At 37.3% G+C, this 288358-nt stretch overlaps 8 protein-coding genes and 2 long non-coding RNA genes across 25 annotated transcripts; 4 read left to right on the top strand and 6 right to left on the bottom strand.

The window, feature by feature from the left end:
* Positions 1-50920: 50920 nt before the first annotated feature.
* Positions 50921-76309, bottom strand: net1 (neuroepithelial cell transforming 1). Of its 2 annotated transcripts, XM_083528844.1 has the most exons (11): positions 76043-76309; positions 68702-68768; positions 63325-63384; positions 54628-54903; positions 54083-54145; positions 53867-53963; positions 53698-53774; positions 53357-53614; positions 53078-53248; positions 52763-52949; positions 50921-52655 (listed from the first exon to the last, which is right to left on the bottom strand). In XM_083528844.1, the coding sequence occupies exons 1-11, from the start codon at positions 76189-76191 to the stop codon at positions 52276-52278; spliced, it is 1785 nt and encodes a 594-aa protein (XP_083384970.1). In that variant the 5' UTR covers positions 76192-76309; the 3' UTR covers positions 50921-52275. The 2 variants fall into 2 exon arrangements, with proteins under 2 accessions (XP_083384970.1, XP_083384971.1); XM_083528845.1 differs by lacking the exons at positions 63325-63384; positions 68702-68768; positions 76043-76309 and adding an exon at positions 57153-57479.
* Positions 76310-78634: 2325 nt separating this feature from the next.
* Positions 78635-82389, bottom strand: LOC310719305. The gene is made up of 2 exons (XR_014531441.1): positions 80716-82389; positions 78635-80479 (listed from the first exon to the last, which is right to left on the bottom strand). It is a non-coding gene; the product is annotated as an uncharacterized lncRNA (long non-coding RNA).
* Positions 82390-84991: 2602 nt separating this feature from the next.
* Positions 84992-141650, bottom strand: LOC310719299 (uncharacterized protein). 11 transcript variants are annotated; one of them, XR_014531428.1, is made up of 5 exons: positions 141251-141649; positions 135387-135582; positions 95792-95849; positions 95073-95215; positions 84992-85753 (listed from the first exon to the last, which is right to left on the bottom strand). XR_014531428.1 is itself a non-coding variant. In XM_083528896.1 (5 exons), exons 1-5 carry the CDS (start codon positions 97950-97952, stop codon positions 85567-85569), a joined length of 417 nt encoding a protein of 138 aa, XP_083385022.1. In that variant the 5' UTR covers positions 97953-98621; the 3' UTR covers positions 84992-85566. The 11 variants fall into 11 exon arrangements, 2 of the variants coding, with proteins under 2 accessions (XP_083385022.1, XP_083385023.1); XR_014531429.1 differs by having other exon boundaries at positions 95073-95212; positions 141251-141647; XR_014531431.1 differs by having other exon boundaries at positions 135463-135582; positions 141251-141645.
* Positions 102076-237109, top strand: LOC310719287 (histidine ammonia-lyase-like). 4 transcript variants are annotated; one of them, XM_083528847.1, is made up of 20 exons: positions 102076-102080; positions 229982-229999; positions 230118-230148; positions 230227-230301; positions 230859-230931; positions 231296-231362; positions 231497-231534; positions 232331-232456; positions 232591-232730; positions 232894-232941; positions 233030-233177; positions 233807-233902; positions 234450-234505; positions 234585-234665; positions 234791-234856; positions 235794-235959; positions 236200-236334; positions 236430-236538; positions 236672-236741; positions 236888-237109. In XM_083528847.1, coding segments are annotated over exons 1-20 (1644 nt in total). In that variant the 5' UTR covers positions 102076-102078; the 3' UTR covers positions 236987-237109. The 4 variants fall into 4 exon arrangements, with proteins under 4 accessions (XP_083384973.1, XP_083384972.1, XP_083384975.1 ...); XM_083528846.1 differs by lacking the exon at positions 102076-102080 and adding an exon at positions 229636-229770; XM_083528848.1 differs by lacking the exon at positions 102076-102080 and adding an exon at positions 229640-229770 and having other exon boundaries at positions 230240-230301.
* Positions 145194-174620, top strand: mkln1 (muskelin 1, intracellular mediator containing kelch motifs). 2 transcript variants are annotated; one of them, XM_083528839.1, is made up of 18 exons: positions 145194-145344; positions 146990-147059; positions 152016-152158; positions 153841-153929; positions 156291-156400; positions 158580-158772; positions 159403-159480; positions 159783-159848; positions 160440-160552; positions 162067-162279; positions 162884-163105; positions 164134-164263; positions 167563-167710; positions 169687-169801; positions 170031-170170; positions 171575-171677; positions 172378-172432; positions 172552-174620. In XM_083528839.1, exons 1-18 carry the CDS (start codon positions 145265-145267, stop codon positions 172671-172673), a joined length of 2190 nt encoding a protein of 729 aa, XP_083384965.1. In that variant the 5' UTR covers positions 145194-145264; the 3' UTR covers positions 172674-174620. The 2 variants fall into 2 exon arrangements, with proteins under 2 accessions (XP_083384965.1, XP_083384966.1); XM_083528840.1 differs by lacking the exons at positions 145194-145344; positions 146990-147059; positions 152016-152158; positions 153841-153929 and adding an exon at positions 154527-154948 and having other exon boundaries at positions 155249-156400.
* On the bottom strand, positions 175198-189865 carry podxl (podocalyxin-like). The gene is made up of 8 exons (XM_083528881.1): positions 189366-189865; positions 178903-179691; positions 178224-178282; positions 178025-178051; positions 176921-177038; positions 176765-176808; positions 176563-176682; positions 175198-175849 (listed from the first exon to the last, which is right to left on the bottom strand). The coding sequence occupies exons 1-8, from the start codon at positions 189394-189396 to the stop codon at positions 175658-175660; spliced, it is 1380 nt and encodes a 459-aa protein (XP_083385007.1). The 5' UTR covers positions 189397-189865; the 3' UTR covers positions 175198-175657.
* On the top strand, positions 206057-216259 carry LOC310719284 (histidine ammonia-lyase-like). The gene is made up of 20 exons (XM_083528841.1): positions 206057-206355; positions 206445-206496; positions 207067-207103; positions 207200-207274; positions 207982-208054; positions 208613-208679; positions 208815-208852; positions 209791-209916; positions 210327-210466; positions 210590-210637; positions 210722-210869; positions 211631-211726; positions 212677-212732; positions 212812-212892; positions 213481-213546; positions 214744-214909; positions 215003-215137; positions 215225-215333; positions 215602-215671; positions 215845-216259. The coding sequence occupies exons 1-20, from the start codon at positions 206112-206114 to the stop codon at positions 215914-215916; spliced, it is 1899 nt and encodes a 632-aa protein (XP_083384967.1). The 5' UTR covers positions 206057-206111; the 3' UTR covers positions 215917-216259.
* Positions 235033-235889, bottom strand: LOC310719301. Its single transcript, XR_014531437.1, has 2 exons — positions 235770-235889; positions 235033-235732 (listed from the first exon to the last, which is right to left on the bottom strand). It is a non-coding gene; the product is annotated as an uncharacterized lncRNA (long non-coding RNA).
* A 2-nt stretch (positions 237110-237111) lies between the features above and the next one.
* On the bottom strand, positions 237112-282221 carry stab2 (stabilin 2). The gene is made up of 68 exons (XM_083528790.1): positions 281964-282221; positions 279035-279162; positions 278579-278697; positions 276777-276862; positions 276601-276667; positions 276318-276413; positions 275822-275944; positions 274939-275135; positions 274692-274822; positions 274447-274580; positions 274225-274310; positions 272642-272785; positions 272282-272425; positions 272003-272065; positions 271798-271914; positions 271236-271286; positions 271054-271134; positions 270174-270326; positions 269591-269650; positions 267229-267324; positions 266339-266425; positions 266091-266202; positions 265807-265987; positions 265263-265356; positions 264948-265106; positions 263588-263683; positions 263224-263319; positions 262463-262510; positions 262227-262363; positions 261543-261651; positions 261364-261441; positions 261187-261276; positions 260985-261092; positions 259839-259970; positions 259492-259620; positions 259059-259127; positions 258862-258942; positions 257909-258104; positions 257692-257787; positions 257495-257540; positions 256908-256987; positions 256662-256787; positions 256390-256463; positions 255543-255614; positions 254217-254336; positions 253557-253601; positions 253179-253259; positions 252003-252149; positions 251794-251928; positions 250897-250956; positions 250631-250807; positions 250442-250531; positions 249557-249703; positions 248260-248322; positions 246970-247093; positions 246684-246833; positions 246017-246121; positions 245785-245892; positions 245058-245251; positions 243547-243688; positions 242817-242950; positions 242573-242738; positions 241889-241995; positions 241481-241600; positions 241183-241332; positions 240780-241028; positions 238473-238580; positions 237112-238319 (listed from the first exon to the last, which is right to left on the bottom strand). Exons 1-68 carry the CDS (start codon positions 282051-282053, stop codon positions 238260-238262), a joined length of 7644 nt encoding a protein of 2547 aa, XP_083384916.1. The 5' UTR covers positions 282054-282221; the 3' UTR covers positions 237112-238259.
* Positions 282222-286048: 3827 nt separating this feature from the next.
* On the top strand, positions 286049-288168 carry parietopsin (the record flags this gene model as incomplete). Its single annotated transcript, XM_083528906.1, has 4 exons — positions 286049-286382; positions 287259-287587; positions 287676-287921; positions 288016-288168. The coding sequence occupies 4 exons, from the start codon at positions 286049-286051 to the stop codon at positions 288166-288168; spliced, it is 1062 nt and encodes a 353-aa protein (XP_083385032.1).
* Between the last annotated feature and the right edge of the window lie 190 nt (positions 288169-288358).

Raw genomic sequence — 288358 nt, 5'->3', positions numbered from 1 at the left:
TAAACAACGAAGCGGATAATTTATTAATTTTTCCTGGGTTTTTCCCAGGAAAAAAACACACCTTACCTGTGTTCTGAGCTGCACGGCTTCGGGAGAAAAACTTCCATCAGGTGATTTTTAAACGCACGACCATGCCAAAAGATAAACTCCAGAGAGAAATAGTTGTGAAAGGAAGGAGGAAGACAGTGAACAATGACTTTCTTGGTCGGCTACTGTTTAGATACAAGCCGTTGTAGCGTGTTGAGTCTGGGTGAAGGGAGAGCTCTAGTTGTAACTCCATTTGCAACAGAAATCATATAAGCACAGACTTTCCAGGTTTCCAAAACTCGTGCTTTTTTATTTTTCTTGGCAACAGCGTTACGGATTAGTCAAAGAAACTTAGAACTAAACATTAGAAAATAATGACATAATCCTCGTCTTGAACACACGCAGTAATAGCGGGAAAATGCAGTGGCATGCTATTCCCAAAATACCGCTATATATATATATATATATATATATACTTTATTTATTGTATTTATATTATATTTCTCTGTACATGTTGGTCAGTTGTAGCATGCATATACTCTGTATGAATGTGACAAAAAATGTGATTTGATTTGAGTTAAACTTTTCGAACAGTTTTATATACAAGTCCAATCAGATCTTAGAATATTTTTTTAAAAGAATTTTAAGCTTAATCCTTAAAGCTACATTTTTCCTTTCATCTTTTGTAGAAATATTATTTTATCCCCACTTACATTTTTCCAGTTTCTGAATAAATTTGGATATATGAGGTAGAAGAGCATTACAATTCACAATCACACTGTCCAATGACAAAAGACAGAAGAAGGGACTGGGACACTTACTAAGGTATTTAATCAAATTTTTTACAGATTTCAACAAAAAGTATATTATATACAAAAGGTATATTTTTTGTATTTAGCTGTTGGTGATGATGATAAAGCTGATACTGTTGTTTAGCATGGTCAATAACTAATTCTAAGACAGATTGAAGACCATAGCCTGTGATTTTAATTGGTTTTCATCAAACCATTCAGGGAGCCCTCACCTCCTTTGGCACTTCCTATCCCACATTTATTATTGGGTTTTACCAGCTATATAACATCACAGAAAAGTCAGATTGCATACTGTAAATCAATACTCAAAATATCAGTTAATGTTGTGTCATATTACTTCATATGACACAAATGTCTTCTGAAAACTTGTCTTTTTTCTTTTTCTTTTTTTTACCTTTATAGCTATATACAAATGCATTTTTATAAGTTTTGAATATTGTTAGTTATAATATTTCCTCCAGGTTCCAGTTTCTTAGTATTGTTCAAGCCATTTTAATTAGAAAAACATCTAATGCAGTTTGATATGATAGTGTAAGTTGTTTGTAATGAGTGTGTTGGTAAGTGTTTGGTGGTAATTGTATTCCGGATGAACTTATTTGTGCAGTGACATGAATGAAGAGGTTTGACAAATGGCTCTAGAAAACACTTGACCATTGATAATATGGACAGAAGTGCATGCATATTTGTCTTGCTATTCTCATGAGTACCTCCCACTGACCTAGTTATTAATGCAGCTAATTCATGCTAAGCCTACACATCTAAAAATGCTGTTTTGTTTGAGTTTTCTTCATGAAGACAAGCCACATCTCTGCAAAATTTTTATGGGAACATTTTGTCCTCATCAAGGTATAAAAACCTGTCCCCACAAACACACACTCATCTGTTTGCATCTCAAGCTCAGCTACTAGTTAAAAATAGCTCTGAACTTTGCAGAGGGTTACCTTCACTATTGTGATAAATTGAACATGCTATTATTCTCGATTGAAGCACAAGTAACCTTGTACATATTGTACATTCTTGGGCTGAAGTATGCAAGTGAACATGTAAACATGCATTCACACTTTTGCACTCAGCTCTCTGGTGTATCTAAACCACCTCAGTTCTTTTTCATGTGGTGTCCTCTCTGGCAGAGACGCAGTGCCGGCTTGGGAATGTAGAATTCTTCTAGTGCATATGTAACCATGTGGCGGCCCAAACTGTGTGTCCCAGACAGGATTTGGTTTTCCTGGGATGCCACATCTTCCTTTGAGCTCAGTCAGCATGAACTTCTGTCACAAATTTCCAGCACGGTGAAAACAAGAACAGAATGTGCTTCAGGTAGTTCATCTCCACAGGCATTAATTAGATTTTTTATCCACACTGGTAATGACACGGTGTAATCAAAAGCTGACAGGTTTAATGGCTTTGTTCTAGATGTGTTTATGCACTTATCCCCCTGCAGCAAGATTTCTGTCTACACGGTTTGAAGTTTGTCCTGTGGAACCAAGTCATAAAGAATGGTTATGAAACCACTGATTTGTAATCATGTTTTGTTGTCTGTTATGAAACAAAGGGAGGATAAGAAGTTGCATGGCTTTAGGTTGTGAAATAAAGTTTTGTGTGAAAAGATGCACTGACTTGGTGTTCACAAACATGCAGAATGATCTAAAATGTTTAGATTTTGTTCATATTTCTAAATCTAACCTTGAAATGTGAAATATTTGGATCATTTCTTGACATGAAGATAAGGTGTAAGCCTTTAAATGAGTTTCTGAAATTTATTACAGTTGTTTTATGTGGTATACAATCAAGACGGCTCCATAATGAGATTTTAAAACAATACAAATACATATATCCTGCTCAAGCTGCCAGTCAAACAATTTCAGTTTGCCATAATTCCAAACTGAACAATGAGATTTTCATCGTAGAACTGAGATCCCAAACTTTATTTGTAAGGCTGATTCTTAGATTTAGTGTTTGTAAGAAAAACATTTCTCAATTATAGTCTTAAATATTATTAGTATGGATAAAACGCTTGTTCCTATTGACTGAAACCAATATTTGCAGAGAAGATCTAGGATGTGAGACCAATTAGTGGTTCACAGGTTTTTATAATGCAACTATAGTGGGGATAAGATAAAAATGTCTAGCTCTTATATGGTTACATTCTGCACTAACTAGTGTGAGACATTAAGCATAACATGGAACTCTGAAAAAAATAATTCTGTAAAATACATTATTATAATACATTATATATTTTAATATATACTTGTTTAAGTAAATATTTTCAGACACAATTGCATGTTATGACATTTTGCTTCCAATCTTTTGTTCCAGATAGGTATCTAGCAAATACTATTTTCCTTCAGTGTAAGTATAAAATCTTTCATTAACTGCATACTTCTTTTCTTAGCACATGCTTCCTCTGGCTTCATCACTCTCCAAGGCCTCATTAAAGGTATGATTTAATTGTGCAGAAGGAAACTGTGTCTGCATTGTTGAGGTGGTGTTCTGTGTGTTTTTGAAGAATATCATCAGGTGTGATTATGTGTTAAAATCAGTTGAATTCAGAATGTGCTTAAAAAGTTACAATTTCATTCAGGTTCAGTTGAATACTATAAGCAGTGAGGTGTATGTTAGTTCAAGCTAATAGGCCTACCTACCTACCTACCTACCTACCTACCTACCTACCTACCTACCTACCTACCTACCTACCTACCAACCTACCTACCTACCTACCTACCTACCTACCTACCTACCTACCTACCTACCTACCTACCTACCTACCAACCTACCTACCTACCTACCAACCTACCTACCTACCTACCTACCAACCTAAATACCTACCTACCTACCTACCTACCAACCAACCAACCAACCTACCTACCTACCTACCTACCTACCTACCTACCTACCTACCTACCTACCTACCTACCTACCTACCTACCCACCCACCCACCCACCCACCAACCAACCAAAAAACCAAAATACAAAAATATTGGGCCACCTGAATTTCCAGCCATATCTCCATCAGCACACTCCAACATCTAGTGGAACATCTTCAGAAGAGTAAAGGTTATTAGAACAACAACTAGGGACTAAATGTGAAATGGAATGTTCAAAAAGCACACGCCAATTTTATACTCAGCTGTTCGTTTTTTTTACCTCAAGTACTTCAATTAAAACAATTAATAGCCTCGCTGTTAAAGCCATAAATATATTGACCACCACCTTTTATAATGTGTGTCTAGATAGGCTCTCATTTTACACTTTATTGGCTGTAGAAGACTAGTGGACATTAGGTCAGAAGGCTTTTGCGGTTTTCCCCACATTTTGGTCTGATGATTGCTTTTAGCTACAGAAGTAATGTAGTATACAATTTTTAAGTTTTACTGAGCAAAAGATTAGAAATTATTTATAGTACTCTGCTTCATTGTATGGTAATAAGTGCAAGCCAAAATTCTGCTGAGTGGACAGGCTTTAAGATTTTGAAGAAATTCTTACTTAAACTGAAAGTTAATGTGAATGAGTGGCTTAACAGCTGTTTCCTGTGTGTTTCCAACAATTGTTGAGATGCAGTAGAGTAAATATTTGTAGCAATAGTTTGACCAAAGTTTCACAAAATGAAACAGAAAACGTCATTCATAAATACATTTAAATGGAGCTTGTCCAGTTGGAATTTCTCACAGGAGTTTTCCTGGTTAGGTAAAAGTGGAAATTTTTTACAAATAAAAGTAATTTTAGTCAAGTATTGGTTTTCCAAATCTACAACAAAACATTCCTGCGTAAGAACATGACATCTTGATGTCCATCTGCTATCAATCGTGTAGCCATGAGCTGTTTATTATCAAACTAACTCTCCTGTATGGTTGCTTATGTGTGTGTATATGTATGTGTGTTTATTTTGAACAGATTTTGCTTAGTTGAGGTTTTGCCAAAGCATCCTGCAATGGAAATTCCAGCTCTTATTGAATGCATTCCTCTCTTTCCAGCTCAATATCTGTCTCCATCATTCACACATTTCATAATAGTAGACATTCTTTGCATGGGGGACCTGTACACTAATGTGTGTGAAATATACTCATGTTCTTTGCATTTATGTGTGTAATTTAGTTACCGGACACTTAAATGCTTAATAAAACAAATAATAATGAGTGACTTAATTATACTTAATTCCACTGCCTGGCTGAATTCTTAATGGACAGAAGGTGTTTTTTTTATTTTTTATAAAAGCAGTTTTGGCAGTAGTGCTAGCTGCCTGACATATGTTTTTTTTTTTTATTACATTCATTATTACATTTATTCGTTTTTTATAGTAATTAACTTACATAGGAAATTTGCACATGGAGGCTACACAACAATGGATTTAAAAGAAAAAACATTTTTCTTTGTCATTTTTTATCTTTTTTTATTATTATTATTTTCTGTCATGAGACATTAAATTAGATTTTTTTTAGGAGTCAGGAGGCTTTCTGACACCAGGAAATCTTGAGAACAGTGAACTTTGTGGGTTTTTTTCTTATTTCAAAAAGATCTGGCATATCTTAACTTATAACAAGACCTAACATGTTGTATCTGCAACATTTAGCATAAATAAATTAAACTATAAATAAAGTTTACAATAAGAATGCCATCTTGCTTTTCCCTTAGCATTGGGACATGCTGTTACAGAAACTATTTTTGTGTCGTAGCACAAATGTTTACCAATTATTATATATATTTTTATGTTTTATTCATTACATGTCAGATGAATCTAATTAATCATATGAATGTTAATTAATCTTTTGCATGCATGTGCATTTGTCACAGGAATTCTTGTGTGTTTGCTGACAGTCAGAATGTATGCATTGTTATAAATTTGAACATGATGTTGAGCTTCTCATGCACCATCTACCTGGTGTTGTTTTTGTTGTTGTTGTTGTTGTTGTTGTTTTTTTTGCAAGCCTCACACTTTCCCAAAAATCCATTCCTAATGACTATTGCTAGGTTCAGATTTCTAATACTTGCAACCACATACCACATTCAGTGCAGTTACTGAATAATTTATAGTAGTCACTGGATGCCATGCTTTTAAATGGAAATAAATGCAATAATTATCCAGAGGTTTGGGGTTTAGGCACTTTGGCACACATGATGCTGAATGTGTGTGCATAAAAGTGACACTCTGGCACAAGTCAGAAATCAGAACTGTAATTATTGTAACTCTGAATGGTTTTATGCACTTCAGTATTCCCAAAGGGGAAATTGTATATCCTAATTTAAAGGGTGGCTCGGGTTAAAGCACAGGGTCAGTCTTTATAAAGATTAAGTGTTTTGCTTAAGGGCTCAACAATGGCCATTAAAAAGAAATAGTTTAACTTTAATTGCACAGACTATATTTATTTAAAACATAGGAAAATATTTTTCTTTAGTACACTTTCTATTCTAATATGGAATACAATTTCTGTAACTTAAGTTTAATATTTTAATCAGTTCTGTATGACATCGACAATCAGCTGATTTTAAAAAACACAGCCAGCCGCAGCACTGTCAAAAGCTCAATTCTGACTGGTCAGTAAATGTTGATCTTTTTTTTTTTTTGGAGATTAAAGATCACTCGCTGCTGCAGAGAATAGTTCCACAAGAAACAATATAAAAAATCAACAAGGTTATTGTTGCGGTTTAAACTCATGAACCATGAAGATGGATTTGGACTGTAATTAATATAAAAAGGCTGCTACAGTGGCTTAGGACTCCAATCATTATGAACAGTTCTACACTTGAGTCTCCATCAGTGAAATTTTGATCACCTCAACAATGATGGAACTGAATTGATGCAATAATGAATTGAGATTTGGTGTCACCCAGATGAAGACGGGCTCCAAGGTCTCTTTCTCATCACCACCGACTTGGTCAATAGGTATAAACTTATTTATAAATTTAATATTTATATTAGTAATCTATTTATTTCCTCTAAAGCTGTTTTGGGACAATGCTCAATTTTAAAAGCTCTATACAAATAAAATGTGATTGATTTAAGTTCTATACCTAAGAAAGTATTTGGGTGACTGACCAACACATCCAAATATATTGGTTAAACAAATCATGGTTCTTCCTTTTGCTCTTATTATAACCTCCAGTCTTCTGGGAAGGTGTTCCTCAAACTTTGGAGAAGTTGTGGTGATTTGTGTTAATTTACTTGAGGAAGAAAAGGCAACGATATTGTAGTTCTGTTTGTGTTCCAGTTCATCCTAAAGGTGTTTGGTGGGGTTGAGGTCAGGGCTCTGTGCACCTACATTTCTCCACTCCGACTTCGGCAGACTATGTTTTCATGAATCTCGCTTTTTTGTTTGCATTCTTTGTTCTAGTGAATTGAAATTTTAAATAAATTTCATGCAAAGAAATTCTAAACATTGATGTGTCTCTAGCATTATGGCAACAGTTTGTTGACCACGTTTTATGATCAGATATGGCAAAACCTTTGCCTATATAGACTCTTTCATGTATGTATATACTAATTGTATGTATGAAAGATTAAAAACTGCACACATTTACCTTTTTCTGTCTTAGACAGTAAAGGTAAAATAAACATACTGGGAAATCCATTGGTGATATCAGGTTCATTTAAATTGTTTATTTACACTGTTATATTTAATCCTATAATGTCTATTAATTATTTTCTCCAAACTTAAGGATGAAGTGAGTTTGATTTGATCTACAGGTCAGTTCTTCTACCCTTTTCTTCAAAGCGTGACTTCCGTCATTATATTAATGTTGCATTTGTTTTACACTACTAAAATTCTTGGCATTCACATAATGTGTTTGGTGATGCCAAGGATATCTGTGCATGAGATTGCACAAGTGTGAGATGCAGTAGGAATGTAAGAAATGTGGGCACATGCCATGCTGCACTCCAGGTCATCACTGATGATGAAGCAGGCAGCTGGGAAGTAACTACAGATACCACACAGACAGACCAGTTAAATATACTGCAAGTTAACATTAGAACTAAAAAGGCCCAGTAATGCATATAGAAGAGGTTATGTTTAAGAACACAAGTGCCTTATATTTTCATCATGCTTTTTAATTGATATGGTGATATTGTGGTGTTTTTGAAAAGATACTCAAATGTAAGCACTACCAATAAATACGTTTTTATTCATATAAAAGTCTTCAGGAGAGAGGGGTCTTTTTGGTTTCTTGGTAGCAAGACAGGCTGTGATTTTGTGTCTTATGACAACATTTATTATAGTTATAAATGGATAAGAAGTATGTTAATCTATAGTAAAAAAAAAACAACAACATTTGTACAAACACTATTGTTGTATGAAATGAATAAAATTGTATGAAACATGCAGTTGTTGTAAAATTATTTATTTTGGCATGGCAGCAGTAATTCAGGCCGTACCACAACACCTCACACAGATTATCTTTTCCTAATGACTCACTGCTAAGTGTTGTATTAGTTTTGTACTTTCTAATATCTTATACTAATACATTTCACCCATTGTGAACTGACTCCAGTCTGGGGTTCATACCCGTGTTTTAAATTTCCAATTCCATTCCACTGCATTGTCGTACAATAATGTAGTGACTTAAGGCTGAAAGAATAATTAGAGGAACAAATGATAGAAAGAGTAACACCAGTCTAGATGGTGTTAGATATTTTCCTACAATCTATAAACTTTCACCATTTTTGTTAATCCTAGTTTAATTATTATTTATTTATTCCTTTCTATTAAAGCATATTAACCAATAATTACTATTACTGTATTACTATCTGAAACCAGAAAGGATAGGAATGGTATTTAGTTAGTTCTTATTATGACGAAAAGGCTCCAGCTTGAGAGAATCTTCTAACGTGGAGAAACTGGAAAACGAAAAACTTGTTAGTCACAGAAAGGTGTTAACAAATTCCTTACTAAATCAATCACATGTTCCAAAATCAATAAACATTCAACTGCCATTAATAACGACACACAGTTCAGGCTGGTGTGTGAAATTCTGGTAAGGCCATGTCTGAAAGACCATATGACTTTTTTTTGGACACAGCAGAGGCTTGCGTAATGTCTGGGCGCTTTTGCTTTGTGGTTAAGAAAGGAAGTCTATATACATTTATACATATTCACTGGCAAGTAATGGATGTTTCATGACTTTGAGAGAAATTGTGGCTGTATAAAGGACTGATATGAGATACTTGATTTTCTGGGCAGATTCGGAGTCTGGTGTCTACTAAAAAGGTCCAAGTGTACAGGAAAATAAAAAGAATATGCAAAGATTTCTGCCATCATAGCGTCGTAGTACAGCCAACTGGCAGCCTTAAATGTCAGTGTGAGTTTTTATGAGTAGATCCTGCTTTTTAGAATGGAGGCCCAGTGTGAATGTATAAAAGGGCTGTTGAAATGCACATGACAGGCTGTCGCTGATCATCAACAGCTCTTGTGAGTGTGGGCAGCTGTATTGTTTACTTTGTCTTTGTGTCTGGGTATGAATGTGTGACACAAACACACACAAACACACAATGATAATGATGACAGCCATGGTTCAAATAGGGTAAGTGTCAGGGGGTGAGTTTGAAACAGAGAGCCAGGTGGACCTTTACGGGGTTTTTTTTAAAACAAAATAATGATTGACAAGCCGAAGGTCTTGTGTTGAATGTGAAGGTCAGGATCCGTAAGGGATCATTGAGGCTGAGGTTCCTAAATAAAAAGTGCTCTATTGTGTTTAGTTGGCATGTAGTGGGTGATTTTCAAAGAAGAACTTGTGTAAATAATGTCACATGCAAACTATGGGAAGGAAACTGTATGTAAATTGGGGTTTTGCAAATACTAATTGTTGTTGATAGCTGGAATTAGTTCAGAGAGATTTAAAAATCCAACACATTGACACGTACCATATATATGCAGAGGTACCAACATTCATGGTTTAGCTGTAGCATTTATGATTTGTTTTTTACTTCTCTTACTCAATTCACTGAATGGAAAGATATTCATTTCTGTCCACAGGGTCATGGGCGGGTAAAAGGCAGACGCCGTATATGATTTTTAACTCTCTGCGCAAAGTTGGTCAAGAAGTCAACTTCCAATTCGACCCAATTAATGCTTCACAACATTGCAAAGGGAGTCAGTGGTGCCATGCTGTCTACCATTAAATACAAAAACTATAAATAATTACTGGCACCAATATAATATAAATCACCTTTAGCCTGTAAATTCATGAACCTCAGTGTTGTAAGCTCATAAAAATTATGAAGGCAGCTTGGTTATTAATTATAGTGGTCACATTGGACTTTTTTCTCACTGTTTTCTTACTGTTGGTGCACATCTGGAAAAAAGAGATCTGATATAAGATTAGGTTTCTGTGGTAAAATTATTTTTTTCTTTCTGCCTGTAGGAATATTCCTGATATTTAATAAATTGCCAATAAAATGAAGTGAGGCGTAGAAAAACTGTGTAAAAATAGTTTATGGTTATTATGTAAAACCTTTTTACAGGATCATTTAAAATGTTTATATCAAAGGTGTAAATGTGCAACGTGCCAAAACCAGTGGTGGACAGTAACGAAGTAAATGTAATTCCTTGCCGTACTTAAGTACCTTTTTCAAGTACTTCCGTTTGGGGAGACTTTTACTTTAACTTCACTACATTTCAAGACAAGTCAAATATTTTACTTTTTACTCAGGTACATTTTGCACAATCAGTTTGTTTCTTTTTATTTATAAGTGGATAAAAACTTAACGGCACACAGCCAGCCACCAATCAGGGTCGAGCTTGTACTCTGCTTTGAACTTGTTTTAATTGCCGCTTGGTGGTTTCTACTTATCACGTACATACAGTTCAGCATCAGTTCAACAGCAAGCAGAACATTTTGAGACGAATAAATGATGGAATGATAGAATCAGTTTTTGACTTATTAATATCATTCTATTAATAGATTGGTGTACTGAGAAACATTAGAGGCTTTTCAGATAAACTGAGTTGATTAAGTCTTGTGAAAAAAATTATAATAGGAGATTATGGCCATAATAAATCATAGCATTTTGGATACTTAAGTACATTTGAAGGCAAATAGTTTTGTACTTTCACTCAAGTGAAAGTTTTAAAGAGTTTTACTGGAGTAAAGTTTTACCTAGTGTATCTCTACTTTTACTCAAGTACATGGTTTGTACATGGACTTTGTACATGGACTTTGTCCATCACTGGCCACCACCTAAAATAAATAAAAGTCTTATTTCTGTAAAATTGTGTAAAGATTTTTAAATGTTGTAAAAGATTTTGTACAAACAGCTTCCAATATTTTAAAGGTGTGATCAAGTCTGCACAGGTATTAACCCCATTTTGGGGACAGAAATATTTCATGCTTGACAAAACACCTATGAAAGACATACATTTTCCGGCCATAATGGCAAAAAATAAAATGAATTAAAGTCACATCATATGTTTTAAATATCAAGTACTGTATTTTTTTTTTTGCTCAATAATGGAAGTAATGGTTTTCAAACGTGCTGCTATTGGATTGTCCCACTGATCAAATGGCACATAGTTTCCCTTTTCAATCCATCAGTTCCTTTTTAACTCCACTTTCCACACAGACAGAAAAGTAAAATGATCAGACCACTGAGATTATAGGCTAGACTGTAACAGTGCTTTTTTGGAGCTTTTTCCAGCTCCACTTTTCTGAGGAATTCTACATGGAGTTAGTTTCCTTTCTCTCATAAATTCAATAATATTTAGTTTAGATGTAACTAGTGTATAATCAAAATTGGCAGAGTTTCCTGTCTGGTCTTAAAGACATCACCTCCTATCCTTCAATGTCCTCCAGTTATAATTCCTTAGACAGTCTCTACAACTTTATCACAAGGAAATAAAAATATTTGAAACATAAACCAAATAGATATAATCTGTGTGGTAAAAAATAAGCATTCTCCCATTGTTGGCCACAGTGTGCCTTTTCCCCCAATAAAGCAAAAACAAAATCTAGATGCCTGGCTTTGATTACACAGAGAATGATCAAGCCTGAACTTTCAGTTGTACACATCTCGTGTCAAGAAACAGGCTGAGAGAATCGTAAGGGCCCCCTTATGCAGTCTGTTCAGACTCTTTCCCTCTAGTAGATCATACAGATTGATCAAATCAAGGACTGCACATGTTTTAGTGTGGTTGGACTCACTGGACTTATTAATGGAGTTTAATGGGATAACAGGAAAAAATGTAGATAAAGATTTCAAATCGAAATCAAATAAAATGCTCTATGGCTTGAGGACAATCTTCAAACAGTCATTTATTTAGTTTTCCATGACATTACAAAGCAGTTCTGTAAATGATGAAGGTAAATTATAGAAACTGATGTGAACCTCGGTGCCCGCAGTCAGAGGGCATACCTCAAAAAGACAGCGCTGGCACACGCTTGTTCGTTTGATTTATGTTTAGTCTGCCCTGCTTACCCTTGCTCTCATCTTTTTTGGCCAGACACACAATTACGCCTGTTACGTCAGACGTCACATGAACACATTATGTGTTCAAAACTATTAAAACCGTATGTCGAAGCTTGCAACTTTTCAAACAAAGAAGGCTTTCACTATGACGTGGGCTCTCGCCTTTGCCACTTTGAACCAGACGATCATTTGTGCCATAAACTGAAATCAACAGGGTGTTAGGGGGCTCTGGCGTGCTGTTTGGTACGTGTCCAGAGTATAAAGGTTCTCACAGCTGCCCTCTGAAACCATGTAATGCAATACAGGACAGGATGTAACTGCAGCTTAAAGGAAAATCTGATTGTTATGAAAAATCACTAGTTTACTAGAGGTTTATTAAAAAACAATGATTTCACTATGTTGCTTTACATGATGCATTTTTGCATAAATGGATAGTAAAAACAGCTTTGTGTATTGTAATAAACCACTAGTAAACTAGTGACTTTTCATAACAGTCAGATTTTCCTTTAAGCTACAGATAGATAGATAAGCATTTTTTTTTTCATTCCATTAGCATAACCACATTTTGTGTATTTGCTAATTATGTTCTAAAATCTCATCTATTTCACGTTAAGAGCTAAATGCACCAAGCCAGCAAAGAAACTTTGTAAAAAATAATGATATATTGGTCAGTGAGATGAGTTAACATATTCGATGGTCCCCGACTATGGTTTTCTGGCACTCTTGGTTTGTAAGATCTAGATCAGAGACTCACTTTTTTATATTGGGAAAAAACTACTGCTGGTGTCCACATGCGGTCTCGCAGATCCACATCTGTGCAGCTGTAAAACAAAGCGCGACTTGCGGCAGCTCATACTGGCCCTGAATACTTCTGGGAAGTGAGGGAGCGGCATTGGGCAAATGCGTAATGACCGGTGTCAGGAGCTCTACTCGGCCACTATGTTCAAAGTACCAGTACTCTGGGGTCTATTAGAAGTCTGTCCTTGCGTTAACGGGGTGCTCCAGCAGACGGAAACCAAACAGCTGAATGGAGAAAAAAGGGGAAAAATGTTTTTTTATGTCTGCCTGTAAGCCTTAATCATGTGCAGCCGCTCATGCAATTCAAACACAGCTGCTAGAAACATTAGGCTTTGGCAAATGTATCCCAGTGCCATTGCACATCGCTTTAGAACAGAATGTGTTAGCAAGCCTCAGTGTGTGTGTGTGTGTGTGTGTGTGTGTGTGTGTGTATGTGTGAGATTTATGTTGATGCCGCATGGGAACTGTGGAGTAAGTAAGGATGTGGTGTATGCACAGCCAGTCATCGAAGACTAAAGTAAACTGAAAAAAAGTCATGAAGAAAAAGGAGTCATCAGCACATCATCAAGCACATCATCAAGCACATCATCAAGCCGGCAGCCAGTCCTACAACCTTGTGTGTAAGTGTGCACGTGTGTGTAAACGTTTTACTTTATATATAGCGATATAACATTTACGACTGAGTTTGAGTTAATTTGAGGCTGCTCATAATATGCCATAAATGTAAACACACAATACACACTTAAGCAGCAATGGTCCAGTCCAAACACAAATGAATTCCTCATTAACATGGTCATAATTAGCACAGTCATTAGTTTTAACCACGACTCTGCAGGAGGTTATGGTCCTCATTTCTCTCCCTCTCTCTCTCTCTCTCTCTCTCTCTCTCTCTCTCTCTCTCTCTCTCTCTCTCTCTCTCTCTCTCTCTCTCTCTCTCTCTCTCTCTCTCTCTCTCTTTTTTTATGGCAGACTGTAAGCAGGAAGCTTCCAGAGCCTCATTTTATGACAGTACAATGCTCCAGTAGTACTGAGTTCCAGCAGACAACCCGAGGAAGAGATGTGTAGAATAAGAGAGAGAGAGAGAGAGAGAGAGAGAGAGAGAGAGAGAGAGAGAGAGAGAGAGAGAGAGAAATAGAAATGGAACAAGAGCAACGTCAGCGTGTTGATTTTTCCACAAACTGCCGCACAGGGCATGAGGCATACAGCCAAGCCGAGCTAAGTTTTAACTGATGGAAAACGTTTAATGGTGGAGCATATGGTTACAAAAGCAACCAGGGGAAATCTATGCTTTCTCTTGCATATCATAATCCCTCTTTATATCTCTATCTCTCTGTCTCTTTTACCCAGGATGACACTTCTTCACCTTAAACAATAGGATGATTTCAAGCCCAGAGATAAGATTTAGGCCCGTTTGCCCCTATTGAACACTGAAAAAACAGTGAAGGATAGATAGCATGGCAGTGATAACAGAATTACAGAAATAATGGAGCTCTTTGTTTTCTACATTGTCTGTCTGTGCAATTGGTTGAACATTAACAAAGCTAGCAAACACAAAAGACCCCCCACCAAGTTATATGGTATCCAGAATTATTAGCAACATTAATTAAAGTGGGCAAAATTAAAAAAACTGTTGAATATTTATTGTCTGTTGCATGAGTGGCAGGGAAGTAGGTGAGAAGTTTGTGCTGTTTGGTTTGTATGTTCTGAATTTAATTCAATATAAATTTCAAATGTTTTACATTTGTTAGAGACCCAATCCATACACAGTACTGGCTCTGCATTTTGTGTGATGCATTGGTATGTAACAGTGAATAAATGGCTTGTTTGTGTTTATTCTTATTGACCATGGTGCGGGAAAAATGAATAAATGAATAAAAGATTGAATAAATTACTGAAGATTATGCTAAACTATGCTAAAACTTGTATATGAACACTTTTATACGTCGCTCTGGACAAGAGCTCTGCTAAATGCCTCACATATAAATGTATATGGAGAGAAAATGTTGTTATTGGATTTCTGTTGAGCTCCTAATGAGAACAATTAAGGCAAGACTTGTTTGGGCATCTGCATTTTAACAAATTTATATAATAATTACTAGTTATAAGACATTGGATTTAACTGAATGGAATGCCTTTGCTTTTCCTTTAATTATCAGCTTTCCTGTACTTCTGGTTTAAATACTCCTATTTATCAGAGCAGCCATCTCTATTCACTTTTAATGACTCTTGTTATACTCCCTTATTGCTTCTGAAATGTTGTTGATGAGTCAGTGCATTTGAATAACAAAAAAAATCGCAGAAAGGTCACAACCTATTTCACTATGGAAACAAAACAATCAAATACTTGTTGAATAAAAGAGACTATATATATATATATATATATATATATATATATATATATATATATATATATATATATATATATATATATATATATATATATATATAAATAAAACAACAATATAAAACATATAATATAAAACAATATCAGGCAATATTTCATAAAAGAATGGACACACCAACAGCTTATAAAAAATACTAAGTCAAGTCAAGTCAAGTTTATTTCTATAGCGCTTTTCACAACAGACATTGTCTCAAAGCAGCTTTACAAAATCAACAGTCAAGGTGAATGGTGTGCATTTATCCCTGATGAGCAGCCGTGGCAACTGTGACAAGGAAAAACTCTGTTAGATGTTATGATGAAGAAACCTTGAGAGGAACCAGACTCAAAAGGGGAACCCATCCTTATTTGGGTGACATCAAGTGTTTGATCATAAATCTTTCAACAATACAGAACACTGGAGAGAGAGAACTAACATGAGCACTGGAGTGTGTGATTATAGATAATGTTCTTTCTACAGTCTTATACAGTCTTTAAGGTTATAAAACTAGGAGCTACTGAGCAACTCATTAAAGTCTAAGACTATAACGTACTATTGACTTTCAAATCAAGATCACTTTTAAACTGTAATTCCACCTCAATGTCATTCCACACAAAGTAATTCTCATTTTTACATTTTTACAAGTGTTTGTATATTTTCTGACATTGTCTGTCATAATTAAGTTCATGCTTGTTTTTCAAAATTGCTTTTTTGGTGGATTTTTTTTTTAAATGAAGCAGTTCTAGTCTAAGTTACAGGTTTAGACTAGAAAGGATAAAGGATGGGTTGGTAGTAAAAACAAAGTAAAAAAAAAAAAAAAAGGTACAAAATGTATATTATAGTATAACCAGAAGAAAGGAAATTTGCATGTATATGTCCTGAAAAAGAGAGGGGGCTTTGATCTTTTTATTCTGAGCCTGAGTGTAAACTAAGATGAGCTCAGTACCTGAAAAACCTCATTAACATGTGCCAGCACATAGAGACCAACCAACCAACCTAACCAACCCCTCCTTTCCTCAGGAAACAGCTTAGATGAGGGCAGAGGGGAACGAGGGAGTGAGAAAACAAATTTTAAGGACAAAGATGAAGTGTTAATAGTGTCTATGACAGATGGGTGGTAGAAGGTGCTACTTTGCTATGGGAAGCCCAATTCAAAGCTTTTCCTGAGCACAGACACTCTTTCAGAGTTGCAGCACAAAAGATTCTTTGAACAGCAGCCCAGAGGTTCAGACCTTTACTTTCAAGGCTAATGAACCTCCATGAATAAGTGCTTGTGCAAAGGGTTGTTGCAAGGACATAGAAGGAGAGTTAGACTGAGACCGAGAGACAGAATGCTGAGGGTTTATAGTTCTACTCGACTCAAAAATAGGTTTGGCTCAAAAAAAGACTTTTTTGCCCATGTTTTTTTTTTTTTTGCCAAGTCCAGATCGATTTACTGTAGACTTAAAAACAACAACATAAAATTATACGGTCTAAAGTTTGATACAAAGGAAAAGGAAGGAAAACTCTTGAAGTCTGAGAGCTGCTCTCCTGACATGTTCTGGTTTCTGTTTGAGAACCAGCAAAAAAAAAGCCCACCTCACTCTGCCTGACTGAGTGTGTACCCTAAAATAAACCAGGCTTCATGGGTGGCTCTGTAAAATCACAGTTTGCTGTCCTTCCTCAGCATTACAGCCAAAAAGCTAACACTTCCTATGAATCCAGTTATAATGCATTTATAACATTTTCTAATGCATACGTAATAATATACCATTGTTTATATACCATGAGCATGCATGTTTACTTTAGTTAGTTGTTATACCTAATAAAAAAAAAAATAGATGTACAATTAGTTTTTGATTAAGTATGTAGTCATAGTCTAGTGGTTAGGCTGAGGTCACCGCTTCCCGGCCCGGGTTCGATCCCCGGTCAGGGAACCAACCCCAGCCATTAGGGTTGCACAAGCCTTAGTGCCAGTCCCAAGCCCGGATAAATGGGGAGGGTTGCGTTAGGAAGGGCATCCAGCGTAAAAATATGCCAAATCAAACATGCGGATGGTCCGCTGTGGCGACCCCTAATGGGAGAAGCTAAAAGTTTTTTATGTTGTCATATAGAATGTCTGGAATAAATTTTTTAATAAATATGAAAACATTGCATGATTGCCTGTATTGAATATATGAATTAATAAAGTCAGATTGCACAGCAAATGTTATAAGTATGTTAATTATAACAGTTGTAGCTCAGTGATGAAGGCTTTGGTTACTAATTGGAATGGCCATCGGTCCATGCCCCAGTATCGGCAAGCTGCTACTCTTGGGACGCTGAGCAAGGCCCTTAACCCTCTGTGCTCGAGGGGCACTGTATCATGGCTGACCCTGTTCCCTGGCCCCAGCTTCCTGTCATTGCTGGGATATGCAAAGAAGAATTTCACTGTGTTGTAATGTACAAGTGACTTATAAAAAGCAACTTTACCTTTGTATCTTAAATACTGTAACTTGGATTCTGGTCTAGCATGTTATAATGGCATTATATATATATATATATTAATTAATATTATTATTATTCAACAATGTACATAGTCAACAATGTACAAGTAGATAAGGAATATAACATGAAATGCAACCCACACTATACAGAGAAACAGTTACCAACCCAAAGTTAGTTAAATAAATAATCATAACTGTTTACAGATGTTTAATATTGTGGAACATCCACAGAACCCTTTACTGTTATCACTTTGTCCTTATGCCCTTTATTTCTTTGAAGCTGATGAAAGACATTCTTTTAATTCTTATATTATTAGACTTATTGTGAACTCTCCTTTGTAGTTTAAGTCCTTGGGAATTACTTATTAAATATAGAAACAATAATGCATTAGAAAACAGTGCCTTCAGTCAAACCCCTGAGTCAGACTTTGTGTTATTAAGGTTGAAGTTGAAACCTCTGGCCTATTTCAAGTCAAGTGAAGTAGCCTTATTGTCATTTCAACCATATACAGTTGGAACAGTACACAGTAAAATGAAAACAGCATTCCTCGAAGACCATGGTGCTGCATAAACCTACACAGACCCACATGAGACTACACAGACCTACACAAGACTGTATAATGTGCACGTGTACAAGCAGTGCAAGTCTGTACAATAATTACTGAAACGTGACGATAAGTACGGTGAAGGAAAGTACAGCACACACCAGTACACAGTTCCAGTGTGAAATAAAATACAAAGATTTTATTATCGAATAATAAATGCTGTAAATGTAAAAAGAAAAAAAATTTAAAAACAAACCACAGCATACTAGTTAGCAGCAAAAACATTTAGGTGGTCTGTATGGTATTGTATTTACAATGTTTAAGCAAACAAAAAAATGTTGAACAAAGATTAAGTGTGATCAGGTCAGGTGATTATAATCACCCTACATGGCATGATTCCCAATTTCTCTCGCTTCCAGCTTTCTGATTCTTCTGCATCCTTTTGGCGCATCACTGAGTCTGAGTCACTGGCTGGACTATTTAGGGTAAACAAATTGTGAGTGACCGGTTTAGCCATGTTGGGTAAACACTGAGTAAGAGATTGAGGCTGAGGGGGAGAGTGAGGTGGTTGAATGCAGGCAACAATAGTAGGTGTCAAAAATGGCACCAGAGAAGCCTTGCTTGAAATAGAGCCTGAAAACTGATCCACACCTTTTCAAATGGTGCAAAGCAAATCGCACAAGCTGGAAAGAGACCCCTGGCAGGCAGGTCATTATCCTTTTTGTCACTTATCAATGATGGATAAATAGTATCTATTTCAAATAGTGCGCTATAACTTCATCAAGTGCCCTCTATAAATAGATGGGCTTCAGACTTTGCCCAACACCAAGGATTATTATTATTTATTTATTTATTTTATGAGAAAAGAGTAAAGAATAAGATTCTGTTTTACATCATAAGCCAAAAAATCTTTAGTAAAATATTCTTGCTATATATAGAAAATAAAATCCTTGGAGATAACAGTACAGGATTATCAGTGAAGCTACTGTATATACACACAAACAAATAAATAAAAAACCTTATTTAACACCATGAACCATGGTACCACATAAGGCAGGGAAATTAGATGCACCTTTTGGCTCCCTACTAGACTCTTTCAAGCAGAGAGAAAGTCAAAGCAAAAGCAGACCTTCACTCACATGTCTAAAAAACAACAGAAGCAGAAGACTTTTTGATTCCGAGTTGTTTCTGGGTCACTGGCCTCCTGGCTTCAAAGTGATTAGCCTCTGACCCTGAGAGATAAGATGGACACTGTCACAGTGTGAAAACACAAACAGGACAGAAGATCGTGATGAATCATCTTTCTTAGTTCTGACTTGTTGATATGCATTTAGGAAAGACACAACAACAAGAAGTCACAGGTGACTATTGGATTTTGTCTGTGATTAGAGAAACAGCATGAAGTAAGAAATCCAAACAATTGCCTCAAATTATTTCTCATGTCAGTCCTTTATTTCAACCTGCAGTTAGGTCCAATTTCTATGTGAAAGCAGAAAAATTGTTTAGAGGATTTGTTTTTGCACAACATACAGGCAAAAAACTGTATTCTGATTCGACAAGCAAAAATGGAAATGCCTATTTGGTCAGATACAACCCCATAAAATGTGCTTTAAAAGCATTACAAAGTAAAATAAAGCTTGGAAAGAAGTCATGGTGAGTGAATCTACCCTCTGAATGATCTTACACTGCTAATCTGTTAATCCACTGTACAAACTACAAGCGTCATGAGCGACTTGTGAACACAGGATTAGACAGCCTGAGACAAAAAGCTTAAAAAGCTTGACTATAAATATAATAGGATAATAACATAAGAGTTTCATAAACCACAAAATCTGCAGATCTTTTCTGATCAGAGAACTCATTGCTCAATGAATTTAGAATTTTAAGATCACAGAATTACATCAATAGATATCATTTTGACACAAACAGACCTCCAAATCCACCCATAAGCAACTCACAAGGTTGTACTTTCACCAAAACTGAATTGTGTGCAAGCTTTTGAATTATTGTTAAGAGGCACTAAGACACTGGTTTATATTTTGATGTTGCTGCTACTATACTTATAAATGAACTGTCTGATCATGACATGGTGCCCAGATGAGCTTTATGTAAAAATACATATACACACCAGTACTATAACCAATTGTGTTGAACTGATGGATTTAGAATGACACAATAATGAGAGTCTATTATACTAATGGAGAAATACATTTAAAATATGGAAACTGAGACACTTTGTATTAGCTTAATGCCATGTCGACAACACTGGTAACATATAAAAAAGTCTTTCCCTTAGAAAAAGTGCAAAAAGCCTTAGGATATGATGATTATTTTAGGCTACACTATGAAGATTATGAGTCTATTAAATTCTAAGCTCTGCATAAATGCTCAGTTACTGGTCATGGCTTCTGTTATACAGTAAGCAGATGCTCTTTTTCTTTTTTCAGCACAGGTGTTGAAATTCTCATCCGTCTTAATAGCAATGATGTTGTCTTCTAAGCATGCAGTAGACTAAACGGAGCAACAGAGAAATTTTAATACGATTGCATCATTAATACATCCGCAAATGTTCACTGTTATATTTATAAAGTATTTCTGTACACCTACAAATTTGTGCAGTTATTCAGTCAGTCATGTGGCATGTTAGTGTTATGCATAAAACCATGCAGAATCAGATCAACACCTTGGTGATAAAAGAGGAATATGGCCAGACTGTATTGAGCTGACAGGAAAACTAAACTTATATAAGCAATCTTTACCACCATAGTGAGCAGAAAAGTACTCAGAATGCACAACCTTCAAAAACCTTGAGGTAGATGAGCTACGACAGCAGAAAAGTATATCAGTTTGCACTCATGTAAGGCTGAAACATGCACAGACTCACATACACCAGGCAATGTTATCCTAATCTTCAACTTACCAGTTTTCCTGAACCTGTGTCCACTCAGATTCCTAAAAATTCCATACAAAGCATGACTTGCAAAAAAATGTATGTTGGCAAAAAAACATAAAAGTTAAATGGATCACATTTTAGATCGTGATCATGGTCACGTATAACTTACAAGAGAAATCAAATATGCATAAGGCGGTTACTCAAATATACATTAATGTGATAGCACTTGATTGAGCAAAGGTTTGACAAGGCTGTGAACTGGGTGAAAGGCTGCCGACAATGTGTTGTATAATATAATATAGTTGATTCAAAATAAAAACATTCTTATAAAGAGGAAAAACTAAAGTAAAGAAACTGAAAAAGGATTAGAAGAGATGGGCTGCAATGAGAATGACTTTGCTGAGGAATCTGGCAGTATGTGAAGAATGTGAAGAAAGAAAACAGCGAAGCTTTTTGATATCTGGATATCACATGCTGCTTGAGAAACATGATATCACAGGCCTTAAAAAAGAGTGTAAGGAGTTAAGTATATGAAAGAAGATATGTTCTTGATAAAAATAATGAATTATTTCACATTAAAAATTAATTACTCTCGGTTTCAGTTAAAGTCAATTAAATTAATCGGTATAATTACATTATATCACTTATCAGTGTTAAGTACACTAAAGAGCCTTTTACAAGGAGACGTTTGGTTCAACCTCGGGTCTAATCAGCGTGTTCAGAAAGAGTGTGTGTTTACCGAAATACAAAAGTGTTTTGTGCAAGCAAACATTCACCCACAGGTGAGTGATGTCATCGTTCTCAGTGTGACTATGGTGAATGGGGATTAAGCGTTTTGTTGGTGTGTGTGCTGGTGTGTGACCTCACTGATTGGAGCCATACCTCAGTCCGTATCAGTTGCTCCCTCAGGAGAAAGAAAAATTCCACCTCATCACGCTATAGTGCCATATTTATCCCAAGTGGGGTTTTTCTCACATATTTCTCCAATCACACACACAGAGCACAACAGAATACACCAACATGCCTACTCACACTGTAGCCAGGAAAAACAGTGGAATGAAATGAGAGACACCGATAACTCATGTCACACAGATTTAAACACATCTAGTTTGCATAACCTATAGTAAAAAATATGGCTTAAACCACATGGTTCTAAATTCCTAAATCTGATTGGTCAGAATGTATTGATTAAAACATTGTTGGCAAATTGCTGTAAGATTTATCTTCAAATATTTTTTAATAACGCCATGTTTATACTTTAATACGTACACAAGGGTACATGAGCCCTTACAATAAATACACACAAAATTATGTCAGAGTCTAGTAGCATTGTTTCTCATACACACAAACACTGTTAAAAAAGAGTCTGGTACATTAGTGCTTTGTTGGTACCATGCTATGATGTTATTTTTAAATATATATATATTTATATATATATATATATATATATATATATATATATATATATATATATATATATATATATATATATATATATATATATTTATTAACCAAACAGCGAAATGGTCATTTTCTGTGTCGCCTTGTTATTGTTGACGAAATTTGAAACCCTTTTGTCAAGCACCCTTTTCGTGAGTAATTGCACTGCCACTAATCTGTTTAAACAGTCAGACAAAGGAACCACATTAATCCAAGCACCTAATGCACGCTGGATTTAACCCTAGGTTTTTTTGCTGCCTGTTCGGGCCTGTTCTTGTTTTTGAATACACAGTGCAGAGTGAAATAAAAAACTTTTAATAGGCTATTTTTCAGAGATGGCATAGACAGGGTGTGCAATTGTTGTGATCATGTGACAATAAGACACGTGGACATTGAATTTCCTCCTTATTCTCGTAAGGAGCCTGCATTAAAAGTCCGTGTTTTGCGTGAGTATGTGAGAAAGTGTCGGTGTGTCTGCGTGTGTACAATACCACCCTGTCTAGCAATGACAGACTTCTTCCTTTCGATCTTTCGTTGTTTGTCTGTCATGTAGGTGTGAACGCTGAGTACAACATGAACTGCTCTGTATGAACTTCTCTTGCTCTATCACACCTAGACTCCCACACAAAGCTTATGCATGAAACCAGTCACACATTCTAAGCATGCTTATGAATTCCCACAGACTGAGTGGCTTAATAAATGTTCAGAAGTAAAATTCAGTTAATTTAAGCATATGATCTACTGTATTTATTTTTTTTCCGGTTGTCATAAAACATTCCAGAGAATGTTGCTACAAGAATGTTGCTTTCACTCAACAAGTCCCACAGTGGTAAAGTTGAAACTGATTACATTATTACAACACCTAGGTGCTGAACAAAGTGCAAGAGGCAATGTGCAAAATAGTAATAACATTTGAATAAACATAAAAATAGTAAAATATATAATATTATTTTTAAAAAAGTACTGAATTGTAAGAACTTTATTATTCATCTTGGATCAAATAATGAATCCATCGTACAAGTCATTGTAAATTAGAGGTTGCTATCAAAATTATAACCTCCTCTATTATAATGAGCACTTTAATATAATCCTGTGATTTGAATTACAGCTGATGTTACAGTCAGAGCTGCTGTTATAATTTTTTTCAGAGTAAGTACAGGATGATTTCTAGTGATTAATGAGTAATACGTGTAAAACGAATAACTGAGAAGAAAATCTGATTGAACATTTCAGACCGTGAAGATTATGACTATGAAACGATGGTTCTTTTCTGATTATCTAGTCTTCAGGAACAAAGAGCTAAACTGTTAAATAAACTGAAAGCTTTACAAAGAAATGCGGGCGGATTCACGTCGCCTGTGTTTAGTTATATAGGCTCGTCTATAAGGGAATGTTATGTCTGGTGATTGGAGCTGACAAAAAAAAATCCACCCAACTGGTTCCTTGTTTCAGAAAACCGGTTTTGTCCTAATCAGGTCTTGTTTCTGATGACGTAAGCATGGGTATGAAGGCAAACACCGAAAACGCTGATTGTTGGATGGCAGACAGTAGAAAGATGAACTGATAACATTAAATTGTGTATGCTGGGGCTGAGAGAAAGAGGGATGTGGGGGATGTCAATTTAGATAGAAGGTCAGGTGACTATAGAGAACACATGTTCAGGCTGTGATGTCATGGCGACACTGAGACGAGCTCACTCTAAAATCCCATTGTGGGCTATTGTTGTCTGGGCAGTTAAAAAAAAACATGTACAGTATAAACTTTTTAAAATAACTTTCTGGCTAGATACAAGCTAAATATGGCTTATTAGTGTCCTAAATTTTGTTCATGATAGTGTGCCACTCTGTTTTTCCACTCTCAACAAGTTCATTTATAGCTGACATGTAGCCTTTAAACCAGAAAGCGCTCCAACCTACAATACGCTTCTGTAATACCTGATATGGCCATGTAATTAAGACTAAGATATCTAGCCATGACCTGAAAAAGAGTACAGACACAAGGCATTTGCAGTTAGTAAAATTAATACAAGCCACATTTTGTAAGCTGTAGTACTTATTTATTTATTTTTATTAATAATGGTTAAGTGTGTGAGTATGTGTGTACAAGGTGCCCTGCAAGGTGATGTCATGCCCACTGTTCTCAGAATAGACCCTGCATCCACTACAATCCTGACTAGGATAACTATAGATAAGTGAATGTCATACATGTAGAGTCAAGTAAGTAAAAAAAAAAAATTGGTATCCTATGGTGCTATTAGTCACTCTAATGCTCGAGAATAATTAAAAATCAAATATGGCAGGAGTTGTGCTACACACCATCTAGCATAGGCCGTGTGTCAACACACTCCACCCTTTCACAAGTTTCACAATCTGTTCCCAAAGTAATTATAGTGAAAGACAGGCTTGAGAATGCAAATCAGTTCAGCTTTTTCGAACACACATTTCAAATAACGAACGACACAGAATACTGATTGTTCCATATTAATTAAAAAAATAAAATAAATACATACACTACAAGCGAGCAGACGATTTTGGTTCTCACAGAATTCGCTGAGTGAATTTTCTGAGAGGAAACAGAAGTGTTTAAACTAGCTAGCTTATATTTGGTGTTCTCTTTTGTTGTAGCCACAACATTCTATATGTTCTAGTAACATTAGCATTAGCAGTTGTTAACATAGCATAAAAAGGGGCGTTGGGCAGCTAACATTTACTTACACTTGCTAACACTCGCTTGTATGCCTCTTTTGTTACAGTTGAAAGGTTTTTCTCTTTTGCCAGGTACTCAACAGTTTTGAAAATGACGTTGATATGCTCAACAGATTTTTATTTCTTATTCTTCTTGTGAATTCTGGATTAGAAGATGATGACAGGAAGCAGATAATTACATCCTTAATTTCGCAAATGCTTGGGCTGTGCTCCAAACCACATTATGGCAGCCGTTTAAAATAGTGTTCATAGTTACTCTTGTCACTATTATTGATCTGATTCTTTTTCTAATAAACAGAAACAACATTCGTCTGTCACATATCCAGTAAGCTACGTTTTTGTTCACATATCCTGGCTTGTTAGGAGGTTGGAGCGTCTCTGGAGCAGAGAAGGCTAAGGGCCTTGCTAAAGGGCCAAACAATGGAGTCTTAGCAATGCTGGGGCTTAAACTCTGGACTTCTGCTGTAACCTAGTGCTTTAACTATTTAGCCATTGCTCTTTTCTCAGTTTTGATAATCTCAACGTTTAGGTTGTAAAATAATATAAATGCGCAAACCTGCTTCTTCTCAGTCAATTTTTACTACCTTACTTCTATTTCCACTGTGACTCTCTGCTAGCCTATGTTTATCCACTCCACAAATTATATTTAGTAATAACTAGCTCTAACAGAAAGGCTTTGCTCTTCTCCATAAATCACTCACACAATGTACCATAGAACCAGCAAAGTTCAGGGTAACTCTGGATTGCACATCTGCATCTTTCTCTTTTCTTCTCTCTTATTTTCTATCCATTATGCTCCCTTTCCTTAAGGGGAAAACAAAAGAGATAATTTTAGGTCTAGTAGGTAAGGAGGTCATGAAAAGGTAGTGGTGCTGACAGCAGGTTCATGTTCTTGTTTCCTGTTGCTGCTTGGAATATGTTGGCAGAGCGAAGGTCCTGGGGGTGACAGATGTGAGACATTTTATCACGGTTTGTTTCAACACATCTGTCCTTCATTTGAAAATGACTCAAAGCAGAAATGCAGATGCAGGGACTCTGTTATTTGTTGAAAATAAGTTGCTTTTTTTTAATCCATGCAGCTTGTTTGGTTTTATGGCACATTTTGCTTCAAAACATTTGAATCACTTTCTGTATTCTTAATTTTTCTTCTAAGTAATACATTTATTAGAAGGCTGATTCTAAAGTACACACTTGGGAAATAGTTTGTTCTTGTTACTTGTATTCTTGGGTTTTTGTAATGCCTATAAGTCCAAATATTAAATATGATTTTGCTAGCTAACACAATCATTGACATTAAATGAATGAACCATTAGTAATTCAATTGAATTTGTTTGTGGATGTTTATCAGGTTATATTCATAATGCATTTTTGCATCTAATAAATTTAGATTAATTAAAAACATATCCAGAATATTTAATTTGAACTCCTTGCAAACCACCACAGACTCCTAGTTGAGAAACCATGTTCTAACAACACCTCAGATTACCTCAGACAGTCTTCTTGTACACATGGCCATATAATATAATTTCTAGTACGGTATTGGAGTACACTCAGTGCTAAGGTTAAGAAAAGCGTACACAGACTGGCAGGAGAAGCTAAAACCATGCTGCTCATGCTGCTCAGCCAGACAGGAAGTGCTTTAATCATGGCTGTTCTGTCAGGCTAAGTCTGAAAGCTGTGTTTTGTCTGAGTGCACTAACACACTCACCAGCTGTTACCACTACAGATGTATCTCAGTGTATAGACATGTGTATGGGTGTGTGCTAAAACATTACAGTAGATTGTTAGAGCAGATATCTCTCTCAAGTGCTTCCTACAGACCACTGTTATGTCTGAACTCAAGATACTCTCAGAGATAAGTGGCTTTTTATGCCCCTCGAGTGCTGTTAATTTAGCTAAGAAAGTCAAAAATAGTTCATATAAGACTCTTTCTTGTATTATAAACAAAATAATATTTTATGCCTTTTCTCAAACATAAGCTTTAATCTAATATCAATAAAAAATAATTGAAAAAAATAAACAGAGCCTTTTGATTGGACATATTTAGCAATACTAACTTTTTTTCCATTAAAGAATAATACAAAAAAAAGAATGTTATTCTTATGTTAGAATTACGTCCATCCATCCATCCATCTTCTCCCGCTTATCCGATGCCGGGTCGCGGGGGCAGCAGTCTAAGCAAAGATGCCCAGACCTCCCTCTCCCTAGACACTTCTTCCAGCTCTTCCGGGGGGACACCAAGTCGTTCCCAGCCCAGCCGGGAGACATAGTCTTTCCAGCGTGTCCTAGGTCTTCCCCGGGGTCTCCTCCCAGTGGGACGCGCCCGGAACACCTTCCCAGGAAGACGTCCAGGAGGCATCCGGAACAGATGCCCGAGCCACCTCAGCTGACCCCTCTCGATGTGGAGGAGCAGCGGATCTACTCCGAGCTCCTCTTGAGTGACTAAGCTTCTCACCCTATCTCTAAGGGATCGCCCAGCCACCCTGGGGAGGAAGCACATTTCGGCCGCCTGTATCCGGGATCTTGTCCTTTCGGTCATGACCCAGAGCTCATGACCATAGGTGAGAGTAGGAACGTAGATTGACCGGTAAATCGAAAGTTTCGCCTTGCGGCTCAGCTCCTTCTTCACCACGACAGACCGGTACATCGACCGCATTACTGCAGAAGCTGCACCGATCCGTCTGTCAATCTCCCGTTCCACCCTTCCCTCACTCGTGAACAAAACCCCAAGATACTTAAACTCCTCCACTTGCGGCAGGAACTCCCCACCAACCTGAAGTGGGCAAGCCACCCTTTTCCGACTGAGGACCATGGCCTCGGATTTGGAGGTGCTGATTCTCATCCCAGCCGCTTCACACTCGGCTGCAAACCGTCCCAGTGCATGCTGAAGGTCCTGGTCTGATGAAGCCAACACGACAACATCATCTGCAAAGAGCAAAGACGAAATCGTGTCTTTACCAAACCGGACACCCTCCGACCCCTGGCTGCGCCTAGAAATTCTGTCCATAAAAATTATGAACAGAACCGGTGACAAAGGGCAGCCCTGCCGGAGTCCAACATGCACCGGGAACAAGTCTGACTTACTGCCGGCAATGCGAACCAAGCTCCTGCTTCGGTCATACAGGGACCGGACAGCCCTTAGTAAAGGGCCCCCGACCCCATACTCCCGGAGCACCCTCCACAGGCTGCCGCGAGGGACACAGTCGAATGCCTTTTCCAAATCCACAAAGCACATGTGGACTGGTTGGGCAAACTCCCATGAACCCTCCAGCACCCTGTAGAGGGTATAGAGCTGGTCCAGTGTTCCACGGCCTGGACGAAAACCACATTGTTCCTCCTGAATCCGAGGTTCTACTATCGGCCGTATTCTCCTCTCCAGTACCCTGGCATAGACTTTCCCAGGTAGGCTGAGAAGTGTGATCCCCCTATAGTTGGAACACACCCTCCGGTCCCCCTTCTTAAAAAGAGGGACCACCACCCCGGTCTGCCATTCCAGAGGCACTGTCCCCGACCGCCACGCGATGCTGCAGAGGCGTGTCAGCCAAGACAGCCCCACAACATCCAGAGACTTGAGGTACTCAGGGCGGATCTCATCCACCCCCGGTGCCCTGCCACCGAGGAGTTTCTTTACTACCTCGGTGACTTCAGCTTGGGTGATGGACGAGTCCGCCTCTGAGCTCTCAGCCTCTGCTTCCTCAATGGAAGACGTGACGGCGGGATTGAGGAGATCCTCGAAGTATTCCTTCCACCGTCCAACGACATCCCCAGTTGAGGTCAACAGCTCCCCACCTCTACTGTAAACAGCATTGGTGGGGCACTGCTTTCCCCTCCTGAGGCGCCGGACGGTTTGCCAGAATCTCTTCGAGGCCAGCCGATAGTCCTTCTCCATGGCCTCACCGAACTCCTCCTAGGCCCGAGTTTTTGCCTCGATAACCACCCGGGCTGCAGTTCGCTTGGCCTGCCGGTACCCGTCAGCTGCCTCAGGAGTCCCACAAGCCAACCAGGCCAGGTAGGACTCCTTCTTCAGCTTGACGGCATCCCTTACTTCCGGTTTCCACCACCGGGTTCAGGGATTGCCGCCTCGACAGGCACCGGAGACCTTACTGCCACAGCTCCGAGCGGCCGCTTCGACAATGGAGGTGGAGAACATGGTCCACTCGGACTCAATATCTCCGGCCTCCCTCGGGATCTGGTCAAAGCTCCGCCGGAGGTGGGAGTTGAAGATCTCTCTGACAGGAGGCTCGGCCAAACGTTCCCAGCAGACCCTCACAGTACGCTTGGGTCTGCCGAGTCTGTCCAGCTTCCTCCCCCGCCATCGGATCCAACTCACCACCAGGTGGTGATCAGTTGACAGCTCCGCCCCTCTCTTTACCCGAGTGTCCAAGACATACGGCCGCAGGTCAGATGAAACGACCACAAAGTCGATCATCGACCTACGGCCTAGGGTGTCCTGGTTAGAATTACATTTGATATTAAAAAACAACCTGAAAAGAAAATTCGGTTCTCTCATATACCCCACCAGGCTCTTTTTATTCTCTTTACTCTCTTTTTTTTATTTTATTTAGTAAGACAAAAGAAAATGTAGCTTGTTTGACTTTCCCATGGCAGAAAACTTTACAGATGTATTACTGTACATTGGAACCATTTTCCAAAAATCACTTTCTGCCTACCAGAAATCCGTCCCATTTTAATAATTACATACACTTTATAGACTGGATTCGTACGTGCCTTTTAAACATCCCACTCCACATTTAGTCCCCATTTGTTGATCTAATAATCTCCACTGGGAAGATTTTGCACAAGATTTTGAAGTGTGTGTCTGGGCATTTGTACTCATTCAGCAGAAAGGCTTTAGTAAAGTCATGTTCCATTTCTTCCCAAAGGTGTTCAGTAGGATTGAGGTCAGAGAGCTATAGCAGGCCACCCATGTTCTTCCACTCCAACCCTTGTACACCATGTCTTCATGGAGCTGGCTTTGTGCACAGGGTAATATCATGCTGGAACAAGTTCAAATCAATGACATTTTTTATTTAACTGCCTTCAGGCATCTTATGCAGTTGTGTGCTTCTAATTTGTGGTAACAGTTTGGGGAAGAACCACATACAGTTAGCTGGAAAAATCGGGTGTCCCAATTTTTCCATATAGTGTATTAACCATACGAATCAATTTATAAGTGATTTAATATAGAAACACTAATGTTAGAACCAGCACATTCATTTAAGCACATTAACAAATTGATTTACTTGGCTCAGACTTTATTCTTTAATACCGCCTCCTCTTTTCTCAAATGGCTTCATTTTCTCCCATAGGCAGCTCATAGGTCTCCATGTTGGTTAATTCTTTTAAACAATAAGTATACTTTTCACAGGTATAACTCTGGGTTTAAACCAAATGTAGACAGTCACAACTATTAATAGTTTGAGCAATCTATCTTACAGGACACACCTGGGCAACAAGACACACCTGTCAGTCTCATGTTCCAAGTTCTTTAATGTTTTGATCACTTGATAAATGCATGGGTTCAAACAAATGCTACGTTTATATAACACATTGAGATATAAAAATAAAAAAAAGCTGAAAATGTTGAAGTGGTCTGAATATATACATGGATTAAAAGGGAAATCTTCAATTTAAGCAGTATTTGGATAGATATGGTTTTTTAAGAGTAACCAATCCCAGAAGATAAAATAATGTCTTGTTTAACAACGATTACACACGTCCATATGTGGATAAAGACAGAGATAAAAGAGGAGTTGTTGACACATCTTAAAAAAATTAGATGAAACCAATGTGATAGTGTTTGCCTCGTCCTATCACACCTATGAACACACAGTGAACAGTAGTCTCTGTGTGTTTGCAGTTATCAGAGCATAGCTAAGCTCAGGTTTAAACAATACCGTACTGTGCCTTTGCTCAGCCTTGAGGGGTGCGACAGTTTGCTGAGTGATACTCAACAAACACTGTGCTGCCATAGAAACATAATCGACATGAACACCCTGAGAGAAAATAGCACATTGCAAAAAAAGAAATAAAGACTTGCTAACAAAGAGTAATCATTCTTTACAATACTGAATATTTCCAGGACCAACTCTGGACACACTGAGACCTTGACCAGGATTAAGCACTTGATGTAGATATAAGTTTAAAGGATATAATATAATATTCTAATGCTTAATATCAGTGGTGGACAGTAATGTAATTGATATGATTTGTTACTGTACTTAAGTAGCTTTTTCGCAAATCTGTACTTTACTGTAGTATTTCCATTTGAGGATACATTTACTTTAAGTTCACTACATTTCAAACATTTCAGTCGTTCTTTTTTATTTATGAGAATAAAAACGTAACTGGTAAAGCACACAGCAAGCCACCAATTGGGGTAGAGTGCGCGCTCTGTTTAAACATTTTTTTATTGCCGCTTGGTGGTATCTACTTATCACGTACATACAATTCAGCATCAGTTCAACAGCAAGCAAAACATTTTGAGAGGAATAAATAAACAATCATAAATGAACACAACAATAAATGGTGATTGTTGAGTACTCACAATTTGTTCAACTGTTTTGTTAATTCCTATTTAAAATATTAACATTTTAACATTATTATTTAATTATTATGTGAGTATTATATGTTAGTTTTCCAAACATTATTTTTTCCAAATATGTTCCAATATTGCATTATTGTGTAATAATTGTATTTGGTTCTTCCCTAAATTGTTCCTGTCATTTTTTTTCTAGGAGACACAAACCTGTTCCAGCATGACAATGTGCACAAAGCACAAAGCACAAAGCACAGCTCCATTAAGAGATATGGTTTACGTAGTTTTGAGTGGAAGATCTTGAATGGCTTGCTATACAGCTTTGACCTCAACCCTACTGAGCACTGACTGCACCTTAGGTATCTTCACAACACCTACATCGGTTCCTAACATCATTATTGCTGAATGAGCAAAAATCTCCACAAAAACACTCCAATGTTCTTGTCTAGTCAATGCTCTTCTCTCCATGTTCCATCTAGTGGAACATCTTTCCAGAAGAGTGAAGGTTATTAACACAGCAAATAGGGACTAAATGTGAAATGTGATGTTTAAATCACATACAAATCGTATTGTTTGAGTCTCCACAAACTTTTGTCTATAGAGTGTAGTTAGCAATACATTATTATACTAGCAAACTTGTGTTCAGCTACAGCTGTTGGTAATACCGACCTTTACTTAGAGATATTGAACAATATTGTACATATTTTATCATTGTAGTGTAGATTAAGTACTTTGTCTGAACACAAAGGTATTTGTGACATCTGACCACTTATTTGAACATAATTCATTTATATAACCATTTTTGCTCTATAATTCTTTTGTTTTGTAAAACTGCTTTTAGACAATGTGCATTGTGAAAAGTGCTATAAAAATGAACTTGAACTTGAACTTGAATTACTGAGGTCAGTGTTCTTAGTGTACATTTTGAGCAAACATGACTGCAGTGAAGTCATTCACAAGTTGAAAGTTGTTTTCATGCACTATGCTATGAGTATATAACTTTCATCAACTCTAGCTAGAACATCAGCTTCCTTATCCAATAAATGTACAGTTTATTTAACATCACTTCTAAGTGTCATAAAGCAGCAGCAGGAAGCAGAACACAGATAAACTGTGCTTCATTCTAATCATGTTTGTCTCTCACTGTAAATTCCAAAGTCATGAATCCATTAGGTGGACTTCCCTTTGAGGGTATGTTGGCATGTGACTGTTTCAGTGATAAGCTGATAGCTGTTGATGTTTAATACGTCATTCTACTACTCTTGGTGTTTGCACTTTATTTTGTACAAACATTAACTTTGACCGCCATTAGTCTGAATTCTAGTTGTTCGTAAGAAATCCTATACGGATGGATATGGATATCCGTTTCTAATTAGAAGTGATAGAATGGTGTAATAAGGTATATTAATGTATGACTGGTTGATAGCCTTCATTAAAATGTTTTGTTCTTTTTTTTTTACCGCAGCAGCTTGTCTGTTTTTCTATTTTTTCTTTTCATCTTTATGTACCCATTAAAGAATGGCAGAGCATATTTTTGTACTTTTTTAGATACATTTACAGCTGCAAAAATGGCACAAAAAAGTCACTTATGTAAAAACAAATACAATCTTTGTTGATAAGGAAAGAAATGCCAGCTTCTCATTATACTGAGAAACCAGAAGGCATAAAATCCTCAGCCCTGAAGACTGTTCCACATCAGACCACTTACTGACTGAGACTGACACTGGAGACTCCTTACAAAAAGCTATCAACCATTTATTTCCTTGTTCAATAACAGCACATTTTTCAGATACGTTTGTTATAAGCTTTTATGACATCTGTCATAAAAGTGCCCATGAATGAACTCTAGAAATAAAAACTTATTAAATCAACACTCTCTGACTAATCAGATACAAGTATTCAGCAGTGCTGTGGTATATGCAATTGTGGAACTACTGGAAAAATGGAATCTTATTGCCAGCATACTGGGTTCTTCTTTTTTATTGGAAAAGTTTGAGGAAATCATGCAACTCCCTGCTTTCAAATGAAACAATAATAAAACCTAATGACCATGACTTCATGTAATAAGTGAAATTAAATTATTCACTAGAAATCATGTTGTTTTATGGACATACCTGACCCCACTGGGTAATTTCTTAATAATCCCACAGTTATGTTCATTTGGCGAGTGGTTTCAGCTGGATGGATGAATTCGATTGGATGGCACCATACAATCATTGTTCCTCTGAGAAAAAGGTTATTTCTTTTAGGAATAGCTCTACTGCATCATGTCGAGGAATGTTTTTACACTGAGACGAGACACCCCAGATCTCCATGCTTAATGAAAAGGTTTTAGGGGCTGAAATTTCATTCCTATATTGTGTATGTAAGCTGTTAGATCCTCTTAGTGTGAATATAAGCAAATAGAATTATCTGAGCTAAAACTGGAATTGGAGAGTCTACAGTCTGCAGAATGAGGATCAGACAGTGCAATTGTTCCATTACTCAACTTTTTCTTTGTGTCTGTTATTTAGTCCAAGTTGAAGACTAGAAATAGACATACACGTATTTAAACTATAAAACAGAACTGAGACTAATAGATGAGCTGCATAATCAAATCATAACTCGGTGAGAATATGATACTGATGGGCTATTTTTCCCCCTCTTTTGTTGGCTTTGTTGTTTTTATATTATATTCACTTCACAAAAGTTAAAGACTTTACATGTTCAGTTCTTTCTTTTCTTCATTTCATTTATTTTAGCAAGGTAAATGAGATCTTTCTTTCTTTCTTTCTTTCTTTCTTTCTTTCTTTCTTTCTTTCTTTCTTTCTTTCTTTCTTTCTTTCTTTCTTTCTTTCTTTCTTTCTTTTAGATAGGCCATGCCGTAGGTAATGTGGTTTTTTTATGTAGTAGCGCTGTAATGCTGCAGAGATTCCATGTGTTCTGGATATTTGGCAAAAGAAACAGGAAAGAAAAATGCAAAACTGATTGTTTTGCACAAAATGTTTTAAACTAGTTAGTTACATAATGATCTCATCTTTTATTCAGTATCACCTCAGGGCTCTCTGTGTTCAGGTGATTTTGGTTATTTCGAGGCGCACTTGGCAAATGTGCGTTTACTTTTTTACATGGACGCATTTCTAACCGATAATTGGAAGATTTTTATGAGTACATTCTGAGCTCTACATGAACATCAGCCAATCTTTTTTGCTTTCTGCTTCATTTAATTATATACAAAGAACCAAATAAGAAACAGACCAAAACTATCAATATTGCTAGGATTTTGCATAAATGCACTAATAGACAAAACATGTTTTAAACCCATTTTATAACATTTAATTTTAAAGTCAAATAAAGTGGTGAGCATCTTATCCCCCTGCCTACTGACTGTGATACTCTGGGAGTCTGTGAAGCTGAAGTGGAACGTAACAGTAAGGAGAAATAAACGCTCTGTCATCCATGTTTGTTTGTGGGTTGGCAGCAGCTGGCCTTCTCCACTTGAGTGTTCTAGCTGCTGGGTTTACATTGTGTCAGGCTCAGTGATGGAGGAGGGAATATAAATAGCAGTGCTGAAGAGTGTTAGCTAACTGTTGCTTCTCTGCACTGCCAGGGTTAAGCTGGGCAAAGTCTGTACATTCTCCACTAACAACACTCATCATACACACACTGCAGTGCTGCTAATCATACACACGTCAATATCCCTGTTCATCATACACACTCTTTACTACCCCTGCTCATCATACACACTCTTTACTACCTCTGCTCATTATACACACTCTTTACTACCTCTGCTCATCATACACACTCTTTACTACCCCTGCTCATCATACACACTCTTTCCTACCCCTGCTCATCATACACACTCTTTCCTACCCCTGCTCATCATACACACTCTTTACTACCTCTGCTCATTATACACACTCTTTACTACCCCTGCTCATCATACACACTCTTTACTACCTCTGCTCATTATACACACTCTTTACTACCCCTGCTCATCATACACACTCTTTACTACCTCTGCTCATTATACACACTCTTTACTACCCCTGCTCATCATACACACTCTTTACTACCTCTGCTCATCATACACACTCTTTACTACCCCTGCTCATCATACACACTCTTTCCTACCCCTGCTCATCATACACACTCTTTACTACCCCTGCTCATCATACACACTCTTTACTACCTCTGCTCATTATACACACTCTTTACTACCCCTGCTCATCATACACACTCTTTACTACCTCTGCTCATTATACACACTCTTTACTACCCCTGCTCATCATACACACTCTTTACTACCTCTGCTCATTATACACACTCTTTACTACCCCTGCTCATCATACACACTCTTTACTACCCCTGCTCATCATACACACTCTTTACTACCCCTGCTCATCATACACACTCTTTACTACCTCTGCTCATCATACACACTCTTTACTACCTCTGCTCATTATACACACTCTTTACTACCTCTGCTCATTATACACACTCTTTACTACCTCTGCTCATCATACACACTCTTTACTACCCCTGCTCATCATACACACTCTTTACTACCCCTGCTCATCATACACACTCTTTACTACCTCTGCTCATTATACACACTCTTTACTACCTCTGCTCATCATACACACTCTTTACTACCCCTGCTCATTATACACACTCTTTACTACCCCTGCTCATCATACACACTCTTTACTACCTCTGCTCATTATACACACTCTTTACTACCCCTGCTCATCATACACACTCTTTACTACCCCTGCTCATCATACACACTCTTTACTACCCCTGCTCATCATACACACTCTTTACTACCCCTGATCATCATACACTCTCTTTACTACCCTTGGTCCTCATCATACACACTCTAATACACACAATAACTGTGTAATAACTCACCATGTTTATCATACCACCTGCATTATTAAACACACCATGCAGCTATGATGCTTACTGCATTCTCTTTCATTTTTTATTCTGTAGATTATTAAGGAAGTGTCATCTTTCACTTTGACCTTCTATCTAAAATATTATCTATTTAAAAAAACAACAACTTGGAAATCTAGATAAGACCTTTTTTTTCTTTATTAATAGATTTATCTATGTTCTTATTTATGTGGCTGGAAAAGAAAATCTCTTCTTTCCTTTTTTAAAGAGGTCATGCTGAAATTGAGCTGGGCTGAGACTTAAGTTTGTGTTAGACATGCTCATCGGCTTGGCTCTGATTTAATCATGACTCAGTGGGTTGAATAAGTTGAGTGCTGCCTAAAGGCCGTGGCTTTGTTCCAGTCTTTTAAACCTCTCACACGCAACCATGACCAGACCCTTCATCATTCGCTCAGCGTTACCTGCACGGCCAAGCACGGACAACCTCTGGGAGTGGTAGAAATGTGTGCAAAGATTTCCCACTCTTTAAATTTTTAATGCTGGGTTTGCAGTCTCTAAATCCATCCATCTTTCAATTTTTTTCTTAGATCATCCCCTTATCTGTTCTGCTGAGAAAAATAAAGGGAAATCCCAGTAATAAATCCTCTCTATCTTCCCATTGCTGATATGGAGGCTTCGAATAAAACACTCCCAAAGACCAAAACCTTTATAGCATAGAAGATAAGGCTACACCAAAATATAATGTCTGCTGCTAGTACATTTCCCTCCACACACACACACATACACACCGAATCAAACAGGCAAATTTGATGACTCTACACATTTAATGGGTGTAATTATAGTCTTTATATCACAGTATACACACACAGAGGTTTTATCCACAGCTGAAACACAGGCACACTCTGTGTTCTGATATGCACGTGTACAGGGCCTGGGGCTGTTGAAACATGCACTATATTTTCACAGGTCTGAAATCCTCAGGTGTGTGTGAGTAAGCCTTCTAATAGTCATGGCCTTATCCATCACTCTGCCTAAATTATCAGTTAATTTCAACATGTGCAAGATGATCTCTTTCTCTGATTCTAGATTATCAGAAAACTACCCACATAAAAAAAAATAATCCAACATGCTAAATTCCACTAATAAACAAATTTCTAACCCTGTCCATCCTCGTCACTCCCAGTGAAAATCTCAACAGCTTCAGCTCTGCTAACTCCACCTCCTCCTCACCTGAACTCCTCCACCTTCACCACCACTTCTCCCTGCAACCGCACCACTCCACTGCCCTCCCTCTCATTCACACACATGTACTTTCTCTTACTCCTACTGACTTTCATTCCCCTTCTCTCCAGCACGTACCTTCACCGTTCCAGGCTCTTCTTAACCTGCTTCCTACTCTCACCACAAATCACAATATCATCATCCATCAACCTGTCCATCACCACTACAAACAGAGAAGAGTTCAGAGCTGATCTTTGATGCAATCCAACCTCCACCTTGAACCAGTCTGTTTGTTGTTCTTACTGCACCTTGAACCAGTCTGTCATTCCTACTGCACATATATCTGTGTGCTTCATTTCAGACTCAAATGGTGGCTGTATGGCAAATCCTGTTTTTCCAAAACCGTAGATAAATAGATTGTTAGCTTTACATTTATATGATACACAGGGTCAGAGCCTCTCCCAGGGAACACACTGCAGGGCACAATTCTGCACACACTCCCATTTAAACACTACAGACAATTTGAAAATACCAATCAGGATTTAAACCTCCCAACCTCAGACATGCAAGGTAAACTGCTAACCACTAAGCCACCATGCCCACAGAGATGAATGTATTAGTTAGTTACAAACAGTAGCAAAATTACTTAATCACAATATCCAAATCCTCTAGAAGATAATTTTAGTATCATGTACATGGGAACTGGTGGCTTAGTGGTTAAGAGTATATATCCCGACACTTCCATGCCATAGTTGTCGCTTATAGCAAGAGCTTTAACCCTTAATGTTGTTTAGAATAACAGCTTTATCTAAATGAGTTAGAGAATGGTCTAAACATTCTTCTTCTACCTTCTAAATAGGCAGTTTAATCATTGGCACAAGCCAAAAAACTTATTTTGGCTCTTCCAATAGGACAAATCTCATGTCTAAGCGATGTACTGTACTACTGTACTGTAATGTGTGGCTTTATTGAGTTAAAAGATTTATAGTTGTTTTGCCTTTTTAATTGTTGGAAATATAATGATAAGTGCTTATTTCTTTCCTCTGTCTCTGCAACAATACACACAGTTTCTTTTATTACAAATGAATTACACTAATTAACCCTATGATTTTTGTGAATATAGTATATACACAGCTTCATGCCAGTTTCAGTTTTGGGATGAAATTATGCCAGGTATTTTCTAGGGTTTCTCCATAACAGGACAAGTTGCATTTTTTGTTGTATGTAGCCTGGTGATTAAAGTAAGAACTATGATTGAACCATGTGACATAAGTGACAACAAGAACTAAAGACAAATGCTTTTTTTTTTTGACCATGTTAAGCACCAAAACTGATTAAAAACTTTTAAGTAAGCAGAACATTTTCTTAGCATTAGGTTTCTCTATTTGTTCTATGAAAGTATTCAGGTTTGGCTGATTGGGGGTTTTAGCAAATGCTCCTACAGCACTGCTGCAACATATAATTTTTGTAGCATGTACAGCTCAACCTTCTTACAGGATAAATAATCCACTAAATGTAGTAGGAACATTCTTCGTCAGCTGACAACTCGATTTCACAGGCGCCAGTAGGATTTGAGCTGGTTAATGCTCTGGGCTCCTTTCTCTGAATTCTAACTCTTCCAGATAATTTTTGTGCTTCATTGTCCTCATGGATGATGATGATGATCCCTGCATCCCTTTGCTTTTACAGTTCTGTCAGGTTTGGAGTGTGGAAAACTTTGGGCAGGGTGGATCTTGTCTCTGTATTTTGACAAAGAACAGGGGCGTCTGACATGTTAGAGGTTGTAAGAGACACTAAAGAAGACACACAGAGAGAGGATTAAGACCTGCTGAGTCGGCCGTGGAGCAGTGCAGGCTTGTCTTTCAGTGGCCCAGGCAGGTCAGGAACACATAATTGGAGTTTTGGGACGGCATGCTCTCTCTTTCATGCTCTCTGCATGAGGACGCTAGGCTGGAAAAGATTCAGCTTCTCTTTACAGAACAGAGCTTTTCACTGTCTCCAGCAGGGAATACAAAGCTCTCAGAAATGCTTTGAAAAACAATTCAAACCTGCTGCTCGGGAATCCTATAAACGTCCTCCTCAAGGTCTTTATTTGAGATTCCGATCTTCCAGGCATGAGATTGTATCTAGACCCAAAATACACTTTTGGTGTATTTAGGAGGAGAGTGTAGACTTAAATAACTTCATACTAAATTGCATGGTCTAATTCTGGAGAAGTGTGGCCATCATGCATAGAAAAAGAGCTATTGGCATTGGACTAAGATGCATCTTTCGAGAGGCAGACACTCTGGAGTCAATAGACACTGAGGTCGGTCTCTGGGGTCACAGACAGAACAATGGGACACAGGCTTTGCTGTCAACTTTTAACATCTTAAATAAACATTTTGTTCCTATGAAAAGGAAGAGACTCCTTTACAGGAAAATAACCACCAGGGGTGCATGTGTATATTTTGGACCGTATCCAATCAGTGATCAAACTGTTACTCCACCCAGACAATGGCTTTCCCCTTGTCTTTCTTTCAACACAATGGCAAACCCGAATGCACCATTGCTCCATCATAGATCTTCCTCTCATAGATCTTTATCTCATTTCCCTCTGATGATGAACCTAAGACAATTCAAATGACAGCAGAATTTAAAGGAATTTAAAAGGGAAAAACTACAATAGGGAGGATATATTCAGAAATAGGACTGGGTGGTCTGCTAAACAGTCTGGATTGTGACAGAGCTTACTCGGCATTTAGCGGACCTTATGGCGCGTCTCAGATCGCATAACCCTCACTGTGTGTCTTGAGTGTGGGGGTGTGTGTGAAGTTTGAGCCAGAAATGCATTAGGACAGTGCTGTGTATATAAAGCTCATGGTATAAACGCTTGCAGCTGTACATCAGAGGCTCGTCTCTGTCTTGTTTATGAGACCTTGGTCCAAACCTGGTTCCTCCTCAAACACACACATACACGGCAATGTTACTGACGCTGGGGTCTTAAATACAGTCAGACACATCAGTACACATACTAGCATAAAGTTCCAGGAGGGACGATGGGTTCAGAAGGAGGTTGAGGATGTCCAAAACATTGTTGCATGGGACAAATATATATATATATATATATATATATATATATATATATATATATATATATATATATATATATATATATATATATATATAAAAACCAGTCAGTTTCTGAGTTAATGGCTGGGTGTATTGTAACCTGGTCCAAAGCAGCAATTGAGAAATTGTGTTCTCATAACAGAAACTCTTAAAAATGTATTGCGTAAGAAATAATAAAAACTAGATTGTATAATATAATTTGGGATGTGAGATTTATCAGCATAGTCATGTATTTTTTCAATTATATTAAAAAAATATGGTTACATACAGTATCTTTACTATTCTCATGTTAAATAAGAATATGTTCCTTGTGCTGATTAATTCAGATTAATCCAAAGAGCATAAAAAAACACTAAGATTGTCATTTTCAATCAATCTCTGTGGAAGTTGAGAATGGTGTCCAAAATATGAACATACAAAAAAATGAACACACATATATATAAACACACTCACTTCCATTTTGTCTCTTTCAGTTCTTGGCTCCATAACAATATCTAAAAGTTCCTTTCAACACGGATTGATTTTTGGACTCGCACAAAAACACAGACTCACGTCCACATCTTATCAGCACAATCCGGCTCCATCCGGATCAGCCTGCATGCATCTCATTTACAGCAAATCGCTGTTAAGCTTCACAGAGAGATGACACCGAGCACTGCGAGAGAGAGAACACCCCTTGTGTGAATAGCAGTGCTTGATCATGCAGTTTTTATTCTGTGGAACACTGTGTGTTGTACACATTGGCAGCACTTTAGAAATCACAGATGTTGAGCAGACCATTTTCTTTGACATGCACTCTCTTACATCTCGGTGTTGTTTAACACAACTGGAATAGCCATATAATATGTTACATAAGTCCAAATTGGCTTTTTATACTAAATGTGTATAACAGATTGAAGGTATTTGCTGCTGAATTATTAAATCTGATTGGTCAGAAGGTATTGATTCTTGTTTTTTTTTTTACACCAGCAGCTCGCACAAAATTGCTGCCTGTAAGTATGTTGCATGTTAATGCTCTTGTTCCAAAAATTTTTCCTGTAGTTTCAGCTCATTAATAGGGACCTTTTATGGTAGAAATTCCACTTAAAATAGGTTCCAACAATGCGAAGTAAAACATCAAATCATCAATATGGTGAAGTGTTCTGCATGGACATTACTCAACATTACTCAAGGAATCTTAAGTGTCAGCATTTGGGTCTAGATTTGGGAAAATCTTCAGTACAGAGGAGGTGCTTTCTGGGATTTAATGAATATGACAAATTTGGTTTATTTTTGGCATTCTCATTTCAAGAGAGAAAAAAAAGCTGAAAACTGTTGATATGTGCTGCAGTGTAAACAAAACAAACAAAAAAATTCAGTCATTTTATAAACTGGAACTATAGACGCTTGTATTTGACAATATTATGTGGTTGTGTGTGATTTCTTAGTTGTGGAAAAAGCAGAAGGATACTGAGAGTCTCTATGTAAATGAAGTTTGGTGAAAAGAAAAGTTTCTCTTTCACGAAGATGTTCTTAGATATAAGCAGATACTCAGATTTGGCCTAGTACACACATTACATGCGTCTCTCCTCTCTATTTATCTTCTATCTGTATTTTTTTACACTGTGGTTTCAATAACATTGATGATAAAGACGGGGACAGTAATCAATAACAAATCAAAGTGGCCCATGAAGATTATTTTCCTCTCACATAAAATCTATTTTATTATTATTTTTAATTCTTTTGTATTATTCTCTTGTTTCCATTTTGATTGATTTTATCCAACTCCCACCCACCAGTCAGCTCTCCCCTGGCATCACATGACACCTACCAACCAGAGAGGGTTTGGCCTTCTTGAAGACACCTTAATCTGTGAAAAACATTCATGTTATGCAACACATTCAGCCAAAAATATCTACCCTTTTTAGCATAGATGTGTTTTTAGAAGTCCGTGTTTGGTTTGTGCTGTTGTGATTGAGAGTCTGCTAATCCCTCCCAGAGAACATGGCCTATTTTGACATTTTGGACTCTTTTTGAAACCATTAGCATTTAAAATCTCAATTTCCAGTCGACAGGTTGTATATCTCCTGAGGCCCTTACAGTTACATTTAATCCTTCCTCCTGATCTCTTTCTCTCTATCTCTTTCCTCTCTGTCAAACTGCATACACTCTGTCCTTCACTCTTTGTCTCTGCTCAATCCATAAGGCTTTAAATTCACTAGCCAGCTGGGATAGGCATTTGGGCCTCTGAATTCTTACAATCACTACAATAAATCTACACAACCATTGTTAAAGAAGAGAAAAGGAAAATAACAAAAATATTATTTTGCCATTTTTAAGTGTTTCAAAATATTTTGTATACATGCAAGACTTCTGTTGTACAGCTGTAATTGAAAGCTGTGTGGCGTTCTCAAAAAAAACAGGATTCACATTTCTTACCCCTGAAACTGTACAGTTTGCACAGTTTATACCAAATGCAACTTCAAGTGGTGACATTTTTTGCTCATTTGATTATGGTTGCCATTCATCACGGAGATTAAGTCCTTCACAGAGATCAAACAAGATGTCAATGAGATCTTGAGTTGGATTTATTTGCTTGTGACCGAATATGGTGCTTGAGGAAGGATCCTTCCAAATTTTGTTCCCAAAATATTAAACAATAGCAGTGTTTAAAGATACAAATACCATTTGGTATTTATTATGTAATAAAACATTCATGGATTGCTGAAAAAAGAATCAACAATGGGGTGGTGTGATTTGGCCTGATGCAATATGGATTTAGTGTTACCACCCTGTTGTTGATTATTTTCCTGTAACAACAGAGCTCATGTTTTATTCCTTACAAAACTAATAATCAGGAGATTAATAATAAAAAAAGAGACACTTACAGAGAGACAGGCAGACACATGTACAGTGTGTACAAGGCCGACTGCTCCAGGCACTGCACACTGTGTGTGGTACATAAGAGCTTCTCTCTACAGCTGCGAAACAGGAGCAAGGGCAGACACTCGAGCCAAACTCTCCTTATCACCAAACACCAAACCCCACTCACTCAGAACATCTCAGCCTCACGGACCCTACAGGCTTACAGGCAGGAAATGAAAGCTCTGCTTTTGGTTATTAAAAATTGACCAACGAAAGCTTAAAGACGTGCAAAACTGCACGCTCATTTTGTTGATTCTCAGGGCCAGAAAAATAAAGCTTATAATTATACTGAGACATGAGCCAAGAGTATTAGAGGCAGCTTTTGGAATAAGACTGGTACATCACACAGGCCAAGCCGGAGGGTTCACTGAGGTCTGAGTTGATATATGACTTCCCTGATGGACTGCATATGCCTAGCAGAAATTTATGAACATGATGGCATTGAAGCAAAACATAGATTTTATCAGCAATCAATTAGAATCCATTTATAGACTCGTATTTTTACTACTGTTACCAACAACAGGCCGAAGGTGTGGGAACGTAACCTAGGTTTACGTCTCAGTACACACTTGGAGACTAAACATTAAGAAATCAAGTCACTTTTATAGACTAAGCATTATTATAGCCAGGACCTTTTGTGTTTGGACCACCAGCTAATAGCACACTTTAATAACCAAATACAGCACATTCCAATGGCAACATGAACATATTTAGATCTGTGTGAAGCATTAAGTGGGTGGCAAGATGCTCACACACCTTTTACTTGTATTTAGCTATATGAGTTTATGTCATGATTGTTTATTTATGTACAATGTAGTAAGTGGTTCAAGGGGCCATCACATTGGTGCAACAGGTAGACAATAGACAATATTTTTCAGGATCTCTGGTATGAACCTGAGATTTGTACTATATTTGTGAAGTTTTGCATGTCATCTGTGTTTGTGTAGGTTTCCTCCAGGTTCTCCGGTTTTCTCCCACTGTCTAAAAACCCTTTTGTAGGTGGATTGGCTGCACTGGGGCTTTGTAAATGTGTAACTGGTTCACCTTGATCTACTGCTAATGATTGTAAAAGTAAGCAGAGAAAATCCATCTTACCCATTGTACCCTCTGCTCACCTGATGATTGGTACATTTTTGTGGCTCATAGTCCACAGCTTCTTCTTGAAGATTGATGTCATTCTTCCGAGTTCTTGTATATTTTGCCCTAAATCCTAGTTGCCTCTGCTAGGAGGTCATGTTTTGGGTGTAGACAGAGCCTTCAACATGATAATGACCCTAAACAAAGATACCTATCAACACACAGAATGTTTAGAGGAGGAAAGGAAAGGAATTAGTGTTTAACCATGGCTATCTCAGTGTCTGAATTTGAATAAATCTAAAAATCTGGTTTACACAATTTTTTGATAAAGTGTTCAAAATCCTGTAAAAGTGTTTATAAACTTTTTTTTGACTTTTTCAAGAAGATATTCAGAAAGCAATCTCTTCCAGTAATCCCACAATTACAGGAAACACCCAGTAATTGTAGAATGCCAATCGTTTTTAAACTAGTGGCAAATGCTTAGTGTCTCTAAAAGCTGAGCATTTTCACTCTATGTATGTTGTTCTTATATTATTTTGAGGTTAATCTCTGGTATTTTTGGAGTTACTTGAATAATTTTTTAATATTTACTTGTAATTAGTACAAAATGACTTGTTTTAGTTCTGCCCAATTACAAGTGGATCACATAATAGCTATTGTCTATATATAGTGGTCACTTTTTTTTAGACTGTAAGTGTAAGATTTTATCCTAATGTTTTGGATATAATTAGATACAGTTAAGCCATAAATAAACAGCTTCCAGTTAATCTAAAATAACCGAATAGGGCAAATAAAAAATTATCTTTTTATTTGTAAATTACAGGCAATAACAGGGGATGGGATACGGGTCAGAGAGGAAAGTGCAAGGAAATTCCTGTATTCGCGGTGTAAGGGCCAAATAAGTGCCGAGAACAAATTGATTAATAACATCCAAAACATGACATTAAAAAAATTATGTCTTTTCCAGTTTTGCAAAGGTTTTGCAATCTGATACGGTGTATGTCATATTTCATCATCACATTTTGCCTGCCAAAGGTTTAGAGCAGATACATAATATACAAAACATGTTGGATGTCCCGGTTTTTCTCAATTTCTGTCTTAACGTTCCACTTTCTATGAGTGTAGAAGAACTGGCATGAATACAAACAGTGACAAAAGGGGATCCACAAGCGTAAAGTTCTGACTAACAAGTTTCAATACAAGGTCTAAGTTTGGAAACTTCTTGCATTTTGGCTTGAAATTTGACCTTGGGCAGGTTAAATGGTAATATCGCTATCCAATCTTTATGGTTTAGATTATAAAAGAGAAATCCATACTTTTTCCCTGCTGATTTATTTACTGGCTGTGTAAATACTCTACTCACCTCAGAGTTAAAAACAAAGTGGACAATCTGTCAATTTGAAAGGATTTGTGTGCGAGAGACAGTGTCTATGAGGGGGGAAAACCAGCTGTTAAAGCTAGTCATCTTCCATCTCTGATATTCGATGAATGGAAGATGCCATTGTGCCACCTGGCCTACAAATGGAAAGAACAGGAACAAGAGGTGTAATTAAACTGTCAACATATCAAAACTAATATCTTAGTCTTGGCTTGAGGGGGCAAATCAGACATGAAACTGTAAATCTTCTACGATCAAACCAGTTCTTATCTAAGATCTGATCAGGATAAACTTTTTTGAACAGAGGATGTGGTTAAGCAGAAATGCCGGTTTTCATCAGTTGTGCAAGTTTGTATTTAATTGTAAAGGGTGTTGTATCGTTAGATTCCTGAAAATGCACATTGAGCATTTCAACTGGATGTTGTTCATAATGATTCTTTGGTTCCAGATTGTTTTCAACTTGCAGTTCATTCCTAAAGAGAAAATAAATTGAGTTCTACATTGAATGTTTAATGATTTTTATCCCAGAGGAACAAACCAGAAACACATTGATTACTGTCGAAATGTATCCAGCATTTCCCATAGAAAAATCTCAAAAGCAGTTCATTTAAACATCTGTGCACAAAGAATAATCATTCATTAACCTTTTATTCAACTCCAATTTGCTCAGTTACCAAATTCCAACGAGCCAGCTTTGTCCTACCAAGTGGAGATTGAAACACGGCATGTGGTTTCACCAACACCCATGAAAACTTGACCTGCTGCTCATACTAAATCATATGGTGGCTGTTCACATTGAGAGGAAAGTGAGGGAGGAACCACTTGTACTCCCAGCCTTAACTGTGGCATCATCGAAATTAAACTTGTGATCCTCTTTAGGTAGGGTGAATGATGTCTCTTGCATCATTTCCCAGCCCAGGTCACACTAGGTGGATCCAGAGTCCATCCCAGTTACCCTGGGAATGAGGTGGATGCCAGGCCATCACAAAGCATTGTACACACACACATTTGAACCTAGGTGGGAAATTAGAGTCAGCATTTTACCCTTTGCTTTTATGAGGTGTGTTGTTTAAATGTTTGGGAGAGAAGTCACTTCTGAAGTGTCACCCTCTTTCTAGTTGACTTTTAATAAATTCCAATCCCTCCCTTTATCTTTACTAGTTCTATTCTCACAACTCCCTATCTCCTCCCTATTGAATAACTCCTGCCTTAGTATAAGGCCTGTATATCCAGCACAAAGCAGAAGGTTCCTAGAATTCCAGACAGGTTCTTAGAGTTCTTTAGTTCTTAATATATTTTAGTGCAAGGTATGGCATTCGATTGTAAAATACATTTTTAATGCATTAATTAGGCTGATAAATGAGTGCAAGTCTTTGCAAGTCTTAAATGCAAAAGACCCATCAGCTGTGCTTTGGGTAGGGAAGAATCTCTTCCAAAAGTGGTTCTGTTAGGAAAATTTTCTAATATGAGAGAGAGATTCTACCACCCCTATGTTGTAGAAACTTAATGATTTATGTCAAAGGACAAGCTGAAGAACCCTTGAATGTTCTAGTTTTAACCTTTGTATTATATTATTTTAATGTTTAACAAAGGCCACCAAGGTATAAATAGGAGGTTCTATGTTTGTTTATCCATTAATTTTTCATTATTTGCTACTTTATACATTGAATCCATTATCTCTCTGGGTATTTCGTTTTTTTACAACAACTAGCTAATGGAATTGCTCATAGAGTTTTCGACTACACAAATTTTCCTTAATGGTTCTTGTAAAAGAGGTTCTAAGTTTCTGCAACAAATACTTAGGCTTGTTCTTAATTGATTTATGGCTTCAAAAGATTTGACTGGCTCTCCTGTACATCTCTTTAAAATGAAAATTTAGGGAGTTCAGTGTTACTAATCGTAAAAGCTGACAGGTCTTGACTTTGATGAGTTTTTATAACAGGGTCATTTTGTCAGTGGAAATGTCTTCAGTACTCAGTGTTGTACAATGGCACTCACTGCCAGTTCTGTTTGACTTCCATAACAGATAATACGTTTTTTTTCTTTGTGCAGCACTGGATGCTTTTCAACAATGACAGCTTCATAAATGAACACACTCGCCATTGTGGTGGCGAGTGTGTTCATTTATGAAGCTGTCATTGTTGAAAAGCATCCAGTGCTGGAGCTGTTATTTATTCCAGAATAGATTAGAGCTTCATTAATGTAAATAGCCTACAGGGGGGGCGGGCATGTGGGCAAAAAAACATGATTGCAGCGTCAAAGAATTCTCTTATTACTGCTCACGACAGACATGAGGTAATTTCCATATAAACTCTTTGGGCCCCTGAAAACCCACCACTGCCAACCTTACAGGGACCAATTAGAGCCAAGCCAGTTGAGCTGCTAACCTCACGGATGTGAATATGTTTACAGCAAAGGGCTTCCAAGCGTCGTTCCAGCGTATGAGCTCATCCGGTTATGGCTAGGCCGAGCTAGAACAGATCACATTCTTCAGGTTGATCGTAAATGTTCACGCATAAAGCCGTGCTGATGGATCACCTTGCGAGTAACAAAACGCTGGGTGCTCGATAGAGCCTGCACCGAGACGGTGGGTCTGAGTGAGTCATGAAACTTGCCATATGTTACAGAGGGGACGGATAGAAGGAGATTAACACCGATTTAAATAGCGCCAGAGAGTAACATCCTGGAAGGAGAGATAAATGAATGAATTTGTTTAATAGAGACTTTTTCTTTATACAGCTGCCAGACAGCATACTGTAAGATACTGCAAATGTGTTGAGCTACACATGAGGAATGTGTAGAGGAATCGCGGTATAATAGATGCTTCAACACCGTGCCAAAGTGTAATGGCATTTATAGCAAATATAAGAATGAGCGCTCAGCATGCATAATAATCACATTACTCAGTGAGGATGGATTGTAGATTACCGTGCTTTCAAATGATGGCTGGTTCTAAGTCGATGTTTGCTGAAGAACTCATAGAACATATCCATTCATCTTCAGCTTTTGAGATAAAACCAAATGTGAAAAAATGATTAGAAGTGAACAGGTAATGTGTTTTAAATGGACACATAGTTACGAATAGGAGATGTTTTCATTTCTTGTCAGAAAGGTTAATGAGTTGACTTTTGGACTTGCATTCCACAAGACAAAGCAAAAACTGTGTTGTGTGACCAGAAGCATTTACTTTCCTAAGTGAATGGTTAGGTGAAGTTTGTGGAAAAAACAATAGCTGCATTACTTGTTCATTTGCAGCGTTCGTTGTTTTTTCCTGATCGGGGTCAAAGTAATTTGAACTAGGGTAATATTTTGTATGTCTTCTTCTTCTTCTTTTCCCATTAGGGGTCGCCACAGCGGATCATTCGTCATCATACCCCCCTGTCCTCTACATCTGCCTCTTTCAACCCAACTAGCTAAGACTTCCCTCACCACATCCATAAACCTCCTTCTCGGTCTTCCTCGTTTCCTCCTTCCTGGTGGCTCCATCCTATATATATATATATATATATATATATATATAAATACTAATTTGTTTCAAGCAAAAATCTTCGTCAAAATTTGCATTCGATTTGCAAGCGAAAATCCGATATATGAGCAACGTTTTTGGTTTTTGATTAAAGTTGAGAAAAAAGGAGAGTCAACTGAATTAAAAAAAGTGAATATAAAAAGTGGAAGTTTTCTGACAGCTGTGATTCGGGTGACAGTCTTCCCAAAATCATAATGGAAGGAGCGTCTCCTTCCAAAAAATAATCCTCCTCCATACCTCATCTCAGCCTCAAATTTTCTCAAAAGGTACAGTTAAGAGCAAGGTTATTTATTTGTTTAAGTGTACAAGTTAATTGATCAGTAATAATTGTATTACTGTATACTTTTATTTTAATATGAAGATTTATGGTTGTCTGGAACACAATCTCAATTTACATTATTTCTTATGGGAAGATTTGCACTGATTTACGAGTAAATTGGTTTGCAAATACTTTTCCGAAATGGATTATGCTCCCAAACCAAGGTACCACTGTATGTGTGTGTTATATATATATATATATATATATATATATATATATATATATATATATATATATATATATATATATATATATATATATAAATAAAACCAAAGTAATCAATAAAAATTGGAATAACTGAAAAATGGGTTGAAATTTCCACCACTTGATTTGATTGTAGTCATAGATTGTAGACTACATATGCTGGCTAGACCCCATATCACATCACACCTGGTTCCAAAAGTGGAGATATTCTGGATGTTGGATGTGGGTGTAGGGGCTGTCCTAAGGTATTTTTTTTTATTTTATTATTATTTTTTTTTTTTTTAAAGAAAAGGCAAGACCCAGTTTTCAGATGCATATCTTACACAGATCTTTATTGTCCCTTTAACTATGTTCTCTTTATACAGTGAACAGATTTACAAGCTCTCTCATCAAACATCAACACATTTTTGTCTTTTATACAAACAACTTTTGATGCCTTTTTTTTCTACCTAACATTCACTTTTACCTTCCTTTCTACATGCTTTTTATCGTTCCTAGTAAACTACGTTCATTGGCTTTTCACCAATCCATCAGACATTCGTGCTTCGTTCAGGACACTAAGATGGAACACAACCAAAAGCTGTGATGAAGCTCAATATCAAGAATCAAAAGACACAATATTCTCTCACTGCATTTCAAACAAACGCGCTTATAAACAACATATCTAAAGCCCTCTTACAACATGCAAGTTCCTTGCCTGAGATTTCCACAAACTCTTCTATTTATACAAGCATTTACACGCCATTGTACAAGTAATGCTCCATGCAAGATGCTACATTGAAAATGTATCTGGAAGTTAACTTTCTTATAATAAAAAAAAAAAAAAAAAAAAAAAAAAAAAAGGAAAAAAGCCAACATGGCTCAGTTTTAATTTTACATGAGTAAAATAATACCACATATCCTGATCCTTGTGATTAGTAGATCTCAGTGTCTCAAATCACAATTTGACTGATTTCTTTTGGTTTTCAAGAACAAATGGATTTCAATGAATTCTGTTTTGTGTACAATCCATACAGCAAAGTGTCAAGCTGATAAAACATCATACTGATTTAAAAGGATTATGCTGAAATTCAACCCCCTCAGTAGACTTATATTCTGATCATTTCTTTTCTTACAGCTGGTTTTCCCCCCTTATTGCATTTTTGCATACACAGTTTTTTTTTTCAGCTAAAAGCTACAGTGCTGTTTCTATAAAAAAATAAAAATACAAATAATAATAATAAAAAAAGAGCTACAGTAATTTTCTGATTTCTGGGAATATATATATATATATATATATATATATATATATATATATATATATATATATATATATATATATATATATATAAAAACATTTAATTACAAACAAAGTAATAATAATAGTAATATTATACTAAGAGTAAACAGGGCTTGTGTGGTCATGTTCAGTCTCATACTGGTCACTGAGTGTAAGCGTGTGCATGTGTGTAAAACACATCTCAACATAACCTTTTCCCTGGTCTGGATTTGCTCCCTGTGGTTCGGCTTCGGAGTGTGTAGGGGGGAATTGAAGGGGATATAGCTGCCATTGAGGACAGTAAAAAAACAAAACACTGCCGTAGAACCTCAGGGTTCCAACACACACACATAAATACAAGTTTGGTCTGGACAAGCTTATAGTCCATGTAGAGCGCACTCTACACCATGGTTTCCTTCCTCTTGCCCAAAGAGCAGAGTATACGCTTGTCCTTTTTAGATTTTCTTGGCGATCCAGATGATGTCGAGGATGAGGATGAGGACGAGGATGAGGACGATGTCGAGATGGTGGAAGGTGTGGGGCTGGGAGGCTCCTGGCTTTGAGGCTGATTCTCGTCCGTCTCCTCCATGTGGACGATTGCGGAGGCGGTGGAGGAACGGCGATCGGAACAAGTGTCGCTGGAAGCGTCGGTCTGGATAACGGACATGGCACTACGTAGGCAATTGAGCCACTGCTGCTTGTGGAAGATGTCGTTGACTTGAAGCGTGTGTGACTGACCCTGAGTGGCGTCCTGGAAACGCACACGGAAGATGTTCTTGGCTGCAAACAGACAGTGTTGTGTTAAAAAAATAAATCATGTGTATAACAGTCAATTATTATTATGTCAGCGCATGTAAAACAGAAAAAAACACACACGCGAAGCTCACCTTTATCCGAGTTGCTGAAAGCCCCCCTGAATGAGCCGCCCATGCGCACGTCTCCGTCCTGCAGGTCCTCCAGGACGAGATCCTGCACAGGAATGGGCTGCCGATACACCTGGAAACACTGGCGTTCGTTCCGCATCACGGGTCGCGTGAGGACCAGAACTTCAGTGAACAGGAACACGTGCAGTTTCTACAGAAACACAAGAAGGCTTGGTTTAATGACCGAACGATTCAAGGGCTAAAGTGTAATTCAACAGATTAGATTTGATTAGTGAGCGATAAGCTTTTCTAGTGAAGAGGGAAACGTGCAGGACTCACCGTGCCGCTCTTGTGACGTAGCTCGCCGTGGCACAGCAGGCTCTTGCACTGCTCTAAGCGCGGATCTTTCTGCCTGTCGTCCAAGTACTCCAGTTTATCGATGTAGTACTGGCACTCGGACTCGCCTTTCTTCATGTTAATGTCGGTCAGCACACCCTGAATAATTCTGACCTGCAGATGGGAAAGACACACCGTCATTCCAGAGTTCATTTCTTAATTTTACAACATTTTCAGATAACCCGTGTGTGTTTGGGCAAATCTTTTTCCGAGGATACTCACAGCTTCTTCCAGGCTGCCAGTGTCTGGGTGTTCAGGTGGGGTGTGTCGGAGGATCTCTCTCAACAGGAGCGGGTATTTGACGAGCCGTGAACGGGGGATGTCGAGAAAGCTCCAGAGATCGAGCTTCCTGCTGAAGGGTGACTCAAGACAGCGCTGCAGGAAGTCCTGAACTTTTGGGTCCTGCTTTTTCTGGTCCAGCAGGGCTTTGGCTGCCAGCTGGTTGCTGCAGTATGCTCTGTATGCATTGAGTCTGGGCAGCTATAAGAGGTAATACAGGGTTCATCAATACAGAGTCGCGCACACGTGATTTTAGAAACAAAAAAGGGAATTAGAAATTTTACCCAGTTGACTACAATCTGGCCGATCTCTCGGACTGTCCCGTCAGGGCCGGTCACTCTGGCCAGCTGTGCCAACAGATCTGATGGAACAAAGAAGTTGTTAGGTGCACTGAATGTCAAACGCAAAAACCAAAGCCAAGGCTAGATGAGAGAAATGGATTTCTGTATTCACCTTCATGAAGTGGGATGTAAGCATCCAGATCTCCAAAGATGGCAGTCAACTCCTCTTCAGACATGATTGATAGTTTTAACATTGGGTCATGGTATGCCTGTAAATAAATAATAAAAAAGCAGTCTTTGATCAGTCCACGCTAACATTATTCGGTGTTCTGAAAGTACAGTTTTGTGTTGCCATTCTCACAAGTGCGAATCCACAATGAGTACCGACCTTGCGGGCAAGCTGGAGGTCCTCAATCAGGTCCTGCTCTCCTCGAGATAGCTCAAATATAGCCTGCGCAATTACAAATCAACACAAGGTGTTACTTTAAAAACATGTGGTACATTTAATGTCTAAACAACCCTAAATATTTCAGACTAGTGCGTGCTTTGTCATTCAAAACTTTTTTTTCCTTTCAGATACACAATGTTTGCTTTAATGGCTGACTGGAAAGACTAGAACTCTCCGAGAGGCAAAAGTGCCACAACACTAGAACTCTATTAGTTTAGTGGGGCGATGCACAGATTCTTAAATTCATTTGAGACACTATTTCCAGTCTTCTCAGCCAGAGTACACACCACAATGAATTTAGGAGCCCCCCCCCAAAAAAAAAAAAAGTAAACCAGAAGAAAAAGAAAAGCATCCAAGCCTGAGGCCCTTAGGGTTTAATAAGTCAGTGCAGTCTGATTTAGTAGTGTCTCACTGGGAGACATGGTAAATTTACTCGTCTGGGATGTATGCTGTAATCTGTTTTCTCCAGCGCTTGCTATACGCACCTCTTGTCTTTTTATCTCCTTCATGGAGAAAGCGCCTTTTTGGTGCACGTCCAGAGTTTCAGACCAAAGTGTGCTGTTACGCCGCTTGGGGGGTGTGGGTGCCGCCGCCTTGCTGCCTGCCTTGTGCTGGGGCACGCCCGGAGAGCGCCCGTCGCCCCGCAGTGAAGCCTGCAGAGTCTGACCGAAGCGCCGGACGGCCCCATTCTTTGCGGGAGAGATGAGGTTCGCCAGCGAGGTGACTCGGCCCAGAGGCCGTACGCGCTTAGTACTGGGTTCCTGCACAAGACAGACAGGGGAAAAAATTATAAATACATTAACGGTTGACTTGCTTTTGACACAAATACAAAATGAGTCTCTGAAATCAGCAAAAGAAGCCACGACTAGTCATGGGACATGTTCCCCAGAATCCACTAGCTAGGAGAGAAGGGGGGAGCAAAAGGGAAGATTATTGAGGGGTGGATTTTGGGTCAGACTGGCTGGCGTTTCCTTGGCTGCAAAACTGCAGCGGCAACAGCTGTTGGACACATCATGTGGGACTCCCCTCAGTATGAAAGAAGTACAATGACCTCTTTCTGCCTGCAGCTATGGAGTTCAAGAGGTCTAGGGGCATGTGAGGAATGTACAAGACCCCTGTCTCAGCTGTCTCACTCTAAAACACATTCAAGAAAGTGGTCTCGCACATGCTCTAACTGACATGTTTATCTGTTTTATTCACTTGGTTGTCTTGTCGAACTCATTTTCAGAGGGAATTACGAACTGCTATGAAAATGTATGTCTGGAGAGAGCAGGGGGAAAAGGCAGGATTGTGTGCTTTTCTGCCCCACCCCCCACGGTGACTTTCTATCGTTCCTTCTGTACTCCTTCCTAACGCTCCAGCGTGGCTGAATGCCTCGTGTCGAGACAGGCCCTGAAGCCCTATTGCGTGAGAGGGAGAAGCACACCTGAACCCCTTGTACAAACAAAGTTCCAGCCCCAAAGCCATAACGACTGGGACTTGAGCCAAACTGTACAAACCAGAGCAACAACAAAAAAAAAAAATCAAAGTAAAACAAACCTGACAAGGTGATTTCACACTGACAAACCCAGCAGGATTACTATACACTATAATCACAGTTCTGAAACACTCAAGGGCTTCAGGGGCTGAAAAAACCCCACCATGCTTAAAACTTAAAAGCATGATACAGACAAATGACTGTGTGTAGTCTGTTTAAAATGTACTATTAAATATGGATGCCTGGTTTTCAGTCCAGAAAAAAAAAAGAATGAGACTTCAGTTTGGCACAGCAAAGCTGATGAACAGATCCACCATTCAGACTCGAACTGCTTCAGACAGCTGCAGAGCAGATCTAGTTTACATTAACAGGATGCTGTCTGAGGTCAAGTTATACTGTGCTAACCAAGACCACCAAACGGCAATTTAATCAAACTGAGACTGAGTAACTTATTTCTGCTGGGGACAATAAAGGTGGGAGACCACAAAGTGATTGTCTTCCAGCAAAAAAAAGCGGATGGACAATAAGGGGTTAATAATAAAAAATAAAAATAAAAATTAATCCTGCAGTCTGATGTGTTACTTTATTTTGATATGTTTAATTACATTTGAATGAACGCCATCTTTTTTCTGAATTAAGTCATCTTACACAAACCATGGCCAATGACATCACATGTTTGCGATACACAGCACACAGAGTGTATATTATTTTGTGGAAAGAGCAACATGCAGGCAGACTAATTGGAGATACTATTTCTGGTTTGCTGACTGGGATAGAACTGCTCGGAGAGGAAGTTTTAGCAGGCACTGGACTTACAATGCCCTCAATCTAGATTGCATACTGTGGTTCAGATTGTGGTGGTGTTGGGGGAGCACAGTGGGGGGAATTCCCTGGCTCCCCTGGTGATCCACCACTGAGGAACTGCTGATTAAACAAAAAGTTGGGGGTCGACTTGTGAAATCGTTCGAGCTTCTACGTTCCACAGGTTTTCTCTGCAGTTTTGAAATGTCTCATTCACATTTTTTCTTTTATTTCGACTTCCCATTCAGCTTTCCTGTCAGCTTTACCAGTTCTTGTTTTTCACTTCCGAATCAAATCATAAAGAGGAAGACGCGTTTAAAAGAAATTGGTCGCATCAAATCCTGTTTGCCCGGGGGGACAGGCACACCTAGGCTATGGACTGCAGTAACTCTTAACTTGTAGAATGCTTTTATTCTCCATGTGTGTGCAGTCATGGTGAGGCCCAGGGTCTGCTTTACCTGCTCTTCAGGTCTGTAGTAGTTCATTATAAATGCCTGTTCAGGCACATCAGCTCATCATGAGTTACATTCAAAGCAATACCACTCAAAACAACCATCTAAATCCTCTTAAGAACGACCTTTGCACTCTTGGGAGAACGTATACACCTTAGAGAAACACACCTGTAGTGGCTGCTAGGGCAAAGTTCTCATCGTACTGATAACATTGTAAGCAAAAATAAATAAATTACGCAGCATTAAAATCGCATGCCATTTGTAACAATTTCAGGCTCACCTCAAGTTCTTTGCACAATTGATTCTGATAGTCTATTTTCTGTAGAGTCCGTTTGATGGGCACCACACCAGGTTCATCGTAAGCCACCATTTCTTTCAATAAAATCCACTGGTAATGGTCTGCTATTCCCAAGGGTTATCCACAGAATGTAATCCACAAATAAGTTACAAATATTTAAAAAAATAATAAGAATAAATACAATTTCAGGGAAAGTTGCTTTAAAAAAAAAATCCTTTGTACTTCATTGTTCGCCTCGGTGGCGCTGCCTAACTTCTAAGAGCGCACACAGTGTGCTGCAACAACCTCCAACTTTGTTCTGTTGGATGTGGGAGGGAGGGAACTCTAAAATACTCAGAGTTGGTGAGAAGGGTGGGACCAGAGAGTAAACCACACCCATTTTAAAACAGTAAGGGGTGGGAATAAGCAAAGTAACTTAAAACGGTCAGGCCCTCCAGAGTCTACTGTGTCCGATTTTTCCCAAAATCACACAGGATTAGCAAATGTCCTCAAACATTTTTATACAGAATTCACTGCGTCACTTCACTGCATACCTTCATAAGGCGGTTTACCAGAATGTCCACATTTGCTATGAAAAATAACACCAGATATGTTCGGTTATTTCCACTAAGAATGTGATCAAATTTGTTTTATTGCAAGTAAAAATATTCCACGAAATTGCACCATTTTGGCCCTTTCCAAATAGTTAACATCGAATGTACCAGGAAACAACGTGTTTAAAGCTTAAAGTTTAAAGTTTATGCATAAAGATGATGAAAAAGTCATGCCATCAGTATTTGTATGTTGTAGCACTGTAGGAGAATTAATTTCAAAATAAATCTGCCATTAACATATATATATATATATATTATATATAAATAAATAAAAATTCACACTGTGTCAACTGGTTCTATTGCAACCACCAAAATGAATTTTCCTTAAGCTTTCTGACTAAAGACACATTCAGGATAATAAAAATAAATATAAATAAATAAAAGGATATTGTAAGATGGTGAGAGTGAGAGTGAGGCCTGTGTGGATAAAAGTGGATTGGAACAGCAGTCTCTGTGAAGTTGTAGAGATGAGAGTCTGTACTGAAGCAGGGGTCGTTATCAGGTATGGGGGAAGGGAGAGATGATCAATAGAAATACTAATCATAGGTAGGCTACACCAAAGATGGCTCATGGGTCTCTCTCTCTCGCGCTCTCTCTATTGATTAAAGAAACAGGAATAGGTCCAAGTGTAACGAAGTTTCAAAGTACAAAATCGAGAAACTAAACCAGACCACACCAAAACCAAAGCAGTGACTTAGATTAAGTACACAAAAGGGAATCAGCAGTTTATCTCCACCTAAATGGAGGGCATAATTGACCCCTGAGGTGTGCTGCACAAATAATCTAAGCCTTTAGATTTAGTTTTTACTGCTTATTCTTTCTAAAGCCAGGGCTCAAAGGTTCAGCTGCGCAAATGGACCGTCGCATTGTTGGTGCGAAGGCTTGGTGCTAAACCGGTGTAAATAAGGCTCGTGGATGTGTCCTGAGCAAATGGAGAAACTGTAGTTTAGTGTTCGCTCAGCCTGCTGTGTCAATAGTGAAGTGTGAAAGCTGGTGTTTGCATGTGAAGCTAACTCAGGGGGTTGGGCTTTTTTTTTTTTTTTTTTAAAACAGAGAGCAGGTTCTTGGCTAAGAATGCATCAATTTGTTCTTGTTTGTGTCACTATTTTACATTAAGCACATGACTAAGTAGATTCTACAACCTAGGGTTAGTGCAAATTTGTGTCTCAAGTCAATAACAGAACGATAAAGCCTCCAGGAACAGAATAGCAATAATTACATGACGGGACTGTTTTGACGAGAGGTGTGACGTACATTTTGGACAGCAGGCAGGGCCGAACCTGCAGCGTGACCTGTTCTCTGCCTCCTGTGGAGTAACACCCAGACAGCTGGAGAAATAGGTGTGAAACACAAACAGGTCGTCTCTGCAGAACGCCTACTCCACACTTCACACGCATGATTGAGTCACCACAGTTGAGCCTGGCAGGACCAGACAAAGCTATTTGGTTCAAATCTTGGGTATTTGCCATATAGCTAATTAGTCCACCCTAATTATTACAATTTGTCAAACTAAATTATGATTGGACTATAGCAGGTCATGGTTCAACAAAAAGAAACACTGTTTTAGTCTGATATGGTTAACCATAAAAATTGCACATGTGGCATTTATGTGCACTTTTTTAATTATTAAAAAGTCAGACATTATGGCAAATCTGGCTAAATTGCTAGAATGCATACATCTATGAAACTACATGATTAGATAAAATATTATGGCTTAAATATTAATGTATTCTGTGTTGTCTAAACTTTGCAGTGTGTAAATAAGAAAAAGCACAAAGCTCAAGAGTCTTGCCTCTGTGAAGTTGAGCTGAATGCTGCCCTCTTCTGGTGGCAAAAATATTTCCCTGACCATTTTGTTTGTCGGGGAAAAAGAATATATAGGTGAAATGGATTGGTTTTCCGATGCACCAGGTATAGTCATTTCTCTGATGGTGCTGCTTTACAGCTGCACACCTGAGACATCTGATTTCAGTGCTAATGATTCACACATTACCTCAGTAAAGTCTGACCCCATAATATAACAAGCATGCTGAAAACAAACACTGCATAACCATGGTGAAGTAACAGCACTAGTCATAGAGGAGTGGGGATCCTACACATGGTCTAGGAGGACACCTGCTTACAGACATGACTGTATCTAACCCACACAGGTCGAGCAGACAGGTTGAGACCATGTGCAATATGGTCACTGGGCAAGTCTGTACAATTAGGGGGGCTTACTGTGTAAAATACAGAGAAGCTTATATTTTATTTTTGCTCATAATTTACATCAATATTCTTTCTCTTGAACACACAGCTTCAATTCTAAAACAAAGTTACACGCTACACAAGTCTGAAACAGGTTACACGGGTAATTGCTGAGCATTTTCTTTAGGTACTTTCTCATTTCTGATTAGTCGTGCCTACGCCATCCGGTCGTGAGCTGTAAAAATGAAAGCAAACACACTCTGTAAATTGGAAATGCATGGATAAAGAGGAACAGGAACTAAGTCATTTTATAATCCATATTTATGCATTGTTTGAATAATACCAGAATCTTGGACTTGGTTAGGTTGAGGCTTAGAGACTAGGAATCAATGGTTAATACAAAATTATGGCCAAAAAATAAATAAACATATCTGACATGCATGCAGTAATGAAGCAGAAGTAAATGTAATTCGTTACTGTACTTAAGTAATTTTTTTGTGCATCTGTACTTTACTGAAGAATATATAAATTGGGGGACTTCACTACATTTCAAGTCAAATATCTTTTTGATTCCTTTTTATTTATGAGCGGATAAAAACGTAACTGGTCAACCACCTCCCTGGGTCGAGCGCTTGCGCCTTTTTGAACGTGTTTCATTTCCGCTTGATGGTTTCTACTCATCAAGAACCTACAGTTCAACAGCAAGCAGAACATTTTGAGACGAATAAAATGATGGAAGAAACTTCTGACTCGAACACGCCACAACACCCGTGGCCTTAATTGCGTGGTTAATTGGAGTAGTTGAAAAGAAGGTTTTGGGCTCATGAAAATTTTAATAGATATCAGTGTTTGACTCATTAATATTCTATTAATAGATCTGTGTGCTGATAGTTACAAAGTCTATTCACATAAGTTGTTTAAGCACAAGTTTTGTGAAACAAATGATAATAGGAACATTATAGACAATAAATTAAAGTACTTTGAATTATTGAAGAAATAAAAGAAATTGTGATTTATTTTTGGTTTTTGAGATTTGAATTAAAAGAAAAAGAGGCTTCTTTTCAGAAAGGATCTAAATTCTTGGACAATTTTCTTAAACCTACACATAATCTCTGGACTGTGGAAATGACTTTCTTTTTCACTTTACACTAGACGATCGATTACTCAGTAGTGGAAATTCTTTGCATAAGAAAGCACACCCACTAACAGAACTGGTTGCCAAATGGTGTGTTTGTACATACTGGTCTCTGACAAATACACAAACAAAAAACTTACACTTTCTTGTCCCTGCATGCTCACGCTTGTTATTAACAGTAACTCACTACACAGGAAAGAATGCATTTCTATACTCAGTCATTTGTTGTTTGAGTTTCCAAGTGGATCTATCTTCATTTCCGGCCGATTGTATCTGATTTGTCAAGATGCTGAGTGTTTTACAGGAATATAAATGTTTTAATTTCTGACTCATTGAAATGAACAGTTTTAAAATTGATAAATTGAAAGCAAAGAATCTGCTCTCACTCACTCGATCACTCGATCACTCGCTCACTCGCTCACTCAGCATATGGGGGATTAAAATACAACAGTGTCTTCAAGCTAATCATTACAGATGTTAGGTGATACTAAAGGGTAGAAAAAAAAAAATCTGCAATGGGGGTCCATATCCACCCCGTCCTCCCTCTTCCACAGGAAGCTTTCGCGCATATGAGTGAGTGTGCTGTTGTGTTTGAGGAATGGGTGGGGTTGGGGATGGTCTGCATCTTGCTGCGGTGTGAGACAGTAACCACAAGACTGAAGTGAAAAGAGCAGATGTGCACTTTACACAGAAGTAGAGGTTTCAGTCATGGTGTGTGGTTTAAATGTACACTGAAACACAGTTCATCGAGGGTATCAAATTGGGGGAAATTGGGATTCTTTACTGTTTTAACATGATGGCATAATTAAGGCTAATGAAACCTGTCAAAAGGGAGGTATAAGTACAAGGAGTCTCTTATTACGAAAAGGAACCAATTTGAAGAATTTTAAATAATGAATTAAAAAAAAAAAAAAAAAAAAAAAAACAGTAACATCAGGTTTACAGACAAAATAAGCAGGTCTGAGAAAGAGATGATTATAGTGGCATAATATAAAACACAGTGTGTGTGTGTGCATGAGGCAGAAATGCTGCTACTTATTATCATGACTGTTACCGTCATGTGTATAAAGATAGTTACTGCTGTGTGTGTATAAAGGAATAATCCATCCCTGTCATGTCATTTGTACTTGTACTCAAATCTACCTGTCTTGCTTGCTTCAGCAAACGTGATTTAAATTTTAAGATTGACTTTCTTTAATTTATCATTATGTAAAGATCGCCTACATTATATATAAAAAAGAAAGAAAAGCACACCAGTACCATCTCTATCGTGGTCTTATATTAAAACGATTTTTTTCAGTGCAGATGACCAAGGTCTAAGTGTAATGCTTTTCCTTTGGCTGACCGTCGTTTTATTTTAATAGTTTATTTAGTTCCAGTTAAAAGACTCATTATTGTAATAAATAGCTCTGGGTTGTGTCTGATTAAGATGATTTACTTGGGTGATTTATTTCTTTGTTCACCAATGAGTGTTGTTCAGGTCATTGATGTGTATTAGAAGATGTATCAAGGCATTAATGGGTTTCATACCACTGTTCTATAGTGTCCCCTAACTATCACCAATTGGCAATAGTATCGCTCTTAGCTTTAGAAGGGTGTAGACTGCTGTGGCAGTGACTAAGTTCACAGTATTTTTGTCCACACCCTGTTCTTTACTTTCCATAATGTCCACACACGCATGGTAAAATGGCGGAATAAATCAAGATAGATGGTTGGATAAATGGATGAAAAGATAGATATAATCTCATTATATACCAAATACCAGTAGCTAGTCGCTAGAATTGTCAGCTTTAGAAGAAAGATAGATAGACAGACAGATCGATCTGATACCAACAACCAGCAGCTATTCGCTAGCATTAAGTCATCTTATTCTTTACTTAATTGTCTGAGAAAGAATTGCTTACATAGCCTGTAAATTTATCTGACAAGATATTTACTAATTTGAAACCAGGTGTGCATGTACTCTGTTGACAGCAGTGAAGATACTGACTGAATTCTTGTAACGCGAAATCGCCTTAATAAACAAGACATGAGTTTATTTTAGTTTTTGGAGCACCAGGGAACTGGAGGAACATTGTCTCATTTCGCTGTGTACTGCATCAGCTATATATGGTTGAAATGACCATAAAAGCTTCTTGATTTGACTAATACATAATAATTGGCCATTTTAAAGGTGCTGATGCCACATTTTTGCCAGACATTTTAAATGCCCAACTTGATAATACACACACAAACTCACCTTAAAATCAAAGCTGCATAGACTGACTGCATCTTCCTCTTTATCCCTGCGTTTCCGTTTCTGTAGAGAGACAAAAAAAATGTTACAATTCGATAACCACAGGCTCTGTAATTGAAAGCAGAAATGTTCTCGCTGGCCAACAAACAAAAAGCATTTCCTCAATACACATGCTCACCAAACACTATGACTGTGAAAAGAAGCAAGGCTGGTCTCTCTCATTCATTCATTCGCTGCCTGCTGCTTCAGACACGGTGGCCTGAAGGATGGGTGGTTGCTTAAAGCATACGTTACTGTGGTTTACAATGTCCCACAAGGAGGCCCATCAAAACTCAGGAAGGCCATCATTACCCCCAGGACACTTTAGCATCTGCATGTGTAAATGTGAAGATGTGTGTGGTGAGGCTCAGCGAGTAAAACGTGTAACCTGCATTGTGTGTGCGCAAGCTCGCAGTTCACTGCAGGAAGTCAATTCACAAACTAGTAACAAAAAGACATGCGGTCATGATGGTTTATGTGGTGACCCACTTACAACTTCATAAACGAAAAGGCCCATAACACTGTATAACACTGTATGAACCTGTATAACCCATTTGTGAGTATTGCATTAACACCAAACCACGTGTGGGTCTGAGTTAAAAGAACAATCATTAACTGGTTTCAGTATAACGTAAAACAGAGGCTCTCGATGTAAAGGGCCATTTAGCAATGGCACAGGTTACATGATTTTTCTTGAGATCTTACAGTGATTAGCGAATTTGGTGTTTGAAGGAGTCTAATCCAAACCTCAGGAACTAAAAAACTAAATCACACTATATGAAGTAAATAATTTTACTTAGAAGTAATGTGCTTTATTGGTGTCAATTTCCGGATTTACCACTGTAGTTCCAATAAAATATACCTGTACATGATAGTGGAAGAGTTGGATGATCTGAAAGTTAAGTCTGACTAAAGAAGCTGCTCGGATAAATAGTGACCGTTTCGATCCAACCAGATCCATAACCATTATAACTAGACACAATTATAAAATAAAGCTTCTCAAATGTTTTATGTTATAAAAAAAAAAAACTATAACTTGAGGAAACAACTATAATCTAGACAATAACTTATTTCTAAAAAACACTCCTAACATGAAGCGGAGTTATACTGAGATTTTCATGATTCTATGCAAATCAACAAATGCAAAAGATTCACTTGAACAATTGAACAATTAGCTCAGACCAATCCCATGCCATGTTTGATTCCATGTTCAATTTTCACACGCGCAAGTTCCATCCCAACTTGCAGTTAGTTCCCATTTAGTGTTTAGACGGAAGTAGCAGAGATCTTTGTTGCCCCTGGTGAGTTTTTAACTGGTTATCACACAAGCCAAAGTATAGCTTATTAGTATAAATGTGTTATTACAACATATAGTATAAACTGTGATACATATTTATAGATTTAATTTCAATTCCGGAGTAAAAACGGGAGCTTTGAGGATGGATTTGGACTGTAGTTAATGTCAACAGTCTGCTACACTGTCTCAGGACCTACAGTTTGCTTCTGATCATCACATATCTGCAATAAATGGACATTCGGTGCAACGCAGATGAGGATGGGTTCCCTATCGAGTCTGGTTTCTTCCTTATGCCATCTCGAGGAGTTTTTCCTTCCCACAGTTGCCACCGGCTCGCTCATCAGGGACAAACGTACACATATAAAGAACATATAAATTTTTTATCACCACGTTATCTGTGAAAAGCTGCTTTGAGACAACGAAAATAAAAATGAATTCAATTTAATTCAATTCAATAGAGGTCTTTTACAAAAAGCAACGAATGCTAGTGCGATGACAAACAGTAATGCGGGTAAGAGCTACTCAGCCTACCTTTAATTAGGCATTCAGTGTTAACTGCTCTGTAATGTGACCGCAATTGGATGGGATAAATGACAAGCTCGTTTAGAAAAATCCCCCTTCGGAGACAACAGGGAGAATCAATCAGGCCTTTGATGAAAAAACTTAGCTTGTACTTAGAAAAGGTTAGATAAGCACAAAGAAGGTTATTTGCAGTCCAAATAAACAGAAACCAGCATTGAACATCTTTAATGAGGAGGGGCCATGATGTTATCTGGGTGAGAGTCCACAGATTTCTTAATGCTAAGAACAGTCTTTATTGCTGCATACCGTTTCAACTCTTTACCATATTGCTGACTAGAACAGTGATATAACTATGTTTAAAGAATCTCTAACCTTAAATGGTTTTCCCAGGTCTACTTTCAACCTGAGTTTAATCAGAAACCCTACCATAACAAAAAGCAGTTACACACTGTACAGACTATGGAAAAGAAATAGAGGGAGATCAGTGCTGTGGACTGCCAGACTAAAATGGAAAGGAAAACAGTGCAGAGTGCCCTGTGGTCTGAATATACAACATGCCTGATGGGTATTTTCACAGCAACATCTGCTGACAGAAGATATTCGGACATCCCCTCCCTTCCTAAAACGTCTAGGATTGGACACTGTTTTTTTATTTCGATTTTCCACACACACACTCTGAACGTGGTGAGGAAAGAGATAACACATGAACAGTTGGAAATTCTCCACAGATACAGAAATATTTAGGCTACATATGAAGACTAGTCTAAACTTTGCTCATCAATAGGGAATAACTCCCGTCTCACCTCCCACTCAGGCAAACGGTATCAGGTTTAATTGAACCGCCCTTGAAAAAAACAAAAACAAAAAAAAAAGGTTATCTTCTCACTTGTCCCAGCAACAACCCCATGTTCATTTTGCTGAAAAATCCAAGGGAGAAATAATGGAGACAGCAAATATTGATACAACAATGCATCTAATTGAGACAGCTTCACCAAGTTGTGGCAGAGACTCGGTGCAGCTAATACGTTTTGACGTTGATGGTGGCTGGTGGATGAGAATTAGAAAGAAAATGGGGAGGGGAAAAAAAAAAAAAGCTTGTTTTTGCTTTTGAGACAGTGACAGCCAATCTTCTGGTAATTTTGGAAAATCTTCAGGAAAATTCAACTGTCCAAGAAAACCAGTGAGAACACTTTATTATTTTTTTTTAGGTATTTGCCCTGAGGCTTCCCAACTTGCTTTGACTCGGGCAATGGAAATACGCCCACATCAAACACCTTTTCCCCACCTTCACCATAGCACAAAATTCGATAAAAAAAACAAAAACAGAGATGAGGTGATTGTTAAACTTGTGCATCTTTTACTTCGATAAGCTTTTGAAGGCGAGATAATAAAGTGCCAACTGGAACCTTAATAAGCTCCATGTGTTCATCTGATGAGCTAATGCGTGTACGTGTTCTGGGGGATACCTTTATATCAAAGCAATCATTTGGCACAGGATAAAGAACCTGCTTCTCTTCCTCTCCCTCTGATTCGCCTCAGAGGAATGACGCCTCAAATTTCACTTGCCTTCATAAACAGTGGAATTCACCCGGCCTCTTTATTTCCTCTTTAATCGGGCCTCTTGCGCTCTGTTCTCAATCAGACACCAGTTTACACTTACTTCAAATGGCACTTAACTGATCCAGGAGGAATAGGCGCTTTGTAAATTCTCTTATGACTGTGAGAGGCAGAGCTGGACAAAGGAAAGCTTGAGGTATCGTAGGATCAGATGTTTATCTGAGGCAGCTGGGCCACAGACACGCAAAGGAATTCGAGCTCGTATGGAAGGATTAACCTTGTCTAATGGAGTAGTCGCTAAAGGGCGGCACTAACGTACAACAAATAAAGTAAATCTTTTTCGAAAGAAGCTTCAGTGACTCGGCTTTTGCCCTTTTTCACCATCGATCCAAAATATCTGTGCATACGGGTATCAAGTTGTTCAAAAGCCCAGTATGTTCCATTCTTTGAATTAAAACTTAGAACCACCAAAAAACAATGGTGTCAAATTGAACACCACACACACACACAAAAGATCAATAAATCCCCATTATAACAGATTTATGCTTATTAATATAGTGACACCAATAAAGTTCCACCCTGAACTTTTTCCTTGGACTCAACTCAACAAGATCATGATGTACTTTGTTTCTTATGAGGTCATTACTGAAGCATGTGATGGATGTGCCCAGAGTTAAATCACACAATTCTTCCCGACTGTTTAGCTCCTCATTAGTAAAACCGTAGTTTATAATAATTTATAATGTTTATATTCATGGATCTCAATGTGGGGTCTATAATCTAGAGCCTTGGGTGTCGGTCATTTAAAAACAATTTTTTTTTGTTAAGTTTAATTACAGTTTTATAAACTCATCATTAATCAAAGACAAATCTATAAATAATGTCAACTGCATCTAATGATTTTAAATAAACTGGGTTCCATGTGTAGAAATTTTAACTCAAATAAAAAGAAAAAATGAAAACCTGCTCCTATTTGCTAATGTACAACAGCTAGTTCTAGTCCACATCTGAGGGGTTGAGCAGAGTTCCAAAAATGTCTTATTTACTAAAACCTCAACGGGACAGTTTACTCTGTGCACCCATGTTCGGCATGTAAAATTCCCCTTCTCCTAACCATTCCAATAAAACCGTTACTACGGCAGAGTTACCGACATCATCAGCACACATGGCCATTGAAGATGTTCATTAATAACGTCTCATTTGAAACATAAAAGGGATAAACGGGAAAGCCAATATTACTGGATGCTCTTTTTATGAGAATGTACAAATTGTTTTTGTTCCTTTAAGAGTCTCATGAGCATCGTTAGGTTTAAAGAGTAGCAAACATGGCAACAATATCAGTCATACTGTAATTCTCAAGTCATAAAACATGGCTCAGTGTATAAATATGATCGGCATTCCTGAAAAAGAAAGAAAATAGTTATAAAAATAGGCAGTTTCTAATTAATTGGAATCCTAAATGACTGCTCCCTAACCTCTGACTCGCAAGTTCTCTGGAACAGCTGATGACTGACCTGTGAAAGGCTCTAATGGCTTTCTGCAGTGTTCCAAAGGTCAGTACTGTGCAATGTACAAAACCCGAAATCCTTGTTAGTGATAACTTGAAAAGCATACATTTTGGAACCGTAACACACACACACGCACACACAGGCTTGAGAGTTTAGTCTGTGACCTGCATTTGAGGATGAACAGAACTAGACTGTCAACAGCGTTGATGGCCAGGGTCACAACACAGGACAGGAAGAGCCACTCTGAACACACACACACACTCAAGCCCTATGTTTGATGTTTGATGACAAGTGAATCACTTTTATGCACAAAAAACATGTCCCCCAGCTTTCTGGGTTTATATCCATTAAAAATACCACACGCATAAAAAGCAAAAACGTCTCAGTGGAATGTCAGCTATACCTGAGAAGAGACATTCTATTGAACTCGTACTATTTAAAACGGTTATGTACTTACCAAAGTGAAGTCCCACTGAGGGCCGGGGGTGGGAAAGACAAAAGAACTTCCTCTTCTCAATGAAGGCCTACAGCAAACACAGAGTCATGAAATAAGGACAATTGTCAAAACACAAAGTGCTTTAAAAGTAGAGGTGACAGATAATAGATTTTACCGATACGTAGGTTGGATCTTACCAATTACTAACCAACTAATTCACGAACAATAGCTTTTAGGATAGATAATGGACAAAAATAAATAAACAAATAAATAAATAACGCAAAACAGTACTGAACCTTATGATAAAAAAAACAAACAAAAAAAAAAACTGAACTGAATCATGAAAACTTTTTAAATTAAATAAATATGAATATATTAATTATACAAAAAAATCTAATAAATTTTTTTTTATAAACGATAAATATAATAGCGCTCTCTGTGCACCATGTCGAAAACAAACAGCACGTGGTGTCACTGATTCGCCTCTAGAGGCTGCTCTCATAATGACAGCGAACTTCCTCAGCCACTCATCAAGGATGCTACATGGAAAAACTTGATATGGATTTTTGATGATAGTTTGAGCAATTTACTATCAGTGCCGATTAATTGGAAAACCCGTCAACTTCTATTTAAAAGTACAAGCAATTTCAAAGTTTCATCAAAAAAAAAGAAGAAAAAAAACGTGTCTCTGAGAAGTTCTTAGGCAGCACAAAAAAAACATTATATTAACAGAATATCAGAGAATCTTTACTAGCGTGGTTGTATTAACCTTACACAGTTCATATATTATACATGACACCTGTCAATCACCTCAGGCCTCTTTGACCAACATGAATACCTGGCCACATTTATGCTCATAGACAAAAAGACAAATTCCCACAGCTATGCTTCAAACTCTAGTGGAAAGCCTTACCAGAAGAATAGAGACTATAATAACTGAAAAGCAGAGACTAAATCTATGAGAGCTCAAACATTTGTTCATATTTAGATACAAATGTGAGGCAGGAACTTGTCTGTCATCCATTATTACATTTTGTAGGTGAGTGACAAAACCAGGAAAGTGTATCAAATTGGAGCTTTTACTTACCCTATTTGATAGCTAACAAATGTAGTGTTCTATTCACACACAAGTCATGCATCGGCACTCCTCTAGTTCTATAACTTCTATAAATGATTAAGGCTATGTTTACACTAATCCGGATATTTAAAATGTGCGGCAATGACTAAAACGGCATCATCGAGCATTTGTTGACGGAAAACGCTCGGTGTGGACAGAAGGCCAAAATGGAGAGAAATAAAGATGTACAAAAACGCATTCAAGTGTGGACACGGCCTTAAGCTCATTGGCCACAATGTGGTGCATGTAGCTGTATTAAAACACACGTGTTACGTACCACACCCCAAACCTAGTGTAGTGCTGTTTTCTGTGATGCTGCATCTTCAGCTGATGGTGATGCAAACGCAAGCAGACAGCGGCAAAACTGCCAAACATAAGCAGTCTCACCAACTCTAACCAAAATCTCTAGCGTCTGCACTCATTCAGAGGATCCAGCGCACTCCCTCTTCTCTGAGGGCAATTCCCTCTCAAGAAGCAGTGCAGCTCTTCCTTTATTTGGGGACTGGTAACAGCTGTGAGTGTGGGGTCATGTTGACACAGATAACGAGTCCTTTTTCAGCTGCACAGGTGAAAACCCCCCTCTCAAACACACTCGTGTTCATCTGCTAATCTGCAATGTGGTGAGTCTGAGTGCCTTTAACCACTCAGTGACAATCTGAGTAGATCACTTACAGTGGTCCACAGTGGTCATATTGATTTATTTTTTCTTTTCAGATAAAAACTAGTGCTTGGGAACAGACGCAATGTCTAACATTATCTATGCAAACCTACATTCAAGACAAGCGGGGAAAAAAATTGCCCTTGTAACTACTTTTCTCCACAACCTTCGCACTACTGCGATAAAACACAAGTTAATTACATTTTATAATTTGGCGCAAAGATTTTTAGGGCTATATAAATATATAAAAATAAAATATATAGAATAGGAATAGCTAAAAAGAAGGAAAGGAAGCGGCAAAGCTTCTCGATAAATAGCATTCACCTACTTTACACACTGACAAATTGTGCAAAACTGAGATTTGCTTTATAAGTAGTATAAATAACACCATTCAACTTTTACCCATTGATAGCTGATTAGGTCGAACAATGGCGGGGTAAACATCATATCTACACTTCTCTGACTTTTAAAGGCACATGAGCACTTTGGCATTTGTAACATTCTGAATCGAACGGTTCAAAGTGCCTTTCACTCAAGGGACACGACACTTGTCTCCATTCAGCTGCTATTCCACATCCATTTGTTATTGCTGCACATGGGGAATGTGGCCTCAGCTAACAGAGAGGTGTAGGCAGTCAGGGTGGTCTATAAAACCCTTTTAGGGCTTGACGATTCACGTTAGCTTTGTTCTCTTGGTCCTGTCTTAGGTCTGTAGTTGCTTGGGCTACAGTCTCTCCACACACAACTCTTTATTAACTTTACAGTCAAGCAGCAATGCAAAAGAAAACAGAGGATGTGACCCGAGACATTTAAGAAGCAGAAGAAAAAGCAGGTGCTGTTCTTTAACACTGTGGCCAAAACCCACACTGGTCAGCTGAATCCTCTTGTACAGACCTGTATTTAAGCGAGATGTGCATCACTCTTAAACAGTGTTTTTGAGAAAAAGGTGAGCTCATTTTTAGTGTATGAGTGTAGGTGTGATGTGGAGATCATATCACTGTAGCATAAAAGGTTAGAAGATTTGTGAAAGAGAACGTGATATGGGTGAGAGAAAAATAAAAGAATGAGCGGTAATTGCCTTAAGGCTGAGAAGAATGCCAACGTGAATGCCGGATTATGGTTACCGATTGATCACAGGAAATAAAATGCAAGCCCAAACTATGTATGTCTGTGGTGCATGCCTGATGTGAGAAAAGCAAACAATCAAGTCTCAGTATATAATCGCTTGCATTGGAATGATGCTTCGCAGACCAGGGACATCTCTTTTCGCAAATATATTTGTCTCTACATTAGAAAACAAGTGCAGAGAGAGACAATGAAAGAAACAAGAAACTCCCTCAGCACCAGTTTGCTTAGCTATCTGAATGGTCATGGTCAAAAATCCTAAAGGTCAGCAGTGCAGAATCATGAAAATGCTTCTGATGGTTAATATTGTGATCTTGGTGTTTCAAAAATCCTAAATCGGGAGCACCACGATGGAGTGACTCTTCCGTAGCTTATGTGACTCCCACTGCCTGTTGCAATACAAACATCAGCAAAGGTGTGACATTAACAAATCATTAAGCTTATACTGACCATGGCTACCAATCTGTCCCCTGTTGATAATTCACATGCAGGGAGTGAGTTACGATGGTTTGACTTAAGATTTTTCGATTGATGATAGCGATATGACAAAATTGTAATGTTTGTTTTTTTTTGCGTTTCAGGTGTTTTTATTTCATCACTCTCCTTCTTATCAGGATGGCTCGATACCAGGTATACTGCACATCCCTACTCTGTAGCTATGTAATTAACTAGCTATCTAGGCTATACGGCCAAAAATATGTTGACACCTGTCCAGTAAATCCAGTGGAAAAAAAAAGGTTTTCCTCTAGATTTTTTGCTCATTTTGCCACAAGAGTATAGTTGAGGTCAGGGACTGTTGTCCAACGAGAAGGCCCGGGGTGAAGGCAATGCTTCATTAAGCTTTCATGGAGCTTGCTTTGTGCATAGGGGCAGGTTTGGGCCTCTATAAAGTTATTCTATACAATTTTGTGCTTCCTACTTTATGGTATTTAAGAAAGACCTACATGTTGCATGGATCTGTGCTGGCTAAAGTTCCTTCACTTTAAAGCTGAAACTATTTTTTCATTGAGGTTGCTTTGTGCACAGGAGCATTGCCATGCATTCTTTCGGTTGCCCGCTGGGTTAGCTAACATAAATCATTGCTATAAACCTCGGGTAAATAAAATGATACTGAACCAACAATCCATAGCTGAACATTTTGAAAAAATAGTATAGATAAAAAAGAAAACTCTGAAACCCATCCACCCTTCCTCCCACAGACTGTCAAACACACAGTGGAATAAACTGTCAATCTCACTGGTTAGAAAGGACAACAAAACAATGCTATATTTCACACAGAATACCTCTTACATCATCCTTTTCACGCCCACACAAACGCCATGGGCCATTTCTGACAGACATGAACCTCAAAGCCAGAATGACAAGCCTAAATCAATAGAAGATGAAACCTTATTAAATATTGTCTGTAGGGTAATTTGTACTGACAGCCTGCCTCTATTCTACTGCTCTGCACCTAGAAATAATGAGAGACGGTGTGGAAATGATTCCTTATGGGTGTTGTCTCTGTGTTTAAAAGCAAAGCTTATCAAACATGAACAGCATAAAGCCCAAGAATGCAAGTTATAGATTAGAGTAGTACTTAACAGAGGTAGATTGTTGATTGCTGGAACTATAGGGTAACGGCAAAAATCCATAATGATAGTTTTTCCGGCTTACGCCAAGGACCGCCTGAGAAGGTCCGCTATCATTACGAGAGCGGCCTCTAGAGGCAAATCACTGACGCCACGTGCGGTTTGCTTTTACATGAGACTGCACAGAGAATGCTATATTTTATATAGTTTTACAACTTGATTATACAATTATATTTGTTATTAATATATTCATATCATTTAGCACATTTTCATTCAGTTCATTTCATTTCTTACTGTAATAAAGTTTAAGAAATATTTAACATAAAGCGTTTGTATTTTTTTTTTATCAAAACTATCGTTTGAATAAATTGGCAAAAAGGATCCGAGCTAGCTATCGGTAAAATCCATCAGTTGACCTCTACTACACAAGAAATACAGTTGCTATTTGTAGGGTAATGATGATGAAACGGTGTTGGTCACTGGAAAGCCTCTGGGGAGTGTGTGTAAGTAGGGATGGTTGGCAAAGTTCTATGTTTTTGAACCTTCTAAAGAAAGTATTGTGTAGCTGGGAAAACACTAGTCATTAGGATCTCATCAGTGTATAAAAAGCTTGTTAGAAGCTCTGACTAATAAACAATCAAATCATTTACCTCATAGTTCTTTAAGATCATTTCATCTGAAATTTTACTTATGTTGCATGTACAAAATAATAATTAATAAAGAAATCAGCTTTCTCCGCATTTTTTTTTAACAATCTCCCAAAAGTTCTTTTCTTGATTCTGTTGTTTTTCTTAAAATAACAGAAAATTTAGTTTTCTTTATCTTCATTGTAAGACAGAGTTCAAGTTGTGAGTGTGATTAGTTTTTCTTCTGATGTCTGTGGTTCTGTTCAGCCACGGTGCTCCCTTTAACAACAGCAAGGCCATATTACCTACTGCAGTTTATCAGCAGTACATGACAGAATGGTAAATGTCTAACTTTGGTAGTAAAAGTAGAGGCTTTTAAATATAGTTCACTTTTTCCAGGGAAGCAGAAAGTTCCCAGAGAAGCAGAGAGTTCCCGGACAAGTCCTTTGCTAGCAACTTCTTGATTTTATTTTACACTGTGACAGTGACAGCCTGGTGCGATACATCCATGTATGGCTCAGAAATGTGGAGATTCCTCTGAAGTTCTGTTGGCTGTATGTGTAAAAGTTGTAACCGTGTGTGCAACGAAGAACCTTTTGGCCAGCATGTGGTTAGTCTACATAATGCTGCTGGTGTTGATAGGATGTGTGAATCTACAGCTTCATCCCATTATCACCACTTAATACCATTCTGCAAGAAATGGCTAAATGAAACCAGACAGTGATTAACTGTTTGCTTTTCCTGTTATTGTCTGCAGGTTTATGTTTCAGTCGAATTTTGAAATGTTACAGTTCCTTTCGTAATATGGGCTTTATAAGCGTTCAGAAGTAAAGGCAAGTGCAAACACGAAGTCCTGTTGAAGCTATGCACTTATGCCATGAATTGTTTTTTGTTTCGTTTTCCAGAGAACCGCACCACTGATGTCAAAGGATGTCTCCTTTTCAGTCACCTAACCCCTTCCTCTTTTTTCCCCCCAAATAGCAGAATGTTGAAAACCACTCTTCATGGGTGTCCAAGTAAGTTTTAAGTTACTTTTTGTTACTTAATGTTCTCCTATGTAGCACCTTGTTCCTGTGGGAAAATTGTTCCATCGTATTCGTACCGTCGAAGGTTGAAACAACAAACACCTACTTAACTTTTTTTTTTTTTTTATCATGTTGACTGAGTGCTGATATAAACATGTTGGAGGCAGGGATTTTAATATTTCACAATGTCTGGGATATTCTGTAAATAAATTTTTGATTGGTGCATCAATGTTGCACTGTACTTAGAGCATGCTCGAACAGGATAATAGGTCGCTTTAAATTTGTTTTTTTCCGACATGTGAAACGTAAATCCTGTTTGCAGATTTTTTTTTACCTTTATTGATCAAAAATATGTTTTTATACACTTTCCTCTATATCTGCACAATGTTCTATACATAATAGCTTTAAAATGCTATGTTGAATGTTATGGAAATGTTTTACGACTATCTGGTGTCATCGCTGTTTAGCACCAAGCCCCCTTGGACCTTGCACAAGGCCCCTTGGCGATAATGGAGATTGAACCCGCAACCTTCTGGTCAGTAACAAAAGGTTTAATCACAGAGTTACCAACTACACTAAGGACTTGTGGGAAAGGGCTCATGGAAAAGACTAAATAAAGGCTTGTAAAAGGAAACCAGCATTCAGAGTGAGTTCCAGTGTAAACCTGCCCAATGTCTGGCTCACAACTGAAGCAGCTTTGATTTGATTTTCATGGTGAAGACATTGTATTAGTGTGTACGCAGCTCCACCACGTGGCCAACGGAGGAATTACACAATTCAGTAACCTGCCACCATAAAAAAAAGAATAAATAAATAAATAAAAAATCTTACACTTTAATTTTAGTGCTGCATAACCATATATGTTCAGCTTATTTTTCATTCGATGCTTTTTTTGTCTCTTTTTACTGTTGGATCCACTGTAAACAAATTAAGCTTTAATCAGAAAATTGTGATTAAAAATACTACATAAGCGCGAAATATACGTAGATCACCAGATGACGATCGAAGAATACATTCAAATCACTAAAAAGAATTATATTTTATGATTTATTTAAATAAATATATTTTAAAAAAGAGCAGATGACTTCGAATAGTGTGCAAACCAATTTCCGTTTTGAGTCATTACTTTATGGGGAATACTCAAGTACCCTGATCACACAGGAAATTGTTGTTTTGATTTAAAACCGGATGAAATGCACGGTGAAATATCCCGCTCAGAGATCCGCCATGTTCTGCTCACCGTCGGCTGTTGTTGTTGCTGCTGCTGCTTCCTGGGGGTGAAGAATCCTGCGCGGCGAAACTCGATTTTCTCTTACAGCTCGCTTTCCTTTTCGGCCTCTCGTTTGTCACCTCCGGCACAGATACTTGTGTTTCCGGTGTTTCCTCCATTATTATCCCGAACCGAAGATGAGCTGCAAAAGTTAGTAATGCAAACTATATAGTGAGATTTATATAGATGAAATGTTAACGGGGGGAAATGTGTGAAGCTAAGTGAATATGGCCGCGGTGTGTTTGAATATGGCGGAAGCTTGAATTGTAACCAATCAGAAAGATAATAGGGGGCGTTGCTAAGATATGGGTTCGACTGGGCGGGGTTAGGGTGAAGGCGGTTGTTCTAGTTGCAGTAGAGAAGCGCCATTGTTTTAACCGACATTGTGGTGTTAGAATAAGATAAGATAAACCTTTATTTGTTCCACCGTGGGGAAATTTCCATTTTACAGCAGCATAAAATGTGCAATTTATGAAGCAGATGGAAAATATTAACAACAAAAAAAAAATAGTACAAACAAACAAATTGCATTTGGATATTTCACAACAATTAAATTATTGTTATTGCACTGTTTAGCAATTTACAGTTTTTAGTATTAACAATGTATATTAGTTATTAGATTACTTTTTTTTTTAAGTGAACTTGCATTCTTTTAGAATAAAAAACCAAACCAAATTGTTTATCTTAGAAGTAAAAACTATGAGCAAATACAAATTGCTGCCATCTTCTGGTTACAAAGAGTTCATTCAAAGATAATAAACTAAACCCTGAACTCAAGCAAATCTACACAGTTATTTACATTTATGGAATTTGGAAGACATCTTTATCCAGAGTGTTTTATATCTGGGCAGTTGAAAGTTAAGTGACCAGCAGCTCGGTGGTGCTGGGATTTAAACTTGTGCCGTTCTGATCCAGAGTCCAATGCCTCAATAACTGAGCATTTTTATTCATTATTTTATGGATTTATTCATTTTAGCTATGAAAATGCTCAAAAACCACAAAATCTTGATAGCTCAGAGGTTATAGCTCAGAGGTTAAGGCATTGGACAAAAGGTCACAAGATCAAATCCCAGCACCACCAATCTGGCATCACCAATGCCACTGCTGGGCCCTTGAGCAACAACTGCTCACTTGTAAGTTGCTTTGGATAAGGATGTCTTTCAAATGCCATAAATGTAAAACACTAAGGTTAGTTATTGAATCTGGTTTTCTCGTAAATTTTTTAGTACTCACTCTATCCCAATCAAACCTAGAGCAGATCTATGGCCTATCCAACAAACACTAGCATAATATTTTCTGTCGAGATCACTTTTAAATATTAACATTACAAATTGTCATATATAACAGAGTAAACGACTGAGGGAAAGTGGTAGATCAGTGCTTAAGATGCTGGGCTTCTGATCAGAAGGTCATGAGTTCAAATCCCACCCCACCACTGAGGTGCCACTGCTAGGCCATTAAGCAAGGCCCTTAACCTTCAACTTCTCAGTTGTATGAATGAGGTAATTGTAAGTTATTTGGATATTGCATCTGCTAAATGCTGTAAATGTACTTGATTGAATGGTAAATGTCTGACTTCAGTTAGTAAAAACAGAGGCCATTAAATATAGTTTACTGTTCCCAGACAAGTTCTTTACTAGCAGTGTCTGGATTTTATCCACAGCATTTCTACTGGACATACTTATGTATTCTTTGTAGAGATATTTCAGACATCCTGGAAAAGTTACAGCTTGGAGTTTATACATCCATGTATAGATATGTAGAGATTAATCTTGAGTAAAGGTGGCTGTATGCGTAAAAGTGGTAACCCTTTGTGTAATGTCTAACTTTTCTGACAACGTGTGGCTAGCCTATATAATGTTTCTGTTGCTGACAGGAGGCATGAATCTACAGCTTCATACTTCATTCCATTCTGCATTTATTTCTTACGACAGGTGGGGGCGCCAAAAATGCGCCAAAATGAAACCTGACAGTGATGTTTGCTATTCTTGCTAGAATGATGTACCAGAAAAATTTTGAAGTAAATTTTTTTCTTTTATGTATTTTAGATTAATAAGTAAGGCTTAAGTTTGCTACATCACCGCTTCAGTGTCCATGATTTGATCCTAGCAAACGATTGTGCAGTATCTGTGCAGAGTTTCGGGCGCTTTCTTTGGATTTTCCGGTTTCTTTCCACCTCCCAAAACATTCCAGTGTCTGGGCTGGTTATAATAAATTGCTCTGTCTGTCTGTGTCTGTCTGTGTGTGTGTGTGTGTGTGTGTGTGTGTGTACACGGTGCTCTGCAATGGACTGGCATCTAATCTATGATATTCCTATTAACCAGTTTTTCAACAATGACCCCAATTGAATCCTATCCAGAATAAAGCATTTAGAATAAGTAAATTAAATGCATTTTTCTATTTTCTTTGTGTTGCATATATTGGTGTTAGGTGATATGCCAATATGATGTTCTTTCACTTCAAATGCCAATCAAGCAGCATCTTTCCCTCTAACCAACAATCTTTCATTGGTTCACTCATCCAAGAATCAGGTTTGGCAGAGAACGTAATACTCTTGGACACTTACATGTGATGGAAACTAAAAAACTTTATTCAGTCTTTAAATGTTTACCAGCAAAAAACCTTTATAAAAACAGTACAAAAAAGTACAGGGCAGAAACCGGCATGACACATTTCACTTGATTTCAAACCCACACAATACAGATTTCTTTTAACCCACATATATTATTAACATCAATTGAGCAAATAACAGCTACCATTACAATATTACAAATATAAAACGAGAAGACATTTTAATTATACGTTTGACTGAGCAGCTTAGACTAATAAAGCATGAAGTATTCTCACAGGCATAACTCATAACAAATGAGCTGCTCTCTAAAGATTTATTTCAGGACATTCAAACGTGCCCACTGGAATAAACGTGTTCTGCGTCAGCACTCCTGGTGTGGCTCCAATAAACTATTCCACCACAGCACAATGTTCCTTGGCGTGGGGAGACACTGCTAAGGAAAATCTCACAAAAATTGTCAATAAAAATGTCGATTTAAATGTCTAAACCTCATATTTTAATCATGAAAATGAAACTTTTATACAATTATGAATCACACTGATAAATATTAATATTGGCAATTTTTCTAACATGGCTATATGGGTATGGGGTATTTTCATGTGTATTTAAGTATTTATTATTTCATACATTTGCATAGAAAAACAGAGGGCAAAGCAACGTGGTATTCTGGAGATGAGATCCAAGAATCAATTCAGAAAAAGAATTAAAAAGCAAAAATCCAATCTTTAATCCTGGGTTAAAAATCACAACATTTGTCAACCAAGTTTATGATTTCCAAGAAGAAGAAGAAAAAAAACATATATTCTGCTAACAAAAGTCTGGCCAAGCTGCATCATGATTTATGCATGTTCACGATAATATTTAGTCGTCACTCACAACTTTTAAATCGTAATCAGTTATGAAAGGCAGGATCACTTTTCCCCCCCAGCGGGACACAAGGTTCTTATATAAAATTGTGAAGAATTTATTTCTGAACACTTTTTTTCAGTGAATAAATTAATATGGATTTGCAAAAAGTTATCACATTCAGTGTAAAGATAAAAAACATAAACAAATGTTGTAGCCTATTTATATTATATGGCCGAAGGTTTGTCGACACCTGACCATTACACTCATAACTACTTGTGAATCATCTCTTTCAGATGCAGTCCCTTGTTGACGGTTATAATAACATCTGATCTTCTGAAAAGACTTTTAATAGATTTTGGATCTTCATTTAGCCACATGAGCATTTAGTGAAGTTAGATACTGATGCTGTTTGAGGAGATCTGGGGTGCATTTGTTATTCCAGTTCATCCCATTGGTCTTCATTGGGGTAGAGGTCCAGGCTCTGAGCAGGACACTTAAGTTCTTCTACTTCAAACTTGGCCAATTATGTCTTCACAGCGCTTGATTTGGCACTCCAGTGAAGGGAAGTAATACAGCTACAGGTGAAGTCTCAGCCCTCTTTTCGTCCGGTGTTCTGAGACTCAGATTGTTCTGTTCTGTTCTCAGATTCTGTGACCATCGTATGCTGTGACCATAGAGGGCGCTGTTTCTAAAATGTAGCTTGTCTAGAGAAGTTCCCACATCCACTCGCGAACCGCTGCCACAATATTATTCTGAATATGTAGCCAAACTAGAAGTATGGCTTCCTTTTATAAAGTATAAGTTGTATTTAAATGCCTGATTAACACTTAAACCGGTCTTTAAAAGTATGAAAGTCTACATAAATAATCTATGAATATAGTGTTTATGAAGGCAGGATTAACTTCTTATCTGGTTGGACACATTTTTGATTGTCCAGGAGATTTCTGACTGCTCCATCAGCAAGCCCCAAGCAAGAATAGCGTATGCTTCCATTAAAAACTTTCTTTTCGGCTTCTCCCGTTAGGGGTCGCCACAGCGGATCCTCCGCACTTTGATTTGGCACATGTTTTACGCTGGATGCCCTTCCTAACGCAACCCTCCCCAATTTATCCGGGCTTGGAACCGGCACTAAGAGTGGCTGGGGATGGTTCCCTGACCGGGAATCGAACCCGGGTCGCAGCGGTGGGAGCGCTGCATCTTAACCACTAGACCACCAGGGGACCTTTCCATTAATTTCCCATTTTAAAATATTAAGGAAGTGTTGCAAGAAGGAATATTTTTTCCCCACATTTAATTTTCACCACATGTCTCAAAGTCTTGCACACTATCAGGTCTATCTGATGAAACAAAAAATGTATCTACAGAGGAAGCACGCAAGAATAAAAAGAGCAGAATATAAAATTAAATTACTGGAGCATAAATTCAACATTGGCTCACGGTTGTTTATTCTTTTTCTGTGAGTCAAGGCAATAAATTTAGGCATATCTCTCTTTTTTTTGGCAGAACAAAGACATATTCAGAATAGCAAAATGGCAAACCACATGAAAAGTAATACTTGAACCGCTCGATAGCTTTAAACCTGATTTACATCTTTATTAATAATCATTAAAAAAAAGTTGCCTTTAGCGCGTCTCTAGTTCAGCTGATGTTGAAGTGGGAAAATCATTTTGCTTCATCTTTAATTAAAATAAAACAGTTTTTTTTTTTTCTTTATCAAATTTCTAATGTTTTAATGGGAATTGTATTGGTTTTCAATGGAAACAATACAACAAATGATATATGACAACTTTGGGAACTTAGATCACATTGGTGTCTTCTGAAAACCATTAGGAATCACTGGGGCATCATCAAGCATTCAGATTACAATAGGGTTCTACAAAAGTTACTTTGGTTAAATGATGATTTCATGATGTACACAAACAATGCATAATGGAAATCAGTTGGAAACTGTTTTAATGGTTTCTTGGAAGCTACTATTTCTGAGAGTTTCTATTGTCCTATTTTTCAAGAGGGTTTAAGTTTATTCTCTTATTTACTACTGAGCTTCAAATACTAATACAGGCTAATAAGTACAAAATTCATCATTTTGACTGGTCGGAAGGCAAATTGTAATTTGAAATGAATGCCAACCTTCTACTATGTTGCCATTTCTATAGTAACAGCTTGTTCACAAGTACTTATATGGTGGATGCACCACATAACAGATTTTAAACTGTTTAAAGATGCTTATTTAGCATCCAGTGTCAGTGCTTTGGGAAAAGCATTAACTGTAAATTGTCCAGCACGAGAACATCTATAGAAGAGAGTGCATTGACATTTTGCATTAACAAAGAGCTCCATTTTAAAGCATTCAAAAGATAATAACAGTGTGATGATAAAATAAATGTTTATAGCTGTAGTAACATAACCAGTATTAGCTTGTTTCATGCATGTTCCCCAACAGTCAGCATTATCAGAATTCAAATTCATATGGTTGGATAAGTATTAAATACTCTAAAGTGCTTTATATCTTTTATATGGCAGCAGATTGCACACAATATTTTTCTGTTTACTGCTGAAAAAAATGGAAAGCTTCAAAGATACTGTACAGAATATAATCCAATTCATGTATAGACATTTATAAAACATTTATAGCACAATGAAACAGACATTTTCATTTGAGCGTAGGTGGACAGGTGGCTCAGGCATGTATAAACCTGAACATTCAATCCATGGAAACCCACTTGCAGGAACACAGACACTACCTTCTCACATAGGAAACTGAAGAACTTGTCCCCAGGTATTATAACCGATTTCAAATGGTGCTAGAAGATAGTGCAGACTCTAAGCACCAGAGGAAATCAGTCATCGTTTTGTGGGGGTGAGAGTGGAAAGGAGAGGGACGCTTCCAGCACAAGTCCACGTAATCCCCCCCTCCAAATTCGAGCAATGGTCTTAAAGAATGGTGATCAGTACGGGTTAGTATACTGTAATTTGTTAATAATTAAGCAAATTAGAGTACAAAATTGAGCAAAATGGCAATTTGCAGTACTGTATAAACTTTACAGTGTACATGTATGTGGCTGCCTGGCCACGGTGCTTAAAAAGGAGAGAAAAGAGCTGGGGCTTTGAAACATCAAAAACACAGTGTACAGATGTGTACATCCTGTAACATACCGCGTATACACTGCTACGTTTGCTGAACACCTTCTGACCAATCATTGAACCATAGTAACTGTACAGTTTAACATGTTAATAATGTAATCAGTGTGAAACTGCTTGTTTAATGCTTGTTTACATGGTATATACCAGCCAAATGCAATCATTCCAAGCTGTATATTACATATGTCTACATCTATTTAAATAGGTAATGTATAACAGGATGAGATAAAACCAGAGTTCTAAGTTTTCTTCCATTTTTCTGTGTCAAAAAGGAAATGACAACTAAATGCAGGAACTAAAGCTGTCAGTGGGGAACTTAAGAAACATCTGACTGCAAATGCAAGAGGAAGGGTCCAAGATAAAATCTAAATGAAATGGTCGGATTTGTTAGAAATGTATGCTTTACAGCTAATTTTCACAGAATTGGAAAATGCCGGAGTTAAAAAAAAAAAAAAGATTTTTATGCTTCAGTGTCACGTTGGTGTGTACCATTTGTTGCTGAAATCACAGCTCCATGTCACACAAACAAACAGAAAATTACTGGCCACCTGTCGCTTTGTTACTCTCTATTGTGGTTACTGTTCTAAGAAGTCTTGCACTGAAGTGATTAGTGTATAAAATCTTTGTTCAGGTTTCATTTTCTTCGCCACTCTCCAGCAGCCATTCTTCTTCAGGAACACTGATTTCAAATGGTGCTAGACACTGGGTAGAACACATCTAAACCACCATGTGAAACCAGCATCCGGGAGAAGGTTTGTCCTCTGTGGCCCTTGCATGTTGTATGGAAATGCCCAGGCTGAAAAAGAACTCCACAGGAAAGGGAGATAAATACTGTGATAGCAGCTGGTTCAGTTTGAGAGGAAGTGGCTGCTCCTGTTAAAATAAATAAGACCAGCACAGTAACCATCCATCAAACTGGGTTTTGGTCAGGATGACGGTACAACTTTGCATGACCAGCGATGCGAGGTAGAGTGCAGGCTCTCTGGCACTGTGCACTCTGTTTATCTGTGTGTAAATTGGCTCTGAAAAATCACTGCATGACTTAGAGTTGTGGGAGGATGACGTCAGGACCTTCTAGAGGGCGACTGCTCGGAGTCAGAAAATATGAGTCACGGGTTCTCTAAACACTGTAGAGAGACGATCGGGTCGATGTACTCACCTAAACTTTAATCAGCTGCTGGTGAGCTTGCTGGCCTTCCATTTTTTTTCTCAATCTAATCACAAATACAAATAATTTTTGTTTTTGCTTTGACAGCTAGTCAGTGTAAACTTTTCGAGCGCCGTTTACAGCTAAATGTAAAGCCTACAGTCTTTTTTATGTGAAACTAGGTCTCTGTGGGGTGCATGCATTTCTGAAATCCGGTATCTGAACTACACCTAATTATTATTGCATGCTCCACTCATTATAGTCTGTCATGCTCTTTTCCTGTCCAATCCATCACATACAACATGCACCAGAAAATGCCTCTAGCAGACTTCAAAAACTGCAACCCTGTGAACACGGATGCTTTTTGATTTGAAGCTGATTAAATATATAAAAGAAGCAAAGAAATAGACATCGTCACCAAACATATTTGGCGTACAGTGTTAAATCCTTAATGTACAAACCAGACTGGAAAATATCAAGAAAAACTCCTTAATACAACACAAAGAAATAATCATTCAGAAGACACAGACTCAAATAGGAACCTATAGGGTGAGACTGGATACCATAACAGTATATAGGTTTACTGTGTGTGTGTGTGTGTGTGTGTGTGTGTGTGTGTGTGTGTGTGTGTGTGTGTGTGTGTGTGTGTGTGTGTGTGTGTGTGTGTGTGTGTGGGGCATAGTGGGAAACACAGGGGATGGGTTTCATGAATTCATTTTCAATGAAATGAAATGTTATATGTATAGCATTTTAACCAATAGACATTGCAACTATATATATATATATATATATATATATATATATGTGTGTGTGTGTGTGTGTGTGTGTGTGTGTGTGTAAATATAAATTTAAGCATCATAATTTTGGTCTCTATAAGTTTATCTAAAGGTTTTTAACTTCTTGTTCTACTGATATGTGAATGGTGCAGAATAATGAAGAAAAATCTAAAATTGTCAGTAAAACCAGGATAGAATAGTTGATTAATCAGGTTTTAGCCAGTAGTTGTTTAGACTGATTTCTGTTGACTGGACCAAACTATAACATGAGCCATAGGTGTTGTCTTTCCTGAATTAAACTGTCAAACTGAAACATGAATAAAGCTGTTGACTTGCTTGCGACCACAGGTGTTGCACCGAAATACGTTTTGCCACCCTCAGTTTCACCTCTACCATAGACCACTCTAAATGAATCACAGAGGATGTTGTACACATTTTAAACAAGTAACTTCTTATTAAGCAGCTTTAAAGCCATTAAAACTATTTTTTTAAAAAAAGCTTTAAAGCAATTAAAACTATTATAATGCTTAATCTGTAAATAATTATTTGGTGCCACCATTTTTGTATACAAACCTGCATTGGTATAAAACAAAAGCATGCAGGTCTGTGGGCAAACACAAGAGGGCAGTGTTTGTGTTAAACCATAAAAAGCATTTTTTTGTGGAAACACACCCACACACAAGCATACATGCACATGTTCTAGGCTACAATCATGTGTACAATTATGCGTGTGTGAAAAGCCCACTATGGAAGTATGGTTCCCTTTACCTAGTCACTCTAGTTCCTCTTCCATTCTCTCTCAGGAAGTAGCAGGAAACCCCCCCAAAAAAGACACATTCATAGACACATGCTCAAAAAACACTACCAGTGATGACATCGGCTGCTTCCTGCTTTCTTCTTTTTCAGCCGGGTTTGGATGGTTCAGCTGGCGTTTACATAACCTCTATGTGCCTCTTTCCACACATGGTCATTCAGGTTTCCAGCAAGGATGGGTAAACTCTTTCCGTTTTCACTCCCTCTGAATGACGTGGCTCCTGGAAGACCAGCGTTTCACCCAGGTTAAGTGCTTTCCCATCCGACTGTCTCGGTAGATCCACGCTTCATGCTTTATGCTCAGAGGAGAGTTTGTGTCTGTGCAGTGGCAGTCAGGTGGTAAACAGAAGTGAGGGAGGGAGAGAGGGAGGGGTGATCTGTATCTAAAATGGACAGATGTAAAAACAGAGAAACAACATATTAGCGAAGAAAAGAGTGGACATATGAAACTAAGACAGACTGTGTAAAGAGATAAACAATATTATTTGGTGTTTAAGTAATGAATAAAACATAACGGGATATGCTCTTTTGGGTAAAAACTTAATGTTGGGATGGTTTTATGTACTGGGAATTTCTTATTCTTTTAGAAAAGACCATTTTAATCTTTTCACAATGTCATGGAATGCTCACAAAACCATTTACTGCAATCCCAAACTTTCTGAATTGAAGTTAATGAGAAAGATAACAAAAAAAAACAAAAACGCATAGCTTTACCAAGAGCTGTTACTATAGCAACAATACAGTATAATAACAAGTGCGTTAACATACAGTACCGTCAGAGAATATAGAAAATGAATCAACACCTTCTGACCAATCAGATTTGCAGATTGAACAGCGCTGAAGTAAACAGAAACAGTCATCAAAGCTTTTCTGACAGTCACTTCAGACGCATTACTCGTACAGTACAGTAAGGCAAATCAAAATCAGTTTTTTATTCATTTATTTTTACTCCAGATGCAATTATCCACCCTAAGGTTATTAAAGTTATTGCCATGAGAAAGAGCGTGAGTCATCAAAATATCCAATCTAGCGTAATAGAATTATTCGAATTGCCAAACTGATTCCAACGCCTAGGCCCCTGGACAAGCGTCATTAGCTCGAAAAAAAAATGAACAGATTCACTGTCTTGAGTCGTGACAATCTGATTGTTAAAGATAGACACAGAAACAGATATACGTGCAGATGCAGATGGCAGTGGACCTGAATATATATTTTTATTTAACGTCCAGCTATGATTCATGTCTGAATCAAGAAAAGCTAATGAGCGTGTGTTTTGTTATTATTAAAAGGAACTGATTAACACTTAGCGGAGGGCGAGATACTGAAGCGTGACGCACAGCAGCACTGAATGTGTTGTTCTTTCACACATCCACTCCCCCCTCCATCGCAAGAGAGGCTGTGATCCCTGGGCGATGTGTTATTCCTGTAAATGGCCCTAAAGGGACAACTCGTTAAACCCTGAGGTCTCAATGTATGAGATATAACTACAGGTCCGAGGACAAGCAGGTGTGTGACAATGTGACATAAGCACACACACACTTACACACACACACAGAGTGACATGTGAGAACTTATCAAACCGGATGAGCCGATTAGAACCAAACACAATGACTCACACAAGGAGAGGAAAAGTACTGAAGGAAAATCATTTCAGCTAATTTGCTATTAAACTAGCCCAGCATAGCAACATGCCCATAGCGACCACAATCACACACCGACTGAAGTAAATCACAGAGTTTATATCCAGATCGCCAGTTAGCGCCAGGGGAGAGTAAACTGTGAAGTTTATCTGTAGCTAAATATTCAACTGAAATTCACGTCACTAAATACTTTTAGGTACCAAAAAGCAACACTACATTCACTCATTCAATCTTATTTCACCATTATTTTGTACACATTTTGAAGAAAAACTTTTCTTTTCATTGCTATTCTTTATATTTCACTATATTACAAAGCCATTGAATTTTCGATTGTGATTGGTGAGAGGGTTTTGATTAATAATCTCTATAGATGTAGCTCTGGAAGGCCTTTATATAAATCCACTAGCTCTAATACACAACCTTTTCCTTAATAACATACACAGTGGCTTTGCGTGGTAGTTGGTCACTCAGTCGAAGAGTAATAATAAATGGATTAAAAAAGTTCCACAATATTAACTATAAAAATAAACAGCTTACAAAAAAAAAACTAAAAGGTGAGTCTTTAATTAAAAAATCTAATAATTATCAAAGGCTGATGAATGAAACAGTTCAGTGACATTTGAGTTGGTACCAGTAACTCATTTTGGGTGCACTACACCACCCTGTGCTGTAATTATCTTATCTGTCTTTATACATAAGCATCTCACGTGTTTAATACTGTACGTGATGATTGTTAGGGGGAGTTATTACTTACTTACAATTTTATGGCATGTCAATTAAAGATGACAGGTCATGAAGGCCACATGAAAGTTCTTGATGAGACTTAATTAAAAAGATTTTTTTTTTGAAAGGTAATAATTATTTTTTACATTTGTGGTTTAATCTGGAGGAAGCAAGAGCTTTAAAAAAAAAAAAAAAGAATGTTGCGGTGGCTTTTCTCCAATTAGCAAATGTGCAATGTGGAATGAGTGTGTATTACAGAACCTAATGTTCCACATATTAGTGTTGGATATGAATTAAAATAACGTGTATTTGTAAGATCTGGCATGTAACCGTAGACCTTTGTTTCTGACTTATTGTGCTGTAGTCTATACTAATTAATATGTTTAATCAATGTGTAGGTGAGGAGAGATTTACTCAACCAATTCAACTATAAATTAGCAAACTAGAACAGCATGCTTACTGGCTGATATATTCAACACTGTTCTCTGAATTTTAGGGATTCTTTTCTGTGGGTTGATGCAAATTAAACCAAAAAACCTTACTCTACTTCTACCAATAGTTAGATTTAATTGCTAGTAAACAGCATGGCCACAGTGGTCATCTGGTATTTGTTCCACTCATGTTGGTAAAGGCCCTTTACCAGGGTAGATTGTGACATTTTGTTTAGATTTTGACCAGTTGATCAGCAGACCAGAATTTTTTAATTAATCGTCAGCGATTAATTGTGCTGCAAATTAGGGCAATTATTAGGCAGGTGCATCTTACACACCAAACTGTCTGTGTGCGTTCTGCACTTATGTGAGAGGATATAACTCCTCCCTACCAGCAGGTGGAAGTAGTCTGTATTCGGCATCTAAACAAGGTATCCAGAATCATTAGACTGTGAAATCAGTGTTTATACCTGCCACAATCATTAATAACAGATTTGTGTAGCTTTTATTAATCCTGTCTGCTAAATCACTATTATATATATATATATATATATATATATATATATATATATATATATATATATATATATATATATATATATATATATATATATGCATCTTAAAATGTTTTTTTTGTGAATGGCAACTAATATAAAGTAGTATAAAGTATTATATAAATAGAAAGATTTACTTGTGATATTCGCTTTGTGGCTGGTGAGATTATAAGATCTCTTTTAGGCTCAATGAATTTGTTGGGTCTTTACCTGATAAAAAATAAAAGTACTTTAAAATAGTAATAGTGAATTTTGGTTGTTATATTTACGTAATATTATTTATTCATATATATTGTTTTCAGCATGAAACCAAAAGTTTCAGCTTTATACTGATTTAAATCTGATTTCGTGGTTGTTTTTTTAAATTAAGCCACACTGAACTCTAAATGGGTTTTCCAGTGGGTTTACCTCAGATATTTTAATGACACTAGTTTAAATCCCCACACAAGTAGTAGCTGGCAACTGAGGCTACATTGCAACTGTGAATCTTGGCACAATCATTAAATTTTTTACCAGCTCATAAACTCTAACAATAACCACTGCAGGTACATGAGAAAAAGTGAAGCACATCACAGCCCCTACCACAAACACAATAAACTATAATAACTCTTTCCACAATGCATTTCCTTTCCCTAATCCTTTTAAGCCAAATGGAATCTTTCAAAAAAAGAAAAACAAAAAAAAACAAAAAAAAAACAAAACACACCCACTCAAATCCAAGACACACCTCTGTAGAATTTCTCTCCAAACTCTAGCAATCTTCCAGGGAATTTTAAACATCTGGCAACCACTTTTGATGGTTTTACAGGAAGAGTGTGACCTCTGGCCCACTGCTTCTCGCTCGGGATGACACAGCGGCAGGAGAATGAAAGCGTTTTGTTATACACAAAAAAAAAATTAAAGACAATCTAATTGGCGAGGAATTTTAATTTTTCAGCAAATGGGACACTATCCAAAAAAAATCTGAAAAACACTGGAAATCTAGGGGGAGAAATACAGAAGACCAGACCTCACAGTGGGCATGTCTGTCTTTCTTCCCCTCATTTATGAACACACACACACACACACACACACACACACACACACACACACACACACACACACAGCAAAGTTTCAGGATGATGTGTGCTGGATAAAAGAGAGGATGTGATGCAGGTTGAGTCATAGTAAACATTTCACATTTACTTAGGAGCCTGTCTTCTATTAGCATTCATCTTATTCTGGTGTGTGTGTGTGTGTGTGTGTGTGTGTGTGTGTGTGTGTGTGTGTGTGTGTGTGTGTGCGCGCGCGCACGTGTGTGTGTGCGCACGTACGTGTGTGTGTGTGTGTGTGTGTGTGTGTGTGTGTGTGTGCGCACGTGTGCTCGGCTTTAACTAGCACAAAAACATTTTTGCAGCTGACAAGTGATACCCATTCAGTTCCTTTGCATAGAAAGAATTTTGCATCCTTATACATTTGCAAATGAGATTTTCTGCATCCTGGAAACCCAAAGATTTGACTCTCGTCGCATATCTGAAACACTATTACGCATAAACACAGGAACAGATACACATTTACTGGAAGACATTTGTGTTTTCTTAATGTGGTCTCATTAGGATTGAGATTGATATTTCAGAAGTAAAGATAATGTATGAAATTAACGAGCACATGCAAGTTCCAGTATACACTTTAACCAAAGATCATATAGAAATGGATTTCAATAAAATGTTTTTAAGAAAGAGGGGTTTAATAGAGAGAATTAGATTCAAACTAAAGAACAAAATGTCCAGTTCATTGTCTGATTTCTACTTGGATTTGATGACTTCTGAACAACTCTATTTCTGTACTTCAGGAGCACATTCTTAATCAGTGCCAATGACGAGTTATGGATATGACAGTGATGTGGACTTAAACAAATGATCCACAATAGATGCAAAATCTAGTTGAGGGTGTTTCACACTGTATAATTCATTTGACACAATCTACCATTTGGGCTAGAATGAACTAAGCTACAACACAAAATGAAACCAAACATTCATAAGACACCTGATCATCACACTGGCCGTTGTGTATGATGTCTTTGAATAACCTACTCCACAAAACCAAAGAAAAAGGCAAAAAAAAATAACATGGTCTGCCAAAGATGGTTTGGACAAACTTAAGCATCCTGCATAGATCCCTGACCACAACCCAACTTAAAACCTCAGACTCCATCAACCCACATCAGCACCTGACGTCACGAATGCTTTTGTCATAAAATACCCAGACCACACTCCAAAATCTAGTGAAAGGCCTTCCCAGAAAAGTGGAGGATATATGACAGTAAAGTGGGAATAAATCTGGAATTGGATTTCCATAAATACATAGCTATGATGGTTGTTCAAGCAAGCACACGCACAAGCAAGATCTATAGTGCTATAACAATAATATATTGTGCTATAATCAATAATTTCTTTAATTGAAAAGGGAGCCCTAGTTCCTTTAGTCCATTTCCACCAGCAAGTCTTAACACTGCTAGACTTAGGTGCAGGTGCGGTAAATGTGTGTCCTGTGAGTGATATAAAACTCTATATGACTCAAACTGACTCATGCGTAGCCGCCAGCCGTAACCCCACGTGCCCAGCAGACAGTTTGGCTCCGGGATCGCTTTCTCTCAAAATGTTTATCTTTAGCCCCATTTGCCTTCAATTTGAACAGACAGCCTCTCTTCCTCTGAGTCAGGCAGCAAGTAGTCCCCAAATCACGACTCCTGTTAAGAGCGGTGACCTTTGCCAATGACTAATAGGCAATAAAAGACCAAAAGAATCCAGAGCCCCAGCTGCATATGCGTAGCGAACACTTTGATGGGCTGTCAACGACACGAGCTTCTAACCACATGGGAGACTCATACAGAAAATATCTGTCAGTCCTTGCCCCTTTGGCACTGCGCCATGACGACTTCCCAAAAATCGAAAGGAGCCATGAAAAAAAGGAGGCTTACGGTAAGCACTCCTTCCTGGAATTCTGACATGCTAGATGGATGACTGTACAGAGCAAAAATACACTCTGATAAGTTTGAGGAAACAAGGGACTTGAAAAATGAATGGCTTCAAGTGTGCAAGATAAAGCCCATGTGTGCCTTTCTGTGTTTAGCTGTTAATGATTTAAGTTTATTTTATTTTCCGTTAGCTGGAAGAACATCAAGGGGGGAAAAAAAACAAAAGCTTGTTTATCGTACTGTAGATCATATGAATGTGTGTTTAATGACGTCATGAGGACTGTACCACTGTAAGAAAACAATGAACTGGGTGTGAGAAGCTCCAGGCAGCAACTTGATAATTGTGTGGGTTGCACTTCCATTTCTTGTACTACAATAGTGCAAGTTTTTTTTTTTTATACCCTCTCTAACACAGTGTACCATGACTTCAACCATGGCTTCAGTGCGCAGTGGCTTCTACTGGGAATCAAAGTCTTTTATACACTTTAGGGATTGTTGTTTACTTGTTACATAATACCTTACACTTTACTGCCGAGCTCTCTAAACATACCGTGCCAGAGCCCAACTATCCGATGTCTTATATCGATGGCTAAGATCGATAAAGAAATGGTGGATTTTGTTATGGACCCTCTGAGACTCCAAAACTCTGTTCGATTTCAAGGTTGAAGTGGATCCGAATCCTTTGTGAACATTCAAGGTGTATCCCCGACTTGTGCCCAATGTTCAGTATAGACTCTGGATCCACCATGGCTAAGCAGACAAAGAAACAAAATGCAGCCTATTATCCAAAAGTATTGTGTAAAATTTAATGGCCACTGAAGTCCATCATTGTCGATTGCTGGCCAGAAAAACAAATAAATCTAAAGCAATTCTGTCACCATTCAACCCAAACAGCGACGCACTTACGACACAAAGCTTTCTATTTACGGTTTGCACAAACTGTAAACCAGAGCTTTCTCATTAAAAAGATTTGTAGATGTGCAAATATGCAGCCATTATTCCTTACTGCAATTTAGAGCCACCGTCAGGAGACCGCTACATGAATTATTCAGAGCTGTTTTGTTGTGTTATTAATTTACTAAAAAAAAAAAAAAAAGAAGTGTCTGAAAGATGTCTCAGGAGAACGGCTCCACTGGTTCAGACAGAAACTCAAATAACCACTCTTTACATCAGTGGTGAGCTGAAAAAACATCCCAGAATCTAAAAGGGGCTACAACAGCAGATTATCACAAATTCTCCACTTATGCCTTTCAAGAACAGAGATCTGAGCCTACTTTATGCCCAGGGCATAGAATAAAAGAAATGTGTAATATTAGCCTAATGTCTTCATATTGAAGGAACCCAGGATTAATATCACATAAGTAATATTTCCTTCCTCATTTTGGCAGATCTGCTGCTCCATATGTTCTTGTACATTTACACCATCAAGGTCGTGTATCAGTTAGTCTAGTCATGTACAATTAAATACGCCTACGTCTTTCACCAGGAAAAAGAGACAGTACCGATCATCTAGTGCTGTAACGAGAAATTAAAGCGCTCATTTGGACAGAACCTGGGCATTTTTCTCTTGACGAATTGCTTAATACACTTTATATAACAGTGTCTAGCGTTTGTAAAAAGCTTTTGTCATACTAGCCATATTAGTACAGCAGTAGAACAGAATAGAGACTTTGTGCGGTCTTTATTCTTTCTATTAGTCACCAAGAGATATATAAGATATATATATATATATATATATATATATATATATATATATATATACACACACACACACACACACACACACACACACACACACACACACATATATATATATATATATATGAAGACTGTATATATAGACTATGCATAAGTACAATCACAGCTATAGGCAGGGCAGAGTGACTAACACGGCATTCACTCATTCTTCATGAGTGACACACATTGCCTCTACATCTCCGCCAGGCCTACAATCCGCAAACCAGCAGGAACATTTAGTAATCTGCCAACATTTACAGTTACAACAAAAACAACAACATCTAGAACACAGCATTCCTGCTCTGACGAATCTAATGTATGTTCTTTGCTATACAATACAGAACGACTGTGATACATTATATAAATCATATACATGTACTTCAGGTTCTTTTTTTTTTTTACATTTTAATGCATTTGGCAGATGCCCTTATCCAGAGTGACACACGACTGAGCAGTTGATGGTTAGGGGCCTTGCTCAAGGGCAGCGCAGTGGCAGCTGGACTTTAAACTTGTGACATTCTGATCCAAAGGCCAAATGTCTTAACCACTGATTTATGTAAGAAATCTCTAGTTTCCGAGTTTTGAACCATTCTGAAAAAGAACTGCTGCAGAAACTAAACGCTTTCCAAAACAATACATTCAACCATAAATGCGTAAAAACTACAAATAGTTTATTTTCTATCAGTAAAGATTTTGCTATCAGAGGCAACCTTCCGTGGTGTAGAAAAAAAAAGGATTTCTTGAGTGCTGTTAGTAAAAATGTATTAGATCCGGAGTGGTAACAGTATCTGTCGTTGATTCTTTTCCAGCTGTTTTATTCCTTACATAATGGTCCAGTCCTAATAGAGAGAGTTTGGACTGTAGTGACCTGGCTATAACTCTCTCACTAACCCTTTTTCTCTTACAAAACACACACACACACACACACACACACACACACACACACACACACACACACACACACACACGGTCCTGTGACGCAGAGTTTCAACTCATTGGCTGCTCCACAGCGTAGTAATGTTGTCATGGCTGCTTACATCCTGAGGTCAGAACACTCCATTAAACCAAGACGGCATTACTCAATAGCTCTCCTCACTACCCAAAACATGTTTTTTTTACCTTTTAACTACAAAACAGAGCATGCGTGCACAAACACACACATACACTCACATATATATCGCCCACTACTGTTTACCCATGAGCACATAGAGGAAAAGGGGTGTGGTAAAGTCAATGGATGTACATCAGACAGAAAGGACTCAATTTGTCCTTTGTTCCGTGATTTTCTATTCCCCTTTCTCCATCGTTCATCCAGGTGTTCCTTCCTATTGTTTTTAGTATTTCCATCACACACACACACACACACACACACACACACACACACACACACACACACACACACACACACACACACACACACAGAGAGAATGAGCTGATAGTGGGATGGGCTAAAGCTAGCCAGTTTCAGTTACCTTCTGTTGGACGTTCTTTCGGCTCTCAGTTTCACCCAGATGCGTGCACACAGACACACACACGCACACACGCACACACACACAAGTCACTAAAGTTCATACACACATACGATTTCTGTTTAACAGAAATAATATTACAACGTATCCGGATCTAAACGGACTGAAGCGATCGTTTAAGTGGTCACAAACCTTGTATGACCTCGGCTTCATTCGGGGGCCGCGTTCCAATCCTCCGTCCAAACACAGATCGATTTCTAGTTGTGTTCCTGAAGCTCAGCGGGTCAGCCATCCCGCCACGGAATCCTTTTCTATCCGATCCAACAGAGCACCTGCTTTGAGTCCACCAATTAGAGAGAGATAGAGAGAGAAAAAGAGAGAGAGAGAGAGAGAGAGAGAGAGAGAGAGAGAGAGAGAGAGAGAGAGAGAGAGAGAAAAAGAGAGTTTGAGAATCCCTTTCTGAAACAGGGTGTGCCTAAGCCCTCATGAGCATTTACAAACACATAGTCATAAAAAAAAATAGAAAAGGAAGCACACACCCAATGAAAGAGAATTAAAGAAACATGGCACCGATGGGGAGAGCAAGAGAGAGAGAGAGAGAAACTTGAACTACACCCCTTTTCCTTGGCATTTTTTTTCTTACGAACACACACACTCACATACACACACACTCATGCACAATCCCACAAATCTCACAGCATGGCCGCTCAATTTCTTGGCACGTCCATTTCGAGCAGAAGAAACATTTTCCGCACTCTTAACAGCTCAAAACCACACGTATGAATCACATTCAAGCCACATTTGCAAGTGGATTCACAAACTGGACCTCCAGAAATGTGAATACGCTTAGCCAATCACATTCTCTCTTCTTTTGTGTGTGTGTGTGTGTGTGTGTGCGTGCTATTCAGTACCCGGTGCTGCTTGACAGTCTGAACAATCTGGAGGGGCAGCATGACCTAACTGTAGTACCTGAAATAAGAGCAGACACAAAAAATGGTGTAAACAGAGTGCTTAACGAATCGATCGTCACTTGCCTGCCTAATTACATACACACTGACAGCGTATCCCGTCGTAGCGTGTTTTTTTTATTTAACATCCAAACCCTGTGGAGAAATGTATCTACTCTGTCAAGATAATAATTTGATTTTGTAATATGCAAAAATCAAGGTGTTTCACCTGCTGTGTGAACAAAACATAGCGTTAGCAGGCAGGGTTAAAGCAACACACACACACACACACACACACACACACACTTTTATTCATTCACCCTGCAAGGGTCTACATGGATTCATAACCTATGCAAGGAACCAAACACTACAAACTATTTATCTTAGCCAGTCCACCCAGCTGCACATTACTGGGAGGTAGGAGGAAACTAGAGAACCCAGAATAAACCCATTCAGGCAAAGGTGCACTGGAACTTTACATAGACAGTAACCTGAGCTCAGGATCAAACCAGGAACCCTAGAGCTGTTAGGTTTATATTGTTATATGTGCGCGCACACACACACGCACTCTTCAAAATCCTCTGCCATCATCCGGCACCTCTTACACATCACTCAGCAGCTTGAAAGTTCAGCAGCTTGAAACTGTAGTGACCAGACGTGTAACCCTGGGGAACAGGGAGGAGAGGAAGTGGAGCTCACTCCTGCACCTGGCTGACCTCATCCTAAGAACAAACGACCACACACACACACACACACACACACAAGGCCAGGGTGACATGGAACTCCCCTTCTAACACTTTCCCTCAATTTATTAGAGTCCGTCTCCCTTCCTCCCTCACTCTCCTTCTCTTTCGCTCTTGCTCCCTCTCTCTTCCTTTTCTCTCTGTACTTATTTCTCCTCTCCACCAAGACAGATGGCAGCAGCATAATTTCTTAGCGCTCCAAGTTAAAATTGTGTCCCAGCTAGAGAATAGAATCACTGATTGCTCCCACAAGCTCTAAAACGATGAATAGAAGCACTGGTTTTGAGCCTGGGTCAGTATCAGATCGGATTTTTCCATTAGACATGACAGATTTCACACTGTAAGACTCGTAAGGGTCACGGGAGTTGGCTGACGCACATTACATTAAAATGCACCACCTCCATCGACGCATCACACGTCTTAGCAACTCGACTCGACATTAGCAACTCTGTTTTGTGTATTACAGTATGTGTAGGTACAGACTTACGTCACTAGGACCCCAGTGAGACACTGTATAGCACGACGGGCACAGCCTCTGATGCAGGAATGTTGTCTGTACGCTTATAAAGGTTTTTTAACAAAACGAACAGCTCTGGAACTTCTTGACCTAAAGTCCTCACATCATCGACACAAGTCTCATTGGAGCTGGCTCGGATTATGATAAGCAAACAAGGGTGCGCCTTTTTTACGGCATACCGGTAAATCCACATCTTAGGGTTGGAACAGAAAATCCGAACACATGTGCAGGTCACACTGACATGATAAGTGCTTTTGTGTGTGTGTGTGTGTGTGTGTGTGTGTGTGTGTGTGTGTGTGCGCGAGTGTGAGCATTTATGAGAGGTTGATGAACAGGGCAAGGTGCATAGCATAGCCATCATGCCCCGCCCCTTTCACCTCAGACAGTCACACATTAACACCAATTACTGAAACTCTGACATGGACCTGATCGTAAAATACAGACCAAAGACTGTATGTGTGTGTGTGTGTGTGGGTGGCTGTATTGAAAAGTGAGCAGTAACAGAATAAGAGAGTACTATAAGATTAGTATATACACACACACAACACAAATAGAAATCCATAATCATACTGTCTATTTCCTCTCTAATTTTAATAACATTTCGATTTGGACACACTAACACACACACACAACTGTCACTTCTACAAGCACTCTCTGATTGAAGATCTGACACACCCACAAATCCACAATTTTACAGCTGCATTCAACATTAAAAAAAACCCACACACATTATATATATATACACACACACACACACACACACACACACACACACACACACACACACACACACACACACATATACATACATATATACACACACAAAAAAAAAAAATCTGTGACCAGCGAAACACTCACATCTCATTCCATCGATCCTGTGCTTTTGTCTATCCCGGTGCCGAAAAGGAAAGAGAAAGAGGATAAAGATAGAAGAGAGTGAAAGAGAAAGTTATCCTGTGTGTTCCCGAATGACTGAGCTTCTAGGACTATGATTCTCTCTCTGAGCACAGTTTGCTCTTGTAATGGTGTGTATCTGTGTGTGTGTGCGTAAAAGAGAGAGAGCGAGGAAGAGAGAGAGAAAGAGAGTGAGAGAGTGGAAGAGAGAGAATGAATGTGCGCTCATAATGTGTCAGCCACACAGTCATACATGACACATTCAATGGCTCCAATTTCTGCGAGTGAGTCAACACGTAAGCAATCTCTCTCTCGATTTCTCTTCCTCACTCCATTCCAGTCCTCCCTCCGCCTCTTTGCCTGTTTTTTTTTGTAAACGCATACCGGCTCATCCATCACATCTGAGTCATCATCGGTCACAGTGCACTGTTTCTAACAGCAGGTTGCGCTGTTTGACTGTTCTCATGCTCTCTCGCGTAGCTGCTTGTACGGTTACACGAATGCGTTGCGTGAGAGACGAATCAAAAGCAAAACATTTTATAATTCGGTACTATTTCGTATAAAGTTTGACTCGTCGCAGCAGAGTAAAAAAGGGAGTCTTGTGCCTGTAGTAGGCGTAAGATAGAAGCATGTGCTTTGCTTCATCTCAATCGCACCGGCCACAGATCACATCTCTTTTATACACACACATACACACACACACACACACACACACACACACACACACACGAGGAAATGATTTCATACAAATAATGTATGACAGCGTAACACCACTGTGACTCACACTGACAGTAAAAATTACAACAAAAACACATGCTTCCATGCAGATGCTGTAAACAGACCTACTACCCCGAAATATAAATCTGTGTGTGTGTGTGTGTGTGTGTGTGTGTGTGTGTGTGTGTGTGTGCGTGCGCGTGCGAGAGAGAGATGGTCTTGCCAATTCCATCCCCAATGACACCACAGTTACTAACCAGAGACAATGGAACAAATATGTGATTCCTTATACGCATCCTCAACCTCTTTTTTTCAACCTGCTGCTCCTTTTTATTTCACAAAGCAGTGTAACAGTGTATCCGCCCGCTTCAGCGTACAAGAGTTCACAGACACCCATAACGTTAGAGTTGATTGACAGCTGAGGGAGAGAATGCCATCCTTTATATCAGGGGTCCCAAAACTTTTTTCTGTGAGGGCCACATAATTTTTCCTTTTTTAAATGGGGGCCCGGGTCAGCCTGTAGCAGAAAATAACATGGGCTGAAGTGACTACCAGTATTATTGTGTAGATTTTACTATGATTTTAAATGTAATTTTTATGCCTCCTGATGCTAGATTATTTGATTTTGTTATGAACTATATGGACAAATAAGCATTACTTTTAAAAAGAGATAAATAGCCTATTAAAAGAGCACTATTACCATAAAAATGTATTCTATTAAAATCAAAACATTTACTTACTTGTTTTGTTTTTTAGTTTTACCGATAGCTAGGCTGAATCGTATTTGGCGATAACCAGTTAATCAACTGATGATTTTTTTAAATGAATAAAAAACAAACATAACTCATAACATGTAAAACTGTGCTGAACTTTATTACAAAAATAAAACAAAAACAAAACAGTACTGAATCATAAAAAATGTGCTAAAGGAAATAAATATTTCTATAAATATGATTATATAATTATAATACAGCACTCTGTGCAGCACGTAATGTCAGCAATTCGCCTCTAGAGGCCGCTCTCGTGAAAAACAGCGGACCGGAAGCTGTACGGATATTTGACGCTATTTCCAGCAATCAACTAAGGGAAATTTTTGTTTGAGCCAAGCTTAATTATTAAACACACGTGATATTAGTTCAACATATGTTAAACGTAATTTCCAAAATATGTCTCCGGCATTGTTCAGAGGGCCGTTTCAAATGTGAAAGCGAGACGTATTTGGCCGTAGTTTGGAAAACCGTGCCTCACACAATCACAGATGGCCACGATTGTCTGGTTTGGACCTTGGGACATTTTTCTTTTCTCACCGAGATATAAAAATATTTCCAGACACACCCATTGAGAACTCGGGATAAAATGAGAGTTTGCATGTGTGACAAAGAACACTTCAGTCTGGAACAGTTGATGTAATCAATTTGCAACTCGGGGTGTTTCTGTTTAAGCATGCAAAATACAGTGTTTGTAAATGCAAATAATGACATGTTAAGTTATAATAAAAAAGGGCTGTCAAAGGGGATAACAATGGGCCAAGATTGGTAATTCATTTTGATTTACATATAACAAATAATCTAAATTGTAACTTTAGTCAGAACATTGTTTTACAAAATAATGAACATGGCTTTACTTTGTCCCACAGCTTAATCTGTCTGACTACGTCCCCCATACACAAGAATAAAATCTGTCCTTTCATGTAGCTTTTTGAGTCCTAATTCATTCATCCTGCTTGAAATTGTCTGTCGCAGAATTTTAAAATAGGTTGCTTTGTAAAAAAACATCAGGATGTACCCCAAAATATTGTGGACACCTGACCATTACAGCCATTTGTGTTTTTTTCTCCACTCCATTTCCATGGAGTTAAATTCACACAAATGTATGAATGTGCTCTAATTTTGCAGTGTTCTTTTGCCTAAGATAGAAGAGCCCCAAACTTGTTCAAGCATGACAATGCTCCTGTATACAAAGCAAGCTCTATGAAGATTTGACTTAGCTGGAGTGGAAGAATTCAAGTGGCCTTGTCAGAGTCCTGACCGCATCCCCACTGAACACATACGTGATGAACCGGACACCCAACATCAGTGCCTGACCACACTAATAGTCTTGTGGCTGAATGTGCAGTTCCTCACAGCCACACGCCAAATTCTAGAGAAAAACCTTCTGAGAAAAGAGTTTTTATTTATTCATTTATTTTGTATAAAAGCAAAACGAAGAAAATACTTTTTCTGGTAATAGCGAGCTTCCAAACAGCCACATTTCCAAACATCCAAATTAGTGCTCTTTATAGTAAATTGGAGTCCGCAGCCTTTCTTACTCTGTTTCTGGGGATTTCCATTGTTATGTGTATTACTGAAGCTTACATTTGGCATATGGCCCAGAACAAAAACCATCACCCACAGAACTGTCATGCATTTCCATCATAATGGAGGCTATTTGGTTTCCACAATATGCTAATCCCAGACACACAGTGACATTTTCTCACACACACACACACACACACACACACACACACACACACACACACACACACACACACACACACACACACACACACAGATATAAGAAGAATTACTACTGTGGCAGGTGCCTCTCCAAGCAATAGCACAGGAATTCAGTAGTAGACTTTTCACTCACACAAACAGACATACAGACAGACAGACAGACAGACACACACACACACACACAGACACTGTTTGGATTTGAGAGTGGCGCCAGAAAGTGGAAAGCTTAAAGACCGCAGAGGTACGACTAATGCTGTGGTCATGTGACTCAATCCACAGGAACGTGATGGTCAGTAACTGAAAAGTGTGTGTGCGCGTGCACAATATATGCATTCTTCTTCTCCGTTCCCTTATATTTGTCATTCACAGCCCAAACCAGTCCGGCTGTATAGGAATCAGTCAGCAGTCACAGTCTCACTGCCTTCCTTTCTTTTATTCCTCTGTTCTTTTTTATCCCTTAACCATGTAGTGCTTCAACTATCATTTCTCCCCTTACTGAATCAAAATCAGGTCTGTATTTGTACTCAATAAAAAGTAACTATACATGACCTACACAGTAAAAAAAAAAGCTGTGGAGATATATACATATACTGTTTTTCTACAAACAAACAATTTGAAGCACATAACTATTGAATTTATTTGTATGCTGTAAAACATATATGTAATTTATCTCAAAACTCACCAAGATGGACATTTCTTTGACATAAGTTTGTGTGCAGGATTCAAGAAATCATCAGTGTTATGTTATGGAGGAATACACAGTGCATGTAAAGGGCGTGGCCTCAGTGGCCCATGCAGTAAGTGTGCTGTGTGCATTTGATTGATGAATGTGCAGGGTAGAAATTCATATGAAATTGCATTAAAGCTGGATGTTTTAACTAAGATATTTTTTCCACTACATTTAAGTTCCCTGTTAAAGGCGAACCTGCAATTTTGTAAATTTCCAGTTTATTTCCTTTTATTCCAGTTAATTCCCTTGGAAAGTTTCCAGCCTGAAAAATCCTTGGAATTTTGCAACCCTAAGACAATGCCACTGTGTTCAAAGCATACTCTGTGAAGGCATAGTTTGCCAAGTTTGGAGTGGAAGAACTCAAGTATCAAGTATATAAGACCCACTGAACACCATGGGTCAGGCAAGATCTAGGCTGCTGACTGAACCTCTGTTCTTCTCACCTGACTTTAGTGCCTGACCTCAAAAATGCTCTTGTGAACGCGCACAAATCCCCATAGCCATGCTCCAAAATCTAATGGACAGCTTTCCCAGATCAATCTGAATTGGCATGTGTCCACATGAGCCTGCACATCCAGAGATCTGCTACAAATGTAATTTGTTTTCGAAAAATTATCTGAAGGTAGGAGGAAAAGTTTAGGTCTCTTGTAAAAGAGATTATTCATCTCAATGGGACTCCCTGGTAAAATAAAGGCAAATAAATGAGTGAACATATGAGCAGCCTGGTGGTGCTAAAGCGTTGGCAGTACTTGGCTTAAATTTGGTCAGAATGTTCTTTAGTTCCTCCCCAAATGATGTGCCAAACTTAACACCTTATTTTTTTTTTCTCTTTTTCAAATGTTTCCACAAAAGAAGAAGTAGTAGGTAGAATAACAATAGGGTGCCTATAACCATTCAGTGCCTGGCCCTGTAATTATTGCTAACCCTTTCTAGCGTCATCAAACATATGGATTTACAGATAAAATTAGGTGATTTTCATGTTCCACGGATTTTTTGGAAGTGTTTAAAATTCACATGGCTCTTAAGATGTTTAATAGTAGAACCGCACTAATCGTAAACAACGGCCAAACACACCAATGTTATATAATTTACATTTAAACGTGAATATATTGAATGTTACATATAGAATATGAACGTTACGTGCTCTAGCATCTCTGAGCTGCATACTAGTTCTTCTAATATATTCAGCAAGTATTAAATTAGCTGAATGTGAACTCAAGATCCCCATAAAACCACACCTCTAAACATAAACTCTGTCTAGGCTAGAAGACATGATTGGTAGTGAAATACTGCATTTGACTAAAGCTTGTTACTTTATTACAATTTCATAAATTCTTTCTGGTCAAAATGTATACTAAATAGCTTTTTCTCTCTTTGTAGTTTGAATAATAGTGAAAAAGAGCTAAAAACAAGTAAAAAAAAAAAAAAAAAAAAAAGGTCTCCGACAACACACTTCTTTTCGTCTTGATTGCCTGATTATTGGTTTGTCACATTTTGTCCACAGAACCTGGATTTGTTTCCTCTGAGAATGTGAGAACTTTACCAAAAACCCTGACATTTTAACGCTCATTTTTGAGGTAATCAAATCTGTTTCCCCCGTGCGATCACAACATCCGACAATGAAATGTCAGATTTTCACTTCCTGTAAACAGCATATCTATAATATCCAGGCGATATATAACGACCTGTTCTAGGATCTGATCCGTGCTCGCTTTTCTCCACAGCACTGTTTTTAGTGATTGTTTTAATGTGACACGGGCTGATCTGGGATCAGTGCTGCTCATTGCCTGAAGGGGATTTTTTTTTTTTCACGTGGCTCTCAGTAATCTGCTCTAACCGCAGTTCACAGGAGACAAAGTTTAGTGTGGAAGGCGTGGTGAGAGTCACAGGCCATGAGTAAAGGATGGTTACACAACAGGTACCATCAGGCAAACACCTGCCCACACACACACATTCCTGACATTGTCCTAGTGTCCTGACACAAACACTCTTTACACATGAAAGACCTGATGAAAAAATGCCCAATCTGTAGCCTTTTACACATTTGTGCAAAGTATATCAGCTTGACTCATTTGTGTAGCCTGTGATAAATCTTTATTAGGTAAGGGTGTGAAAAGGGTTATTAAAAAATGATCATCACCGAGGCGGATTTACAAGCCCCCTAGAATTGACTGATTTCTTACAACAGCAATTCAAAATGTTTTATTCCATTTATTAAACTGCAATTTGCCGAAATACATTTTTGGATTAACAGTAAGTTCAACACAGTATTTTGAATCTGTTTGCAATTACAATTAATGCAAAATAAACTGAGGAATGTCAACACTAAAATTAGTTCCTGTAATTTCCTACATTATAGCAGAAGAAAGACGACAAAAAACAGGTCGCTTGTTAGTAAAAATAAAAATACAGCACACCATCCTCAGTCCTGAACATTTCCTTGTGTTGGAAAAAACCTAATACCACAAAGCACCAACACTGGATCCTCATATAGAAGTTAAATAAGAAAGAACACACAGACACTTGTCATTCTTTCGGTTGTTTTTGCAATTTAGCAGACATGATTTAAAAAAGCTACGTGAATCCGTAATGTCTGCGGCAGGTGTAAATGCTTATATAGCCTTATATATTTACAGTTCTAGCCCTTCTGGTTTCCATGTTTGGATGCAGAATACACACTACTGCCACCTGCTGGTTATGCTCCTTCATGCAAGCGCAGAACAAACACGTTAGTTGGCCGTTGGCTGTAGTTTATCCGGTGTGTTCGCAGATGTGCCTGCCTATTACTCGACCTAATTTGCAGCACAATCGGGTGATGCTGAATAATAAAAAAAATGCCAAATATCAGCACAATCAATTGGTCAACCTCTAATTAAAACAAGTGCTTGTTTATATACCGGGTGTTAAGAAAATAAATCTTCTGACCAATCAAATTTGAGAATTCAACATTGCTCTTGTACAAAATGTTACCCGACCCAAATTGCATGTTGTTTTGACACTAAATGTCTCTGCAACCGTCTACTCATATTCTTCTTCTTCTTCTTTCGGCTGCTCCCATTAGGGGTCGCCACAGCGGATCATCCGTCTCCATACCACCCTGTCCTCTACATCTGCCTCTTTCACACCAACTACCTGCATGTCTTCCCCCACCACATCCATGAACCTCCTTCTTGGTCGTTCTCTTTTCCTTCTACCTGGTGGCTCAATCCTCATCATTCTTCTACCAATATAATTCATGTCCCTCCTTTGCACATGTCCAAACCTACAGAAGCCCAAACGCTATATTTCTCTCGAATGAACTCGTTAACGTGAGTGCAAACACACAAACACTTAATTAACCTTGGCCACTCAGCCCACCTTAACCTTCACTACAGGAATTCTACACAAAATAATAGGCATGACGAGTCTTGCGAACACGCTCCGCACTCGTTTGCTCTCTCTCTCGCTGCTCATTCTTTCACACGTCATTGCTCTGAACTGAAGCAACCAGGACATTCATTGTCTGAGGGATTACATAACGTCGTCATATAATCGTCCTTGGAGGTGCGAGCTGCTGCTGTAACAACCCTTTCAAAAGTTTATTCTTTTGTTGCCATGGCAATATGGATGCAGTCGTACAGCACCTTGGACAACATGTAGCAACATCGGGAAGTCAGGGCGATTTTACTGCAGGCACAAAAGAAAAACCCCACTATGGATGTTGTGGATTGCAGTAATGGGAAAATCCCACACATGCTGTGTTACACTGTATGAATACGAGCATGTTTCATCATGCTGGGGAACGATCGCCAAAATTTAGCATGCATGAATGTGTATGTGTAGGTGTGTTATTACTCTTCGGGTTGGAGAAACCTTAGTGAGAATCGAGTTTCTCGAGTTGTATTTATATATATTCAGATATGTTCTTTATTTATTATGCTGTTCCTTGGGACATGCATGAGTGCCCTTTAAAACAAACTGAGCCAAAGTAACACACACACACGTCTGAATACCTTTGGCTGACCTTTGGTTAACATAAACTATCAGTATTACAGCTAATTAATGCAACACTACCACTAAATCCAACATTTATTTAATTTAAAACTGCATATTTGATTTTATTTTAAAGCAATTTTCAGATGTTTAGTTTTTCTGACCATCTGAACATTTACCAAAAGAAAAAAAATGCAACCTATTCCTAATGGCCCTGGTCCTAATCAAGACATAAAAGCCTGTCCTCATACACCTTATAAGTGCTGTTAAACCTCTTCTGTTATTAGCATAATAATGTTAATAGCTCTTCGTTTTTTTTCCCCGCTTTACTTTCCATAAAACACAAGAGTATCTTTCTCTTTACTATGGCAATCTGTCACCATTTGGGACCAACCCCTTTACACCACCCCCTTCACCTTCATCGCTACTCTTATTATTATCGAACCACTTACACAATATTTTATTTAACTGTTTATGCACATCCTGAGAAAAGAGGCAAATCAGCCCTGATTCTTTTTAAATTGTTAAAAGGAGGTCATTCTGCGGAAACTAAAGAACGATTCACAGCCCGGAGAGAACTCATGCATTTACACAAAATCACCACCGAGAGGCACAGAAAACTGGCACAAAGGCCGAGTGAGTCCATATACAGAGATCGATCAGGCAAAAAAGCATCCAGGTGGCGAGATGTGGTTAGTTGGGAATATCGCCCTCTGCAAACGCTCCGCCATCCCACGGACACAGAGCAACAGTTTGCTAGTTAGCTCAGCCTAGTATACACTTTTTCTTACTGCCTCTATCTCTCTCTCTCTCTCTCTCTCTCTCTCTCTCTCTCTCTCTCTCTCTCTCAGTCTCTCGTTTCAACCTCAACAACATCTTCCCTGGGAGAACTGAGCCTGCTGTGCCATTTAATAACGCCTTAACTGGTCTTTTTCTAGACACGTAATGGGATCATTAAGAGGTTTTGCGCCACCGAGTGCTGCTTGGGTGCAAGATAAAGATGCTGGTGCTTTGGGCGTACACACACACACACACACACACACACACACACACACACACACACACACACTTTAGATTCTCTTTCAATTAAACCTGACTGACATACAGTACACCAACATAAAATACCGTAATAAGGTTTTGGGCAACCAGAACAGCATCAATGCACCTCGAGACAGATTAAACAAGCCTCTGGATCTGTACTGGAGAGTAGAGGTCGGCCAATAGTGGATTTTCCCCATACCGATATATATGTTGGATCGAACTTTACTTGCCGGTAACCGATTAATTGACCGATACTGCATACGGGATAAAACACAAACACAGCACTTCATGTAAAATAGTACTGAACTTCATTACAAACATTAAAAATTACAGTACTGAATCATAAATGAAATACATATGAATATATAAAAAAAAACAATAATATAATTAATAAATTATAAATAATAAATATAATAGGCTGTGCAGCCTGATATTAAAACAAACAGAACGTGGTGTCAGTTAATCGCCTCTAGAGGACGCTCTCGTAATGAAAGCGAACCGGAAGCGATAATCGGTATGGATTATTGCTGAAAGTTCCAGCACACAACTATTGGCTAAATCCGTGGACCATCACTGGAAAGTTGAACACACCTTCTTCTGAAAGATATTCTCTCGGTTACTCATTTAATGCCGGTAGTGGAACAAATACAACACACTGAAATGTCTCATAGGTGTTCAGTGACTATGAAGGGCTATAACATATGATTCGATTATTTTTATCTTTAGCGAATGAATATAGATATTCATCTATTATATTATAGATTTAGATTTTTATAAGCTGCTTGACTATAATTTAAATTATCTCCTTCCCACCAGCAGTGTTTCTAAGAAACCCAGACTAATAATAATAATAAACTTTCCCTGACACAAACTGAAAGCTTGTGAATGGTCTCGCACGGTCTTCTCATACAACACCGCACCTAAAGTTATCAGAGACGTTAATTGCTAATGCTCTGCGTGAGCTCCTTCTTTTGTTCACTATGTACAGCTGGCTCACATTCACACAGCTCTATCTTCAAAGAAAAACTAATTGGGTTATAAATTTAATATACCAGGTAATCAGGCTTTGTCATTGTATTGGGCATGACTGATACCAAAATCTGGTGCACAGCAGGACCAGGAAATAGTCACGGTTTAATGCACAAAGCCTTTGCGGAAATAACACGTAGACAAGCTGGCATGCTCGCAAAATGGCAGTCATGCAAAGTGAATTGTTAAATCTTTTTACCCAGTATATTATATACATAATATACATTATCTGGTTAAAACCCGAACCTATAGAAAATGAGTCATTACTCGCATATACACACACATCAGATATTGGAAAAGTGCAACAACCAAAAAATCAATATACATGGATTAAAAATGCTGGTTTTAATACAAAGTAATAATAAAGTTTCTTAATGATATGTGTTTGAAGGACACAAACTTCACCTTGTGGGTTGATTATGAATCGTTATAAAGAAAACCACGTATGTCAATATTTGCTACAGTCTAATAAACAAAAACGTTTAAAATAATCACAATGAGACCTTTTTTTCATTTCTCAGCGGAAATGCATCAGAATTTATTAATATTGCTATTAGATTACATGTTTTATGATACAGTGATTTGAATTGCAGCTGGAAAAATTCACAATTAGATTTCATTCTGAAATACAATGAACTGGAGAATAAGAAAGACGTCATAAAAGTGTGTATATGTGTATGTAAATGATTTATGAATATTCATAAATACAATAAGAAATTGTATTTTACTCAAATAACCAACTAATGGTATAAACTCTGCTGATGTGGTACTCATTTAAACTCTGTACTGCCACCTTGTGTTAGGCGTTAGAAGTGCACACAGAGACAGATTTAATAATTTGACTTCCTCTTGCTCAGTTATTTTGGGCTAGTTAGCCGCCAGCAGAAATAGTTAACATTGTGTGTGCAAATCCTTCTGGAAACCTTAGACTGTTTGTGTTAATCACAATGATCAAGTTTATATTCTAACCATGTGGCTAGAATTATACCCACAACATTAATGAGAAAAAAATTATATCAGAACCAATTAACTTGTATTCATTAAGTGGATAGTATTGGAAGTGAAGGTATTAAAAATGCTTAAATATGAACTAAAAGTCTACTCAGAAAGACTGCCAGGCTAGCCAGTGAACTAGCCAGTGAGCTAGCCAATGAACTAGCCATTAAGCTAGCTAGTGTAACTGGAGATATATATATATATATATATATATATATATATATATATATATATATATATATATAAACGTATATACGATTCAAATCAATCATCCAGTCTGGTTATCTCAGGTTAGCTTACTGGCCAAACGAAATCTAATATCCATATTTTTATCCAAACACACACCCACAATCCTAGCTTCGGCCTATCGTGCACACCCGCACGTCTATTCAGACATGTTTTCTGTGTAAAGAATCCGCTTCGATATAAAGGGAAGGAAAAAGGCTGAACTTTTTTTTTGTTTGTTTTTTTTACATAACATTTCTGGGACTAGTATTTGCAGGGTTACTGTGACAATTGTAATCCCTGTTTATTCTCGTGGTGTCTCTTGGCATGGGCAATGGCGAACATTGTGTTCTAGTGTAGTCTTTTTTGTCCGAACAGCCATTTACCTTGCCAAAGAATGTGCTTTTTGGCTTCACCATCGTGCCTGAGCATGGCTCCAGGTTCCCTTTCTGAAGATGTGCCTGGCCAATTTTTCTGGCTTTTTTCTGCTTTTCAGAAGCATAGCTTTGTGGGGTTTTGCTCTTAATTAAAGCATAGCTACATATCTAGCTACTAGCCAGCTAGCTGCACTCTGTGCTGGAGATTTACTGCAGGATAGTATTTCTGGTTTGTCCAACAACATGTAAATTACTCATATTACTAGCATGCTATTTGAAGAATTTTCAGTAAGAATTTGGTAAATGGCAATGTTACAATATTAGTAAAACTGTTAAATGAGGAATACCTTTAAATGCACAAGTATTTCAATCTTATCAATATATTTCTACAGATCTCAGAGTTTATTTTTTAACATTTACGCCCACCCGCCCCCTCCGCCTCCGAAATGAATTCCTTACTACGCCACTGCTTCTGTTTACTACCTCTGACTTTCTTCTCTTCCGTCAATCTCGATCTTCACGTTGCCTACAATTCATTCTGCACTTTGTCTTTATCTACATGCTACAATCTGTAGAAATCTCACATCTTTGATTTTTTTCCTGCCTCTCTCTATTCGGTTAAAAAACTTGAATAAATCTAACAGGTTTGCATGCGATAGACCGTCAGGAAATAAACACTTTATTTATAATCAGAGCGAAGTAGGTGAGGGAAGAAAAAAAAAACCCTTCTGAGCAAGAAAACCTCATTTGTGGCCTGGACTTTTACAAGAATTCTCAATCTGAGAAAAAGAAAAAAAAAAAAAAAAAAAGAGAAAAAAACACACCAAAGTTTTTTACTCCGAGTACATTCTCTCAAAAGGGGCCTCGGTCCGCCGGAAACCCCAGCCGATACATCTCTTTCCTAAGAAAAGGTAAAATCCCCGCGGGAGGTCTGGCACGAGGCCAAGCCCACGTTACCCAACAGTACAACACTTTTTCTGACTGACGTGTCATTCGGCCAATCAGCAGCCAATCATTTCCGAACTAGTCTACCATGATACAGGTCCCACCCTTCCTGTTCTGTTTTGACTGTGCATGCGCTCTCAGTACCCCCACACACCCATACACGCGAGCACTCATTTTTACTCGCTCTCCTTCGATATTACAGGTGGGAAAAGCGCCAAAAGCGCTTGTCCATTGATCCAGCTGCGTTAATTCTGACCTGGTCCGTGACATGAGGTCACAAGTTGCAAATTCACACGTGAGCCAGAAAATATATATTTATAACAAGATATAACCAAGATATAACAAGAAACTATAAATACAAAATGTACAAAAGTCAGTGACGCACTTCGAATAGCAATACAGAATTTGAGAAACTTTAATTTTTTTAACAAGAGGTCTTCAGATACACGAACCATGAATGTCCTGCTTTCAAGCAAAATACAACTAACGTAATGGGCTGCATTTATTCATGTATAGGGAAAAACAGACAAAAAAGATGATTTAAATATATATAGAAAATGCGTAAAGATGAAAATATTCTGACAGAAAATATGAGCGAAAAAAAAAAAAAGATAGAGAGTGAGACAGAGTGCAGGCTACTCACCCCGGTCTCACATCACTCCGGCCCTTGTTTCAGCGCTTGTAAATCTCTCCCTCGTTCTCCCAAGCGCAGAAAGGAAAGAACCACAGCGAGAGAAGAGACAAGTGCACACTGCCGAGTCGTTTCCCCTCCTTAAACTGAGCTGTCACTTCTCTCTCTCTCTCTCTCTCTCTCTCTCTCTCTCTCCCTCCCTCCCTCCCTCCCTCTTTCTTTTCTCTCTCTATTAAGAAGCAGCAGCTTGCTATCTATTTCTCTCTCTTACTAATGAAACTAGAGCATGACTCACTATCATGCACACACACACTGCCATCACAGGTAAAAAGTGTCCTCCTTTCCTGTTCCTCCAAAGTCCAGGATGTTTTTTTTCCCCGCTGGGCTCCTTTTTATCACTTGTGGCCTGATGATTCATTCGCTTGCACAACTAGGCCGAAAAAACACACTTTTACAAACAGCCAGGAGTGAGTGGGACAACAGGCCATCTTTACTCCCACACGCGTGCTTGTGCGCACACACACGCACACACAGAAAAAGTGATTGTGAGCATAAAACATGGAGCAGGATTAAACAAGGGGAAAATGCTTTTTTTTTTCTTCTTCACAGACAGTTACATCCTTTTGAGCTTATTAAGCAAAACTGCCTCTGTGTTACGGCTGTCAATTAGGAATAATCACTATACGACATTGAGTCAACCGCACACACACACACACACACACACACACACACACACACACACACACACACACACACTCATCACAACCCTTAAGCGACCGCATAATACATTCGTTCATTACTAGCAGTTGTAAAAGCCTAAAAGTTTTTTTTTATTTGCTTAGACACACAGGACGCAACAAATCGGGGATCACAAGCACCTGCGTGTGTGTTTCTGTAGGCATGTAGAAAGCAATTTTGCCAAGAAAGTCTTATCTCAAGTCAAATTAAACAATACGCCAAGTTTGAAGAGGGATGATGATGATGATGATGGTGATGCAATATTGCAGTTTTACATCACATGTTAGAGCATCGACAACAAAAACAAAATCAGTTTGGGGAACTCGAGCTCGAAGTCAGTGAAGAACCAGCAAATGCTTACTGAGACACACATTTCTTAACCTGATTACTGGAAACAACAGGATGTGTGTTTGAACCTGCTCTAAAGATATATCAAATATAACAACTTCAATAAAGATGAAGTAGATCATTTCATTCGGTTTCCCCTAAACAAATTATACAAATATGAACAGGTAGAAATTTGAGAATGCTCTCTTCCAAAGTTTTCAGTTGAATGTCGCATTGTTAGGTTTATATCATCTGTAACCTCAGAATTCATTTCTACACTTATTGCAACACAAAATATAAAATAATTGAATAGCAGTTTTCATAAATGTATACATTATTGCTATAAATATAAATAAGTAAAAATATTGCACTAGTCAGAAAAAATAACCATGTTAAGATGTTGCTCTGTGAATATATATATATATATATATATATATATATATATATATATATATATTTTATTTTTTTTTTTTAAACAATATTGCATTATTATAATGTACTCTATATAGCAGGTTTTTACCATGTTTCCCTGCGGATTAAAAGAAGTCGAGGAAAAAGTAGGTGCGATTAAGTAAATTAAGGATCACATCAAATTTGTGTTTGTTTTACTGATAAATCGTAATTATTTACATTCAAATGTGACTTCTTTTAAACAGACTCTATTACATGCATGACACATTTGAATGTTCAAAAATAATTTGCATAATTTATGTGTTTGATATTTACAGTAGCATAATATCACTATTTTTAACAGAACATTGATGGTGACTGGTTCACATGTTCTAAAGTTAATAATAAACAGATTAAAATGCTGAGCTGGTATTTAAGAAAGTATTATATAATTATATATATATATATAATTGCTAAAATATGTTGTATATGTTATATGTTATGTTATATGTTGTAATGATGTAAACTAGATGGAAGGAGTCTCCAGTGTTACAGTTCTGTTTCTCAGTAACAGTCAACAGTTATAGTCTGATTTATATTAATAATGTAATCTAGTGTACCAGTGTAGATTTATTTATTGCTAGAGACTCAAAGCACTTTTGTACGTCGCTCTGGAACAGGGCGTCCGCTAAATGTTGCAAATGTAAAATGTGACATGACAATCATATTTATTTTTTTCTTCTATTTGCTACTAACTGCTGGATGATCTACCACACAAAGCACGATAATGCTGTACATCACGTGCCTGGATAAGGAGATAAGCATTTGTGATGGAGAATTACTGAGAATCTAAGGCTTCATCATCTTCAATCCGGATACATTTGAAAACATTTCCGTCTTTTAAAAAGCTCCGCATGCGTCCACACTGTCGTTTCCAATCATATCCCAAAAGTCCCTCATCCACACTGAAACTTCTAAAAATGCTTACGTCTCTGTACTGCGCAGGAGTTTAACATAAGATGGTTCGATCTGTGTCAATTCCATCTCCTGTTTATTTACTTTCCGGCACTTTGGAACCTCGTGGCAATGTCGAGGAAAGGCACCGTCACATGAAAAAAAAAGTGTGTCATCAGCATTGAAAGCCTCCGTTTTCACAGACATTTGTGGACAAATCAGAATGTCAAGCAATAAAATGGTGTGCTTCATAAAATAACCGAGAAATGATATGGATCATTTCAGATTTATACTAGATATCGATTCATACTGGAAATTATCGAGGGAATAGAAAATTGTACATGTAGATTTGGCATTAGGGTTTTTTTTTATCCATTTTCTCAGCATTATTTCTCTCTCTCTCTCTCTCTCTCTCTCTCTCTCTCTCTCTCTCTCTCTCTCTCTCTCTCTCTCTCTCTCTCCTCTCTCTCTCTCTCTCTCTCTCTCTCTCTCTCTCTCTCTCTCTCTCTCTCTCTCTCTCTCTCGGATTCTTTTTTGCACCACCCAACAACATATTTCTACTAATCCCAATAAGCCATACTTCATACAAATGTAAAAATAAAATAAAAAAATGCTAAACTCTAGCACCACCTCAGTTTAAATACTAATAAGTTGGTTTGGGATTTGCTTTTTTTTGTTGTTTTCTTCCTAAACTGTGATTTCTAACCACAGGCTCATACTTTACGTATCACCCATGTACATCTCACTGCTAAATCTCACATTGGCATCTACACAAAAACATACGAAATAGGGTAATTTCAGGGAAATGCCACTTTTATTATGTCCCTACTAAGTGTGTGTGTGTGTGTGTGTGTGTGTGTGTGTGTGTGTGTGTGTGTGTGTGTGTGTGTGTGTGTGTGTGCGTGCGTGTGTGTGTGTGTGTGTGTGTGAACTTCTCTATATTACTACAGCAAATGTACTCAAATGAAAACCTATGAGCTGTAACAGTCATCTGTTATAAAAATTTTTTTTTTATAAAAACCCCTTAACTTGCCCTTTTAATAAACTGGACAGTCTATGTTACCAGGCGTAAATAAAAAAGGACACTGTTTCCAGTTATTAGAAGGGGTGGGATGGTCAGTGGTTGTAAAAACATGACCGCATTCAGAAAGACAAGGAGCTTTGTGAGAAGCTGAAAGCAGACAGGCAGGACCACAGAACATGACGGTTAATTATTTCGTTTGTGTGTAATGACTTAGTCGAGTTTCTGATTGACTGATCTCCTAGATGACTGGAAGATTACATGCTGCAGTCTCATTATTAAAGCATTGCTGGTTCAGTTAACAGGGGTGATTTCTGTGTGGATGACTGATTCTGTGGCTCTGGAGGGGGGGGGGGGTTAACGACGACATGATGGTGCAAATTGTTCTTTAGTTTTGTTCAAGAACAATACTAAAAGTACTCTAAAAATCATGGCTACAAGTTTGTGTTTTGTGAAATTACCTTTAACTAGCTCTTTGACTCACTAAGCACACCTTATAGTTATTAACATTCATAAACATACCTCAATGATCAGTAATATTCATGAAACATTATTAAGTGGCTTTTATTAATCATAGCAAGAGTTTAACATAAGGGACTTGAAAGTGAAAAATAAAATTGTCACACAGCAATGTGTAATACAGAAACATTGTTCCCCAGCACTACAGTAGTACAATTTCACTCATGCACCCCATTTAATTAGTAAAACTAACCCCTGTGTACTGTCCCACAGCATACTAGACTAGAAGACTAACAGCTACTCAATAAACACAAAAAAAGGCTAATTCACATAACTTACAAGACAATATCTTCTATTTAATAGGTTCTATTTAAGGGATTTCTTGATTCAAATGGTTCAGCAGTAATCAGTTATCTGGGTGTGGCAAGTAAATGTGCACTTTTTCACAAGTGTGGTTAATCGCAGTTCATTTTTTATTTTGCCGGGGGGGTATCAGGGTTAAATTAATATTCGTTTGATGATCTCAATTATATACCTGCCAAATATGAACAAATAATAATAATAAAATTAGGAATGGGACAAATACTTTTTAATAGCACTGTATATCACTGTTGTTAACATTTTTCAGTACATTGATGGAGGAAGTCTTCAGTGCTTTGGTAGTCAGAGGGAAAGCCATAATGTGTGTTCTGGTTTCTCAGTAACATCTTATCAAAGTTTAGCACAGAGATAGAAAAGGCTCTGAGGGAAAATGTTCTTAATAATGGGAACACACCTATTTTATAGACATTCCACTATTTATAAATCAACTACAAACAGAGTTTGGGGGCTTGAGTCCATTGTTTTTAAAAACTAAAACTAGATTCTTAGAATTTATTAGGAAATTTGAGATTCTGGATTTACATTCTATTAATTGTTCATTTAGCCTGCAACAGCAAAGGAAAAACCATGGCTATGAACAAATATTAACTGAAGCCTAATCTAAACTAATATCAATGCTACAATTAAAAAGTCATATCCAATGCAACAAAATTATGTGGCGAAAAGCTATAAAATACCCTCTTAATACAAAAAGTCATGACATGGATTGTGTAATGTGATATTATCAAGGGAAAAGGGAGTAATTAGGCACAATCAGATTGTCTAAGCTTGCTTACTAAATACAAAAATCAAATCCACTACTTAATCTTTTATTATGAATTGTATCCACTATAAACATTATTATATAAACTGAGTTAAAATAGTGAAATAATATCCATCAAGTCTACTTGATATATATATATATATAATGTATAATTATATATTTTAGATTTTAAAAATAGTTTTTTCAATTTTTTTCAGCTGGACACAATGTTATGTACAACTAAGTCATCTAAAATATAATTCAGGGAGGAAACAAATAATCAACATAATTTTACAGAATGAATCCTTCAAACTAATGTTTCCTGATGCAAAAGTTTCAAAATGCTTTTAAGAATTCCTTCCAAAAAGTCATTAATTCTACATTATTTATTACTTTAATAATAATAATAATAAAAGAAAATGGGTTGGTGAGTTAATATTTCATGGCTGGGTAATGCATTGTGTTACTTATTATACATTCCAAGAAAACAACACACAATTCCAAGCTAAAGTGTGAAGGTCTTAAAAAATTTAGCGAGCCCAGAGGAATAACTATTCTTGAAAAAAACTGACCACGTGTTAAAATAGATGGCTGCAAAGATGGTAAAGATAAAACAGGGAAAATTCAGCAAACAGAGCAATGGGGACAAAAATCAAAACAGTCAATTAGTCAAACGGAAATACAAAAACGTTTGGTCTTCGCAATTTACTCAATGTTCAAAGGCTTTATGTACACAGATCAGCCAAAACATTAAAACCACTGACAGGTGATGTGAATACCACTGATTATCACGATACAATGCCACCTGTCAAAGAGTGGGATATATGAGACAGAAAGTGAACAGAGAGTTCTCAAAGTTGTTGTGTTAAAAGCAAGAAAAATGGGCAAGAATCAGACTATTTTGTTTGAAGCCAATTTGTGATCGATAGTTAATTGGGTCAGAGCGTCTCCAAAACTGGAGGTTTTGTAGGGTGTTCCTGGTGTGGTTAGTTTTTACCAAAACCGATGTAAGTGGTTTGGAAATCGAACAGTTGACGCAGGGTGTTGACGTGGCACTAATAAATAATTTCAGGTAATAATTTGGTTTCAAACAACAAAATGTTTATTGTACAACCGCAATTTCAATAAATGAAATCGAATTAAAAACAGCATGCAATGATTTGCAAATCTCTTAAACCCACATTTTATTCAGAAAACACATCAAATGTTTAAACTGAGGAAATGTGCCATTTTAAGGAAAAAAAATAACCAGATTTGAAATTTGATGGCTGTAACACGTCTCAAAAAAGTTGGGATGGGGTAAAAAAAAAAAAAAAGCCTGTAAAAAGCAAGTGTTATTTTTTAATAAGTTGGAGAAACATTTTGCAACTAATTAGGTTAATAGAGAGCAGTTCTGTAAGATGATTGGGTATAAATGTACAGAGTCTCTCAGAAGTAAAGATGGGCAGAGCTTCAGCAATGCCAGTGATCCTCAAGCCCTCAGGCGCCACTGCATTTAAAACAGTCATGATTCTGTAAGTCACTGCATGGGCTTATTAACACCTCCGGAAATCATTGTCTGAACGCAGTTTGCCATGTCCTCCACAAATGCAGGTTAAATCTCATTCATGCAAAAAAATGCATGCGTGAACATGATCCCGAAACGCCGCCATCCTCACTGGGCCAAAGCTCATTTAAAATGGACTGAGGCAACTTGTAAAACTGTTCTGTGGTCAGACAAATTGAAATTTGTATTTACAAAAACATTGCGTCCTCCAGACTAAAGTGGCTTGTTATCAGTGCTCAGATTAAAAAGCCGCATCTCTGATGGTATGGGAGTGCATTAGTGCTTGTGAACTGGGCAGCATGCACATTGGAACGGCTCCATCAATACTGAATAGTCTATAAAGGTTTTAAAGCAACAAATGCTTCCATTCAGGAAGCATCTTTTTTTAGGGAAGTTATTGCATGTTTGAGCAAGACAGGGCTAAATACCAGAACACCCAGAACTGTTAAACAGCTAGAATCCTGTATCAGACACATACAGACAACATTCCACTAATAAAACTTTATCCAATGGTCTCCTCAGTTTTCAGCTGGACAGAGGATGTGATGCAACACAGTGGTAAACATGGCCCTGTCCCTGTAGCAGCCATCAAATTCGAAATGACCTTATTTTTTTCCATTAAATAAAAGATTCTCGGTTTAAATATTCTTTTTTTAATTACATTTTATTTTGAATAGAATATGTATTTATGAAATTGCAAATCACTGAATTTTGCATCCCAACTTTTTTTCGAATTGGGGTTGTACTTTGACGTACATTCATTTACGATAATTTTATACTCCGCAATAAATGCTGACATTCTTTTCATCTTGAGGTCAAACATTAACCGCAGGAGCGAAGGCTTGAATATCAACTGAAGATTAGCAGGCCCTCTCCTACATCTTGTAACATTTAAAACGGACTGTTACATTCTAAGCCAGAGAAAGCTTCCGTCTTGCGTTTGTTGCTGTTCTTGTATGCCTGCGATAATGGATGACTCATGTGGCATACGTGTACTTTGTACTCACACAACAAAAGGTAACACAACATGTTTACGAGTAGTAGTGTTTCAGAGTCAACAGATTCGTTAGTTTACAACATTGATGCCTACGCTGGGCCAGAAACTGTGGAACTGGGTCAATGGTCAAGGACAGAGTGGGAGATAAACTCAAGGCATTTTACTATGCTTGGGGAAGCTTTATGTAGATAAGTCATATAAATTTTTTTCGTCTTTGAAATTTTGGATGATATGACAAACATTTAATGACTTGAATAAAATATATTTCTTTGATACATATTATTTATCATGATAGTGCTGCTTTTTTTATTTTTTTTTATTGAGTGATATTCTTTTAATAAATTAAATTCGTAACTGATATGAGTTTGGTGCCATTGGATAAGTAAAATGTGATTGAATAAAAATCCAGTTCCCTGATTGTGATTTTCTATTGTAAAAATTCTGCAATAACATTTTAGCAAATCCCAAGCCGGCAGCTGGTCTGATAGTACAGGACATTTGAAGCATTTCAGGTTTAACATAATTAGGGAATGGAATAATATTATCAGCTGGACAATCAGTAACTGTAGCTTTTCTTGTCCTTTTTTAACCCTTTTACAAGAGGTTGTCTAACATTAACCTTTTCACTATTTATGTTACTAGGCTGAACATTGTTTAGACAATGTGATGCATCGATTTTCATAGATATTTTGTTTATTTTGACTTTTAATTGTAAGCCTAATTAATCTTTCATCTTTTAACTTTATTTACAGCAGTTGTAAACTACACTGTGTTTATACAGTGTTCTAACTGTGTAGTGTAGAGTTCAGTAGTGTGATGGTGGATGGAAAAATGCTATCCCTGAACCTGCTGGTTCTGGTGTGTATGTTCCTGTATCTCCTTTTTGATGACAGGAGGTTAAACAGTTTGTTAATGGAATAGTTTCCTAAAGCACTTTATAACAATAGGGGTGAGTTCAACTGGGCGAAAATCATTCAGCTATTCTGCAGCTGAGTGCTTAGGCACTGGTATGATGGCTCTAGTCTTCAGGCATGTAGGAACCGTGGCTTAGGCCAGTGACAGGTTGAAAATGTCAGTGAAGACCTATGCCAGTTGTCCAGCGCATGCTCTGAGAACACGTCCCGACCTGCTGCCTTGCGTGCATCCACCGCTGAATAGACGTCCATTGTTGAGAGTGACAGTGGACTGTGAGCAGAAGAAGAGTCAACGATTATGGTGAAATGTCCTATGCCTTGATAGAAATGAGCAAAAAAGTGATTAAGTTTGTCCGGTAGGAAGGCACTGCTGGTTGGTTGAGATCGTGGTGTCCAGTGTGTAGTCTATAATGGTCTGGATGCGTTTCCACATGCGTCTGGGGTCAGAATTGTGGAAGTTCTCCTCTATATGGAGTTTGTATGTGTTTTTTACTCTACTTATACCCCTTTTTAGGTTTATGTATATTGTATATACCTGATCCAGTGTGTCATCCAATCTGGTAGAGCAGGAGACATTATGGTGACATTTTGATGAAAGCTCCTTTGGGATGTTCCTCCATAGCTAATTTACCGTTAGTGTCCGGGGGAATGTACACTGCAGTAACAACAATGGCTGAGAATTCTCTCTGAAAAAAAAGGGCCTGCACTTAATCATCAAATACTCTAAATGAGCAGACCAATGACTTCCAGTTACAGTAGAGACCGTGCACCAAAATTTGTTAACAAAAATGCACAGACCTTCACCCTTGCACTTAACCAGAGTCCACTGCCCTCCTGTCCGCCCGAACACCACTGTGACCCTCAAGATTTGTGGCACTGCTGGGAATGTTGTAGTTAAGCCGTGTTTCCATAAAAATCATTACATTACATTTCTTAATCCACTTGTGCAATGTTAACCGAAGCAGCAGCAGTTCACCCATTTTGTTCACAAGAGACCGTACATTAGCAAGAAGGTGTTTGGAAGAGATGGTTGATGCGGGTATATCCTCAGCCTAACCCTAATGCCGGTGCTGGGGTTTTACTGCAGGCCGAGCTGGATCAGCAGCTACCGGATATGAGATATGAGATATGTGTAAGACTATTCTGAGTGAATAAACTTGCAATGGAGAGACGCTGGGTCTGCGTTGTGCATGCGTGCATTTAAATACATTATGGGCAAAGATATACTAGCAATTTCTGCTCAACTGTTGTGGTGGTGTTCGTTAGTATAAACGCAGGGTGCGGTTTACCCTCCTACGATCTGGTGTCAACCAGATGAGAATGGGGTTTCTATTTAGTCTGGTTCTCCTCTTGTCTTCATGAGGTCTTGAGGGGATCCAATCAGATCTGTATATCCGGATCTCTGCTTGGTGACAATGTCTGTTGTTAATGTGCTCTAGAAATAAAAGTAAATTGAACTAAACTTTTAGAGGGGACTATTAACATTATTTACTGCGTTTTTGCTCAAGGATCAAATTCAGAACCATCCAGTCACAAGCACAGAAACCTAATCGATGTGTCTCAAACCGAAACATAAAGTGTGGTTCTTCTTTTACACATCAAGTGTCTGTTTTCTTCATTACACTGCCTGGTGAATAAACTGCAACCTGTTTTTGTGAACGGCGATCTCTCTCTCTCTCTCTCTCTCTCTCTCTCTCTCTCTCCTCATTTCTTTTCCCTCACTGTCAGCTTTAAATCAGAGGTCTTTGTAAAGGAGGGGAAAAGTATAATGATGGAAACTTTCATTTCAAAAGAATCATGCACTCTTTCCTAGAAAAGATGGTCAAGGACTTTTTGTGAATTCATCAAAAATGACCTAAACGCTTCAGCTAATCTGCTGCTGCCATGTCATGACTTTCATGCTAAATTTACTGCGCAATACTTTAAGCTAACATAGAAATGACACTTCTTTTACACTGGACTGGACTTTCTGGACCGTCACTTTAACTCCGGACTTGAACAGCACAGTGTCACTTTGTCACATTAGACATGGACACTTTAAGGATAAATCACACTGAATTACTTTAATCTGGTCTCTGTCAATATCTGCCGAACGCATCCATCCCTTTCGGGCAATTCATGTGCATATTATATATAAAACCCTTATCTCACACTTTTTAGTCATATTATACTTAATACTTATATTTATTAATTTTTTTATTTACTTTATTTTTATCCTTATTTTCTATTTATGTTAATGTTTAGCTGTTAAACAGTAGCAAAAAGAATTTCACTACATGTAGGTATGCGTTCATACGTACTCTGTGTGAATGTGTGTCACAAATAAAATAAATAAATAAATAAAATTAGAATACACACATTTGACCTTTATCGCAGGGTTCACTGGCATTTAACCCGTTTACTGTATGCATATATTTATTTTGATGTGAAAGCACGAACACAAGATAGAAGCCTCCATGGAAGTGGAAGAAAGTGTAAAAGAGAAGTTTGCTGAAAGAGAAAAAATACAACACGAAAGCACAGAATGTTTATGTCAGCATTGAAGTACTTCCTTACAGTGGTTCTTAGGGGTCAGTTACAGTAAATGGAAGTCAATATAAATGTTTGTGTGTGCCTATGTGTAAGATCACATCTGCTGTTATAACTTCCTCCATTACCAATTTATCACTTCCTGCTGTCTCATGCCGAGTACACATGTCCTATTGTTCTCCACAGTTGTGATGTTGCTATTACTTATTATTTTCTCTCTCACTATATATATCTCGCTATAGACCATTACCGCCCTGCATTGAGGAAAAATAAGAGAGAGAATGACCAAAGGGAAGTGTGTGTGTGTGTGTGTGTGTGTGTGTGTGTGTCTCTGTCAGTGGGGAAAAAAGGCTTCTAGTGTGCTCGAAGGCAGCCAGAAATAATTTATATATAAAAAAAAAAACTATATGTAGTTATAATCCCACAGTCTTCAGTTAATGAAGACTTTAAGAGCCATGTTTGTATAAATCAGTGGTTCTCAAATGTTTTTCTGCCATTCCCACTTTAGAGGGGAATGGATTTCCAAGCCCACCTGTCCTCAATCACCCCAAAAAATTATAATAATAAAATCCTTTAAGTTCAAACATGTCTAATTCATTGAAATATCAAGTTCTAAATCATCAATAACATCAAATAGCATCAAGTTAACATTATAAGTGAACTTTATTTTTAATAGAGAAAACCATAAATGAAGTACACATTTAAAAAAAAAAAAAAAAAAAAAAAATAAAAAAAAAAAATCATAAAATGCTGCCATACATTGTGCCCCACCTGTCTTGCATTTATTCTCCACTAGAGGGGCGCACCCCATACTTAAGAAACACTGGTATAGAGAACCCACCCTGACCCGTATGTTTAGTGTATCTATGATTTTGATACGTTTCCCGTGCGTTTCCTTGTGTCCTTCTGAGTCGCTCTCTACAAACCTCGCAGCTCGCTCGATTATTTCCCAAACACGCAGTACATGTTAATATGACAAAAACAAACAGAAGCAATACTGCCCTCAACAGCTTTATTACTGTATTACAGTCCTTTTTTTTCTTTTTTTTTTTTGTAGCGTGCACACTTTCACTGCAGTACTGCTCATATAATAACACAAATAAAACACACACGTACATATACACACATACATACATATGTATATATAATATGACATTGTATACTTCAATATTCATCCTAATACAGTCACACTTTTATGTTACTAGTAACACTTCCTTTAAAAAACAAGGAGAGATCTGAAACTGATTAAGGAATGGAAACAGACATGACATTAACTGAAAGCAACTGGACATCTGTCCTGTGTGTGTGTGTGTGTGTGTGTGCGTGCGCGTGCATTTGCAATGCAGTGTGAGGGGGAATACAAAAACAAATATTAGACATGAAACAAATTCGTCCATCTGTGCGTACATACATCATACGGGTTGAAAGTATGTGTGTTTGCGAGTGTGTGTTAGTGTGTGAGCACGCACGCATGTGTGTTTGTTTGCCTACAACTGTGTTATTGACTCATTCTTTGTGTGCCGGGAAAGATTAGCACTATTGATTTGTGTGTTTGTGTGTGTTTATCTGCAGACAGCCACTAGATGGAGGCAAGCGTTGGTTGGTCCACAGTGTGTGGAAAGAGAATATGGAGAGAATAGTGCATGGTCATGATGACCAGACTGCCAGATCACTGACAGGTTGCGTCAGCGTGGTTTTGGGGCTGATGTAACAGCAGCGTGATGCAGATGAGCTCATTTTAGGGAAAGAACGTAGAGCTGGAATGTTGAGATTAGAGGCACGGTTGTATAATTAGCGTAATTAGACACACAGTGATAAGAAAGGCACGTAACACCGAAAAATGATATCCGGATAAATATCATTTTAAGATTTTAAATCGTATTTCCACCCATTTCTAAAAGTCCCTGGTGGTCGAGTGGTTAGGATGCGGCGCTCTCACCGATGCGGCCCGTGTTCGATCCCCCGGTCAGGGAACCAACCCCAGCCACTCTAGTGCCGGTCCCATAAATGGGGAGGGTTGCGTTAGGAAGAGCATCCAGCGTAAAAACGTGCCAAATCAAACATGCGGATGGTCCGCTGTGGCGACCCCTAACGGGAGAAGCCGAAAGAAAGTTTCTAAAAGTTCTCCATAACTCTCAGAATTTTCAACTGATCGAAAAACTATCCAACGTTTGATCCTATATAAAATACAAAGTTTTGACATATTTCATTATCCTCCTGCAAGATAGGCAAGATAGAACAAATAGGCTGATATTACTATCATTATCCAATTGGGAAATAAAGGTCCTTTGTTATGGTCATTTGCCTGTTAACAGCATTATCGTCTGCAGCTGTTATAATAATAATAATACAACTAATCTTTATGTATACAGCACCTTTCTCATTAGGGTCAAAATCTCAATGCTTTACTCACATGCTCATATAATAACCAGCGTTTTAATACTAACAAATTAGCTCTATATCTATGGGGATTACTACTGTATATATCATTAAGTCCTTCCCACAGGCCTGTCTCAGCTAGGTAGGGTATATATACACTGCTTTCGGAGATCTGAGAGACAAACCATGGTTTAAATCAAAGCTACAACTCACATTTAACTTTAAATGTGATGAGCATGGACGTGGAATATAACAGGCAGCCTGTATAGCTTGAATAACATGCTGTGTCTTTCGTTTCCTTGGTGCCGTTCGATTTACTCGACGTGTCGTTCTTTGGCCTTTCCTCTTTACTCTACTGTAAGGCAGAAAATATCCTGGTCATGAGGGAAACTCAGAGGGAATGTGGCTAAATTAGGTGGGCATGCCAGGTCCATTTTTATCAAATGTAGGACGATCAGGGACAGAGGCACAGAGAGAGAGAGAGAGAGAGAGAGAGAGAGAGAGAGAGAGAGAGAGAGAGAGAGAGAGAGAGAGAGAGAGAGAGAGAGAGAGAGAGAGAGAGAGAGAGAGAGAGAGAGACTTAAGAAAACAGAAGCCGCAGTGAAATCATGGATTGCCAAATAGTGAGAACAGAGAGCGAGACCCAAGCAGCATGGCCTCATCAAAATGACAAACACTTCTGTATTGCTACAGATGGGTGACATGACAAGATGCACAGTATACCAGCATTTGATCAATGAGAGAGAGAGAGAGAGAGAGAGAGAGAGAGAGAGAGAGAGAGAGAGAGAGAGAGAGAGAGAGAGATATGACAAGATGCACAGTATACCAGCATTTGATCACTGAGATAGATAGATAGATAGATAGATAGATAGATAGATAGATAGATAGATAGATAGATAGATAGATAGATAGATAGATAGACAGATAGACAGATAGACAGATAGACAGATAGACAGATTCTGTATCTGTAAATCTATCTATTATTTTAACATTCTGTACAAATCAGTTAATATTTCTGCAGGTAACAACACAAGCTGCACTGACCATGCATTCAGTACTTTCAGAAATGTCTCTTCTTATGAAACACTTTAATTAGCACACCAGCCTCTCTACTCTTTCTCTCTAGCTGTTGATAGAACAAACAAAACTTGTCACGTTATGAGAAACCACAAAGTGTGATCTTTTCCCCTGCAGAGCCTCAAATACAAGCCTCTGTTTTAGTGGTTGAGTTGAAAATTACAGCATATTAGAACATGCACATTAACATTAAACTGTTACTTGCAGTTACATGTTACAGATATGTTAGGTGTCAATTGCAAAATCTGAATAGATCATTTGAATAGGTATTATAGAAACAAAAATAGAGACCAATAATGAAGGTGTACAACACGCAAGTGTAACTGTATATTCCTATGGTTGCAATTGTTAATATTTAGAGCATTCATTTATACTGGTGATTAAACTGACATCAACATGCAACGGTTTGAACACACCTGCTAGAGACAATGGTATAAATCAGTTATCACTCCGATAACGACTAGAGCAATTCAAACCCAAGTGGCACGTCCATAAAAAAAATGTCTAGTTGATTCGCACTTCATTGCCAGCCTGTTTAAATCTGCCATATAATTACAGTTTCGCTCCTTACAGTATGGCCTGCCCTTGCCAGCTTGACATTTATTTGCCCCATGTTGAAAGCCGGCAACGATGCTCAGCCTGTCGTTGTCTAACAATCTTTTATGGCTGTTTATATTAGACCTCGAACGCAAATGTGATTTATTATTAAAGGAACCTGCGTGTCAATCACAATGTTAATGAAGGAGCAGTCCATCAGAACACTTCTTTGCCATACTGAGGTACTTTATGGACTGCCCTAGTCGTGACTCTTTAAAGCACTAGTGCATCACTGGATGTTTACTAGGGCCATGACTCAGCTGTTTCACGCCTGCTCCAGAATTAAAGGATAGATGTGTCTGAGCTTGAGACGTGATAAGCCCAGAGAACAGTAATGAGGTTGCAAATCAGGCTCGGTGAAGAGACGGACAACATGCTGTTCGCTGTGCAAATGGGTCCCATTGATTTGTTTGTGTGCTTTCCTTCTACACTGCATTCAGATCAATCAGACTCCTTACAGAGACAAAGTAAAATAGTGCGGGTTTAAATACGAGACAGGGCTTGCTTTTCCTGTGACCAGATGGAGTTGACCTGATTTCCACTTGCCCCCAAAAGGCCTTGTTCTCTATAAAAACAAGTGATCCTACCGCCCGACTCGTTTCTGTATCGCAGAGGACTCGTCAACGGTCAAATACATCAGAATTTGTTAATTTGTGTCCTGTTTTCCAAACTAAAGCTCTGCCAAAGTCTGAAAATGACCCATTACCGTTAAATCGGAACAAAACAAGATGTTCTGATGGACGGGCCAATGATTGTTTCATGTTATGAGAAATGTTTACTTAATCCCAGCCAAACTCTGAGACACCACAGCATTTTTGGCACTTGGCTTTTTATAGTAACGGATAGAGGAACTTTGACATATTTCAACACCGTTCAGACTGTTAACCCTTGGTGAATAAACATTCCACCTAAAATCTACTTCATAAACATTTTACCAAATGTAACTGCTGCTAATGTCCACCAGAGGTGGCAGAGTGGCCATGTCACAGTTCAAGGATCCTCTTAAAAACATGCCAGTAGGTGGATTGTTGGTGCTACATTGCTGAGTAAATCATTTGGACCATTAACGGTCCACCCAACTTCTGCACAACCGTTATGGCATGCCAAAAGCTGAAACTTAATTTCCTTTAGAAAAGGTCATAGGACAGCTGAACAGCCTTAGAGGAGACTACTAACTTCTACATGAGATGAACAAACAAACAACAAACAGCTTCTGAGTATTCCACAAATACATTTCAAAACAACTCAAGTTCGGAAACGCTCTAGTCTGCCAGGTCTCCACTGCCCTGTATGCGGTCCTGTCTCTGCAGTACTGGGTTTTGATGTCCATCCCTGCTGCGGTGCAGCAACAGGTTGTGCAAGAGGAACATCTTGTCCTCTCTCTGGTTGCTTACAATCAAAGCATTTTTGGCGGTATCTGCCAAGTCAAGCTTGTGTAATTACTCTGTGTAAAAAGTATCCCTCCTTTATGGCAGCCACTTTCAAAGCTAGGGTTTGTCTTTCTTACCTGCCGTTCCCTTTCTCTCGTTTGCACTCACACGCACACATGCAATCACAGGCCGGGTCTTGATGGATGTGGTTTTGAATAGGTAGAGCGAAGTGCCCATAGAGAATTGCTCTTTGTGAGGGACATTTTAAGAGAGATGAGATTTCACATCAAGTGGAGCACAGGGTCAAGGACGATGCCAGGTCTTGCTTGCCTGGCCACATTCCTCTCCCTTTGAGTGCTTGGGAACCAAGGTTTCAGTGCAAAGTACAGTGTAAATATTGCCTATCCCACAATGCCCGACTTTGACCAGATTGGGGGAAATATAGAGGGGTTGCTGCTTTAAATCAGCAATGTAATGATGTGGGTAATAATAATTGTCCAATCCAAATACAGAGAATCATTACTACACTTATAACCCTAATCAGCTTTATGTTGCATTACAAAAAAAACTTCAGATGCACCATCATTGCACCAGCCGCCATGGACACAATATACATATATACAAAATATACAGCAATATATTACCATAAAAAGAAAGAAACCATTTAAATCAGTGGTTTAAGGTGTGGCGGATAAATACAACAAAATAAAATGATACAAGTGACATAAAAACTGGTATTTTCCAAATATAATTATAAACGTGAATCCACTGTGTTGTTTTTTGTTAATTTTTCTAGCTTGGGGGTTTGAATTTAGCAGTGATGTATTATGTGTTAGCGGCCAGGGCAGTCCCTTTAAGAAGGTAGTGGATGGAGGTAAAACGTGTGACCGAGGCATCATGACATGCATCAAGAGTGAGTCATAGACAGATGTGGCGGAGAGAATCCGGTCATTTTCCAAAAGTAAACATCGTTCAGAGTCAGATAATAAATAAAGTTATGTATTCTTTCTGTGCGGCCCGGTACCAATTGACCCACGGACCGGGGGTTGGGGACCACTGCTTTAAAAGACATGGTTGTAAGCAGTTGGAAGTCAAGAGAAAAAGTATTCTCTATGTTGCAGAGGTCAGTGGTCCATTGCTTGCAAAGTAGCTTCACAGCTCTATTCTTCTAAAAGAAAATCATTGATGATTGTTAGGCCTGCTGTCTTGAAAAACAAGATCTCCAGAACAACTCCGGTTGCAAAAGCTGTTGGAGTTTGAACTTCATCGACATTTCGGTGTTAAGTAAATTAATCATGTAGGTGTTAGCATGCAGGACTGTTCTTAGTGAGAATCCCTTCAGTATGTACCTTGGTATGTTTTTAAACTCCATGTATATGTGGAACAGGTTCCTCCAAACCATGGAAATGTTTACCAGATTTCAATTTCACGTTTTCTTACTTTGTAAATAGAAGTTAAACCTAACAAACGTCACAAGAAGAAAGGATACATACAATACATAATCAGAACAGAATCTTATTTACAACCAGCATTTAAGAAATTTGTCATTAAAATTTTTGCATTTCGTTCAAGTATTTCTTTTTAACTACCGTAGATTTTATACCAGATCACTATGTCTACTACTTTACTGTTTGCTTTTAAACACTAAATAACAAAATATGCTATGATAATATCTTTATATAATCACAATAGCATATTTATTGCCATGTCACAATGCTCCTATAATGTTGTTTGGATGGTCTGTGCTGTTGAGTGGGGTGAAACCTGGGTTTGTGTATTATGGATATGTGAGCAGAAAATTTCCGTTTATCAGTGACAGAGTTTAAAAGCTGACTGATTTCGGTTTATTGCGCAGTTTAATTTTAGCGTGTGACGCCGAGTATACGCTTGTCTGTGTTCTGTCTCGCTCATCTGCCCCTCCCATTGCTTTTCTCTGCCTGGCCATTCTTATTTTTCATCATCTGCCTTTCAGTTTTGCTGTCTCTAATTTTTTCTTTTTTTTCTACTGTACACAACCTCTTGCTATAAGCTTCCTTCTCTCGCTCGCTCATTTTAACCCTCCCTTCCTCCTTCCCTCCCTCTCTTGGTCTCTGCACCGCAGTAATGGCAGCAACCTCTGCTTCTGCGTGCCTTTTTTTTTTTCCTGCGTCACTGCTCACCACCGCCGAATGTAAACACATGCACTCACATAAGAACGACAGATGCTTGACCACGCGCATGCAAGCCGTTGTACAGCTGAGACCTGTTCGGGTCGCCGTTGTATAAACAGACCTGACTTCCTATAATGAGCACGTAGTCTATATTGTTAGGTAATTATGATGAATGTATTGCCTGCTACTGATCTGAGTGCTTGCTGGCATGACTGAACGCATTTTGCTAAACTTGGCATGTAAACTAGGCTGCCAGGACAGTAAAAGCTGCTTTGTGTCATCATAATCGTTCACCATCACGACACGTTCCTATACTGCAGTCATTACAACTAGACAAACATGTATACGTCTGAATATGGCCACTGCATAAACAAACGTAGATAGCAACTCTTGCAGACAAAGGCCTCCATTTAGATATGTTTAACACATGTAAGCGCCACAGAAATGTCACGAGAACTTGCTTTGCCTGGAAAATGGTACAGCCAGTGTCCCTTCATTCTTCTTAAGGAAGTGGGTTTGCTGTATATTTGCATCAAAACCTTTGCCACTGTTGACTCATCAAAACCCTGAGCAGCTTACAGCAAGTCAGCTGATGTCCCAAACTGTGTAATGCCTGAATGCTCCTAAACGAGGCAGGTTATTTGCAAACGAGGCACTTTAATGTGGTAGAAAAGCCATCTGCATGGTATCGACCATTACTGTGTCAGCTAGTCGTAAAAAAGGTCATGGGGTGGCTGTCTTTATTGCGCTTTGTTTTCTCTAACACACGTACGCAAAGTAAATTCTCACGCAGCAGACGTGATTACCTGAACGACTTATTGCTTGTTTTAGATGAAGTTTGTTTCAGATGCTAATCTTGTTGTTCTTCAGCGTGTGGACATGTCTGGCTCGAAAAGAACTGCCCAGACATTAATAATGCTTAATAAAGAACATAAAACGCCACCAGGTGTGGACTTCAGCCAACCAACCTTATTAAACATCCTGAGGGAAACTCGGGGCAACCTGGTTGTGTGACTGGCTTATTACTTCTTATTCGCTTTTGCCCAGAGGACTAGAAAACAAACCTACTCCTTAATGACCTTCACAAAAACTAAAGTTTGATATACAGCTATGCGTTACATTTACGGCACATGGCGGACACACTTATCCAGGGCGACTTCCAAAAGTGATTTGAAGTCTGCATCAATAAGTACATTCTGATGTTGGGCCATTAGGACACAGACAAAGAATATCATTAGTCTGAAGCGCTTTTGGGAGAGAATATAGATTATAGTCAGAAGACAAGCTTTGTATCTATAGGAGAAGTGCTAATTTGGGTACTGAAGGTAGGTCTTTAGATGTCATGTAAAAGACTGCTAGTGACTGTTCAGACATCATGTGGAAGTTCGTCCCACCACTTAGCAAAGCCGCTTAACGAACCAATGGAGAAAGCAGTGGAGAAAGCGTAGCCATGGGGAAACAAGTTGAAAACAAGTCGTGTGAGATGCTAGCACAAGGTGCAGTCACCTCCAAATTAAACATTGAGAGACAATAATCGAATACGTATTATGCGAAAACCGATCCCAACCTTTCATGCTGCATTTTTGCTGAGAAAAGTATAATGATGTAGTTTTGAGTTGGAAGAAAATGGGGGTGTGGCTGGACATAAGTAAAATGTGTTGTTATATCAAAAGAAACAAAACATGACTATGACTCAGCAAAAACGTTATAAGCTGTAACTAAGATTTGTATAACTTCTAAATAAAAATTCTGCATTAAATACTTCACACTGCACGGTTAGACAGGAGGATATTGAGGTTTGTATAGGAAACAAAGCAGATAATCAGGTAAAAGCATGTTTTGAGACAACACGTTTTATTTTTATCGAACTTCGCTACAGACACCATGTTTCCCAACAGAAATTTTAACCACGGTAATCAGTCAAATGAGAGCCATCTAAGAAGGATTCCCAATTCTATCATCATTAATCCTATGCCTGTTCCCTAAACCTTCATTAATGCTAATAGCTAGCTAAATAGCTACCAGATTATAACCTTAAGTTTCCAGACCATCAAATCACATAAAGCATGCTGACTCACTTGGTATGGTATCCAATAAATAAAAATCATTTACCATTAGTCCACCCTGCAGTCAGATTGAGTCATCTGACTGCAACGCATACACAAAACCGCCGCCTGAGTCGTTCTAAAGTTGCTCATTATGATATATGAGTGTAATCTTTTGTGATATCTCTCTCAATTTAAGTCAGTGTTTCGATAGATCAAAGTGGATTTCCTATCCGTGGTTGCAACCTGTTTACGGGCACTCTGTTGAAGGTTTATATTTCTGTTTTTAGGAAGCGTTTAAACTCAAGCATCTGTAAAGTTCAGACACACACAACACCTGTTGATTACTTATCTTATAGTTTAGTGTTCACTCAATTGCAATTTCGTTCAGCTTTTGGGTAAAACTACAATGACAAATCACATTAGTGTCACAACAGAACAGCGGGAATGTAGAGGTCGTTGGCCACGCAATAAAACAGCTTTTTGTCTTGATGGCTGGGGGGCCCAAAGATTTAACAACATTTTCTAATCCCACATTTTAGTGTTGCTTAAAAGTTACCTACTTTCTAGACTGATCAGCAATAACATTCATACCACTGAAAATTGTAAATTCCACCATTTGTGCCTCCATAACAGCTTAGACCCTTTGATGCATAGACTCAAGACCTCTAAAAGTGTGAGCTGAAGCCTCCAAGGATCTGAATTGTTTGTCCATTACATCCCACAGATTAATATCTGAGGAGTTTAGAGACAAGATTTTGCAGTGAGGCAGGCTGCACAATTTTTCCCAAGCAGGCTATTATTATTGAGTACTGTTGTAACAAAGGGGTGTACTTTGTTTAACATCAATGTTTACTTAGATGGTATTAGTCACAGCCACAAAAACGCAAGCAAAACGTTGTTCAGACCAGCACACCGTTTCTGCCAGACTCAGTCTTCTTCTAGTGCACCCAGGTGTCATCTGTTCTCCAGGCAAGCCATACACATACGCAGGAACATCAACCTGATGTAACACAAAATGTCAATTTGATAGTCAAAGTCACTCAAATACTTACGCCATTCTTCCTGCTTTCAGCACATCAACTTTGAGAACGGACTTTACGCTTGCTGTTTCACATTTCCCACTTTCTTGACCAGTGCCAATAAACCGAGACAATCAACATGGTTCACTTTATCTGTCGGCAGTTTTAACGTTATAGCTGACCAGTGCATGTCCGTGTAGATTTACTGTACGTAATGGTCCATCATTGTCTCATGTGTGCAACTTTGTCATTTTTATTCCCAAATACCCAGCTATCTGAATAGATAGAAAATCTAAAAAGATTCCTATAATCCGAGGCTGAAACAGTTTTTATTCGCTGGTTTGACGTGTTCGCCGACAGCCAATTAATGGCCCTTGTGATCATTTTTTCCCTCTGATGAAATTCTAGCAGTGTTTCAGATTTCAGACACTGTAGTGTGACGACTCCTAGGATGACCGTCAAACCAAGAACCAACAGGAGCGTTCAACCTGATGAAGCAATTAGCAACTTCACAGATTGCTTTTGTTTGCTGCTAGCTAGCGAGAGAACACGTGTCTGAACGGGTCACGGATTGATGGCGTTTTTGACTGTAGTACAGTCTGACATTATGACAACGGAGATCCTACAGTGTGACACGAGGAAATATGTTTGTGCAGTCTGACAAGCAACGATCGCAAAAGGACTATAAAAAAAGAAATGGCACAGTGTGTGTCCAGAATTAGGGATAGGTTTAGGAGCGGTGTGTCAGCTTTCATAGCTTTTTCAGTTGATTTGAATGATTTACATAGGGTTAGAGTTGACAATTACTGGCACATGCTTTTATTCAGAACAACCAGGTAGAATGCGATGAAAAAAATATATAAATACACATTTTAAATAAATTCTAGTTTATAATTATATTTATTTCAATTACGATGTGTATTTTTTTCATTGCATTCTCCCTGTTCGTTCTGAATAAAAACATCTGCCAGTATTTGTCAACTCTGACCCTATGTAAAGTAATCCAAACCCAGTCATGCAAATCAGAATGGCAGCAACTTAGCTGACATATATATTAGTCAGTAATAGTGATCAGTCATATTATATATATATATATATATATATATATATATACCAATGTAGCAGCACAACTGTTTAATCAATGTGCTTTATTTCAATGGAAATTGACATCAAGGGAATATCTAGGAAGTGCGTCAAACAAGTTTTTATACAACAAGGTCTTTAAACTAGCAGACTGACAGGGAAGCGCCAGTTTCAGTGGGATCGGATATCCGATCTCTGTGCAACAGTGATATCTGATATTTATCTAATATTGTTATTCTTGCAGTAACTATGCAGACTCTCTGCTAGTTATGCAAAATGGCAGATGCGCAGTAGCGAAGCCCCTGTGTCGTGTTTATGTGCTAAACGTGTGTCCTCTGCCCTCAGCCGATGGTGCAATCCGCCACTGAACTCTAATGACTCCAAAGAGACTCGCAAAGCTCGAAAAGATCTAACCACATCTGAGGAGATCTAACTAGCTATAAACCACTACACTCGTCAGGTTCCTTCTTTGCAAACTAGATGATCTCAGCTGTGATTAAGTCTCATGTGCAGATTTAAACAGACCCCTGTGCTGTTTACTGCGCTCTCTCTCTCGCGCTTATTTCTCTTTCTTCTCCCTCCCACTCCTCTCTTTTCTCTCCCTTTCCTTCATCTCTCATCTCTCTCTTCTGAGTCCCTCTCCTCTCTTTTACAGTATCTCTCTCTCTCTTTGTCTCCCTTCTCTCACTCTCATCTCTCTCTCTTCTCCCTATTTCTCATCTCTCTCTCTCGCTCTCTCTCTTTCTTCTCCCCATTTCTCATCTCTCTCTCCTCTCTTTTACAGTATCTCTATCTCTCTCTTTGTCTCCCTTCTCTCACTCTCATCTCTCTCTCTTCTCCCTATTTCTCCTCTCTCTCTCCTCTTTTTTACAATATCTCTCTCTCTCTGTCTGTCTCCCTTCTCTCACTCTCATCTCTCTCTCTTTTCTCCCTATTTCTCATCTCTCTCTCCCCCTCTCATCTCTCTATCTCTCCTTCCTCATTTTTACCCTCTCTTCTTTTTCATCTGTGTGTGTGTGTGTGTGTCCGACGCGCGCCGCACCCGGCCTGCGGTTCGTGTTGCGCGCGCGCCGCCTCCACAGACGGTAGCGCGCGCTCTCAACCCGGTGATCAGGTGTAAAGAAAGATTGTGGCGTCACACTATAATCATCATAAAGACTTCAACATAATATACAGTCTGTGAAAACCGGTCCTTTCCTCGGTCACCTGCGTGCACACCAATCACTTCATTATTTACCGAACATGCATACCCGCGACATAAAAATATATAATAACAGGAAAACAATTCTGACTAATAAACTCGAGCTCCAGACCTCTGATAAGTTTCATTAAGCACTTAATGAAACATGCCTGAGCAGGATACCTTTCAACTGCACTACTGGCAAAGGTTAATAATAGTAATAGCTCTTTCACAATAAGAAAGAAATTAAGAGATAAAAAGATGAATATTGGGTTTCCAGCAACAAACACGCACCACCATCATCATCAAGAACAACAACAAATGTCGCAAGAGCTGCATTATGTACCGAGATGATTTTCAAGGCAGCGTCGGTTTTAAACCAGCAGAAGAAAACAGCGCAAATAAACCCGCAAAAATCTTACGCAAGGAGGCAGAGAGCAGGATCTTCTGGCGTCTCTTGCGCAGTTTGTAATCCTGCTTTGAGGACCAAGCCGAGGTCTCGGTTCCGCTTTTGCCCCGTCTGTGCACTGATGACGCCGGTGCTGGAGGAGGAGAAAAAGAAAGAAAGAAAAATAAAAACTTACAAAAGTGTTTTCCATTTGTGTATTGAATCCGATCAAAACTTGGCATCTATTAGACTTAGCAACAAAAAAAAAAACCCCGCACGCGCTCAAATACGCCGTATGTACCGGAAAAACCCCCACGCGCTCGCGCTTAGACGCAGCTTTTTTTTTTCTCCCTGCTCTATACGCTGTAATGATGAGCTCAGGGATCAGGAATCGGTTCAGCAAACACGACTCTTTTAAGTGACTCGAGAGAATCAATTCACAAGGAAGAATGGCCCTAAAGTTAGGCACAGTCAACAGAAGAGCTGCTACTTTCTTGCTACCTATTGACAAATTAGTTTACTCTTCAAACACTGTGCAGATGTGATCGACATGATAAACACAATAAATATCTTAATTTGTGTTTTGAAATTGTTTCCAAGATATTATATATACTAATAGATTTGTTGGTGGAAACGCTGTTCATAAAAACATATGCTGTTCATATTAATATATTATTAATATAATAATTCAAGTATCCACCATGAAAGCGTGGTGAGCAGAAAAGCATCTCAACACACCAAACCTTAAGATTGATAGGCTACAACAGTAGAAGACCATGCCACATTCCATTCCTGTCAAGACCATCCTGGACATGGACCCACCCAAACTCAAGAGTTTCAATGAGACTGTGTCCATGATGTGCCTCAGATTCCTGTTCTTGGCTGACAGGAGTAAAACCCATTGTGATCTTCTGTTGTAACCCGTTTACCTCATAAATTAAAGCTTTGTATATTTCAGTTACTGTAGACGTCTTGCCAACTTAAACCAATGTGGTTATTTGAAAACAATGTACCAACTGTTGCCTACACAATGGTGTGTATAGTAGTTTATTTGTCTTCTTTGCCCAGTTCAGTGTGACCTTTAAAGCAGAGCTGCCCAAACAAGGGCCCATGGGCCAAACCTTTGATTTGTCCCACCATGCAATATATATACGAAAAGAGGGGGGAAAATGCCATTTTTTCATTCCACAATGACTGACAAAGCAAATGATTTGGTCACAGATACACTTGACAAGGAAAGCTCAATATTGTGAGGAAAGTTCAGTCAAAACAGTACCAGGAGTTTAATGTAATGTGTCTGACCGAAACGTGGATTAAACCAAACAAATATTTAGCATTAAATGAAGCGAGTCCTCCTAAATATATAGTTACATACACAAGCCCCGTCTAAATGGCGATGAGGCAGAGTTGCAGCTATTCATAATAATAATCTAAGCGTCACACAAAAAACTAAACACAAATGTAACACATCCGAAGATCTTTACACTAACATAAAATATTTAGCAGCCGAAAGCAGGTCTAGTCAGTCAATTTCATTAATTATTATTTATAGACCCCCAGGACCTTACTCTGATTTTCTTATAGAATTTGCAGATTTTATCACAAATCAGTTATCAGAATAACAGTTTTTATAAACCAGTTATACGTTTGCATTTTCTTTCCTGTAGAATTTGCACAAAACACACAATTTGCCTTTATTTCACATCCCAAAAAAAACCATAATGCACAGAAAACCCTGGAGTTATTTTATAAGATTAGATCAATGCTTCTGCTAGAGATGATGCATGTCAGAGGTGCAGCTGTGGCTGCAGAGAAAGGAGACTTGTTGGTTTATGTTTATTGGGTTTCTTGATTTAGTAATGGCATTCATTCTTACTGCAGAAGATACCTGTCTGTGATGCAGCACTCTGTTATTCTGAGTTTCTGTATAAAATTCATGGTTTTGATAGCTATGGCTTCATAAGATGCTATTAAGAGGTGGACTGATTCAGGAAGGACACCACTAAAGGCCTAGGTGTGAAATGCATATTTTAGTCTCTCTCTCTCTCTCTTCTTATTTGCAAGAACTGACTTTTATTTTTTGTGATCTATTTTTCCACCTTACAATTATTAATGTATTAAGGTATTAACGTGTAAAGATAAAGTGCCGGTTAAACAAAATGGGACAAACCTTCTGCTTTATAAAGGAGTACCTTTGTGGAGTCTCTTTGGAGCCAATTATTACATATACTAGGTACTTTCTTCAGTCTGTTGTCTTTCAGCTACACGTTGCGAAACTGAAATGCCCAAATATTTAACAGTATATTTGCAATTGTGGTGCGATTGCAAGAGTGGATTTACATAATTTTATCTCACATTAAAAAATATTAAAAGAAAAACCATGGGCTATAGAGAATTGTTTAATCACAGATAAAGCATATGATACTTGAGATTTGCCCTTCCAAAAAAAAAAAAAGCCATTCTGAATATCAAAAGACTCCACCATCTCCACCACTAATAATAAATGGAAGGTGGAAATTGGACAACCATGTCTGACTCCTCATTCCAAATCAAACCTGTAGTATTACAGAACAGTTTATATCATTATAGAATACGCTGACTACATCAATAAATGTCAGAGAAACCAAAAGGTTTAAGAGACAAATGACACCCTGCTTCATTGATACACATATTAAACCTTTGAAATAGGGGCATTTTGATCACATCCCAAAAGTGCTGGTAGAATTCAGAAGATAGACCATCATAACCATGTGATTTTCGCTTTTTAAGTGAGAAGACAGCTTCAGTTATTTCTGAGTGATCTAATTCTACATTGCAATCTGATTTTCCCCTTCTCAGTGATGACTGGTACAAACAGGAATTTTATTTAAATAGTCGGAGCACTGTTTTGATTGAAATTGGACATGTATATATTCTTATAAAAGCAGGAGACGGCACATAAGATTTCTACTGGGTCTGTGCAAAGCACGCCATTAATCAGAAGAGAGTGCAATCATTTTCTAGAGCAGAAAAAGCTAGTTTTCTTCTCACCGTTCTCAAGCCATTTGGTATGATGGACCTAATGGAAGCAGCTTTTGCCAAATCCAAATATCTTTGATCAAATTCAATTTGTTTACTAGTTAATTCTGTCTCTTCCTCAGGTTTAACAGTGTCTAAACTCATCAAGGATTTCAGTTTGTTCAGTAAGTTAGTTTCCTTCGTATTCTTGGTTGAATTCTTTAGATCGTTTTATAGCTTCGTTTTGAAACAGATACTTAAATTTGGTTTTATTTTTTTTTGGGTCAAATTCACATAGTTATTTTGCTGTTTCCTGTACAGTAATATTGAAAGTTTCATCTTCAAGAAGCTGATTGTTAGATTTCCAATATCCCCTTTCACCTTTCGATTCCTGAGCAGATTTTAACTGGAAAATAATGAATTTATGATCAGATAAAGGAGCAGAGATGTCGGATACATCTGTGACAAATTATAGAGCCGTATAGGAAATTGAAATAAAATCAATCCTAGATCTCAGAGATTATCCTTTATTGTGCCAAGTACAGTCTTTAATGTCTGGATTGAAAAAAATACCATGTGTCAGTCAACAAGAGCACAAACAGATGAAATAATGTTATAAGAATGTGAACCTGTGGATTGTCTTGGTGGAAAATGATCCATAGATTCATCTGGACATAAGTTGAAGTCACCACATAATGCGGTGAAGATTGTAAATACAGTATTTGATCTTACTAGCAGTATCCATAAATAAGTCTTTATATAAGATAGAATTAAAGCTATACACATTGTCTATAATGAAAACAAACAACTGTCCAATTTAACCACCAGAATTAGCCATCTGCCAACATCTAAAGTGAATTTTGCAAAAGGATACAATATCCAGCAGAATGGTTGGACCAATGACTCAAATAAATAGTACTTTCCCACTGTGATTTCCAAAATCTTGAATCACTTTTAACCGAATGAGTCTCTTGCAATAATGACATCAGAATCAGTTTGTTTACAATGCAAAAAAAAGATTGCTTTCCTCTTAGTGATGTCTCGGATATCTCAAACCTTTAAAAGATGCAATACTTAAAAAGGACATAAGAAAAAGACACATTAATTCAGTGAGAATCATCTTCAACCAATGCTCTCACTGTCCATCTTCTTTCCATTGATGATAATGGAGCAACCATACCATTAAGCCTTCTTATCTTCCTCCCTCGCTTTATAAGCAAAGGCCACAATTTGTCCCTAGCAGCTTTATCCTTTGAAGACGGAGTTTTAGTAAGGCGAAGATTGTCGTCATGAAGGACCTTGGAATCTATTTCCCCCCAAATATGATCCCGGTAGTAGCACATGGAAATGATCACAATGATTAAACCGATAGATCCGTCCTTTCAATCTGAAATGACAACATCATCTGTCAGCTTGTCCCCAGATTTGGAGACCACTTAACCCAAAATATTGAGGATGACCTGTTGTGTATCCCCCCCCTATTCTTCTCCTTTAGGTCGTGTAGTTTCGTGCGCCTGTATCTCTGCATGTCCACTATTTTCGCCTTCAGCTGTTTGTTTTTTTTTCAGCTTTAATTTGCTCCGCCATTTCTTCCAGTCAAATCATTTTCGTTTTCTGATCACTTACATCAATAACAAGCTGGTTAACTGTAGCCCTGAGAGATGACATCGCTCCGAAGGTGGATAAAGAAACTTTTTCAACGGCAGAGACTTTATCACTAAAGCTTTCAAGGTCTCATGTTAAGCCGAACGTTTCTGTATAGGTTTCAGCACTGCATTAGTGGTCACCCTCGTTCATGTTTTTCTCTTGTCTTTGTCTCTTTGGAGGAGGCCAATTTTTTTTTGGAGTCTCAGAAAGGGACTGAGCAAGAACATCTAGATGTATTTTTGGATTATTTATTTTTTATTTTTAGTCGTCGTCCCCCCATAACCCTGTCGCCAGTTTACCACTATCCCATCCTTAGACCACTTTTGATAGGTACTGACCACTGCAGACCAGGGACACCACAAAATAGCTGCAGTTTTGGAGATTCTCTGATCCAGTCGTCTAGCCTTTACAATTTGGTCCTTGCCAAATCATCATGCTTGCCCATTTTTACTGCTTCTAACACATCAACTTTAGGACAAAATGTTCACTTGCTCCCTACAATTTGTCACACACCAACACGTGCCATGATGAAGAGATAATTAGTGTTATTTACTTCACCGCTCATAATGTTATAATATCATGCTTGGTCTGTGTATACACACACATTATATCAAGCACCCGAAATGAGTCAGTCTAAATGAGTCGATTCTTTTAAAATGACGATTCGAACGAATTGACTCAGAGACTCGTTCTACCCCGCGTGTTTCACGCGAACTGCGCACTTTGAGACGCGGTGGATATTTTTTGAAGACTAGTGCGTGGATCACAAAACACACATCGAGCTTTAATCTCGAATGATGACACGGCAAGCCGCTAGCATAGCGCTGACTCGGGGTGGGGGGTTTGAGCAGCTCGCTGCCCGTGGAGCGCAGTGTGTGTGTGTCTGCGCCGCTGTGTCCGCGATCCGCCTTTCAATTTTCATCTGCGCCACAGCGCTCGGAATGCGGACGTTGGCAACGCGCGCACCGGCCGAGCGGAGCTGCGTGCCAATCGTGCTAAAGCATGTCGTACCAGCCCGGTGTTGTGGCTGTTCCTAATAGCGACCGGCGCCTTCTAGAAGCGTAAACAGCGGCTCTATTATAAACACACACGCATTAACACGCGCACGCGCACGCGCGCACACACACACACCTGCGCGAGCGGAGTTCTTACAAAGCACAAAAAATAACTTTACTTACTCCCAGACTTGTCCTCGTGCGCCCGGTAGAAACACCCCAGTTAAAAAGAACGAACAGAATAAAAAAAGAAAAGGAAGGAAGTGATGGTAGTGCGGCAGGTGCAGTCCACCATCAGGTCCGGTGTGTACCTCAGCAGCTGCAATGCTCAAACTAACCAGTGAAAAGCTCTTCAAGTCCGCCGAGAGACACCGGGACGCGTGGACGAGCTCGTGCGCGTGGGGAGGTTACGCGGTGGCCACGCGCGCGCTTTCGGCTTCTCCGGTTATGTCATCGTTCGTCATGTGACGGCGCGCGTGGCCGCCCTTTAAAGCCCTACTTTAAAGGGACCCCACCCACGTGACTTGGTGATTTCTTGGGGCCACGGTATTGCACATAGTGAAGTTTAATTGGTCTGGGGGGCGCTAATACCGAATGGAGCTGATCTGAACTGGGTGTGTGCAGACTCATCCAGATCAATCCAGCTGAATCCAGTCTTGTCAATCTTGCTTTTATCCGAAATGAACCTCAAATTTAAAATATTCGAGTAAAATTCATATCCAGGTTTATAAAATCCCATTATGAGCTGATATGTGTTTCTATCCAGAGTTCATGGCTGCAATTCAAGTAGTTTATGAACTACTTTAATTGTGTTCATGCTGCCAATCCAGGTTTCTAATTGCAGCCTGAGATGCTGTTTTGGATAAATATGTATGGTTTTTAAGAGAGAAAAAAAAGACATGCCATTTAAAAAAAACACGAAAAATACATACACTTCATGTGAAAATATTTGATGCTACAAGACGAGAATTGGCTGATCCCAAAGAACACTGAGGAGGGAGGGCAGTAAAACACTTTCCATTTTTGTTAAACAAATTTGAGGTCAAGTTACACATTTACACTGAAATGCATGTGATGGCCTTCATCAACCAGCAACAGGGTCTGATGCAGAAGTTCTGCTCATGTGTTGTGCAAAAAAAAGTGTCTTTCATACGATATTTGGTTTAATTTGCTGAAATACTTTCCTAGGTCTGCATTCAGGAAACGTGGTACCTCTGTGATTAAGGCTCTGGGATACTAATGGGAAAGTCAGGGGTTCGACTCCTAGTATCTCCAAGATGCCTCTATTGGGCCCTTGAGAAAGGCCCTTAATCCTTTGTGCTTCAGGGGTGCTGTATGATCCTTACCTTCTTCTTTGATAAGTTCTGCTATACAGGATATGGTTCATTAGTTACAGCATTTTTACATCCTGTCAAACATCCATTAGATTTTATCTTTATGCTTGAACCCTTCCACTTTTCACATCACTGAGCGGCAAAATCATTTTCGGACCATAAACGATTGTTTATGATGATTCTGATCAGCATTAAAATTACAATTAAGCTTGTTTAGGAATCTTTCATTCATTCATTCATTCATTCATTCATTCATTCATTCATTCATCCATGCATTTATCCTAGGTTAACTTTCATTTGCACTGAGGGGCAGTTTAGCGTAGCATTCATCTACCTGCAAGTTTTTAGGAGGTGGAAGGAAACAAGAGAACCCTGAGAAAACCCATCGGGAGAAACTGCAAAACTTCAGACTACTACAACTGAAAGTCTGTTGTTTATGCATTACTGAACTGAAGTACAACGGAAACTAAAGTCTTTTTTATGTAAAGTTACACGTCATTAATTCTGCACTCTAATGTTCAATTTCCACAAAACTGTGCGGTGGTTAACTATGAATCAGAGTCACCTACAGTCCCGCCATCATTTACGGTATATTTAAAAAGTTCTTGCCAAAGTCCAAGACATGCACTTAGAAGAAATTGCATTATCTCTGACTACTTACATCAGCTGACTTCCGGTAAAAGACACCGTCACAGAATGATTCACCAGAGCCAAAGTGCCTTTATCTGCAAGGTCGTTTCTTTGCAGTGAATGATAATCAGACACCAGAACTCGTTAAACTCATGTGGCTAATGATTTTTTTTTTCCACCTCACACTATTATGGTCAGGACAACGTGCATTTTGGACGATCATATGTAAACGCTTGTCATCATATTAATTTATATCTTGGACATAATGCTGCAGGATGTTGCTTTGTCTTTGAAGAAAAGTTTACGCGCATATAAAAACAATATAGTAATACTATTAGTAATAATAATAATTATAATAATAATAATAATAAATAATAATATCAATGATGATAATAATAATATCAATGATAATGATAATAATAATAATAATATTAATGATAATAATAATAATAGCAATGATAATAATAATAATAATAATAATAATAATAATAATAATAATAGACAATGTAATTTGCAGTTTGAGATTCTAATAAACTTTTACACCTGCAATATCAAGAGCTTCCTGATAGGCTGCATCACAGCCTAGTTTGTAAACAGCACCAAGCAGATTAGGTGGCTCTCAAATGGGTGGTGTGATCAGCTGAGTGTACGATCTGCACTGAGCTCCCTCACCTGCCATCTATATGCAGCAGGTATTGCTGGACCAAATCCAGGAAGATAGTAAAAGACAGCCAAATGAACAACAGACTCTTTTCTCTGTCAGAGAATTACTTCCGGCTTTCTAAAGGCCAACACAGAGAAAATGAGGAGGAGCTTCTTCTTATAGGCAATTCAGACATTCAACCAGAACAATATGTAGGACTAGAACTTAACCTTGATTGATTATCCACTATCCCAGCTTGATGCTGCAAACCATATACTGCATAAAAACTGCATATATTTTTCCTACCTGTAAAAAAATTACATTCTGGCTTATGCCATTAGAGTTCATTACATACATCATACTGTGTATGGTTGTGTATGAGATGCACAAAAAGATAAATCTAGAAACAGATTCATATCACAAATGCAATGTGATGTGAGGCTTTGCTTTCTTTAGGTTTTATCTGAGATTTAGTAATTGATGAATGCACATGAGATGTAAGGAACATTAATTTTTCTATAACAGAGATGCCCAAACTTAGTCCAAAGCTGGCCTATTGTGACCTTTGATTTAACCTGCGCCAAATATAATTTGAAAATAAGAAAGAAAAAATGCCTTTGACACAGATATTCATTTTTGATTGAACAATGAACATAACATTTAATTTTTAAGCTGCAGAAAAATGTAAAATGAAATTCAATAGAGGGAATATTAATTAATTCGACTTGTTTTATTTGGTGTAAACGCATACTTTAAGATTGTCTGCTGTTTAAGAAGAATATAGTATTTGTTATAATGAAGCTAAACATTATTTGGCTTTCTCAAATGATGATGGCAACAACATTGACTCTCACGCAACATTAACTTTTGGCCCAAGGCCCTGCGTCAGATTCTATTTGGCAATCCTTCGGAAAAAAGTTTGGAGCACCTCTGTTGTATAAAGAATGGTAAAAAGAATTGTAAAATACAAAATAATTACTTAAAGGTGCAATAGGCAATATTAGACCACTATTCATTTTGAGTCTACTTTTTAAGTTATACGAGTTTACTATTTGAATGTACACGCCCCTTTGGATGACGAAGCCCCGCCCCAAGATCTACACGACAACACGATATGCACTGTCAAACTCGAGCACTTCTTTTAACAGTGTTTTTTCCCTGCGACTTAATACATCCTTTATCCTAGAACACTGACTCAATCACTTGTGTTTATCACGTTATACAAATTATTATCATTTGTACAAGCAAAGAAAAAAAACCCGACTATTGCACCTTTAAAGCTCACAGTGTTTTTGGAGATTAATATCAGCAACCGGGGTTATATAACAAAATTTTATATATATATATATATATATATATATATATATATATATATATATATATATATATATATATATATATATATATATATATATGACAATAAAATAGCAAATGTAATACAATTATATAAATTAAGCCTTGATTGTCGCATTATCATTATTATTATTATTATAATTGAGTTGAAACTTCTCGCGCCCCTTTAAGACCGCCGCCACGCCCACAGGAGGCTCGTGCACGCGGCGCGCGGCTTGTTGTTTGTGCTCCAACAAGATGGCGGTGGCTCCCGAGAGCAGAGTGCTTACCTACACTGTTTATAAATGGAGTTCCTACTCCTCGACATACTTACCCGAGTGAGTAACGCCACGAAACACTGCTGCGACTCCTCCAGCTCGTACCCACTCCGAAATTGTGGCTGTGAGCTGGATCAAATAACAAAAAAAAACAATAACGAGGCCAAGCGCTCTTTCCTAATGGAGACTCGAGCTAGTTGCAAAGTCAGCTGGGCGGTTAGCGGCTAACTCTGCTTAGCTTAGCTTATCTTATCTTAGCCCACGAGCGGCTCGTGGGAATGTTGCAATAATAATTGACAGCGGAAATCGCACTGCATGGCAGGAGAGGAAGATCAGCCATCAGCTTCTAGTAGTTTACCCTGCTAGCAAGCTGATAACCGGTCTGGTTTAGTGACTAGCCATCCAACCAATCGAGCTCGCGCCTTCGCGCGCGCTCAATACCCACGCAGTCATATCGGCTAGCGAACTTTCAAGTGAACTTGAGTGCACGAAAGAAGGAAATATGAGCGATATTATTAACGCGTTTTGTGCATTATGCATGTTTTTGCACGCAAATAAGAAAAACAAAAAAACAAGCATCGTGTTCACAAGTTAACTAGCATGTCTACTTTCGGTCAAAGTTCAAGCTAACGGTTTCGGTTTAGTCATAATTTTACATTTACTTTAAAAAGACAACTTTACGTCACTTATGACCTAATAGAAACAGTATTATCCAGGGTTTGTAGCTTTACACGCTGTGTAACTGTTACTCTGAGAGAAAGCATTAGATATTTTGCCACCTGTCATTCCAGTGAGCAAAGATTTGTCTAGTTTTGATCATATTAGTGTGCTGTATAACTCTAATACAACGTTTATTAGAATTTACTTTACTATTTTCACGCATTTTTCATGCAATACTTTTTGCAGTACTTTGACAAGATCGGTAAATATTGTATCGTTAAGTGTTTATACGTATATTTGTATACTTGTGCCATTCTCCTGTCTATCTGTCTATCTATCTATATGACACACACACATCTAAAACATTTGTATTGTTTTCCCGCAATACTACTTACAATGCACAATATAATGTATGTGTATATATATATATATATATATATATATATATATATGTGTATGTGTGTATATGTGTATGTGTGTATATGTGTATGTGTGTATATGTATATATGTGTATGTGTGTATATATATGTGTATGTGTGTATATATATGTGTATGTGTGTATATATATGTGTATGTGTGTATATATATGTGTATGTGTGTATATGTATATATGTGTGTGTGTATATGTATGTATGTATGTATATATATGTATGTATGTATATATATGTATGTATGTATATATATGTATGTATGTATATATATGTATGTATGTGTATGTGTATATATATATATATATATATATATATATATATGTGTATATATATGTATGTATATATATATATATATATATATATATATATATATATATATATATATATATGTGTATGTGTATATATATTATATATATATATATATATATATATATAACAGTACTATGACAATGTGAGTGGATATACTGTGTATGCACATGTATATCTCACTTAAACCTATAAACACAATATGTTGCTTGAAATGCATTATTATCTGTGTAGAATTCAGCATGATGATAATGTAATGGATGATTGGAAAATTAGTCTCACATGGTTTGTTCTTTCCTTCCTTGCAGGAACATTTTGGTGGATAAACCCAATGACCAGTCTTCCAGGTGGTCATCAGAAAGTAATTATCCTCCACAGGTGTGTATTCGTGTAGCGTTCAGCGTGTCGCTGTGGTTTATAATTCGGATCCAACAACCATAAAATGTACCTATACCTTTCCATATAGTGTTTTGAAACTCTGTTGTTTCGTTCTTGCTCATCCCTCTGTGTTGAGTCAGGTCTAGGGGCAGACGATATAGATTTTAAAATGATATTGGTATTTTTTGGTGTTTTTGTGATAACATTTTATATATGGATGACATGAAAATATTACAATTTAACACTTACTGTGTTTTGGCTACATGTGGCATCATTGATCCAAAAATAATAAATAAATGTAATCCTAGTTATCATTAAAAGCTAAACTATACATATTAACTAGACAAAAATAATTAAATATGGATTTTATTTACAAGTTAAAAGTCCTGTTCACACTAAACACACCAGTACTGACAGGATTCATAATTAGATCTCAGGCGAAAAGGGTTTGAAATGATACATTTCATCTGTAAACGTGCATAAAATGTGTTGTGAAGGAGTATTTCAACACGATAATGATACAAACCAAACATCAACTAAAGAACTAATATTTTATAGGTCTAATGCAGTATATGAGTTGAAATTAAGCGAAGAATGTTCCCTCTTCAGTGGCGTTTTTTTCCGCTAAATGTTCAGGTAAAATGATCTAGAGTTGATTTCAAGAGTGACTTTCGCTTTGGAATCAGTTGCTGTTAATTCTGAATATAAGTCTGAACTGATGTCAGTGAAGCAAACCATCTTTAGGCTTAAAACATACACCGTATTTTTCGGACTATAAGCCGCTACTTTTTTCCCACGCTTTGAACCTTGCGGCTTAAACAACGTAGCAGCTAATTTATGGATTTTTCCTGGGTTTTTCCCGGTTTCACAAACTTCAAGCCAAAAACTGAGACCCATAACATTAGACCAATGGAATTGCGGAACGGGTTCAGGTGAACCAATGAAACTTTTTATATTAAATCAGACGCGCTCCCACTGAATTAGACCGCACCACATCATAAATATGGATGAGGTTCCTCTGACGTTTGACCTGCCGCTCACTCACTAACTCCAGTTGCAACAGAAATCATTTAAGCACAGACAGGTTTCCAAAACTCGTCCTTTTTTATTTTTCTTGGCAACAGCATTACGGGTTTAGTCAAAGAAACTTAGAAATGAGCCTAAGAAAATAATAAGGACATATTCCTCGGTCTTGCACACATGCAGCAATACCGGAAAAATGCCGCTCTGCTCTTAAAGGAGCCACAACATATTTCACCCATTACACCGTGTAACAGACACTGTCTTTCGTTAAAGCCTGTGTAAAGTTCATTAGTTTCAGTGTGTACTTATAGACAGGTGCGGCTTATTTATGTTCAAAATAAAAATCTTTGTCAAATTCAGTGGGTGCGGCTTATATATGGGTGCGCTTAATAGTCCGGAAATTACGGTAAGCAATTTAGTACAATGTTAAAGTTCTTACACTTTTGATTGTAAAGACCATTAAGTTGATTTAATTTAAACTCTTGTGTATTTTTATAATCATATGCTTTGATTATTGTCGATATATATATATATATATATATATATATATATATATATATATATATATATATATATATATATATAGAGACCGTATTGTATAGAACCTGTCTGGAAGTGAGAGCAAGTTTGGTGATTGTTCTGGAAAATTCCATGTAATGTGATGCTGCTATCCATTGTACTTGTGTCAGTTCTGATCGGAGTTGTAATTTTCCCGAGTGCACTGGATTGAATCGTTTGTTCGTTTTTGTTTAATTTTTAAATTTTTTTTTTTTAAACCTGATGCTCGTCCTGTAAAAACCGTAGTGTACAACGCACTTCGTAATTCTATAACAGTTCAAATCCAAACGAGAGTTATAACAGCATAAAACCACAGGTTTCAGGCATGGCCTTTGGGGTCTGTGGTCTCATGCATTCTATTGTGTGAAGATAAAAACACTTTGGTCTAAACTCTGGCTAATCTTAAAATGGAAAGAGGAAGCAGCTAGTTCGTGACATTGGCACACACCAGGCAGTGCAGACGGTCTTGTGGTTAGGCGGATAGGAAATTGAAAGTGTTTTGTTTGAGCTGCTTTCACATGTACATTTAACTTTTAACCCCTGATTTCACAAGCACACCTGTCATTTCCTGTCAGTCGTTTTCCTTACCACCAAATTTCCTTCACAAAGCTGTTCACTAACTATTATAATTCATTGTACTGTGGTGTGTATACTTACAGTCACATATTAAAGATGGCTTCAATTGTAGGTTCTTTGGTGACTAGGAAGCGATAAAATTGGTTTTGGAAGTCCTGAGAGGCCATGCATTATTATACTTGTTTCTTTCTTGTTTTCTTGTGAACTTGAAGTTTTCTTCACATGATCACGGCTTAATTTTCCTCACGTTCTTGACATAACAAACATTGCTTCCTCACTATCAGTACCTTCATTTTTCTGTGTGTTCACCATAAAAGCATGTTCTACAGGCAGCATCATCGCGGCATCATTGATAATAACGATAACCATTTGCGGTTACCCATGCGCCCGCTGCCACAAATGGTTATGGTTATTATCCATGAAGCTGTCTCTAGAACACGCTCTAATTCCGAATACACCGAAAAATTAAGTACTGATCGCGAGGAAACAATGTCAAGATCACAAGAACTTTAAGTTGTGCTCACGGCGAAACAGCTTATGTCGAGATCACAAGGAAATAAGAGAGAAAGAAAAAAAGCTCTTAATACTTCTTTACCGTGGTGCAACAGTCTGTGATTGCAAGTTTGAATGCGGACAGCTTTTTATGGCCATGGTCCAAGAGGGTGTTGGGTTTTCTCATTTCTTTATTTACACTTCATTGCCCTTAAACACTGCAGCTCTTACTATGACGATGTGACTAGCAGGGTGAGAATCGAGGACAGAGGAATCGATTGCAGACAGGTGTGATGTGTCTGCTCAAAGCAGCGTTACTTATCGTTCAGTGCTCCCACCTTTCTCGAGGCACCTGACCGTGTGATTATACACTGAATTGAATAGATGATTCGTTCATATGTACGTTATATGCTTAAAAAAAGTTTATTTCTATAGCACTTTTCACAATGGACATTGTCTCAAAGCAGCTTTACAGAATTTAAGAGTTAAGGTGAACAATGGGTATTTATCCCTGATGAGCAGCCATGGCGACTGCGGTAAGGAAAAACACAAGTTGATAATGTGCATGTGATCAGATGTAATGGATCTCAACAATGTAGTGTAGGTCTCAACAAAAAGATACGTCTTTAATCTGCACTTAAACTGGGAGAGTGTGTCTAAACTCTGAACACTGTCAGGAAGGTTATTCCGAAGTTTAGGAGCTAAATGTGAGAATGTTCTACCGCCTTTAGTGGATGTTGCTATTCAAGGAACTACTAGAAGTCCGGAGTTTTGAGATCTCAAGGAGCGTGAAGGATTGTAGCGTGTTAGAAGACTAGATACTGTAGATACATGGGAGCTAAATCATTTAGTGTTTTCTAAGTAAGTAGCAATAGTTTGTATTCAATTTGAAACTTAAAAGGAAGCCAGTGTAGGGATGATAAGATTGCGGTTATATGATCATATTTTCTCGACCTTGTGAGAACTCTGGCTGCTGCATTCTGGACTAACTGTAGCTTGTTTATTAATGATGCAGGACATCCACCTAGTAATGCATTACAATAATCCAGTCTGGAGGTCATGAACGCATGGGCGAGCTTCTCTGCATCAGATATAGACATGTTTCTTAGCTTAGCAATATTTCTAAGGTGGAGGAAGGCTGTTTTTGTAATATGTTTGATATGATATTTAAAAGACAAGTTGGTGTCTAAAATAACTCCCATGTCTTTTACTGTTGAATGAGTAGTTACAGTACATCCTTCTGCGTACTGTTTTTTGGGCTGATTAACAAAATCTGTTTTTAGCAGAATTTAACAATAGAAAGTTATGAATCATCGAATCTTTTAATTCTTTGACACACTCAGTTATCCGAGTCAATTGAGCTGTATCGTCTGCTTTCCGTGAGATATATAGTTGGTTATCATCAGCATAACAGTGGAAGCTTATCCCATGCCCTCTAATAATATTTCACAAGGGAAGCATGTATATTGTGAAAAGCAGGGGTCTTACAACTGAACCTTGTGGCTCCCCGTAATTTACTTGCTTTAACCTGGATAGCTCTCAATTTAAGTCTACAAAATGGTAACGATTAGACAGGTAGATTAAACCATCTTAATGCCTGTCCCTGAATGCCGATGTAATTATGTAAGCGATCTAGGAGAAGATCATGATTTATAGTGTCGATTGCAGCACTAAGATCTAACAAAACTAACAGAGCTGTAGCCTTGGTATGAAGCCTTGGAATGACCCTGAACAAGGGTGGCATTGTTTCGATTCTCTGATTAGTACAATGATAGCCTGTCACAGGCATCTATCTGTTCATGTAAACAGCTTTGTAAAGCATTGTTTTAATCCTGGGTGTCAATTGTCAAACTCGATTTCCTCTTGTACCATGTTGCCATTTTATGTGGGCTGCTTTTATCACCGGGTGCAGCAGTGAAGTAGAGACATGGTGAAATCGAACACCTTGTATTATATGAAGTTATGAAAGGGACAAAGTGTTTTTATGTTGTGCATGAAGCTCAACCAGAGTAAACATACAGAATTTGAGTGTGGTGAAGTTTGACAAGGTATAGAGGGAGAATGTTGTATTTAAAGATTTTATTTAGAGTTCTTTGAAAGATAGCTGTGCACAGATTATGTAAAAGCAACTGTTGATTGAGTGCAGTTGCATTCAATTTAATATGTAATGAATAATGTTGGGAAATCAGTGAGCTCTGCTGGACTCTGAACAAGACCGGAGGTAATCCTGTGTGTACCGTTATGCCATGTCTGCCTCTTGTTTCTTCACAAATAATATTTGCTAAAACTTTTTCTGCCTTTTTACAGTACTTGATCTTAAAGCTGGAGAGGCCGGCTATCGTATTAAGCATTACCTATGGCAAATATGAGAAGACGCACGTCTGCAACCTGAAGAAGTTCAAGGTGTTTGGCGGTATGAGCGAGGAAAACATGACCGAACTCTTGTCCAGGTGTGTCTAGGGTACTGGTGACTGGGTTACTATCACCACTCAAATTTTTTATTGCTATTTTTGCATATACATATCCGGTTAGTTTGTCTGGAGGCGCTGCGAATAGATTTTAAAGAGTCTCAACACTGATAAAACTCTCGCATCCAGACGCCTATAAAATTATCACAGGCGCCGTGAGTTTTTCATTATCAGACAAACGAATAATTTGGTAAATACAGTAGGTGATTTGGCCTGTAATATTTTCAGAGGAACAGAAGCCACTATGTAACCAATGCAATGTTAGTTGTATAGTGCTTTTCGCAAAGGACATATAAGGTTATATAAAAGAATGCGCAAGTTATTGGTTTTAAGTTAGTTCCTTATAATTGTTTATCCCTGATGAGCGAGCCAGTGGTGACTGTGGCAACGAAAAACTTCTTGCCACATATGTATGAGGAAGAAACCTGGAGCGTAACCAGACTCAAAAGGCAACCCAACCTCATCTTGGTGGCACCAAATGTCCATTCATTGCAGTTACAGTGTTGATGTGTAGAAGTATTCATGCATTTTGTGGTCCTGAGCTATTGTAGAAGAATGTTTATATTAATAACATTCTGAATCAGTCCTCAAAGTTCATGAGTTGCTTAGAGGCATGCATCTTTAGACTGTAGGTAGGACATCGGGATGAACCCGGCAGATTCGAATAGTAGAAAGGACAGGAACACTGATCACTGCAAGCGTAAGGGCATGTTTACTTAACGGAGAAAGAGCGAGAACAGGGTTTACAAGAAGAGAGAAAATAAAGATTAAGCATTTTAATTGCTTGTGTTTTTATGGACGCTATACAGTGTGATCAGGGTGTAAGTTGGGGCTCCGTAGAGGACACCTTGAAGACCTACTGACAAAAGGCTAAATAAATGTGTTTTCAGTCTATACTTAACACTGAGACTGTGTCTGAGTCCTGAACACTAATTGGAAGGCTGTCTCATAACTGTGGGGCTTTTGTAGGAGAGCTTTTCCCTTCTGTCTTTATTATTTTAGGTACCAACAAATAGCCTGCACCTTTTGATCTAAAATGGCCTGAAGGATCATAAATTATGAAAAGTTCACGCAAATACTGTGGCGCAAGACCGTTCAGTGCCTTATACCTCAGTATTAGTGTAGACTGATTAAAACAGGGGTGATGTGGCTGTGTTGATTTCCTGGTTCTGGTAAGGACTCGCTGCATTCTGGACTAACTAAAGCTATTTATTTATTTATTTATTTATAATATTTCTTATATTTATTATTCATGCACTTACTAGAATATCCAGACAGTAAAGTGTTACGTTAGTCTAATCTTGATGTAACAAATGCATGGATTAGTTTTTCTGTATCCTGTAACATTATTAAGTGACATTTTGGCCTGTTTGGATAAAACTTTAAAACACTAGAAGCGGTCAAAAATTGCAATTTAACAATTGTCAATGCAATTTAAAAAAAAAAATTTATTATAAATTTTCTAGTTATATTTAATGGCTTTTTAATTTTTTTTTAGTTTTTTATTTTATTTTTTTTGTGCTGTGAATTGCATTTGGCAGTAGAGTCAAAGCTGCTTTTATAGATAAAGTCAAGAAATCAGCAACTACTGTATGTAGTATAGTCAAGGTATAAAATGGTTTGACTTCATAGCTGCATTTTTTTATAAAATTTTTTTGTCATAGTGGCCTTAAGAACGACTTCAACAAGGAGACATTCACGCTGAAGCACAAGATCGATGAGCAGATGTTTCCTTGCAGATACATTAAAATAGGTGAGTGATTCACTAAAGGAGTGACATCAGAATAAACTCAGCAGGGTGACCCAGTCTGGATCACTGAGTGCATAAATGATTATAGGCAAAATAAAGTCGAGTGGCATGTCTTTAAATTGTTGGTGGAAAGTGGATATTTATTTATTTATTTATTTCTATAAAAGCATTTTAAATTGCATTTGAAGACATTTCTGCTAATGGATTTTCATCTAACCTGCTATAAAGAGACGTTTCCAGGACAGGCTGAAATGCTAGTTGTAAACACTTATTTCCATTTCACACAAGAAGGTAAAAAGTGTAATGACCACAACTCGTTGTTTTGTATGATGGGGGGAAAAAGCCACATTGAGAGAGCACTAATGTGTGTTTCAGCTACTCACTATTTCAGAAAATAGTTCCGCTAGTGATGGCAAAGTAGCGTTTTCTATTAATCACTTAAATTATATTTGATACATAATTGATAAATGTTTCTATATACAGCACACGCTTTGGGCAGCTGTGAACAAAATGCTCATGTGTTAGTATTAAGTCTTTTTTTTTTATAAATTAATTAACAAAATGGAAAGTAAATGAACAAGAAAATGAAATCAATATAATCCACTGCTTCTGTGGTCCTCAACATTGCATGTTTCTTTGTGCTTCTTCAAAATAGCTTGAAACTACAGTCTGCTTTGAAATCGCTGCCTGGAAGAGATCTTGCTGATGTAGTAAACTACATTGTGCTTGTTGCTGTGCTCAGTCTTGTACCCTTGACATTAAACTGTCATTCACAACCTCACCTTAGTAGCAGAGTTTGGCTGTGTTTCAACCTACATATGGAATTCATGATCATTCTCACCTGCTTGGTATAATTGTTTAATCCTACCCCTGACTCTCTTAAAACATCTCTGACTTTTTGCAAGTAAACAATGTGTGCAAGTGTTAGAATTGAAAGCCATTTTAGTTTAATTTACTTTGATAAAACTTATAATTTTATTTTTAAGAACTTTAGAGCATTTTTTGCCTGGAATTTTTGCATAGTACTATATTTTCTTTCTTTCTTTCTTTCTTTCTTTCTTTCTTTCTTTCTTTCTTTCTTTCTTTCTTTCTTTCTTTCGGCTTCTCCCGTTAGGGGTCGCCACAGCGGATCCTCCGCACGTTTGATTTGGCATATGTTTTACGCTGGATGCCCTTCCTAACGCAACCCTCCCCAATTTATCCGGGCTTGGGACCGGCACTGAGAGTGGCTGGGGATGGTTCCCTGACCGGGGATCGAACCCGGGTCGCAACAGTGAGAGCGCTGCATCTTAACCACTAGACCACCAGGGGACCTGGCATAGTACTATATATATCATTAAAAAAAAAAATAGAGCAATTTACCAATGATGGAGATCAAATCGTATTTGTATCTGTTTATAGTTATGTTTTATGTTTTCAACAAGTTTCTTCTAGTTATCACTTAGGTTCCATCAGCTATTAACACTTATCTTTTACGAGCATCTCTCATTTAATTCCTGCCTTAGTTAAAAAAATTTAAATGCAATTTTTTCAAGAACAGAGAAGCTTAAATATTAGTGAAGACTTTTCAGTGTTATAAAACATGGATGCGTTTTACTGCTGGTTGTTACAAAATGCTGACAGTGGAGATGCCACCTAAACTTGTTAAGATCTCCACCATGGAAACATTTAAAGTCATTAAAAGGATAATGTCCACCATATAAGTCCCTCAGCATAGAAGGAATATCATCTTAATTTGACAAGTTCAGAGGTAAATTCTCTATGTGGAGCTTCTTTAAATGGCAGCTGCTGCTGATGAAGAGGTGGTAGCTTAGTGATTTAAGGCATTGGACTTTGGATCCGAAGGTCATGAGTTAAAGTCCCAGCCATACCAAGCTACCACACCTCGGCCCCCCAGCAAGGTCCTTAACCCCATATCTGCTCAGTTGTATGAATGGGATAAAATGTATGTCGCTCTGGATAAGGGTGTATGCCAAATGCTGTAACTGTAAGTAGGGAAGTGGTAGTTCAGTGGTTAAGGCGCTGGACTCCGAATCGGAAGGTCGCAAGTTCAAATCCCAGCGCGGTCAAGTCAAGAAGCTTTTATTGTCTTTCCATCCATATATAGCTATAAATGAGACAACGTTCCTCCAGATCCCTGGTGCTACATAAAACAACATAAAGTTACAAAACAGAAAACACAGAGATAGGGACTAGTAATTTGTCTTCGCCACATAAAGTTCATTGTGTGCAACCTGGTGCAACTTGCTGGGCAGTAAAGGAAGATTCTTAACCCCTAAACTGCTCAGTTGTAAGTTCTGGATAAATGGCGTAAATGTAAATGACGACCTGCATGTGTTCTTATTTCCATTTCTGTGTGTTCAGTGCCTCTGATGTCATGGGGTCCCAGTTTTAACTTCAGTATCTGGTACATTGAGCTGCACGGGATAGAAGATCCAGAAGTAGTCCAGCCCTGCCTTAACTGGTACAGTAAGGTGAGTTGTTCTGTTTTCCAGACCGATGTGTTGGTGTTCACGTCAATTGGAGGGGCACCAGGGAGCTGAGCTGGCACAGTGTTATGTTCTCTAAATGGCAGCGCTCCAAATGCTTGTCCTTTCCGTCATAGTGTTAATTCGGATGAGTGAAGTCACTGCCTTGACCTGTAGTCAGATTCTCAGAAACTCTATTTTTGCTTATTACCGTCTGCTTGTAAAGTGAGTGTAAGCCAGTTTTATAGATGATGTCTGTATTCATCACTCCCCCCCCCCTCGTTTAAAAAAAAGGAATAAAAGAATACTTTCAGCTCAGCATAACAACCATTACAACAGAATCGTCGAGCGTAAATCCAAGCACAGTCACCGTTGACATTTGTGTTCAGCTTACCAAAGAGCGTACTGCTCTTTCACTCTTTACACATTCTTTCGATTATTGTTTTGCTCTTTCTTTCTTTTTCTTTCTTTTCATTTTGCTTCTTTGCTTTCACTTTTACTTCTTCTGTATTTTGCTTTTGCTTTCTTTCTTTTTCTCCTTTCACTTTTGCTTCATTACTTGTTCTTTCTGTCACCTTGTATTTTGCCATCTCCTTTTTTTCTCTGTAAGCCTTTTTTTTTTTTTATATTTATTTCTTCATGATCAACCATAATAACCCGCAATCTTGTTTATGGAACACAAATGAAGCACATCTGTCCAACCTCAACACCAGCAGTTTGAGCTACTTTTCTCTTTGCTCTTTTGCCTTTTTGTGTCCATGTTTTGTAGCTCAGTAATAAATAATTTGTTTTTATAGCCTCCGTATCACATCATCTGCATAAATTGGGTCTTTTTATGTAAATTATTTGCGTATGTGGTAAATCAGGCGTGTCGTATGCATATGAAATGTAAATAAGCGCCCGATATATGGGTTCTTTTTTCCACTTGACTGAAGCTGTATCCTCAGTCACTGATCGTTTTACTTTCGTTACTTAGCGTCAATCATCAGAATAGATTTCACGCTATTTAATGCCAAGGCCAGGACCCTTGCATATGCACTCATTTCTCAAAGTTTAATTAATGAGTCATTATTGCATTTTAATGCTTTTTAATGTTAATTACATGATTGTGTTGATTGAAATTGTTACTTGACAAGATTCCTCCATGCGTACTTTTCATCTAGAGGTGTAGCTGCAGGAGCAATCTTATGATTACTTGCTGTTGCTTTCAAACATATTAATAGACTGCAATATTTTTTAACACAATTGCTTTTTCTACTCGTAAAGTCCTTATGTAGGAGTTTTCCAAAATGCATCAATTCTAGAATACTTATGGAAATTGAAGGACTCCATATAACTTAATGTCCCATTATACTTAGCTTGATCCTTTATCCATGGTGTAAAAAAAGTACAATAAACAAAATAAACTACCTGTTGCTTTCTGTTTTTTACCACTTTTGCAAATCTTTACACAAAATTGTTCTACAAATGTAAGCAAATTATACAACATTCATTTTTCAACAACATTGTATCATAGCTTTTGCTACACAAATCATGATATTTCGAGTTTTTCCTCTATTGCTATCATGACTGCAGTATTTAAAATTTCAGTCTAAATAGAACAGTCAACATTTTCTGTAATCTGATTACTGTATGAAATCTGGGCTGAATTAGCTTTATAAACGTTGAATCCACAAACCCAATTACTTTGTCTAGTCCATGCAAACTGTAAAGCAGTCAGCTTAAGACGATGCGTTATTTAGATGATAATTATCTTATCTTTTTATTTATTTACAAAAGGATACTTTTTAAGTTTAATGGGATTCTTTTATCATTGCTGGTATACGTTTTTTATGACGAGGATGGACAGGATTAGAAACGAGACATGGGGTATATCGTTAGGAGAATACTGAGGATGGAGACACCAGGAAGGAGGAAAAGAGGAAGGCCAAGGAAGAGGTTTATGGCTGTGGTAAGTCAAGGTAGTTGGTTTGAAAGAGGCAGATGTAGAGGACAGGGTCATATGGAGACAGATGATCCGCTGTGGCGACCCCTAACGGGAGCAGCCAGAAGAAGTAGTAGTATACGATATAAATGCTTTTTTCCCCTTCAGAACGAGTTTTCAGTGGTGGTGTGGTCAAAGCCAGAAATTGTCACATCGTATAAACAGTCTTCTGATGTTTGCTTCTTTCTGTCTCCTGCGCAGTACCGTGAACAGGAGGCCATCCGCCTGTGTCTCAAGCACTTCCGGCAGCACAACTACACCGAGGCCTTTGAGTCATTGCAGAAGAAGACACGCATCGCGCTAGAGCACCCCATGCTCACGCACCTCCACGAGCGACTGGTCCTTCGCGGAGACTTCGACGCCTGCGAGGAGCTCATCGATAAAGCTGTGAGAGGTACTTTTTCCAAATTAAACACTTCTTTTTAGACAACAGGTATACAATATATGATGAGCACACAGGGCATTAATACTACACCATGTAGCACAAAACTACAAAATGAGCAAATTATTGACAGTGCGATACAAATAACGAATGTGATCATTTACAGTAAATGCACAGGGCAGTGCACGCTATCTACACACTTCTATAGAACTATAGTGAATTGATTACATTTTCTATTTAAATCAGCTAGCTTATCACTGGCATTATGTAAGTGAGCAAATGCATCTTGAATGCAAAGGGATGAAATGTGAAGAAATGTAAAGGTTTGTATGTTTGTAAAGATGTTATAGTTCCTTGCACAATAAAGGATGGATAATGTAGATGATACACTTTGATTATTTGAATGCTTTAACATTGATTTCGTCGTTAATCATGTTTCATCTATTCAAACAGTCTCAAGGTAAAGCAAGAATGTGACTATATAAAAAATTAATAGGCTTTTCGTTTTGTTTCAAGTTCAGCTCCAATAGCTGTCTCCAGGTTGAAAAGTATTTATAGCTCAGATTAAAGTTCTAACTGGCTCATGCTTCTTTTCTCCTGGTTTGACTCCCATGTCTCTTGTTTCCTGTGCTCGTTTTGTAGATGGCTTGTTTAATCAGTACATCAGCCAACAGGAGTACAAGCCACGCTGGAGTCAGATCATCCCCAAATGCACCAAAGGTAGTACCTCTGGTCCACTGAGCAGCCTTAACGCTAACAGTCAACGTCTCGGAGAAGACACAGCAGCATATTAAATGTCTCGCATGGCTCAGAGATTAAAGGCTGTTTTCATTTTCTCCTGTTCTGTCCTCTCCTCTTCTCTCCTCTCTCGGTCACCTTTCTGCTGCGGCTTCTTTTTTTTTTTTTTTTTCTAAATTCTCTCCCACTTACTGAGATTGATATTTATTTATTTTTGCATTTATTTTATTCTGTTCTTTCTCCTTGTTTCATCTCTCTCGCTCACTCTGTCTCTCTCGGACTAGGTGATGGGGACGACAGTAGGCCTGGGATGAGAGGTGGTCATCAGATGGTGATAGATGTGCAGACAGGTAAGATGTCTCGTCTCAACATAAATCATTAGATTTCACGCAAAATAGCTGCATATGCGTTTAGCCCCACATTTATCCTCGGAGAGCAAGAAATCATTTCCTGTGACCCTATGTAACCCTTCTGGTCAAAATGGCTTTGAGTTCCCCCGCTACCTCAGAGCTCAGTTTTGCGTCAACACAGTCCTTCCTATTGCCATAGCAATGCTGCCATGGAGACCTGTTCTGCACTCCCCTGCTGCACCGCGCTGCCACTTGAAACAAGTTATTTCCCTTTAAATGGTCGATTAAAGCTAGTATTCCGTCCCAGAGTGTTTTTGTTGACTGTATTATCATGCATGCGGATACCACTACTGCGGCAATGCTATAATAGTCTTGTTGTTGTCTGATACTTTTTATAACACAAGAATAAAGCAGCTTTGTTTGTTTGAGGGGGTCAAGCTTTAAGACATCTGGTTGCAAACAACTTCTCACGCAGAGTGACCAGAGGCTATAACTGTTCTGCCAAACCCAATCTCTCACTCGCTCTCACACTCCCTCACTCTCCCTCCCTCCCTCCACCTTTTTTAATTTATTTATTTTTTATAAATATAGAGACAGTATATCTGTTTGGAGGTTGGGATGGCACTCAGGATTTGGCAGATTTCTGGGCCTACAGTGTACAGGAGAATCAGTGGGTCTGTATCTCCAGGGACACAGAAAAAGAGGTAAGACAAACAAATGTATTATGGTGACTCAGCAACAACAGCAGAACAATTCCTCTGCTGATCTAGCGAGAATCAGAATATGACCCCCCCACCCTAGAGATCATCATTTAGCAGTGGAACGTGAAACGTAAAATCTTAATAGTAGTGGTGTTTAAACCTCTTTCACCAGACACTAAAAGTGAAATGTATTAGCACCAGCATTGTAGATCAAATAAAACCGATTTTACTGTAACCTCAAAGGCCCTTAGTTATCGGTTGTGACTTCATCAATAACGCCAATGGAGAGACCCACATGTAAGCACTATTGCCAAATATTTGGGGTCACCTGACCTTCACATCCATGTGTGGGTCTTTCTTAAACTGTTTCCACACAATAAGCATCTACCACCGAACAGGCATAACTTTATTACCACCGAACAGGAATTACATTATGACCACCTGCCTAAGATTGTGTTGCTTCGCCTTTTGCTGCAGAAACAGTCCTGACCTGTCGAACATAAAAGCATTAGTTTCAGCAATTTGAGCTACAAGAGCTCGTCTCTTGGATCGGACCACACGGGCCAGCCTTCACTCCCCACGTGCATCAATGTGCCTTAGCCCCCCCATATCTCGGTCACCGGTTCACCACTGTGCCTTCGTTGGACCACCTTTAATAAATACTTGACAGACTGCAGACTTGGAACATCCCACAAGAGTTGCAGTATTGGAGCTGCTCTGATCCAGTCGTCTAGCAATCACTATTTGATCCTCGTCAAACTCACTCAAATCCTTACGCTTGCTTCTAACATGTCAACTTTGAGGACAAAATGTTCATTTGCTGCCTAATAATATCCCACCCACTAACAGGTATATGATGAAGAGATAATCAGTGTTATTCACTTCACAAGGTTATAATGTTTTGCCTGATGTGTTTAGTTTTCCTCTTTATTGGAGCTTAAAACATAAAAATGCTCTGAAGCACGAGGAAGAGTCCTGCACTCAAATCCTACTGAACACCTTTTGGATGAACCTGAATGCTGGTGGTGCTTCAGGCCTGCTCACCCAACATCTGAGTCTGACCTCGCTAATGCTTTTGTGGCTGATTGGGCAGGGCTGCAGTGGCCAAAAGCTGCTGTTATAGAACATTGATCAACATAATCTTACTAGTTAGATTAAGCAGTTTTTTGCTGTTATAGGTTTTTTTAAATCTCCCTGAGTGATATTGGAATTTTAACACGCAAGAAATATTGAAATATAACTATATATAATATAATGAAATATTAACTTTGGTAGATTTATTGTGAACATGGTCAGAGTTTAGAAATGAACAGTCCTGCAAGTTTTGCTTTATCTTTCCCACAGCTGGGAGCGTTCAGATATCAGGCAAATTCAGACCAGTTTTTTTCACACTTTGAAGCTAAACTGATGTATTAATTCTAATAAAATCTGTGTCCCAACAAAGCCACGGACAATAAGATTTGCTTAAGTGTTAAAATATAGGGGTTAGCAGTGAAGCTGTGGTGTTTTTGTGTCAGAATGGTCCCAGCGCACGTTCCTGCCATAAGATGTGCATCGACTCTCAAAGGAGGCAGATATACACGCTGGGCCGCTATTTAGACTCGTCTGTTCGAAACAGCAAGTCTCTGAAGAGTGACTTCTACCGGTACGACATTGATGCTAACACGTGGATGCTTCTCAGTGAGGACACCTCGGCAGACGGAGGTCCTAAACTTGTGTTCGACCACCAGGTAATCGCCTGAAGCTCACCACCTGACCATAGCAGGGTTTCCTTAAAAAAAAAAAAAAAAAACTTGGTAAACCTAAAATGTACAAATGTAAATTTGTGACTTTAAAAAGTCTAAATTGTTGTAGGTCTTAATTTTAAACACGTCTCAATTTTCCGATGTCCATCTAAAGCTACCTTTAATGCTCATTGAAATGCGCTTTAGAATGTGTGTTTTTTTTTTTTTGGGGGGGGGGGTTGTTTCCCTGGTGTAATTCTTTCACGAGTCCAATATAATTATCGGTATTACAAATTGGACCTACATAGAACAGCCAATCAGCTTTCTGTTATTGGTGCTCATCTCTCTTGGATTGTACCACAGAAGTAACACGGAAGTATGGGGAAGTGCAAGATAAGCGATATTTGGCTTAGAAGAAAAATTTATTTAGGGTGTGGTGAAAGTAATTTGCTAATAACATATTTGTTAAAAGTTTTAAATTTGACTTGGTAAAACCTGCAGAAACCCAGCATAGAGCTTTATTTAACATTTTATACAGCTCTAAACAATTTTTGTCGCACTAGTGTAAATAATGCAACAAAGCTATAAATAAATAAATTCACTCATGTAGATGTGCATGGATTCGGAGAAGCACATGATCTACACGTTTGGAGGGCGGATCCTGACGTGTAATGGCAGTGTCGACGATGGGCGCACGTCGGAGCCACAGTTCAGCGGCCTGTATGCGTATCAGTGCCACGCGGGGACCTGGAGCCTTCTGAGGGACGACTCGTGCAACGCCGGCCCTGAAGACGTGCAGTCTCGCATCGGCCACTGCATGCTCTTTCACACGGTCAGTTCCCATGCGTCACAGAGATCAAGATTTTATGAACGTTTAAAAATGTGTCGGAATGACATTTGAAGAAACATTTTATCATTGTAAAAGTTAGAGCTGCGAATTTAAACAGATTTTATACGCTGTTTTAACGGTCAAGATTTTTTTTTATTGGAAGTTCTTTTTTTTTTTTGTGCAGTTTTTCTATTGTTTGCATAACTTAATTTCACGAGAAAGAACTTGTTAATGGTTGCTATAACAAGTAAAAAGTGAACCTTTTGCTTTACGGCATTGGACAACTACATAACAAACATCTGGCGTGTTGTAAAAATGTACAATTGATGGCAAATTGCAGTAGTTTAGGAAATGATCTTGGAATCAACTTCAGAGTGGGAAGATTTACTCTGCTTTTTGCCATCGCAGTACACCACTCTGCCATCGATTTATTTTTCTACAACAGCGTTCTGTTTTATTCCTTACATACCCATTATTTAAATATTCGGTTTCTCAGTTTATCAAATATAATTGACTGCAATATTTATTTATTTATTTATTTATTTATTTATTTATTTATTTATTTATTTATTTATTTATTTATATTTGAAATATTTTTTAGTTTTATGCTTCATTAAATGTGTATATTTATGTTGAACAGGCTATTTTATCAATAAAAATATATTTGTGTGTAGGAAGCAGGTATTATGATTTAAAGTTCATATTTGTGAAAATATATAACGATTGTCCCGTTGATGATTTGAAATACATTTTAAAGTAAATATCCTGGTCCTGAGTTGTGACTAATTGTGCAAAATAATTAAGTTTTCAATTTTGAACAAAACTTTTTTTTAAATTTTTTTTATTTTTTTACCCCAGAAGTTATTGTTGTAGCCATAATTGTAGTCATTTCACACTGTGTTTCGTTGTTTTGTGTCTTTTCTATAAAGAGATATTATTGTGTGTTATGGAGCGTTTTCTTTTTTTTTTTTGTTAGGTTGTTACATAAAATGCTTTATAATAACAGTGGTTTATTTGTTTCTTTTGCTCAGAGGAATCGCTGCCTGTATGTGTTTGGAGGCCAACGGTCTAAGACGTACCTAAATGACTTCTTTAGCTACGACGTGGATGCTGACCATGTTGAAATCATCTCGGATGGCACCAAAAAAGATTCTGGCATGGGTAAGCTTTCACTACTTTACTAATGTAGTTTGTATGGAGTGGAATGGAGGTTGCTTTTGAGGGCTTTGTGCTATGATGCTTTTGCAAACTTGTCCACTGCTTGTCATATGCACTCGCACATAGTGCAGGTATGACTTCATTCTCTGGGTGTAAAGGGTGGCGTTTTCAGAAAACCCTCCATAAAAGGAAACAAAGGACTCTCGGGAATGAGAGTGACCTCATTCCGAGAAATAGACAGAAGTCAGCGTGCATGATGTCACTCTGTACTGTAACTCTGGGACATGGGAAAAACTAAAGCTCATCGCTTACTGAACATAATGTATATCATTCTGATCAGCCATCAGTCATCGGTCAGACTGTGAGGCACGAGGAACAACGGGAATACCCAGATTACAGAAATACAACAGCAGCAATGATGAAGAATTGTTTGCAAAAAGTTTTTTTAGCGGAAGTTAGTGTAAAAAAATAAACAGTATTGTCTGATTATATATTTTGTATATTTTTATTTCAAAATACAATTGTAATAATTAAACAAATATATATATATATTATTAAGAATGGCAAAATACCTAATGATGCAACGTAATCCATGACTGAATGGTATGATGATCACCCCAAAGTTTCCAGATGTGGAATTTTATTAGAAACTGATTAAAAATGGCATCAATGTAAAGGTACATTTAATAGTGTGGAAATCTATGAATCAAATAGCTTCTTCTTCTTTTTATTTATTTTTATTTTTTTATTAATGTGATGACATAACAGCTATAAGTAGCCTTCTTCCACATTATTTTGTATTTAATAAGGCAGGCAGATTATAATATTACAAATAAAATGCATTTTGTCATATTGCTGAGAAACATGAAGCACAAAATGTCCCCAGACCTGAAACCTGACTGTTACTAAAGCCCCGGACTCTCTTTCTATAAATATTAAATAAATGGCCACAATTTAGAAAACGCAACAGTTTTAAAATCTGTTTGTCTGCCTAGTTTTAGGAACACGATCCTCACACTAATCACCGGCTGTTCTACCATTTATTTCAAACACTGAGTAAACAGAGTCTTCCACAAAATTCTGAGAAGTCGACTCTCATTCTAGAGAAGCAGCCGAGTTCTTAGAAATCCTGTACACCCACGCTGTTTTATGGTAATTTACAAACCTGATGGTAATTTCATGGCTCAACCACACCATCCCGCGCATTTATATTCATGTGGTGTTGCAAATAAAAAAAAATAAATTACGTGTCCGAGCATTTTCAAACAAGACAAGATCTATTAGCTGAAAGGTTTAAAATGGGGGTCTGATATTGTGACTAGTTTTGTAATGCTGCTTTTTATTTCCTTTATTTCTTTAAAAACTTTCCATCACCATTAATCCGCACCCATGTGACCCCTATGGTGCCTGTAGATGGTTATGGATGATGCAGATAGTGTCATGCTTGTAGAAGAGACGAAGAAAAACCCCGACACATGCAGTAACACGTTTCCTGTCCTCGTAAACAGCTTTATACTTCAATAGGCGACTTGACGCAATATAAAAGGTCTCTGCCTTCTCTCTTTCTGATTGTGCTATTGGCTTGTCTGTCTGTCTGTGTGTTTGTGTGTGTGTGTTTGGAAGAGAGTGAAACAGAAAGAAAGGGTTGGAAGAGAGCAAGAACACGGACAGAAAGAACGGAATGTTTTTTGCCAGCAAGGAAGCAGCAAGTCCAAACACTGTGCACATAATCAGTCTCAAATGTTTATCTTGCTTCCTCTTGAAGTAATGAAAAATATTTCTATTTTGGTGCCCGGCCTTTTGTTGTTCAAATCCAGGGCTCTTGGCCTGTCCATGATCCGATCCAGTGTACCGAGAGTTTTTGTACCACTGCATGGTTTAATGTGCTGTTTTGGGCTTGTGTGTGCCATTTCCTGTTAAAGCATGGCTTTGACGCACGTACTCATGCGTGTGATGTGCGACAGGGCTCTGTTGGTTGTAACCTCAGCTCGGTAAATCCCACGTTCAAGATTAAGTGCCTCAGATAAGCTGGTTTTGTAAATTAACTAGATAATCAGGCTTTCAATCTCGGATCTTTTTCTCTGAAAACTCGTTTTGTTATATTTATAGGTGGATATGTGGACACAGCTGCATGAAGCATGTGACAGAAAGAGGATGCTTGTTAAACTCCCTTTTTAGTGTTATATATAAGTAATAAAACATGGCAGTAGTATGATGCTGCTTTGATTAATCAGTTACGACTTAGTGTTTTCCAATTGCAGTGCTTTATTTCTCTTTTCACTGATTATGAAGAATGTGTGCTACACCATATTACCAGAAGTTTGTGGACACCAGGTCATTAATATGTGCTTTTTGAGCATCGCATTCCACATTTAGCCCCAATTTGCTCTTAGACTTTTCTTTACAGTCCTGGGAAGATTCAATAGGTTTGAGGTCAGAGCTCTATAGCAGGAGATCTTCCACCCCTACCCATGCAAATAAATCTGAAAAAAAAAAAAAAAAAGAGAGATTGGGGCATTGTTAAACTGGAACAGGTTTGGGTCTCCTAGTTTAAGTACAGGGAAATTGTCATGGTACTAAACATGAAGACATTTTATACAATTCTTCTTTCAGCTTTGCGATAAAAGTTTGGGTCCCAGTACTTTTTGTTTTTCCATATAGTGTATAGAAGTCCCTGTAAATGTTTAGAAAGAACATTAATTACAGAAATATTTACAGATAATTCAGTCATTGCTAGAGATCCACGGTTTATTCCTGAATGAATTACAACTGAATGTCTGTCAATATAGAGGTCTTTGCACATGGTAATATAAGAATAAAACAATAATGTAATGAAAATAAGTCTTCTAGGCTTTGTGCTACATGGAAGCAAATCCTGTCATTAAATACAAGCTGTATCGACTTCACCAACAATATATAAGTGCATTTTTATGGACGACGTCAGCAACATTTTTCTTTCAGTGTAGCCCTTGTTGTTTACTGGTGTCCTCCCAACCTCTCCTGCTGTTTTCAAAGAGCGATTCCCATTTGCCGATAGCTTAAGCTCTTTTTTTTTTTTTAAACCCTTAGTTACAATGTAAACAATGTGTCCTGGTGCTTTCTAATGTGTGGTTAGGAAATTGGAATCCAAACAAAGAAGTGGTGTATTTTGTGTGTGATCTCCCTGGTGGCATTCCGGGGAAAACGAACACTGTCCATCAAGCAGAAGTGCTCTTTGTCTTTTCTCCATGTTTCTGTGAATCCACTGGGGGGTTGTAGCAGTCGGTTGCATGGCTGATTACACTACAACTTCTGTCTTTTAGTGCCAATGACTGGCTTCACCCAACGTGCCACCATCGACCCAGAACTGAACGAGATTCATGTTCTGTCAGGCCTCAGCAAAGACAAAGATAAACGAGAGGAGAATGTTCGCAACTCCTTCTGGATCTACGACATCACTCGCAACAACTGGTAGGTTGTCATTCTTTTGCTCGCTCTCTTTCTCTTTCTTTTTCTTTCACTCTCACACATTCTGTCGATCTCACACTCATTTGAACTATTATCAAAAAAACTCCATTTCCTCTTGTAAGCAACTCTTTACAGTAGCTGACGATGAACTCTTTACTGCTTTACATAGTCAGATTTTACCCCCAGCTATATTTACAACATTGATGATAAGCGCATGCAGCCATGTTTACACATAGATTTGTGCACTCACTGTGTCACTCTGTCCAGGTGTTGATGAATGATTAATTCAAAAGCATTTTGCAAGTTAGTAGAAGCTTTATTTCTCATTTTATCGTCCTTGACCTACAAAACCGTTCTGGGGCCCAAGCTACCGATTTGTCCACCTCTGTTGTCCATGCGCAATTAATTCTCTCTGAAGCATTACCAAAGTAAATATTAGAATGAAATGGAGTCTTCTGAAAACAAATGCTGAAATGAAACTGCTGAACCAAAGAGTTAGTGTACAGTTACAAAGGGTTTCCTTTCCCAGCAAAAGAAACTCGACACCTAACAGACTAAAGTCTTCTGACCAAGCGGGCATGTTCTACAGAGAATAAACTCTTCATATTCCTGTTCCTGCTCAAGGGTGTACGCAGTGTTCTCTTCTGTGTGAACCCATCACTTATTTACTGAAGGGGAAACCCCCGTAGATTTGTTTCTCTGTTGTTTCTCCTGGTTGTGTCGTGGTTTGTGTGGCTACAGTCTGTGTACATGATGAAGCTGTCTTTTTTTTTCCTTAATGGGTAAGTTTGGTCATTTTTAAATAGCAATAAGGGTCAGTGTAAAAAGATATGTCTCCACTGTTTACAAAGCCGTTTCAGAGAAAAGAGACTGAAAATGTTAACCAATAACATCGCTGTTTCTGCATACATCTGAGGAAAGACCCTTAAATCCTGAACAGGTGGGAATAGTGTTTGTTGTCGATCCACTGAGTCACTGCATCGATGTTTAACAAATGCCCTCACTTGATCTGTCTCATGTACACATTGGCTGGAATTACTAGCAATGGCAAGAAATGGCATCCACCACAATCACTGTCTCCACACAGAAATCATAATCGGCATACACAAATGCAATGTGCTCACTAGCATAGAATTGTGAAACATTAATTAACTACCTACAAACACTAATAAAGCTACAGTGAGCACAGACTGATCAATCCAGAGGATGAACTTTCCACACACAGTTGTATTTTTCCATGTTTGTTCAGATTCCAAGAGTGAACAGGAAAATAGTGGCTGAGGTAAAATAGGTAGCTGACAAACTGCTCCTCTTTCTACTGAGTTTGTTTGTATGTGTATAAATATAGAGTGAAACTTTAGTGCTTCCAGAAAATGTCATTTAGTGAAGACCACATCAAAACCCGAACTTTCATTCAAATAGTCACAAAAGGGATGCGATTCAAACTGAAACTGTTTATTTAATTATTTATCAGAACACATGATCAATAAGGACTTTTTTTTTTTTTTTCCCCTTAGTTACAATGTAAACAATGTGTCCTGGTGCTTTCTAATTTTTATTTGACATAGATTATATGACATTTGATTCATCAGCAATTAAAGTTGATAAACTCCAGGACCAGTGTTGCACTATATTGCCAAAGGTTTGCAGACACCTGGTCATAAGTATGTTATGCGCTTTTTGAGCATCGCATTCCACATTTGCGCTCATATAGACTCAAGGGTGTTAGTAAAGTCAGGTACTGATGTAGGTGAGATGATGAGGCCTGGGTTGCAGTCAGCGTTCCAAGCAGGAGATCTTCCACTCCAACGCATGCAAAGCATATCTTCATGGATTTTGGGGAATTGTCATGCTGGAACAGGTTTGGGTCTCCTAGTTTAATTGAAGAGAAAATTTCATGCTATTGCTGTCAGGTGTCTATTTGACTTTTGTCTATAAAGTGTATATGTTGATGTAAATGTGTGTATAAATCCCTACAGGTCGTGTGTGTATAAGAATGACCAGGCTGTGAAGGAGAACCCTAACAAGACACTGCAGGAGGAAGAGCCGTGCCCTCGGTTTGCTCACCAGCTTGTGTATGATGAGCTGCACAAGGTAAGAGTGTAACAATGTTGTCTATAATGTGCACAAAATAATACTCAACAGTTCATCACTGGATTTTTCTAGAAATGTATCTTTCATATGTGCCATTATTTTCTTCGACTCAAAATTATATAAAAGATTCTTGTTTGGCTTTGCACTTGGTTACACATGCTGATTAAAATATGTGTGCGTGTGCGTGTGCGTGTGCGTGTGCGTGTGCGTGTGCGTGTGTGTGTGGCAGGTGCATTACCTGTTTGGGGGAAACCCAGGCAAGTCGAGCTCTCCTAAGATGCGACTGGATGACTTTTGGTCTCTGAAACTCTGCCGCCCATCTAAAGAATACTTACTGAGACACTGCAAATATCTCATCCGCAAATACAGGTACCTTACTACTAGTAGTCTGTTTGTCTTCTTCAGGAAGCTCTACATTAATCTAGCAGACATTTTCATTTTGCATAGCGTTCATTAATGATCACATTAATGTTTAACTGGCTCAATCAAATGAAGAATTAAGTATGATGTGCATGCTGTTCGAGGAAAATTATTAATGACTGGGTGCTACCACTTGAGCTTGTAAACAATTTGAATAAAAAAAATATATACGTTTAGTTTCTAGGTAAAGTTTTGGGAAATGGGTTAGTTCCTGTTATTACTTATGTTATAGCAGCTACTGTTATAGCGGTTCCTGTTATTACTTGCATTATAGCAGTAAACCCCTTAAAAGTAATTAGTAAATCTGCTTATTATTAGTCCACCTAACAAGTTCCTGTTAAAGATTTGTTGCTTTAGAGCGCTAACATTACAATAAGTGCGTTAATATAGTAGTGACTGAGACATTAGAGACTCAAGTGCCTTAAGTTCCACACCATTGTGGTATACTATACATTCTTTTAGTAGATCTTGCTTACGATACAGCAGCTGTATTTTGTGCCACTAAATTGCATTTTATAGTAAAGTTTTGGAAGAATTTATTCGACAAGCAAAACAAAATCACTGTACCTGTTAAATGGGTATATAATTATTGCACTTGCAAATTTTTACATTACTGTTTTGGATTATACCTTCTGTATATCTATTTCGAAGGGTTTTTAGATCGGCAGTCTTGTTTCGGTATTGTCCTGTAATTAGGGTCACGGTGATTGAGTTTCATTTTTGGCGCTAAATCAGGCTGTAATTTTCCATGCGTCATAGTCATTTTGCTTATTTAGCGCCCTCTGCTGGATAGCTTTTGTTAATGCTGTTCAAGTTTAATTGACCTCTCTTTGCATTGCTCTCTATGTTCAGTAGTAGCAGTGTTTAATATTAATAATTTAGATGCAAAATGACAAGAAACCTGGACTGATTTAATTAATTCACCTTGTATCCATATTACTAGAGGTTGACCAATTTTACCGATATGGATAATCGCTTAATCAACCAATAGTTTTAGAATACTGGGTAAGACCAAACATAACACTCTAAAATAGAACTGAACTTCAATACAAAAATGTAAAAGCAGTACTGAATCATAAAAATGTGCTAAATAAAATAAGTATGAATATATAAATTTATAAATATTATTTAATTAATTATAAATAGTAAATATAGCGCTTTGTGCAGCACAGTCTCATTTGTAAAAACAAAGAGCATGTGGTGTCAGTGATTTACCTCTAGGGGCCGCTCTTGTAATGACAGCGGTCCGAAAGCCATAAAAACTTCGGTCGACCTCTACATCACTATTAAACATCAAGGGGCTGGAAATCATCATCAAAAATGTGTGAATTGAAATTCTAATATTTTGTGCAGATTTGAGGAGAAGGCCCAGACAGAACCACTGAGTGCCCTTCAGTACTTACAGAATGATCTCTCTATGACTGTGGACCACTCTGACCCTGATGAGACTAAAGAGGTGAGGACTTATTAATCAGCATGAATTCATAAGGAGTGCCTATATTTATAAATGCGATCATCAAACCTGCCGAACACGCGGCTGCAGCTCAGTGAATGAAATCATGTAGCTACAAGGTATTTGGTTAATGTTCCCATTTAAACATCAGAATGGGTTCAAGGTTCCCTGGTGGTCTAGTGGTTAGGATCCCCAGTCAGGGAACCAACCCCAGCCATTAGGGTTGCACAACCCTTAGTGCCGGTCCCAAGCCCGGATAAATGGGGAGGGTTGCGTTAGGAAGGGCATCCAGCGTTAAAACATGCCAAACCAAACATGCGGATGATCCGCTGTGGCGACCCCTAATGGGAGAAGCTGAAAAATAGAATGGGTTTTACGAAAAGAATGATGCAGAAAACAAGAAGCATTAATTGACCTACAGATTTGCAGATAAAAACGGATCAGTGGAGAATGACTGGTATGGGGTTCTCACTTAGCGGCTAGAGTAAGTCAAATAACCACCTTTTTACCACTGTGGTGACCAGAAAAGCATGCCAGAAAATCATGATCAATCTTGATGCAGATGGGCTACAACAGCAAAAGCCCATATAAGATCAATGAGATTGCATTATTTTACTACTTCATGAATGAAAGAAAAGGAATGTTAAGTGTAAGTGTTTTGTTGGACATTTAATTATTAATATTAAATGACTTTGCTCTACAGTTCCAGCTCCTGCCCTCAGCTCTCTTCAAGTCTAGCTCAGACTTCATGCCACTAGGTAAGATATTCTTAGTCATAATTAGTCTGAGATACTTACTGTGACCAGATTTTTAGATTTTTTTGCTTTACATAATTTGTTCGAAATCTCATTTCATACGCTGTTTTTTCTTTCAATAGGTTTTTCAGACGTAGATCAGACGTACGCCCAGCGCACGCAGCTTTTTGACACACTAGTAAACTTCTTCCCTGACAACATGACCCCACCCAAGGGTAACCTCGTAGACCTCATTACCCTGTAGCCACGCCCACTGAGCTCTCTCCATCACACTTAATGCCACTAAGACTCTCCCCCCGAAGACAGAAGTTATTTTTCTACATACACTTCCGAATCGCTATGCTGACCAAATGTCATTCCTTCACAAACAAGAAGGTCTTTTGAACTACCCCTTGATGGTAATTTATCAAAAATACATCCGTGCTTACAGTAACATTTACTTTATTCACCCTGTATCTGAAGAAATAGGCCCTGAAGCGTCTGCAGCACTTGTGTACATTTATCTTTCCTCTTCGAAGGTATCTGAGGAAGATCAAATCCACAAATCCAAGACTCGCTTTGTTTTTCCTCTTTTATTCCAGTCGGGTCTAGCTCAGCGTTAATCTGAATTTCAGTTTATGAAGGTGTAATGCTCACTATAGTACAGGGTGCATTAGAGACGACTGCCATGGCAGTTGTCTGGCCCTTTAAACCTCTCACTTAATATGCTGTTTGAAGTAAGTGGTTTATTAAATGTAGGCTTTAATTTGCACCATTTTGAATTCTGCTTGGTAGCGTTTTGCCAAACGAAGGTGTGAGACGGCAAGTTTACACTTTTGGTTTCTCAGCTTACAGATTTGTGTGAATGTGTGCTTGTTTGCTTCGGTTCATTTTTTTTGACTACACACATCATGAGTATTCAGCACGTTGTATTGATAGAATTCGATCGTCATGCTTCAGGTGAAGGTCTCTGCTCACTGGTACTAAAAAACAAAAACAAACAAAAAAGATTTCCCTTTCATTTGTGCCATAGTTGTATCTTTATCTCTCCCTAAAAGTAATTAATAGAATTAATTTCTCACCTAAGCCGTCTCGAATAATCGAATAACGATAGAGAACGTTATCGGATTGGTGATGCAAATACCTGCAGTGTGAAATTGTCCACTAGCCTCATTTGAGACTTTCAGAAAGTGTCATTTGTCTCCTTATGGTCCGTGTATATGTGTGTGTGTGTCAGCGTGAAAGCTTGTGCTTGTTCCCCCGAGTCTCGGAAATCAAGGTACCTGATACCGTATGTCTGTGGCTGCACTACTGAACATGTTGGAATGTTACTTGGAGGTAGTCTTCCGTTTAATGTAGTGTGTAAATATAACCGTGTATAAATGTGTGTGTATATAAAAGATCTCCTACTGAAGTATTACTAATGACCTGATTTTGAAGGTTTTTCCCCACTGAAAGCATAATATATTGGCACATCATCGTGTTGGCTTTATTGGTGTAACAATTAGTTTAACAATTAGTTCAAAACAGTGTCGCAAACTGGCTTATTCTCTCCTCATGCTTATTGGAGGTTATATTAATAAAACGTGCACGTCAAAGTTTATCACGTGTGCACATCTGTACAAAATCAGATCAAACAAGAAACACATCCTTAACTGGGTTCTTGTCTTAACCTGTTCTACATATCTTCCTTCCGGCATTACCTTTTTGAAGACCCTGCATTTAATCGGTTTAATTACCATTGACAAGCCGATTTTAAAGTGTATGCGTTACATTTATTCCCATCCATAGCCTCCATTTTATCAATTCATTCCCCAATTGTGTGTTTCCTGAGCTTGAGTGCAGTTCTAACTGCTGCATGAGTCATTTATAATTTTGGGTTCTGGGACAAGGTAGAAGATTCCACATGTGGATTGTGAAAAATGTAAAAGAGGAAAAACACAATGGGAGCACCTTTTTAGAAAATGCTTTCGCTTGGACTTTTTTTCCCTTTTCTTTTTTTCCCCCCTCTCTCAAGTAATTTTTTCCTCTTGAAAAAAAAAAAACATCTCACTTTTCCTCCGCTCTTATCCACAGAGTGAGGATATCGGAATATGTGAACACTACACTGTGGCAGACATGAATGTGTAGAAAAAACAAAACAAAAAACAAACGCATTGTATGTAATGTACATAACGAATAAAGATTGTATTTTGTTCAGGTTTTCTAAAAACAACCTCTTTTTTTTGTCCTTGCATATTAAGCACATTTTAATGAAAGGATGTTTTTTGAAATAACATTTTATTTTATATAAGCATTTAATTTTTTTGTCAGAATAATGGACTGGCAAAAAAACAAAAAACAAACAAAAAAAAAAAAACAATGTAACAGCAGTGATTTTGTTTTTTTGTTTTTCCAGTGTGTCAGACTCCTGTTTTTTTTGCCTTCCTGAGAAAGGCAAAGTTGTAACAGAATATAAAATACATACAAAATAATATAATGGACATTAAAGACCTAAATCATAGACACTTGAAGACTGTATAAATATTTACATAGAAGGATGTGAGGGGAAAGAAAAAAGGCTTTGAAACATTTCTACATCAATGTTATGAACAATTAATTTGAACATTTAAGATTTCAGTGAATCAACTTTTATATTGCAATTTCGATTTAGATAATAAATCTGTGTTCCAGGTAAAAAACTATCGTCTGCTCTTAGGAAGCGCTTTGGTCAATGACTTGCGTTATTATTTACACCTTTATATTTCAGCAGTTTGGTACTGAAATACATTTAATAGGTTCATAATAAAACTTCTGGTAATTGGTAATTTTTTAATCAGAATAAAATTATGAGGAAAGATCTTGGAAGCAAGTCTGTAAATAAGGTGTGTGCAGTGTAGAACCAGGATGAGCAACATTTATCCTTTGGTCTTGTAAAAATGGTGGTCAAAAAACTGTTCTACACACATTACATAACAAACAAAACACTATATACAGGTGCAGTACTGTACATTTCTCCAGTGTTCTAAATGAGAAATGTTTTTGTGCGAAAAATCACACCAAATCCAAATCTCTGAACATCTCAACTCAACGTTTCCTTCCAAGATTTGTTAAATATTTTTCCGTATGGCTTGTGCCCTTCGACAGCAATAATGCTGGTTTAATAGACAATAAAAAGGGGGACCCTGTAGTCCTTTTCGGCCATTTGGAATCTTCACACGTGCTAGTTTGTAAGATACGAGATTGGGGAGCTGATGGGCTTTGCACACTTTACAGATGTGTGTCCTCCTCGTCAGGTATGTCCTTGCAGAGGTTGTCGTAGGGAACAATCCAGCTGTCGTTAAACTCTCCGTTTAGCGACAACTTCTTCTCCTGCATCTCCGGCTGCACCTCCATTACCTCCAGCGTGGGGTTGTCGTGGTAGCCGTTCTCCACCGTCTGCAGCTCTTCAGTCAGATGTTGCTGTGGAGACGTCATGGACATTGGCGATTAAAAGGTGTTTTTTTTTTTTTTTTTTTTTTTTTTTTTTTTTTTTTAAGTAGACATTAAATAAATGTGTTGCATGTCCACTAGATGGACAAAAGTTTGTGGGCACCTGACTGTAAGACTAGTAGTTGCTTTTTGAGCATCACATTCCACATTTAGTTCTCATTTGCTGTTCTAATGAGCTCCACTTATCAGGGATGTTAGATTTTGGAGTGCTTGTGGAGATTTCTGCTCATTCATACACTTCTGAAGCCAGGTACTGACTGATGTAGTTGAAGTGAGGATGCCTGCGATACAGTCAGTGTTCCAATTCCCCCCAAAGATGTTTAATACGGATGAAGTCAGAGCTCTATAGCAGGATCAAGCTCTTCCACTCTAACCCATATAAACCATATCTTCATTGAGCTTTTTTGAGCACAGGCATGTTATGTTGGATCAGGTTTGGGTCTCCTGGATCTCCCAAGAAGGGAAAATGTAATGCTACCACCAAAGACAATTGTGTGCCTCCAACTTTGTGTTAGCAATCTGGTTGCACATATGGCTGGGAAAATCAGGGTGTCTCAATACTTTTGTCTATATAGTGTTTATACATTATTAAGCCCAACACCCCGTCCCACCGCACCAGCACTATATTTTCATCTTTAAACAGATGCTCTGTAGGAAAGAGGAATTCGAACTCTGAGTGTTACCTGGTTCTTCCTGTAGGATAAGCGATGGCAGTTGCAATAGATCCCGAACGCGAACAGGATGAACATCAGCGCACCGCATGAAGCCCCAACAGCGATCAGCATGTTTCGCCTATCTTTTGTCTACAGAGAGAAAAGTGACGATTTTCTTCAAGTTCTTGAAACACCATTAAATTTAGATCATAATCACAATCATGTGTCTTACATTGTCTTTCGAAGAATCTTTATCTTTCTGCGTTTCTCTCATCACTGGTGGATCAAATACACACACAGAACAGAACGTTAGATCGCTCAGAATGTGAAGAATTGTACATAAAGGTGAATTTGATATAAATAAGAAAAAAGAATGTTATATCCTTACTGAATATGTGTATAGATTTAAACATATAATTGCCGCCGGTCTCTATTCCAACCATGGTGCAGTTAATGGTTCCATTGACTATCTCCATGAGTCTTGCACACATGCTCTCGAGGTATTTCTGTGAATACGTGCATACGGTCAGGTCGAGAGATATCACAGCCCTCTAAGCAAACAGTCTTTGCAGATGGCTCTTTGAATACGTGCATCATACAATAATTTTTCAATAATGTATTAACCTTTCTGAAAACTTTCCATGGGAACTTTATCTAGAGAATTTGGAAAGATTTCCAAGTTGGAAACTTGCCAGGAGTTTATGGTAATTACTGTGAAATTTGGAGAAATGTATATAAACTCATACAAATATACACATTTTGTTTGTTCATAAGCTGACATGCATGCAAACTAATATAGATTTAAATAAAAATGACATTTTTTACTTTGATTTAATTGTAAATCCAATTTTGTTGCACAATATGCTTACACACAGCACATAACCATAATTATCCTGCAGGATTTGTTTTTATCAACTACATTTAAGTTCCCTATTATTAGCTAACCTGCATTTTTATAAATTCCCAGTTTATTTCCATTAATTCCCATATATTCCTGTTAATTCCTATAGAAAGTTTCCAGTCTTGAAAATTCCTGGAATTTTGCAACCCTAATGTACCAAATTAACAAAGATAATTCTCGGACACAAAATCAATCATTGAACCAATCTAGTAAACCCTGTGGTTATACCAGCGCTCAAATTTTTTATTTGTCATAAGGGGTCCCGGATCCTTCCAGCCTCCCTCAATTTGAGCACTGGGTTTTCCCAGAGAAAATATTTATACAAACATGGAGGATAGGCCGAGGTCTCTTTTAAAAAAAATCTTTTACTTAGGACAGTAGTTTTCATTTCAATTCAGCTGCAATGAAATTTTGCCGAAATGGAATGAATGCCTATTCCCACACAGGTCTTTCTGAATAACACTCGGCACCATAATGACTTAAAAGATTCTTGGCGTTAAAATCAAACCAAACTCCCAAAAAAATGGCTACTCGAAAATACATTTCCTATTTGCTGTATTGGCTGATTGAAAGCTAAAAAGCTGCTCCTACCCCATTCTTGTTTGCAGATACAGTCACCTGCAAGTGGAGAAAAAAATAAATACATTTCATAATCTGTATGAAGCAGTGAGAATCTAAATATATATATATATATATATATATATATATATATATATATATATATATATATATATATATATATATATATATATATATATAAAAAGATCAGATTTCAAAATGAAAATCTTACATTGAAGTTTTTTTCTGTTTTGGATATTTTTCCTGCTGGGGTACTTTGGATACTGAATCCTGATGAAAAGGATGCGGAAAAAATATGAATTTTAACATTTAGTCCACAGACATTTCATCTTGTATAGAATTGAATTGAATTTTTCCACATCAAACTTTACTAAATTATACCCACATTTTTAGTGATCTACTTTGACAGAAAAAAAATATTATTTCAGGGAAATACTATACACAAAGTATTCAACTGCATAGATATGTGAAGTCACCTAGAGCAAATTCTGACCTTTCCTTAAGTAACTGTTCCTTCTTTAATGATTCATTTATAATTTGTAATTAAGAGAAACTCATACAGAAAGAACATATAGACAAAAATCAGGTAAATATTCACATGAGAAACTTCCATAGAAGATCCAATATATCCAATATAACGATATGAAGACAAAAAGAGGTTCTGTGCAGTAAATTGGTGCAATAAGGGTGAGAATACAAATGGATGTAAAAAAAAAGGGTTTATCCTTTCCACAAAAAAAAGCAAGGAAAGGGAAATTTAGGTGACAAACACAGACTGTGCAGTTGTTATTAATATAAGTGTATAAATATAAATATAAATATAAGACACTCGACTAATCAGATCAATGGACTGGAATGAACTATTGTATAAAAACTGCAGAAATTCTTACCGATTGTACTCTTTTGTGTAGAGATTTCAGGTGTTAAAGTAGCAGTTTGTGTATTTAAATGACCAGCAGTAGGGGTAGTTATATTGGGAGAACCTGCAGTAGGGGTAGTTATATTGGGAGAACCAGTGATAGGGGTAGTTATATCGGAAAAACCAGCAGTAGGGTTAGTTATATTGGGAGAAAGAGTAGTAGGGGTAGTTATATTGGGAGAACTAGTAGTAGGGGTAGTTATATTGAGAGAACTAGCAGTATTGATATAATTACTTTTTAAACCATCATTAGTGGCAGTTGTATCTGAAGGACCAGCAGTAGAACTGGTTGTATTAGAATCAGCGGAAGGTGTTTTTGAAATGTCAGCAGTACTTAAGGTTTTATTTGAATCATCAGTACTATTGAAGGGTGGAGCAGGGGTGGCGAGTGAAGTATGAGACGAAGCGCTGTTGGAATTTGTATTAGTTGTAGTCATTTCTGATGGCTCACTATTTTGTGTAGTTGATGGTGAGATGGTAGTGGTGATTTCGTCAGGATTTGTTGTATTATTTGTCACATTTTCGGAAGTAATAGGAGATTCAACGTTATTTGTGGTTTGGGTGAGTTGAGTACTGGTCAGTCCTGTAGTACTGCTTTCAGAAAGTGGAAGTTTTGGTAAAGTTTGTGATATACTGGTAACTGGTGTTGAACTTGTAGATACAGATGATACAAATGTTGATTCAGTTGACATGCTGCTGACAGTCTTATCCGCTATACTTGTTGTAGGTTTTTCACCATCCACATCATGGAGGAGAAAACCTATGGAAAACAAACCATTATTAATGGACACATAAACACAGGGTAATTTGTAACCATACATATATTTGTAGAGTTCTGCTATATTGTTGTCACTGATATGAAGCTAGGAAAGCTATTTTGGTCTGAGGTTCTTGCCAGATTGACTTCTTTGTGTTGAATTAAAAGTTAGGGTGTCAAATTGTTTAGCTAAAAAGAAAACGGAACGTTGAACCAAACATTTGTAGTGTTGGTGGTGGTCGGTTTTACTACTTATTGCTGCTTAATTCTCTTTAACTGAACCTTTGATCTTAGCGTGGCGTTTCATATGATTAGCATATTTGTAAGAAGCCTCCAGTGTTGGTGCTTTGACGCTCTCTGGTGTTCTATGTGATCATTAAGATTTGTTGAACGCTTTGTGGTTTCACTTAGATGATGAAGATGGAAGACTGTTTATTGCTGTTATCAAGACTGTAAGTGTTAAAACGAATCACATGGTTTTGCTGAACTGCCATAGCATCAAGGGCAACTATACATGGAAAACTGAAAACATCCAACAATATTAGTTCCATCATCCTAAAGAGATGTATGAAAACATTTTCAATACATTTTATTTCATGTTTTTCAAGAGCTAGAGAAATCATGTTGTTTAAATTCATAAGTATGCCAGTAGATTTCTGGATTATAAAAATAAGCGCTAGGGTCCACAGTCGCTAAAATGTGGGTTTTTCTTTTTTCTTTTCACAGTTTTATACTTGACCAGAGTGTTCATGAACTTCCTGTTCCTTTTCGATTGTTTTCAACTTTTTTTTTTTTTTTTAAACAAAAATCCATTCACACATTATGTGGGTGGGTCAGAATGCACTGTGATCTCCACCCATTGTGTTTGTGAAGGAAAATATATTTAAAAACAGCTTCACATTATCACAGGTTGTAAGAGCAGCAGCATTGTTGGTGTGCTGTTCGCTTTTGGAATTCAATAGCGTTTATAAACCTTGGCCTATCTTTTTTTTTTTTTTTACCTCCATTATTCTAGCATTTGTGCTTTATTAGGAGTCGTCTCTATTTATAGATTGCAGGAGTAAAACAATAAAGCTAGGAAGTAACACACCTACTCTTAGTGAAGAGGACTTAACAATGGTGAGCAGCCCCAAGAGACTGAGATGAATGCCATTTCCTCATCTTTTAAACACATAGCATGACTCTTATTGCTGCATGTACAAAGACAATGTATAGACATTGTCTACAAGTCTATAATATGTAGCACAGGAAAAGCTGATTGTTATAATATTAATTATGTTTTTATATAAAAGTAATAAAAAACACTATTGCATGATTTCCCTAAGTCCCTGTAGATCGAACCATTTTCAGGCTTGATGAAAAGGTTGTGCAATAACATCATTCTGGCTGATTGACTGTCTTTTCTTTTCCACTTTATTATTATAATTTTTATCCTACAGTACAAGCAGAACCAGATATAAAATAAAAGTCACCAGGATGTGTTATTGTTAAAAAAAAGAATCAATGACCGAGCCGAGTGACAGGAAGTGCCCGAGCCATCACCATCTCAAAGTTCATTACTTTCCAAAAACAGTGTTTTATCCCTCTTATAATGTGCCACATTTTTATCCATTGATAGTTATGTTTACTGTTAATTATAATTCACAGGTGTATATTAATAAGACTGTTATTTTTATAGTAACAACTTATTATCAGAGATTTGATTTTTTTCTCAGATGTGCTACACAATCAAACTGTAAATATTAAGGGGTTCAAAAATCATTGATGTAAATCGATAATGATTTGATTTGTTTGATTGTTAAATGAAATAAAATAGTAAATTGCTGTAGCATAAGGTCATGCAACCATTGAAAAAATAAATAATATTGGGTTGGTAACAGTCACCATCGCAACCCCAAAGTTCATTTATTTCTAAAAACAGCATTTCCTCAATTGTTTTTTATCTTTAATACAACATCAGTGTTTCCATTTTCATTTCTTGACATGACTGTATTATTATTTTTTGTTAAATTCATAGTTAATGGAAGGAGTTCTCATTAATTGGAGGCCACTCTGTGCAGATGGGGATGGTTCCACACCCTAAAGATCCATGAAGTTACTGAGCAATTCAAGAACGTTAAGAATGGATTTGTACTGTAATTAATATAAACAGTCTACTACAATGGCCACAGGTTGCATGAACAGTCCTGCATTTATGCGCCTATTATTAAACAGTACACCTCAACAATGCTGGAACTGTCTCAAGGTTTCTTCCTCATGTCATCCCAAAGAGTTTTTTCTGACCACAGTCACCACTAGATTGTTCATTAAGGATAAACTTTTACAATTATAAGGAACAGACTTATAAGCACTAAAATAATACATTCTTTTATACAACTTTAGAACCTCGTTATCTCTGTAAAGCTGCTTTGAGACAATGCCAATTGTTAATACCGCTCTACAATTTAACATTAATTCAATTAAACATTTGGTAAAAAAATTTTTATTTTTCTTATAACAGCATTATGATTTACAAACAGTAAAGTAAACTCAAGGCACATTAGCACTGTTTCTTTTTCTAATGGAGCATCAACACAATCTGATTTATTTCCATATTTTCTTAGTGTTTTATGGTAAATTTGGGTGAAAAAAAAAGACACTATATTGCCAAAATTGGGTCATAAGTATGATATGTGCTTTTTGAGCATCGCATTACACATTTAGTCCCAATTTGCTCTTGTAATTCCCTCCACTCTTCTGGGAAGATGGTCCACTACATTTTGGAGTGTGCTTGTGGAGATTTGTGCTCATTTAGGCATGAGGGTGTTGATAAAGTCAGGTACTGATGTGGGTGAGATAAGGAGGCCTGGGGTGTAGTCAGCATTCCAATTCATCCCACAGTTGTTCAGTAGGGTTGAGGTCAGAGCTCTATAGCAGGAGATCTTCCACTCTAACCAATGCAAAGCATATCTTCATGGAGTTTGCATTGTGCACAGGGGCATTGTCATGCTGGAACAGGTTTGGGTCTCCTAGTTCAAGTTAAGGGGAAACTTCATGCTACTGCATCCAAAGACACCTGATGCAATTGTGTGTGTTTAGCTTTGCGATAACAGTTTGGGAAAGAACCACATGTGGCTGGGAAAGTCGGGTGTCCCAATACTTTTGTCCATATAGTGTAGCTTTAAACAAAATAAAATGTCTCCAAAAACATATTACACTTAGAACCAAGAAATTCTGGCCATTTTAACTTAAGACATGAAGTTTAGGTTATATCCAATCCACTTTAGCGTTTGTATTCATGATATGAGAACTATAACATCAGTGTTTTTTCTGTGGTATTCTCCCACACCTCTTCCATCCTGAGCTGAAGAGCAAAATGAATAAAAATGAATGTTTATTTATATGTAGCTTTTAATGTCTGTCTGAATGATAAACGACTGAACACATCCCCAAATGACTCTCAGCAACCCTGACTACTGAACTAGGGTTAAGTGTGACAACTCTCTTTTACTCTCATGTCTCTCACACATGCCTTTCTTTTCAGTTTCTCTTCATGTTCTCAGTGATAACCCTGATTGACCCCCCTATCATTATCTTGCATGCCTGCTGGTAGTGGGCTTATCAGCAGACACCCCGTGTAGAGACCTGTCACCCACCTGAGACTAATCAGAGACTCTTTCTATTTGTTTCTGTGTGTGTGTTCTTTTTGTTTCTCTGTGGCAAAGACTGTCACACTGACAGCTACAGGTCATCTTTCTCACTGATAACTGCAGCTCATGCCTCTGGAACAGCCTCAGTGACTGAAGTCTGTAGATATGAAAGACAGGAAACAGATGCACTGCCCTCTTTATTTTTAATCTTTAGCGCTTTGCTGTTTTTCCCACAAGCCCAATAACTGAAAAAACTCTCTCTAACTGCTACAGCTTTGCCACGAAAGGCCTAAGAAATATAGTACTATAATGTTTTGATAAATAATAGACAAGGAAAAGCATTATTTCATGTAACACTATCTATCTATCTATCTATCTATCTATCTATCTATCTATCTATCTATCTATCTATCTATCTATCTATCTATCTATCTATCTATCTATCTATCTATAACTGTCTGTCTGGCTGTCTGTCTGTCTGTCTGTCTGTCTGTCTTTTTGTAGCAACACACAGTATATATTTTTTGTTTCATGGATTTACACTTTTAATTTAGATAGATAGATAGATAGATAGATAGATAGATAGATAGATAGATAGATAAATAGATAGATAGATAGATAGATAGATAGATAGATAGATAGATAGATAGATAGATAGATAGATAGATAGATAGATAGATAGATAGATAGATAGATTTCATTCACAATAATATATAACCGAATAATAGTTCAAACAAATATAAATAGACTTTTTTTTTTCTGTGAATGGATTGTCTCTGTCTGTGAGACCCCTCTGATTTTTTTTTCTCATAGGGTCTTCCTGCCTGCTGTTGACCTCTGCTGAAACTGGATGTGTATTTCCTGTCTTTAGCATCTGTCAAAGTAGCGGTAATATGTATCATTAGCAGGATTTTAGTGGCATGATAGTACAGCGCATAGAGCTTTGCTTCCTTACAGCTCCAAGTCTTTAGTTTTACCAGAACTTGTGCAACTGTCTGTTTGTGGTGAAAGTTTACAAAATTATTACTTACTACATTATTATATAAATTAGGTGTTATAGAAAATTGCCACACACTCAGATAAATAGTCGTAGTAAGTTCAGCCTGAAAGCTCCCGTGTTAAACGTACTAAGGGCTATTCGGCTCAAAAGAAAATAAATGTTGGATGTGAGGGTGGAGGCCTTGGTACTGGTACGGTCCAAACATAACAACAGTGCCATAAAATAAACTCTTATTACAGAAGCACTTAATGCTTTTAAATGTCTTACAGTGTGAATGTGATTTAATTTTCTCTACTGAAGCTTTGTTTTTTTGTTTTAATGCAGAACAAGGACTTGCCTTGTGCTTCTGTCCACATTAATGTAATATCATATTGTCTTGCTGATGGTGTTGTTTGTATAAGATTATTACATATAAATGCATTTTAAGGCTTAATATATTTCTAATTAAAATTCTAATGCCTGAGTGGCACAACAGAAAAACATTCGCTTTCCTGTAGAGAGATCGAGACAATGATGGGAGCCAAGGAAGCACAAGCGGCCACACTAATTGTGTCAGAGTGTCTAGAAATGCTATTCAATCAGGGGATCTTTCTGTGAGCTTGTGTATGCGTATGAGAGTAGCTAACGCTTTATCAGCAGTTTAAGGCAGATGTGTCTTAAAGGAAGCAGCATCACCCTACATTGAATTTTAATCAACTTGCTATCATTTAACAAATTCAACTTGCCATGTAATAGAAATTGCCACCAATGTTTTAAGAAACTGATTTTACTTAAGATTTAACTAGTGTCCATTAAATTATTCATGCTTTTTTTTCCCCCTCACCCTAATGGGTAGAATAATTGCTCTCCTCTGACCACCCAGGGTGACGGGTGTAATTAGTACATGTTGTTTGGAAAGAGGGGTAGTTTAATGGTCTACTTGTTTAAACACTTCTTGCATGTCTATTCAAATGGCAACGATGCTATTTTACACCCAAACTATTTTATGATATCCATTATACAAGAAAACCATCAAAATGTTTTGAAAATCATAGAAAAAAACACCCAAGCAAAGCAAACATTCATCTAATTTTAATTAAAAATAATAACTAGATATTGATGTTTCAAAATGAAAATAAATTCTAGACTTTTATACAGTCCTAGCTCTTTTCCTCAGAGATATTTGATCCTAACAAAATCAAAGATAGCATATAATAACATAACATAAATGAACAAACAGTACTATTCATCCTTTTGTCTTCTTTTTTTGGTGTCCCTGTATGGATGTAGACATATCTATAAGTGTGGACGTGCCTTATTGATAATCTACACTTTACCCTGCAAGCCTTGCAGCTAGTAACTGTGCATTAGTGCACACAAAAGTCTCTCTTTTTTTCCCTGTGTGTTGTCTAACTCTAGCTTCCCTGCTGTCATCTGGGGTCCTCATATGTCTGTCCACCTCCCCGACACCCCTCCCTATGAGATCCTTCTTCCAGCAACGGCATCCTATTCAGGCTAATTGAAGAGGCCTGTAGGGAGGGAGTTCCTTTATGGGGCTGAGTCACAGCTCAGCTCCTTTGCTGAAGGGAGGAGCAAGAGGAGAATAGTGAGGGAGGAGGGAGGAGGGAGGAAGGTGCAATGAAGGTTAGAAGAAGGCTGCACGGGGTCGCCGGGTGTTTGTGTGCTTGACTAGGAGCGCATTCCTCGCCTCTCTCACACACACACACACACACACACACACACACACACACACACACACACACACACACACACACACACACACACACACACACACACACACACACACACACACACACACACACCATTAGAGTCTTGTAGTGGAAGTTTAGACAGATACACTTTATCTTAATCATTAGAAATTTGAACAGCGATCGTTTTTTTTCTATTATTTTTTCCAATGTAACTGGAAATCAGGCTTCAACGTTATATTGCTGTGCAAATATAGTGCAAATTCACAATTACCATATGGACAATAACAATAAGGAACAATAATGGGGAAAATACTCTTTCTTTCTTTCTTTCTTTCTTTCTTTCTTTCTTTTTTTTCTTTCTCTCTTTTTCTTTCTTTCTTTCTTTTTTTTTCTTTCTTTCTTTTGTCAATGTTTTTCAGCTACTCATGTGTGGCTCTGCAGGTATTAGGGAGCAGGAAAGCTGATGGTAGTGCCAGTCTCAGAAGTAATTAATAATAACACAGCCGAGGAGGAGAAAAGAGAATGACAGATGCCCTACCGAAGGAATTCAACGTAAGATAAGTGATTTCAGCAGCTCCATGCACATGTTTTTCTTCCTACTCTTCTACTCTGTCTTTTGCTCTACAGGCATTATGATATAAAGTGTAGCAGAACAAAAAAAGACATTTTCAACTTTTTTGAAAGGTAAAAATATTACCGATTACAGACATTGTTTTATTTCTCTTTCAATTTTCTGGTCAAATTGGCTCATTTCTAAACACATCCTACTTGTACTAGAACTAGTTAACGATTTAGACTCTTCATAACACAGGTTAGTTTCTGTTATCATTTATCATCTATTAGTTCTTTTTTTTATTTCTCATCCACCATCCTCACATTTCTTTCTCTTTGGAGAAACAATGAACAATGAAACGAACAAAAGTTTTGCGACACCTGACTTTTCCCAGCCATAGGTTTTTCTTCCTCAGACTGTTACCACAGGGTTGGACTTACACAATTGTTTATGGTAGCATTACAGCTTCCCTTCACTTAAACTGGGAGACACAAACCTGTTCCAGCATCACAATATCCCTGTGCACAAAGTGAGCTCCATGAAGATATGGTTTACATGGACTAAAGTGAAGATCTTGAGTGGACTGCTATAAAGCTCCGATCTCAACCCTATTAAACACATTTAGGATAAACTGGAAAGCCGACTCAACATCAGGTCTCCTCATCATGCATCAGTACCTGACCTTACTAACATCCTTTCTGGCTGAATGAACACAATCTAAGGAAACATCTCCTCAGAAGTGTGGATTTCATTATAACAGCAAATGAGAATTAAATGTCAAATGGGATATTACAAAACCACATATTAATCATGTATGCGCAGGTGTCCACAAACCTTTGTCTGTATTCTAATTGCATTACTGAGTAACATGGAGACTCAAAGACGTTCCTGTTAAGGGGGGAAAAAAATCTACATCCTGTTTAATGCCATAAAACTCCATTCTTTTGTGTCAGTGAGAGAGGTGTGACCTTCAACTCAAGGCCTGAAACTGGGAGTATTCAGACCAGGCAGAGTAGTAGGAAAGCAGAATATAGCACCATGCCACACCTTCATTGGAAAAAAAAAGAGGGATGCTGGTAACTCTCCCATCTATTGTTCTTTCTTTTTACAAAACTTTGTGCTGGACAGTTCTGCTAAGAAGCTTCCATAACATACCCATATCCAGTTAGAGCATTATTCCCCTTTTTATTGCAATTTTCCTGGAATCTTGACGTATTCATGATTTTGCAACTTTCCAGCAAATAACGAAGGGATGACAGATTTATTGGTACACTCTGTTTTAGTAATGCAGCCTGTAACTTACGAATTTCGGTACTGATATCATAGCCATCATACCTGTGTATTAAGAATCACTTCACATGATGCCACACAGATGTAACCCTGCCTTGAACGGGTTTTAAACTGCCTCATGTGTGTTTTCTAACTGAAATAGCTCAGATCCGTCCAACAGGAAGTGATCAGAGCTGTAAGGTTCGGCTCTCTAGTCACCAAAAGTATACTCATTTAAAAAATGCACTTTCCCTTTTAATGAGATAACATTTACACTAACACTACACTTACATTAACACTTTGGAAAGGAATAACATTCTTTGCAGAATGGTCTTATGGGAAAATAATCAATGGCTAAGATGTGCCCCAATGCTAGACATTACTACCTTAAAGTTAGTCATTTATAGTTACAGTAAAAATTGTTGAACATCTTTAAGACAAGTTATTTGATACTATCACTTGAGAGAAAAATGAACCACAAATGTCCTGAAAACTTTCCCATGCTGTTACAAAGCACTGACACTGGAGACTCCTTCCATTATTTTTTATTTTGTAAACAATTAAAGGTTTTTCTTTGGTTAATAGGAAACATGTGTCTAATGTCTGGTGTAAAAAATAAAGCAAAATCACCCTAACAATACAATGTATATGGGAAGAAAACAGATAACTGACAGTGTCCCATCAAATCCAACCACTTCCCATCAACTTGTGAATTTTTGATTTATTCTGATTCATCTCTGATTATTTCTTTGAGATCACAACAAGATATATAACCTTGCTCCGACAAAGAGACGGATTTACTTTTACGCATTTCACAGATAAAATTAAGACACCATAATGACAGTACAAACAGATTTACTGGTTTCATTATTCTTACAAATATTTGCCATTTGGACACAAACTTTTACCAACTATTTCAATGAGACTTAGAAGACCCACAGTGCCCAGGAAACATGAACACTCAGCCTCAGAATTTTTTTTTTCTCTTTTTGATGACTGTGAAGTGGCAGGTGTGACTCATGTAATTAAAGAATAACAGCACTCCTCCGTCAGCTTTTCACCCTCAGATCTCACACTGTTATCTTCTACTTGAACAAACAACATGCCATTTCAGACCAAAAAAAAACCATCAGAAAATGTTGTTTTGCAGATGTTGTACTTCCCAGATCGCTTTGTGTACAGGTTCTATAAATGGCCTATCGCAATTTCAAGGCTTTGAGTCAAATGAGGATATTAGACATCCCACTATTGGAAAAATATTGGTGGCTGTGTTTAACTGAAACATAAAAATCTATTTTGCAGGTGTCATTTTTAAAGCACATTATCATTTTCTTTAAAAAACAAACAAATATTTATTTATTTTTAAGCATATATGCTTCTGATCATTTATAGTAATTGCTCAAAAGTGTTTCCAGGGAGGTACATTTGTAGCTTACAAGCCTTATTTCTGATTAGACACATTTCTCTGTTCATCTCTGTCCAGTGTTCAGTATTGTATCATGGTGCATTAAAAAAATTTAAATAAACAGACTCACCTAACAAAAGGATAGTCCACGGGATCTGCATCTCGTTATGCTGCTTCTGTTGTGGTGTTTGTAGTTAATCAGATATGCAGAGTTTGTGAGATCAAAAAAGTTGGTGATGCTGGAGGTGACACGCCGCCTTGTTGCGCCTTCTTCTGTTGAGCCTAAATAACTTCTGAGTGTTGAGTTTAAAGCCAGAGCTCTTTTGTCGGTTACTGCTTTTATCTCTGTGTGAGTGAGTGTGTGTGTGTGTGTGTGTGTGTGTGTGTGTGTGTGTATGTCCCTCCTGAGCAGAGGGGATTTGAGTCCGGAGTGTTTGTAGGTTTCCTTGGCTGCGCTCTGGCTGTCGGTGCTATTCAAAAGGCGTGAGCAGTTCTCTGCCCTACTAAGAAACTTTTCCTCTCTGTATGTTCTCCAGTCTGGACTGTTCTGCTGTAATGCAGGGGGGATGGACACACACACACACACACACACATACACACACACACACACACATAAGCAAGGCACTGCCCACATCTGAAAGCTGTCACTAGTGCACTTATTACTATGCAAAACTCCAGACAGCCATAATAGCTTTTCAATAGACTCCACTAGAGAGACTGGGGAGATGAATGATGGGAGAAAAAAGTGATATGTGAGCTGAATTAGTGAACTCTGCACTGGGCATGTTTTGCCTACTAAATTGTGCATGACCCATCTTATAGTGTGATAATAGTTATTGTTTCATCATCTATCATCAAAATGTGTGTAATTTAAAATGGGAAATAAACAGATTTCAGAAAATTTTGAAAGAAAATAAATGTTCAATATTCCACATATTTACGATTTTATGTTATTATATAGCTTTATGATTACGACCAAAAGGAGCAAATAAACCTGTAAAGCTAATTCACATTTGGGACACGTTACGGTACAACAGCTTAAAGGAAATAATCTCACTTGCATGAGGTGGGCTTTATTAAAATAATGCTTTTACCTCTTAAACATGGTTAAATCGCAACCATTATCCTTAATTAATTACAGTTGTTTTTGACATAGTACATCCACAAAGGAGGCACTTTGGGTTTTTGAAATACAGCTATAAAACTGAAAACCAGACCCTCCTCATTCATCATGTTACTAAACGAAAACATCAAAAGGTATACAGAAACAAAAAATACAGAGCCTGTCAAAAGATTGGCAACAACTGCATTATGGTTTTTAAAAAACACATGCATGTTCCTTTTGTTCATATGCAACAAACTAGGTAATTTAAATGTACAGAGATTAACTTTGATTAGACAAATATATAAATGTACAGAAATTAAACTTTATTTTCATTGAAAGATTCTCTCTTAGCATGAATAACTTCATAAACTCTTGGCATCTGAACAGTTAATCTCTCAAAACATTTAGCTCAAATACTTTGCCATGACTCTTGTAAAAATTGCAGAATGTGTTTTTCACTTGTTGGATATTTTATTCTGACTTTGTTGTCCAGTTCATCCAGGAGCAGTTCAATAGGAGTTTAGTCTTAGTGACTGCACAGGACATAACATGATAAATAACACTGCATCTGACTGCTCTCTAAATAAAGCTTAGACGTATCATTTAAGTCATTGGCTGTTGTATGGTGAAGTGGGTTCCAATTAGCTGCAGTACAGGCAGAATTGCATGGTGCTGAAGTGAAATGGTCTTTGGCCATTTTGGTTCAGTATTCAAAAAATGTCAAATTTTGACTTATCCATCCACTGTCTTCTAGTGATTCACTGTCCATGTCTTGTGTGTTTTCAAGTTAATTTGTTGCAAATAAACAGAAGGAACATGTACTGTATGTGTCTCAAAAACCATATAAGTCCAGGTGTTTCCAAACTTTTGCAGGCACTATATATAAAACATATCCTTTTTATGACCTACTATTTTTAATGTTACGCAGGTGTAATATCACAGTCATGCTCATATCACAGCACAATATATAATCACAAATAGAAATATACAAATATAATATCACAAAAAGAAAGTGCTATAAATATGTAGGATAAAGTTTATTATTTATATGCATGATTATTTGCAATATAATTCCGTTATCATTTTTTTTTTAAGAAGGTGATTGTCGTTGTTGTCATCTGTCTTGAATGTATGAAAGACTTAATTAAAAAAAAAAGATTTGTTATTTGATATCTAAGTATTTGGAAATGTTTACAATCAGAATTAATTAGATTTATTGCTTTAATCTATATTACTAATCCACAGGACCTTCTACTGTTACCTTAAACAGGAATCTCATCCAGTTGCTAATCTAATTGTTGAATTAAAAGAATGGGTAAATCTAAAGAAGTACTATGAAAATAATTGTTTTGCAACAAGGCAGTGATCTACAAAGCTGTTGCCCTTTGCTTTTCGGTCAGTTTTGCTCTGCATGAGAATAAAAGGTGGGTGTTTCCGGGTTCCTTGTTGTTACGGCAACAAATGTTTGCTTTCCCACTTTGAATGCTTTGGACCTTTTAAAGATGACCAGGAAATAAAATGGCTACAGGTTCACAGTGTGAATGATGTTCTTCTGGCTTTACAGTTTAGTTTCTGAATGGGTTTTTTTGGCATCAAAATATACCAATTTACTAATTAACTCAGACTGGATAAAACAGGTTACATTTACACTGTTTATAACCTTTTGGTTCTAGTATCTATGTGTTTATTGAACTACCATCTGATACCATGTGAGGATGTTTGTCCTGAAGGTTTTACACATCCATTATCAGGGTCTGTCTTTACTCCCCAGATAACTGTCTGATTTGGTTATTTATCTGCTTAGATCCAGAAAAAGCTGCATCTGTATTATAGACACTTCCTGTCCTGGATGAAATTTGAATCAAGAACCAAGAGTCATTTGGGAAATTAATTTTCCTATGTACACAAACATCAAAGAACCAGCTACTGTATAAATAGGTCTTTTTGATGAGTTTTTGCTCATTCGTTACCTTTTATTCATTTTAAAATTTACATTTATAAATAAGTGTTGCAGGTTGCATTTTCTGCTATTGCTACATTATATGAACAAAAGGACCTACATCAGTTCCTGGCATTACTAATTATTTTGTGGTTGAATGAGCACAAATTTCCACAAGCTCACTCCAATATCTAGTGGAACATCTTCCCAAAAGAGTTTATGGTCCAATGTCCACAATCTTTTGTCTATATAGTGTACATCCATTATTCAGCACTGTTGAATTTGGTCAAAAGACAAATCACAAGTTTATATAATCATATTATTTATTTATATTAAAAACTTTAACATGGATTTATATAGCGTTTGTGTAGTTTTTTTTTATTTGATTGGATTTTGTCCTGCTTCATATCATACAAGTTTAGCCATATTTGGAGAAGAATATGTGTTGCTACAGTATTTATGAAATCAGAAATCAGAATCAGAATCAGAAATAGCTTTATTACCAAGTATGCTTACACACACAGGGAATTTGACTTGGCGTCAGGAGCTTCCAGTGCAGACAGTAAAATAACGTAATATATACAGAGTAAAAAAGTTGTTAAATAAATGTACATATGTTATTAACAAGTGTTCAGTTTACAAATGGACCATTTGGATTCTATGTACAATGTGTCAGTTATGATGGACAATATGTAGTTATGAATATTTTAATTGTTCATGCTGAGTATAGCCTGCGGGAAATGAGCCTAGCTGTTCTGGTAGACAGACCTCTGTAGCGCCGACCAGAAGGCAACAGTTTGAAGAGAGAGTGGGCTGGTGTGTGGGGTCCAAAGTGATTTTCTTAGCCCTTTTCTCCACTCTGGATGAAGATCTTGGAGATTGGGCAGTGGGACACCAATAATCCTCTCAGCAGTCCTGACCATCTGCTGTAGCCTCTTGATGTCTGATTTGGTATCTGAACCAAACCAGACAATTATATATCTACACAGGACAGACTCAATGATGGCCGAGTAAAATAGTTTCAGCAGCTCCTGTGGCAGGTTGAATTTCCTCAGCTGGCGAAGGAAGTACAACCTCTGCTGCACCTTTTTAGCAATGGAGTCAATGTTATTGTCCCACTTCAGGCCTGAGAGATGGTGGTACCCAGAAACTTGAATGACTCCACTGTTGTTACAGTGCTGTTCATGATGGTGAGTGGGGGGAGTGCTGGGGGATTTCTCCTGAAGTCCACGATCATCTCCACTGTTTTGAGCGTATTGAGCTCCAGGTTGTGTTGGTTGCATCAGACAGCCAGCTCTTTAACCTCCTGTCTGTCAGCATACAAATACAACTATTTAATCATTGATAATGAAGTTTTCTTAAAGGATGGTTTTATTTCACACATATCTAAGGAGTCTTACATGAAAGTTGAACGATAAAGCAGTTGGCTTTGGTTTTCATAAAACTTCAGGACAGAGAGCTCTGTGGGTTCTCAGTAACATGACAAGACTTCTTACCTTTCAGAAAGAGAAAAAAAATAAGTGGACTTGTGAGTGAATGACTGTTTAATGCTGCCGTTAGTAATAATGGAAACTTAATTTTTTATATGGATATTTTACATTAAATACCACAATGTGGTAAATAGATCCACACTATACAAAAACATTTATTGCCCATTTGCTATTGTACAAATACTTTGGGACATGTTCTTGGAAAATAATAAATGAGATATGATGTAACTCAGAAACAGAAACAACGCTATTGATTTCCCGTAATAGCACAACCCAATGTGATTACTTCTCCACATATTCTGTGTATATATTGTGGGTTTTGCAGCAAATGCAACAGGTGAAACCCCTTAGCCTTCAGGGATTGGTCCAGGACTGATGAGTTATATATGATAAAAATGTTTAATGCAGGAAATGTATATTCAAGGCATTTCATCATCTATAACTTTTCGCGCACTTTCGTCAGGAACTCTTAACATTTAGATTTAGGTAGTTCATTTTCAGCTCTGAGTCCCAAAATCTGGGCTGGTGTGTTTAGGGTCAGACCAGACATAGTCGCTGATAAATGTTTGTAGGAATCTCATTTTTCAGGATATCTTAATTCACTTTGAAATATAAACTCATGAGACGTGTGGCTTGTAACCCAGTACTTTTCTGGATTGCTCCAGGACTGATTTCCTGTGTTTATATATGAAATAATTAAAGAATTCAATGCAGGACATTTATATGTAAGGTACTTCATCATCTTTAACTTATGTTTTTTATTAATATCAACTTTGATGGACAGTAAAGCCCAAAGCGTCTTCTTTCCAAAGATATTTAAATTGTGAATGTAGCCCAATTTTTTCAGGAACTGTGAACGTTTAAATTTAGGTAGGTAATTTTTAGTTCTGAGTTCCAAAAGTGGGGGTGAAGGCTAACAGGTTAAAAATACTTATTCTGATCCTATTTACATTTGCACTTTACAAACATTGGCATTTGATTTTCCGAATAGTTTTTTTTCCGGGTACTATTTGTAAATCCTTATCATACTTTATGGCATAATCTTTGCAGTTTTTCTCTGTCAGACAGGAAATTGTTATCTCCATCAGCCATTCCATGTCTGTTAGGTAACACCCAATAGTGGCCACAATTATTAACTCTCTTCAGTGCAGACCCAGGCAACCCTTACTGACTTATTGGTGATGTATAGACTATGACTCATTCATATGACTTCCTGTGTGGGGACTGTGTGAATTTTTGGGCATGGCAGACTGGAAATGGCCTCTGCTAGACCTACGCCTGTGTGCCATTTCCTCCTATAGAAAGGCTGAAATCACCCTGCTCTTGTTCCTGGGGAAGCTCCTGTTGCCTGCTTCCTGTGTCCCTCCCACAATGTGCATAAACAGAACATGTCTGTGATGTGGTAACAGCCATCTAAATCTCCATCTCTCCATAAAAAAGGCTTTTCCTTTGTTTCTTTACCATCCATGACTTTTCTGATTACTGTGGACTTCCAGGGTCTTACTGTGATCGTGGTTATTTTATTCTGTCTGTATAAGACCACACTGACAGGAACATGCTAGGTAAACAATGTGACTGCCATGTCCTACATCAATCATCATGCTCTGTCCATTTGGGCACTCATTTCAGAGTGAAGGCCTGTGCTAAACCCACACCCCTAACTATTGTGAGAGGAGGACTGGCATGGATCTTCTGTCCTTGCTATATCAGTCACAGTAGGGAGCTTTACAGTAGCGTGAGCTGATAAATCCACATGTCTCTGCGGTATCAGGCAAAAAGATAGCTGTCCTAAAGAAAGTTGGTAAGTCAAAGGTCATTGTTAAGCTCGGACATATGGGCTGGAGCCACTTGGAAATGTTCAGTGGAAATATCAGTGGAAATGTTCTATTGTTGTTTCTGAATGCAAAAAATAGGGCTGACAAAGCCAAATCCATATTAAAACTCTAACACTGTACACTAAAGCATTCTTAAAGTCATCAGATTTTAGCAGTAAATCACTGACTTTAAAGTAAAATGTTGTTGTAACAATGCACTGTATGACCTACTTTCATAACCAACATATTTATTTTCTTTCATTTAAACGTCTTCCAGCCTTCAACCATTTCTGTTCGAACTTAGATAGGTTATTATTCAAGGTTTATTATAAAAAATGTAATTACAATTAGAAATTAATTAGAATTCATTCATTTTTCTTTCACTTTATCTGACAGTGGTCGCAGTGACAACAGTTTGAAAACATTTGTCTAAAGTTTGTTTTCAAGCCAGCTGTCTGCTATAATTTGTCCAGTGGGAATCACCTGAAATAGGTCTAGCAGGAGCTGACCAGGTAAGGTGCCAAACCACCTCAACTAGCTTGACAGAATTGCACCTAGACAAAAGAAATGGACATGGGTACAATGGGGTCAAATAGAAATCAACCATTACACAGAAACCTTTATTTGAAAACTCTGCTTCACCCCAATAAACCAGTACACCAACTGCATATGGAAGCCTGCTTGGTTCTAATTTTCTTCAGACCAGAGGTGTAATCATACTTATAGATACCGCACTGCAAGACTTACTTCAAGTTAAATGTCACCAATGACTGGAGTAAAAGTCTTAGAGTATCTAATTTAAGTGTTTGTCTCATACTGAACATAGGCTTAAAGATGAACTAGTCCTCAACACCAAGACCCATGTTAGTGAAAAGGCAAAAATTTGTGAGGTTTTATTCAATAAAATACAAATCAAATTGTATACCTCAACACTGCATTAACCAAAATTAACACAACAATCTCTTTAACATGCCAAAATGAAGCAAAGATCCAACAGGTTGGTCAAAAAAAGACAAAGTAGTCAAACATTTTTTTTTACAAAGAAATCTCTAAATAACAAATAAAATTACAGTATCATGTCACAAATTGGAAAAAACATTAGTATGCAATGAACAAAAAAGGCAATAGTCTCTTCTGCAGAAAAATAAGCCATGGCAGATAAAGCTGGCATGCAAAATGTAATCAGTAATGATCATTGTCAATTAAAATACAGTGGAGTAAAAGGTACATACACTACAACATAGGGACAAAGGTATTTGGACACTTGGCCTTTCCTGCCATATGTGGTTCTTCTCCAAGCTGTTACCACAAAGCTGTTATACTGGATGTCCTTGGATGTGGTACAGTATAATAAAATGTTGCATTTACTTGAACTTGGAAAACCGTCCTGCTCCAACATAGTAATGCCCTTGTGATTTACATGGATTGGGGAGGAAGATCTTGAGTGGCCTGCAATAGAGCTCTGATTTCAACCCTATTGAACACCTGTGGGATTAATTGGAACATCACCCCAGGCCTCCTCACCTCACCTACACCAGTACCTGTCTTTATTAACACCTTGTGGCTGATGAACACATGTACAAGTACACTCCAAAATCTAGTGGAACATCTTTCCACAAGAGTGGAAGGAATTATAAGAACAAATTGTGTCTAAATGTGGAATGTGATGCCCAAAAAGCACATACCATACTTATGACCAGGTGTCTGCAAACATCTGGCAATATAGTGTATATTGAGTCATAAATGTAGTTGAGTAGAAAAATGTTTCTCATGTTTTTGAGAAAGTATCCAAAAAATGATTTAAGTACTGTAATGAAATGTACTTAAATAATTTACACCACTGGCACCCTGACTGCTAAATGCTGGGGTGACCTGCCCCGCCTTTATATCATCTTGGTTGTCTGTAGCTGTCCAGTGCACATTTATGAACAAGCTTATTGGAAGATAATATCCTTCTATGAGTATTGTGTGACATGGCCTGCAGCATGACTCACACATTCCATGTATAAAGGTTGAACGCTGAAATGCTGTAAAAAGTTAAAAAGTGAAATACGTCAGAAATGTCTTTGATCAAGTACCTGGATGGGGTTACTTAAGCACTTGCGCACACACATACAGGTTTCCTCCCTCCAGGCATCGGCTCCTCTTGGTACCAGGCCTCTGATAAGGTGCAGAGTGTTCTGTGTCCTGTCAACTCCTACAACTTACCCTCTCCATACTTCATTCCTCGACAAGATCACGTGGTCCTGCACAGATAATACAAATCTACCTCATAATCTTCGAAAAATCTCAAATCTTTGCATGTAGTTGTGAAAAGTGATAGGAAGGAAGGTTTTAGTTAGAAAATAGGCAGTTGTGGATAAGTGTGATAGCAAGTATTCACTTTTTTAATGAGTTCAATATACATTAACCTGGAAGAATGTAACTATATATCAGTTGAAGACGATGGTATGGAAAGGGGGGTAAGTTACACTGACATACAATGCGTATACTAAAACCTAAAAGAGATGAACTTGCATTACAGTATGGCTCAAGAATTTGCTTTCTAGGTCCCCTCCTCCCCCCCATAATCTATCAGTGTCCAGGGAGGAAAGCTAGCTTCTTTTATTTTTACACCGCATGGTTAATTAGTTTCAAGTTGACATCATCATCAAAAACGCATAGCATTGTGAACTGCTGAGAAAAACATTTGGGCGTAACGGGTGAAAGAGCTTGAGACTAATGGCTCAGCAGAAGGAGGACTTGACCGCAAATATGCGCCACTGATGCTTGCCACAACATCACTGAAGATTAACGTTTTTTGAAAAGGAGCAGAAATCCTCAAACATTTGCCCCATGTACATTGACATTCCTGGAATACTCCCACTCCCATTAAGAGCCTCCAGTGCGCAATGAGTGAAACAAGGTCCTCCAGAACCCCTTGTTAGAACTAATGGGGAAGGAATTCCAAAAGTGAATGCCAGAGCAGGGCATTGCAACAACTGCAGAATAAGTGGCAAGCTCCAAATCTTTTAACATTCACCACCTTGCTCATTGGCATTGCAGCATGATGCCACTGAGGGCACATTTGATGAAAAGGAGTCTAAAACAAAAGCCTCTACACGCACACGACACAATTCGGTTCGATACACATGCAAATAAGCTCGTCGTTCTTTGTTCAAGAACCTGTAGAAAGTTTTCGCAGTTCTCGTTACACATTCACTAGAGCGACCTCAAAATGGGAAGAAATCGTTGTGTAGAATTATCAAGGCAATAATTAATCATTCATCCTCTTACCACTATATATAGTCAGTGTAAAATGTGATCATAAATCATTTTGCAGCTTGTGATCCAAGAGTGCTTGGAAGACTAAAAGCACCATGCAATAACTATAAATGAATCTTTTTAAAACAGTAATGGCACATTTGCAACTATGAGTCATTGGTGGAGCATATAAGGACTAGAAAGAACACAAACTAGTGGCTGAGCATATGTTGCAAATAGTAAATTAAAAAATTAGGAATAAGTCCTTTTTCTGCAATCGGCTCCTGACTCCTGAAGTAGCGAGAAAGTGGTGGTGGGTGAGAAGACCGATAAGAATTAATATAAAGTTAAACAGGAATAAGTTTAAGCTTTAGGAATGCTTGTTCTTCCACTCTTTTTGTGTTTCGTAACTGCATTAACATTTTGTTTTGCAAATTAAAATGAAAGTATGTTAAAATAAATGTGCTGCTTCTCAGTAAGCAAAAATATATTCCATGTGTTAAGCATCTTCTTTTTAGCACCCTCACTTTTTTACATTTCAGTATCACACTGGAGGGCAGATCAAATCTGTGAGAAAACTGTAAATTTGAGCTCTTCACTTGAAAGAAAAAAACACTTGATGTACCACACTGGGTGTATACTGGGTACAGTCTGATAAAGTCTGATACTGAGATGCATTGTCTCATACCTACAGTCATTTTACTAATGACTAATGACTGACAAAATAATCTTGGTCAATTATCTATGAAAAAAAACTTGATGCTCTATATTCCCACAAATCTGTGAGTAATGTGAGAGAAATGAAGACAAGTAAAGCATTTTAATAAATAAAGTACAAGCTAGTCCAGTCATTATCACCATTCAAAAGGTTTCTAGCAGATAACTGGACAAATATAGCCTGGAAATGTTGGAAATGTTTATTTTGGTACACGGCAAGCCATCAGGAAGACAAGCCCACCACACCCATGTGTTTATTCTACCAAGTAAATGAACACTTCCACTCTGGTGTTAACTCAAGCTCATACTTATTCTGCCTTACACCTCGGTCAATCAAACTGTCTCAATGCTTTATGTAGTGAAGAGTATTAGCAGATAAATGCATGTTATCCAGTGATATAATTTATTTAGGTATTAATAACCAGTGTTGTGCTAGTTACTAAAAAATAGTAACTAGTTACAGTTACTCGTTACTTCATTCAAAAAGTAACTTAGTTACTTTGTTGATTACTTACACCATAAAGTACTGTGTTACTGTTAAAAGTAACTTTTAAGTTACTTTTTTAAAGAACATTCTTTAATGTTCCCATTAATGCCCTTTTATGCGTTATGGTCTATACAAAAACAAAACTGACTTAAGCACAAAGTAATTTATAAACACTATTTTATTTAAGTCAGACCAACACAAACTGAATATATCACAAGGATTTCTGAAATAAATAACAAAACAAGCTGAATAAAAGATTCAGAAACAAAAACTAAAGTGGCTTCTGCTGTTGTGTTGAGCCTTAAAAATGTTTCTTTCACAGCTGAAGTATGAAAACTAACAACAATGTAGAACAGAACACCAGGTTAGCTTCTAGCTACTAGCATGGAGTTCCTGTAGGAGCTTCAACAGATTGGAGTTGCTGTTTATCGCAGTAGATACGACCTTCGAACCAGAAAGACAAATCTTACATTTGTCTTTACGCTCAACTAAAGTGAAATAATTAGCATATTTCCACTTTGAGAAACTCGTCTTGCTCTCTATAAACGGAGACACGCCCACAGTGCGTCTTCTTCATGTGTATACAGAGGGTAATCCTCCAATCCTACAATGCGTCGCTGCTGTAAACAGGTTAGACTGTAGTCTACACTTCAGCCGAAATTTATTCATTTAAAAAAGTAACGGGTAACGCACCATACGGTACTGGTAACGGAGTTACTATATTTTTTAAAGTAACGCGTTACAGTATTAGTTACTGGTAATGCGTTACTGCCCAACACTGCTAATAACTAAAATTCTGGGAGTATAAAGAGTTAAAGACCATAATTTGTTGTAGGAAAGTAGTTTGTATATGTGAAAATAAATGAAGTACATATATTCTCAATAAAGTACTTGCTATAATTTTGTCTCATTCTTAATAATGAATATGAGTATATAACTCATAACTTTTCTCACATTAGACTACAGTCTAACTTCAGTCTAATGTGAGAAATAAAAAACATTTCCTGTTATAATGTTATTCATGATAATAAGAGAAATCAACCCAGCCATTAGTGTTGCACAAGCCAGTGCATTCTTAGGTCCCAAGCCCGAATAAATGTGGAGGGTTGCGTTAGGAAAGAAATCCAGAGTAAAACATGTGCCAAATCAAATATGCGGATAACAAATCAGAATTTCATACCAGATCGGTCGAGGCCCGGGTTTCCAACGAGCACCACAGGTATTGTTAGCCAACAGGGTACCGGTGGAAATTGGGCTACTGTTACTGTACTGTATTATTTGCTTTGAAAATGTTGATGGAAAAGTATAGAGAAGGTCAGAAGGAGCTGCATTATGTGTTTGCGGATTTGGAGAAAGCATACGACAGGGTACCAAGAGAGGAGTTGTGGTATTGCATGAGGAAGTCAGGTTTGTCAGAGAAGTATGTGAGGGTGGTGCAGGACATGTACTAGGACAGTAAGACAATGGACTGGGTTAAGGTGGAGGTTGGACTGCATTAAGGATCGGCTCTGAGCCCTTTCCTGTTTGCAGTGGTGATGAACAGGTTGACGGACGAGGTCAGACAGGAGTCTCCATGGACTATGATGTTTGCAGATGATATTGTGATTTGTGGTAAGAGTAGGGAGCAGGTTGAGAAGAGCCTGGAGAGGTCGATTGAACAACTTTCGAATCGACAGTATTTAGCTTTTAGCTGGGTCTGCATCACTGGCGTTTGTTTTTTCCATCTCCATCTTTCTTCTTTGTGAGTTTAACATGTTTGTTCTCCGCCTATCAGCCAATCAGAGCAGTAGTTTCCAGGACGCAATATTTTTCCCCTTGCATTATTTTTAATAATTCATTATAAACTGTCAATACAATACAATACGTCAAACAAAACATACTTAATTAAAAGTCAAATTCCATATTTTAAAAGTAAAAGTTCATAAAACTACTCAGTTACACTAATGCAAGTAAAATATTTGTAATTTGTTATTTTCCACCTCTGGGGAAAAATAACAAAAATGCTGAACACATAGAACAATTGTAGAACCTGTGTCAACAAGAAGATCCCCCTAAAAGTGCTTTTAGCTAAAGTGTGTTGTTGGAATGAGTGACTGAAAGTCCTCCTAGATATCACATAGAATAGTTCGGAATGCTAGTTATGCTAATAAGCACATTTCAAGGTGCTGCCACTGACACATTTCAGTTAACCTTATTTAGCTCAAAAATTCATCCAAATGTAGTTTGTGCACTTAAAAAGGATTTTAGTATGAGTTTGCTGTTAGTGTTTGACTGGAAAGAGTGGTATTTACTTTCACAGTATAACTGGTATAAAGACTAGTGCTCGAGAAATAGACACCATTAGTTTAAGTAGAGTTGAAGTAGGGAAGGTAGCTAACCTTTTATCCCCTCACATGACCTGCATGTGCATCTTCTGCATGTTCTTCTCGCCGGCCTCCCCGGTCCTCCCATCAGCCAAGCTGTTTGTCCTGCACATTCCACTAACCTCTCCCCCATTACACATTTAAACATTCTGCTTGTTCAGATAATATTGGGAACTCTGTGCATCCCACAGAAAAATAACATCTAATAGCAGTATTTACAGGCTTGGACATGGTTTTCTGTAGTTTAGAAATATATGGTTAGAGTTATTACACAAATACATTAGGAATTGGCTGATTTATTTCTGAGGCACTAAAAAAACCTGATTAAAATAGTAAAGGGACATTTTACTTGGTTTACAATGAAGGGTGAAAAATATCAGATCAGTTCATCTGGATATTTGAATTAAAATCATTTACTGCTTTTCGAAGTGTGTTCAAAAAAAGCTTAATATTTAATATATTTGATGTTATATTGAAATTACAAAGAGATTAGGCATAATGGTTCACAAAAAGTCATTAGATTTCATTTATTTATGGAAACTGCTTTATTCTGTTTATTATCTGGGTGTATTCCTGGGAGTTACACTGTGTTATGCGCTCAAACACACACAATCACAGTTTAAAAACATAGTTTCACATATTAGTATGTTTTTTGGAGGTGGAAGGAAACTCACATGTACATGCAAAGAACAAGGGCTACTTCACACAGAGAGTAACATGAGTCGAGGAACAAACCACCGACTGTGAAAAAGCTTGGGTACTACTTACTACTCCACTTTTCCACCATGATATTTGATTATACATGATTATTTTATCTTTGCAGTGGTTGAAATATGCAATATGTTTTGTATGATATGTTATTAGACACGTTTGATTTACTCTTGCCCTTTGATTAGATCATGTTTTTAAAAAAGCTTAAATGATGAAAGAACAGATAAAAGCAAATGTTTATTTATGTAGCTAATGAGCTGTAATACCATTTCCTAAAAGTATGTAAGTAGAGTAAAAAATAATAAATGAATAAATAATGTTGGTAATATAACGCTCAGGGTACCTTCTTGTCATTCAAATTTCATTTTAGAAAAAGAATTCACAAAATGAAAAAGGACCATTATTTTTATTTTCTTCTAATACTCCAGAATCAAACTACAGAAAAAAACCCAAGTAATTTTTCTTTGTCTTAGTCAATGCATGGAAAATCAAATCAAAGGGAAAAAAATGCTAAAGAAGCAATCCACCTGTTTACTATGCTCCATGAAGTTTTGAGCAAACTATTGGTGGAACTTCAGGTACGACATAAACCCATCTCTTTCTTATCAGAGGAATGGGAGGATGATTTTAAAAATGTGGATGCGTATAACGTATTTTTTAGCTACTACCTGAATTCCATAACAGTTTAGATGTTTTTTTATTAGAATTAAATGAAAACTTAAAGACTTTCCAATCACATGAGCCAATATTTAATTTAAAGTAGAACATAGAGAACATAAATGTTTCATACTGAGAAATTTGACACTTTTATGCACAAAATTAGCTTATTTCAGTTTTGATTTCTGCTCGAGGTCTCAAAAAAGTTGTTGTGAGCAATTTGAAAATCTCAGAGGTTTAACAAACACATTCAGAGTTATAAAACTGTCCGTGTGCCATTCAATGATGTGGGAATTGATTTTGTGTAATTAAAAGCTGATGTACAGTTGAGTCAATGCCTGGATGTGTCACACCAAAAAGCTTTTGTTTTAGTCAGCATCAGGGTGCTCATGTATCGCAGGGTGCCCATGTAGTCATGCATTTGCAATACTGTAGAATGTCAGTAAATTAAGTAAAAAAAGGATGAATATGCTGATGTGGACCCACTTTATATAAAGTGTGTTTAACGACTATCTACTAACATTTAAATAATAATTTTGATGCAATGCACTGTGCATTGTGTACATATGTTTTTTCATTGTACTCATACACTAATCGGGCATAACATTAAGATCACCTGCCTAATATGGTGCTGGTCCCCCTTTTGCTGCCAAAACAGTTCTGACCCATCGAGCATGAGCAGCATTAACTTCTCAAGCAATTTGTGCTACAGAAGCTCGTCTGTTGGATCACACGGCCAGTTTTCGATCCCCTCGTGCATCAATGTGCCCTGGTTGCCCATGACCCTGTTGCCGGTTCTTCACTGTTCCTTCCCTGGACTTTTTTTGATAGACACTGACCACTGAAGCCTGGGAACAGCACACAAGAGCTGCAGTTTTGAAGATGCTCTGATCCAGTTGTCTAGCTATTATAATTTGGCCTTCGTCAAACTAGCTCAAGCCTTAGGCAGAAGAGGTAGCTCAGTGGGTAAGGTGTTGGTTTACCGATTAAGCAAGTTCCCACAAGGTTGGGAGTTCAAGCCCAGGCATAGTTAAGGTAAAAATTTTATTTTTCTTTTGAAATCTAATAGTTTGTCTACTTTGTGACATTGTCTACTTTGTGGCCTACTTTTAATATGAGTTACATGGTGTTGAAGTATGGAAAAGAAGCCATGTTGGTTCATTAGGCTTATTGACTGGGTGTACAAGTCAGAAGAGGTAGCTCATTCCCATTTTTCCTGGACAAAATGTTCACTTGCTGCCTAATATATCCCACCATTAACAGGTGCCATGATAAAGATATAATCAGTGTTATTCACTTAACTACTCATAATGTTATAATGTCATAACGTTATGCCTGGTTGATGTATTTACTTGCATGTAATTACCTCAAAAACTTACACTGCTAACCCAATGAAACCATGAAAACCTGTGCCAGCTTTACCCGTATTAAGTCAAATCAAATGAAGTATAACTATAAAGGAGAAAATATAAGTATAAAAAAATACTGTATTATAAAATATAAATACAAAAATAAGACAGAAAGGGATACGTATGGATATTGACAGTAGTCCAGATTTAAAGTATCACAGTGTCATTGTAATTAAATTGTTCTTTTGCTATATTAACCTCAGTCACACCTCAGTCACAATTTTTTGTTCAACCTCAATAATTGATTAAGACAAATAACAAATATTTATGAGAGAGTTGAGTTGTGATTGAACATCAGGGTAAACCAGTTCCATCAGAATGTTGGAATTCAGTCATTTACAAAGGGTACTGTCAGCGGCAAAGGTGTGAAACTTTAACTCTTCTGACTCTAAGACACACTTGGCAGCTCCTTGGCTACTGAATGTCCTTTTATAGCATTGGTGTGATTGTGTGATTCTGAGTTTACATAATCAATAGGACAGTGAACATGATGTCTGTTGGGTGTTGTCTTTGACGATTGTGCTTGTAGGCAGCTTTGAGTGAAGCAACGCCTATTGATGCATCACTTAGAAGTTTCGTCACTTTTATCAGTTAATGATTTGAAAGTTGGAAGGCCAACAGGGTAAAATATGTTGTTTTTTTATTTGTTGCCTATTTACAAACTTAATCTACAAAAGGCAATTTGTTACTTGTAAGAATAAGGAACATTCAGTAACTTCTAAATCTACATCATGTCCATTTTTCAAAAATATTATCACCATCTGCTTTATGTGTATTGACAGAGGAAAATATTGACAGGGTTCCATACATGATGAGACCAGAGTTTGATCTTTGACCCCCGAATGTGTTTTTCTTCCCATAAAAGTAGACTCGGTTAAGTGGCAGTTTGTCTTGTAAGTTTTGTTCATCAAACGTTGACTATAACTCTTCCTCCAAAAGACATGCTTCAGGTGAATGTTCGTGTACGTAAGGAATGGGTGGTGGTCCCATGCCCTGATCAATCTCACAGCATCCGCTGGTTGTGTGTGGAGGCTCTGCGGCTCTACGCTAAGGCACACCCCAATGACGATATAACTGGCGAGGAAAGCTTCATGATCCGGAGGCACCTGGATGGAATAACACTAGATTTGGATGACACCCTAAGCAGTGTTCTTTTTGCAGATGACAAAAAACATTTTGAACTGAGTGAGTCAATGAACATTCAAAAATGTTTTGTGTTTAGCTATACAGACTGTATTTTGTATAAATTCTATATTCTTTCTTATATTTAACAGAAATTAGCGACCAGCCTTGGGATGATTATAATGTGATAAATCCTGACAGCATGTATCCTTTATTTGTTTTCTAATGCTCAATGCTTTAATCCAATTGTGCAAACTGTGTCAGTAAAGGTTCTACAACAGGGCAAATCTCAAGTTAATGGAAATGTTATAATTTCAATTTTCAGTTATTTTTACAGGGGCTTGTATGGTGGATGTGCCACATAATAGAATCCTAATAATAGTAAACAAAAAAATGCATTGTTATAATTCGTGTTTTTATAGGGGAAAGGTTAACATTTATGGGCAGCATGTCAGCACTTTACAATTTAAAAGCGAGAGTCTTTTAATGCATAATATATAATATATAATATTATATTATCTTCAGTACTAATGAGAGAAAAATTAGAGGTTGGTGAAAGTTGGCTGTTTAAGGCTGTTCTAATAAAAGTGATAAAAGGTCTTATTTCATAGACATTTCATAGTATAAAATGTTGATATAAATGGATAAAAAAACAGCACATCTTGATTTAACTGTATAGCTGACACACTAGGAGTTCACTCGTGCTGGATACGTGTTTATCTGATTTTATTGTTTACTAAACTTTTGCACTTATTTACTTAAAGTACCTCTAAGACTTGATAGAATGCTCCAGCAAAAACAACAAGAGAAGGTAGGCGCCTTTTAAAGACTGAATTGTTATCACATGATAATAATTGTATCTTTGTCTATAAAGTGTGTTGTTCAAGTGAAACCTTTTTTTTTTCAGTATATCTCTTTAGATGGTAAAAGCCTCATGACTGCTGACCTGATGCGTTTAGGAGACGGTGTTTATAAAATTAAGGTATAAAAAGGATTGCATCACATTGCACTTTCTCTGAACTCATATCTATCATTATTTTGCATACCTTTAGACACAGAGTGTTTTTCAGCCATTTGCTGTTCTTCTCCAAACTGTCAAATGCACAGAAAATGCGTGTTTATACACTATATGGACAAAAGTATTGGCACACGTAACTTTCCCAGCCATATGTGTTTCTTTTCCAAACTCTTATCTCAAAGCAGGAGGCACATAATTGTATAGAGTGTCTTGATGTAGTAGCGTGAAATTTTTTCCTTAATTGATCTAGAAGACCCAAACCTTTTCTAGCATAACACTGCCCCTGTACACAAAGTAAACTCCATGAAGATATGCATTGGTTAGAGTGGAAGATCTCCTTCTGTAGAGGTCTGACCTCAACCCTGATGAATACCTGTGGGATAAATTGGAACGCTGATTGCACCCCAGGCCTCCTCATCTCACCTACATCAGTATCTAACTTTACTAACACCCTTGTGTCTGAGTGAGCACAACTCTCCACAAGCACACTCCAAAATCTAGAGGAACATCTTCCCAGAAGAGTCGAGGGAATTATAAGAGCAAATTGGGACTAAATGTGGAATGCGGTGTTTAAAAGGCACATACCATACTTATGACCAGGTGTCCGCAAACATTTGGCAATATAGTGTCCCTATCTATAGAATTTAATTTGGATTATTTTTGTTTCTTAGCTAAGTGCTGATGCAGAGAAACGTGTGACCGGAGCCAGAGAGCTCATCAAGAAGATCATATCTGAAGCTAAAGGTACTGTGCGTCGACTCAATAAAAGTATTTATACTTATAAGTTGTCCTGCAACTATTATCCAATGATTACTTGCTGCTCTCTTACCTTTCTAATTACTGCTTTGAGAGCATGTTGTAAAATGTATGAATGGTGAACATGTCAAGTATGTTTGATATAATTGTAAGTAAGTTATGTATAATTGTGCACATAATGAAATCCATTGTACTGACAGGGATGTTACATTTTCAGTAGCATCTTGCTCAACAGTTAGTAGACAAGCAGAAGTGCAAAATAATGTCATCAACAATATTGATTTTCATTGGTGAAATAAAGAGAGACAATATATTTTGACTGCATATATTTTTATATCTACATTTTGGCATCATTTTGGAGCATGCTAGCTTGTTATAACCTTATTGCTAACCTATTTAAACTAAAAGCCACAATCTTTTGGCTGTTTCATTTCAAGTGATAGGTGATAAAGATATTTTACAACAACAAAAAAATCTTAATACTTATTTCCAATCATTGTGTATTCTGTACATGTTCTTAATTGATTTGACTTTTTTTCATTATAGTTGTTTATGGAGTTAACACAGGATTTGGTAAATTTGCACAGACTGTCGTGGGGAAAGATCAACTGAAGTGAGTTGGATATTTTACTCTGTATGTAGATTATAATAGCTGTTTGTTTAACATGTGTGTGTGTGTGTGTGTGTGTGTGTGTGTGTGTGTGTGTGTGTGTGTGTGTGTGTGTGTGTGTGTGTGTGTGGTTTTCAGGGAGCTGCAGGAGAATCTGATCCGCTCACACAGTGCTGGCAAGTGTTACTTCATTTGTCTTAAATAACACACAGTAAGATCAATGTTTTACTGTCATAAAAGGAAATGTCTGTTGTTTCACTGACCAGTGCATTTCAGTATGCCGCTATGTTATTTGTTCAATCATTCTTCGTTAGTATGCGCTTAATCCTGTTTTATGGTGAAGCCAAAACCTCTCCTGGGTTATGTGGGATTAAACTCTGGATGGGTTGCCAAACAATTGCCAGTTAAATACTCACATCAGGGGCAAACCAACGGTTACTAATTCATATGCTAGCATGTTTTTTAAAGGTCAGAGAAATGCTGTGACTTACAGGGTCATGATTGTGTATGGGTATTACTAGGGCTGTCAAAATTAATACATTAATAACGCGTTAATGCTAATTAATTTTAATGGCACTATTTTTATGCAGTTCTGTTCGACTTAAAAAAAAAAAAAAACAATAGTCAAACAGAATTGCATAAAAATATTGCCATTAAAATTAATTAGCATTAACGTTATTAATGTATAATTTTTGACAGCCCTAATAATAGTAATTTACTAAACATTTGTTTTACTGATGCGCTAAATCTCAAATCAAGCACCAAAATCCACCATGCTGCACACTTCTGGCAATTTAAACCATCCGTGTGGAAACATAGCAAATGTTTCGTTTGGTGTCCTGATGATTTTATAATTTAAAACACCATAATTACTTTCAAACATTTACAAGATTTTTTTTTTGTTGAGTTTGGTTTCACTGATAATAAACATGCATTTGCATAAAGCATCCATATTTGTCCATGGCCATGTTGATTAGAGTATTCAAAACTTGAAAAGTATTAATTAAAGGTACATTTAAAACAGATAAAAATGTGTGATTAAGTTGCGTATAATCACAAGTTAATATTTAAATTAATTGACAGCCCTAATTATTACATATTTGTGAGTTGTCAGGAGTCGGAGCCCCACTGAATCCGGAAAGGACCCGGAGGCTTCTTGCTCTCAGAATTAATGTCTTAGCTAAAGGTCATAGCGGGGTGTCCTTGAAGAATCTTCAGAAAATGGTTTCAGCCTTTAACGGTAGATATTATTTCAATGTTCAGATTTTTCATGCCTACAAATCAAATCAAATCAAATTGTATTAGTCACATACATATTCATTCAGAGTATGACATGTACTGAAAAGTTTATTACAACTGTCCTAATTTTAATTTAATTTAAATAAAACAATAATAATAAAGTATAATAAAAATATAATGTATAAATACAAGTATAAAAATAGGGATAAAAAATTATTTATAAAATATTATTGATATTTAATGAACTTAATATTCTTAATAACAATATTAATTTCATCATTTACACTCAAAAGTAGATGTTTTTTCCCTCTGTGTATGTGTGTGTATGTGTGTGTGTGTGTGTGTGTGTGTGTGTGTGTGTGTGTGTGTGTGCGTGCGTGCGTGCATGTGTGTGTGTGTGTGTGTGTGTAGCCTCCTGTCTCTCCTGGGTTCCTGAACAAGGGACAGTAGGAGCGAGTGGAGACCTGGCCCCTCTAGCTCACCTGGCTCTGGGGCTGATAGGAGAAGGACGCATGTGGTCACCACAGACTGGTTGGACTGACTCCATAACAGTGAGGCTTGGTTTTCCCACAATGCACTTCCCTATACAAAAAATGTCATAAGATATAATCATTAACAACTTACTCACTTTTGATTTCCACTCACAATTTTCTTCATCCTCTTCTATTCAAAAGGTGCTAACTGAACACGGTTTGACTCCAATATCTCTGAAGCCCAAAGAGGTATTAATATCTTTCTTCATTGGGAAATTATATTGTTCTCATTTTGTTTAGTAAAGAAAGTGAAAGTATATTATTACATTTCAGGGACTTGCTCTGATTAACGGGACTCAGTTGATAGCCTCACTGGGGGCTGAGGCAGTAGAGAGAGCAGCAGCGATCACCCGGCAGGCTGATGTCATCGCTGCTCTCACTTTAGAGACACTAAAGGGGACCAATAAAGCTTTCAACATTGGTGAGAGAGAAGAACGTTTTGTATTTTATTTTTATCTGGCTATACCTAAAATTTGAAAGTGAGAAAACTGCACCTATATAAAGACTTTAAAAAATAAAACTCGCAAAAACTCTACCTACAGTTTACAACTATTGTCTCAAATTCTATCATCTGCCTCCCATTATTACATCTTTTCCTACCAGGGCAATGTGAGCTCTAGCATGACCAACTGCTTTAATATTTCCATATCCAGCATTATGACTAGTCTCATATTATGTTTTGTAATGTTTGCTGGAATCTGATTTCCCAAGTTCATCCTCATGTGCTGTAGTAAAGCTTGGGCTTCTCCAGTGGTTTGATGAAGGCAGTTGCCTGTTTGTCCATTTGCATCAATCTCCAGTGCTGCATTTTGTATCAGCAATTGCCTTTAGTATGTGGTTATGACAGCCCAGTAGCAATTTGACAATTTGAGAGTTGTTTGTGCATGTGTCTGTTTCATTTCTTCCTTTTTTTGCCAGAGTTAAACCACAGCCACATATAACAGGGTTTTCTATACAACCACAAAATTAGAACACTAACGTCATTAGCGTAATCTAAAATGTGCTCTTTTTTTAATACACGATTTAAAATGTATGATTTTTTTTTTTTTTTGCATAATAATCGAGAAAGTAAATAATAGAGATCTTCCTGTCAAATAAATACAAAGAGTCACTGTGGAAAATGTGTGCATGTGGAAGTATTCAGATTGCGCTGCAAAAGCTGTGTATTTAATCCTGTTTTAGAAATCCATGCTGTGCGGCCTCATCCAGGGCAGATTTTAGTCGCTCAACGATTTCGCTCGCTGGTTCATTCTGACTTCTTTCCCTCAGAAATCACAGGTACACCCACTGAAACACAATCTTTTTCATGCTTATTAGTAGAACGCACACACACACACGCACACACACACACACACACACACACACACACACACACACAAGTTTGCACTGTATAATATATATATATATATTCATTCTTATAATATATAATATATAATAATATACACATATTATTTAGTATAAACAGTACAGACCAAAAGGTAGGACACACCTTCTCATTCAAAGAGTTTTCTTTATTTTCATGACTATGAAAATTGTAGATTCACATTGAAGGCATCAAAACTATGAATTAACACATGTGGAATTATATACATAACAAAAAAGTGAACTAAAAATATGTCATATTGTAGGTTCTTCAAAGTAGGCATCAAGAGAATGCCAAGAGTGTGTAAAGCAGTAATCTAAGCAAAAGGTGGCTACTTTGAAGAACCTACAGTATGACATATTTTCAGTTGTTTCACACTTTTTTGTTATGTATATAATTCCACATGTGTTCATTCATAGTTTTGATGCCTTCAGTGTGAATCTACAATTTTCATAGTCATGAAAATAAAGAAAACTCTTTGAATGAGAAGGTGTGTCCAAACTTTTGGTCTGTACTGTAAGTATATTATATATATATATATATATATATATATATATATATATATATATATATATATATATATATATATATATATATATATATATATAGAAATAATTTCGGGCAAATATTTCTGTATGTTTTTTTTTACACTCCATTTAGATCATGTAGACCTACTGATGAGTAAAACTAGGTTACTTGGTTGTATTTGGTTGTATTTACAGACATTACCAGGTTAAAATCACAGCACATTATTGTCACTAATGTTTCTGCTAAGCATGTGATGCACTTCAGTTTTATTGTACTGCTTGTTTACTGTACTACTATAAATGCATAAGGCACTGATTTTGCTTTGGTGTGTCTATAGATGAAAATTTGTACAATAGAGTTCAGGATGCCTACACACTCCGATGTTGCCCTCAGGTAATCATTCAAATGATGAACAAAAATAAGAAAAAATTTATATTTGTTTAAAAAAAAAAATGCTGTTTTTCCCCCATAGGTTCATGGAGTAGTCAATGACACAATTGCATTTGTGAAGAACATTCTCAACACTGAATTGAACAGTGCTACTGATAATCCTGTATCCTCTTTACTTGCGACAAATTCTCATATCTGAGGGCTGACAGATTAAAAAATAAACTTACCATTAGAATAAGGTTTATTGTCCAACTGTGCTGACACACACAAGGAATTTGGTTAAAGGTGTTAGTGACTCAAAAGTAAAGGCATTTTGCAAATGAATGATCTGCTGCATGATCATTGGTTCACTTAAAAAAATATATTAGTTAAAAGTTAAATATTTATACATTATATGTTCGCTTTAAATGGCACTTCACACTATTCCATGGTATATACATGTTATAAAAGGTCAGACAGTGACACTGGAATGAATGGTAACACTGTAACGAAACTGTTAATTTGTTAAAAACAGCATTACATTTTAAGCTTGAATGGTATAAGAGTAAGTGACATCTCCGTTTTCGTCAAACTCCACCCCAAGTGTGTAACTCAGTACATGTATGTAACTAAACTTTGAACATTCTGGCTACACATCTACACATCTTAAAGAAGGATGTAGAAATTCACTTTCATGAATGTAGACAAAGCAATTTATACCCAATGATGCAACATCTCCACTAGTTAAGTTACTTAACCTTGTTACAATTAGTTGGTGTTTCCGGAACGAGGATTTACTATTTCAGGAGGAAACTTCCATGGTGAATATCCTGCTAAGGTATAAAATAAGACAAATTCCTATAAAATATATATATAATATGTCAGTGGTGGGCCGTCAGGGCCAGCAAAGCCTTCTCTGCTGGCCTAAACACTATCATATCATATCAGCACTGACCTACATTTACAACCTAAATTCTAATATTTGTTACATGAAATTGTATTAATTTATTTTGTAGCGTTTCTCTTGGCTGCACTGCTTCCAGTACGTGTTTGTGGATGTTAGATTTTTTGTCTAATCAGATTCCAGCCTCTATGTGCTGCCATGTCAATCTCATCTGCCCAGAGCCTTCAGAATTAGTAGTGCTGGTCATTGTACCTTAAACTATATTAGCAATAGGTCTGTTTCTTTAACCAATCAGATTTTAAATTTACCTCACAGGGCCAGCTAGCTGGCCCAGAATAGCATCAGCATTTTTTTCATCCTCTGATTGGTTGGTCAGAGGGAAACAGTTACAGCGAAGTTCAACTGGCAAAACACGTCTGTAGCGCTCTGCACACATTAATACATCAGAGTTAGACTTTTTTTATGCCTATGGAGCAAGAGAAATTAATTTTGATCGCGTACATACTTAAAAATCCATTTTCAAGAAAAGCCAACCCAGAAGCTAGCTAGCTTGTCTCAGCCCAGGAAAGGGTTTGTTCACCACTTCCAGACCAGTGAATACGAGCATTACCACTGAATTAAAGCCTCTGAGGAGCGGTGCAGATTATGAGTCTGCATCTCTGGTGAGCAGGTTGGATTTTATTTACATTTGTAATGTTTTTGGCGTTATTAGAAAATTGATTCTGAACTGCTCCAGATGATGTAGGTGCACAGTTGTGGTTGTATTGTAGAGGTTTGGAGCTTGCTTTAGTAAAATAGTTGTTACCCTCTATATGTGAAATGCCTCTCTCTGTAATGCCACACATTGTTAAATTGCATTTTTTAATAGTATTGATGGTTTCTATAATTGCTATAATTAGTTAGTAGTAATATTAAGAGGTGAATTAAGTCGGGTAAGACCCCACCGAAGGCCCAAGTACCAAATGCACCGCCCGCCACTGACTGATATATATATATATATATATATATATATATATATATATATATATATATATATATATATATATATATATATATATATATATATATATATATATATATATGAGAGAGAAATGTGCTGGAGTTTACATCCTGCTTCTCTTCTTTTCTAAGGCTTTGGACTTCCTGTCTATTGGAGTGCACGAGCTGGCAAGTATTAGTGAGCGCCGTATCGAGAGGTTGTGTAACCCCTCACTCAGTAATCTGCCTGCCTTCCTTGTGAAAGAAGGAGGATTAAATTCAGGCTTTATGGTGGCTCATTGCACTGCTGCTGCCCTGGGTGAAAATCTAATTTCATGCTTGCATTTCCGCAAATGATTTGCTGTCTTACTTACAATATAAATGAACATATACATGAACTATATCTCTCTAGTGTCTGAAAATAAGGTGCTGTGCCACCCGGCCTCTGTGGACTCTTTGTCCACCAGTGCAGCTACAGAGGACCATGTGTCTATGGGGGGCTGGGCAGCCAGGAAGGCCCTGAAGGTGGTCGAACATGTGGAGCAGGGTACAGATCCAACACTGCCAAACAAAACTAACCTGAAAAAAAAAGCTTTCAAGGATCAGGTTCTGTTTAATTTTTTTTCATCTGCAGTCCTTGCCATAGAGTTACTCGCTGCCTGCCAGGCTCTGGAGTTTCACCGGCCATTAAAGACCACAGCACCTCTGGAAAAGGTGTACGAGTTGGTGCGCTCTGTAGTCAGGTGATCACCAAATTTCACTAAAGTCTAAGTATTATTCAGAATGCCAGAATACATTTCTGATATGCTTTTTAATTTTTTGTCATTGGTTGTCTGTTCATCATCCAAGCAGTTGAGTTTACATTTGTGTTCACATTTGAACTTCCTGATGCAGCCGTACACTCAAAGGACAAAAGGACAAATGTGCTGCATCCTGTTGGTGATATCAGTGTTTTTTATTTAGTTTATGATGTCATTCTAAAGCCTGTACGCAATGTGAACTTCCTATTAGATCCTGGGACAAAGACCGTGTCATGAGCTGTGATATCGTAGCTGCTCACCAACTCATCCGAGAGGAAAAGGTGCGTCATTCCTACTCAAGTAGTTTCCGCGACTACAGTCTACTCAAGCTCTCATTCTTATTCAAAAGACATTGAACTGTGTTTAAATGATAAACATATATATTTCTTTGTGCTGCATTAAGAGTCAGTGATAATGACAACAATGATGGTATTTTGTGATGATGCGTGTTTAGGTGTGGAAGGCAGTGCTACCATACATGGACCAGTACAAGGAGAATGAACATCATCTTTCATCTGTTAGTTGAACTGGACATTTTTTCCACTCTCTGTTTCAGTGCACATTCTTATTTTAAAAGCTTTTTCTATTCATACATAGAAAGTTCACTCCAAAATCTTTCAAATATTACTACATTTGCAAAGATTTAAGGAATATTAGTCACTTAGACATAAAATGGATGTCATCTGAGATGTCAGCCTGAAAAAATATTACAATAGCACATTTCTACTGTCTGTGCTACCACCACCATGCTTCTGTATACCACTCATGACATTTAATAGGACATGCATGCTACTATGATTTGCTACTCAGGTGTCTAAAAAAAAAAATTAATAAGTACTTAATATATGATGCAGATTTTAACTTTAACTCACACTAATTAGAGAACAATTATCTGTTATGGCATTAAGTGTTATGAAGGGTGTGATGAAAAGTTTTGCCAGTGGTAACCTGGAACTTGCATAATACTGCCTATGATAGGTTATGACAACTCACTACAGCATATAAGATCAGGAATGATATGACTATGTACATGTGCAATGATGCTGGTGTAATGATTTAAATCCCAAAATCATGAACTAACTATAGCAATGGACAGAGGAAGGTAATCAATGAAGATGAATAATTAGTTAATATAATATAATAATAGGGTTAAAACTATGATAATTAAAATTTTATAATTGTTTTTATTTATATCAGATTTACTTTTTCCTTTTGCAGGAGTAATGTAAGGAGTAATGTAAATATAATAACATCAATAATATTAAAAATATATATGTAACTGTTGAAAATAATTATATTTTTCCACAAAATTATATTTTGTGTTGGTGAGGAAGTGATCAAGGTCAAAGGTTTATGCATTTAATTTTGTTTCTACTTATCTTTCTATCGATCTATCGATTAATTAATGATATGTATCAAGACCAAAGCCTGGTAACACCATCAAAAACCAGAATTAAAATCAATTGAGATTCAAACCCAGCTCTATAACCAGCATGGATTAAAAGATAGTTTGAAACTGGTCCACTAGAGGGTGCTAGATACATTTTTGCATTATTTACAACCTTTTCCGCTATGAACATGTGCTGTTTGAAATTGCATGCAGGTACAGTTTATGTTTACATACTTGAGTTCAGGCAATTTTGCTATCATTATTATTAAATGTGCTTAAAACCTTTTTTTAATGGAAGATTGCAAATGATTTGTATGGTGTGGGAGTGGAGCTTGTGGTGGGCGGGCAGAGCCATGGGGGGAATCTTGACCAGGGTTCCGAAACAGACATCGGATATATCCGGGCAGATCTGACAGAGTGTATGGGGATGTGTGTGGGAAAGCGGAGGTTGCCAGGTGAAGTCTCTTGTCTCCGTCGTCTCTTTCTTACACCCCGGAACCAGTGAGGTCGGTTAGAGATTTGTCATATTGCCACGTGATATAGCAACTTTAATTTAATAAATATTGTACAGTCTCTCTCTCTGATCAGTGTTGGTGATCTTAAAGCTAAAATATCGCCATGGAACAGAGGTAGCGTTATTTTGGCTACCAGTTCTTCTCGGCATCCACCTTCACCTGGTCTCCGCGCTGCCAACCGGAAAGTCACGTGACCACACACGCCACACGTGCACTGAATAAATATATGTTCTTTTCGGCGTTATGAGGGAAAAAAATGCCACAAAATGTGCCAGTGCGTTTGTCGACCCCTAGTGGTATAATTGTGTACATCATGGCAGATTTCGGTGTTGATTTGAGACTTGGTGCATCAGTAAAACAAATGTTTACTGATTACAAATATTTTCGATGAAGCTTATTTATTTATTTTTTTATATCTGAGCAAAGAAAAGGCATCGTGAATAAATGTGTGTCTTTTATATTTATTTATTTATATTTTTTATTAAAATGGTCAAACGGAAATGCGCGCTGATTTAATCGCGTGATAATAATTATTTTTCATTTTGATAGCCTTAATCGATATATTAATACAAAACGAATTTAGAATTTTGTTACCTGATAAATGTATCCAGGCTGAACATCCACCACCACAATCAGAGAAAAGATGATGATGATCAGGAAGGTTGAACATCAGTCATGTTAACATCACTGACTCCCTCTGTCTCATTAACCCCAGACTTCTTGTTGCCTTCTGACTGCTCATTGTTATCTTCATAAACTATTCTACATATGTGGTGTGTGAGAGCCAGGTAATGATACACCTGTGGCTGGTTGAAAAAGCCGCACAATGACAAGAAATAAGCTGATTGTTTGAAAATGGCTTACAATGAGACATTTCACCAAATAGATTAAAACTAAAGTAACGAGCCTGTTTTGAAAATGTAAGAAGTAGAAAGTAAAGATATTTGTGTAAAAATTTAATAAGTAAAAGTAAAAAGTTGTCCAAAAAATAAATAGTGAAGTAAAGAACTGATACCAGAAAAATCTTCTTAAGTACAGTAACAAAGTATTTGCACTTTGTTACTTCCCACCTCTGTCTATCATAACACAACCTGCCCAGGCACAGGACCTAAATCCTATTGAACTGCTCTGGGATGAACTGGATCACAAGGTCAGGAAAATATATCCAACTAGCAAAGAACACAAAGAACAACATCTGTACATTTATATATTTGAATAGTAAAATCAAATCTTCATACTATTAAACTAGCTAACATTCATTCTCTCTCAAAACCAATAAAGGACTAGGTTTGTCCAAAAAATGTAAATAGTTAAAAGCAAATCACAGGTTTATAATAATATCATTAACGGATATTGTGATTTGTGTAAGGGTAGGTAGCAGGTTGAGAAGAGCCTGGAGAGCTGGAGGTACACTCTGGAGAGAAGAGGAATGAAAGTCAGTAGGAGTAAGACAGAGTACGTGTGTGTGAATGAGAGGGAGGGCAGTGGAGTGATGCGGTTGCAGGGAGAAGAGGTGGAGAAGGTGGAGGAGTTCAGGTACCTGGGGTCAACAGTGCAAAGTAATGGAGAGTGTGTTAGAGAAGTAAAGTAAAAAGTGCCGGCAGGGTGGAGTGGGTGGAGAAGAGTGACAGGAGTGATTTGTGATAAAAGAGTATTTGCAAGTGTGAAAGGGAAAGTTTAGAGGACTGTGGTGGGACCTGCGATGTTGTATGGTTTAGAGACAGTGGCATTGAGTAAAAGACAGGAGGTGGATCTGGAGGTAGCAAAGCTGAAGATGTTGAGATTTTCGTTGGGAGTGACGATGATAGACAAGATTAAAAACGAGTTTATTAGAGGGACAGTGCACGTAGGACGTTTTGGGGACAAACTACTAAGAAAGGCCTGATTGAGATGGTTTGGACATGTGCAGAGGAGGGACACGGGGTATATCTGTAGGAGAATGCTAAGGATGGAGCCACCAGGAAAGAGGAAAAGAGGAAGACCAAGGAGGAGGTTTATGGATGTGGTGAGGGAAGACATGCAGGTAGCTGGTTTGAAAGAGGCAGTCATAGAGGACAGAGGGATATCGAGACGGATGATCTGCTATGGTGACCCCTAATGGGAGAAGCCGAAAGAAGAAGAAGAAGAAGAACTCATAAATATATATACAAATATAAATGTTTGATTTTAAGTTTAAATGTCTAATAATTAATAAACACAAGGAAAAAAGATCATTATAAATCTTGTGATGTTTTATGTTAGGGGCTGTTTAACATTTATAGAAGGAGTCATGTGTCAGCATGTTTGAACAATCAAAGGTAATGCTGAAGCAGAAATGAACTTGTTGTAGACGTTAACATCAACTACAACCTGCTAGTTAAAAATTAATTGGTGTCATTCTTTATTATATTGAAGATTTATTCATTACAAGAGTAAAAAAACATTGCAACATACGACAGAAGAAATAATCAACTTTGGCCACTAAAAAAAACTCCTTCTTCTGTCACTTTCACACCATTTTGTCCCAAGGTTTATTTTCTTATGACACCATTTCCACCAGTGTTTTATTCCTTGTTTATTAAACTCCCAGATTCAAAGCAAAGCCTTCTCTGCTGGCCTAAACTCTATCAGAAGCACTGACCTACATTTACAACCTTAATTATAATATTTGTTCCATGAAATTGTATTAATTTATTCCCAACAGTTTATTCTCTTTATTTCGTAGAGTTTTTGTTCCCTGGTGGTCTAGTGGTTTGGATGCGGTGCTCTCAACGCTGCGGCCCGGGTTCGATCCCCGATCAGGGAACCAACCCCAGCCATTAGGGTTGCACAAGCCTTAGTGCCGGTCCAAAGCCTGGATAAATAGGGAGGCTTGCGTTAGGAAGGGCATCCAAAGTAAAAACATGCAGGTGGTCCGCTGTGGCGACCCCTAATGGGAGAAGCTAAAAGAAAGTTTGTTTTTCTCTTGGCTGCACTGCTTCCAGTATGTGAATGTGGATGTTCGATTTTTTTGTCCAATTAGATTTCTGCCTCTATGTGTTATGTGCCATGTCAATCTAATCTTCCCAGGGCCTTCAATGTCTGTACTGCTGGCCTTTTTACTATAGTATCCTTAAGAAATACATTACAGACCAAAAGTTTGGACACACCTTCTCATTCAAAGAGTTTTCTTTATTTTCATAACTATGAAAATTGTGGAGTCACACTGAAGGCATCAAAACTATGAATTTACACATGTGGAATTATATATGGAATTATATACATAACAAAAAAGTGTGAAACAACTGAAAAATTTCATATTCTAGGTTCTTCAAAGTAGCCACCTTTTGCTTTGAGGGAAACTGTTACAGCCAAGTTCGACTAGCAAAACACGTCTGTAGCTCTGCACACATTAATACATCTGAGTTAGACTTTTTTTATGCCTATGGAGGAAGAGAAATTGATTTGGAACAATAAGCATTTTTGCTTGCTCTGTATAGTAAAATGGGAGTAAAATTAAATTTTTATCTAGCATCTGTGATTGCTGTTTTTATTTAAAAACTTTTACTTTTTCTTTAGTATTTTTAAAATGGTCATGGCGATCGCGCTGTTTTAAACTCAGAATAAACTGGCTGCAAATAATAGTCCATCTTTAAATGGCGCTGACGTGAGTCACAGAATAAGAATGTTTATTTTTAGTAACACTTTATATTCGAAAATACATGATGATAACTCACATAACTGCATTACAAGCTGGGTTTTTTTTTTTTGCGTACCTGTTTAGCTTCTCGCTTAGCAAACTCCCGAGTGATGCATTCATTTCTGTGCCACCAAAAAGCATTCAGATGATGGGACCTTGCAATAAATGGTGGTATTAACTGGGTCCACTTCAGGTGAGTGACAGTTATTTATTTCCAGTGGATAAAGAGCCTTGCCTTATGCTGCCCGTCTTAATTGTTGAACTAGTGTATAGGTTTGTTAGGGTTATGGAGGCCACTATCCAAGCCAGAGGCCCGAGGCAATTGCCTGCCCTGTGACTAAGTAATGTACAGTAGTTACCTTAGGTTCTCAAGCACCACCCTTGTGTTCACTCAAAGAAGCAACATACCGTTATTATTATCATTTTTTTGCCTTCTTTTTCATCTTCTTTCTGCTGCTCCTGTTCGGGGTCGCCACAGTGGATCATCCGTCTCCATTGTACTCTGTCCTCTACATCTGCCTCTTTCAAACCAGCTACCTGCGTGTCTTCACTCACCATATCCATAAAGCGTCCTTGGCCTTCCTCTTCTCCTCCATCCTGGCGGCTCCATCCTCAGCTATCCCCTACCGATATACCCCATGTCCTTCCTCTGCACATGTCTAAACCATCTCAATCGCACCTCCCTCACCTTGTCTCCAAAACATCCTACATGCGCTGTCTCTCTATTAAACTCGTTTCTAATCCTGTCCATCGTCGTCACTCCCAATGAAAACCTCATCTTCAGCTCTGCTACCTCCAGCTCTGCCTCCTGTCTTTTACTCAATGCCACTGCCTCTAAACCATACAACATCACAGGTCTCACCACAGTCCTATAAACCTTTCCTTTCACTCTTGCAGATACTCTTCTATCACAAATCACTCCTGCTATTATAGTATCTTAAATATGTAATATCTTAAATATGTAGTATCTGAATGCCTTAATTCAGATTATTTCTCTTCTGATGAAATTCATGAAGGAGCTGAAGATAATTCTCTGCTCCTATACTGAACTGTCTGGCCAGATGTTTTCCTTTAACCCAAATGTATGAAAGGCCTATAGTGTTCATTTTAAGAGCCATGACTGGAAAAATGAGACGGGCTGTCGTCCTTAAATCAGTATGAGCCGAAGTATAGAATATAATCCAGGATGCATGTCCTCTTGGGAGACGACCTCTGACCCGTTCACTATATGTTGAGATGAATGGTCTGGGAAAGTGAGCTCTGGTACATCTGAGATACATCTGTTATACATTAAGAGGCGGACCCAGAGAACGGGCAAACTATTTAACGTGTGTGTAGCCATGGATCGGGAGTCGTCGATTCATCCATACGGCGGCTCCGAGCTGATCCAGGAGGCTCGTGAAGATGCTGAATTTCTGTGTTAAATAAACTTTATTTACAAAGAAATAACAGTGTCTACGAAGATTCATTCCAAGCAACATCTACACTCCATCAAGACAAGAAATATACATAATTTCCTGGCGTCACGAACAGGATCATTTCCTGGCGTCACAGATCCTGGGCGTGTTGTGGCTTTCAGCTTCGCGGATCTGCTCCATCGTCTGCTCCCGAATCTGTCCGGCCGGCTAAAACGGTGAGCTTTCGCCCCCTGGGGTGGTTCTGTTTCTCTGCGGCTGGGTCACACCGTTTAAAGGCCTGTGTGTGGGTTTTGGGTTTTATGGTTTGTTGTTGGTTTGGGAGATTCTCCGTTTAAAATTGTTTTATTGCGTTGCAGGCAACGCAATAGGGGGGATTACGAGAAGATTTAAAGTATATAAGGTGAATGCTTTTGAGAAACGTTTAAATATGGTAAAAAAGTTGAAGTAAGAATAAGGTTTAAAGAAAAGGAGGTGCAAGATTTGGATGAAATCCCTTAGAAAGGTGACATTAGGTGGGCCACAAAGACCTGGATATTTACTAAGTGAATTTCAGGCCAGTTTTAACAAACTGGATGATGCAGAATTAAAATTCAATTTAAGTTCCCACTCTGACAATTAGTTGATTGCTATCTGATGAAGCAGCCTCTTATTTGAATTTCTGCATCTCAAAAAGGTAGCATAAATTTAAAAGAAAAATTAATGAAGAGAAAATAAAATAAAGGTGTGGCAAAATAGCATGCTATAAGTTTGTATGACTGAGTCGACTATAGTGTATGTGAAATTTAAATGTTGTGTATGTATTTACTGCGAGTTTTTTTATTAAAGAGAGATTTGTGTGTGTGTGTGTGTTAGAGGAAAAAGTGTGTGCGTTTTGAAGAAAGGAGTCTCTCTCCCTCTCTGTGCGCGCGGAACTAAGTGTGTGCGTATTCGGAGTGTGTGTGTGTGTGTGTGTGTGTGTGTGTGTTCCATGTGCGCTCAGCTGCGGGTGAAGACCCCCCCCTCTGTGTTTGCGCGTGTGCGCTCAGCTGCGGGTGGAGTCCCTCTGCGCTCCGCTGTGGGCGGGACCCCCCCCCCCCCTCTCTCTCTGAAAGTTTGTGTGTGTGACTGACTGCAGAATGTGTTGGTATGTGTGTAATATACAGTGAGGAAAATAAGTATTTGAACACCCTGCTATTTTGCAAGTTCTCCCACTTAGAAATCATGGAGGGGTCTGAAATTGTCATCGTAGGTGTTCAAATACTTATTTGCAGCTGTATCATACAAATAAATAGTTTAAAAATCATATATTGTGATTTCTGGATTTTTTTTTTTAGATTATGTCTCTCACAGTGGACATGCACCTACGATGACAATTTCAGACCCCTCCATGATTTCTAAGTGGGAGAACTTGCAAAATAGCAGGGTGTTCAAATACTTATTTTACTCACTATATATATATATATATATATATATATATATATATATATATATATATATATATATATATATATATATATATATATATATATATATATATATATATATATATATATATATATATATAAATGAATAAATACATATGAAGGTTAAGGTTGAAAACAAGGGTTAGTTTCTAGTAATTATAAGGGTAATATTTGTCTTCTATTAAGAATAAAACAATGAGCCTCATTATTACATTTAACAGACTGAATCTGTTAAAATCTATGAGCTTCCTTCTGAAGACCTTTGTTCTGTTTAAGACAAAAGAAAAAGATAAAAAACAATGAGCCTTTTTGGGAAAATATTTTTATGTATGGCCAAATAACCTTATGAGCCTCTAAAGAGGACCTAAGACCGAAGTCAAAACACCCTTAATACTGAATGAATAAAGATATCCCCACAGTGAGACAAACACTCCCCTGTCCTGAATGAATAATATAATTCCCAAAAAAAGGACATATTCAAGTAGAGAAATTAATGAGGGTGGTGAGTGTGTGCGTGTATGAGCAACTATTATAATAAGTGATTATTGTATATGCATATGTATTGTTTGTGAGTAATACTGATTGATAAAAGAGTTGCGGTGATTATTAAAGTAAAGCAAATTGAAGTTCATGCAATATGATGTTTAGAGGTTGAAAGGAGATAAGCAATCTGTAGAGCATAAAACTCTGAATGCTGATGGATATGTTGTGTGTTCAGGAGACCAAGTGGAAAGGGAGTAAGACCAGGAACATTGGGGGTGTTTAAACTGTTCTATCATGGTGTGGATGGAAAGAGAAATGGTTTAGGGGTGATTGCTAAAAGGATAGAAGTGGCAGTGGTGAACACTTATTTTAAGAAAAAGGAGGATCATAGGGTGACGTATAAGAGTGGTGGAAGGTGCACACAGGTGGACTATGTTCTATGTAGGAGATGCAACCTGAAGGAGATTGGAGACTGTAAGGTGTTGGCAGGGGACCGTGTAGCTAGACAGCATCGGATGGTGGTCTGTAGGATCGTTTTTGGAGGTGAAGAAGAAGAGAAGGAGAGTGAGGACTAAAAGAAGAATAAGATGGTGGAAACTGAAGAAGGAAGACTGTAGTGTTAGGTTCAAGGAAGATAGAAAGGTACTTGGCATCACATCTGGAAAAAGAAAGGAAGACAAAGAGACGTGGTGGTGGAATGAGAAAGTGCAGGAGAGCGAAGTAGAAAGAGGTTGGAGAAACAGATTTGTGATCGACAGAGTGATGAGAAAAGTAAGCAGGAGTACAAGGAGATGCAGCAGCAGGTGAAGAGGGATGTAATGAAAGCCAAGGCATATGTGCTGTAGGAGAAGTTGGACACTAAGGAAGGAAAAAAGGAGCAATTGTCCAGGCAGAGGAACCAAGCTGGGAAGGATGTACTGCAAGTTAGAGCAATAGTAGATGGAAGATGGAATGTTGGTAATACTGATTCTCCTAAGTGGAGGAATAATCGTGGTGAAGATCTGTTGTTGACAGGACCTGAATTTGAAAGTGTGCCTCGCGATCAAAGAAAGTATTTTTTGTATAATGACATGAAGTTGGTGAAGATGCAGACAGATTGTTCACTAGTCTTGCGTAATGCCACATGGGAAGATGAAGGTGAATATGTGTGCACTTATTTAGAACCAGCATTTAAATTTGTACCAATTTTTAATTATTGGGTGGATGATTATGTAACGCGTAAAGTGACACTTGTGATAAAAGATTTGGAACCCAGTGGGAGTGTCACGGATACTAAAGAGGTTCAAGATCAATCTATTACAATTACTACTCCAAGGATGAATAATATTTGAATGGAGCTTGTTACTGTAGCTCTGGATACAACTATGAATGTTAATACATCAACCCAGACTACTACTACTTTATCTAGGACTGTGAAAGAGAATAATGGTACAACAGTGTCGATACCTTTGATGTCTGTGAAATTTGTAAACGTAACACAGGCACCTGACATAGTGACCTTAAAGTCAAAAGAGGTGGTAAATGTAACTCAGAAGCCTATGTTGAAAACTGAGCCTAAAGTAAATGGTAGTGAGGAGACCTTTGAAGCTGGGAAACAGATGATGGAAGAGCATGCTGTAGAATCAGCTGAGACAGCTCAGAAAAAAGTATTAGATACAAAGAGTGAGTATTTTGATTCTACCCAAATTCATGCCTTACAAAAGAGAAACAGTGACTGGAAAGCATATGTATTTGATTCATCAGTGTTACAGATTGCTGACCCATGGGCAAGTAGGAACTTATGGTTCCAGCAGATAACTCATTCTGTTAGATCAGTTAGAAATTTAAATTGTCCATGTGTGGTGAAAGTTTCATCACCAGGCACATGGCCTTCAATTTTAGAAACGGTGCCAGAACCACTAACTATTAGGTGTCAGTCCTTTGCATTATCGTGGTTGTTGTTTCAGAAGCAGGCATTGACGGATATAATAATGGCTTTGTCAAGTATTCTGTTTAGGCCTAAATATGATTGTTCATGGTTGAAAGAATTACCTTATGTAAATCTACTGGATCAACATGAAAATATAATAACAGCAGTCCCTGAGCCGATGGAAGTGACACCTGTAAAAGCTGCTGGTTGTTTCTGTTCAAATGAAATGTATACTGGTTCGGGGATGTTTATGGAAGTAACTGATTGTGACAGCTATTTGATGAATTTGGGCCAACATGATTATAAAAATATTAGTAAGTTGTATGAAGTAAAGTTTCGTGCGCCACATCAGAAATATAGTAAAACTTTGATGGTAAGGAATCAAGACTTGCCTGGAAATGTGACAGTAGGGAATTTTAGAGATATTTGGTGGGTTTGCGGTGATAAGGCATATTTATTTCTGCCTTATGGATGGATAGGATGTTGTTACATGGCAAGGTTGAAACTTCCATATGAGGTTTTTGCTGTACAGAAGGGAGAAGGACCTGATAGAAATCAGTCGAATGTTGTTTCTGCAAATAGGATGAAAAGAGCATTGGCACAGTTTCATAATTTGGAGTCCTATCATTGAAGGATAAGTCTAGGAGAAAAGTGGGGTATAGGACTGTTCCCATGGTACGGCGTGACATTTTTAGCTTTTTTGGGGACGGTACTCAGATGCCACTGCTGCGAACAGCAGATGTAGATGAAGTGGAATTAGAAGGTGAACTGGTGGAGAAGTATCCATTTTGATATTAGTTCATATTATAATTTTTCATATATTTTGACTATAGCTTACTTTTTAGTAGTTTCCTCCTATACAGAGTTAGGATGAAAGGGGGGAATGGAATGTGATTAATGTGATATTATGATTCATTTGTTACCTGAGAAGACGATACTGGTTGTTTTTGTCTTTTCTTTTCTCCAAAGAAACAATATTGGGGGAGTTACATACGTTCCAGCATGGACAACAATCTGAGATTGGAAGGCTCAGAACGAGAATGCTGTGATTCTACACATCAGCGACCCCATACTGAGAATCAACGCGGCTGAAGGGCTGCGGATGGACATTTTCCCCATACATACATATATATGTTTATTATTGGATTTTATGTGTTGCAGTATATCCAGTGACATTGATAGAAAATGTTTGTACACTAGTAGTAATCATAGTAAGTCATGATTTCTTCTGTTGCATAACAAATGCATATGTATTACTTCTTGTTGTAATTGTTTAAGGAATAATGTTTTTTTGCTTAAGTCATATCCTTAAACACAGTATTAAAGTTTTGATTGGGCTGGAGTACAACTTGTGGCCACCTGGGGCAGAGGGGCCGTGAGAGCAGTTTTCCTGTCTTGATTGTTTGAAGGATATTTAAGGAGAAACGACTGCCTGACAGGTTTTTCACTCTCACACTCCATAAATTCATTATATTGTTAAGGTTATGTGACAGGAAGTATTATTACTATTTCTGTAAACAATGATGAACATGTATGTTATATTCTTTTGTTTGTCGAGGGCTGTATGATCCCTCGAAGGGGGGAAATATATAGTATCTTAAATATGTTATATCTTAAATATGTAGTATCCGAATGCCTTAATTCAGATTATTTCTCTTCTGATGAAATTCATGAAGGAGCTGAAGATAATTCTCTGCTCCTATACTGAACTGTCTGGCCAGATGTTTTCCTTTAAGACAAATGTATGAAAGGCCCATAGTGTTTATCTTAAGAGCCATGACTGGGAAAATGAGACGGGCTGTCGTCCTTAAATCAGTATGAGCCGAAGTATAGAATATGATCCAGGATGCATGTCCTCTTGGGAGACGACCTCTGACCCGTTCACTATATGTTGAGATGAATGGTCTGGGAAAGTGAGCTCTGTTACATCTGAGATACATCTGTTATACATTAAGAGGCGGACCCAGAGAACGGGCAAACTATTTAACGTGTGTGTAGCCATGGATCGGGAGTCGTCGATTCATCCATACGGCGGCTCCGAGCTGATCCAGGAGGCTCGTGAAGATGCTGAATTTCTGTGTTAAATAAACTTTATTTACAAAGAAATAACAGTGTCTGCGAAGATTCATTCCAAGCAACATCTACACTCCATCAAGACAAGAAATATACATCACTATCACTCTTCTCCACCCACTCCACCCTGCCTGCACTCTTTTCTTCACTTATCTAACACACTCTTAAATACTTTGCACTGTTGACCCCAGGTACCTAAACTCATAATACTGTATGCCCAGTATATTGGCAGGAATATAAAGGGTTATACTGTTACTCGTTAATCTTTAAGACACTGACCATTAACCACAAAGTACAAAGGGATGGATATGCATGAATAAATCGACACACTGCAAAAACACACGTTACATCGCTTTTGAACTTTATTTAACGTTGTTTAACAACTTGTTTTGACAAACCAGGACATTTCATGCTAGCAGGGACATCATCTAGCCACATGTTTCATCATCTAGCCACATGTTATTTTGTATGCAGTTGAATAGTGTGCATTCTTTTAATATTATTTTCTTTGTTAGCTTTAGTTCAGCACATGAGTCTAATACCCTCTACCACTGTTAAACTTGTTTCAGTTAAATTTAGTTTTTTTATTATTTACACTTTTAATTAAGCACAATAGCAAGAGGATATCTGAGTGCACATTAGCTTTCCTCCTGCTATTTGTTTATTTATCTGTGTGCATTCATTTTAGATTTAGTACCATTTCTAACCCTGTCCTAAACTACTAAAATTTATAGTGTTCGCCTATGCTGTGTTAGTTGGTCACTGTTTCAACTGTGTATACAGTGTTGTATGGATTTTTTATGTCAATGTATTGTAAGGACGCACCATTTATGTAACGAAATATATAAAAAGGACATATGGTCTGCAAATAGTCTACATTTTAGAATCAGTCAGCAGAGTAAACTTGACAAGTAATACATTTATCAAGTCTCTATTTTAACATGAAATTATTATTTCCTTGACATGAAGATGAAAGGTCAAATTGCTGATGAAAAACTGTCATTTAGTGTAATTTTTTATTTCTGGTTATTTACATAACCTTAGTGTTTAAGTCTGTGCATTTGAGCTACAAAGTAGAGAAGGAAACAGCATTTGGAAGCAAGATTATTACTATTATTATTATTATTATTATTATTATTATTATTATTATTATTATTAATTTTGTAAAATAGATTTAACAGGATAAATTTGTTTGTATGTTGATTGACATCAAGCAAATGACTGTATTATAACTTGTTTAAAGGTTAGAGATGCCGTTTTTTTTATTGCTTTAATGCTATGTGCAGCAATTATGAGTAGAAGCCAGTAGAAGTTCTAGTAGAGTCAGCAGTCAGTTAATTTATAATAAACACCCAAGTTTAATGGAGGACTCATTGTGCTTATCTGAGCTATCATTTTAATCATTTCTAAGTGGTTTAGGTTCAAATGGGCGTGGATTCTCTGTACTTACTTACTGAAACCTTTTTAGTTTGCTGTATAACAACTGAGATATGTAAGTATAAAAATATCTATCTATCTATCTATCTATCTATCTATCTATCTATCTATCTATCTATCTATCTATCTATCTATCTATCTATCTATCTATCTATCTATCTATATATCAGGGTTTTATTTAAAGTTTTTTTTTATGCATGTATGTATGTATATGTGTGTGGGTATGCGTTTCTTTTAATTTTCCACTTTTTATCTATGTATTTTAGGGATGACTGCAAAGACATGTATCCTTTATTTGCTCATGCTGTATTTACACTGTAATTCAAGTTGTTTTTTACATAGAAATAAAGCATTTATCTACATCTAGTTTAATTGATGATTCTATTCTTAGCTAATACATAGTGAAAAAATCCAGCTAAAGAAGCAAGCTGAGGTAAGAGATCCATACAGTTTTAAACAGACACAGTGGTCAGGTTTTGTTATTCATACTGTATATGATCTTTTCTTGCAGTACATCTCTTTAGATGGGAAAAGCCTTACAACTGCTGATTTGGTCAGTTTGGGAAAAGGCCATTATAAGATTAAGGTACAAAAGTTGCTGCATCAGACACAGTGTTGATTCATTTATACTTCAGTTCTAGGGATTCAACCAAAAAAATGTGTCATATCTCACCAAAGTGAGTACACCCCTCACATTTCAGCAACCATTTTAGAATATCTTCTCAAGAGACACTACTATAGAAATGAAACTTGGATATATTTTAGAGTAGTCAATGTGCAGCTTGTATAGCAGTGTAGATTTACTGTCCTTTGAAAATAACTCAACATACAGCCATTATTGTCAAAATAGCTGGCAACAAAAGTGAGTACACCCTGTGATAACAGCTCTATTTCACTGAACCATGCAAAGCCACATGTCCTATTAATCATGATCATGTTTTTGTCTGCTTTAAAGGACCCTACAAATTTGTGTATCTTGTATTATAGCAGTGAAATTTGGTTCTTTGAGTACAATTCTCTCATTCTGACCACTGGATGTTTAATGTGTCACCTCATGGCAAAGAATCTCTGATGATTTGAGAATTAGTATTTTTGCTCTCTACATCTTGCTATGAAGTTGTGGAGCTATTTTTTGTCTCTTAGCTGAGTGCCAAGGCAGAGGAGCGTGTGATAAGAGCTAAGGATGTTATCGAGAAGCTCATATCTGAAAAACAAGGTATTTTGTTTAAATGTATTACAGCATTTCATATGGATATATTTTTTTTATTTTGGGAAATTTACCAAAAAGCGGTCAGAAAGCGATCGGAAAGCTATTCAGTGAATATCTACCACAGGTTTCCTTTTCTAAATTAAGTCATTTGTTGATTGTGTAATGTTGTTACTCTGTTTCTGCTTAAAAGTCATTGCCATTAAGGTTGTTAATTCACTGTAGGCACTGTATGTACACACTGATGATTGCTATCGCAGTATCGTTATTTTGTGAACTGCTTGATTAATGTAGCATTATGGCATATGTAGTGTGATTTAAAAGTCTAGCTTCCTCATCCTTCAATTGTTTTTGTATGTCTTTATTTGTGTAGTTGTTTATGGAGTTAATACAGGGTTTGGAAAATTTGCACAGACCGTTGTAGGAAAAGATCAACTTAAGTAAGTTGCGTATTAACTTATGATAAAGTACAGATTGTACAGATTCTGGGTCAGAATGTTCATGGTTGGTAACAATCTACCCTCTTTGTATGTGTGTACGTGTGTGTGCATGTGTGTGTGTACATTATTTTCAGGGAACTGCAGGAAAATCTTGTCCGCTCCACAAGTGCTGGTAAATGTTTTAGAATTGAGCTGCAATTGTTTTGTTATTGCACAAATTCCTTCGTTTGATTATAATTTGTTGGATGATCAATGATGGAGTTAATGATTAGGTAACAGGTTAAGGTCTGATTATTTGTTGTTAACAAAATCTAGACTATTGGATCTTTGTGGGACCAGGTGCAGCATGACCACCAGTGGTCCTGAAATAATTATACTGAATAGTACAATGTAAAGTCTGCATCTGAGACAGTCAACTAATATAATATGATAAGGTGGTAGGGGGAGATGGTAGCTTAGTGGTTAAAGCATTGAACTTTGGATCCAAAGTTTGAGTTCAAATGCCAGCCACACCAAGCTGCCACTTCTGAGCCCCTGAGCAAGGCTCTTAATCCCATAGCTGCTCACTTGTGCAGTACGAATTAGATAAATGTAAGTCACTCTGGATAAGGGCATCTGCCAAATGCTATTAATGCTACCATGCTGGTTCATTAGAAGCTGATGCCACATATCAGGAGTTGCTCCGAGTTTCAGAGATACGTCAAATTTGTATACAATCCTCTAGTGACAGTTGTCATGTCATCACTCCATAATAAAACACACATGTATTCCCACATCTCTATCAGGGTTAATATTTTTTAACCTTTAATATTGAGACATCCTTAACCTGTCAGATGAAGGTGATATGAAAAACAACCACTGTTTAATTAATCACTGTAAAAGTGGTGTCTTACTTTTTTATTATCTTTTTTTCCCCCTAAAATGTCTTTGAAATTTAAAGTTTGAAGTTTAAATGTGTGTATTTGTAGGGGTTGGACCCCCACTGAGTCCAGAAAGGACTCGGATGCTTCTTGCTCTCAGAATCAATATCTTAGCCAAAGGTTATAGTGGCATTTCATTGGAGACACTTCAGAAAATGGTGAAAGCCTTTAATGGTGAATATTATTTACAATGTCCTTTTTTGGAACTTAGAATATTTTCATAAACTTATTATGTTTTGGTTCTCCATTAATGCTACATTTTTTTTACTTTTTACTTTGTGTGTGTGTGTGTGTGTGTGTGAGTGAAGCCTCCTGTCTCTCCTGGGTTCCTGAACAAGGGACAGTCGGGGCAAGTGGAGACCTGGCCCCTCTAGCTCACCTGGCTCTGGGTCTGATTGGAGAAGGACGCATGTGGTCACCACAGACCGGCTGGACTGATGCCCAAACTGTGAGACTCGGTTTCCAACGAAGCACTTCCTCATTTAAAATTAAAATAAAACCCCACGAATATAATCATTCCAAGTAGCAACCCAAGCTAAGGATTCAGACGACTTAGTATTATTTTTCAGATCCAGATTAAATTCTTCCATTTTTCCTTTTCTTTTCAAAAGGTACTCGAAGTACACGGTCTGACCCCAATATCACTGAAACCCAAAGAGGTGTCTATATCTAATATCTTATACTAATAGGAAATAATATTCTTGTTTAGTTGAATAATAAAAGTGACAACATATAATTACATTTCAGGGTCTTTCTCTGATTAATGGGACTCAGTTTATAGCCTCACTGGGTGCTGAGGCAGTAGAGAGAGCAGCAGCGATCACCCGGCAGGCTGATGTCATCGCTGCTCTCACGTTAGAGACACTGAAGGGAACCAACAAAGCTTTCGACATTGGTGAGAGAGAAAGAGATAATATATTATTATCCACTATTGCGATACTACTCAGTGCTTCATTATATTTAAGTATCTGAAATTTTTTCTCTGAACACTTTTGTAGTACATAAAAAAATTCTCTTTTGTATACTTATAACTTTTCTAGACAGATCAGCAGTTACACACATACATATTTCTAATAATTTGCATTCACATTTCTATGGATTAAATACCAAGGATTTTTTTTCTAACTCATAGCTAAATACTTATATTTTTCTACTTCTATTTTCAATTCCAGTATCTAATATATAAAAATGCCTGGTGCACTTCTTCATTTACATAATATGCTTATTAAGAACCAGTAAGGTGTGTGCATATACTTGGTTCTTTGTGAAGACCAAAACAATAATAGTATTATTAAAACGTAACAATAATCTATTGGAGCATTTTTATAATCCATTGAAGCGTTATGCATTTTGCCGGTTATTCTTTTACAAACTACTATTACAAACTTTAAAAACTAGAAGGATATGTTCTGTGGGAGTAGCATTTTCAGCCCCCAGTACTACAAGAATCACAAGGTACAAAAGTTTTTTAATGAAATATATTTGAATGACAAAATTTCAGCTGTGTATCTTGTCCTCTATCAGATGTCCACGCAGTGCGGCCTCACCCGGGTCAGATATTAGTTGCCCAGAGATTTCGCTCACTGCTTCATTCTGATTTCTTTCCCTCAGAAATCACAGGTAAAACCTCTGAGAAAAATATGTTTATTATTTATTAAATTTTTTATTTTTTCATATAGTCTAGCTCAATTTTTTTTTTGATAATAATTAATATCTGTAAAACTGACGATTAGCTGATGGGTTAAATTTTGGTCCATTATCACTTTGTACTGGGTTTAAAACATTTCCCTGCTGTTAAATCACCAAATGCAGCTTTTGTGCTAGTTTAACTATACACTGAATCAGATGTGGTTTGGAACATGGGAAAACCTAAAAGGACTGCAGTGGACTTCTAGGAACTGGGGGGAAGAAAACCCTAAGTCATATTTGCTGGTTAAGCACATTTATACACATAATACTGCAGTTAACGATTTTTCTACATACAACAAGATAATTCTTATTAGTTGTACTAAGGTTAAAAGTGTTTGTATTTATAAGTAAAATAAAAGGAATCGTACTTGAATTTTAGTATTTGGTCCCATTCTGTATTTAATTGAAAAAATGATTTAGCCTCAGCTCCGATTCTCATTAATGAGCCTCAACAAAATTATTTTCTTGTGTCTCAAAGATGAAAAGTCTTATAGAGGTGTTCAGGATGCCTATACCCTGCGATGCTGCCCTCAGGTATGAGTGCTAATAGTTATAATGAAGCCTTATCTATATTTTCCTTCAAACTGATGTTTCATTTTTCATCGCTGTATAGGTGCATGGAGTAACCAATGACACGATTGCTTTTGTGAAGAACATTCTAAACACAGAGCTAAACAGTGCCACTGACAATCCTGTATCCTCTATGACCATCTTATATCTTTAATAAGTACTCATAGCTTAGTAAAGTTACACATTGTGCTTGTTTCTTGCCTGTGTCATTAAAATTCGAAGGAAATTGCTTAACCTTTTGTCTATCAGCTCGTCTTTCCAGAGCGTGGAATCACTATATCAGCAGGAAATTTCCATGGAGAATATCCTGCCAAGGTACAGTCAGTCCAATCACTCGTTTGAGGTTGTTTTTGGGTTATTTAATAGATTCAGCACTTGAATAATGATAAGTGCTTTACAGAAGCATGAATAAACATTGAGAAAGTTTGAATTCAATTAGGGATCAGCTGTCATTTCATCCATTTTATTGACATCAGTCAAGTGACAGGTCGTATCGTGACAATCATAAGACGTGTTTATCTATACAGCATTTTAAATGTTACATAATGGTAATGTAGAGACAGGCAGAGACCAGTTGAATTTAGAGATCTATCATAGTGGTGTCCTCTGATTTTTAATGAATATATGGTAATTTAATGGCATTGCCAATACAAAATTATGTACATTTCTTTGAAACTTACTGTAAATATAGGAAATTTAACTTGTTGTTTTTTTCCATGAAAACTAATGCCAATGTTACATCACAGTAATGACTTATTTTTTATACAGCGTTAGTCCTGATTTACATTATCACCATTATGTGAGTTGAATGAAACCAGTTATTTTGCTGAGATTGATTTTTTTTTTTGACACGGTTGTTTGTTAAGAATTGACTCTTGGACTTATACTTGACTAAAGTGTTATTTAAAAAAAAACGTCAAATTACCTGTGCTTTTAAAGAAATAAGTCTTTATACAAATGGTGGTAAGGAAGAGCTCATGTAGGTCAAATAGAACCATAACCATAAGGTTTTACCATATAACTTGAATATCCAATGGCTTCCTCAGTTTTATGAAAGACTTTCAATATTCACTTTATATAGTAAAACATAACATCTGAAATACAGAGTGAATAAATATAATGGACTCTAAAATCATGACTAGCTGTGCTCGGGTTTGGTTAGAAACTTTTTTTTATTACTAAAGTAAAACACTTGTAATTTGGAATAGATGTAACACTATGATTAGACTAAACCTTGCCCACTTTTTCTAAGGCTTTGGACTTCCTGGCTATTGGAGTGCACGAGCTGGCAAGTATTAGTGAGCGACGTATCGAGAGGTTGTGTAACCCTTTACTCAGTAATCTGCCTGCCTTCTTAGTGAAAGAAGGAGGAATAAACACAGGCTTCATGGTGGTCCACTGCACTGCTGCTGCTTTGGGTGATACCACATTCCACACACACACACACACACACACACACACACACACACACACACACACACACACACACACACACACACACACTCACACACACACACACACACACATACACATATACATATATATATATATATATACATTTGTGCTTAAATGAATGTGATTTACAGGATAAATACACTTATTTTTTTTTTGTTCTTTTTCTTTTTTCTTTTTTTTTTTTTTTTTTTTACATATTGTAGTGTCTGAAAATAAGGTGCTGTGCCACCCGGCCTCTGTGGACTCTTTGTCCACCAGTGCAGCTATAGAGGACCATGTGTCTATGGGGGGCTGGGCAGCCAGAAAGGCCCTGAAGGTGGTTGAGCATGTTGAGCAAGGTACCGATCCAACACTGCCAACTAAACATAATAGAAAAAGGATAATAAAGGATAATCTTTTCTCTGTTCATTGTAATTTCTTTATCTGTCTACAGTCCTTGCTATAGAGTTACTCGCTGCCTGCCAGGCTCTGGAGTTCCACCGACCTTTAAAGACCACAGCACCTCTGGAGAAGGTCTATGAACTGGTGCGCTCTGTAGTCAGGTGATCACCGAATCTAAAACACACACTCTGAAAGTTATTAATTTGGATATATGTGCTATGCTTTTTATTTAATCATTGTTTCATTTCTTTCTTGTTATGTGAATCTAAGCATATTGTGTACATTTCCCATCAGGCCCTGGGACAAAGATCGTGTTATGAGCTTCGATGTTGAAGCAGCTCACCAGCTGCTCCTAGAGGGAAAGGTGCACTTCATTCACATCACATTCATTTTATACAGTGCCTCAGATTGGAAATATATTTTAGATGTCAGTTTTTTCAGAATTTGTGGATGATAATGTTGATGTTGATTTGGATGATGATGATGATGTTGATGATTGTGTATGTTTAGGTGTGGGAGGCAGTGCTACCATATATGGACCAGTACAAGAGGAGTGAACACCTTTATCTTTCTGCTGCAAATTGCGCATCCGAATTAATTTTGTTTTGACGGTATTACTGTCAGATTTACCCCTGAAACTGACCTGTAGGCATATTGTGAGCCCCGGAATTATTGGCACGTCTCATGAAAATAAGCAGAACGTACTATAAAATAAATTACACATTCAATGAGTATTATTTTGAGCTTGTATTTTTATTTAATTCTCATCATTTTACATTTTAAATATTTTAAGAGCATTGTTATAAGTCAGTAAGTGGTGGAAAACCAGAAAGGTAGGTAGTTTCTTATATATAATAATAATAATAATAATATGACTTACATGTTATGATAATATATTATTTAAAAATCTATATTTTAATACGCTTTAATTGACCCAGTTTACCAGAAGGTTCCAACTAAACCAAGCCAGTTTAAAACAGTTGTTAGGCTTTTTCAAGGAACATTTTTACTTTTGTATTTTCTTCCTGTAGAATTTGCACAAAAACGCCCAGTTTACCTTCATTTCAAATCCCTTAAAAAAAAAAAAAAAAAACTAACAAAAAAACATATTGCATAGAAAAAAAAATCACGGAAATGCATGGAAAAACCCAGGGTCATTTAATAAAGCTAATTAATGCTTTTGCTAGAGATGATGTATTCGGGCAACGTAGCTGTGGCTGCAGTGAAAGGAGCCGTTTAATTGTGTTTATTGGGTTTCTTGCTTTAGTAATGGCATTTGTTCTCACTGCATGAGATACCTGTGTGATGTCAGGCAGGACACCACAAAAGCCTTAGGTGTGAAAATTACGGCCCAGTACTGATTTGAAGAAAGAATATAGTGATTATATAAAACTGTTTAAAATTTTTAAACATCTATTTGGCCTGTATCCATTTAGTTTCCCAGAAAACTCAAATAAAACACACTCAAATGATATGCATGAGACACTTTCAAGGATCTAACATTATTTATTAGACAAATGTAGCAAAATTTGTGTCCAAGAGAAACCCAGCAATAATTCTGAGATGATATCCAATAACGATATTCATTATTATTATTATTATTATTATTATTAATTATTATTATTATTATAATGATTTAAAAAAAAAAAAATTTTTTATTCGCATTACAGTTAGGGGTGTTTTGTCTAAAAAAAAACAACCTGTTACTGTTTCTGAAACTTTCATATGTTTCATATGCTCTCAATCACATTTACACATACACAGTGATTTCAGTTCATCAAATCACTATTATTCATCACTGCCATTCCACAGTCTCCAGATATACTGCAGTGTCCAGTGCTTACTGGCAGATACCGAGGGTAAAACAGCGTGTGCTGTTTTTTTAGCTGTCCTGGAACAGGTCATATGAACCTCCATCAACTACCTGGTGCTTGTCATCCTTCTATAAAGAGTCACAGTCAATTATTAGTACTGTCTATATGATTATACATCTTTACCAAAAAAGTATGAGGTTATCACAATAAGCTGCTGTTCTGTTACATGTAACTATGGTTATAGAGCCAAAAAAAATTATTTTGCCTCATCTTTTACTTACATCTTCCACAGGGAGGTCTGGGGCACTAGGGGCAGCTGTAGTCTCATACATGGGGTTACTGATATATGGTGTAGATTCGGGTGTGCTTGTATCTTCTAACTCATCCTCCTGAAAAGAAATGCATATAGAAATGAAGAAAGAGGACAAAAGCTGGAAATCCACCTATTAACTGAATTCTGTCTATATATATATATATATATATATATATATATATATATATATATATATATATATATATATATATATATATATATATATATATATATACAGTGAGGAAAATAAGTATTTGAACACCCTGCTATTTTGCAAGTTCTCCCACTTAGAAATCATGGAGGGGTCTGAAATTGTCATCGTAGGTGCATGTCCACTGTGAGAGACATAATCAAAAAAAAAAAATCCAGAAATCACAATGTATGATTTTGTAACTATTTATTTGTATGATACAGCTGCAAAAAAAGTATTTAAACACCTGAGAAAGTCAATGTTAATATTTGGTACAGTAGCCTTTGTTTGCAATTACAGAGGTCAAACGTTTCCTGTAGTTTTTCACCAGGTTTGCACACACTGCAGGAGGGATTTTGGCCCACTCCTCCACGCAGATCTTCTCTAGATCAGTCAGGTTTCTGGCCTGTTGCTGAGAAACATGGAGTTTGAGCTCCCTCCAAAGATTCTCTATTGGGTTTAGGTCTGGAGACTGGCTAGGCCACGCCAGAACCTTGATATGCTTCTTACAGAGCCACTCCTTGGTTATCCTGGCTGTGTGCTTCGGGTCATTGTCATGTTGGAAGACCCAGCCTCGACCCATCTTCAATGCTCTAACTGAGGGAAGGTTAGAGTTAGGAGAACTGTTCCCCAAAATCTCGCAATACATGGCCCCGGTCATCCTCTCCTTAATACAGTGCAGTCGCCCTGTCACATGTGCAGAAAAACACCCCCAAAGCATGATGCTACCACCCCCATGCTTCACAGTAGGGATGGTGTTCTCGGGATGGTACTTATCATTCTTCTTCCTCCAAACACGTTTAGTGGAATTATGACCCAAAAGTTCTATTTTGCTCTCATCTGACCACATGACTTTCTCCCATGACTCCTATGGATCATCCAAATGGTCATTGGCAAACTCAAGACGTGCCTGGACATGTGCTGGTTTAAGCAGGGGAACCTTCCGTGCCATGCATGATTTCAAACCATGACGTCTTAGTGTATTACCAACAGTAACCTTGGAAACTGTGGTCCCAGCTCTTTTCAGGTCATTGACCAGCTCCTGCCGTGTAGTTCTGGGCTGATTTCTCACCTTCCTTAGGATCATTGAGACCCCACGAGGTGAGATCTTGCATGGAGCCCCAGTCCGAGGGAGATTGACAGTCATGTTTAGCTTCTTCCATTTTCTAATGATTGCTCCAACAGTGGACCTTTTTTCACCAAGCTGCTTGGCAATTTCCCCGTAGCCCTTTCCAGCCTTGTGGAGGTGTACAATTTTGTCTCTAGTGGTTTTGGACAGCTCTTTGGTCTTGGCCATGTTAGTAGTTGGATTTGTACTGAATGTATGGGGTGGACAGGTGTCTTTATGCAGCTAACGACCTCAAACAGGTGCATCTAATTTAGGATAATAAATGTAGTGGAGGTGGACATTTTAAAGGCAGACTAACAGGTCTTTGAGGGTCAGAATTCTAGCTGATAGACAGGTGTTCAAATACTTATTTGCAGCTGTATCATACAAATAAATAGTTTAAAAATTATATATTGTGATTTCTGGATTTTTTTTTTTTAGATTATGTCTCTCACAGTAGACATGCACCTACGATGACAATTTCAGACCCCTACATGATTTCTAAGTGGGGGAACTTGCAAAATAGCAGGGTGTTCAAATACTTATTTTCCTCACTGTATATATATGAATGAATGAATGAATGAATGAATGAAATAATCAACAGAAAAATTCTAATAAAAAAATACTATTCTAAATATTTCCCAAATGTGAACGCATAGCTTTGAAATGCAAGCATAAAAGAATGGATATTTTCATATATTATAAATAATATACAATAAACATATACATAAAAACATATACAAAAAAATATACATATACAATAAAACGGATTTTGTTATAGTGGAGTTACTGTTACCTTTTCTGATGTGGCTTATTTTCCCTGTAATTAATTATTTTTACCTAATACACTTGTCACATTCTGACACACACACACACACACACACACACACACACACACACACACACACACACACACTCACACTCACACACACACACACACACACACACACACACACACACACACACACACTACATACCCTAAAGTAGTGGAACTGGAATGGTTTGGCTTGCCGGGTGTAGAAATGATAGGCCACGAATGCTGCAGCGACAATAAGAATTATCAGCAATATGACACCGATCCCCAATCCTGCTGAATGTGCCTGAGGAAGGGACAAGGGTGGAGGTGGTGGGGCTTTCAGTGGTCCCTGCAGTACATGGATAATCCCATTGGATGCAAGAATGTCAGATTCGATGATGTAACGGTCATTGACATATCCTGAAGAGGCCTGAAGGGAAGAAGGTTTTGTTGCAGTGAGTATCAGTTCATATCCACTGAGCCGTTATGAAAGGAATTATGGTTCTCACATTATTTTAAGTGTATTCTTCAAATGCATCTAGTAAGCATGTGCCAGCATGTGTTTTGTTCAGGTCCACTTTTACCTCTGTTTGGGGGTTTTGGAGACTTGGAACCCGTTTCACATTCAGGGTGTGTCCTAGATATGACTTAACATGACTGATGTTAATGAGAGCCTGCAGGACTAAAGCTCTCCCATCCAGCAGGTGGTGCTCTAAATCTCTGTAGGACAGTGTCTTATTCAAAGAGAAAGAGAAAGAGAGAGAGAGAGAGAGAGAGAGAGAGAGAGAGAGAGAGAGAGAGAGAGAGAGAGAGAGAGAGAGAATGTTATTTTTTTCTTTATAAATTCTTTATGTCTGTGTGGTACAGAGGCAAGTTATTTACCTGGTTCTCGTAGAGACCACTGTTGTCAGGCACAAATAGTGTAGACTGTGTAGTTATATTGCTGAGGCGTTTCATAAACTCTTGCCCTTTAGGGGCAACTCTGGAATAATTCATGATTTGCTGGAGAAGAAACAAATTTGTAAAAAATAAATCAGAGATTTTATCACAACCTTTCTGTCTATCTACTGCTGGTAACATCCTGAACTCTGAACTGACTGGAACTTGAATTGATATCTTTTGTGGTGTAAACACATTTGTGCTTTTTTCCCCCCTCATTCCGAATAGTGAAAGTATGAATTGAATGAATGAATGATTTTTGTGTTTTTATATTTAAAGTAGCAGTAGACACACAAGCTTTTTTCAAGATTTGAGTGGGTGTGCAGATTTTTGTATAGCTATTGTACTCACTGAAAGAAAGTTGGAAAAGTTGGGCTTGGTGGTAAGAACCTGCAAGATGTTACCAGTGCAAGAGTATCCATCACCTATGTAGCCAATCTTACACTCACACTTAACATCTGAAACACATAAACATGTGCAGTTAGGTGCAATAGGGAACATATATCGACTAGAAGCCTCATTTCTGAGGCCTCACCTCAGAAACCCTATTGAGGTTATTTAAAAAAATAATAAATAAATAAATAAATAAATAAATAAATAAATAAATAAATAAATAAATCATCCCCAAGGCATAATTCCAGGTTTAATAATTATAATTCTAGAAGCCCAAAGCTGACTGTTGACTTCTAGAAGTCTAATGCTCTTGGCCTTGTATTAAAGTCTCAGGGTTAATTCCAGAGGTCCCATGTCTAAGACGATACATACCACATGACTCTAATCTCAAACCATCATAACATAATTCTGAAAACCCCATGCCTAAGGGATAATCTTGAAAACCTTTCACAAGATCTAATCATAGCCTTTACTGTCATGAACCAAGTGTAGGTCTGAGCTGAAGCTCCATCTCTGGTAAAAAATGTGAAATTAATTCAGATTAAAAGTATACTACACATTGACTTAAAGAGGTTAAGTACTGCAGTTATGGGGTAAGAAATATGCATAAGGAGTTCATTTACTTTCAATAAAGCCACATACCTTTTATCCGGTAACAGAATGTGTCCCAGGTTTTACTTAGATCTGTCATAGTGCCATAGTCCACTATGCCAACATGGCCAAATCCACAGTTAGGGTTGGAGTAGCTCATGGGATAAGCTACCCGGTTCTGTGCAAGCCACCCGGCTGAACACAGGTTATATCCAGCCTGCAGAACATGCAAATAGAATGATGTACCTCAAAAGATAGCTATAACATGAATGAGTTTTTATGCATCTATACATACCTGCTGTGCATATGAGAGCTGTATATAGGTAGCGATGGTGCCACCTGCCTGCTTACAGGCCTCTTGAGCCTCTGTGTAGTTCAGCTTGTATACTCCCAGTGGAGAACGATAGTGGAAGACACCAAGTGTTTTATCTAAAAGAAACCAAGACTAACATTTAGAAACATTCCTTCTAAGTATTAAAAGATTCAAAGTCGATTTTTAATAAACACTAGATTCTTTGATAGTTCTGTGTTGACTATATGGACAAAAGTAATGGGATACCCATTTCCAACCATATGTGGTCCAAACTGTTACCACAAAGTTGAAGGTACACAATTTCTTTCTTTGCACAATGTGAGCTCCATGAAGATATAGTTTGGAGTGGAAGATCTTGAATAGCCTTCTATAGAGCTCTCACCTCAACCCTATTGAACACCTTGGGGATGAACTGGAACTCTGACTATGACCCCACCGTAGGGTACACCTTCAGGGTTTAATGAGCACAAATCCCCACAAGCACAATCCAAAATCTAGTGAAACATCTTCCCAGAAGAGTAGAGATTATTATAACTGGAATTGCGACATGGGATGTTCAAAATGCACATGCAAATCTTATGGTCAGGTGGAAAACAACCTTTGTCCATATGTGTATTCGTATTTATGTGGATGATTTTTAGTTGCATTGCCTTTTTGCATTATTATGCTGTATGAAGTTTATGAAAATACAGATTATACCTATAACACCCACCCTCATAATGCAGGTCAGTACACCGTGCGTCTGAATGACATTGACCATTATCCACCATACACCGGTTCACTGGAAGCACCTTCAGTTCACACGTCAGCCCGTCTCCAACATAGTTCGTTTTACATTCACACTTTCTTTTCCCCTGCAGTTAAAAAAAATCCACAAATGAAGCTGAATTCCTTTCACTGAGGAAAAAGAATCATATTGATGACACAGTTAGTGATGACACAGCTAGTTGCTCCTGTAGTGCACTTGTTACCTTTTTTCAGTAGTAGCTTGTAAGTGTTATGTAAAGCATCATATAATGTAGTCAAAACTATGCACCTAAATTTAGGCTTTTAGATATTGAAATCCATCAGATAAAGTTGCAAGCAAATATCCAAACTCTGCGCTAACAATAATTTTGTGCAAACCAGTATGCAAGTTAGTAAGGTAGTAATTAGTAAGTAGCAGTGGCAGGCCGTTCATTTAGATTCACTGACTTATGTTTTTATATTTTTTTTTGTCCATGAATATGTTTAAAATGATCCCCAATAGGCTATTCGCTTCATCGTAGCGCTTCTCTCGGGTGTGGTGCTGCACAGAGCAGCACCTCCAAGTGTAATTTTACTTAGTTTGTATCCAATCAGATTTTAACCATTAAATCACGTATTGCCATACGGCCAGCAGAAATCAACAGCGCAGGCTCTTGGTAGCTTCAAATCCATGTTGCTTGAAGCTGTTGCATTATCAATGAGATTTTAAGTTCGTCACTCCAAGGACTTCTTGAAGGCATATAATCACTTTGGCATTTTCACATCCTTTGACTGGATGGTCAGAGATTGTACTAGTCAGAGCTACAAACCCACATCTGTACAAGCTCAAATATAAATAGCTGTTTTTGTATTTTTTTTTCATTTCACAATGGCTGACTGAGGAGAAGAAATCGATTTGGTCGCAGATATACTTACAAGGACTTCAAGACAGACTTTTAAAGAAAAGCGGGATATCATGAGGCCAGGTTAGCCGAAATGGTTCAAAACAGTTGTTAAGCTTTTTTATGAAATATTTACACTTTCGTGTTTTTTTTCACGTAGCATTTGCACAAAAACACACAATTCACCGTTGTTTCAAATCCCCAGGAAAACTGCGGGTGAAAAGAGACTTTTTGTATTGCATTCAATGGGATTCTTGTTTTAGTAATGTCATTCATTCTTGCTGTATGAGATACCTGTCTATAATGCATTCCGGTATAACATTGATGGTTTCTATAACCATGGCTTCATAATAATACTATTAAGAAGTGGATTGATTCAGGCAGGACACTGAATGCCTAGGTGTGAAATGCATGACCCACCTATCTAGTAGTTAGTGTGTGTGTGTGTGTTAGTGCTGATTTCTGATTTCTATCCTCTCCAAAATAAATCTTACAGTTCTTAATACAAGTAAAATATTGTATGAAATATCTGTAAACATGATGTCAGTTGTCTAAGTAAACAATAAGACTAAAATAAGAGAAAAGTCTTGCTCACAGGTCCAGTCATAGTGCAAAGGGCATGCTCACTGCAGCCTCCATTGTCTTCTTCGACACACGAGTCCTTCGGCAAACACACAAATCCATCTCCCGAATAGCCTTTTAGACATGTGCAGTTCAGCTTTTCTCCTTTCTGGGAACATTTGGCATCCTTTGAGCAGCCACCATTCCAGAACTGGCACATGTTCGTTACTGGAAGTGAGAGGATATAGATAAAAGATCAGAATCAGAATACTTTATTCATCCCATAGGGAAATTGTTTGGTTGCAGTTACTCACAGTAAAAGATTAAAGTAAAGTAATTTATATATTAAGTGAAATGCAATTTGTAGCAACAGGAAGAAAAAAAACAGAAACGTCAGACTACAATAATAGTTATAAAAGTTATTCCATATGTAACTTATTATTATTATTGCACTGATATTATTGCTCATAATATCTATATTTATATCGAATTACATCGTTATCGTGGAGCAGCTGTTTAATAGTCAGAGGGAGGGGATATATAGATGTCCCAGATGGAGTGTACTTTGAAGAACCTTAGCCTCCTTTCTAGTCTATTGTCTATGTAAACCCCCAGATGTTTTTATTCCTCCACCATCTCCACATCACCTCTCCACAACGAATGAAGACATTAACAATAATGTTTGGATAAAGATTAAGGTTTCTACTTTTATTTTTTCAGAAGGGTCAGTGAGGATAACCGGACCAAAGCAAAGAGTTTACCTGTACAGGTGATTCCATCTCCCTCGTATAACGGCTTACACATACAGGTGCTGTTCTGGGTACACACTGCATTCTTGTGGCATTCAGGGAAACACAGTGGACCATCAGCTACAGCATGAGAAATAAAGCAAGCACTTTAGTATCAATGTGGAAGTAATTACATCCCATCTTTTTTTAAATATAGAAATAATACATTGAAATGTTGTCTCAAACATGTACTATAGTTACATGCCTAATTTATGTTCACACTGTGGACCAGTCCAGCCCTCATCACAAAAACAGGAGCCTGTTCCGTCTTGGCCCTCGTTACATGTTCCGTGCTCGGTGCAATTACAGGCTATAGGGAGGGAAATACAGTTTAAAAAAGTACAGCTGGATTACGATCCTCCTCATTCTATTTTTAATAAAACATATCTAAATGTGAAGTGTAAAAGGTAAATCCCCCAGTGATCTATACATTATTAAAAAAAAATACATCTGAACACAGAGCTTATTTTAAGTAATCAACACAATGTCTTTAATTTTATTAATGAAATTATTCATTCATTTATTTATCTTTTATCAGCAAGTGCTTTATTCTTGTTAGGATTGCTCTGGAGCTGAAGTCTTATAGGAATCAGGGGAACACTGAAGGTATATGTCATGGATGGGACACAAGGTGATAATAAAGACCGAGGGGAAATTTAAAGTAGCCGATCAACATTACATGTTTGGTAGGTGGACAGAAACAAGAGAACCTAGAGGACATAGATATTTAGAGAACATCCAAAGCTCATCACAGACCTAAGCTCAATATTGAATAGTGTATTTTAAAGTCGTGAGATAGTAAAGCACTGCACCCAAGCTTAGTTTGTCATTAGTATGCAAAAACTATTACACTCAGCTGTAGAAAAACATACCTTTGCAGTCAGGTCCAAAGTGGCCTACATTGCACAGTTCACACGCCACGCCCTGAAACCCTGCATCACAACTGCAAGTCCCATTTCCTAAATGATCGTCATCGCACCTCCCATGGTTACTGCATGGTGATCCGGGCCCTCCAGGACAGGCTGGAGAAAAGGTTTTAATATCTTAATATCGCTACATTTGTTATTATTGCAAACGCTATAATGTGAAGTGGCTTCTAATTTTATTATACACATAAATTTGATGTATTTCTGCATACGCCTGTAATGTAAAGCCTACCAAGACAGTCTCTTCCATAGTAACCTGGACAGCATTTGGGTTTCCATATGACCATGGAGCACACAGATTGGCATCCTGCGTTCACTGACAAGAGGTGTCTTGGAAGGTCACAGGGCTGTGTAGCCTGTATTGAAATAGAATTTTCATAAATTCCCAGCAAAGTAATCCAAACCCATATTAGAAGCATATTAGTAATAATACTAGTAAATTAAGACGTTCTAACAATAAAAAGGAAATACTATTCGTATTATTTCCTTCTTTAATGAGCAAGTCAGAGGTGACAGTGGCAAACAAAAACCCCTAAAACAACATGAGGAAGAAAATTTGACTAAAAAAGTATCCATAATCTTTTAAATAATGGATTTATAACAAATTAAAGTGTTAATGTGTAAAAGTAAAAACAAAAAGACTAACAGTATCTGTGTTTACAGGATGTTCAGTACGAATAATATAAAAATCCTTTAACAACAAAAAAAAGAGTATTTTTGGTTAATGCAACCGTTCTGAAATAGACATTACACAGGTAGTTGGAGTTTTTGTTAGCAGGAGTTTTTTACCGCTGCATCATGGAGAGCATCCTGACCAACACCATCACTGTATGGTAGGGAGGCTCCACCGTGTGTTAGCGTAACGCCCTGCAAAGGCTGGTCAAAACTTCTGGTTGCTACCATCCATCCATCCATCCATCCATCCATCCATCCATCCATCCATCCATCCACATCCATCCATCCATCCATCCATCCATCCATCCATCCATCCATCCACATCTATCCATCCATCCATCCATCCATCCATCCATCCATCCATCCATCCATCTATCTATCTACATCTTTTTTGTATTTTTGCTAAAACACTATCTAAAGACATAATTATGGAACACCTGTATATGCACCTTGCACCTCGGGTAACTTGTACACTGCAACTTAAAAGAATAAAACATCCCTCATTTAGATACCAATACTGTATTTCTTTATATAATCCCGTAGATTCCGTAGGGTTAAAGAGAACAAACCTTCCTATTAGTGGGCTGCACATGTAAAAGAAAATCTACAGTAACTGTATTGGTGTAATAGATCATTAATGCAATATTGTATGTATTTAAGTACAATCAAGTTACAATTATTTAATTACATTCTGGTTTTATTTTTCTTGCTTTCCTCCCCTACTACTGTTTGTGTAACCTGCTGCTGCTGTAACGCAATCATTTCCATACAGGGATCAATAAAGTATATCTAAGTCCAAGTCTAGATTCCACACAAGTTTACTAGACTTACTGTGAATGAAACCTACCTTTGGTTTGGAAATTGCAGGGCAATCAGATCGACTTATGGGAGAACAATATCTGCAGGGCATCTGGGAATAACAACAAATGGTGAAATAATTAAATCATGGAACAATTAAAAACAAGTCAAGTCAAGTCAAGTCAAGTTTATTTGTATAGCGCTTTTCACAACAGACATTGTCTCAAAGCAGCTTTACAGAAAACAACAGTGAAGGTGAATGGTGTGCGTTTGTCCCTGATGAGCAGCCGTGGCGACAGTGGCAAGGAAAAACTCCCTTAGATGATATGAGGAAGAAACCTTGAGAGGAACCAGACCAAAAACAATTGGTATCCAGTGGTTAGTTAGACATGACAAATAGCTGTACTCTCTAATTTAGATTAATTCAAACCTTTTTTCCACAGAGCCCACATTCCAGTTATTAATCCTTTTATTGGAGCTGGGGGGGGGGGGGTATTTAAAATACACTATATGGATGAAAGTTTGTGGACACCTGAGCATAAGATTTGTATTTGCTTTTTGAACAACATATTTCACATTTAGTTACATTTAATTTTATTCCATTCCATTTATCTAGGAAGATTTTGGAGTATGCTTGTGGAGATTTGTGCTCAGCCACAAAGATGTTAGTAAAGTCAGGTACTGATGTAGGATTAAGAATCCTGTAATGCAGCTAAACTTCAAAATTATCCCAAAGATGTTCAGTAGGATTGAGGTCAGATCTCTATAGCAGGCCACCCAAGATCTTTCGCTCCAAACCATATTTTATGTAGTTCACTTTGTGCACAGGAGCAGCATTGTTCATTCTTATAAGATCTCCTGTTTGTCTTCATTGAAAATGCTCATTAGCAATATGTTTCTCTTGGTTGACTATGTGTCAAATATAAAATTAGCGACGCTGCACTCATTTTTACTACAAACTACTCAACTCAAAATAGGGGAAAAGAGTCAACATTGCCTTAGGACCACTTTAAAACAAACATTCAGCACAACTGTAATCATTTCCAAACACAAATTTCTCTTTTTTAATGTCATTGAGGACGACTTTCTATGTAATGTATTTCAATAGGAAGTATTTTTGGTGCCTCCGCCAAAGGATTCTTTCTGCCGCTGGATACCACAAACACGATTGTTTTTTTTTTTCCTGGCTTGTAATTGATTTCTTTTACTTTTAAGCACTATTACACAACATTTAACAGGAGAATTTAGCCTTGTTTTTAATGCTTATTTTTATTTTAACATTTAAGAATGCTGTAATGAACACAATGTCAGTATCATGCCATAGTTTAGTCCTACAAAACACTTACAGTAATGTCTACAACGTCCCTCTTATCACAGCGTCCTCCTAGACTGGGCGGTGTTAGAAAACAATCAATACCATAAACCAGGCCTTCTTTAAAATCCAGATTCCTTTTGACAATTCGACAATTCTTATTATTGATATATAGTTCCCCCTAGAGGAACAAAAAAGAAAACAACATTAATCAGGGTGAACATAAACAATTCTGAAATCTGACGTTAAAAAAAGCACACCACTTTTGTAAAGTACATGTTTTTTCACAAAATCATATATATATATATATATATATATATATATATATATATATATATATATATATATATATATATATATATATATATAGTTTTTTTTTTTATAAATAATGAATGGAAAATATGTAGCCATTTAAAGGACACCCATACAGCTAGTTCAACTATTTGTTAAATATGAAATGAAATATTTTGGGGCATGCAGCTTCAGAAAAATGATCAACAATGGACTGGTGATGCCAGATTGTTAAGTATTTTCCAATAACATCATGTTCTACTACAAAATTGAGCTAATGTTAACAATGATTTATTTACTAAAAACTTTTTTTTTCTCTGTTTATGGAAACATTCAGTGTTGTCTATTGTTTATGATACATAATACTTTGACCAATTATTTCATAAAAAACTAAATAAATGTAGAAAAAAATAAATAAATAATAAAATGCTGGAAAACCACAGAAAGTATCAACTTTACTTCTGATAGTTCACAAAATACTGACACTAGAGCTTCTTCCAAATATGTTAACTAAATGTCACCTCACAGAAAGCTTTATATGGATTTTCTGCTGTAAAAGTTGCTATATACGCTGTAATGTAGTGTCAATTCTGTGTTGTAAATGTGCCTTTTTTCCATGGTCACTTACTATGTTGTCTTCTCCAGCACAGCTCACAGAAACATCAGAGCCTTGTAGAGTCTTGAGGGAATCAAAATGCATCACCTCTGCAGAGTGCACCTAAACCAGACACGTCCAAAATATATTTCTTTCTACCAAACACTCTTCATGGTTTTATTTCTATGGAGTACACATTTTGTGCGGTGCTACATTCCAAACCTTTTTCTCCCGGAGGATGTGGTACTCAAGATACTCCACCAGTTGAGGTCGGTTTTGCAGGCCATACAGATAATCCTTTTGTGCTTGAGATAAAGCAGCCATGGTAGAGTCTGTTGGCAGGAACAGTGTGACCGGTATGTGGAGAGGGTCCTGTATTTGTTTGATCACCCCTGTATCCTACAACAAAGCAAATGCATAATCGTTTTTTCTGAAACACTTTCTTTAAAATAATTTTTACTTAGAATGATAAATACATGAGTACTTACTTCCAGCAGTTTGTAGAAAGTCTTGAAGCCATGTTGATCTGTGATGTCTTTAAGGGAAGTCTGTTTAAAAAGAAAGCTGAAATGTGTAAAACTATATAAACATTTTAGATGGACTTAAATTATCCAAACAGAGCACAGGTTTGGGCACACACCCTATCAAGTCAAGTCAAGTCAAGTCAAGTCCAGTCAAGTCAAGTTTATTTCTAAAGCTCTTTTCACAACAGACATTGTCTCAAAGCAGCTTTACAGAAATCAACAGTCAAGGTGAATGGTGTGTATTTATCCCTGATGAGCAGCCGTGGCGACTGTGGCAAGGAAAAACTCCCTTTGATGTTATGAGAAAGAAACCTTGAGAGGAACCAGACTCAAAAGGGAAACCCATCCTCATTTGGGTGACATCAGGAGTTTGATCATAAATCTTTCAATAATACAGAACACTGTAGAGTATCATATGAAAGAATTGCCACCTGGTTCATGAAACACCAAAACGTGTGATGATGATCTTTGTGGACAAAACACTATTTTTTTTTTTTAATCCTTATTTTTTATATAGTGTTTTTAACAAAGACAAAGTACTTTAGTGACCTGTGCATAATTTCCATTAATATGTGATCTCTGTTTCAGTGGGAAGAAGAGAGGCTAAAAAAGGTGGGAGTTGAAATCCTCAAGAAAGAGAATGACACAGACAGAGCAGTGTGTCTGTACATGTACAGTATATGTGCTTCAAACCACTGAAAAGTGAAAGTAAACATCAAAATAAAGCTATATTTGATAAACTGATGCCTAACTCTCATTCCTTTCACTCTGAGCCATCAAAGATTCCTGCAGTCATCAAGCAAAATTAAAGGTTCATGTCGACCTTAAGAAACAGTTGAAAAGTAAAATACGAACACTTACATTTGCTTTGTCCGTCGCTTGTATCTTCTGATAACTGGGTGAAATCATAACAGTGTCAATTTCGTAGAAGATCCCGTTGCTACTTTCTTGATCGGCGTACACCACTTTCACATTGTTATTGATTTGTATCATACCCTGAGGGCAAAGTTTTGAGTTAGATCACAGGTTTTGTCTTATATAATCCTTTATGCTGTGGTTAGACAGGGTACCTCTGAATATGAAACAGTGAGGATTTCACCGGTGAGTGTGGTGAGGTTGCGAGGTTGCTGCAGATCTCTAGGGAGGAGGCTCCGGCAGGGCACTATGTGGTACAGAAGGAGTGCAGCATTTGCCTTTTTATTGACCAGATTTTGATTCTACAGAGAGACAAAAGGGGGAAAAAAATAAAGCATAAAGAGGATTGAGAAGCTTGAAAGGGGTTTTCACATGGATATGAGAATATCCAATGTTGTTCAGGCCTTTTTGTTTACATCACAACTTTTCTACTTTGATGCGAAACGTTTTAAATTGTTTATACAAAAGAAATGATAATGAATTATTAGAAATCTATTAATATAAGCCTATAAATTTGCCTTATAGTCAGTTTAAAACTTAATTAACCCTTTTGACCAATCAGAAGCAAGAATTCGCACATAAAATGATATATTAGTTGTAAAACAAATGAACCTTAGCCATTTTGAGGAACACAGGAGCTGAGATTTATACTTCGTTCAATATATGAACTATAAACCTGCATTGCTTTATAGAACATTCATGCCATTTCTGTGAATGTGTTATGAGGCCTCATTGTTGGTAATCAAACTATATCAAAATAAATTCATGAACAACCATTTACAATATTGTCTTTGAATATAAAATGTATATTCAGAGAAGTTTCTTATGAAAGCTAGGTTATAATTATGTTAAGATATACTGTAAAGTCATAGTTTAAAGATTATAATGATTAGATAGGTTGCAATGATTTTTAGATACTATGACAATTTCATGATATCCAGTTGGAATTATGAGATAAACTTGTGATATTTTGCTAGAATATACCACAACATCTCAAAATTACGAGTGTGACTTTTTAGATAGATAGATAGATAGATAGATAGATAGATAGATAGATAGATAGATAGATAGATAGATAGATAGATAGATAGATAGATAGATAGATACAACTTTATTGTCATTGCATAGTACACAGCAACGAAATGCCGTTGTTTATATTTTACGTGCGAATTATCTCATGACTGCAGTATGACTTAATACCTTCTTAAGTCATTCACTAAATATGACTGCTCACTGATTCTTTGATATCTCAGAATTTTAATTTGAGGTCAATGAAATAGGCTTCTAGAGTAAATCAACATAGAAGTGTTTAATCAAACTATTAAACTTACCTCCAGTTTATGAAATGCATTATTATTAGGAGCAAACACAGTGTATGGCCCTCGGCTTTGAAGATAAAAAATGTCAGCTCTCTGTGGGGAAAAATAAATATGTGCAGCTTATTTAGATGTTATAGCATCTGTTTAAGTGAGTAGAAAAAAAAAAAACATTTTAAATGTCCAAACATTATTAATTTTCAACGAAATTTTAAGTGATTACAGATTTTTTTAAACTGTTTTTAACTTTTACATAAACAAAAACACGTGATAAAGGCTACTGAGTTTTTTTCCCTACAATACGTTGAAAGGTATCTAATTTTCTTGAGACTGCTTTTTGTAGCTACATTTAATTTGATTATTACACAGTATTGTAAATAAACACAGACTTACATCCAAACTGTAGTAGAAGTCAGTGAGACCTCTCTTTCGAATCTCCTGAAATCAAAATTAAACACGTTCTAATGTGAATATCAAAATATTTGACACATGAAACAGTGCAACTTTATCAGGTACTTTATCTAGTTTATAAATTTCCTTGCCATTTTACTGAGTTCACCTCAGTAGGTACACAGTGTAACCCCACCTTTCCTTTTTATCAGTATATTAGATGTTAAATGTACCTGTATACCAAAACTAAAAAAAACCAAATAGCAGTAAGAGGAAAAAGTACTTTAAGCTTTAAAAGGTCTAAACAAACAATTCATTGTTCAGAAAATAAGCAAGAAATAAACATATAGAAAAGGTAACTTAGGATATCCTTTCCTGTTGATTTCATAAAATATTTAATTTATGTAGGTAAACATAAGGACAGCATAACATAGAGAAGAGTCAGCATTGTTGCATTCAATGTTTTCATTTACTGAATTTTTACATCAAAAATGTTTAACATTATCATAATTATACCTTTGCATATGTGTGTACATTTCCTTGTTTGTATCCTTATATATAAAACCCAAATAACTGTACGCACAATCTCGGTGTACATAATAAAGAAGCATATAAATGCAGTGGACAGCATAAGAGACTTCTAAATGCTCTAGTTTGAGTTACCTGCATAAGTTTTGCTTTGCAGTTGATCCCATCTCCAATGTAATCTCTTGGGCAAGTGCAGTTTCTCTCTCCTGGGCTTGTCATGGTACAAACTGCAAATGGGTGGCATCCTCCATTTTTCTGAGTATCAGATACGCACACATTGGGTCAACTCACAAATAACGAATTGTGCGAACACTTATTGTCACTCATTATATTATCCTGTTCATAGGAACATGGTGCATTCTGTAATAATAAGTGCATTTTATATTATAGTGTATTATACATTATACCTTTCATAGTTTCTCGAATTCTACTCAAATCTAGTGTTTTCACATAATGGAGCCCTGTCTATGGTTATTACAGGCTCTATAAAGCAAGCTGTAAGTCTTTCAAATGTGAATAAAATCTCATTTACGAAAACAAAGGTGCATTGTGTATAAGCTGCATTGCAGTTATTATACCTAAACCTGTGCATTACAGCAATAGTGTAATACTGAATACAGTATTATTAAGTATACACTATACATTATAAATTTACTGAAGACAAATAACTCATAAAATGAGTTCTAAATGCTTTTACAGTGCATTAAAATACATTAATACAATAATCTCTGGAATATATCTATATAAACAGATTATTATGCATTGTGTCATTCTTACATGTCATTATTAAAGAAATGTTTTGAATAGTGCTATGTAACTATAACAACTAATAGGGACACCTTCACTTTTCTGTTACAATGAGGGGTTTCTAACAATAAATGGGGACTAAATGTGGAATAAGTTGTTATAAAGCACATAGGAAACTTATGGTCAGGTGTCCACAAACATTTGTCCATAAAGTATATCAAATATAATTTATACAGATTTAGAATTAAATACCATTATAAAAAAGTATTAATTTATGATATGTAACAAGTTACTAATGATGAAAATGATTTTCTAATTAGTAAAAAGTCCACATTTGTGGGATTTTTTTAAAACGAGGTTTTTTTTATTGCTCGTGCATCAGCTTTTGATACTGAGTTGAAAATTAAAGGTGACACTTCATGCATTGCAGTATGCAGCTTTATGAAGGCTACAGTACAGTATATACAGCATGTTTCAAGAAATAATGTGTATCACATACAAAATGCACATTGAGTACATGTTTATAGTGAATTATTCTTGACGATAACAAAGCAGAAAAAAAGCTTGTCATGTTACACACTGGTGCATTATTATTATTATAGTGTTGTTAAAAATATATTCAGGACTATAGAATGCTTACATCTTGCAAATAATCCATAATAGATAGTTTATGTGTCAACTGTACCAAATGTGTGTGTTTTTTTTTTTTTTTACCTTTTTACACAAATTAATTGGAGAACATATATTTCCATTTCTATAGTGGCCTCGCACACACACACATGCAGACTGAAAGCACAAAACAAAACAAACAAAAAATCATCAGTTAGCTTATGAAATGCTTTGTTGTTTTCTTCCCTTTCTTAAAAAATATTTTATAAAAATAACAAAATGTTGCTATTATTTACTTTTATTTGTATTATTATTTATTTGTATTATTTTATTACTTATTCTAATAAATCACTGAAGGATGTAGTCTGGCTTGAAAAAAAAAAAAATATAAAAAAAAAAAAAACATTACTGTACATAAGAATCAGTTTACTGTGGATTTAATATAACATACAGTATTATGTGCTTTTGTTTGATTTTGTAATGTTAGGTTGTTTTTAATAAAAAATAAATGATATACTGTATATATATATATATATATATATATATATATATATATATATATAAAATAACATACATCTACATTATTGCACACAAATATAAACACATATCAACGGATACAGTTAAAAAAAAAATGAAAGATGTTTAATATATTTGTAATAAAGACAAAGTAAATAAATGTCACAATGAAGGTCAGATATTAACCGTAAATAATATTCATAGTGATCAGATATAAAAAGCTGACAAAAATAAGTGACTGAAATACCACATAAAACTTTTTTACACAATTTTTTAGGTTTTGTTTTATATTTTAGATTGTTATATTATAGATATAAAATTGAGTATTTTTTTTTGTTTGTTTTTGTTTAGAAACCACATGATATGTAAACATTCCACAAACACATTTAACTGTATAAACAAACATTAATCTTTTAGCTTCTTTAATTTGCATTACCTTGTTTGCTCCTGTGTGCACGCACTCTGAGGTATTACCACAGCCTCCATTATCAACCAGACATGGATTAATTGCTGGAGATATTCACATAGTCAGAAACCATTAAATAGCACTATATATATATATATATATATATATATATATATATATATATATATATATATATATATATATATATATATATATATATATATATATATATATATATATATATATAATACAAGATTCTTATAGTAGAAGCAGTAAAATAAAAATAAAGATGGCAGACTCACACACACACACTCGCCCATCCCCTGCATAGCCGGGATTACACACACATTGCCTTCTTCCAGGGAGAGTCCTCTTACATACAGCATTGGGAGAACAGCCTCCATTATTCTTAGCACAAGCGTCCACCACTTGGAATGTAAACACACACAAACACACACAGAAACACACACACACCAGTCTAAAAATGTTCTCTGATTTGTGAAATGTGTGTGAGAGTTTTAAGAACTATAAAGCAGCATGTACTCTACCTGTACAGATTGTACCATTTCCCTCATAACCAGCTGCACAGCTGCAGTAATACGAATTATCCTGTACTTTAAGCAGACAACTGAAAAGTGCGCACACACACACACACACACACACACACACACACACACACACACACACACACACACACACACACACACACACACAATAGTTGGTGATATTTCCAACCACCTTTGAAGCTCCCAGATGTGTACAGGACTCAATAGTGGCTTAAATATATTTACATTTGAAATCAATTCATCTCAAAGCAGCTTTACAGAGAGATTCAATTTATTTAAAAGATTGTATATGTTTATTGCCTTTAAGTATGTTACTTATTATTTAAATTGTATCCCTAATGACTGAGTCAGAGGCAATTTTGGCAAGAAAAAAAAAACCCTGAGATGGCATGATGAAGAAACCTTGAAAGGAACCAGACTCAAAAAGGAACCCATCCTCATCTGGGTGGCACCAAATGTCCATTCATTGTACATAAATGTCTGTGAAGGTTTTGCATAATGTGTAATTTCACTTTAGATTTATCCAAATTTTTCTTTCTTGGTATGGACCAAATCAAGATTGCACTTACTTTGCACTGGTATGGCACTTCCCACCACACATGTCTGAAGTAATGGCTGAAACACAAAAACATGCATTAAGCCACCATAAAAAGGAAATTGATGCATAATTTGTGTGCGTGTGTGCGTGCGTGTGTGTGTGCGTGTGTGCGTGTGTGTGTGTGTGTGTGTGTGTGTGTGTGTGTGTGTGTCTGAATGTATGCCTTACCAACAGAACAGTAGACTCCTCTCCATCCCACATCACACTGACAGCTTCCGTCTCCTTCCAGACCTTCATTACAGCGACCATTTACACATTTACACTCTGTATAATGAAAACACACAGGCAGGGATATAAATAAAGATTATTAAGAAAATAACTATTAATTAAGTACAATGAGTGAATAATAATAAAGAGATGATAATAAAGGGATGAGGCTGGATACCTTGATCACAGTGGATGTCATATTTGCCACTTTGGCAGCTCTCACAGGCTGTGCCATTAAAGCCAGTGTTGCATTGGCACACACCAGTGCCGTTGATACCATCCACACACACACCATTGCCAAAACATGGCTGGCCTTCAGGCCCTGGACAAGTCTCACAGTTAGTGCCATAAAATCCCTCACAGCATTTCCTTATCTAAAGAAAGACACAAGATATTAAATAGGTCTCTATATACTATAAGAGTTGTCAAATGATTAAAATATTGAATAATCATGTACAGTAGACGAGCTGTAGAAAGTTGCCTTTTGCTAAGAAATTGCAACTGTGCCAGAAGAAATGTTGGTAAGTGCAAAACTTCGAAGAAAGGCTCCGAATGTGTGTATAGCGAGATCATTTCATATTTCTGATATAATCTTTTGTAATTAAATAATCAATGTATACCTAAAAAAAACATTTATTACAGATTGTTCTGGTGTTATTAAAAAACATTATATTGAATTCAACGAAGTTAAATTTATTTGAAAAACATGCATTCCTTTTGCACCACCCTTTATGTATATTTAAGATAATGCAATTATTTAAAAAAAGCAAGAGCATTCAAATTATTAAAATAATAGAACATCACAATCTTAGTGACACTAGACAATTATTTAAAAAATCTGTGACTTCATATATGTAGAAAGTAGTGGATAATGCTTTGAAATGTATGTGCTTGGCTAGATACACATCTGACTAAAGAAGCGCTAGCCTTTAACCTCCTTGTTGTTAGCGTTTATGTAAAAGGGTTGGCTGGTGGGAGGAAACTGATGGCTGACCAAATTGGTAAGAAATTGGAAATTAAAAAAACATTTGACAAGTTTTCCAACATTCTCCAGATACTTCAGTTCTCAAAAAAAATGGAACAATTGAAAATAGATAACCATACTGTATCAAAATAGAAACCCATACATACAATCTTGTTTCTGTCACAGAAAGCTGCACAGCCGATGAACCGCCCGTATCTCCTCATACTGAACAAACATCTCTTTGGTGACTGAATATAAGACACAGAATCAGCATGCTTTGTCATATGTACACTAATTATTTTATTCCAGCAATGCAAATGCAACAAAGCTCATAGTTCAAGAGAAATATTTGTGGTGCATTTACCAACTTCAGTTGCTTTGTTCCAGCTGGGCAGCGACTCTCAGCAGGACGGAAGCAGTCCATACATTTTCCCTACACACAGTACCATCATCAGACACATATGTTAGTAAGTACATCAAAATTGGACAGGGCTTTAAACAAGATCAGCTTTATCAACTTAAACGAGAGCTTATCATTTTTAGATGTAGGGCAGATATGGAAGAGTATAGAGAATCTGTTGTAAATGCATTCTGAGGAAATCTTTATGTGATAGAATGTAAAAGCTGTTCTCAAATACAAATCTAGATTCCAACTGAGATCGTCCATTAGAACAAGATTGAGATTTGAGAATAACTAACCAAGAATTACCATCCAAAACTTTGGACACATTAATGACTGAACTGTGCGTGATTCAAAACACAACTAGAGAAAGGTTGGAAGAGAAGTTAGGTTGTACCCAAAAACTCCTGCCGGAGGCTCTATCACAGCGGTTTTTAGGAATCTTCAGCACAGCAGACAATTCATGGATCACTCCTTTATCAGTCTCAATATCTGTAGCATTCATCTGGACCTTGTTAACAAACCACTAGATACAAGATTCGGTAGAAGGATGGGGAGAGAGAGAGATGAAGAATTGTTGGAGAAACTGAAACATGCTCAATTGTTATATGTTAAATAACTAGAAAAACTTTCATTCTGACCAAATTAACTTTAAATACCTACATTAAGTACAATTAGTATGAAACGTTGATTAATTTTAAACATTTTTAGGTAGATTATGGAGGGAAGAAGTGTTTGACTTACATTTCTTTCATTGAAGAATATACCCAGCTGATAGGAGAATCCCAGCATAGTGTCTTTATACAGACCTTCTTGCAGGTCAACCTGCTGCAGAGTCTCATCCAGGACAATGTGGTATTGTGTCATATTCATATCCTGAAAACAGGAAATCATAAAGACACACATAAACACAAGCCAGATGATACATGGACATATACATGAATTATATAGGGTTAAGTGAATGTTCCTTTTGTTCATATACAACAAATTAGGTAATTTAATGGTATGGAAATTGACATTGACCAACCAAATTTATAAATGCAAAGATGTTTAGCTTTCAGTGAAAAATCGTCCTTTAGCATTAATAACAGCTTTACACACTCTTGACATACAGACAGTTAGTGTCTATAAACATTTATCTAAAATACTATGCTAGTAGAGTAGTAGTGATTTTTTTCATAATTTACAATCCAGTTAATCTCAGATCAGTTCATAAAGATTTATGTAGACGTTCTAATGATAAATAACACTCAGGATGACTGTTTCCTCACTAAATAATGCTCACAGAGCTTCGGGTCATTGTCTTCGTGTATGGTGAAGTTGGTTCCAATTAGCCATAATTGAAAGTTCAGAAGGAATTGCATGGCGATGAAGTATGAAATGAAATTCATGCTGATTCATTATTGCTTTCACACAGAATAAGTCTCCAACCTTCCCTGCTCTAAAACATCCCTAAACCATTAAGCTTCTACCTCCATGCTTGACTATGGTGGTGAAGCAGCCTGCTAAGCTGATATCTTCTCTCCTGTTTTCTATCTTACATAAGTTCTTTTGTTAGTTACAAATTGTGTGTTGTTACCTTTTACCTGGTTTGTTACATACTGTAGAAACAAAAGAAACATGCATGTGTCTCAAAATCAATTAAAAACTGTGTGTTTCCAAATTTCTGACAGGCTCTCTTTTTATAAACATTTACATTAAGTAATTTTCTGGTGCTGCAGCTCAGTAGTATAGTTATTACTTCTGTGTAATCTGATATTTTGAAGGTTTCTGTAAAGGAGTGTTTAACATTTATGAGGACTCTAGTGTTTTGTGATGGTTGTTATTAAAACTGAAAACCAGTGTTCCAGTGGGATGTGAGCTTTCATGTGCACATATTGTTTGTTGTACCAGTGTATCCTGGCCTGTACTGTTCAGGTATTCTCTGATGGCATCGTCTGTAGGTGCAAAAACTGTAAAGCCAGAGGCCTCTTCTATATCTTTAGTCAGGTTGTATGTCTAAAACACAATCAAAACAAATTAAAATGTTGATGTTAATCTCATTGTTAAAACAACAGACAGCTGTGCAGAGATATTTTTAATTCAATCCTACCATAAGAGCATTCTTAAAGAGAGAGAACTCTTGTCTCTTGTCCAGCACCCCAATTAAACCAGTAATCAGTTTACGATCAGAGATAATGACCTGACAATGACAAAAACACATTACCAGCCATTTCAAAATTAATGCTTAGATTAAAAAAAAAAAAGTTTAAAAAGCCAGACCACTTGCTTTATCAATCAGATGAATGAGTCCATTCCTGGTGACTATGTCTGCTGCTGTGATTTTGGCCCCAGCAACCATTGTGGTCTAAATAAATATTTTAAAAGGTACAATTTAGTGAGAACTTTACAGTTTTGATATGTGTGTGGGACTATTATAAAGTTTACTGAATTTACCAAATATTTTACCTCATTGGTCGAGGAAACAAGAAGTGATCCTCTTAATAGAGAAAGCAGGTTTGGAGAAGGAGAACTACGTAGGTCTGATAATCTATAAAGCCCAGATACCACATGACCCCTAAAACACAATAAGAATTTTACTTACATCATAATCATTTATTCATCATGCAGCTATATTATTATTTTTATTTATATATATGATTTTCATCCTAATGAATTAACTAAATTAAATACATTTTGATTACCTTTTTGAAAATAGTCATTGTCAATTGTTTTATCTAACTGATATTATAATATATTTTATATATTTTACAGCAAAAGACATGATCTAGTGAAGGCTTTAATTAGGTTTTGAATTTTGAATCTTATGGTCAATATAATATAATGTTATGTTATGTAATATAATGCTATATTATATTATATTATATTATATTATATTATATTATATTATATTATATTATATTATATTATATTATATTATATTATATTATATTATATTATATTATATTATATTATATCATATTACTGGGCCCAATTGTTCAAGCTTCATTTGAACAGATTAATTCATACATCATTTTAAAATGATGTATGAAATCTTTTTGCTTCTTTCTTAAAATAACTGCTTACAATACAGACAGTAATCATATTCAGGATGCATATCCAAGTGAGCCCATTAAAATCAAACAAACTTACATGACCAGACTTTGAACATTGCTGCTTGACAGCCAGAAATCCTGATCTTCTTTGCTCATGTCGTTGACAGCAGATAACGAGGGAACGAAAATAGTAATGTTCTCCTTTTCGTACATCATCTGGGTGAGATCTGCACTCTGTAAATCATTCGAGAACAAAAATGATAATTCCCTTTGACTTTCAAAGACAGCTGAGAGTCTAGACGTTTCTATGACCTTGAAAAGTCTTTTACTTACAGAAACCCATGTATTGAATCCACTCAGGTCAAGATTGCTTTCCAGTTCCTACAAAAAACGCAATGAGGTCATTGAGATTTGAGAAAATTATCTTTGTAATGCATATGTAAAACAATTACTTTCATTTGTCAGAGGAAAGTATTTTACAGATAAGAACACTCTATAGCTGTTAAGATGATATGAGCAGGATGTAACCAAAGCAAAAAATCACTAGTTAATATTTAGCTTACATAATTGATATTTTAGCATTTATTTTGCATATATTTCTTTTTCTATGGAATCTAACATTTTCAAGTATTCTTCAATCTGATTGTTATTCTGGGTAGATAGATGAATTGATAGATGGATAAATGGATGGATGGATGGCAGAGATTTTAGATGGACTGATAAATAGTTGGATGAATGTTTGGTGGATTGATAAAAAAATGGATGTATAAATGGATTGATAGATAACATATCAATGGTTGGTTTAATAGATGGGTGTTTGGATGGATGGATGGATGGATGGATGGATGGATAGATGGATGGATGGATGAATAGTTGATTATATGGATTATTAAAGAAATATCTATAAAAAATCAAACACTGAAAAAACTGAACACATAAAATAATTTTTATTCTGCCCTAAAAGTGTGAATAATTTTGCACTCAATTGTATAACGTGCGATTATAAGTTAATCTAGAATTTGACTGAGCAGATATCTGGTGTCCTAAAATCTTGAAATCTTGATAAGCTAAAGTGACTGTTATGGCTGTCGTACCTGTGCAAGATATCCATAGCAAATCCTTCCATCTCCTATGTAGCCAGTTTCACACACACACTCAAACCTTCCAGGATACTTCATCACACACCTGGCCTAAAGGAAAAACATGATTATTTAAAGTCATCTAATCATTTATTTTGAATAAGGACTTCATACTGGTCAGGCTGATGAGATATTCAATGTTCATTAAATTCATTTAATGGAAACACACAGTCAGTAACCTGAATTACCTCAGGATCAAACCTGAGCTGTAATAGGGCAAATGCCAAATGTCATGTGTATGTGTGTGTGTGTGTGTGTGTGTGTGTGTGTGTGTGTGTGTGTGTGTGTGTGTGTGTGTATTTGTGTTTAAACTGCTCACCTGTTGATGGCATCCTCCCATCAGGCTTACACACTGATTTGCAGGTTCACAATATCTCCCATTTCCACGGAAATTTTGCTTGCAAATACAGTCATTCTGAAAAAAAAGAAACACAACAAATTCATTGAATTCAAAGAATGGATGGATGAATGGATGGATGGATTGATGGATGGATGGATGGATAGATGGATTTTAAACTCGTGTTAAATAAATGCAATGCACACAGACTGAAGTAGTTTAAGTCTTTGGTTATTTTAAGTGTGATGATTTTGGCTCACATTTAAATAAAAAAAACACCAATTCACTCAAAATTCACTCAAAAAATTTGAATACTTCAAAAACTCCTATTTTTCATGAGCTGAACTCAAAGATCTAAGACTTTTTTTATGTACACAAAAGGCCTATTACTCTCAAAAATTGGTCACAAATCTGTCTAAATCTGTATTAGAAAACCAGTCAGTATCTGGTGTGACCACCATTTGCCTCATGCATTTTGCCCTGTACAGTGAAAACCGGGATTCATCTGAGAAGAGAACACCTCTTCAAATTGCCAGACGCTATTGAATGTGAGCATTTGCCCACTCAAGTCAGTTACGACGACGAACTGCAGTCAGGTTGAGACCCCGATGAGGACAACGAGCATGCAGATGAGCTTCCCTGAGCCTGTTTCTGACAGTTTGAACAGAAATTCTTTGGTTATGCAAACTGAATGTTGCAGCAGTCCGGGTGGCTGGTCTCAAACAATTTTGGAGGTGAAGATGCTGGATGTGGAGGTCCTGGGCTGGTGTGGTTACACGTGGTCTGTGGTTGTGAGGCCGGTAGGATGTACTGTTAAATTCTCTGAAACGCCTTTGGAGACGGCTTATGGTAGAGAAATTATCATTCAATTCACGTGATTCACAGATTTGTGAATAATATTTGGGAGAAATAGGCCTTTTGTGTACATAGAAAAAGTCCTAGATCTTTAAGATCAGCCCATAAAAAATGGGGGCAAAAAACAAAAGTGTTGTAAAGAATTTTAAATTGATATAGGTGGTTGGATAGATAAATGGATGGATGGATGGGTGGATGGATGAAGAGAAGGAGTCTGTTTGTAGCTGTTTGGATAGATGGATATTTGAATGGATAAAACTATTAATGAATGGGTAGTAATTTGGATAGATGAATGAATGGATGCCTGGTTGATTTTGTGAATTCATGTATGTGTGGATGGACTGATGAAAGGATAGATGTAGTTGATTGGGAAAATAAATGGATGGAAGGATAGACGGATATAGTTTAGTAAATTATAAATAATAATGAATAAAATAGACAAGATAGAGAAATATTAGGGATAGATAGTGTAAAGAAGAGATTCTACCTGCCCAGGACCCACATGGACACAGGAGGCATTAGGATGACACCCCCCTTTATCTGGCTCCAAACAGTTATTAATGGGCTGACACTCATCTCCATCTTCTTTCCACCCAGTAAGACACACACACTTGTGTTTGCCCATTCCGAGCTTTACACACCTTGCCTGGGACATTTTCATAAATTGGTGTGAAATGATCAAATTAAAATAATGTTTATATACTTTTTTTTACATTTTTTAACAGTTTTGGTGAACTTTGAAATAAAATAATAATTTTAATTTTAATGTCATATCAGTCTATAACACACACTACTGACATACATTGTCACCACAGCCTCCATTTTGTTTCCATGTACATGGGTCTTCATGCACACACTGGAATCCATCACCCATATAACCAGGCTTACATACACACCTTTAATAAAAATAAAATACAAATCAGCTTAGATCAGTCTATGAATGGAAAAGCCATTCCTAAATAGTAAAGATTACATACATTTGATTCACTAAGCTAAAAAGCACTTCGTTGGAGGTGGTCTGAAATTGTAAAACTGTAGCCTATACAAAAGAACACCTCAAAGAAATGTTTATGAATACTGAATACTTTTCATAAGGACTTATCCTACATGTTGAGGTTTACTTTTGGGACAGATTCATTAATTAATTCATCAAAATCAATCCTCCATCAAAGGATTTACTCAGGTTAAGTTTAAGATTTGTTTTTTTTTTAAGTCAGATTCAACATTAAGTATTGGAACACATCATCAAGTAATATAAAATATAAAATATATTAGATTTTAACTGTTTTAGTTCTGACTGTTAGTGCAGGAGATAAACTATTGGATCATAATGCCAGGACACTCACTGTTGCTCCCCTTGCGGTTCCAGGATGCAGTTGGCATGAATATGGCACATTTGGTTTGGCCCACAGGGAAGTGCATGTTGATCGCATAGCTCTCCGGTGATGCCTGGCTGACAGGAGTTTGGCTTACACGCTCCATTTGCTTCAGGTCGATTGTCACATACACCACGTACACACCTACAGGCTGTAAAACAGTTTTGTATAGTATTTTAAATAAAAAACTTTAATTTTTTTTATATATAATTTTAATATATACAATTTTAGTTTAGCAGTAAATTGGGTCTTACGTTGGTCGCAAAGAGGCCCGTATTTGTTGGGATCGGTGCAGTACTGGCATCGCCACCCTTTAAAACTGGGCTCACACTGACACGTGCCATTGCCATCTATGCCATCCAAACACTGAAACAGCAGGTTTTTTTGTTGTTATTTGAGAGCACGTGTGTGTGTGTGTGTGTGTGTGTGTGTGTGTGTGTGTGTGTGTGTGTGTGTGTGTGTGTGTGTGTGTGTGTGTGTGTGTGTGTTCCCTATACTGTACCTTGCCATGAGAGGAGCACGGAGTATTGAACCCACCAGGGCAAGGAGAACAATCTGCTCCAAAGAAGCCTTCACAGCACTTAGGGGTCTAAATAAAAGTCACATAAACTCACATGTTAAAAATGTACATGATTAATATATGCATTATTCATGTTGCACACATTTTATTTTTTGTTTTCCATACATTTAAAATTAACAAATGTATTGGGACGCCTGACTTTTCAATCTAACCATACTTGGTTCTTCCCCAAACTGTTACCAGAGATGGCACACAATTGTTTAGGATGTCTTTGGATAAGGAAAATGTAAAAATTGATGTTTAAAAAGTATATAAAAATCTTATGCAAAGTTTATTAAATTTTTTTAATCATATGAATTTATTTTATGAAACGTATATCTATTTTACAAATGTGGAAGATTGTGGAAACGAAACAACAAAAAAAAGAACACCTGTTTTTGCTTTTGAATCAAATGAATTTGTAGATGTTTCTAATCACTTAGGAAGCTATTTATTGTTCATCATTTGGCTCATCTCACATATGCAAAAACTGTAGTGTAGCTATCTCAAACCATTAAAATACATTAACAAATTCCAGAAAAAGTGCAACTCTGTGTCTTCACAATCTGTCCAAGATGCCAAAAGTCTATTTAAACACCTGTTTTTTTGTTTTTGTTTTTAGTCCAAATTTATGCCTGCATTTTCAGCCATTTTCATGACTTCAACTCAGCATGTAGCTTTCTAGAATTCATCTCACTTTTTTTTACTGGCAGAAAGCATTAATTTGCACAGCCTAATAATAAAACAAAGGTTTGCTTGAATAAGTTTCTAAAGCTTGAGTTATAGGAGGCGTATATCTCAGACATAATAAGTGATACATGTGTGATACTCACGGTACGGGTCTCATTGCAGTACAGACTGCAGCCTATAACCATGACATCAATGCCAAAAGCCTTCTTATTGTACAAACAGCCTATGGAAGTTTTGTTCTGTGCAGAGTTAGCATAAGAGGTTTTAGATTCATTCATGCATCCATCCATTTTTACATATTTATAGCCATCTTTACTGGAACTTTAAACTTTTTGTAACTTTTCAATTGTCATACAAACAATAAGCATAAAATTATAACATTAATCCAAAGGTTAAGACATAGGCCTTCAGCCTTGGGGTCAGTTGAGTATATGAATTGGATTGCTGAAAAATTTTCCCAGCAGTTGATGTCTATGCATAAAAACCTGATTTGTTTATTGAAGCAAATACAGTGGTGCTGATGCTGCACATGAGCTGGAAGATGATGTAAATATTGAGGCTTAGGTAGAGGAGAATGCTGCTTGACATTGTTACTATCCTAGCCTTTATAATGGGATCACAGGCCACAAAAAGTTTAAGCACCCCTGGGGCAGTGGGGTTTAGTATATATATATATACAGTGAGGAAAATAAGTATTTGAACACCCTGCTATTTTGCAAGTTCTCCCACTTAGAAATCATGGAGGGGTCTGAAATTGTCATCGTGGGTGCATGTCCACTGTGAGAGACATAATCTAAAAAAATCCAGAAATCACAATATATGATTTTTAAACTATTTATTTGTATGATACAGCTGCAAATAAGTATTTGAACACCTGCCTATCAGCTAGAATTCTGACCCTCAAAGACCTGTTAGTCTGCCTTTAAAATGTCCACCTCCACTACATTTATTATCCTAAATTAGATGCACCTGTTTGGGGTCGTTAGCTGCATAAAGACACCTGTCCACCCCATACAATCAGTAAGAATCCAACTACTAACATGGCCAAGACCAAAGAGCTGTCCAAAGACACTAGAGACAAAATTGTACACCTCCACAAGGCTGGAAAGGGCTACGGGGAAATTGCCAAGCAGCTTGGTGAAAAAGGGTCCACTGTTGGAGCAATCATTAGAAAATGGAAGAAGCTAAACATGACTGTCAATCTCCCTCGGACTAGGGCTCCATGCAAGATCTCACCTCGTGGGGTCTCATTGATCCTAAGGAAGGTGAGAAATCAGCCCAGAACTACACGGGAGGAGCTGGTCAATGACCTGAAAAGAGCTGGGACCACCGTTTCCAAGGTTACTGTTGGCAATACACTAAGACGCCATGGTTTGAAATCATGCATGGCACGGAAGGTTCCCCTGCTTAAACCAGCACATGTCCAGGCACGTCTTAAGTTTGCCAATGACCATTTGGATGATCCAGAGGAGTCATGGGAGAAAGTCATGTGGTCAGATGAGACCAAAATAGAACTTTTGGGTCATAATTCCACTAAACGTGTTTGGAGGAAGAAGAATAATGAGTACCATCCCAAGAACACCATCCCTACTGTAAAGCATGGGGGTGGTAGCATCATGCTTTGGGGGTGTTTTTCTGCACATGGGACAGGGCGACTGCACTGTATTAAGGAGAGGATGACCGGGGCCATGTATTGCGAGATTTTGGGGAACAACCTCTTTCCCTCAGTTAGAGCATTGAAGATGGGTCAAGGCTGGGTCTTCCAACATGACAATGACCCGAAGCACACAGCCAGGATAACCAAGGAGTGGCTCTGTAAGAAGCATATCAAGGTTCTGGCGTGGCCTAGCCAGTCTCCAGACCTAAACCCAATAGAGAATCTTTGGAGGGAGCTCAAACTCCGTGTTTCTCAGCGACAGGCCAGAAACCTGACTGATCTAGAGAAGATCTGTGTAGAGGAATGGGCCAAAATCCCTCCTGCAGTGTGTCCAAACCTGGTGAAAATCTACAGGAAACGTTTGACCTCTGTAATTGCAAACAAAGGCTACTGTACCAAATATTAACATTGACTTTCTCAGGTGTTCAAATACTTATTTGCAGCTGTATCATACAAATAAATATTTAAAAAATCATATATTGTGATTTCTGGATTTTTTTTTTTTAGATTATGTCTCTCACAGTGGACATGCACCTACGATGACAATTTCAGACCCCTCCATGATTTCTAAGTGAGAGAACTTGCAAAATAGCAGGGTGTTCAAATACTTATTTTCCTCACTGTATATATATATATATATATATATATATATATATATATATATATATATATATATTCATTAGTATATATGTGTGTGTGTCAGGATCCCATCCCGTGAGTTTACTGACTATATATATATAACAGTTATATATTATTATATATATAATAATTTACACAATGCCAATATGAAATGATCTGATACAAAAATGATGCAAGTGCTAATTATTGGGAAATAAGTATTTCCTTACCAGTGAGACGCCGGTTGGACAGAATGCCTGGGAGAGTAACCTACAGCTGACACATGGACTCTGAGGACAGGATGGAAAAGGTTTCTAAGGTTCTGTGCAATCAAGTGTAACAGCACCACCACCACCAGTTGAAAGAAATAACAGAATGATTTGAAGAGAAGAAATTTGAAGAAAGGCCTGATTACTTTCTAGCTCAGACTCCAAATTCATGCATCCTTTTAGTGAGAATTGATTCATGTGATCACATATGCATTTGCTGTATATTTAGACTGCATCCATAACACATCATCAGCTCTGATTAAGTAGGTTCATGCAAAATGAATTTGTGTGTAAAAGTACTAAAATGATTATCTATTCTATAAGAAGTGCACGTCAAATTAAAAACCAAGTAAAAAAATGACAGGTGGCAAAGGTAGTTTGTTCTTCAGTTTAAGGATAGTTTTTCTTTTCATTAATACATAATGCAGTTGCTCAAAGCTTTGTGGTATAAAGCAGTGTTCAAAACTAATAACTTTATTGTTGATCGGTGTATAATTACTGATAGATTGATAACGATAGATAACCATTATTGGCTGATTCTCACCTTATAAACGTTATTTTCCGTGATGTCACATCGATGAGGGAGAATGGGTTCTATAGATGGAGGGATTAAAACATCCACCAGGGAATACAAACATCCATTCTTTGCCTCAACATCTGCCTCAGCTACTGCTACTCCACTGATCAGGATTTGACCCTGATTACAGGGGGCAAAACCATGTTATGTAATGTTTACAACATATTTATAATCATTTACCATTCTAGTACAGTCTGCTGATAATAGGAAGAAATAGTTTAAAAAAAAAATCTCATACAATCATTCAAATGATTATAATTGGTACCCATAATGATAATTTTTTGAGACAATGTTCATTGTTAAAAGCGCTATACAAAGGATGAAGGATGAATGGATGAATGAATGAAATGAAATTATTGGCACCAATAAGGATTATTATTTGCACCCATAATGAACATGCTGTATAATTTTTTATCACAGAAAATAAACTGTTGATATTAATTGGTCTCAGTCTCCAAAAACCTGTTTCCTTTTGCAAAGTCAGTTTGCTGTCAACTAAAAGCCAACTAAAGCAAACTAAATGTAAATTCACAAAACACCTACAGATGCGAAACAAAAAACATTGAGGACTGTGTACAAAAGGATGCATCTGATATTCAAAGTAAATTAAAAAAAATTGGGTTCAGAGGTAATAAAAAAACAAAAAAGGAGAAGAGTTTTAGGTTTAACCTAAATTATAGCTGCAAATAAAAAATTTTTCTCAGGGTGCCAATAATTCTGGAGATGACTGGATATTATTCAAGGCATTCCTAATTAAACCGCAAAGTGTCATTATTTATTTTAATAGACAAGGTTAGCACTAAAACATCTCTTTTAATTAAAAGTACAGTTGATCTCCAGTACTCACGACAGCAGTCACATTAATCTTCAGCACTTGATTAGCCATAGATACGGTTTGTGAGATGGACACGATGTAGCTGGCTTTTAGCTGGAGAAGGAAAAAAACACAAATCAAGAACTTTCAAAGAGACACGTTTGATGTTCCAAGAGACTAAAACAGCATCATGTTTTCTGGGGAGCGACACACACCTGGGCAGAGACGACATGGTTTCTCAGAAATTCCAGTAGTTTTGGTTTCCCCTGCAGATTAAAAGTGAGGAAACACAACAGAAGAAAACACTGTTGATTGTGTAGTGCATTGTTCTGTTTATTGTGTAGTGCATTGTTTTGTTTATTGTGTAGTGCATTGTTCTGTTTATTGTGTAGTGCATTGTTCTGTTTATTGTGTAGTGCATTGTTCTGTTTATTGTGTAGTGTATTGTTCTGTTTATTGTGTAGTGCATTGTTCTGTTTATTGTGTAGTGCATTGTTCTGTTTATTGTGTAGTGCATTGTTCTGTTTATTGTGTAGTGCATTGTTCTGTTTATTGTGTAGTGTATTGTTCTGTTTATTGTGTAGTGCATTGTTCTGTTTATTGTGTAGTGCATTGTTCTGTATATTAAACAAACACAAAAATATATGTGTAAATGGGCTAGAGCTGCAAGCCGGCTCGCTTTGCGTGAGCTGGCATGTAGTGTTTAGAGCGAGGGCAGATAATCTTAGACAAATGTAATGTAATACGTATAATATAATGTATGAGGTACAGGCCTACCTCCACAGATTTGAGGTAGTTTAGCTGACTGTCCTGCATTAAAGAAAATGCTGCATTTGTGGGAGCAAATAGTGTATAAGGGCCATCCTTCTCCAAAATATCCACCATGCTGGTTTTCTACAGGAGTGGGATGAAGTCAGAGATTAGCAGTCTTACTAATATTTTGGAAGCCCAAATTTATGACAATAATATTATTCTTCATTACCTCGATTAAAGACTTGAATATAGAGAACTTGCCATTGTCCGACAGAATTTTCAACAAGCTTTCCTGTTAATTATAAGAGGTACAGTAGGTTATGGAGGTATGTTATGGTAAGGCTTAAAGCATTTCATAGCATGCTGTTGTTGAAAGAACATTAACATTGGGTTATTTGGAAACTATTGCAGACACAATGCGTCAACGTTACTGCTGAATCATCACTTTCTGACTAATGAGATTCGAGAATACAGCAGAAACCATGAGCTTATGGGTGTATAAACAAACCTGACTGTCGCTTATTACAGTAGAAGGGACTGTGTCCAGAAGTTTATCAGTTATGTGGATCAAGCCATTAGAAGAGATAATATCTGACTCCAACAGCGCTGCTTTCTTACGACTGCCATGGATACGAACCTTCACCTGCCCTGACTTGGAAGAATGGAAGAAGGATTAGACCAAGCGCATTTTGCATTCTTTCTCTCTCTCTCTCTCTCTCTCTCTCTCTCTCTCTCTCTCTCTCTCTCTCTCTCTCTCTCTCTCTCTCTCCCACACACACACACACACACACACACACACACACACACACACACACACACACACACACACACACACACACACACACACACAAAAGAAAGCCTTCTCTACCTCAGTTATTGACTCAGCAGATTTCCCAGTTAGAGTGTAATAGAGTATACCATTCTTCAGTGTATCAGAGTTCACTTCTCCTGGGATCATGTGCATTTTTACAAGATAGCGAGCATTCGCCGTATCTGCCAGCAGAGTTTTCACCTGGAACAGAACAGCACAATGTACTATTAAATATGATTGTCTGTGAACACTAATCATTAGGCTTAAATAAATGGGATGAATAAATATATAATGAATTGAATTCACCCATTTTTGCAATACGTTTAAACTACAAACTCTCAAGCCTCTGAGCAGCTCTTGGCCCTTTATTAGTCACAGTGTTTTTCCTGCTCTGCCCAACATATCTGTTCTTAGTGTATGTTTTTTACTGGTTATGATCAAGGTGGATCTGGAGTTTATCGCAGAGAGACTGGGCGTGAGGTGGGAATAGTAGGACACCAGTCCATCACACAGCTCAATACACATACATTTGCACATTGATACACACCGATTTTCAGGTTTGGAAGGTTTAGAGGAAACAAGAAAACCCAAAATAAAACCCATATGAGCACAGTAAGATCATACAAAACTCTAAAGAGGCAGGTTTATGCTACTATGGCTACAGAAAAGAAAAATGGATAACGAGTGGTCTTCAAATGCACAAAGATTAGTCTTTTCCCCACACCTCATACTAATGTGACTCCCCCATTGATAATGACTCATTTCAGTGGATGAACTTGAAATCAACTTGACTAATGTTAAACAAACATATATTAAACATCAGATAATTTATGATATTTGAGAGAGAAACCTAAATGTTTTTCCATTGACATGAGACTGAACTGAGAAACAAACAACCCTTTCAAAGCCATTTCTAATTCTAATCAGTGAATAAATTAGATTTTAAACTGTTGCATTGTTTATGGAAGTCCTAAGAGACCATTTATTATAAAAAATGTTCTTGTGATCTCGACAAGAATACATAAGGAGTCTTTTGTTCATGATCTCAACAAGATTTGTTTTCTTGTGATCACTACAATTTTCCTGACAAAACAAAAGTTGTTTTCTCATTATCATGTCTTAATTTTCTTGTGATCTCAACATAATGTGATGTTTTCTCATGATGTTTTCTTTTGCTCTTTCTCGAAAGAACAAAAGTTGTTTTCTCATGATCTTAATGTAAAACCCCGTTTTCTCACAACGTAGTTTTTTAGTATTGAAAGAAAATGTTCATGATGCTGCGATGCTAGTGCTTCTAGAACATATTATTATGCCGAATATACAGAAAAATTATGTAAGAAACAATGTTTGTTATAGTAAGAGCAAGAGAAAAAAAATTTCTATGGTGAGAAAGTACTTTTGTGATCATGAGAAAACAAGAAAGAAACAAATGTGTATAATGCATGGCCTCTTAGAACTTCCTTAATTGTTTTTACATTTATTTTGTGATAAATAATAATAATTCTGAAGTGGTAAATAAGATTCTTGTGTGTGTGTTTGTGTGTGTGTGTGTGTGTGTGTGTGTGTGTGTGTGTGTGTGTGTGTGTGTGTGTGTGTGTGTGTGTGTGTGTCTGTGTGTTATTATCTAAAATTGAACTCACAGGTTGAGTAGGTTTGAAAGCCCTGTTCTTTGGCACAAACACAGTGAAAGGTCCGAGCGAGGTCAGAGGCCAGGACATGACGCCCTCTAAAATCAGAACATAACGTTTGTAGGTCAATTGGAAAAAACAAAACGTCTTTCTGTAGTTCCACATTTAAATGACGGCATGCTACATTGTCAATAAAAGGTATTTCAGACATCTGACTGCACTCGTGTCACTCACCAAACAGACTGATGGCATTAGAGAGCTGACCGTATGAACGGCTATCAGGATCTGTGTTTAGTTCTTGCAGACGCTGGATAATGTTGCCAAAGCAGACTTTTCCATTGCCTAGGAAACCGTCTTGACATGTACAACTGTAGAGGAATATAACCAGAACAAAAATGTGTTCTTTTGTGTACTATATTACTATGTTAGAATTAATAATTAAAAAAAAAGCTTGCACATGCATGCACAGGAAAACCTACTCCACTGTTTCTGGTGCCACAGTAGTGCAGTAGGCATTCTTATGGCACGAGTCGGGTTTACACACATCTCGCAGGCTGCAGCCTACTCCCATGACTAACTTCTCAAAACCTTCTAGACATTCACAGTGAGCCTATAAAAAAAAAAAAAAAAAATGCACATAATCACGTGGATATTTTTATTCCATATCGGATATGTAATATATACACAGGTACATAAATGTAATGAAAGGAATAAACAGCAAATTACCTTCCCTGGGCCATCATACACACATCGTGTGGAGTTGCTTTGGCAGTTTCCATAGCCAGTTTGGCAGGGATCGATGGGCAGACACACCAGCCCGTCTCCCTGATAGCTTTCCATACATGTGCATGTGTGTTGGTTTGGCCCAGTGTGCACACACACCGCATTCTCGTGACACACTCGCTTAAGACATGGATTTATCACTGTAAAGAACAGCAGTTGTTAATGAAATTAAACACATTGTTTTAGGAATATAATAAATGATAAGTGAGGTGGAGTTGAATATTTTAAATAGCAGCACATGTTGGTGTGTTTTAATGCTTGGAATACCACAGCAATTAAAAAAAAAATTGCATTATTTCATTGTCATACAAATCGATCCTGACACAAGGGTAACTATAACAATGATTGCCAGCTAGATATTATCGAAAAATGCATTATTGTGTGTTACAGATTAAATTTAAAGTGGGATGCCATCTTGAATTCGTAAATATCGTTATTTCCCAACCGTGTAATATTGACCATTAAATATCTATATGCCATGAATCTGTTAATATTTAATCATGTCCAATAATATATATATTTTTTACAAGCACTTTGTAAAAAAAAAAAGAAAAGAAAACTGGCAGAAATGTGGCATTATTGGAAAAAGAAAATCCAAATGTTAAAAGCAGCCTAATAGTGATGAATTTTGATGGTTGAAAAGACAAAATAATTCACAGCAGTGTCACGGCTTTGCCGTACTGTATCATATAGCAGTGTTTTATGTTTCAAACTATTTAGATTTGAATTATTTTTACATGGCATGATGTCTAATATGGCAATATGGGAGGTAGGGTGCTCGTTTGGTGTGTAAAGACTCTGGCAGATCCATCACACGAGTACTTACCGGTACACTGAACACCATCACCGAAGTAACCGGGTTTGCATTTGCACACCAGTTTTCCTGAAATTGTATCTTCAAAACAGCGTGCATCAGGACCACAGCTCAGAGCGGCACACCCCGGGAGTTCTGTAAGAACAAACAGATCCACACACGAATACAATTACACACAGAGTGGTCATGTAAAAAATACATAATGTAAAAACTAAATAATAAAACTTGCTTTAACCTGGTGAAGTTGGGTTAAAATGCTGATCAACATATTAAGTTATCAACCTTTGTGTTAGATTACTAAAATCAATGCTTTTGACAGCCAAATTGTTACAATTAAAGGTTTTTGATCAGCATATCAACTATAAGAAGGATCATGTAGCAATGTCATGATTTTGCTGTAATTATTACAAGGTATTTGCATGTTGAGACCATTCAATTGCTTACATAGTTCAAATCTGGCAAACTTGAAAAGCACTTTCCTGGAAAAAAAGAAAAGCCTGGAACATACCCTGGTCACAGTCTGGCCCTGTGTATCCTGAAAAACAGGTGCACTGTCCGTTTCCTCTCGGTCCACTGTTACACAGGCCATGCTTACAGGTGCACACTAAACAACACACACACACACACACACACACACACACACACACACACACACACACACACACACACACACACACACACACACACACACACACACACACACAAACACACATATGCAGTAGTTAAACATAAAGAAAAGCTAGCACTACTACACTATTTAGTATAATGGCTGTGTTTTTATTTTTTATTACCGTTGCTGCATGTGGGTCCATACCGGTTCTCTTCACATTTCTCGCATGCTGTTCCTACAAATCCTGCCTGCACAATATAAAATACACATACATTATAGATGACTCAGATGGTGCATTTGTATGAGTGTAGGGATGTGTGTATGAAAGAGAGCGAACCGGGAAGGGGGGGCACTTACTTTACAGGTGCAATTCCCGGAGCCCGCTATGCCATCAGAGCAAACCCCATTATTATTACAAGGAGTAGCTGCTGAGCCTGGACACTCTAATAAGTAGAAATGCTCATTCAGAGACAACAAAAGCAGTGTAATACGTCATTTGTTTAAAATTCAGAAAATATATAATATATAGGTATTAAAAAATGCAGTACATTTTATATATATATATATATATATATATATATATATATATATATATATATATATATATATATATATATATATATATATATATATATATATATATATATAAAATATCCCAGTAGACCCAAAATAATTTTCTCCTGTCAGCACAAACACCTGTGTGTGTGTGTGTGTGTGTGTGTGTGTGTGTGTGTGTGTGTGTGTGTGTGTGTGTGTGTGTGTGTGTGTGTGAGGCAGATTCTCTATATTGACCTCTTTTCCTTCACTTCCCACTATTCTTTCTCTCAACAGTTATCTCTCTGCACCACTGTGTTTTGATTGAAATCGCAGCCTTCCTGTCTCTCTCTTCCTCTCTCTCTCCCCCTTTCTCTCTCTCTCTCTCTCTCTCTCTCTCTCTCTCTCTCTCTCTCCTCTCTCTCTCTCTCTCTCTCTCTGTCTTGCTCTGAATTGTTTCTGTGTGTGTAAATGATAGAAAGAGAGAGAGAGAGAGAGAGAGAGAGAGAGAGAGAGAGAGAGAGAGAGAGAGAGAGAGAGAGAGAGAGAGAGAAAATGCTAACCATATGTTAACCTGAATCCTTACTTGTTACATTATGTGTGATCTTGTGTATGGAAAAGGCTCAGTCCTACATAATCACAAATGAAAGACATAATCGTATGACAGTATGTGCTTTTTTTTTTAAGTACAGTACACTTTATAAAGTCTCACTGCAAATGTAATAGAGTTCCTGGAAGGCTCCTCTAATCTTTAGGACGCATGAGAAGCTCAGCACCTAACCCACAGTGACTTATAAGAAGCTGATGTGAGGAAAAAAAATCAGCATGGCCACACTGACCTTCTCATACTGACAGGAAGTGTTTAAAATTAAAGTTTTACATTGAGATTGTCAGCACATTTTTTTTTCATCAGTAAAGACACTATATGTGTCTTATGAGAGGAAGTGTGTGATTTTTGTCCTGTAACAGCAAGTCCCCTGTTTTTAGAGCATAAACATGTGCAGCCACAGAGAGAGAGAGATTAACTATATTTAATACTTTCTCTCTCTCTCTCTCTCTCTCTCTCTCTCTCACTCTCTCACTCACACACACACACACACACACACACACACACACACACACACACACACACACACACACACACACACACATATCCAGTTGCTAAAACGCTAAATATATATATATATATATATATATATATATATATATATATATATATATATATATATATATATATATATATATATATATATATATATATATATATATATATATATCCCCTTTTTCTGTCCTCGAGCTCAAAGGGAATCAGCTCTTCCTTTATTTTGTGTACCATCAACACTATCCTGTACTTCCTGTCAAAATATTCCCTTAGTGTCCACCACTGTCCAAACAGAGAAACAAGAAGGAAATAACATCCAACCAGCACAGATAACAAGACAGAGGAAATACATCTTTTTCCTTTTTTAAGAGAATCCACACACACACCACTTTGAGAAAAAAAACAAGTGTGCATTGTGCAGAGTGAATATTACTACAGGATATTATCCTGATGTCCTGACGAATAAATGAATGAATGAATAAATAAATGAATTAATTAATTAAAAAAAAGATGGGAAATATACCCAGACAGTTGTAGCCCCAGTACCCTGAACAGCATTGTTGTTCCACCACATCTTTGAAACATTCGTGGGCGCAGCCGTGGTGGGTGAGAGAAATCTCAGAAAAGGATTTTGTATGATAGCTTAAAGTATAAAAAAGGAAGAGCATTAATACATGCAAATAACAATAATACAAATACAAAAAGATAATACAAATATTTTTAAACAATGGCTTCACAATATTGTTTTATATTCTTGTTAGGATCTTACACACTGACATAATTATTCATAATTAATAATAATTACATATTGTAGTTGTATGGACCTATATGTTATATGAAATTAACACACACACACACACACACACACACACACACACACACACACACACACACACACACACACACACACACACACACCCACCCACACAACACACATACACACACACACACACACACACACACACACACACACACACACCTGCATTCCAGCTGACCCTTTCCAGACGTTCTCTTGCTATAGCCTGCTGGACAATTAAACATTCTACTCATGAAGCATGCATGGCAGTTCGACACTGTCATCACTTGTGTGGTTCTGTCACAGCGGTTCTTATAAACACACAAACAGAAAATACATCATATATATATATATATATATATATATATATATATATATATATATATATATATATATATATATATATATATATATATATAAACAAAGACTGCTATGATTATAAGGATAAACAAATACTAGTTATGATGTTTCACAAAGGGAACAATTCAAATGAACTACAAGAGTTTATTGAGTTTATTGGAAGTATTACAGTTACATTTATGGATGTGGCAAAAACCCTTATCCAGAGCAAGGTTCAATATTTTGAGCTAAGCAGTTTAATGTTAAGGGCCATGCTCATGGGCCTGGTCAGTGCTGGGATTTGAACTCATAATCTATCAATCCAAAGTCTAATGACTTAACCACTGAGTTACCACTTTCCTCCACATAATACAGAGCCATAAAGTCATTGTGTTAATGAGCAAAAAAAAAAAAAAAAAAAAAAAAAAAAAAAAATATATATATATATATATATATATATATATATATATATATATATATATATATATATATATATATATATATATATATATATATATATATATATACACACACATACATACATTTGTATGTATATATATATATATATATATATATATATATATATATATATAGTATATAATACACTATTAATACACTATTACAATTACTCTATTACACTATACAATAATAATATACACTATTAACTTCTATTATCTGAACAATTAGCTAGAGCCCACATATGAAACATTTTTTTACAACACTGCATTTTTTGTTTTTTTACATTTTACATTTTATTCAACTCACATTACTTTATAGATAAAGGAAATCGATTCAAAGCTGTAAAATGTATTTATTTGTTTTTTATACATACACTGTATAGACTAAAGTATTGCAATGCCTGATTTTTTCAACCATTTGTTTTTCAACCATTTACCACAAAGTTGGACGCACACAAAGCCAGTTCCATAAAGTTATGGTTTACATGACTTGAAGTGGAAGATCTTGAGTGGCCAGTGATAAAGCTCTGACCTCAACCCTATTGAACACTTTCCTTAACCTACAACAGTACTTGACTTTACTAACGTGCTTGTGGTTGAATAAGCAGAAATCTCTACAAGCTTTTCTACACTTCAACATCTTCTAGAACATCTTCCTAAGAGAGTGGGCAGAATTATAACAGTAAATGTTGACTAAATGTGAAATGGGATGTTCAAAAAGCAGCTCTGACAGGATGTGGTCAGGTATCCAGATACTGTAGTGTACATGTGTCCATTAAAATAAATTATCATACCAAATCTGACAAAACAAAACAAAAGACACAACTATAAAAGCTTGGTAATCTAAAATGTAATAGCAAAATTACGCTTCCATTAAAGTAAGTGATTTTGCAAACTTCATGATGGCTTAATTACATTTCTGTTTTAATTACATTTGTAACTAAGCAGCACTGTTCATTTCATCCCCTGATTTCAGATTGGGTCAGCTGTTAGAATATATAGAGAAGCCATATAATCCTTTTTAATCACATTAATAAATCTGTTTTGATACTTTAATTTATTATGTATAAGTGCCACCATCTGGTACTTCTTATTTAAAGCTGATTAGTGAGGTTAAATGAACAGCCAAGCACAGAAACTATATACTATACTTCAGCTATATATGGTGTGGAACAGAATAGATTAAATACAGCACCATTTTGTGCACCATCATTTTAACTTGCTCATGTATGCAATCATCTAATATCCTAATTATGTTGTAATGAAGAAATAAAGAAAAAATCCTGCAGATACAGGTAAAAAGCTTGAATGGTCTCTTTGAGCATTTGAATGGAAAGGAAATCTCAGTTATCTCAGTGACTTTGACCATGACACTGTTGCAGAAGTGCTCTTTGCAATCATGGTGAGCAGAAAAGCATCTCAGAACCCACATCAGGTCAAAATGAGAACAGAATCACCAGAACTGGATGTTAGAAAACAAAGAAAGCAGTTTTTTATATCTTCTTCCAAATGTTTAGTGATTAGATGCATGAATGAGCAATTTGTACCTATTAAAGTAAACAGTGAGGGTGACACACTTTGTTTTTTTCTGTGGCTACTGAATAATGTGCTTTGCATAAAGATGAGCAATGAATACACTGCGTCTTCAAGGAGTTAAATATGTGTTTAATGCAAATGAGAGATGAAAAAGACCAATTGAACAACTTAACATGAATAGACAGTAAACATCATATGTACAGAAATCAACTGATGTTCTTCATTCAATAAAGGTAAAGTAGCCTTTGTCAGTAGAATGTGAACATTTTTTGTGCTACCCAAACTTCAGGTTGGGAGCTGTGACCTCCTTTAAAAATAAAAATCCGAAAGATTATCTAACTTTGTTAAGTTTTTTTGAAAAAAGTGGAAAACTGCAGGGAGTAGTAGCTCAGTGGTAGCTCAACCTAGGTGCTAGTTTATTGATCAGAAGGTCAGGGTTTAAGCCCCAGTATCGCCAAGCTGCCACTCTTGGGCCCTTAAACAAGGCCCTTAATTCTCTGTGCTCCAGGTGCGACGTATCATCTCTGACCCTAGCAAGCTGGGATATGTAAAGAACAAATTTCACTGTCCTGTAATGTGCCAAATAAAGGCTACACATAAAAAGACATATCTGATTAAGTACTGATAAAAGATTCCCAATGAAGCATTAAAAATGTCTGAACATGTTCTTTCCTTTAACACTAATGCTGGATTTAAAAATGTGTTGTTTTTTTAATCCACAGCATCTAACTATCCAATTGTGGTTCCAATCATCTTTAGAATATGAATATGTGTCTCACCTGTAATGAAGTAGCCTGTATCTCTGCTCCGACGAGGATCAGCAAGAATAGCATTCCACTTCCACAGACAGAGTTCATTCTGAACTCCATGCCTTTATCTTTTACACACAACTCTTCTTTCTGAGGTTCCTCTCTGGTCTGTGACTGCTCGGGATAGATATCTGCCTTTTTAACTTCCTTTCCTCTCCTCCTCTCTTTCCTGTGCTATAACTGTCCAGGACCCAGGGACTAGAACCTTCTTCCCAGACCTTTCCTTCTGCAAACAAACTGTCAGTAACCAGGCAAGTGCCTCTGAAGATTAAAAGTAATTTAAATGAAGGAATGACATTATTATTATCTTATTCATATTTAGTACCTACTTTAGATTATTTAATAATTACATTGAAGTTAATAGGAAAAGCCATTATGGAATTAAGGGTCCTACTGTAAGGGTTTTAGAACGAGCAGGACTTATTTTTTGTTTATTTTATTTTAAAATACTTTATCAATCCCACTGGGGAATTGTTATTTCTTCACATATTCCAGGAATCCTAGGAGGCTGGGATCAGAGTGCAGTGTCAGCCATGTTACAGCACCCCTTAAGCACAGGGGATTAAGGGCCTTGACAAAGAGAGGCAGCTTGCTGCCACCTCTCAAAAGTATTAATATTAATAATGTAAACATATACAAATTAAACATAACACAAGCAGTAGAGAAATTAAATCCTAGAAATGATGTTAGCCCTCTGCAGAGTGTGAGAGTGCTAGTGGGTTATATGCTACATTTGTTTTTAGCTCTCAAAAGATCTTTATCTGTTTTCAGGTTTAAACAGGAAATGGATGTGGCCGAAACCTTAATTTTGGACCACACCTAAACGTCTATACACCCTAGGAGCACTAGAAAACATAGGAAGAAACTACATGGTGGAGTGTGAATTCTGCTTTTCAAAGTTAAATCAACTTCTGCTACAGGATTGCTAGAGGTCTAATCTGTGTCTGAATGAACCATGAATGAACAGAATGTCATAAATGTAAATGTATATGTAGGGGTGAATTTAAGATGTTTTTTTTAATCCCACTTATCCAGTTGTTCTTTTGTTTGTAATATTCCTATAAGATTTTAACACATACACTGTAGTTGCATCTGTTCATCTTAATACAAACAAAAAAGTACCTAATTTAAACCATAGTCATATACCCTGATCAGGCAGTTACTCAAAATGCTGTAAATGCATTGGCCCTGGTCTACTACAATCATTATTTCTGAATGGTCACTTGTGCCTGCATTAAATAAAAAACCTTCCACTTGAGTGATTTATTGCATTTTGCAGGATCCCAGTCCTCGGGTATATCTTTACATTCAAACAGATACAGTCCTGATAACCTTCATGTTAAACTCTTTAAACAGTCAAAAAGTAAAAAAATGTGTGTGTGTGTGTGTGTGTGTGTGTGTGTGTGTGTGTGTGTGTGTGTGTGTGTGTGTGTGTGTGAGTGAGTGAGTGTTTGGGGGTGGGTGATTGAGGTTTAGGTACAGAAAAGTTTCACTTCCAGGCAGCAGAATTACAGGATGTCCTCAGTCATAAATAAGCCAAGTAACAGCCTGATGTTTTGCTTCACACACACTTCCTGTACATACCGCTGTGTCAGAACTTTCCCTGCTCTAGACGTTTGCATGAGATGTGGAATTGAGGCTGAGTAAGCAAATCTTGAATGCACATTTGTAATAGTGCAGTTGTATGGATGATATTAGTTAAAACAAAGTGTAGAGTTACCACAAATAACATAATAATTATAATTATTAATTTTATTATTATTATTATTATTATTATTATTATTATTATTATTATTATTAATTCAAAAACAGCACTGAAGTCTCAACATGTATATTTTATCTTATAAGTCTACTATAAATAGCAATTTGTCATTTTTTACTAAATGACATGTCAAACTTTTTTTACATTAATTGTCACATTTGATATTATGGAATATATACCAATAGGTGAGAAACTGCTGATCTGTTATTTATTTTAAATAACATGTGAGCATGACAGCAAGTGAGCTTGACCCACAGTGATATACAAAAAACCACACTGGTTGAAAAGCAAATCTATGCAAGCCCATATCTATAAAATCATTTATATTTTGTCAGGTAAAGAAAAACATTTTCCTGGGCTCACTGTTCATTAAACTCCACCATCTCTAATGCCTTGCTTGCATCCTGTTTTCTTTAGAATGTGGAAGATGACAAGCGTGGCCTTTAAGCCCTTCATTGTTATCCCTAACCTCACAAAAGACCCAAATGTCTTAGGGGTTTCCTGATATCATACCTCTTTAAGGACACTAAAGAGTCAGCTAAAGAACCTGATGACATCCTTGTTATTATTTTGAATAGAGTAAGTGTGCAGGGATATGGAGGTGAATGAGTGGGTTTTGATCTCTTGCTGATTCATGCTAATGAAAGTGTCTTTCTAGTCATAACTTTTTACACTTGTGTCCAAAATGTACCATTATTTGTAAAAACAATTTTTATAAAAACACTGGGCTGAAGTGTATATATATCTCAACAACTTTGCATGTCGACACAAAACTTAAACATCTTCATGGCCATGACAGCACCTCCAACTGGTCAAAAGTCACAATAACATGCTCTACATTTGGTTTTTCCTCTTTAATACCGCCTCCAATCCATACTGGATTTGATTTACATTTTACAGGTGTCAACATATTCTTGACACCTGTCTAAGCATAAATGATCAAAGACTTTTTTTTCTCCTGTATTGCGATGGCAAAATAATTAAAAGGGTTCTATGGCGCCTGTGAATTACAGTAACACAACATTACAGTAATCCTCCGCTTTACCACGGTTTGAAGTTTATCGAGGAATTGCATTTGCCACATAACTAATCCGTTCAGCTGATTTTCTCTCGCAGATAGCACGATAGACCAAAAAACGTATAGGGAATTTTTTTAGTTTTACGTCGAAATAATACAATTTAATAATAGAATTATTAATCATAAAATGGAGTAAAATGTAAATACAGTACAGTACTGTATGCATACATTTTTGGGGTGGCGTCCATTTATTGCGGGTGGTTTTGGAACATAATCTTTAAAACCATATGCTAAATTTACCCAAGTTGACTTTGAAGATGACTTTTTCCATTTTGTGGTCAATACCTGTAAATTTGCGTTTTACTTTTCTATTAAACCATTTAGTATGCTGAAGTAAACACACCCCAGCATCTAAAATTCAAGTACATCCTTTTTTTTAAACTCGACTTTTCCTACAAGTGATTTTTAAAAACAAAACTGCCAAACAGGATCTCAATTTGTGTATCTCAGCGACTTTGTGCACTAACACAAAACTTCTGCATAACCCGCAAAACTATCTTTATTGTCATGCCCAATGTAGGCTATGCAGCAATTGTCAACACCACCTACTAGTCAGACGTTAATGTAACATGCTTTAGAGGTTTAACTCACATTATTGTTACTCCTCCTCCAAATATTGTCCATTCTTTACCAGATAACCCAATTGCTCATCTAAACCTTTTCTCCAGATAATCCACCACTGTCTGTGGCCAAAGCATATCAGTCAAACTACAAATCTCTCTGGAATTCATTTGCCTGCATTTATAGCTCTGTTTCAATGTGATTGCTTAAGCAACAGCTTTAGTGCATCTTTGAGTGTGCTGTTCACTAACTTTGGGAACTTTGCCCCAAAAAATGCTTCTTGCTCAAATTGTATTATTTTTGTTATGTAGCTGCAGCAATCTGTTATTTACAAGCACTTACCAAAACATGAGAAAAATTACTCCAATTGTAATTATCTTAAAAGCAATGGAAAAATGGAATGACCTAATCCAGATGACATCGGCATATACAGGATCCATGATTGTCATGGCTTGATCTTATTAACATCCATCTGACAAATGGTTCTTCATGCTCCATGAATCTAATTTGACACCATCTGTAATATGGATTTGGGTCTTTGTTAATCGTGGGATTAGATAAAGACTTATTTTTGGTTGGTTGTCTGATCATCCTTCATTTTATGTCTTTAAATTTTATCTCAAAGCACAAATAGAGAACACTGGTTCCACAGGCATGGACCAAAGAGCAGAGGACATTACAGAAGAAACATCAGTAGATGTTTCTACTGTTCCTGCGCTAATGTCCCCGTTAGGATATGGGCTTCTGGCATTTTGGATGCTGATTGTCACTATTCTGTCTGTCTTCTGCAACTCTCTGGTTATCGCAGTTATGTTAAAGAACCGACAGCTTTTCCTGCCCACAAACATTCTTATTATGGGTCTGGCAGTGTCTGACCTGTTAATGACCCTCTGTGGATCAGCTGTTGGGACCGTGACCAACTATTATGGACAGTTCTTCATGGGGAGAGAGCTCTGTGTCTTCCAAGGATTTGCTGTCAATTACTTTGGTGAGTGGATGCACGTGGACTATATTTCAAGCATATCCCAGCTGACCAAATTTGTAAACAGCATCTTAATTGTAGTACAATATAATTTTTTGTGAATTTGAACTTTGTAGGGCATAAGTTTCATTTATTTATTTTCAGTAACTGCTTTATCCTCAAGGTAACAGTGGATCTGGTGCCTCTTCCAGTAATCCCAGGGTGCAAAGTAGACATACACCCTGTATTATAAGACATGCCATTGCAGGGCAGCATGCACACACAGGGAGTTAGTATACCTTATTGACCTACAATGGGTTTAATGGACGATGAGAATAAATTGGGGAACCTGAAGGAAAGCCATGCTGACATATGGAAAACAGTACACACCAATACATTCCACCAATCTAACTGCTACAAGATGGAGACTATAAACATTCAATCAGTTTTGAAAACAGATTTCGAAAGAGTTTAAAGCTTTGCTGTGCAGTATCCCAAGTTGCTGACCCACAGCTCAGGGTTCTGGGGTTATTATCTTTATCTGTAAGGAGTTTTGAATGTCCTCACTCTTAGTAATTGAGTTTCCTTTGGGTACATTGGTTTCCTCTGACCTCTGAAACAAAGAGCTCCTATACAGTAAGCCATTAGTATAAAAGAATATGTAAAAGTGTGTGGTGTTCTGCAATGCCTTATGTCTCATTTAATTGCACTAAATATTTTTTGTTGATTGTCATTTACGTTGGTTAACTAGTATCAAGCCGTTCATACCCATACTATTTCCAGCAGAGCAGTTGAGCTGGATATCCAAAAAGCAGCAAAATTGTTTCAAAGTAAATCATCCTCTGAACTGAAAAATATCACCAAACATTTTCTAATAATTATTTTTCCTTTCAATTTCCTTAGGCCTAGTCTCCCTGTGTACACTAACTCTGATGGCTTATGAGCGTTACTACATAATATGCAAGTCCATGGGTGCCTTCAAGATCACATTGCGACGCAATGCTAAGGGTCTTCTTTTAGTCTGGTTCTACTGTTTGTTCTGGGCCACAGGACCCCTAATAGGCTGGGGGTCTTATGGCCCTGAGGGAGTCCAGACCTCATGCTCTCTGGCCTGGCAGGAGCGTACATGGGCCAGTTACAGCTTTCTTCTCCCGTATTGGTTCTTCTGCTTTCTACTGCCCACATGGTTGATCATCTACTGCTATTACCACATACTGACCTCCATTAAAAGGGTAAGGACATAAAAAATATAATAGCAGGATTTAAAATGAATTAAGATTAAGATTTTTATTTTATTTTCACATTTGTACGTGTGTACAGCTGAACCAGAGCGTGGAGAGTCAGGGAGGCAAATCACGGCAAAAAGAGGACAAGCATGCTATGTGCATGGTGGCTGCTATGATTGGTTCCTTCTTCTTCTGTTGGCTGCCATATGCTCTTGTATCAATGCTTGTGATCCTTGTGCCTGACATGTCCATATCCCCAGCACTTGCCTCCATGCCTGCACACTTGGCTAAGACCAGTCCTGCATACAACCCTGTCATCTTCTTCCTGGCCAAAAAAAAGGTGAAAGAGAAGTGAATCTAAAAGTGGTTAGTTTGACACAAAACTGTGATTACAACTTAGATCATTATTGATCATCCTCATTCTTCCCATTCAGTTTCGAGATATGGCCTTGGAGATTATATCATGCGGCTGCTACAGACCTGTGTTTCCTATATCAAGCAGTAGCGAAGAGGTAGAAATAGTGGAGAGCGGCTCCAAACAGCTGAGTCCCAACACCATTCAGCCTGAACCTGCACTGACCAACTGAGACACGTTATTAAGAAAGACATCAGTAAGACAAAAACAGCTTGATTTTTCCCCTTTCCCACCGAATGATAAAATGGTAAAAAAAAAATGTAAATGATCTATCTATTTTCAAAAATCTAAATAAATTGATACTTTTCGATCATGTACCATTGTAACTTATATTGTAGCTGAAATACATTGTTTTAGTGTAA

This window comes from Silurus aristotelis, assembly GCF_946808225.1.
Source record: "Silurus aristotelis genome assembly, chromosome: 24".
Lineage (NCBI taxonomy): Eukaryota > Metazoa > Chordata > Actinopteri > Siluriformes > Siluridae > Silurus > Silurus aristotelis.
This window is presented reverse-complemented; position numbering and strand designations above follow the sequence as displayed.

Bases quoted from the DNA above. Each gene is read 5' to 3' on its own strand.
- net1 (XM_083528844.1), bottom strand. From the start codon at position 76,191: ATGGAGGAAACACCGGAAACACAAGTATCTGTGCCGGAGGTGACAAAC. The intron at 54,146-54,627 runs GTGCGTATAGCA...GTAATTGCGCAG, and splicing joins AGGAGATAAAAAGACAAGAG to GCTATATTTGAGCTATCTCG. The intron at 53,249-53,356 runs GTGAGTATCCTC...TCCCATCTGCAG, and splicing joins CTGGCAGCCTGGAAGAAGCT to GTCAGAATTATTCAGGGTGT.
- LOC310719299 (XM_083528896.1), bottom strand. The intron at 94,906-95,072 runs GTTTGTGACCAC...TGAAACTGAGAG, and splicing joins TGAAGCCGAGGTCATACAAG to CCGAAAGAACGTCCAACAGA. The intron at 85,754-94,883 runs GTAACTGAAACT...TGTCCATTTTAG, and splicing joins GAAAGAACGTCCAACAGAAG to ATACAGATCACCCCTCCCTC.
- LOC310719287 (XM_083528847.1), top strand. The intron at 231,535-232,330 runs GTAAATGTTTTA...GTGTATTTGTAG, and splicing joins TGTCCGCTCCACAAGTGCTG to GGGTTGGACCCCCACTGAGT. The intron at 232,942-233,029 runs GTGTCTATATCT...ATTACATTTCAG, and splicing joins TATCACTGAAACCCAAAGAG to GGTCTTTCTCTGATTAATGG.
- mkln1 (XM_083528839.1), top strand. From the start codon at position 145,265: ATGGCGGTGGCTCCCGAGAGCAGAGTGCTTACCTACACTGTTTATAAA. The intron at 153,930-156,290 runs GTGAGTGATTCA...CTGTGTGTTCAG, and splicing joins TTGCAGATACATTAAAATAG to TGCCTCTGATGTCATGGGGT. The intron at 163,106-164,133 runs GTCAGTTCCCAT...TCTTTTGCTCAG, and splicing joins ACTGCATGCTCTTTCACACG to AGGAATCGCTGCCTGTATGT.
- podxl (XM_083528881.1), bottom strand. From the start codon at position 189,396: ATGCAGATCCCGTGGACTATCCTTTTGTTAG. The intron at 176,683-176,764 runs GTAAGACACATG...TTCTCTCTGTAG, and splicing joins AAGATTCTTCGAAAGACAAT to ACAAAAGATAGGCGAAACAT. The intron at 175,850-176,562 runs GTAACACTCAGA...ACGTCTCCACAG, and splicing joins TATCCTACAGGAAGAACCAG to CAACATCTGACTGAAGAGCT.
- LOC310719284 (XM_083528841.1), top strand. From the start codon at position 206,112: ATGCTTCAGGTGAATGTTCGTGTACGTAAGGAATGGGTGGTGGTCCCA. The intron at 207,104-207,199 runs GTAGGCGCCTTT...TTTTTTTTTCAG, and splicing joins AGCAAAAACAACAAGAGAAG to TATATCTCTTTAGATGGTAA. The intron at 210,467-210,589 runs GTGAGGCTTGGT...TCTATTCAAAAG, and splicing joins GTTGGACTGACTCCATAACA to GTGCTAACTGAACACGGTTT.
- stab2 (XM_083528790.1), bottom strand. From the start codon at position 282,053: ATGGAGTTCAGAATGAACTCTGTCTGTGGAAGTGGAATGCTATTCTTG. The intron at 263,320-263,587 runs GTGAGCAGTTTA...TTTTTCCTTTAG, and splicing joins TGGGAGGATGCCATCAACAG to GCCAGGTGTGTGATGAAGTA. The intron at 249,704-250,441 runs GTAAGTGACCAT...TTGTTCCTCTAG, and splicing joins GTGCTGGAGAAGACAACATA to GGGGAACTATATATCAATAA.